Raw genomic sequence first — 225,558 nt, 5'->3', positions numbered from 1 at the left:
ACTGTGTTTTTTGACAGCTAGTCTTTCCAAGCTTCTTAGATTAACATATTGTGCATGTTACTGGTTTGTCATTTAGCATGTACAGGCTAAATATATTTCCAGTGCCTTTGCTAAGTATATGCAATAAGGATAGTAGGAAGTTCAAATTTGTTATTAGGGTCTCATGCGATAATCTTAACATACTCCGGTTTTTATTTCATCTCACCATGGTTTCCGCAGGCTTTAGGTTTCAGTTTGGACGTCCATAGATTTGCAGACTTTTTTTGAGCCACATTTGACAATGTAATCAATTTTTATCCAATTATGACGCACACACTTCACAGCGCACCCCACCCCCTTTGCAAATCTGAAAAATAACAAATAAAATACCAATAAAACTTTAAAAAATAGCAATTAAAAAACACAAAATTCCTGTTTCTCTGAGTATAGAGCCGCCTGATTTTCTGTGCGCTATTTTCAGTCATGGTGAATAAAATCTGCAAAGCTCGTCACTTTCTTGTAACTTTTCCTTATGAATATGGCTAACCTTCTTCTAGCTACAACGAAAAGCCTCCCCTTCACATGCGCTGGGTAAAAACCTGATTAACCTGATCTCCTGGAAAACCAATCAAAATGTGAGACTCTGTCTCGAGATTTTGGACACGAGGACGAGGAATAAAAATGCTACCCTCACATACTTATATGCCACTCCTGACTCATACAGTTACTCTCTTCTCCGTCTATCATCTGCTTCTAGCAAATTTCTAACATAGTAAGATGCAATTCGTTAATACTGTTTAAACTATATGGGTGACTGTGCCTCATCAGTGTCAATCTGTCCTACAGTGAGATCGGGCTCCCTGTCGCTCTCAGCCATGTTAGTTTTTGCAGAGCATCCTGACATCTGGTGGTGATTTTGTGACACTGCACTAAGATCATCAAGTTGTTTGCGCTAACAACTCTCAACTTCTACTTTCGTCTTTCAAATTCCTGTTTCTCAGTGTGGAACAAAATACTCAGGATTTCTCAGCCCAACAAACCGCAAGAGCTCGTTCAGCTTTAAAAAGTTGCCAAATGTGCTGAATGTGATTTCCAGTCATATGTATATTTGGAGTACTGCTGAAAAATTACATCAGCATAATGTGACTGATTTTTGTTTTTAATCAGCTTACTAACTCTGAAAGAAAAACTGAAACAACTATACATTTTTATCCTTTACGTAAAAAAAGAAGTAGTTTGCTATACTATACATAGTTTTTTCAATTTCAGGGCCTCTCCCAGTTTGACAATCGTGTGAGTTCACCCTTGAACACGCTGTGAAGGAATTCCTTAAAGCAGCTGGCGATGCCTTTAGGCTCTGAACAACAGACATTAGGTTTAAGTTTTTTTCTCTTCTCTTTCTGGTTTATATGTAACAGCAATCCAACAGGGTACAAACAGTCCTGACTGAATGCCATCGTGTTGACTTAACATGAGAACAAAGACCGGGCAGTTATTGCAGATCTGAAACCAATTTGCTTTGACAATTTAGCATTTAAAGAGCATCTTAATTTACTCTGATCCTTTGTTGCTCTCCTTTGATGGGATCACCAGATACTTAAAAGCCATTAGGTGTGACACATTTTTGCGTAGTCATGTGCCTCTCTGTGAGTGTGCTGTTATTTTTGGACGAGAGAACATGCAGTGCTGGTATGCGCTTTATTGTCTATAGCGTGACTGCAACAACACATCTGAGAAAATATTTTGTGCTTTATTGAAAGACATAAAAAACACAATTCAAGCAGTTTTTGGTGGGAAAAAGATAACATGTCTGCCTATAATCTATACAATGTTTCTGGGTCCAATCTTACAGGTTATAAACGTCCTCTTCAGCCAAATTCCCATCACCCGTCATCTGCTTCCTCTTCTTGAGCCTTCCGGGAGCAGAGCTGGCCAGAGCAGTTCTTCAGCTGGCAGCTTTAGCATGTGTACAGAAACATAAAGCTTGCCAGTGAAGAACTGCTGTGCATCAGCTGGTATGAAGCCGGCGAGCGTGAGAGAGCCTGCAGTGATGCACAATCCGCTTTAAGGCGCAAATGGTGACTCCTTCCTCTTTCTTCCTCTGGCTTTAGGTGCATGTATTTCTGCAGAAAGAGAAGAAAAGATTGTTTAACTTCCCCTACAAACTCCCTGCTTTAGTAGCGTGGGCATGAGGCGGCATACAGCCAGTCACACACGTACAGTAAGTGGGTGCAGTCGAATCACAGTGTGTGCAATCAGCTGTGAGTAAGTGGGTGAAGTGAGCTGATATGCAAAGAAAAAAAAAGTGCCCGGGGAGATGCACACAAGATCATGCGTCAGATCACCAGGATGGACAAGCGGATCAGCGGCTCAGCTGCCTCTGCACGATATACGGTGCCAGCGAGAAATTCTTAGACATTCTTTTAGTTACAGGATGCTCGCATTCAGAGAGCAGCCTCCTGAACGAGAAAAAAAAAAGAAATTTTGTCAGTTACCGTGGTTACAAAGGATGAGCGAGAAGCGCTGAATAGGAGTAGACAGCCCGTACAAGAGAGAAGAGACCCTGCAGAAGTCCAAAGAAATATTTGTTTTTGAAGTTTAAAAAAAGTTTGGGTGTGTTCCAGAGAACACCTGTACTATAACTCATCTACATTAGAGCTGTCATCTAACCTAGTGGTATGTTATAACTGTACAGCTGACTACACGGTTTAAGCAGGCTAACTAACAAAGATAAGATTCATATCTAAATTAAACTAACTAAATACAGAATTTTCCAGCCTTGCTAGAAGCATGGTCCAGGCGATTGACTGTATATAGAAGATGGATGTAGCGTCCAGTAAAGCTGCATTTTTTTCTAATGGCCAGAGGGGGCAGATCCACTGGCTACGAAAAAAGAAGTGCAACAGTGTTATAGTCTGTGGAAAAATTATTCCTTGCTTTCTTTTCTATGATGATAGTAATACTTTTTCTCATGAATTTACAGCCTTAATAACTTTTTTAAAGTCTTAGTCCCCTTACCCAAAAGAGATTAAACCCAGAGTACTTTGGCTTCTAATGTCATGTTCGCTTCTAAAACACAACTGTGACTGCAAAACACGCTACTTAAGGTTTCACACGTGACTTCACTAACAATTGTGTGACAGCCATCTTTTATGTACAGTCTATCAAATAGTGTGTGACAGATTTTTTAGCTGTTTTCACGTTACCCAGATGATACGCATTTGAGAAAACGAATGTCATAATCAGTCAACTCAGATATTCAGGGTACGCATCTTCTGACCAGATGACAGCTATTGCCAGAAACAAAAGAAGTATTTTCAGTAGTTAGAAACTGTCTAAATATACTTTTTTTTTTAAAAATTTTGCTTTATAGGAATGGTTGAATCTTACTGAACTTTGTAGATCTACTTTGTAGTTTTGGGTGAATGGCCAAACAATGGTTTGCCATAACCAAAAACATGCCTTGGCTTTACTTTATGCAGCACTACCGAGTAAATACACCGGCTCTAGCCTTTACCCCACATTTTTATTTCTTCTCCTTTTTAATTTTGCTTCTAGTTTTTATTTGACAGTTTGTAACTTATTTCTGAATTTCACTCCAATGCAGACCCGAGGGCTTGGAAAGCGTTTCGAGCTGATGCAAAGAAGTAAATACACATGCAGAGAGTTTGAAAACTAACCACTTGCAGCCAAACACATGTGAAGTAAAGTAGCTCAGTGTTTTTCTAGCCTTCAAAGAATGCAATTTTGTGTTGATCTTAAGATACTGAGGACATGCTCCACTTCTCCCGTCGACGATGAGTAACACATGCTGCACATTCCTGCTGTAAGGAGGGCAAGAATAATCTCAGGTGGTTCACGGCCCTGTGGACTGTGCACGGTGTGGCTGTGCGGGTCTCAATCAGCAAGATTTATGAAAATGCCAGAGACGTGGCCATGGGGAGAAATCATTTTGCCTCAGACTGAGTTGGATTTTACTCAAACATCAAGTTGAGGGGTCATTTCTATGCATGCACAGAGCTTTGACATGAAATCTACTGGGTGTGCACAGAAAACCAGCCACTAGGACAGATATGCTCATGTCAAACGTCAGATTTTTTTCTGAAGTGGGTGAGTCAGCAGCCTGCCTGTTCTGACTCGTCGATGACGTGCACTGGTAAAAGTATCAGGAATGAAGTGTATTATCTTTTTTTTTAAGTACCCTCCCAATTCTGTGTCAGATATTTGATTTAAAAAGACGGCATCTGATTACTTTATTTACTCAGAAATGGTTTTAGTTCATTTGAATCTTAAAGAAAGGACTTTCACCTCTGCTCTCTTTCAGGAGTTAGGCTCTCTGTGCCCCCTACCCCAACCCCCATCTCTCAGGATTCAGTATTTGACATTATTGCTGACCTCCACACCCCGAGCTTATCTTTTTTTGTAAACAGTCTGATTTGTTTATTTAAAATGAAACATTCAATGTGACTGGTGTGACTGGTGTGACGCAGTGCGACGATTACAAAGAAAAGCCTTCCTTCTTCCTGGTTTGCTTCCATTTTGTCCCCACCTGTGGACTTCACATTTATTTTTCATGACCATTTAATGGCTTTCCTAAGCCCTTAAATTGTTTTATAGATACTAAATTCCACTGCAGAAAAGGTCATGAAAGAGGTTTTGTGCAACTTAAATTGTGCAATCATCAGTTTTACAGATACAATAGCCGCTGGGGGGATTGATTTTTCTTTAGGGCTACAGAGGACTTTTAATTAGTGCTGTGCTGTAGTTGGCCTCCAGGAAACAAAACCAACCACATTCTTTTATATCCATGTTGCTCCAAGTGCGCAAGTGTATTCACTGAGAATGAATCAGCAGCAGGAGGATACATCCTGAGAACCAATGCTAGCTAAATGCTAAATGTTAAATGCTACCAGTGGTTTTAGCTAAACACGAGTCGGTGTTACATGCGTTGTACCATTATTGTTTGATGGTTATCGGTGTTAAAGTGATGTCATCGCATTAGGAGAATTTAGCATGCATGGTCAGAGGTGGAACCAGTTGGAAACATCTGCAAAATGTAGCAGCTATCATGACAATCGCAGGCAAATTCACTCACTCTCCATAAGAACTGTGGAGACAGTGCACTAGATGAAAGTTCCCTCATTAGTATTTGTACCTGGTCATCAACGCTGGGGTACTGAACAGGCTTCAGTTCACTAGGTTGCCCTCTATTTATCAGCCTGGCATATTTCAGTCAAAGGTGTCCTTCACTTTCAGAAACTTAAAGTGGAGAAAGTTTAACCCAACCACTTTGTGTCATGAGCAGTAATTTTGCCTACATCGCTTGAATGAAGTTTCTAGCTGATTTTCTGTGGTCTCTGGTTGCCACGTTGCTGCAACTCACTTTGTGGAATTCCTTTAACAGAAAGCCTTAGGAACAGTGCTAGGTTGCGCTGTAACTTCAGCATATTATCTGAATTTGATCAATTGGGGTTAATAACATTTGGAAAGACTAGAAGGCGTATATCTATTTTCTTTTATTCCATTTCTGTGTTTAGGAAACCCGCAAGAAACGTGTGAGCTATGCTGGCAGGAGTCCTGTGCACATGCTCTCCATCAGCTCAACTGACGACTTTAATGACATAAAAGCATAAAAGATGAGTGAAGCTTCCAGGTCTAAAAAGGGAAGCCAACACGATAGTGTCTCAAACCTGCATTCTTTTAATGGCCAATAGAGGGCGACTACTCTGGTTTCAAAAACACTTCCTAGTTGCATTGAAGTCTATGGGGAAAACAGCCGTCCACTTCTGCACTCTGCAACGCTTTCTTTTTGACTTTATGGGCTTAATCACTACTTTCACGTCACATTGAATGAAAAATGAAGTCCATTTTGTACTATGTGGTCTTAGAATGACCAGTATAGTCATTCTAATCTAAGAGACAGGAAGTAGGATTATCCAATTGTGTGGGAATTGGCCAATAACTCAGTCACAAATTATGCTAGTCAGTGAGTTTGGACCATAGGTGCAACTGAGCAACTTTCATTCTAGTCTGACTCCTCTTAATGCGTGCGGGGTCCATGGTGTTTCATAAGAGTAAAAACTAAAACCATTATGTTTAAAGGCACTCAGTGACAATGCAAATGTGCTGACGTTTAGCCAAAGTAATTTTCACCACCTTACTTTATCGTCTTAGCATGCACGCATCAAGTTTCATGCCAGCTGTTGTACTGCAGGCTTTGCGGAAGTGCGGGATCAACAGAATGACAGACTGACAAACTGACACTGGCATCTCTGGAAACAAGCCACTAGCAGTTAGGAAAAAAGTTTCTGAATGAAGTCAGTGAAGAGGACGTACAGTACGAGTCCCCGGGCCACCCTCAGGAGTACTCGCAGTGTTAACTGTTCACTATGACTGCCACAGCATCAAAATTGAAACTGAATTGCTTATTTGTTCCATCGCGTGCCACTCCCTCCACGAAAAGTGACTCTGTATTTTTATGTTAACAAAGCCAGCCAGTGTTGAGTCTCCCGACTCTTTTGCTGTGCCACTCTTTCCTACATCTCCACTTCTTCTTCTTCTTTTTTTTGTCTTTCCTGACTCGTCTGTCCTCTCCACCCTCTCCCTTGGTCAGATCAGACTGTCCTGCATTCCTGACATTCCAGCTGCGTATGTTAGAAATTCCATCTGGCTGCTGTGTGCTCGCACAGTCTCCTCCACTCCTTTTTTTCCATCGCTCGGTTCCTTACCCATCGCCTGTCTCTCCACTCATCTACATCTGGACTGTCCAGGCTGAGGCTTCACTGTCAGGTTTGACCCTCCCCACCCCCTTCTCTTTATTTCTGGCTGCATCATCCAAGAAAGGGAGGCAGACAGAACCGAGGGGTTTTGTCGAAGGCCTTGAGACAGGCTTATATACAGATAACACACAGCCTAATACACAAAGGATTGAGTTTATCTGGGACCGTCGATGTGCATTTTCTGCCACAGCAAAATGGGATAAGAAAAAGGAAAAACACAGTGGAGTTGAATGGGCAGGACGTGAAATGGAAATGAGAAATAGGAATGATGGTTTGTAAACAGGACGGTGTAAATGAACCATGTACAAACCGAGGAACTGCTGACATTTTAACTCTTTAGGAGGTTTTCTTATCAGACTTTAGCCCACAATTATGCTAAACAGAAAGAGAAGAGAAGAGAAGAGAAGAGAAGAGAAGAGAAGAGAAGAGAAGAGAAGAGAAGAGAAGAGAAGAGAAGAGAAGAGAAGAGAAGAGAAGAGAAGACAAGAGAAGACAAGAGAAGTTACATGATATGTGGGTGGGACATTTTGCTGAAGGTGAGGAAGAGAAAACACAAAAACATACAGTGCAAAGTTGAGACTAGGTGAGACAGAGACCTCTTACCATGCTTTGAGCCTACTTCTTTGACCTCTACCCTCAGGGTCGAGATAAGATTACCCCAATCATGACTGGGACTTTGCTGCAGTTATCTCCACGTTTGGAGAGACAGCGACGGGGGTTTGAATGCTGCTACACCTCAGTGACTGAAAACGGAGGATAATTAAACGTTATGCATCTGTTGCATATATCAATTCAGGTGCATTCCTTTGCTGTGGGTGTGGCCCTGCTTGAGAGTGTTTACTGTCCCAGATTGTAGTCTGTAATACAGAGTGAACATTTCAGACTGGGAATGGGGACAAAGACAGAGAAAGGGCGGTGGCTTTGGCAGCGCTCTTCATAGAGCAGAGGGCCCGTTCTTACACTCTGCTGATCTCCGTTTGCCGGACTTGAAAGGCTATCTGACTTTAACCCTGAGATCACCACGAATAAGGAGTGTAGGCTGTTTTATTTTCTAACAGGAGTGTCTGAATGCCACTCTGAATTCATGACACTGCCTGGAAATGGTAATGTGCAGCATGAGGCCTGTAAGCCTGTCCTCAGGCAGTCTGTGCCATTTTGTTTTAAAGCGCTGGATCTTTTCTTTCTTTTTTCTTTAGTGAACCTACATAACACATCCCTTCTTGCCCCATCCTCCCTTTACAAGGCACGCAGTAGGAATGAAGGGTGTAGCCCAAGTTGAGCAAGATGGCTTCACTTCTGCAAATGAAGGCAGCAACACAGCACAGGGGGAGGTTGCTTTTTTCTTTTCTTTTCTTTTTTTTTTTTTTTTTGCCTGGATGCAAAGGAAACAACACAGATGAGTTGCTTTTTAACGGACATCCTGTCATTGCCATGTGATTCTCACTGACAGGGCAGCTTATGTCACACTCTGGGTTGCAATGGCACAAATGCAGCTCGTGACACAGTCTATTGCGCATTCCTACCGGCACACTGAACTCTGGCTACACAATTATGTAAGACATGCTCCATCGATGTAACAGACACTACAGCAAGCTTTGCCCTCTAACCATTTATCCCATGCATACTTGCACTTTGCTTTTAAGATGTTTTATACAAATGAGGCAGGCTGAAGGGAAACCCTATACACACACACACACACACACACACACACACACATATATATATATATATATATATATATATATATATATATATATATATATATATATATATATATACGAGATGAGGAGACTGGAGGGCCTGGGCAGCAAGGCCTACATACGCTTTGTTGCGTCAGCAGCTTAAAGAATGTTATCCTGCTCCTTATAAACATCCAGAGTTACAAAGTCGTGTTTATAAACTCATCTTCCACTTGAAGAGTCTTCCCATCTGTGCCAGATGACGGCGGGTGTCACTGCATTTCTGAGAAATGACTCGGCCTCAGTTATCCTGGTTTTCACCTATCCCCTACTTGAGCGCAGGCTTTTTCCTTGGCCTGCTATGAACTCAGCAGATTTTAAAGAGGCTCTGAGTGCTGACACTTTTTAAGTTTTAACGCAGACATGCTGCTGTAGCCTCCAAATCCAGCATTTGATTTGGATGGATGCGCTTTAGTTTTACACTCATGGCAGACGTGTTAAACATCAATATTAATTTTAAAAAAAGACAACAACAGCTCTGAACATTTTCACTAAGACTGTCTGTGTGCTTGTAGAGGCTTTTTTTGCTCTCTTCTGTATTAATGTAGGACTAAAGATGACTAATATTTGCACATTTATGCAGTATTACAGCTGCTGGCTGTAAATAAATAAAATAAATGGAAAGCTCTTGCCCACCTATGGAAATTAAATTCTCATGGTGGGATGGCCAAATGTCAGATTTCTAGGGTGCTCATAAATCCTATGAGCTCCCCTGTGTTAGAGGGCCTGCTCTCTCTCTCTCTCTCTCTCTCTCTCTCTCACACACACACACACACACACACACACACACACACACACACACACACACACACACACATACACACACACGCACACACACACACACAGGCCTTCACAACCAGAACTCCTAAAACATCAAATCCATGCCCTCCTCAATCTGACGACGCCGATTCGCGGAAAACCCGCCGCAGGGGTGAATTACACTTGAATAAAGTATGAGAAGGACGCATCCCCATTTGCCATTTCCACGTAAACTGGGTCATCAAGCCGCCAAAGGCTAAACCAGGCTGACAGGAGCAAGCATTCAGCCAGCAGAAACACACACACACACACACACACTGAGTAATACGCCCCACCTTGACCACCAACAGCAGCCGGGTCGCTCCTGCCCGCTCCGGCACATCTTGAACGGTCCGGCGGAGTTCAGGCTGCCTCGCCCACTGCTCGGCGGAGTCCGCCTGGGTGTGTCGCTGTCTGTGGAAAAAATTTGCGTCCGCGCTACGGAAACGTTTGACAGCGTTTAAGTGTGTGGAGCACACAGCAGCAGCAGCAGCGGAGAAGACAGCGCAGGACTTCAGCCCCTTTTACACAACTCCTGCCCCCCCCACCCCACCTTCTCTCTCTTTCTGTGTCTCTCTGCCTCTCTCTCTCTTTCACTCTCACACACACCCAGGCGAGACACACACCCGGCTTCCCACTCCGATCAGCTGGCAGCGTGATGACGTGGGCCTGCACGAGAAACGGACGTCAAAACCTGCACGGATCTGACGTGTACACGCAAGACAAGTGCATGCCGTGAGACAGCAGATTGAGCTGTTTATAGTAACTCACGCTAAAACGTCAGGTTTTATTTTCCTGCCTAAAGTAGAAAACACGCACATAAGTACTATATAGATGCTGTCACACATGCTGTATTACACGACACACTTTCCATTAGATTATCATTACTTATGCATTTACTACTGTTGTTTGTTGAGTGGGCGGATTTCATATGAGAGTGCAGCTAATAGGTTATTGGAAATAGTGCAATGATGAATTAATTGTTTAATGTGTTTAATTACAAACAAAAAGACCCAATTAGGACAGTAAATGATGAAGTCCTCACATTTGATGCTCAAAATCATCACATTTCTTTTTGCACTCAAATATACGACAGTTATTGAAACTTCAGGCAGTTTTTTTCTGGTCTGTGACTAACGGTGTAATTCCCTTTTAGAAATAACAATATAATTACTAATTACCTATGAATACTTGGCAGCGGGTAATGCGTCATAATGCAAAATTTACAGATGGAGAAACATTGTTTGGGTTTTCCACCAAATTACCTAGAACTTATGCACGACTTAAAATTACCTATAGTTTAACTATGTTTTTCTTTCCTGTAAAAACTTGAATTGCTACCCTTTTATTGTAATGTAAAATATACTGTTAAATATCATTGCTCTGTAATTTCAGAACAAAATACAGTGAAATTCCATTTCATTCCTAATGGGCTGTGTTATAAAATGCTACCACATTTTTATAAAAAGCATTGATAAGCACTTACCATACGTTTAAAGTTTTAAAGCTACAGTTTACCTAAAAACCTTTCTACCCCCCTGACAGGCAGGACTGTTGATCCCAGATTTTGTTGGTTTGAGATTCCCAGTTTTTGTGTCTTCTCTTGAATATAGTGGAACCGGAGAGCACATGCCTTGTTCTGCTCAATGCAACAAAAATACATTTAAAAGCAGCGTCTCTTTCCAGAAGCCTGATTACCCCAATAAATCCACAAACCTTGTTGTGCTCAGTTTTAAAGTAGGAACTATTCTCATATTGGAAAAAAAAGATTTAAAAGCTATGCTACACTTCTGCCTCAGTTTAACTCTCTGGAAGAACAGGAATCATGACCCGTCGATATATGAACAATTCGGTGTTAGTGCTGATTAAGCAGGATTCCATTTTTGACAGACAACTATTTGCACAAAAGTTGTGCTGTTGTTCTATTAATACGAGTCTGCAAGAGGCCTCCAGAGACATCAGCAGGTCGAGATGAATTAGTTACCCTCTCAGTGCTGACGCACACAGACGCTCACGCAGCAGTGACTGCTTCTCAGTCCTTGCTTCTTTCTGTCTCTCTCCCGTGAACCTGGGCTTGTCACTCTGCAGCTTTAAGGTTGCTGCAGTTTGAAAAGCTGCTTCCTCACTGTCACCTGACACACCGAGGACACGCAGCAAATCCTCACAAGGCCACCTTCCAATGTCTTCTTCCTTTTTCTTGAATATTTTTAGAACAGCGTTTCCCACAGAATATGAGTAAGGTGTATTAAGATGATTTTGACCCCTGTAAATTCCCAAATTCTTCATGAGTTCCTACAAGACCATAGTGACCTACCACTCAGATATGGATTTTTTGGGGAAATGCTAACAACTGTAAAGCTGCAAATCATTGCTAGCTGGAAGTCTGTAACCTTCATTACCTGTAACCTGATTCAGACACAATCTCCCTTTTGGGGATTTGTGTGGGTGGAAATTATTATCATTCAGTATTTTTATAGCCGTACTAAAAAGCAACATTATTTAGGATCAGCATTGGAAACAAAGAAAAGCCAATCTACTGTGCCACTCCCAGTGTTGAGTATGCCATAAATAATTATTTTAGGTAGAAATCCAGTCCAGAGAATAAGCTGTGTCTTATATATTTAACACAACCCTGAACCCTGTTCAGCATGTAAAATGATCTAAGTGCTCTCTGAAAACTGCTATACATGTCTAGAGTGTCTGGGGGAATACCAGTAATGAACTCTCATCTGTAAAACACCTACTGTTACAGGATTGTGATTTATTTGATGCACCTTCAAAAAAAATCTAACTTGGCATGTTTGTAAAAGCGCTTGAGCTATTGTTGACAGTGGCCTCACAAGCAGATGCCAGTGCACTTACTGCATGTAAAAATCTGTTTGTGTAATTATGTCTGCACCAGATGGAGAAGCACGCGAGTCACATCTTCCTCCACCGCCGCCAGAGTGTAAGCACACCAGAGCAAGACGTGACAGAGGCATGGGTCAACACGCATAAAATGTAACACAGTCACATGACCTAGAAGTGGAGAATGTAATATTCTGGGTCAAAGGTGGTTCAAGTGTTTCATGTGTTTAGCTGTGGAAACTTGATCTCTTTTGTTGTTTTGGCTGTGATTTATCAGTTTTGCTTGCTCATTTATGCAATCTTGTTTTTTTTAAAAGTGTTTTTATTTTTGACAGTTCCAACAGTGTCGTTTGGAAAAAGAGGGCTTTAAAAACCTTTCTATCGCGTCTCACTCTGAACTTTGTCACTGCTGCACGCATAAATGCTACGTGTCCTCTGTGACTCAGCAGATGGTTTGTCCCTTTTGCTCCTGTAGTTCTTGTTGGAAGATCACAGATATGTGGGGGAAATGCAGAACCAGGACAGACCTGCTTGAAATCCAGCACTGAGTCTATTTTTAGCACTGCTGCGTTTAGCATTTAAGAGCAGACCAAGCATAGCGCCCGGGGGCCAAAATTAGTTACTTGGAAATTAATAGGAAGGTTAAAGTGCATGTAAAACTTAATAATTACGGGAAAAGGCAGATGTGTGTGCAGTACAAGGAACCAGTGGTGATCTCGACTCTGTGGAACAGGAAAAGGATGGAAACTCCCTAGAAAATACCACACAGCATGCAGTGGAAGTGCTTTGAAATCCCCATGCAGGAGTGTAAAGGACCAAAGTTTTACAGATGGCATTCAGTCCCTTTAACATGATTAAAACACTTTTTTTTTTTTTTACCTTCCAGCTTTTTAAAAACTTAAATAATCAGAATGACAAAGATTTTTTTCTTTTGATTTTGAAAATAGAGACAATTTTTTAAAGATTATGTCACTGCCCAGAGGTTAAAATGTTCATACATCATTGTTTTCTAAAATAACAGCACTAAAGAACACAGACACCGTTAGGGGTTACCTGCAATGATAAAATGTAATGTCAGTCTTCTATTCACAGCTTGTTTATATTGCCCCCACTGCCCAAAAGACTTAGTCCAGTGCCTGGGGGGCCAAATTCGGCCTGGCAAAGACTCCAAAGACTGTGAATTAACAAAGACTTTCTTTTTTTATAATTACAGGACAGTCTAATTATATTATTTTGTCTTCAGCTCAAAGCTGTAACACAGATAGTTCAAATAGTTTAGACCAACAGGTTTCATCTGAAGTTTGTGCGTGCTATGAAGAGTCATTTCACAGGACAACAGCATGCATGTCTGAGCATTTCTATTTAAACTAGACTGATTTGTATTCTGTCAGCCAGACAGAAATAAAAGTTTATAACCTTTTCAACAAAAGACAAAGAAAATTCCCCTGTAAAAAAATGGAAAAAATAGAAAATCTTATGTAATAGAGGTGCTCGTAGCTCTTCCAGTGTTTTGTTTTTAACCTGTTTGCTGTACAGTACAGACCTCGTGGCGCAACGGTAGCGCGTCTGACTCCAGATCAGAAGGTTGCGTGTTCAAATCACGTCGGGGTCAACTACTTTAACCCTCGGTAACGATCACATTATTTATGATGTGTGTAACGTACCGATTTTAAATACAGAATATCTGTCTGTCACTGGTTTCCTATTCGCGCTTTATGCAAGTCACTGTATTCCCCAGAAGGCAAAAATAAGACTTATTTTCAATTTCAACTTTCTCATGATTTCCCGTGATTCCCATCAACTTTCTCGTGGTTCCCAAATCAACAGCAAACTTAATGCGTCAGATAAAAACAGCTAAACAAATAAAGTCTATGAGGTTCATCCTTCTGTTTCTAAAATGTCTTCATTGTCAAAGTGATTGATTCACTGGCAGCTGGCAGCACGGTCAGGATCACAGAGCAAAGACGAACCGTGCAGCTCGAATTCGGCTTACTTCGTTTGACGTGTCGACGAGACCCGGAGACATTCTTCTCTGGGAAGGTGTGTCCTGTTGCCATGGAGAGGCGTCACTTGGCAACTTGGCGGTGTAGCGTGATTGTGAGGCACAAAAGGTAGCTCTGCAGCTCGCAGTACTTAGCCCATCTCCCCCCGTTTGTAGAAAACGTATTTATTTTAAATAAATAAGATTGAAGGGCAGCTGCTGACAGGCTACTTGTTTCCACCGAGGTTTCTTGCCTGCAGTGAGTAAGAAGAATAATCTAAGAAGAATTTTATCCTGTTCATCAGTTGGTTTGGCGTGAGCAGACCTACTCATCGGCACTGAGACACCAGTATGCAGACAAAGAAGAAAAGAAACAAAGGCATTGTTTCCAACCCTGCCCTAGAAAATGCAGGTATTTTATTCTCTTTTTTTTATCAGTGGAACTCAAGTTCTGATTCATATATAATATTATGTGTTTTCCCTTGGCTAGTGAAATGTGAAATCACTACACTGAAAGTTTATGAAAAGAATATGTGATGGATCTACCTGCCTATCTCTGAATCAAAGACAACCTCAAAATCTAGAAAAATGAAGTCCTCGTGCTGAAAAGCACTGAAAATTAGATTTGTGCCTCGAGGGAACGTTAGAGGAGAGGAAATTAAATTACAGTGCCACATTTTTTGTTATTGAAAGGATATTAGAAGCAGACCATGAAATGTATGTTTCTGATGGAGTCCATGCTACCAGCTAGTACAGAAACCATTCTGAAATGATAAACTGTGACCTAATAAAAAGCTCTTGAAACTCTCTCACAGCACAGCATTGATTTATTATTGGTCATGCTGCAGAGAGAAAAAAAAGAAAAGGCATGGAAAAACATCTGACCCTCATGTTTCATCCCTCAAATCACTTGAATAGGTCGTTAGAGAATCGACCCCATGCCTCCTCATTAACCTATTATAGCTCTCTACTGTAACCCAACCCAAAAGTCCTTAATCTCCATAGGAAGTCATTAGTAATAGGAGGCCTACATGTTTATAATGCTTCCCTACAGAGAAACTTCTGGCTGTATCTTTGCCTCCTGACATCTTGCCGCTGGCCCTTGTGCCTCCTCAGAGTCCGGGTCAGTCCCAAGACCAGGTTCCCAAGCTCAGAGCCTCCACTAAGAAGAAACGAAAACGACAGAGGAAAAAACACCGCAAGGACTCTCCAGCCACGCTGACAGAGAACCATAAAAGCGATGGAAGCGGAGATACTGCTCAGGGATACGTGACAGTGCTCAATGTCCCGCAGCACTCTCTCCCAGCTCAGACTCTCAGCCTGAGGTGGGAGGGAGTGCTGCAGGATCCCCAGGCTGAGGCAAAGAGACTGGAGCAGTATAGGGCCAACAGGCGGCAGCGGTACATTGCACACAGAGAGGCTCTGTTAAAAGAAACCCAGGACGCCTTAAGACAGACTTTTCCTAAAGAGAAAAAGGTTCCAGCTAAATGTGACCAGCAGGAGGCTGCGTCATTACTGCAGCTGAGCAGACACTGAATTAAAGAAGCAAAAGAGAGCCTTATGCTGTTAGTGGCCTCTGGATTTATTTGTTCACAGTTTAAAATAGATTTATGCAGTGTGAGACACAAAGTAAAGATCCTAGGGTGCTGTTAAGACACTGGACCAAAGAGAAACTGAGCAGCTGAACACCCTTTAAAACGCCCCAACAGAAATGCTTAGGATCACAATGCCACAGCTTTCACGACAAGAACGCCTCCTGCTGAGCACAACTTAAGAAGTTAAGTTGATCTTTCAGGGCAAAAACCCGGTCGAGATCACATAACATGAACCCAACTCACATCTGTCAGTGAAGTGAAGGGGAGCTGATCCATTACAGCATGAGAACCACAAAGAAAGATGTCCAGCAGAGAGGGGGTGGCAATGTGACTGTAACAAAGCGCTGCTCTGCTGTCAGACTAAGCACAATACAGTAAACACAGTAAAAAGCTTGTTGGTGACACGATGGAGCAACAATTTAATGTGCAAAGTCATAAACTCATTATTTCTCTCTTCTTCTTTGTTGCTCCTCTAAACTGTTAACTGTGTAACACTAAACCCCTTACTGATAAATGGCAGTGGGTGTCTGTTTATCACATTTGAACTTTATAGCCACAATTATGCAGACAAGCAAATCACCACGCTACATGCAGGAGATAAAGATCATACAAATATACATACATATATAAGCTATTATGATTATAGTATGATGCTGTGATTTTGTGACACACCTTTCTAATCCGACATTCTATTAAGTGCTCGTTGAACTGTGAAATGTCCAGGTATTGCCTCATGATACCAGTAGTGATACTGACCTTAGCCAAATGCCAAACTACTGAAAAAAAAATCAGAAAAGATGAGAAGGGAAAAAAATGTTAGTGGCCTCCACCTGTAAAATCATTCCTGTTTTGGGGCTTGTCTCGTTGTTGTCCCTCTAGTCCACCTGCTGTTAATTTCGTCAAAGCAGCTAAAACATATTAACAACCCCTTCAATTACTTAATTGAACAGATCAATATTCTAGAAGTTTGACTTGATGCTGTAGTCTAAATATAAAGTGTTCATTTCATTTTTTCTTAACAGTATATGTGATTTTCGGAAAATGTTTGTATATGCATAATAGATGCTGGCACTCGCAGTTCCCTAAGCAATGTTTATGCAAAGTTTCATCAAGATTGCTCCACTCCCCCATGAGGAAATAGGGAACATGCAAACATACATCCATACATATGCATAAACCAATTGTAGTATGATGTGTCCCCGTCCACACAGGAAGCAGTTTGTCTGTAAAGCATCACTTTGACACAGATATTTGGCTACTGGTAGACGTTCCAGGCTGTGGTTGCCTAGGTAACCCTATAATGTATTTACTACCCTGTCATATGTCAACCCTCTAATGAAAGGATGTCAAACTGATTTTGCATGTTGCATCACATACAAACCAATTTGGCCATAAGTGGGCCAGACACTCCCCTTTGTGTCAATGTGAAGACGTTTAGCCACGACATTTAATCCCTGATACATCTTATTATATGAAAAAAGTAGTGCAGTTGCAACATTACATCTTAGTTTTTCTAAATGATAAGAACAAAATCTGTCAACACTACTGTTTGGGCTTTATGAGAAATAAACATGTAAAAAGTTGAACTAGCTCATTGCCCAGACTGTGCTATATTGATGAAACTGAACATTTCTGTTAATTCACAGAAAATGTCCTTAATTTATTTGATTGTTTATGTATTTATTATTTTTTTAACTGTAGCCTCATTGTAAAAAACATACATTTCTATATTTCTATAGTTGTCTAGTGGGCCAAATTAGAGTCTTTGCTGGTCTGAGCCTTATGTTTGACACCCTTGATCTAATGTTCTTTACTACCCTGTCATATGTGTATCATAGGTATCCTGTGCTATCACCGTTGCTTGCATAGAAAGTTATCTCAGGACATGCCCACTTTGTGTCACTAGTGGGGTTTTTTTCTTAAAACCTGCAATCGCTGCCAAGTTTCATTGGCTTTCAAAGGTTTCTGGTCACCACACAACTCAAAATCACTTCATGTGTGGATGCAGCTTAAGGCTCTTTGTGCTATAGATTTTTTACTGTCTCTAAGATGTTTGATGAGCAAATACAGTAACGTACAACATCTTAAATGTCCTTCAAATCACATAAAGAATTAAGTGTAATTATAGGTGTACATTTATGAAGTGGGACAGATTACTTCCTGTTTCTGTCCACTCTGTGTAGGAACACTACCACTGCTGGACAATAGATGTCAGAGCAGTCCCTCTCTGAGTGAATCATATGTTCTCATGAGTCACTAAATACAACAGAGACCAAACTGTTATGCCTGAGTTTTTTTTTAATTCAAAGTTAAAAACAGGACAAAAATGTTTAAATGACAAGTACTTCACTTTTATTCTTACTCTTGGCATCAAGAATCACTTTGAAATGATAACAACGCTGTTACTAACAAGAGGGCTGATGATGCTCATCAATGTGTCTTCTTCTTGTCACCTCAAGAAAACAAATCTAATAATGTTCTTATACCGAGGATATCATAGATTACTTGCTGTACCAGAGTGACTGGGTTCCTGTGAATTTACAGCATTATACTGTAAATGCATTGTACACACAGAAATGAGGTAACTTGAATATCACAGGAGTCAGTCATCTCCTGTGCAATGAAATACACCTGCTCTATCCATAATTATCCGTAAAATTAGCCATTTTTCCCCTGCATCACCAGAGCTTGATTTTCATTATATTTAGGGTTGCACAATTAGCCAATTTTTATTTCTCTTACATAAGATAAGAGCTTCAATTTTGTTAAAATGGCAGGCAACAAGTTTCAATTCAAATGCTAATAAAAAAACACTGTTTAGCCTGCCCTTTGCAAAGAAAAAAAAACTAAATCTTTGACATGCAACATTAGTACAGAGAGAAAAAAAGGCATTACCACCTACTACCACCTAAAATATCACTACTGGTACTGGTACTACTAACTGGATCTGGCCCTGAAAGGTCCTGGGTGAACTGAGGCATCCTGCTGAGAGCGAACAGTAAAAGCTGAGGTGTGAATTAAAGATAGCAGCAGAGCGATTGAGGTGGGGGGAGAGAGAGAAACGCAGCATTTCTGTTGTGCAGTGCTTTTGTTCGTTGTTTGCTGCAGGCCTATTGTTTGCTGTTGGTGTGTTTTGTTACCATTGCCTGTTTCAGCATCTCTGTTTCAAAGAGCTGAACACTGCTGCCTCTGTTTTCCTAATCCCCCACCCCCCACCCCCCAACTCACTGACCGGACCACGAACGCGGATGTAGTGGGCATTAAGGTCACTTATGTTTTTCCAGCTGCCCCATCCAAGTAAAAGTCAGCTTTAAATACTAACAGCAGATAACATACTGAGGCATCTTAAACAGCGATGTCTCTGGACTGTTACTGAAACACTCCTGGAGACATAAATCCATGAAATAAAAAGAAAATCTGTTAAATTAATGACAAAAAAAATTCGATTTAAAAAAGAAGACCTATAAGCTGCATCTTTTTGAGGTATCTGTTGTTGACATTTGGTCTCCCCCTCACAGGAACACTGAATGCATGGTATGCACTTCCACACAGCCCGTATTAGATGCTGAGCTGTTACTGCAGCTTTCACTGTGTTTGGTGCTCCTTCCCTCCACAAGTGAAGTTTGTCTCTTCCGACTGAAAAGTTTCAATCCACATTTCCAAACTCCCCCTGGTCCTTTTTGTGAGCCGTGCTGAAGAAGCGACATACGGAGGAACGAACATTGGACAGACGAGTGTAAGGAGCTGAATATCAGGACAGCTGCAGCCAGCTCAGGTCGTCTGATCTGTCAGAGAGAGGAAAAATATTTGAAAAAATGCTTTTATGTGGATTTCCACTTATCTTGTGTAATTCTGCCTCCATTCACCAGCACAGTGAATTTTAAATCAATCGCCATGTGATGTGCTGACTTTCAGCTTTAATTCAAGATGTTTAACAAAAGTATTGCAACAGATACATCCATTTTTAAAACATTTTTTTATACATAGCTCCCTTTTTTCAGAGGCTCAAAGTTAATTGGACAGATGACTGTCAGGTGCTTATATGACCTTGAAGGTCTGTTCTCTTGCTATTCATTCAGAAATTAAGCAGAACTCCCAATAAGAGGTCCAGAGAGATACCAAAGCAAGTGAGCGAGTGAGTCATCATTAGATTGAAAAACCAAACCAAACCTGAGAGGAAAAAAATTAGGAGTGGCTAAATGACCATTCTAGCTCATTCTTAAAACTGTAAGTGCAGGATGATGGAGGCTATGTAAAGCAACTTCACAACATTCAGCATTTAAAAGTTAAGAATACTCTTCAGGAGGTATCATTGTTATGGTCAACAATCAAGAGATGCCTTCAAGAATGGAAACACAGCGCGTTTACAACAAGCAGGTCAGATTAGACTTTACCAGAAAACATGTAAAGAGAAAATGCAGTTCTAATATAATGTTTGGACAGATGAAACCAAGATTAACTTGAAACATGGTGACAGCATTAGGGCATGGGCATGTATGGCTGCCAGATCATCTGTTTATTGATGTGACTGCTGCTAGAAGTAGCAGGGTCTCAGGAAACATTTTTTCTGAGCGTTAAACAGGATATTTTGAAATTGTTCCATATTTCTTAGTCAGATATGCACCTCATTCATCATGTTTGGTTTCAAAACAAGATGATATCATGCGCAAAAAAGACACTGACCTATGCAGACCTATGCAGGGACTTCTCTAATGATGCCATGAAAAACTGTTTAGTGATCTGAGATTTTTACAAAGCCTATGAAAGGTTTGATTGAGCCCATGTGAGAAGCATGCATGTTCTACCCAGATCCCAGCCATCACTAGAGACAAAAGGAATATTTGTGTAGTTAGAATTTGTCTGAATCTCTTTTGAATGCTACGTGTAATAAAGGACAGCTTGAAACAAGGTAATGGCTTGATTATCCGAACAATGTCTGGACATCATGTGTCAAAACAGCTTTGAAGTCATGTTCCTGACCACCTGTGGTGTCTAACTTAAACAATGAAACTCTGTTAGATCTTTTTTTGGACTCCACCAACCTCTAGGGAAGAAACATGGCTCATTTTTCACAAAAATAAATGTCCCCACATGTCTCTCTGGAGTCATATTGTTCAGATTCAGTTTGACTAAAATAATCAGAAGATGGGAATATAGAAACAAAGTGTAAAACAAACAGAACGATTTTACATACTGGGCCTCGTTTTTTGTGATGACTTTTCCTGTTGCGAGTCTCTCAGCTACTGCCGACACTGCTGGATCAAAGTTCAGGCCAGCTGCTGCTATGACCTCCTCATCCCTACAGGGAAAAAAACATTCCAAACATACACATCTGGGTATTTATTTAATGGTTACATTTTTTCTATCACAGTTGAATACAGTTTCAACAACAACTTACTTAATGTACAATGCGAGGAACTTCCTGTCCTCAAACTTTCCTTTTATCACGAGCTCAGTGTATCCCTCCCCATAGCCTGCACACAACCAAAGCAAACATTTAACAATGGCATGCAGAAACATATGAAATCTATCACAGAGGGTTTATATACAGTGTTTTCAAGCAGTAAAATAAACAGTTTGGATGGCAAAGACTGAAAAGAAAGATGTAATAACTTCACATGAATAATGATAATAAGACACCTGATTTTTTGTGTTCCAATAAATATTTACGTGTGTGAGTATACCCACCTGTGTATCGGATGGTCTTACCCACAAGGACAGTCCAGTAGAAAGGGACTGAGTTCAATTCAGCTGTTTTGTTTAGCATGTTCAGAGCTACTATTCTCCCTTAACACACACACAAAAAAGTTTAACATGTAAATGACATATATGGGATTTTACCCTGTAACACCCAGTGTATCATATTTTATACATGAGTTTTTGAGACCATGAATCAATAGCACAATACATTTTTAAGCAATAGCAAAAATTATACAAATGAAAATGTATATATGCAAATTGATATTTAATTTGTTATTGTTTGTATTCATCAGAATGCTTAGTAAACACTCCAGCCTGAAGGAGAGAGCAAAGGCAAGGTTGACAATGTTGATGTCAGTTTTGGAGCTTTAAGTAATATAAATTCACCCAGAATTCTCGTGAATTTAGTCCCGCTTCCGATAGATGACGTTTTAACAGCTTTTGTGCTTCCCATGGTAAATGTCAAACATTGATTTTGTGCATCAAAGTCTCTTTGTGAAACTTTCCAGTTAAGTCTATATGTTTCCTGCTTTACCCTGTGCTTGTGCCATCTGCCAGTGTCCAATGTTAACCATCCTGTTTTTAGCCATGGCCAGTGGGAACATGGCCAGATCACCACCACAGAAGACATCGGGGACATTGGTGTGCATGTACTGCAGGAGGGATACACACACAGAACTGATGATCAGTGTTCCAAAGCACAAGTTTGGGGGAAAAGTACAAGTCAGGCTTATGTGCTGTAGATAATCGGGTGAACCACTGACCATTAGCCTACCTTGTCGACCTTTACAAAGTTTTTTGAGGTCATCTGTATTTTACTGTCCTTTAGGTACTCTGAGTTCGGCATTGTGCCTAATGGAGGAAAAATAGGAGCAGTTAATCAGGTCATTTCACTCAGTTATTTGTATACAATTGTAACAAGTCATTTAACATTAACATCAGACATATTTACAATATGCTGGCAACAGTAATATAAGTGAATATATACATATACTGACTATAAAAGCTTTCAAGAATTCTGTGTTACTTAATAAAAGACTCATAAAAGACTCTGATATGTTTCCACTTACCAATACCTACAATCAAAACTTCAGCTGGGATAACTTTTCCACTTTTCAGCACAACCTCCTTCACCTTGAGGGAAAAAAAACAGAACGTGACAGGAAGAACTCAGTGTTAGTATTGTTTTTCATTACTGAAGATAAAACTGCTGATATTCTTATCTAAAACTAGGTTTCACAATCCTGGGCCATTTGACCCAGCGTTTTGAGTCTTAATATATTTTGATGTTTATGGTTTATGTTTAAGTTCATTAGCTTATCTAAGTTCATTTCTATTTTGCCTATGATGCCCTGTTATAGTTCATTGTTTATTAGATTTCCCTTGTGTCTTCACGCCTGTGTTTAAGTCTCCGTCGCTCTTCATGCGTTTCATGTCTGCGTCTCATTATGTTTCCCGTTTTATTTTGAAGAGGTTTGGTGTCCCGTGTTCGTTGTGTTTAGTTTCACTTCCCCTGTGGCATCAATATGTTTATTCTAATCAGCTGTCACCCATGTGTTTCCACTTCCCCTGATCACCTCCTGTGTGCATTTTGTGTGTTTTCATTGATTCCTTGGCTGTGTCCCATTTCAGGGTCTGCACGCTTGAAGTACGCGCACTACGCGTACTACGTACGGTGCTTACTATAAGTACGAGAAGTGCAGAAGTGAGAGGCTTGTGAAATGGGACGGTATATGCTTCGTCGCGCTGTTCAGGTTGCCTAGCAACCATGATACTAACCGCGAGACACGTTTCATACAGCTTTGTGTGACATAAATGAAGGAGAAAAATGTTTTGTTGGTCATTCATTTTTGTCATGACATCACTGTGATTAGTTGGGTAGCTGAGGCTGAGACCACAGGACTGTAAAACATGATTCAAGGGCTTTATTTCTGTACTGAACAGTTATTTAAGATTAGCTAGTAAATAATAATTAGTTAATGTTGTTCATGAGACTAAAGTCATCTCACTATGGTAATGTAAATATCATATGGCCAATATTATAGTATTGTCAGATTATTATGAGATATATATATATATATATATATATATACATATATACACATATATATATACATATATACACATATATATATACATATACATATATATATATATACACATATACATATATATATATATACACATATATATATACATATATATACACACATATATATACATATATATACACACATATATATACATATATATACGCACATATATACATATATATACACACATATATATATATATATATATATATATATCTCACTGACTTTCAGCTTGTTTTGTTTGTGGATATATGACTGACTTTAATTATCCATAAAATCATCAGATTCTCTGTAAGATTAAGGTCGACTATATATATATTTAGAAGTAGAGGCTTTAAAACCAAGTTAACGCTGAAAGTACAAACATCACTAATGTCACACAACTTTGCCGACATGTGGCCAACAGCAATGTTTTAATGTTCTTCATTATTAAACATTCGCACATGAATAAGTGACGTCATATTCAGTACTTACTTTTGACAGTTCACTCTTCGGCCGCTCCCTTCTTGCGGCAAAATTATCCACACCCACCGCCGCGCTATGAATTGTGGGATATATGGGACCATGAAGCGTGCACCGGACCACGCTTGATATTTGGGGAAATCGACGGCGCATTTGGAGTATGCATTTGAAGTACACTTCGAATTGGGACAGCCGTCGTCGCGTGGCGGTGACGTAACCGCACTTAAAATGCGTACTTCAAGCGTGCAGACCCTGAAATGGGACACAGCTCTTGTCAGGTCGTCTGTTGAGTTCTCGTCACGCCTCCATGTTTCCAGGTTTTTGTCATGTTCAAGGTTTTGTTCTTTGTCTGTTGTGTTTAGCATTTAGTTTTTCCCAGTTTAGTTCTAGTTTCGCCTCAGTCTGCATCTGCCTTTTGTTTTGTACCTTTTCCCAGCCACAAATAAACGGCTCGCCTTTTGTTATATTATAGTTTTGCTCCAAGTGTCTGCATTTGGGTCCTCTTCCTCCCTCCACATGTTCTGCCAGTGCATATCGTGACACTGGAATGAAGTTTATCTCCTCACTTTACCTTGCCATTCACACCTCGGATCTCTGTCACGTTATCATTCATGTAGAATTTCACATTTCTCTCAATCAGCATCTACAGAAACAAGAGTGAACAACAAATAGGTAAGCTGGAGATGAACTACTGTCAGGGTATAACACGTACATCTCCATCTCTTTATCTTTCTTACCGTCATGGTGAGTTTGCCAATTTCAGGACCCAATGTATTTTGGTACGGCATTTCACTGCTGCCTATCACTGTGATACTGGAGGCTTTGTCTGTCAAGTAAGATGCCACCTCCATGCCTGAAAGCAACATGTAATTGTAGGTGCTGGAGCGAATATCAGTGTGAATAATACATTTTACTTAATATTTGACATATGATGCGAACAAAAAGACAAAGAAAAAAAGAGAAAAATAAAGCTAAAAGGTGTTGATGCTTTTATTTTCCTCTCTTTTGTAGGCTTTTGGGTCTATATAAAAATGGGGAAGAAAGGAAAAAAGGAAGTTTTCACATAAAGCATATAATTCCACTAGCTTTGTTTTCCACACAAATCCAGGCAATACAAATGTGCACATAGTAACCTTAGTAGAGCTGGGCGATATAAGATTTTTTCATATCACGATATGTTTTTTTCATTTCAGGCGATAACGATATATATCACGATATAAGCAAAATAACTATATTTGTAAGATATATATAAGTAAAATGTGAAATAATCAGCTGCTTGTTTTGCTTTAAATATTTATTTCCCACAATAAGTTCAACAGGGTAGATGTACTTAAGGAACATGAGACTTTTTCAGATAAATAAAGGCAAATATTGCAAACTACACAAAAGGCAGCCGCTAAAGCGTTTAAGTTTCAAAATAGAACAAACAAAACAGACTACTAAATTGTCAATTCCACTTAGAAACAAAATATTAATTCTAAAAATAAATCTTAGTTTGTTTTACAGAAGAACAGACAAAATTGACTAACTTTTGTCAATATCAAATAAACTGAGAACTAAAAGGAAATTCTCAATCTCTCCTTGTTGTATAGCTTAGTTTTTCAAACAGTTTTAACAGTTACTTTAGTCTGACAAAATCCGAATGACGAATTAGCGATTTCCAGACTTGCTTTCGGCACAATTTACAGTGCGCGCTACTCTGTTTTATGTCAGACTTGAAATAGCCGAAATACCGTCACACTACGGAACTTCTATGGCTCTTCCGTTCGACAATCTCTCCGGTGTTCTGACAAAACGTCCTACCGTAAGTAGTTTATGCACATTTCTGCTGTCACAGAGTAATTCCAGCCCAAATGTAAGTAGGTATGATGGTTTGCCACTTAACTTTGCCTTTTAGAGTATGCTTGTAGCTCACATTCATAAAGCCAGGATGGTTTGCCACTTCATTTTACCCATTAAAGTATGCTTGTAGCTCACATTCATAAAGGTAGCATGGTTTGACACGTATTTATACCCGTCAGACTGTTTCTAGCTCTTATTAACAAAGGTAAGATGATTTGCCACTGAATTCTAGCTGTAAAATTATGCTTCTAGCTCATATTCACAAAGGAAGGAGGGTTCGCCACTTAATTTTAGCTGTTAAAGTATGCTTGTACATCACATTTACAAAGGTAGGATGGTTTGGCACATAATTTTACCCGTCAGAGTATGTTTGTAGCTTATATTCACAAAGGTAGGACGCCACTGAATTTCGTGTAATTTCGGGTAGGATGGTTTGTCAGGTAGGATGGATTCCCAGAACACCTGCATTGGAACCATCATCTGTTTTCTCTTCGGTAACCTTCGGTCACGCTCTCGGTTGATTTTTCTCTAGTTGGCACACTCATTTCCTCCATTACCCGGGCGGCACGGCGGCTGGCTGCAGTGTTGCCAACTCCTCAGTAAGGAAAATCGCTATTGGCTGTCCTAAAAGTCGCTAAATGACGTCATCGCCTAATTTGCATAATTGGTCATGCTAATGTAATTATAACCTATGTTGTTGGAGAGAGAAATAACATCGTGGAAGAGACATAAGGTGAGTACAAAACGTCCTAAATGCATTTAGAATTTATTTAGAACTACAAATTAAATTTCTTTTAGCAATTATTGTTTTTTTTAATGTCACAATTCCAACCTTGCTCCTTTATCCGGGCTTCGACCGGCAAAAGTGACCCGAAATAGGCACTCTGGTGGAGTTACTTTGTGTGTGTGTGTTTATAATTAGTTTTAAACCTTGTGATCCACAAAACAGCATAAGAGTAAAAGAAGAACTGACTGCGTTACAGCACCCGCTGCTCGTTGAGAGTAAAAGCGATATGCGCTTTCACGTCTTTTTTTAGCGACTTTTTTTTTAGAAAAAAAGTCGCTAGGGGGTCTGAAAACTCGCTAAATTTAGCGACAAAGTCGCTAAGTTGGCAACACTGGCTGGCTGCTTTCCAAACAAATACACACGTGCGGCTTGGCACTTGTGCTGTACGTAACAAGTCACGTGACGTGACGCTGCGGCTGTGATTGGTTCGGCTCTGCGCTAGTTAATTTGGATTGGCTGTTCTTCTTTTTTTTTAAGAGGACAAGAGAGATGAGGCCTGTCGCAATAGTTTAACTTTTCTATCGAGAAAAAGTTATTTCGCAATACATATTGTTATCGTTCTATCGCCCAGCTCTAAACCATAGTAATCAGTACCAACAAATGAGGTTCCCACGAGGACAACATCGGAGCCCGTACAGGCTGCGTGGATTTGCCGGGCGTCCTCTGGCGTCTCCAACATCTTGATATTCCCCAAGTTCATGCCAGGAACATCCAGACCCTTTGCTCTAAAGGACAGGGATCAGAAGCAACTCACTCTATCGTCAAGTAAAGTGGATGCTCCACAGCAGGAACCATGATCCTTTCTCAGATTTTTTGAAACGACTAATTATATCTTAAAGTGGTAAATTTTCTCGTTTTAAACTTTTGATGTGTTTTCTATCTTCTACTGTAGGTTTATGAGATTTGCAGACCTCTGCATGCTGTTTTAGGTACCTTTTATGCAGCAACCCAGCTTTTTCAGAAAAGGTGTTGTTACTCTGAGACTCAGCTTAATAAAGTCTCCTTAGTTTTATCGTAAAAGTGAATTATAATATATTTGTTATTTAAACATTTCCATCAAATGTGCAGACTTAAAAATATATGATAAAACTGAGAGGACACTAACAATAATATTTTAGTTGGGGAATAATTGATGCCTGCCTGAGGCTAGAAAAGGTGTTTATGCTGGAGCCAAGTATATGTTTGTACACATATTTGTGAGGTTGTCTGTACCTGCAGCCAGTTGAAATGAGGAGTTGGTCGTAGCTCTGGACTGAACCATCATCAAATGTGACCGTCTTCTTGTCTGTGTCCATGGAAAGCGCCTGCAAACACATCAGCAACCAGTTTCAAAGCATGACTCAATCACACAGATAGCAAGTCATTCCCACATGTGTTGCTGTCCGGATGAAGATTTACCTCAAGGTCACAATGTCTATGAGATAAAACACAGATGCAAGCACATGAAGGATGTTGTCATACAGGAAGTACTCACTTCTTTCCTGAGCCACACCTCTATGTCATACTGATGGAAAAACTCCATCCTCCTCATCAGGATGCTGTCGCTCTCCACGTTCATCACCTGTGAAATCAGCGAAACTCCAGTGAAGTGAAGGAAATTCATAAAGAGACTTTCATGTGTTTGTGTCGAGTTATTCGCTGTGCTGAACCTTGCTCAGACGTGTTTTGTCGTAAGGTAGGAGGTCTTCTCTGGTCACCATAATGATCCTGCCACCAAAGTTTTCCTGCCGCAGCGTCTCAGCACAAATGAGTGAAGCGGCTCCTGCACTTACACAAAACAACACACACACACACACACACAAAGGAAGCACATTAGAGGCAACTCAATCTAATACCTGCACGTATCCATGTACAGCATACGTACTTTTTTGCAAGATCAGAGAAGCAGCTTATTTTCCTGACACATTTACTCAAATCCCAAGGCAAAATTGTTACATTTACTTATTTGTTGAGAGGACATGGTGGAAGATGCCAGTTAAGTGCCCTATTGAAGCCACACAACCACACACACATATTGGTCCACACTCACCTCCTCCCAGCAGCAGAACAGTGTGAGTAACTCCTGGGACTGCAGTGCCCATACGCTTTATCCTTTTCTCCTGCCTGAGAGTCTGAATCATGGATCAAACACGTGGTCAGGTCATCAGTAGGTACCAACAGTGATATTTACAAACAGAAAATTATACATGGGATATTATTTCAGTTGCCTAAAAATACACTCACGGTTGCTTTCTTAGGTTCAAATCAAATCAGCCAGTCACATGAAACAGCCCTTCAGTGCATTTGTTCACTGCAACTTTCAGCTACAAACTAGTTTCCAAAAATGTGAATCAAAATAAAACATAAGAGTTTGTGTCAGTGATGAACTAACAAGATAAAACCTGATATTTTAATGATTTTTAAGGGGAAAATGTGGTTAGTATGAATTTATTGACACGTCACACTTAAGAAAAGCAGGGAAATCCCACTTTGTAGCATCGCCTCTTTTTAAAAACAACAAAATGATAACTGTTTTAGTTTTTAAAGCAATATGCTCCCCATTCTTGATTAATCTGTGTTTTCAACTGCAAAGGACCTCTTTTGTTAAGTTTTGTAATGTGCTAACTGTTTCAGTGGGTCACAGATTTGGGTTGCAGAAGTACCAGGAGTCTGCTATGTTGGAGTCAGGTCATCAACTGGTGTTTATCGCCTCCACCATAAACATCCAGGTTCTCCCTCCCACAGTTACTCCCTGGCAATAATTTCAGCCTCTCTTTCCTTCTGTAGCTGGGTTTTAACTAGTGTTTATAAATCCAGCGGGGAGCTGTGTAAGGTATGTGTGTTCAGTGACAAAGGTTTTCAGAATTAGTTGCGTATGGCCTTCTTTCCTCGCTGAAGAGATCGATACCAGGAGATTAAAATGGCCTCATATCACTAAAACAGAAAAGGTAACATACTTACCTTTTTATTTATGGACACGTACACTTTGCTGTTTTGAATATGGACCTTCAAAAGAGAAAATAAAAACATGTAAACAACAGCAGATGTGCTCATAAGCTTTGTCTCAGTCTGTCTCTCCGGTTCATACTTTGTGGCAAGGTAGACAGTCGATGCCGGGGTATTCCTCGAGATCACCTGTGTGGACATTGAAACAGGAGCCGTGCCACGGGCAGCGCACTCTGTTCCCCGAAATAAAACCTGAACACACAAAGATGTGCACAAGAAAAATACAAGATGAAGACAAATTATTAAAACATAAGAAACACATATGAAGCTCAGACCAGTCTGATAGCTTACAGTGTGCACAGACAAGGTAAATTTCCTTAAATGACACTTTTCTGCCCACACAAGCACCCAGACTTGACTCAAGACTGAAATACATCTATGTCACAGAAATTCCTCTTCAGACTTCCTGTCTTCATACCTTTGCTAAGTGGAGCGCCGTAGTGTGTACACTGGTTCCCAATGGCGCTGTATTTACCCCCACTGCGCGTCAGCAGCACACCGTGATGTCCGACTTCAACTTCCATCATCCTGAGATAACAGACACACACACACACACACACACACGCACACAGAGGTTTTTAATTTTTTAGAATAAGATAAATTTCATTGTTTGTACATCTAAGCTTGTTTAACACTTCAACTTGGTCTTTTCCTCCAGCTGTGGAAGCGTCTGCAGGGATGGCTTTATCTGGACTGAAAAAAATTTTTTTTAAAGTAAAATGCACCTGAAATGTATAAAATCAAAGGTTTATGTATTAAAATAATTCATCATTAATGGGTATAAACTGAATGCACACCTATCAAGTAAGTTAGTTGACCAGATTGGATTAAATGTAATGTTTTAGATTGAACTTATACAACAAAATTATGCACAAAAATTTACATGTAATCAAATTACATAAAGTTACCATTTTGGGCATAAATATTTTTTGAATACTTTGGGCTTTTCTATTTAAAAAAAAAAAAAAAAGCGCCCGATGAAAACTGTAGTCTGTGGTCCATCAACCTTTTTCTGATTCTGAAGTCTGGTGTACCAGAAAAAGTCTGAAAACCAGAGCTTCAGTTCAGCCAGAGGGCGTGGACACACAGACAAGGTGGTCATGTTATCCTCCTTATAAACTGTAATCACTTTTACCCCTCCCCTGTTCCAGCAGAGGCTGTATTTTTCTTTGATAAAACTGCAACCTTGGGGAGTTTTTGACAGGGTACAATCAATGACAAGGCCTCCTGGTAGTATTTTCACTAAAACTGACGTAGTATTGTTGGGTTTTAGACAGGTTCAATAGCCCCAGTGTCTCTGGCTTGCGTTTATGAGGCTGGTATTCACTGTCTGATCTACAGTTTTGACCAGATGGCACAGACATATATTCACTCCGGAGCTTTCATCTACTGGGACCCTCACTGTCATTTAGACCCCACAGAGTGTCTAAATAATCTAAATAAAGGGTTTTTTGTGGTCAAATGCGTTTTACACTGTGAGGTACATACAGCTCAGCCCCAAGGAAAATTCCCCTTTATGTCAAAGAAAAGAAGGTTAATCCCTGAGATGTCTTAATTTAAGAAAAAGAGAGGCCAAGAAATGTTGCTTTAGCAAAGAAAGAAATCTCTCAGCAAGACTCTTTGAGCTTAAATTGTAAGAAATAAATTTGGAAAATAACAAAAAAAAAGTCTAATTTCTCAGACTGACCAGTAATAATAGAAAAAAGGGTTTATTCACAGAAATTAACCATTTTTGTGAGGACAAAAAACAACAACAAAAACGAAATAGATTGGACTCTTTGCCGGGCCGTTTCTGGTCCCTGTCCCTTTTGTTTGACATCCCTGCTATAAACCATTCAAGTGTTTTAGATGTCACACTGGGACCAGTTTAAAATTTATAGCAGGAAGTGTTTATGTGGTTAAAACACACAGGTGTATGTTTGCAGCTTCCCCATCCCCTCCTTACTGTCCATCCTGCAGGTCTGACTCCAGACAAACCACCTCTGTCAGCTCCTCTGATGGGTTCTCTGAATCAGAGTCCGTGAGCTCTCCGCGGGCTGCCCAAACACATTATAGATAAATAAATGAGTCATCAAATGAATGATCATCAGTTTACTTTCAGACACCACTCTGCTGAGGCTACTCACGCGGCTTGGTCGACATCTCTGTGATTCAGCTGTAAGAGCTCGCAGACACCCAGGCGAACCCCAGGGACATTAAAGGTTATTCAGACGCTCAGGTGGAAACAATTTGAGTCCTGCGTCACTTTGCTTTCCTCTCAGCAGCTGAACAATGGGAGTCCATTTCCAAGGGAACCAGTCCATCCCCAACCTGCATCCCAGTTGGTCCAGTGAAAAGTAGATGATTTGGCTCTAATCACCCTGGAAAGTGTCTTCGGTGAGGCAGTGAGCGGAGAGTTTGGGCACTGTGGCGGCTCATGTTCAGCCGCCGTATTGTCGCAGAGAAAGGAGACCCTGCTCTTTTGTTTTTTTACAACGGCAGCACAGAGAAAGGCTGACGAGGCTGAACGCTGAATGGAGGGGCGACAAAGCAACACTTACTCAACCACAGGTGGTTATAATTCACTCTAAAGCAGAAACACTGAAGTCAGGCACTGTGGTCACATTCACACATGAGGCTGCACGTCTATCAGATTTTAGCCCATATGTGCCACAAGGAATTTCATTAAGAACATCCGGTGCAAACATCAAGTTTGTCATCAACTCGGCTTTCACAAAACGTTTCTTTTTTTAACATTGTTGGGATCACAGTTGTTGGAAAACTTAAGTAGCATTCATGGCAGTGCTGTTGGATTAGATTGATGCACAAAATAAATCATCACCCTACAAGATTTATAAACCACGTAGGGGTGTATAGTTGTTAGGATCACGTAATGATAAACCATCCATAACCTTTCTGCCAAAGTCTCAGGCTGCTGTGAGACTTCCACTAAATCACTCTACTCAAGTCTACAGATGGCCTTTTTTTTTTGTGTGCGCAGTAATAACAAAAGACAACAGAAAGGCCAACCATAGTTCATTAACTTAGGGTGAGGAGTGTGGAGCTGAGCTGTGTAGGTGTGTGTACATATGTGTGTGGGGCTAGTAGAGCTGCTGAACTGTTCAGCAGACCTAACAGTACTGCTGAAAAGATGTCATAAAGATGAAGCGAAAGTGAGTTATGAAAGCCAGGGTTGTTTTCCTTGAGAGGCAATCGTACCATTATGTGTCCACGGCCCTTTACTATCAGCTATGAGTTTATCACTTGGTGTGTGTTAGAGGGCAGAGACTAGAAACAATATATGATATATAACAGTGACCTCAGAGTGACACAAGCGTCTCATGCTCTCTTTTCATAAAGCGTGTTTCCACTGAGGTATGCACTGGACATGCGTGAGGTGAACTCCGCTCAACTATTGTTATGGATTTGAAATCAACACTTCTGCTCACTGGAGGCTCTGCCGGCTCTTTCAAACTGCTCAATGCAGTCATCAGAGTCCTGCCAACACCGCAGCCGGCACAGAGGAAAGCCTGGAAATGGAGGAATGTCAGCACGTCGTTAGCTCACAGCTGCCTGACAGGAGCGGGGGCTGTTTTATGGTTCGTAGAGGCGCGCGGCAGCCAGGGTAGTGTGGACGTTTGTTTTCTACTCGTGCGATATTCACTCTTCCTGTGGGCTCTCTCGCCCTGCAGCTTTTACCGTCACCCTCAGATGATGGAGGACCTGATCTCCTTTTGCTCCCTGCACTCCCACAGTCTTGTAGCTGTATCCACAGGTGATGCCCACACAAACACACACACACACATGCAAATGTGTATACATTGCATTTCAAAAAATAACTTGATAGCAGTTTAATACTTTAGCATTGTTTAAATACATGAGCCTGCACACATATTTCTACATCTCCTCCAGGGTATTTTATCCACGACTTCCTAGACATGGCCTTGAACCAGCCCTTCAAACAGTCCTGGGATCTACTCCTCCACCACTCTTTGGTAATGACCTTTGTGGGTCTAATGCTTGGGTGTGTTTTTGCTAACACAGTGTGAAAACATGAACCAACATACACTTTTTGTAACGGGAACACATCAGTTTATTTTACACAAAAACAGGGAATAATAGATCCATCTATCTCAGTTAATAAGATACTTAAGATACTTCTCCCTTGTCCTTACAAATGTAAGTGAAAATTATGACTTCATAAGAGATCATAATGAGCTGTTTTTTGTTTTGTTTTTTACATTTTTGAATATGGAGGTAGAGTGGTACAGCTATTCACAGGATAGGATTTGATAGGATTTTGGACAAGACCCTGCGGAGTCGAGATGCTGGTGGGGGTGAAGATGAAAACTGAGTTGAGTGAAGTGAAGATGAGAGATGAGAGTCTGAAAAGAGATCACAGATTTAAACAACGCAGAGAGGAGGCTGATCGCCTCAAAGGAGCCAGGAAGCCAGCGTGGGAAAGTGGTAGTAATGAAATGAACAGACTAGCAGCCGAAGAGCCAGGAAAGCAGGCAGATGAGTGATTACAGATCTTCCTTATTGAACTTTTACATAAGCTTAATTTCTGTCATCCATTTAAAATACGGGATCTGAGTACTGTTTCATCTCCTGAGTGTGTAATCTGAGAACACAAGCACATAGTTGAGTCAGTCTGGTGATAGCACTCATCCCATATCCGGGTGATAACAACGAGGTCAGTGAGTGAAACCTCAGTCGTGCTGCTCTATGCTGTGATTTTACTGTCAGCGCATACAGCAGACCTGCTTTCAGGCAGCACATGGTGTGTCATGGTGCGTTTGCTCCTGACTGTGCTGCTAAGTATCTCTATGCAGGTTCTATTTTATCCAAATACACAATGAGTTATTTATTTTTACGTGGCGAACAGTTAATCCTGCACAAGCTTTTCTGATCAAAGTTCAAGGTTCAAGTTTTATATGTTTGCGTCCAGTTTTCTCAGAGTGGGTCACCACATTCCTGAGGTTACCCAACAGTATATTTTCCTTCATCAAGTTTGGCTTGTTTTTAATTTATCCAGATACTTAATTCATTAAATTCATGCAAAAAAAAAAAAAAAAATCTCGCAGAATGTTAAGTTGCATAACTCTTTTACCAAACTTTATTTATAGCAATTTAGTAACATTTTAAAATCTCTTCTGTTGTCATTCTGTTATTTCCTGCTGTATTATTTTCAATAGTGGGAGGGCAGCAGCGTCGCCTCACAGCGCGCATCAATAACATCCGATATAAAACTGATAATTATGAGATCAATCAGCAGAGCCATCAGCTGGTGTGTGCTGGCACAGATCAGCTGATCTCAGGGGACTGGTGGAGCTTGACAACCTGAAATTCATCCTCCAAATACTAATGATAGTGTGTAAAAATTCATTCATAAAAATTCATAATTATTAAAGGCTATAAAGCCTTTATTAATTGTGGTCCACCAGGTTTCTATATATCACTTACTGACATTCATTTCTGGGGGGTCTGAAATGAGCTAATTCACATTTTCCATGATTAAAACTTGTGATTTTTGCATGATTAACGTGTAAATAAAGTGTTGCATTGCTGTCTCTTTGCATGTGCTGTTTTAACGTTTCTCTCAGGTGATCTCATGTTTCGGTTTGGCTGTGACGTCCCGCCTCTATCTAGGTTTTGCAGTGATGTCTCTGCTGGTAGAGATCAACTCTGTTTTCCTTCATCTCAGACAGCTCCTCGTCCTCTCAGGACGGAGGAACAAGCCAGGCACTGAACTCACCGCCCCTCAGCTCTCTCTCGCCTACAGCATCACCAGCTGGCTCAACCTGGGAACGTAGGTGGTTCAGGAATTCTTTTTAGCAGGAAGAAATGATCTTTTGTATGCGAGGTGGGAAAAGATCATAAAACACCTTTTTAAAAGCATTTTGAAGCATTTTTGAATATGTTACATCAAATAAATGTTAATATTATGCAAACATAGCCATAAAGCCTCATTAATTTTTTTTAATGATGGCTTCGTTTATTAAGGGGGGGGGGGGGGGGGGGGGGGGGAGCTTAAAGTTGTGAGGCCTTCAGGAAACCATCTGCGCTCTACTTTTACTTCTTTAATCTGTTTCCTGAAAGGCCTGTTTTGTGTTTATCTGCCTGAGACTGTTGTCCAATAATCACAGATGTGCCAGTTTTATCCCAGCTGCTCCCCCATCAATATCTCAGATACTGAGCAAGATACTGAATACCAAGCTTTCACTGTCTGGGCCTTGCATGGTGACTTTAGTGTAGACTGGTATCTGTCAGCTTGTTTCTTCTGTTTCATCTGCAGGTTTCTGGTGTTTCGTGCCTGCACGCTGGGCTGGATGAGCCGCTGGCTGGCCCGTCACAGTGAACACATTCCTCGTTATGTCCTGATGATGGGAGCCGCCGGCCTGAGTCTCATCTCCACCATGAACGTGGCGATGTTTTATAAAATGTTTAAAGTGGATATCCTCAAAAACATGTGCAATACCACTGAGAACCACTAGGGGGAAGCAGAGCTGTGTTACTCCTGCACAAGCGACTTGAATCCGTTTTCTACTTCATCACGTGGTTAACGCTGCACTTGCAGTTCATTTTCTATGCAACGGACTAAGCAAATATGTTTTGTTTACAGGCGTAACACAAAATAAAATAAAATAAAATGTGGATGCATAAGATAAAGTGTTTGGTGATACTATTTAGTCATGAAATTCCTCTCATTTCAGTTTATAACCATTTGCAAAGCATCTGTGAATGAAAAAGAAACGTGTGAATAAAAACAGCAGATATCTGTAGCTTGATTTATTTATTTATAATTAAAATTAACTTCAGTGCTCTTCTGACATCATTTTTAAATATATGCAACTTCTAAGATTCAGTTCAACATGTGACTCCAAAACTTATCTCTGTAAGCTTTAATTTTATATTTATTGTGATTTTTCTCCTGTAATTTTAAAGTGAACTGCAGTGGCAGGAGATATAGGAATAGAAGGAGGGGGGAAAGAAGTTAACATGCAATAAAACCCCCAAACAGACCAGTTTACAGTGAACTACATCATGATTCTCTTCTGCTGGAACATGGTAACCAGAGTGGGAGGTTTGCAGCTTGTGTTGTGTTGGATTTCTTCTTGCATGCGTGGCAGGTAAATCTTCTCTGTCCTGGACTCCCTCTCATAATAACGACACACCTTTAGATGCTCTGAGATAGGCAGCACATCCTGGAAGCACCACGTATCCACCGGAGAGAACAAGGTACTGAACTGCCAGACCTGCAGTGATGAACAGCGATGGAGATGCAACTAAATATAAGGTCCTGATTGCAAAAGGGGGAGCGATATCTCCCATTTTATTTCACATTAAATCTTTCAGTGCTTGATTGTCCAGAATGGTTACTATTACAGTAGTTTAAAAAATGAGGTGATTTGCAGGCCTCTGCTTTTTCAAACTGGGAAACAATTCAATCTGTCATTTTTATTTATTCTGAAGTTGCTTCAATTATATTTAGATAAGGGTGCTCTTTAGGGTGAAGTCAATATTTCTAATATAATCTGCTCCAAGTGGTCACAGCATGAATTATGTGATTCATGAAGTCAGAAAAAAAACCTCATGATTACAAAGATGTTAAATTGCATTCATTCAGTGACTTTTTGCTTTTTGCTGTGAAATGTTGCATGCGCTTACTTCTTTGGCCTTCAACAATTAAACAGCCTGGTAAGAAACGTCAGCGTTGTGTTTTCTAAACTAAATCTAGCATCACTTGGCAACCGTGCTACATGATGACAACAAGATCAACAATCATCTGATTTCTTGTGCCTCCAGCTCAAAGCCAAACTTGCACTCGTCCCTTACATCTTCCTTCTTTTATGCTGTATTCTTGCCTTTATTTCTAATATTTACTTCTAATCTTAATTGCCCCTTGGGGATAAATAAAGTCTTTCTGATTCTGATAAACATGAAATATCTCGCATTATGTCTACTGTGAGTCCTGTTAGCGTGGCTCCATTCTTACCCTCTGCTTCACCCTCCACTTGGCTCCTCCATGAGAGTAGGTCTTCCTCTCCCAGCAGAGGGTGACCATCCCTCTCTCCTGCAGCTGAGAGGAGCACACCTGCCTCATGAGGTGGGACACCATTGCCAGCTGGGACAGGGAAAAGCTGTCCAGGAAACTGGCCACGTGGCACAGCACTTCGTAGGGAAGAAAGCTCAGCGAGTCGTCCGCTCCTCCCACTCGAATGCCTCTCTTCCTCCAAGCAAAGCTGGTGGAGGCATCCGTGCTCCTGGATGTCTGGGAATTGTCACCCAGGCAAACAGAGGTGGTGGGAATCAGGCTGAAGCAGCCTAGATCCTCGCTGAAAGTACAGACGAAACTGTGGGAACTTTGAAAGAGTATTGGATTTTTATTTGCAGAGGATTAAAATGCTTTGACTCTGACCTGAGTTATAGATTGTTAAAATAAAATTTATAGTAGCTTTAAGGTTAATTTATGCATCATATTTGTTATTTTCACGAAGTGTGATGTTAAAAGTGTGACTTGTGATGAAATACAAGATTAACTGAAGTTCTGAAGCGTTGTTCAGTTTGATGCTTTCAGCCCAAAACCAAAATCAGGGACACCTTGCAAGCAATGAAATATCAGAGTGAAGCATTAAGAGCTAAACTTACAGATAGTGTATTTGTGTGCTTGTAGAAGCTACAAACATCCAAAAGGAGAAAATATTACTCAAAGAGGCCAAAACATGACAGCTGTGCTCTGCATCTGCAGGATATGTGAACAGATAACTATGTGCAAAATGTTTAACTAGTCAGTTTGATAGTGTGTTTCTGCTGCCCTCAAGTGGTTACAAATAGTTGTTGCAGATTTACACGAATCACTTTGACATAAAGAGAAGTGTGAAAAAAAAATCTACACGCGCCACGATTCAGCAGCTCAGATTCAGAAGCATCTTTAGCAGCAATAACGTGAAGTAATCATTTTCTGCAAGAATTTATCAGACTTTGATATCACTGTGGAGGAATCTTTGCTTTCCCAAGTTGTTTACAATGTTGTGTCATGGAGGTTTGTGGGCGCTTGATTATGCACAGCTCTCTTAAGTTCCCACCACAGCATTTGAATCAGTTTTTGGACGGGGTCATTGCAAAAGTACTTTCTTTCCCCCCATCCTGTTGTAGATCTGCTGCTGCGCTTGAGATCATTGCCCTGTTGCATGACCCAGGCTCACATTTGACTCTTGAATACTTTGATATGGTTTTGTTTGTTCAAGTCAGTGGCTGACGTGCACTCAGGTCATTTGGCTGCAAAATAAGCGCAAACCATCGCTCCTCCACCACCGTGCTTTAAAGTTAGTTTGAGGTGTTTGTGCTCACATGTTGCTTAGTTTCTGCCAAACCTCCACTGTGGTCTCATCTGTACAAAGGACGTTGTATTTAGTAAATGTACTTCACTGTTGCTTGCAAATGTTTTTCAGATTATTGCAGTTACTCTCTGGCCAGCACGAAAGTTTACACAGGAGTCTATGCACTCCTGTGTAAACTTTCTTTATCACATGACTGTATAAAGAGCTTTTTTCTTTTCTACACAACTCTGAATAGATTTTTTTAATTGTTTATAAAGCTCAAAAAGTGAATTAGAAATGTAACTGGGGCACAGTGCAGTTAGAATGTGTCGTGTGTGCGGAAAAAGTGTACCCTGTACCCCTCTAACACGCTTCAGCTCACAGTTAAATTTGTTTACATTTAGATGAACTCTGTGGTTTCTCTCACTTGTAGCTGATGGTGGCTTCGTGTGTGGAGGGCTGAAATCTCCTCTGGCTGTAGCTGCATCCCAAGTAAGCGAGCGGGCATCTCTGCTCAAACCATCCGTTTACACACATCTGGATATCACTGTGGACGTTCCTGCACACGACAGAACATTTTTTATTGGAAATAGATCACTTTGATCTCACAGTAATGCCAGACACATGGGGTTTAGAGCATCATTCTGAGTCAGTGACTGCTTTGTGTATTTCTTGTTCAGGTCTTAATCTCTTTAAACGATGCAAAACCTAAATATTTAAGAAAAAACAACTCACTTATAATGTTTGCCATATTCTCTGCGCTGGAAGGTGTGTCCACAGAGGAAGGTGAAGGCGGAGCTGGCCTTGTGATGTCGGCTGGTGACGCTCTCCACCTGCAGCTGAAGGTGCAGCTCAAGCGGTTTGACAGCCGTCAGGTCGGCCAGCGAAGTGTTTCTCCGGAAAGGAGCCGACAGAAAGCTGTAGGTCTGCGTGCCTTCGTCTGTTAACAGACCGTCTGTGCACACGCTTTCTGCAATGAGGTGACCCCTCAGCTCCTTCTCCAGGGAGCACAGCAGAGAGGCCTGAGCAGCCAATCAAACAACAGAGCAATATTTCATCGGGGAGCTTCGTAGCTGGTGAGCATTAAACAACAATGAAAGCAAAAACGACTCTCATTTATTAAATATAAGACAAATATGACATAAAACGTCATCAGTAAACAGTAACACTTGTTTGTTTACTCCGTGCTTTGAGAAAACATGAATATTTGTTCTCTGCACATTTTGTTCCATTGGCTTGTGATGCTCCAGGATTTAAAATACAGTCTAAGAAGGTACAAGAAAGATATATTCCTGCTCAAGAACATGAAAGAAGTTTTTTCACTCACGCTGTCGGCTTATAAAATGTAAAAAGAAATCAAAAGCCCTAAAAAACAACAACAAAAACCAGTTCTTTCTGATATTGTCCTGCAGCAAAGCCACACTCTCCTCTTAGATAACCAACTTAAGTGGTTTATTTTATAATTTTTGCATGTGTCCCAGCACTAAAACCTACTGAAGAAAGTAAAAATGAAAATAGACATACATTTTTGTAAATGACCTGAAAGAACTTCAGTAAAGTCCAAGCCCATCTATCTATCTATCTCTTTCAGACGTCCTTCATGCGTACACCCCATCACCTGGCCTACGCTCAGCTTCAGCTCCTCTCCTGACGTCTTCTCGCTTCAAACTTATTACCATTCACCTTCATCAGCTAGACTCTGTTTTCATCAGGGTGTCAGCTATAACCATCATGCTTTATATGTTTTACAGTCATATTATTCCTAAATCTCTTTTAATATTATTCTTGTTGTATTTTGTTGTAAGGTGACCTTACAATTCAGGACAATGATTCAGCACTATGAGGTTGCTGAATCATTTATAATGTTTAATTACTTTGACATACATGTCTTTGGACTGTGGATGGGAGCCCGGAAAGAACTAATGCACATGGAAAGTCTTAAAATCATTATGAGTAATGCAAAAGGAGGTATTGAGTCTGTGGAAATCATTTACTGGACATGTCTACGGAGCATTTCAGCCATTCTGAATTCATGGGTCACACAGCATTAGCAACTATTTTGTGAAACAGAATGCAACATATATTCTTCTGGGGTCAATAGAGACTGAAAACTATAAAGCTAAAAGCAAGTAAGCAATCAAGCAAAACATATCATTTGTCATTTCATTTATTATATCATAATCATTTAAAAATGTATATTTCTCATAATTAAGGCATTTAATACCACTGAATTGCAACATCGCTACATGAACAATAAGCAGCTGTCTGCTGATAGGTCTGAATGAATCTGAATGAATCAGTGCTGTGTTCACTGCTTGTTTCTGCTGTACCTTGGTGACTTTTTCAAAGCCTTTGCAGGTCTAAAAGGACAATTTTACAAAAAGTCTACAAGGAGGTTCAATTTCTTTGCCTCACCTGAACCTCCTCCCACACTGGCATCGCCTCTAGCGCCACCCCCAGGTCACTGGTATCCACAGCTTTGCTCTCTCTTTTGTAGAAACCTGGGTTGCGGATGCGGCTCTGCTTGGCAGAAAAGCTGGTCGGGACTTTGAAAGTGCGCACAATGATGATCTTCATTGGCTCCAGGTGTTCATATGTAAACTTCTTCTTGTTCAGAGTGCTGGTCAGCAGTTTGCAGGTGTTTGATGAGGTTGCACCTCCACAGGTATCTGTTTTATCTTCTTCCGTAACGGTGCTCAAGCCTTTCCCCCTCCTTTTAGCCACTCCCCGTCCCCTTCCTCCCACAGCTGTCCCCTCAGCTTCCCTGCATCCACCCATCTCCATGCTGAACATTCGCTCCCAGGCGCTGTAATTTTCAAGATCATCAGCCCCTATTCCTGATGCCCTTGCAAGAGCCTCTCTCTCTTCCTGTGTAAGCCCCTGCTCATATTCGACCTGAACCTCTTCCTCCTCTTCATCCTCATCTTCTTCTTCTTCTTTGTCATCAGGGGTATTATCATTCAAATTGTATGTGTTAAAAGAGGCCCAGGCGAGCTCACTGGCTTGTTTTGCAGCTGCCCTTTCTGCTGCCTCCTTCTCCAACATGGCTTTTTTCTTCCTCTCCTTTTCCTTCCTTCTCTCCTCCTCCATCCTCCTTTCCTCCCTCTCCTCCTCCTCCACACACTGGATCAGCTCTGGGAATAGTTTCTTCATCTTCATGGAGTGAAAGAGGCGGTCCTGGTCTTTCAGAGCCAAGGCCACGTCCAGACACCTTCCCTGCGCTCTTTCTCTGAGCAGGTTTTCATGCAGCTCCATGTTTGGGAAGGAGTGGGCGTCATTGGCTGGCCAGCGGTTCCACTCCATGGAGCAGCACACCACGCTGGCCGGACACACCTGGAGGTGAGCTGCCCGTGAGGAGCGAGGCAATTGGATCGGGCAGCCGTACTCAGCGTTGATGCAGGGCACCCTGACATTAGGGCAGAGCAGCAGGTGATCCTCTTCTTTGCACAGGTGGAAGAGAGCGCCACAGAGCAGACGGCAGGGGATGACCGCGCAGCACACAGAGGCCTCCACCCGAGCCCTGCAGCGGCGGCTGTAGCAGGAATCACAGTGGATGTGGTGGCGCACCTTGGAGGCCCGAGAACGGTGACTCTGATTTGAATGAGAAAATAAACAGGAGGAGCCAGCCGTGCAAGAATGATGACTTACTCAAAAAGCAACACAAGACATTAAAACACAACTCATTAAAGCTGAAATATGTAGAATAATTAGGTGAAGAAGGAGTCAATGTCGCACGTTCTGTTTCTAACCTGACTTTCTTTCTACACATCGTGTTGGCTGCTACATTGACTGACTATCCCGTCTTGAGCTACGAAGTGATATCATAGAAAGAATCTGTGCTGTTGCACAATCATACTGGACATGCTTTTGCATGTTGGATGCCCAAGAACGATCACTCTGATTTGGAAAAATTAAGAGAAGACCAGATTGATTTTTCAGGAGGTCTTACTATGCCAGCTTCTTTTGTCAATTTTTAAAAGTAGAAACAATAGATGTATAACAAGACAGGTTTAAAAAGGATTTTGGATTTCTGCAAACAACATATGTGTTCAATGGAGAGATGACAAACATAACACACCTCATTTGACAAATGTAAAGCTGCTGAAGGAAAAACAACCAACAGCGTTTTGAAATTTTTGGGGGGGGATCTGACGGCTGCAAAAATGAAATCATACCATTTTTTTCAGATCCTCTGGTGCCAGGTCTCTGAAGCTGCAGGTCTGCCCTGCGAACAGAAAGGAAACTGTTAGTCAGACTGAGCCCAGTGCATGTAAATGGACAATCAGAGGATATCAGCAGAATCCTGTGGCGTAAGATTCAAAGAGGGTTTGAGGTTTGAAAGTCCTCGCACTCCTTCTGGTACTTTTAAAGACCAAGTGTTTCCATGTGTGTCTGTTATGTGTGTTTGTGTGTTATAAATAGAGCTGAGCACTGACTGAGAAATCTTATACGGGTGGTCAGAGACATGGTTTGGATTACTGGTCGTCTCAGACACTTGCATCAGAAATCTGCCTACTTTCATTCTGCGCGCAGCAAAACGAGGCAGATGCTTGCTTAATATCCAAACGGAGTCCTCTAGTGGATATTTAAGTGTTGTCAAAACACTGTCAAAGTGAATTTATTTTGCAGTTGTTGCAGCAGAGGCTGAGCTACTTGTTCTAATGTACTTGTACTAACAAACTTGTGCTCGGACACATAAACTCAGGCTGTGAATACGGAGATAGGAAGTCTTGTATAAGGTTTGGCACCTGTGGCTCCCCGCTGCAGCAATGTTGAGAAGCTGAGCGGGGAGTTATTTCTACTTGTGAACCTGCTTGTGCTGCTTGGCTAATTATAACCTACCAGTTCAAAGAGCACGGGGACAGGAAGCAACGTTATAAAACCAAAGAGAAAAAACAACTCGTCCGTGCAGTCCAACCGGTAAGATATTCGTCGGGAAGGTTTGACTCCATTGTGAATGTGCTGAAATTCTCTGAGATTACCTGGTTTCATCTCTAATTTGAAAGGATTCCAGTGAAACTGCTCGAACAAGTGATAAAAGTGGAGAAGTGAAATATTTCAGATCTAAGTGCTCGTCTGACTTGTACGTGTCAAGATTTACAGCCACACAGGCCATCGCTCGTTCTGGGTGTCTTTAAAACTGCACCAGAGCCAAGTGACATTTGTTTTACGCTTAGTGCAAAAGCTGCTGCATCAGTGTAGAAATGCTGCCCAGAACTTCTTTGCCTCCTTGTTTTGCCTGTTTTAGGTAATTATTGTCAGAGTCTACTTGTTACTGAACAGGAAACTGTTTTGACTTTCACAATATTTCTTTTGCAGATGTTCCTTCAGTTTTTAAAACCATGTCCGGTCAGGATGGCATGGTGGTGCAGCGGTTAGGACTGTTGCTTCACAGACTGTCGTTCTGGGTTTGAATCGAGAGGTTGCTCTGCTTTCTCTGTCTGTACCGATTTCTTGATAGATTCCAGTTACAACTTCCCCTCTGCAGCTCGGGATCGGACAAGAGGTTTAGAAAACATTTAGATTCTCAAGTTGTGGAAAAGGGTAGTAATGTCTTTTGTTTGAACACCTCTGACACATCTTGGCAGCAACCAGACTGAGAAGCATGAACTCTCCAAAGGATTCTGTTGTGTGACTTTGGCGTTTTTCACCCTTTTATGCAGACAAATGTACAGAAACATATTTGTGGGTTTGAATGAGTGCGAGATGAACTAAGTAAAAATTGTAATGGTTTATGACAACATATGAGCTTCGGTTTTGTTCATTTTGCTTTGTTTACTTGTCTTTAACAATCTGATATACTGTATGTGACCAGTGATGATGGATTGCATGTGGATTAAATGTGGCCTATATTATTCAGTGTTGGGATGATGTCACAGAAAGGTCATATCATGTCATATCATGCTTGACAGAAATGTCAATCATATACATTTTCTTTGTATTTTCTTCTTGCAGAGTTACAAAACCAGCTGAAGTCCCGTTAATATGGTGAGTCAAACTTTTTCTGCTGTTGAATTAAAGATTGAAGCTCATAGAGCTTTAAAGGTGGAGTATGTAAGATTATTGGTTTTAAAGATTATTTAAACCAATGGACAAACCTGCTTCCATCTCATATATACATATGTCTATTCAGATACAGAATAATGTAGATAATTCACTGCTAATGCTATTTTCTGACATCCCACTGTCCTCCACTCATTATTATAATGACTTATGTGTGGTATTAAGGACAGTGTTATTACTATTGTACTATCAAGACTAGACAACCCCATTGCCTAGCTCTAATAAATCTATGTAATGTATCATTATGATATTATCATTGTTGTATCTTAAAGATAATGGAAATAATCGTGCATGCATGTAACTTGAACTCCCCACCCTTCCAAGCTATCCCCTTTTGAATATAGTAACTATATAGTCTAACTGAGATAACCCCCATCACTCTTTTCATCGTTAAATTCTCTGATCCTCTGAGTTTGATATGATCAACAAACCACTTATACTGTAAGGAGGCTGTCCCCCGACTCCAATCAGGTCTGGGGGTGAACCAGAGCTCTGAAACTGGACTTGTAACAGTTGTAATTCCTGCATTATGCGCACCATAGAAAAGATTTCCACTTACAAACCATCAGTCTTGACCTCAGTGACCTTTTGTGCCACAGCTACCCTCTGAGTATAGTCTCTGACTGTCTCTGCAGTAGTTTTACAATCATTATTACTGTTATATTCCCTTTCCCCATCCTAACTGCATTTATTTTGGACTGAAGAGAAATGAGGACCCTCATACTCAACACACACTCTCACATTCACACCACACCTGTTCTCTTTACCTGCTCTGTCTTGTCTTGTTGGTTGTCACATATCTTTCTCTAAGTATCCTAATCCATGTGATGTCCTACTCCTTTTGTGGTATTCTTCAAAATAAGGTTTATTTTTAAAAAAAAGATTCAAATATTATTAAATTAACAACAGATTATGAAACAACAGATTATGTGAATTGTGTTGTAGAGATATCCACCAAAGTTTGCATGCTAACAGCACATTCTATCAGTTTGTATCTAAAGACTAAATTGAGAGCTAAAATGAGAGCAAGAAGCAGTGCAAACAGGTTACGCCTATGATGCCAGAGAAACATAGAGTTCTGAAGCATCCCTTTATTCCAGGGAATTTCACATATTTAACCTTTAATGAGCCATATTTTCATATATTGTAAACATCTTGTCATCATTGATTCACTTTGGATTTTTTCCTCATCCAAATCAGAGTCGGCGTTCTCGGGCCTCCAGGATGCAGCAGCACATCCACTGTGATTCCTGCTACAGCCGCCGCTGTAGGGCTCGGGTGGAGGCCTCTGTGTGCTGTGCGGTCACCCCCTGCCGTCTGCACTGTGGCGCCCTCTTCCACCTGTGCAAAGAAGAGGATCACCTGCTGCTCTGCCCTAATGTGAGGGTTCCCTGCATCAATGCTGCGTACGGAAGCCCCGTTCAGCTGCCTCGCTCCTCACGGGCATCCCACCTCCAGGTGTGCCCAGCCAGCGTGGTGTGCTGCACCATGGAGTGGCTCCGTTGGCCGACCGATGACACAAACCCACACAGCCACAAAGCCCTGCAGGACAACTTGGTGAAAGAAAGTGAGGGACAGGAGGAGGCTCTGGACCTTGCCATGGCCATAATCGATCAAAAAGACCTTTACAGCCGCCTAAAAATGAAGCCGCTCTATCCAGAGCTGACAGAGGAGGAAGAGGAGGAAATAAATGATGAGATGAAAGAGGAAGCAGCAGCTGGTGGAGTAGTCAATGGTGTCGTGATCGAAGATACCAGTGATGGTGGGTAATAGTGGTGCTTTTCAAAAGATGCTTTCCCTAACAAAATCTGCCTAAGAGTTACTGAAAACCTAAAACCCATGAGAGATTAAAGATAAATTCAATTTTATGAGATTAAAATCATGTTTTAGGTACTCTAAAAATAGATTTGTGATAAATAAATCCTCAACACTTCTATCAGCACAGGATATTTCTGGATTAACCTAAAACATCTTCAACTAAATTAAAACTGATATGTTTTTGAAACTCAGTAAAGTTCAGTTTCTGTCTTTGAAAAGTGTATTTCATTTATTTTTTCTCTCCAGGTCTTCCTAAAAACACCTCCTGTGAGCATAGTGGTGCTGAACAGACTGTACCAAACAGTGCTGTGCAAGGTTCAGGCATCAACAAAGATAAATATGACCTGTTCGAGATGATGTTCAGCATGGACAGAGGCGGCTGTGAGGCTGCTCAGGAAAATCTGAACAACCCCAAACAAAACCCAAACGTTGGTGACAAGGGAAAAACTCAGAGTGGTAGAAATCCAAAAGGGACTGAGAGGCAGGACCAGACAGACGCAGAGAATGACAGCTCTGCTGCCAAAAACTGTCCCCCAGTGGACACCAGTAAGACCGGGATGGCCCCGTGGCAGGAGGGAGTGCTGGACCGTTTGGGGCAGGAACTCACACCACAGGAGTACAACATGTACGTGGTGCATCATGGTCGCATGCTGCTAGCCTTTGGACAAATCGAGGCCTGTACTCCGAGGGAGAAAGACTTTGTGTACGGCAGCTTGGAGCCTATTCCAGTCCAGACACTGCGCTCATTCAAGGTGATGAAACTACATTTATTTTTTTTATTGTAAAACAGAAATAGGACAGAACAGGATGTTTAAGTGCCACTGTTGCCTTACTTTAAAAAAAAAAGAAAGAAAGAAATGCTACTACGTCTCTCATTTTTCATGTGCAAAATTCAAGGTTTTGAGGATAGATGGATAGACGCCACTAGGACGTCATTTCCATCCGTGTATGACCATTCAGACCAGTTATAAACAGTCCAAAATCTAAACTGGACTTTAAGAGCTCCTTTTACATCTGATTTTGGGTTTTAACTAAGAGCAGGAAGTGGAAAATGAAAACATTAAGAGTGAAGCACAAATAACAGCAGCTAAAAGCTCCAACCAAAGACAAATTGCACTCAACAATGTTAAAATCCAAACAGACTTTGAAATCCAAACTTTATTACCAAGTATCCAACACTCAAAGCTGAGGTTTGCAGGAAAAAAGAAATATATAGTATTTACTGAGGCTTCTTATTGCTATGGAAGCTTTTTTGTCCCACAAAAAACTGTGTTCAAAATTTCTAAACTTCTAAATTTCAACTTATTCGCTTAAACTTCTGAGAAAAGAGGTCAGAATCAACAAAAGAACTTTAAATTACAGTCCCCATTTGTGATTTGTGTCATACTTTTTAAAGTGAGTAGCTGGACGGTGTTTGAAGACAACTCCATCACTTCAATTCAAACTAATACCATAATAATACATTAGCGACCAAACCAATTACAAATTTTTGCCAACTGGCTGGTAATTCACCAGTGGTTGCCAGATGGTTGCAGACCAGTCTTCATTTTGATTGGGAGAATTGTCACATGTTCAAATTGGCAAACATATTAATGGTATATAATATACAATATAGTTAGTGGTTACATGTGTCCAAAACCCCACTAACAAAGTGAATCTTTCAAAACTTGGCTAATTGATTTTATATAATATTTGTGGGTGTGGCTCCAAAGCTAAGCATAGACTGAGGAGATAAATAAAACCCTTCTCTTGGGCTGCAGCAACATAAGTTACTGTTTAACAAACTGATAATGGTTAACTGAGTCCAGAGTCTGTTTGATTTGAGAACACTCACTATTAATTAACCGATAAGTAGCTGTAGCTAAAAGGTCCCATAAAACTACTGTTAAAATCATTAACCTAGAGCCTGTGTTCACACCGAACGCAATAGACGCGAGCGAAAACGCCCCAAACGCCCCTAATTTGACGCGCGCACATTCGTACCTCAACGTGTGTCCAAGAAAAATCCATCACGCCTCAAAATTGCATATTTTGACACGCGTGAACCGGAAATGTGGGAGGAATGTGGGAGGAAGTTGTGCCAGAGGGTATCTTTGCAAGATGGCAGCTGTCGAGCTAGAGCTTGAAGAGAGAGGTTGGCTGTGTCCCAATTCAGGGTCTGCACGCTTGAAGTACGCGCACTATGCGTACTATGTACGGTGCGTACTATAAGTACGAGAAGTGCGGAAGTGAGAGGCTTGTGAAATGGGACGGTCTAGCCTTCGTCGCGCTGTTCAGGTTGCCTAGCAACCATGATACTAACCGCGAGAAACGTTACATACAGTTTTGTGTGACAGAAATGAAGGAGAAAAAATGTTTTGTTGGTCATTCATTTTTGTCATGACATCACTTTGATTAGTTGAGTATCTGAGGCTGAGACCACAGGACTGTAAAACATGATTGTTGGTCTTCATTTCTGTACCGAACAGTTATTGCAAGATTAGTTAGTAAATAACAATTAGCTAATGTTGTTCATGAGACTAAAATCATCTCACTGTGGTAATGTAAATATAATATGGCCAATATTATAGTAAAGTCAGATTGTTATGATATATATACACCCAGCACGCCCCTGCGGGCGGTTTATCCTTCAAGCTTGGGTCCTCTACCAGAGGCCTGGGAGCTTGAGGGTCCTGCGCAGTATCTTAGCTGTTCCCAGGACTGCGCTCTTCTGGACAGAGATCTCCGATGTTATTCCCGGGATCTGCTGGAGCCACTCGCCTAGCTTGGGAATCACCGCACCTAGTGCTCCGATTACCACGGGGACCACCGTTACCTTCACCCTTCACATCCTCTCGAGCTCTTCTCTGAGCCCTTGGTATTTCTCCAGCTTCTCGTGTTCCTTCTTCCTGATATTGCTGTCATTCGGAACCGCTACATTGATCACTACGGCCGTCTTCTTCTGTTTGTCTACCACCACTATGTCCGGTTGGTTAGCCACCACCATTTTTTCCGTCTGTATCTGGAAGTCCCACAGGATCTTAGCTCGGTCATTCTCCACCACTCTTGGGGGCATTTCCCATTTTGGCCTCGGGACTTCCAGGTTATACTCGGCACAGATGTTCCTGTAGACTATGCCGGCCACTTGGTTATGGCGTTCCATGTATGCCTTGCCTGCTAGCATCTTGCACCCTGCTGTTATGTGCTGGATTGTCTCTGGGGCATCTTTACACAGCCTGCACCTGGGGTCTTGCCTGGTGTGATAGACCCCAGCCTCTATGGATCTTGTACTCAAAGCTTGTTCCTGTGCTGCCATGATTAGTGCCTCTGTGCTATCTTTCAGTCCAGCTTTGTCCAGCCACTGGTAGGATTTCTGGATATCAGCCACCTCCTCTATCTGCCGGTGGTACATAGCATGCAGGGGCCTGTCCTTCCATGATGGGTCCTCGTCTCCCTCCTCTTTCTTGGGTTTCTGCTGCCTGAGGTATTCACTGAGCACGCTGTCAGTTGGGGCCATCTTCGTGATGTATTCTGGATGTTCGTTGTCTCATCCTGGACTGTGGTGCTGACACTCACCAGTCCCCGGCGCCCTTCCTTCCGCTTAGCGTACAGCCTCAGGGTGCTGGACTTGGGGTGAAACCCTCCATGCATGGTAAGGATCTTTCTTGTCTTTATGTCAGTGGCTTCTATCTCCTCCTTTGGCCAGCCTATTACCCCAGCAGGGTACCTGATCACGGGCAGGGCGTACGTGTTGATGGCCCGGATCTTGTTCTTACCGTTCAACTGACTCCTCAGGACTTGCCTGACCGTCTGCAGGTACTTGGTGGTCGCAGCTTTTCTAGCGGCCTCTTCATGGTTCAAGGGACTGCTTTCACAGCTAGAGATTGACGAGGTACTATATATATATATATATATATATGTATATATATATATATATATATATGGCTTTACAACCAAGTTAACGCTGAAAGTACAGACATCACTAATGTCACACAACTTTGCCGACATGTGGCCAAGCGCTGGAACTTCCCTCTCTGCTGTGGAGCTCTGGATGGGAAGCACGTCCAGACGAAGGCACCCCCCTACTCAGGATCCATGTTCCATAACTACAAGTGATCTTTTTCCATTGTTCTCCTTGCGGTTGTGGATGCAAGGTATCGCTCCCGCGTTATTGATGTTGGGGGGTATGGGAGGACCCGGTGGTATTCTGGCCAACTCCACCTTTGGTCAGGCTCTTCGGGCTGGGACTCTCCATCTGCCTCCTGACCAGCCTCTACCTGGTGGAGAACACCGTGGAGCCCAGCCCCATGTCTTTGTGGCTGATGAAGCGTTCCCGCTGCGGCATGAGCTCATGAGGCCTTTCCCTGGACGCCTCCTCCCTTTAGAGAAGAGCCTCCACTTTCATCCTGGCCCTGGAAAAGGCCAGGATGAGAGTGGAGGGTGCCTTCGGTGTCCTCTCCTCACAGTAGAGGTTGTATCGGCGCTCAATGGCGCTCCGTCCTGAAATTGCGGAGAAGTGTGTGAAGGCAACGTGTGTGCTCCACAATTTTCTGTGCTGTTTGGACGAGAGAGGGGCACCTGCTGTGAGGGGTGTGGCACCTGCTGTGGTGGAGCCGTTGCAAGGCCTGGGTCGTGTAGCAGCAAACAACTCCTCCAGAGAGGCTGTCCTGGTGAGGGAGAAATTCATGGCCCACTTCTCGGCGGAGGGAGCTGTGTCTTGGCAACCAAAGGAGTAGCCTGTTTGAAGTCCGAGTGACTTCCCCACAACGGCTCTTTTAAGAGCCATCCACAAACCTCTAGAGAGTGTTCCTGTCTTTTTAAATTTTTCTTAATAAATGGAGCTCTACTCCAAAATAAACTAACCTCTTTTTACTCTCTTAAGTAACTTGTCTTCACTATGTTCCTATATACAGTGTGATGCAAAAGTTTGGGCAACCTTATTAATAGTCATTATTTTCCTGTATGAATTGCTGTTACAATGAAAAATGTCACTTGCATATATCATATAGGAGACACACACATTGATATACACTAAATATTTATTTCATTTCTCTTTTTTTGTGTTGCCAATTTATGCACTTGCTTGATTTTGTTTAAACAGTTATTGCACTCTTTCTGTAAATCCAGTGAACTTCATTTCACTTCTCAATTATCACTGTGTGTGTCTCCTATATGATATATTTAACTAACAATTTTTCATTGTGACAACCAACGATTTGTACAGGAAAATAATGACTTTTAACCTCTTAAGCCCCAAGCCTAACTGATCTCCTGCCTTTTGCCCCCGTATCAGGGGGCGTTGGGGCTTAAGAGGTTAACAAGGTTGCCCAAACTTTTGCATCACACTGTATTGGTATATTTTGTCATTAGTATAAAATGAAATAAATTCTACTTGTGTCAAGTCATGTGTCAACATTTGCTGTGTAGTAGAACAGAGACATTAGTCATTACAAATGTTTATTGGAAAAAATATATAAATTCACTAACAAAAACATTAAACATAAATATATAAAATTTAACTATTTACAGAGAGACAGGAATAAAAAGGACCCAGCTTGGAGTGGAAGAGCCTCAGGGAGAAGGAGGAGAAAAATAAGAACATTGTTTCTGCCCTGGAGAGCTGCTGCCTCATCAGAAAACTACTGATCATTAGGGTCCAATGTTTCCAAATTTAACACAGCTGTGCTGTTTTCAAAAACTAATTTATAAATTTGAAATTTCACGAATTCTCGTGTCTGAGGCGGCACGCTCTCCAGAGCAGGAACAAGGCCGAGGAGGAAATGTTCTGTTGGAGACTGGCGTGGCCTCTTTAGGGACTCCAGGATGGCCTGCTCCACCTCCGATGGACTGTCCTGGGACCCGTCCCTCGACCGCCTTCGAGCTTTCCTCCTCTGTGGGCCTGTAAAACACAGCACAAAACAACACAAAGTAATGAGAAGGCTGCTACTAGATTTTCATTTTCAAAATTGAAAAAAAAAAAAAAAAAACAGGATATAAACAGATTGGTTGTAGATATTTAGTACATACCTGCGGGTGCAGCAGCAGGAGTGGAGGGACCAGGGCTCGGGGAGCCAGGAGAAGCAACAGGGGATGACTCTGCTGCAGAATCAGTTGACTCTATCAAGACAATATTAAATGTTAACAGGTTGAAGACAATAGTCATAGAGAAATTATATACAGTGGTCTGTCATTTATTGCAGCACATGAACAGTAGTCGCAGTTCTCACAAGTTGATTCTCAAACTGCAAACCTTTGTCGATTTTAAAATGTAAAAGTATTATTATGCCAGCTTTTTCTCTGTCTATGGCGCCACTTTTGTGCGCCTTTTTCCCTTGCGGTGCAGGTGTGTATTTCCGAATGAGGGTCATAGTTATGAGTGTTTTTGTGCTGTTTTTTCTATTGGACGTGATGGTTATCAAAACCAAACATGATAAGTTTGGCAAGCGCAGGAGACACTACACAGAGATTTGTCAATTGGGCTGCAGAATGCAATGCTGTACTGCAATAAAAAAATTAGCGGAAAAGGCGAGGCAGTGAACAGCGGGACCACTGTATACTGTTTATTAATAAACAAAATATATTCCTAAATGACAACACGTATAAATTAACTGCCTACATTAACTCATTGTAAACATACCTTCTGACTGGTCCTCAGGGGGGAAGTTCTCCACGGTCCGCACCATATTGCCGCTAGTCTCCTGCAGGGTGAGGAAGGGGTCCAGAAACCCCATGACCGCGAAGAACTTCCATCTCCTCCCCGATCCTGCTGCAGACCCACTCCTCTTCTCCTTATAATACGTGTCCCTGAGGCTATTCCACTTTCTCCTGCAGATGTCCTCTGAATAAACACATTATCTTGTTAGCGGAAACGTATTTGTACATCAGTGGGAAAATAGCGGGACAGTAGGCGGGCTTGCTAGCTTTTGCATGGCTTCATCGGGTCAGTCTGAAAATTAAAAAGAAGACTGAATGAACTTACCAGGTTGCCCGATCTCCTCACTTATGTGCCTCCAAGCTAGGTCCTTTTTATTCCTGTCTCGGTAGAAGTAGTAGCTAGCATCATATAGCTCTGGATGATTAGCCACGGCTCTGATGAGCTTTTCCTCCATACTGAATGAAGAATGAAGGGCTTTGGCTGGATGATCTGCCCCTTTGACCTAGGTCAGAGCCACGTCACCAGGCTCCTGATTGGTTGTCGCGGCGCGATTTGACGCTGGAGTTCAGATTTTTCCAACTCGAGCGCTTGACGCGATATGCGGGTATGCACATATGGCAACACAAAAACTGACGAGCGTGGGGTTTTTTTCGCGAGTCAAACGCGCCAGACGCGGTACACTGACGCGCGTTTCACGCGTTTTGGCGTTTTGGTGTTTTTTACGCAAATCTGCTTCCGAACTTTCGCGGACCCGCAATGTGTGTCATCAAGCTTTTCCATTGACTTTACACGTAAACTTGATGCTCTGGCCGCCTCTATCGCGTACGGTGTGAAGACAAACTGCTTTATAAATCCATGTTTTAGACCAGTGATATGACTTAATTTGCTTAAAAAAAGTTTTGCTCTCCTGGTTTATTATACTTACAATAATCATATTTATGCTAGTATTAACTTTGATAATCGTTTGAGGGATACCTTTTATGTTTTTTTTGCTTTAAATTAGTTTTATGGACAAAATCACATTATCCCCACTACTGCTGGAGTGGGAGCTAATGGGACAACACATAAATAAGAAAAAAAAATATTATGTCAGTGTCCTGTAAAATGACTTAATAGCATTACCTGCCCTCTGTGATGTATTGTATCCTGTGCCAGCCCTCCAGGGTTGAGCAGCATGACAGGGTTTTCTCTGTACAGCAGTGAAAGATCCTGGTGTGCAGAAGAAACAGATGTTACTGATGTTGTTCAGTTATAGCACAAACCTCATACTTCTAAAGTGCTTTATTTTAACTTACAGAAACACAAAATGAATATTGGATATTTGACATGTCTCTGTGTGTGTTCCATCTTTTAGTTTCCCAAAGTTTCCCTCTTCTTCGTACTGAGGCGTCACACGTTTTGTCTCACTGAATATACGCTGAGCAGCTTATAAATGCACCATTATGGTCCTTTAACCTGCTGGAAGCTTTAACTTTTAGATAGAACGGACTGTAGAGGCATTGTCACATAATATATAGTAAGCAGAGATACAGCCATGAGTTGTTGACCTCCTCCAGTGTAGTGTGAGTCTAATAACTGAACTTTTTATCACCAAACTAAAGTGGCTTACTGCATTTGATTCAAGTGCTCATAATTGGTGTTCAGTAGAAACGAGTTCCACCCACTTCAAACTAGTGAGGCTCTCACAGCTGAAGCAGTGATCTGTGTCTATATGTGCAATCCTACCAATGAGATTAAAGCTGACATTTGAACTTTTAGTAGCCTTTTAAACAGAAAGAAAACAGTTATTCAGCCTCTGCTGTTGACCATTCTGGCTTTAAAATATCCACCAGCATCAGAAAGCACAAAAGGTTCTCTGTTCACTGTACTCGCTTGATGTTTGTCTTCCTCACAGGTCCCTGACAGCTATCACTACAGGCGACGTGTTCATCTATACGACACGGCCGCACGGGTTCAAAGTGAACCTCGCGGTGTGGACACATCGGACCTCGGAGTCAAAGAAGATGAGTGGCTCACTGATGAAGCAGCAGCCACGCTGCTGGGCTATGCAGAGGAAGAGGTCATGGGTCACAAGGTATAACATGCTCAAGCACACAAGCAGTTCAGGAAAAAAAGTGGAAAGTCTGAAAACCTTTATATGGTTTATAGTTAATCGGGTATTACAACTTACTGGTTTCCCTCCCTGCAGATCAGCGAGTCTAAAGCATATGACGGGCTCTACGTTGACGTGGGAACGCAGACATATTCGTTTCGCTCAGCTCCTTTCAAAGGGAAGACCACCCTGGCTGAGGTGATGGTGGACAGACCGCTGAAGCTTCACCTGCAGCTGCAAGCGGAGAGTGTGAACAGCAGACACAACAGAGCCAGCTGTGTCTTCACCTTCCTCTGTGGTCACACCTTCCACCGACGAGAGTTCGCCACACATGTCAGGTGTCTGTGCAAAATCTGCCCTCAGCATTAAAGTAATAAGCGTTAAGCTCTCACTGGAAGCAACTGTGGATGAGCGCATTTTTGTCTTTTTATTTTTAGACACAACCTGCAAAAAACAAAAAAAAAATGTGTATGAATGGCCCTGGTTGTGTGCTATGAATGTATAAACTGCCATGTTCTTTTTCCAGGAATGTGCACTGTGACATCCACACATGTCTGAGCGGTTGGTTCGAGCAGCGGTGTCCACTCGCGTATCTGGGGTGCACCTATAGTCAGAGGAGGTTTCATCCTTCCACACATAAAGCTACCGTCACATACAAGTGAGCACAACTCATATGAATCCACAAGGATTCATTTGTTAATGAAAATAGTCTCTGAATGTCTTAAACATTGAGTACAGTGAGTGCAGCAAAGGGAAGATTTTATTGCATATGCTCCTCCTTTATTTTAGTTTTAACTCCACCCACTCTCCTTTTTCCCTCCCGTACAGTAAGGAGCTGAGGAGTTTTAACTTGCGTCCAACATTCGAAGGATTAGTAGGTGACAATTCACCCACGAGCTCAGAACGAAGAGGGGACTCTTTGAGCTCTCTTCCCTACGAGGTGCTGTGCCACATGGCCAGTTTCCTGGACAGCCTGTCCCTCTTCCAGCTGGCTCTGGTGTCCCACCTCATGAGGCAGGTGTGCTCCACTCTGCTGAAGGAGAGAGGGATGGTCACCCTCCGCTGGGAGAAGAAAACCTACTCACACGGGAGAACCAAGTGGAGAGCCAAGCTTGTGAGATATAGAAACAAAGCCAGCTAGTTCATCACATACTCTGACAATTATTCCTCCTTTAGTCTTCTCCTGACTCTGTTTTGGTTTCTCTTCAGGTGTGGGAGTTCAGTCATCTCTTCTCCTCAGTGGATTCGTGGCATATGGCTGACATCCCTCCTATATCTGCTCACCTGAAAGTCTGTCCCTACTACGAGGTCTCCCTGCACAGTAAGCCGGTTTCCCTCCCCAGCATGGACGAGAAACAGAAGTGCAGCCAGAAGAGTTCGAGCCTTGTCAACCATTTCACAGGAAACAGATGACAACAATTCCCCTGCTGCACCTGCCCCAAAAAATGTATTTATGGCCAGGTTATTCTGCACAGATACCAAGAGTGTCTTCTATAACCATTATGTTGCAAAACTCTACAGAAAAAAAGTTACCTAAACTTAACAGAGGCTTTTGGCTTATTGGAAAATAATATGTTCTAAGTATTATCATTAATCAGACTTTTAGCTGATGATATTTGTATTGTGTGGGATTAAGATGATTAACAGAATAAAAACTGTTAGTGTTAAATAGAAAATAAGTTCATACTTTCATTTATAAATATACTATATGTTTATTAGAAGTGTTGATCAATCATATTTTAGTCATTTTAAACAAAACAGCTGAACTGGTTCAAGGCTTTTATGTTTTTATTTGTCAGAAAAGATATTAAAATTAACACCTTTGTGGTTTTTTTACAAAGATTATATGCAGAACCGTAGGACCTAAAGATGGATAAACATGATGAGGTATAGCACTGAGATATAACAAAGAGTTGTTGAAGCTTGGTTAAGAGGAGAGACTGAGCAGCCAAAAGAAGAAGATCATTGTGGTTCATCTTGGTCTGTGAAAATGACAACGCACATAATACATGCTTTCTTTGCACAACTTCTTTAAATGTGTGACTGATTGTGGACTTAAATTTTATTTCGGTTTTTGTATATGTAATATTCATATAACTGCTACCTCCTTTTAATTTCAGAGGCAAACATTGACTTAGCTAAAGCAACAATTACTGGTTACTTCTCTTTGCCAGACAAAACATCACCTGCCAAAGCAAATGCTGTTTTTTTGGGTTTTTTTAGATCATTTTTGAAAGATTCAGAGTTACACAAAAGGAAAGTACTCTGAATCTGCACGAATGAGAAACTTTACAGTAATTTTAAACAGAATATATATTTTCCATCTCTTTTTGGTCCAAGCTTTTAAAAGAGATATAATTATTTTCATTCAGTTCAGGATGTTGTCCACATCAAAGGAACAGATCAGAAAATAGGGACTTTTTAGGTTCTTTAGTTTCTTTCTTTACCAACACTCCACAAAACATATAACAAATTTTAATTTTAATTTTCTTGTCATTGAAAATAAGGTCTTACAAAAAACAAAAGTAAACCAGCCCATTCAGTATCTTGTAGAAGCTCCATACCAGCAATAACTTGAAGTAATCTTTTCCTGTATGACTTCATCCGGCTCTCACATCATTTTTGGAGGAATTTTGACATCTGCTTTTACAGAGGTCCTCCCACCTGCTGATGATCAGTTAATCAGCAACTTTTTTGCTGTTCATATGATGGCGTATTTACCTAATGTATCTAATTTTAAGGTAAATACTAAGAACCATATTTATTTCTAACAAAGAATAAAAAGGGCATACTTTCTTTTTACCATAACAGTAAATTAAATAAGGTAAATTGATTAAATGAGTAAAATAAATATATTTTACTGGATATGTAAGACAATAAAAACAGAACATAGAAGAAAAAACACAAATATTTTACTTATATATAATCTAATACAGAAAAAGCTGCTGATTGGAATTTTTTGTGAAACAGTTTTTTTCTATCCTTGTATGAAGCACGGGTTGCTGTCATATAAGCAAAATACACTTCTGACACTGTTCACGTTACAGTAAAGATGAACTGTTGTGGGCTTATTGGTGAATTTTGAGGCATTTAGAGCGGGTTAGATTTCAGGAAGCTCCTCCTCCTCCTGGTGCTGCTCCGTGGCACCGACAACCTCACACTCCGTGGTGCTTTTGTTGTGAATACATCACCGCGCTGCACGTAGCCAATAACCAGAAGGTTACGAGGAGGTTGTTTCGACTCAGCCTGCAGTAGGATTCATTCATTCCCGGAGAGCGAATGTCCTCCCGGAGAAGAAAACAAGCGAGCCCTTTTGCAGACTGATCGCTTTGCACGGGCCTTTTGTTTTCTGCGTTTCTGCTCCATCAAGGACGGGAAATAAAGAGCCAAATCTATACGGAGATCCATGACAGACGCTTTGGAGAGGATATCGCTTCAGTATCACGGTAGGCCACAGCCAGTGATGGAGATAAATGAGAGACTGAGTAAACGTGCAGAAATGAGAAAGCTCATAAAACTGATAATATTAAATAAGAGCAGGCTGCTGTCAAATGACCCAAGAAGCAGATGCATAGAAATGCATTAAAAACCCTTAAATGATGTAGAAAAACATTGTAATATAACACCAGTTATGCTATATTGCATGAAGACAAATGCATAATTACTAATGGATATCACTGAGTGATATAATCTTATTTTAAGTGTTCGCTTGCAAGTATTACTCAATGCCAGCATTGAAACTGCGACACTAATATAAACAGCTGTGGTAATAAATCTTGCAGCCAATCCAAAGACAAACCAGCCATCAACATCTGTGCACAGGTTCTGCAGGGGTTCGGCCATGGATGCCGGGAGGCTCGAGCAGCAGGTGGCCAGTGTGGAGAGAGGCATCACCTTCCTGAAGCAGGAGCACCTGGCCATGCTGACTGGCCTGCAGCTGGAGATCACACACCTGAAGAGGCGCTGTCACGGTCAGTGTACAGGTGAACTGCTCTTGCCATCTCATTATGTGCTTACTCGTCATATATTTGTCTGTCTGCCAGCCTGTTGTACTACTCCCTTTCTTGCCTGCAGAGCTGAGCTGTGAGCTGGACTCCAGGTTTCCTGACAGAAACACAGCAGGTGAGAAATTACAAACCCTTGCTGAGCAAGGGAAAAATGATATATGAGAGACGCTGAAACTTTATATCATAGCTGTAGAGATCTAAAAAAGAAAAGATGGGCAGAGGACAACTGAGAATTAACAGGGTTACACTGACAGGGCAATCTTGCTAATATTTATTAAATCTATATTTATTGTAAATTGTTACAAAGCAGAGCTACAGGTCATAATAGATTTTAAATACCGTGATTAAAATCTTGTTTTTCAGTTATCAGCTGGATTAGCTGCTGTCATAGTTAAAAATGAGCCTAGGGAAATAAAAAGTTATGTCTTTAGATCCCAGTGTTGACTTATTTGAAGCAGTACATGATGATATTGGTTTGTTGTTAGCACTTTGAGTTGCATATTTAAAATATATCAAATAAAGTTATCAAAATGACGTGAGATTATAAAGTTTTGCGACTCTTCTAAAAAAATAATTAAAGATCCTAGCTCACTGAAATTTAGCCCCTTACTTTGTAGATATACCTCTTAGGTAGCACTCTGCTTCCAGTGTGTCTGCTACTATATAGCACTGTAGTATAATACTGACAAATTAGACTCATGTCTCTCTTGATTTGATTCTTCTACCCTTAATCTTTAATTTCATTTGGGAGAGGGAGACAAAGTAGAAAGTTTTCAAACTTGGTGAGTGGGGTGGGCGATAAGTGGTAGTTCTGCTGATGTAGCATGTTTTTAATGCATGGTGTTCCCCAGTCATGATTCTGACCTGATGTGTTGCCTTTGACAATGTAGACATTCCCACTAACCCCAGTTTGGTTTTCAAATCATAGTCAAGACATTCAGCCTCATAATTCTGGCTGCATGTTTGACCACGCTTCTTGGCAGAATTGGTTTCCTGGCACAGACCCGGCTTTTCAGTGTAGTCCACAAATTTACAATAGAGTTGAGGCTGGGACTTCAGAAGCTTAATGTTAGCCTGCTTTTCCAGATATCCAAATTCAGATTTGATGTGTTTGTAATCATCATCCTGTGGGAACACTCAATCACTCATTATTCCATTCTAATGTACCGGTATCACAGCAAACAGCCCCAGAGCATGATGCTACCACCACCATGCTTCACATTTGCTACACTGTTCTTAGGTTTGAAAGCCTCACCTTTACTCCTGCGAACACACCTCTATTCATTGTGGCGAAACAGCTCAATCTTTGTCTCGTCTGACCATCACATTTTCCCCAGAAGGCGTTTGGCTCGTCTCTGTGGGCCTCGACCTTGAAGGTGTGCTTCTTTCTTGGTTAAAATCCTCCCAGTCCTTGGTGATATAAAACTCACTTCACTGTGGACAGTGATGCTGGTATTCCAGCAGTTTCCAGTTAATGGGAGGCTTGAGCCTTGCTGGTTCCTGATTATTCTTGATCAACCTAACCAGTTTCCACTAATCTGAGGGTGACAGTGTGGGTTCTCTGAAAAAGCTGTACTTACAGTTGGTTGAACTGATGTTGGAATGTGCAGATGTTTAGAACTGGCTCCAAGAGGCATTCCTGACATGTGTAAATCTGTAATTCTCCTTCTTAGATCGATCTTAATCGAATCCTTGGACTCAACTGAGGTGCTGAGTGCTGTCAAACAAATCCTTTTTATGTTGGCAAAGAGAAACTAAGAGTTACAGCTACTACACAGTGCTGGAAATGGTCCCTAATGCACAATAATGCATGCAGGTGGAGATCTGCCAAACTGAAGGTTTTGGAATTTTGTGATTGTACCCTGTACCGTAAGCTCTGATGCAAAATGTGATCTAAATAATAGATTTTTCTTTTAAATTATTAGGCCCGATTTCACCGACTGATAAGCAAAAGTAGACAGAAAGACACAGTGAAAAGTGAAATTCATGCAGAATAAGATAAGAATGAATGGTTAAGTAGGTGAATCAACAGATATTAAGCACAGAAAAACAGACCAAAGTCTGGCACTAGAAGGTAAACAGTGAACCCCTCATACTTTGTAGTGTATCTCATAGCTTTAGTATCCACTGAATCTGCATTTCTGTGTGTTTGTGTTTTCATATATGCTTCACAGAGGAGGAGGCAGAGCTGGCGGCACGTTGTGATGCTGCGGAGCGACTTCTACAGGACCAGCACTGCATGATGGTCGCTGCACGGGGGGAGCTGCGGGCCAGCCGGGCACGGGCATCGGCACTCGGGAGGAGCCTCAGAGAAGAAGAGCGACGTTTCTTAGAGGAGCTGAAACGTCGAAGCCACAAGATCACACTGCTGAGTCGTGAGCTTCAGCGGCAAAATGTCATGACCACGACCCTCTGTCATGAGCTGCACACTGCACGGTTAAAACTGTTCCAGCAGCAGCAGGGCAGTGGGTCTGCTCCTGAGGGAGAGGAGGAGGAGGCCAGAGGAAAGGAGCAGGAGGAGGAGGAAGAGGAAGAAGAGGAGGATGAAGATGATGAAGATGGTGAAGGGGAGAGCTCAGACTGGCTACTGTCTCCACCTCCTCCTGTCTCTCCCAGCCAATCAGAGGCAAGGCAGAGGATGCGCATCAGCGTAAGAGAGGAGAGGGTCAGGGCTTGCGTCCCTCAGGAGAGAGTGACATCACCACAGCAGCCACACCCCATGCCTGACCCCGCCCTCTTCCTGGTGCCACTTAGGTACCGCCTCCTCCGCATGCACCAGCCAGTTAGATCACAGGATGGAGAAGGCCTGGAGGATGAATGGGAGGATATTGATGACAGCAGGGTGCCCAGGAGGGTGGACATGGGAGCAGGGGAGGGAGAAACTGCTCTGTGATGAAGACAGGGAGGTGGAGTTGTCTTCCAACAGGTCTCAGCTAACGTCTGATGCAGTTATACTAGAAAAAGATCCAGATGAGAGCGATGTAACCTTGTGATTGTGTGTAGATTTTGGGAGGTTAGAGTTAAGTTGTGCAGGAGTGCGTGATCCAACCTACACGTAGACGTTATTAGGTGAATTTATCACATTGATGGTGCAGCATGTAGTCTGAAAGTGTGAAGAAACAGGGCAAAAAAAGCAAAGAAGATTAATGGCTTCATATGGATGCCTTTTGATTTAAACACTGTTGATCACAGCTTTTTTCCTATAATTAGTAGCCTTGCCTCTGGGTTCATGAACGCCGACACCGTGCCGATAAAGTGGCTGTCTGCTTTCTCACTGCACAAGCTGTACTGCAGGTTTGGAGAGTCACTCTGAAAGGCTTAGGGACATTTTGTAATCATTCGCACTTTATTAAATCCATGCAATGTGCCTGTTAATGGCCAAAAATTATGTGGTCATGTTTTTTGTTCTATAGTTGACTTCTTAGGCTGCCTCTAATAACATTAGCGAGTTCTCTGCCCTAGTCAAGTCTCCCACTAAGCTGTAATAATTTATTTTATATTCATTACATGTTTCCTTAGAAGATTCTTTAAGGACACAAAGGTAGTGAAAGTGCATCATCCAAATCTTTATTCCAGGCTGAAGAAAGGCTGATAAAGGCTGATAAAACAGATAGAAAGGTCAAACACAGAAAACAGAAGAATCTTAAAATTGAGGTGAATAGCTCAATCTATTCCAATGATGACCTGGCATTAATCACTCTAGTGAAAGTGATTAAGTTATTGGATGTAGAAACAGCAAGAAATTAGCAAATGGGTTGGTGTTTAAATAGCACCCTTCTTCTCAGTTGAACATTCAAAACACTTCCTAGTACTACGTCTCATTCACCCAATCACACACACATTCATACAGTGTATGGTGCATTCATATTATATAGGTACTTTGTGACATTCCAGTAGATGCATCAGAAGCAACTTGGAGGTCTAGTATCTTCCCTAAGGATTCTTTGGCATGGAGGAGTCAAGAATCAATCCAACAACCTTTTGAGTAGTAGATGACTCACTCCATATCTGATTTGGGCATATCCTCACAGATGCCCAAAATGGAAGCAAAACTAACCCGGGTGTGAAAATAAATTATAAAATAGTAACCCCACTGCACCCCCATATTTCATATTCATATTTGGGGCATATTTGGGCAACACGGTCGTTAGCATTGTTGCCGCACAGCAAGAAAGTCCTGAGTTTAATTCCACCATCAGGCTGGAGTCTCTCTGTGTGGAGTTTGCATGTTCTCCTCGTGTTTGCGTGAGTTCTCTCTGGGTACTCTCCGGCTTTCTCTCACAGTCCAAAGACATGCAGTTAGTGGGGATAGGTTAATTTGTCAATCTAAATTGCCCATAGGCGTGAATGCGGGAGTGAGTGTGAGTGCGAATGGCCTTCTGTCTCTGTGTGTTAGCCCTGCAACCTGTCCAAGGTGTACCCCGCCTCTCGCCCTATGACAGCTGGGATAGGCTCCAGCGTCCTCCACAACTCTGAAAAGGATAAACGGAAGCGAATGGATGGATGGGAGAAATATTCAAACAGTTAATAGTTAATACACTATAATTTAGCAGGTATAAGGGTATTTTACGTTTTTATTAGTCAACAGTTAACTTCTCCTGCTGCACTGCTGTAATTGTGTTCTTTATAATTTGATTATAAGTTGAATTATAAATAGTGGAATTTAAACTGAAGTAAGCTTTTATTTCAAATTACAGCACTGGGTGGCAGTATAGCCCAGTCTTCAGAGGGATTATTATAAGGGTAAGTCTTTGAGCCCTGCTATAGGTGTCATAGGGATATAATCTTACACATGAAGAGTCGCTTCCGCATGTCCGCTGTAAAGGCATTATCGTATTAGTTACCTTATTAGGCTAGTAGCATTTTTTTTTAAATGTGCTCTATCATACACACAAACACCTACATAGTTGGATTTTCTGGGCTTGAAAAATTAAAGCAGAGAGAGCATTCGGGGTCCAAACAAGTCTTTGGAGGAAAACTGTGACGACTCATAGTCCAGTTTTCAGAAATTAGTCCTTCATCTGATTCTGGAAAACTGGGACTCTACACCTTCATATACGCAAATTTTAACCTGCTAAAACAAGGTGAAGGACACATAAGAGACCAAGACCGCTAAACCATGAAACATTACTTTCTAGTGAAGCTGGCAGTTTAAATAAAATTTAATTTTGACATAAGTAATATACGCACAAATATACACACATATATGTATATACATATATATAATGTATTAAAAAGAAAACAAAATATAAATAAGCTATAGCGAGAAATTAGGTTTACAAAAATCACTAATTAAAACCCAAACATGGTTCTTTCAGTTTGTCAGTCGACACTTGTCTCCTAGCAAACGTCCCATTCTAGAACGTTCCCACAGTTGTCTTGGTGACTGTGCTCAGAATGCAAATGTACCGCTGCAGCGCTCCCATGGCAACCAGAGAGCTGCTTTCAGACTGATGCCTGAGTTTTCAGCGCACCTACTGGAGCCTCATTTCCAGCACTGAGTGTCTGAGGAGGTGTTTGCTGTGTCATATTTACATCTCACACAATGTGAAAAGGCGCCAGCCCTCGTCCCAGTCCTCCTCCTCTTCCTCCCTCCTTCTCCTGCTGATGCTATTTATACACATTGCACGTGCTCACACGTTCAAGATTGATAGAGAAAGCATGGGCCGATCTGAATACAGGAAGTTGCATCATGAGCGGCAGAAAGGTTGCCCTCTTCTGGACTTGGACGGGTACTGTGTGTTTGAGCACAGGGCCTGCCACAGTTCCTCTCCTCCCCTTGAAGGGCAGACACACACATAGTTTGTGTAATGTGGTTTCGCTGTAAGGACTGGGGAGCCTCCTGCTCTGGAGGAAAGCCTGAGGAAACTTACGTTTCTGATTCCACGAGGAGCAGGAGAATCTGGAGAAGATGAAACAGACTCACTGACTCAGTCTTTCTACACTGGATGGTAGGGTTGTAGATTTGCTACACTAATCTGTAATGAACTGATGTGATTTTCTCTGTTTTCAGACATGTGCGTTCATTTTCTGCTGTGCTTGTGTTCTCATGAGGTCAAAATAAGGTGTGCTACATGTTACATATAAAATCATAACTCTGTCCATTTCAGATCTTCTGCTGTTTTACTTTGGCTCTTTTGAAGCTTTTTAGAGGATATTTTTCTCCTTCTCATCTGTTCTCCTCCTCATTCCAGGATTTTTACACATCCAACATCACTGCTGAGTTCGTCTGATCAGAATTTGTCTCTGAGGTTTTCCAGGCCCTTCCACTGTAAGGTGACACCTCTGCAGCAATACTTCATGATTGTCCTGTCATCAGCTGTCGTCTAAGGCTCTAAGCTGCTTGCATTTACACATGACACACACACGCACGCTTGTGGCAGTGTCAAAACTTAGACTCAGTTACGGCTTAGCCGCTCACACCAGACTGAAAGTGCGTGCTTCTGAGTTTTGAGTAAGTAAATGGGTTTGCACCTGTAGCCATACCTCGCAGTGATGTCTACTAACCTCAGCCAGAAGTATGACTGTACATCACAGCTGCAAGCTGAGAAGTTAAAACATGTTACTAAAATATAATTAGTTTGTTTTTGTTTGTGTGTTTGCTTTGGGTAGCATAAGACAGCGTTATCAAATGTGCAGTCAGGAATTTGTACTGTGGGGGGAAACAGTTATCTGATCCAATCCTAAATTTGTAAGTTTGCTCCCTTGTAATGAAATCATCAGACTCTCGTTTTATGGTTGTTTCAATCTAATAGAGAGAGACAGAATATCAACCAAAAGTCCAAAAGAATGACTTATAAAAAAGTTATAAATTGTTTTAAATGTCATTGATTGAAATAGATTTTTCATTCCCAAGCAAAACATGACTTTGTAGTTTTGCTTGTTAGCAAGCACAGGCAAAAGACGTTTTTTGTAGATGGTCACTAGTTTTGCACACATCCTAGAAGAGAATTTGACCCACTCCTCTTTACAGAAACTGTGAAAATTTTCAAGCTGCCCCCCTCAGATTTTCTACAGGGTGAGGTCTAAAAGTCTGGAGATCAGCTATGCTACTTCGTTACCTTGAAGCGCTTCTTCTTTAGCCCCTCCTTTGTTGCCATGGTGGCATGTTTTGGGTAGCTGTCATGGTGAAAGAGCCATCCTATGAGACACCTTCAGTGCTCTGGCTGAAAGAAGGAGGTTCTCATCCAAGATTTTACAGTACATGACCCTGTCCGATAGTGCCTCAATGCGGTGGAGTCTTCCTGTACCCTTAGCTGAAAACAGCCCTAAAGCATGATGTTTCCACCTCCATGCTTGACTGTGGGGTTTGGTGATCTTTGGGTGATACTCAGCATTTCTCATCCTTCAAACATGGTGGCTCAAGTTTAGTTTCATTTGGTCACAGCACTTTTTTCCCTAAGCCTTCTCTGAATCATTTACATGTTTTCTGTAAATGATAAAGAGGAGTGGGCAAACTAAAGATGGGTCTTCTTCAACAGAGGGACCTTGCAGGTGCTGCAATGTTTCAATCAATTGCAGTGTAGTGTTACCACCAGTTATCTTGGTGGCTGCCTTCAGATCATTAACATGCTCCTCCCATGAAGTTATGGGCTAATCTGCCACCTTTCTTATGACCATCCCAACCCAATGAGGTAAGCTCTTGCATGGGGCTCCATGTTGAGGAACTGGTGAGAAACTGGTTTTGTGGACAGATGTGCTTTATACATAAAATGGGCTGAGATCCGTCAGAGATTAAATTATTTATTCCACCAATGTAAAGATAGAAAACATAGCCCCAAACATGTCAGGTTTATCTAGAAAAGAAAACAATGTCTAATGTTTGTGTATGATTGCGTTGTTTTCTGGTGAAATAAGGAATAATTAGGACCATTCATTATCTCTAAATAAAGTTCTTACTTTGTCAAAACTGTAGGGTCTTGTTGCTTGTGATTTCCTAGTTTGACTTATTTGTTTCCCTTTTATTGTTGTAACTGAACACAACACTGGCTCAAGTATGAAAGTATAAGTGGACTCTAATGGGGTTTGACATTAACATAGTTTTTTTTTTGGTCCTCTCTAGGTCACCTTCACAGTTTTTACTTCTTTTTAGCGCATAAAGGCACCATGGGAAACATCTTCCAGTGCTGCCAGACCCTCTCAAACTACTTTAAGTGTCAGGATACACCAAGCCCGGGTGAGGCAGAAAGATCTCCTCTGCTGTCCAGCGAAGAGAGTGAATGTGAGTCACCGAGTTTGCTGGACAACTCGGAGAACGACGTGTTAACTGTCTCAACAAACAGTATAACAAACCTGGCCCTCGAACCGGAGAACTTTCTGTTTCCTGACATCATCCTAAGCAGCAGCCTGGGAGGAGATGTGACTCTGGTGGAGCCAATGGTGTGTCTGCTCGTGTCTGAGGAGGATGAAGGAGGAGGCGAGGGGATGGGCGAGCAAAGAAGCGAAGAACGAGGAAGGAGCAATGAGATGCGAGGCAGAGGGTACTCTGAGGTTGAGACTCAGACTGAAATAGAGACCCAGATTGGTATGGGGGTGCAGACTCAGACTGAGTCGCAAACAGAAGTTCAAACACAAACAGAAACACTCGAGTTCGGTAATAAGAGGGTGGTGAGGGGAGGAAGTATGATCATTAATAGTGAGACTAGAAAAGAGATGCATGATTGGGATCAACATGAAGGTGTGGAACAGCTGCTTTTGGAGGCACAAACATCGGAGAAGAAAAGCAGTGGCATTTGGTGTGACGTTGAAGTTTCTGCTGACTTGAAGCTGCCAGGAAAGGTAGGAAGGCAGACAGCCAAAGACAAACTCGAAGTGACGGCCACCTTAACAAAGCTAACTTTGCAGACAGAAAGAAACACTGACCCAATTGAAGAGGAACATACAGATTCTGCCTTGAGAAAGCCAACAACCTTACAGTGCAACAAAAAGCCAGACGAGCAAAAGACTGAATCCAATTCAGTGATGCAGGCTGACCACAAGGTCACAAATGAAAACATTGCTGCAGTGGAGTCAGAGAAGATGACAAAATGCAGCAATAACGACACAGAAAATGTGGAAAACGTTGACCCCACTGAGGGTTGCGTGAACCTGAAACAACAGAGCAATCAGGACAATGGACAGATGGAAGAGTTAGAGCAGACTGCAAATGAAAAGCAACATAATAATATTCACATAGAAACAAACAACCATGTGGTTCAGACAGCAGGTCATATTCAGAGTCAGGACAAGTCACATGTGCCAAAGAAGTTAGAGGAAGCCATCAAGACTGATGAGCGACAGGCAGAAGGAGAAGAAGAAGGAGAGACTGAGATTGATCGAATGACCCTTTTTTTAGTTGACAGACTGTTTCTGGGAGCAAAACATGTCCAAAGTGAGTGGATTTTTTTTGTAGTCAGTATTACTGCTGGTTAAGCTAAGACTGTGTTTAAGAACTCATCTATTTAGTCTGAAATCTATCACAGTGAAAAACTCTGGACGATAACACCATATCTTCATTCATCTTCCTTTTCATTTTTTAGATTTTTTTCACTTCCTCGGACACATAATGTAATTACTTCTGTCAAGGAGGGCATATTTTTGGTATTTTTGGTTGTGTCATTGTTTCTGTCTGTAAAAACAATAACTTAAAAAGTTTTGAAAGATTTCTGGTCAAATTTCATAGGGGTCTAGATCCTGCTTTTCAAGGACTTCAAGGTCAATTCACTAGCTGGGCCTACGTCCTCATTTTAGGTTTGACATCGTTTTAGTAGGTAAAGGTGAATACTTGGACATGAATTGAGCTGCGGTTTGGGGAAGGCCTCGAAGGGGACTGGGTTTGGCAGATCCCCATGTACTAATAGGAGTGAAGAAGTTAAAGAATTGAGAACAAGGAGGGAGGGAGGGGCACGTAAACGAGAATGAACAGCTTGCAGAACTGGGGGAACCTATATAGATGACAAACAGAAGGAGCGTGTTTGGAGGCGTGGTCCTGCTCCTGAAATTCTCAGATATAATCTCCAAAAATTGACAAAAAGCTTTATAATTTAAAAACTCTGATTCTGATAAGTGTAGTGTTTGTTGGAATGTGGAAAAGACGAAATACACTGTAATATAAAATTATATAATAAGCTCAAGTTGTTCGTGTCCAGTTATTCGCAAATCAGCATCTATTATCCATTACCCGCTCCAACATAATGTTTGGGTAATCAGAGTAAACATCTGTCATGCTGCCCTTATCTGATTTTTACTCCACTACAAACTTCTTAAATTATGTTTGCAATCCTCTTCCCTTAGAAGTAAATACTGCCCAGAGAGTGAGCAGAGTGCTCTCGGGGTGCTTCCTGTATGATCAACTTTCCTTGTTTTTTTTTTTCTTTTTGAATTTGTATTTTCCTGATTAACTCACATTAAAGTGTAACAGCAATTTGTTTTTCAGCCAGTTTCATCTCAATGGTCTATTTTTGTCTTTTCTCTTCTGTTTAACAGCACATCCAAATCCAGCTACAGCACCCACTGAAGATGATCTCCCAGAGCAGTCTGATGATGATAAAAGGAAAAAACTCAGTATCCAAGACATAGTTGATCTCCAAGAGACAAGTTTTACTGTCAGAATCCAGCCTCCGGGAACAGAAAGTTTTGAGCTGCAGGTTCTGTTGTTAGTCCCTGTTTTCTCAAAGATTCACTTCACTGTGTCTTCTTTTCACTTCAGCTCTCATGTTTCTCCTCCACCATCAGGTGACCGGCCAGATGTTGGTTGTGGAGCTCCACCAGGTGCTTATGGATCATGAGATCACCTGCCACCGCACGTGCTTTTCCCTCCAGCTGGGTGGTGTCACGCTCGACAGCCTTAATGAGCTGCACTCTGTCCCGGGCATCCGTGACGGAGCGGTGATCAAGGTGGTGGAGGGTAACTGCCTCTTCCTGTTCTTACTGCATTAGTTTTGTCTTCATGTGATGATTCACCATTTGAGTCATTTCTCAAAATAGTATTAGAGTGAAAGTCCATACCTTCTTATACTGATGTTAAATTATTTAGCATTGCTATTTCTGCATTTCCACTTGATAATCTTATTTCATGAGCATCTTCATATGGAAAATGCTTCCATTTAATCCCGCACTCGTGCAAGATAGATTTGAATCCTTTGTGAGCGTTGTTGCTCCTGTTACAGAATCTTACTCGGTGCGTGATGCTCGTCTTCATCTCAGACATGTACGTGATCTTCTGAGGAGCCTCGACCCCACCGATGCGTACAACGGCGTGAACGGCAGCTCACTGTCTTACCTCACCTTCTACACCAGTAGAAACAATGGTAACGCCTCTCTGTCATACATTAGGATCAGCTTCCCTGTAAGAAAGCGCTCAACCCTTTCACCTTTACATTCAACCCTGCAGATGGTCAGAGCATGGGGAAGAGGCGAGCTTCTGAAAGGGAGTCTGTTGACTGCAGCCCTCCAGAATACGTCCTCCCCGGCTCTAAGGAGCGACCGCTGTGTCCACTTCAGCCAGTCAGAGAGGACTGGAAGGTGAGCTGTCAGTTTTTCTACATGCAGTTAAGGCTGGGTAAATGTGCATTTAGTCGTGGTTAAACAACAGTGAAATGACAGCCTTTGCAGTGCCTGCGGGTCTTGACCCTCAGCAGTTGGAACCCACCTCCAGGAAACAGGAAGATGCACGGCGACTTAATATACCTGAATGTCCTGACTATGGAGGATAGAGAACTCAATATTACATCCTCTACACGGGGTTTCTTCCTCAACCAGTGAGTTTTACATTCTATAAAAAGGTTTTATCCATCCTGGCAAGATATTTTGTTCAGATGTTTCCAGTAGGTTTAATAGTTATAATTATAATTAAACATTGGTCTTTCCCCTTGAGTACTGTAGTTACTCAAGGGTATAAACTTGCCTTGACTTGGCGTGTGCTCTTTTCTGACTTCTCCAGGTCAACTGCCTTCAACTTTAACCCCAAACCTGCAGTTCCTAAAACCCTTTGCCATTCTCTAGTGGAGCTGCTGAGTCAAGTCAGCCCTGCTTTCAGGAAAAACTTCACCGCCCTGCAGAAGAAGAGGTGAGCCAACTGTTAGGAATTGATTTAGAACTTGTTTTAGCATGAAGCTTGACAGTAAAAATATTTTCCATCCTCTGCTGTGAGCCAGAGTTCAGCAGCACCCTTATGAGCGCGTTGCAGCACCTTTCCAGGTGTTCACCTGGACTGCGCCACATGGAGACCACACCCTTGACTGCGTGAGAGCGGAGGAGACGCACGCCAGCTACATGGGCCAGGATGAGCATACGGTAGTGGACGCAAGATCGAGGGGGCAACCTAAATGTGGAAATGCAGGACACGTAAAAATATAGGTTTGATTTTACATTTCGACTGATGGCGATGATGATGCTGATATTTAGGTTGTGTGTCATGATCTCAGAGTCGGGACTGGAACGAGGAGCTTCAGGGATGCAGGGAGCTCCCCGGGAGCTCCCTGCAGGAACGACTGCACAGAGAGAGGAGCATTTTCAAGGTGATGATTCCCAACATCATCTTTCCAAGTCTGTCCTTCATTACTAATGAAGCAAATCTGTGATAATCAATTTAAAGCCCAGAAGCCATGACCTCCTCTTATGTTTCCTCTATTCTTCCTCCTCTGGGACCAAATTGTTTTATTGAAACATAAACTCATTAACCAGTATTTGAATCCCTCCTCGCAGACCAACAGTGACTTTGTGGCCGCTGCGACACGAGGTGCTACGGCTGTCATTGACGGCAACATCATGCCGATAAACCCAGGGGAGTCGCCTCATTTGCAAATGTTCATGTGGAACAACCTCTTCTTCAGCCAGGGGTTTGATGTGTCTGAGCACTACCGACCACTAGGGGGAAACACTGCTGCTCACGCTGCTGCCATCTGTGACCTAAGAGGAGCTCAGGTGAGAGATCCTGATGGTATGACCGGGGAGGTGTTTGGGAGGAAATTATCATTTCAGATATCTTTAAGGGTGTAGTTATAAGGATATTAACGGTCAAACTGGTCAAAAAATAATCTCCACGGCTGCAGGCATATGCATCAGTGGACATAGAGGGGCTACACACAATCGGCACAGCTGTGGTGGATTATCGCGGTGTCCGAGTTATTGCTCAGACGATCGTTCCTGGGATACTTGAGAAAAATCAGGAGGAGAGTATAGTGTACGGCTCCAATGACAATGGCAAGACAGTGTTTACTCATCCGAGGTAACATTCCTACAAACTCATGCCAAAACAGTGAAATCTTATGTTGTAGATCTTGATCGAAAAGCCGGACGTGCCCTTTTATTTTTTCACTATTACTGCAGCTGAGCAGGAGTGTGTTTTATGGCAGGTTTCTGGAGCTGCTGGATAAAACCAGTAAGCAGCTGAGAATCCAGCGTCACCAGGTTTTAGACCACAACAACAGACCGGTGGAGCTTTGCTCTGGCATCGAGACCATAGGCATCCTGGGTAATGATGGACGACCTTACATCTTGGACCTCCTGCGAACCTTCCCCCCAGATCTTAACTTCCAGTTCTCAGAGACAGAGAAGAGGAGGGAGGAGGTGCCAAAAGAGTGCCAGAGCTTTGGTTACCCATGTCTCCATTGTCACAGTCTTGCCAGCCTGAGACCTGAGCTGATTGAGGCCTTCATCCAGCACAGGTGAGGGAGACTTTCAGAACTGAACTACTAGACCAGCAGGATGAGCCAATGTTAGAAAATGAGCTTTCTCATCTTCTTATCTTTTATTTTATGATGTAGGTATGAGCTTTTCATGAAGATGGTGTCGCATGAGCTGAGCCAGCTTACTGAACAGGATGAAGCCACAGAGTGGAGTGAGAAGCCCGTCTGTGATTCAGATACTGGGGAGAGACCTGCAGCCAGTGCTGACATGGGTGAATAAGACCTTATACAGTAAATAAAGTGAATATGACATATGTACAGAGGTGTCATGCTGAGAAAGAGCATTGCAGATGTGATGTTTGATTTTAAACGGTTGATGGAGAAATCTACAGAAGGTCAGAAGAAGCTGGAACACATGCAATAATCTGCACACACTAAAGAATTTTTATCATAGGCCTGAATCACAGATGATAGAGCCACGAAATGAAAATGCAAATATTAAATGTTAACTGATGTGTGAGGGCAAAGAAAGCTGATTGTCTTCACGTTGGCTGACAATACTTTCATATTTGATTTTTGTAGAAATAAGGAAAAGAAATGCGATCCTGAAAGCTTGTAGAGCCGTCGGCTCAGTGAGTGACTCCTGCTTTGACATCCGCTTCAATCCTGATGTTTGCTCTCCAGGTACTGAACACCCTCGTGCTCACATACAAATACTCAGAGTAATATATATATGTGTATATACAGTGTTGGGAAGGTTACTTTTAAAATGTATTCCATTACAGAATACAGAATACATGCCCCAAAATGTATTCTGTAACGTATTCCGTTACGTTACTCAATGAGAGTAACGTATTCTGAATACTTTGGATTACTTAATATGTTATCATGCTGTTTACAACTACGTGAATGTGATTTATTACTGTTACTGAAGGTCCGCGGCTCCGAACCGTAGTAAATGGACCTCTGGCTAATACGGTGGGTTCTGTGTCGGGCTCGTAGCCGAAAAATAACTTTACTTTGTTGTCTGGGTCAACTTTGCTAGCCAGAGACAGAGAGAGGCGTTGAAAGGCTGCTCCAACGGAACTTATTGTTTCGGAGGAAAACACGAACAGTGTCTTAATAGCTTACTTACAACTGGGCTCGTCAGGCACTCTTCTTGGCTGCAGTGGTTATTATTATATTTACATGCTTCCAGCTCCCGTTTTTGCTCGATGACAGCTCGTACTTTTCCTTTTTCTCCCTCCCTCGCTCACAGACACATAACGTGTATGGCAGTCCATTCTCCCTGCAGCACGGACTACACTGCCTATGATGCTACATTCTTTAGAGCTATACCGGTAGCATTCTGCCTATTAGCTTAGCACAACAACAACAGGCGCTCTCTCACCCAGGAAACACGCAGAGAGAGAGTAACCATGGCAACCGTAACGCTGCCGCCTGGAACAACAGAACGTAGCTGTCAAACAAAACCCAAACAGTCCTGACCCGCCACAATATGAAACAGGGAACTACCAACGTGTAATCCATTTATTTCAACAAAGTAACTGTATTCTAAATACCACCCTTTTAAACGGTAACTGTAACGGAATACAGTTACTCATATTTTGTATTTTAAATACGTAACGGCGGTACATGTATTCCGTTACTCCCCAACACTGTATATATATATATATATATATATATATATATATATATATATATATATATATATATATATATATATATATGTATGTATATGTTGTCAGATTAAAGGTGAACTGTGTGTCTTTCCTGCAGGTGCTCGATTCCCTGCTGAGTGTTTAGAGGAGGTTCAGAGGCAAAGATGCCTGCTGTGGGAGGCAGCTGCTTTTCTCCTGTCTCATCAGATCCCAGCAGTGGTCAGTTGTGTGTGGAGTGATAATGTTTAAGTTTATCGTATGCATAAAGTGTAAGATGATGTGTGTGTGTCATTTCTGTTATAGTTGATGGACTGTCTTGACCACACAGCAGTGCCAATGGATGGCGCAAGTCTGACCTCAGCGCTTCATCAGCGGGGTGTGAACGTGCGATATCTGGGCACCATACTGAGGGAGCTCGGCAGGGTGGAGGAGAGAAGACGACTCGGCCATATACAGGCACTTAATACAGCTATTAATAACCATACCACATAAATGCTATTATTCAGCATATATGCATAAGGCCGGTCTGTTAGGCACGCTGGTGAAGCGTGCATTTTATTCCACTGAATATACCACATTGTATAAGAAATCTATTCCTAATCATTATTGTTGTTATTATTATAAGCTTTGTTAATTTTGCAAGAAAATAGAAAAGCGTCATATCAAGAAATCAAGAAACATCTCTTAAATCCAAAGTTTAAACCTTCATCAAGCCTTTAAATGTCTGTTCATATAGTGTGAAGCAGCAAGAGCAGCCTTCTCAATATTAGCCTTCACGCATGGATTGTGAAGACTGAGCTAGTCGTGCAGTTTGATTACATGAAGGCAAATTATTTCTCAAAGTCTTCTCTCCTCTTCCCTTACAGAGAATTTGCGTAAGTGAAATCATCCTCAGAAGTGCCAAACACATCTTCAGGACCTACCTGCAGGTGCTCAGATTAAGAAAACACATGTACTAATCACTACGCAACCTATCATTGTTTTTGATTTATCAGCAATTACCTTATTTTCTCCCAGGATGTGGAACCTGCAGCTTTCTCTGCAGCTGTCAGTCACTTCCTAAACTGCCTCCTGACCTCCTCCTCCTGCTTCCCCGACTCCTGCTCAGACGAGCTGCTCTCCCGTCGCAGGAGCCGCCGACGCCGGAGTCACGGGAGTCGCGTCGCATTGTTGAGTGACAGCATGTGGGCTAGGCTGACGTCCGGCGAGCTGTGGGGCAGGATCAGGGCTGAGGCTCGAGATTATTATCACTACACATTTGACAGGTGTTTGCGTGCGCGTGTGTGTGTGTGTGTGTGTGTGTGCCTATGTGTTCCTGGATATGTGCAGCAAGACTTTTACACTGTCATCTTCTCTGTGTTCAGTGAAAGTATAGATGAAGTAATAGAAAAGCACAACCTTCAGAGGATCTCCCTGCTGAGAGAGATTGCCATCAAGACAGGCATCCAGGTCAGACATCTCTTCATAATACAGCAACCTATAAGCTTAAATTAAGTCTCCATACCGGCAATGCTACGTGAAATCACAACATCTGTATCACAGAATACCCAACACGCTGCTTTATTTGGTCAAGACATAACAGACGGGACAAAAATATGGAGAACAAATACATAAAAATGCTGATCACTGACCATGAGTCAAGATTTCTACCCCTTTGCAGAAGCTGACGTGAGGTAATCTAGTTTATTTTTTTGCCACACTTCTGTTCTTTCAAGGTCAAAACCTTGAAAATAAACTGAGGCTGGAAAAAAGATAATATCTGGATTCAATGTTATCCTACATTTATCCAAGAATATTTTTTTTAAATTAGAGAATACATTTTTTAATATTTGAAACATTTAAATTTCAATAACAATTAAATGACAAATACATTTAGATTTTATTAATAGCAATAAGTTGACAGATGATTCTCAGCCAACAAGGCTGAACAACAAGATGATCAGCCTTAGAAAAAAAGAGATAGCATACTACCAAAGATTTAAATTCAAATAATGACCTAGATTATCACTGGACACTTTGCTATGTACATCCTCAGCTTTCAGCGCTACCTTAATTTTTTGTGGCATTGATTCAACAAGGTGTTGAAAACACTGCTCAGAGATTTTAATTTTGGGTGCACTGTGGACATAAAGGGATAGACATGGTCAGCAACAGTACTCAGGTAACCTGTGGTATTTAAATGATACTTAGTCGGTAGTAATGAGCTCAAAGTGTGCCAGGAAAATATCCCCAACAGCATTTCACCACCATCAGCCTGAACTGGTGTTAAAAGACTAGATGGAGCCATGGTTTCATGTTGTTTACTTTAAATTCTGACCCTACCATCCAAATGTTGCAGCGGAAAACGAGATTCATGAAATTAGGCAACATGTTTGAATTATAGCATCTATATCCTGTTCTATCCTGTTCCTATTAGCCTGAAGCAGTCTAGACATTCTCCTCCGACCTCTGTCATCAGCAAAGCATTTTCACCTACTGCTCACGGGATATTTTCTCTTTCTCGGACCAAGATCTGTAAACTCTAGAGTTGGTTGTGTAGGAAAATCCCAGCAGATCAGCACTTTTTGAAATTAACTATGTCATGTTAAAGGTCACTAAAATAACATTTTGCCCCCATTATGATGATCTTGCCCACGTCACAGGTTGCTGCCATGTGACTGGTGATTTCTTGTGGTTTTTACACAAGAAATAGAATATTGACATCAAGCTTCAGAGTTTTTGGTGGCTGAAGTTCACAATTTACTGTGCTTAGAGCAGAAAATCAGACCAAAAACCACAAAGTTATTAAGTCCAACGTTTAAGGTGCATCTGCTTTCCTCCTCCATTCCCTTTCTCTGTGTTCAGGTGCAGCTGAGGGAATATGTGTTTGAGTCTCGACACAGGCCGGCATTTGGTGAGGAGGACATCGTCAACATGTTTCCCGTGGTCCGGCATCTCAAGCCTACGTCATGGGATGCCACGCGGCTTGTTCAGCAAGCCCAGCTGGCAGTGCAGCAGGGTGAGACATAAGCACAAATATAGACATAAACAGCATAATATGTAGTATTACAGTGTATGTGTTCTTCTTTTTCTTACAGTAAAATTAAATGTGGCCCTCGATGTAAAAGGAGTTTGAGATCCCTGCGTTTATACATCCTGCAGCAGCAGGAGCTGCTTCCCTCCAAACATCAACACAAACTCTAAATGTCACTAACTAAAAATATCACACATCTGATAGGGGCAAATGTGTGGCGTGGGAAGAAGCGTTAACAGTATGCTTACACAATCAACAGGAAGTTTTAACGCGTTATTTGTTATTTGTTTGCATTTGCATTGCAAGAAAGAAAAATCACTGTTTTAAAGGTAACTTCCTAATGTGCTCTGTGTGTGAGGAAGTTCTCACATGCAAATTGAAAGAGTATAGTTCTTTGTTCCTGTTCATAGTGGCGACACTGACTCTATTTTAATGCCAGTGATACAAGATCCACACTTCTCATTCTGTAATAAAATACATTCTTAATCTAATATGGAGCTTCAGCAGCCAGTCAGTCACAAAAACCAAGCAAATGTCTTTTAATGTTGCACTCACCATAAGTTACCATGGTGATATAGCCAGGTAAAGAGACAGCCACTTTCATACGCCAACTTTAAGCTCTACATGGCTTGCTATAGTGCAGGCCACAGAGCAAGGTAGGTGGATGCTGGACCTCATCACCTATATGGAAATCATCTCAAGAAGGCTTTCCAGCTTATATAAGAAGAGTAAGCAATCAATAACCTGTACAGTCATCTCATCAGTCTACACGTAGACATGTGTGGATGATTTTATGACACACTTAAATATGTGCGTTTATACCAAGCATGTGCACATATTAAACATGACCGCATTTATGCTATATGTGCTGTATTGTGCCGCTCAGTTCCTTGTATTTAACACGATGTATGATGCACATTGTCAATACAGATCCTGATAATGGATCTGCTCGAAGGCCAGTCCTCATATGAGGAGCAGATATCCATTTCTGTTTATTTGCTGTGCATTAATAGTATTTTGTGTTTGATTTTAGGGCTTCTCAAGGAATGCTACGACTTGATTAGTCAGGCCCTGACTCTATTCAGCAGTGTGTGTGGGGTCCTGCATGAGGACGTGTGCATGTGCCTGCGCCTCCTCGGACGGCTCAGCTACATCTTGGGAGAAAACGCAGATGTAAATAATCATTATGTTAATTTATACAATGAACCAGTACTTAACTTTCTGAATCAAGCAGACCATAGTAATGTACAGCAATGTTTCCTGTAACGTGTCCATGCACTGCAGGCCCTCAGCCACCAAGAAAAGGCCGTAATGAGTTCTGAGAGACTGCATGGTATAGACCATCCACAGACCATACAAGATTATGTGAGTTTCATCACTTTTTCATTAATTTACAGACAGTCTTGTTATGTTATTTGTGTTGTCTTCCACCCTAATGATCTCCAGTCCACACATCTTATTAATATATATATAGTGATATTTTTCAGTGGCACAATCCCTGATTAGGATACCTAACATCACTATGACTAGAATGAATATAGCAGTTGTGGTGCTCTATTTACAGATCTGCAGTTAAAGAAAAAAAAGAATAGTTTCATTAACATCAGCATCATTTTTGTTTTTGTTTTTCAAGTCTTGACCCTGTGATGTGGATAAAGACACTTATCATGTTTTTTAAAATCCATCTATAGAACCCAAGTTTGCTCATATTGGCCTCACAGTTCTGCAGCTGTTACCAACTGGATCTGGGGATTATTTTTTCCATGTACAAATGAAAACAAAAACTAGCCAAGCGCTTAACTGTATTTATTAAAATGTGTCTTTGATATATTATTATTTTATGCTTCAGACCTTTTTGACCCTCTACTGCTTTGCTGGAGGCCGCCACTTGACCTCTCTACAGCTGCTGTATCGCGCTCGGTACCTCACCCTGCTTGTTAGCGGAGATGATCATCCACAAGTTGCATTACTGGATGTAAGTGAGATCCCACCTGATTTATTTATTTATTGAGCAGGTGACCACATACTTTAAAAGAAAAAAGGCCCCAAAAAATAATCTTTTTAAAAAAAGTATATTAGCGTGTTTGGTTTGGCAAAGATTTTATGGTGGGTATCTTTCCTGACACCACTCTCCCCATGTATCCGGGCTTGTGACCGCCACTAGGAGCACACGGGCTTGTGTCCCACCTGTGGTTAGGTTAAGAAGAGAGGTGATGACCAAGAAAGAACACTACAGATGTGACGTTTGTTTTGTGAGTGTTGATGGAGAAGTATAGAGAAGGCCAGAATTAGCTTCACTGTGTCTGTGGCTCTAGAGAAAGCATATTATAGGGTGACAAGAGAGGAAGTGTGGTACTGCATGAGGAAGTCAAAAGTCACAGAGAAGTATGCGAGGGATGGGAAATCAAGACAGTGGTGAGGTATACAGTAGAAGTAACACATGGGTTCAAAGTGGAGGCTACGTCGGGGATTGGCTCTGAGCTCCTTCTTGTTGACAATAGTGATGGACAGACTGACAGATGACATCAGGCAGGAGTCTCAATGGACTATAATGCTTGCAGATGATATTGCAGATGATCTGTAGTGAGATTAGAGAGCAGGTGGAGGAAAGCCTGGAGAGGTGGAGGTATTTACTGAAGAGACGAATGATGAAAGTTAATAGAAGCAAGACAGAATACATGTGTGTGAATGAGGGGAGGCAAAAAGAAAGGTAAAGACAGTGAAGGTAGATAAGTTTAAATACTTGAGGTCAACTTTTCAAAGGTGGGGACAATACAGACTGAAGGGGAAGGTTTACAAAATGGTTGTGAGACCTGCTATGATGTACCGTATAGAGACAGCAAAAAGACGAGGTGGAGCTGGAGGTGGCAGAGATAAGGATGCTCAGGTTTCATTGGACGTAATCAGAAGCGACAATATTAGATATGAGTACATCAGAGGGACAGCTGCGGTTGAGCTGCTTTTCTAATGTAAAAAAAACCCTCTTACCATCAAGATTTTTTTATTTGGACATTCAAAACAGTTGAGGAAGATAAGAACTCCGAAAAGCAGAAAACCTGTTGGTGTGTCAGTGTTCCCAGGCCAGCCAAGAGATGTAAACCCCAGGTCTACCTCAGGGCCTCCTTTCAGTAGGACACGCTTGCCCAGGAGGCATCCTAATCAGATACCTGAACCACCTCAACTGACTCCTTTTGATATTTTAATGAGTGAAATATAAAGTAAAAGTCTGAGAATATGTAACACATTATATAAGAACCACAATGTTATGTGACACAGTGGTAGTCTATGTGATATTGCACTGGTCAAAAGGTCAAAGTGGGTCATATCTATGAAATACTCAAGAATAAGAGCTCATTTGTGCGTTTGTGTCCCTGTTTTGCTCCTCTGTGTTAGAGCATGCTAGGTCTGGTACTTCATGGACTGATGGAGTATGAGCTGTCCCTGAAGTTCCTGCAGAATGCCTTAACTTTAACCTCAAAATACCACGGTGTCACATCCCTGAAACACGCACACAGGTACGTGACACACTTTGTCCTCACGCTCCTTTTTCTTGCATAAAAAAACATAGATTCAGTTACAGAGAGTTTGAGAGACAACTGCTGTGATCTTCCTGTTCACATTTGAATTTTCTTTGCCAAAAAACTGCCTTTCCATGTCTTTCTTCTGCACAGTCATCACCTGCTGGCCACTGTGTATGAGAGTAAAGGAGAGTTTCGATCAGCTCTGCACCACGAGAAAGAAGCTTATTCAATATATAAGAGCCAGGTGTGTTTTAGAATAAAGTGTTTTCTGGTGTTATGTCCATGCTTTCTGCTCTGGATTTTAACTGTTGCTGAACATGTGTAGGTTGGTGAGAACCATAACAACACTAAGGAAAGCTCGGAATACCTGCAGAGCCTCACTCAGCAGGCTGTGATCCTTCAGAAAGCCATCAACCAAATATACAGCAACACACCTGGTGCCTGTATTCCACCACCAAAGGTTTGCACAGTTTGGATGCTATGTGAACATACACAGATATGCAGTGTGTGCATTTCTGGTTGTGACTGTCTGTTTTTCTCTAGTTTTCCACACCGAGCCTTCCCACAATACTCCAGCAGCTCAACCTGACATGCGGAATCATTCTCATCCCCCTCAGGTGATTACTGAAACAGACACAGGATCAAAAGTAGGCACTAATGTCCCAGTTTAACACTCCCTGATTAAAATTGTTCGTGTAAATGTGCTTTTCCCTCTCACTGTATATATGTTTTGTTTTTCCTTTCTAGTGGAAAAGAAATTGACGAGCTCCGGGCTGAGTTTAAAGGAAAAGTAAAAGTGAAAATGGAAGAGCTTGAAAATCAATTGTTAAGTTCTGTGGAGTACAAACAACAATACTGACTTATGAACTAAAAACACAACCACAATGGGACACCTGCATGATCTGTGAAAGTGACCGTGGACAATGAGCAGCAATGGCGGATGAAAGCAAGGCAAAACAATGCCGTTATTAAGCAGGTCACCCAGGTGCACCTGTCTCCTGTTAAAAGAGGACTTTGCTCTGCTGTTGTCAGTAGACAGATTATCAGTGCCATAATAAAGCTCTTGCCGAACTGTACAGCACTGTACGTGATGGCAAACACGTTCAACTCACTTCCTTTTTGTCGTGAAAGTAGATGAATAAAACCAAGAATTGTGCTGCTAGATGAATGGAAAAGCACAGTAAGTTTTACACTGCGTATACAGAGAAAAATATATATAGCCACAGTGTTTAATATCTCAGATTGTGAAATGGCATGTCGTCTTCTTGCACTACCCTGAGTGTCCACTGGGTTTCACACTTGTGCCATGAGCATTTCTCAGAACAAAGTAGAGTAGATGAGTTCCCATTATGCCGAAGAAATAGATTTTTTTAAAGTAACTATTTTATAGGCTTATATTAAGTGTGTGTTTTGTATTGTGCGATAGGCCACAGACCTGAAAGTCCAACATTTATGTTACTTGTGTGAATCAAGTAACATTCGAGTGAGAATAGGTAGAAAGGCTGGGGGCACTTTAATGAATACATTTTATTGTGTGAGACTGATTTAGATCTGAACCACAATTTAGTTGTCATTAATATCATCTTATTTTTTTATTCTTCTATTATATAATAACTGAAAGCTTAAAAATGAGAGGATTAGGCTTTGAAATTGCATTTCTACTTCATAAAAACAGCGAGTTTTATATATTTTATATATTATTCCATCTGAAAACTATCCGAGTATTTCTGATATAGCTTCCTGTGAGTTGTTTAGTATAAATAAACATCTGTAGAGCCGAAGCATGGCGGTGTAATTTCATCTATTCAAATCAAAACATGGATGCAGCTGACAATAAAAATGACTTATAACGCCATGGTGACTATGTTTTTTTTCCTTTAATTTAGAAAAAAAAATTAAAGCGTGATATTTAGAGCGTGATATCTGTACGCTGCGCGCCACCATTCATATGAACGTGCGCGCTCCCGACATCCAACCGCGACCGTTAGCTGGGCCGGGCGAATGCGGTGGTACCAAGAGGAGAAAAATCTGACCGTCCGTGCCGGGTGATGCGAAAAGTCCCATTATCACATCAAAACCAGGGTATTCCGTCGCATGCTCGGGCCAGGAAAGAAGATATGAGAATGAGATTTGCCTTATGGTAAGTTATTAGTTGTAACAAATGTGTATTTTTGTTTTGGCACTTAGTGAGACTTGTTATTTTGACGACGAATTGCCTGCAGTGTCTGCGCTTTCCCGTTCCAACCTCAAAATGGCGGAGAGGCCGAGAGCTAAGCTAAGTGGCAAAAGTTCGCCCGCATAAGATCATCGACTCGAAGGTTGAACGTTGAGACAGTCTCACGGTGAGGTTATTCAACGCCCCCGAGTGTGACTGGGATTTTTAAAAGCAAGTGTCGCGACTCTCGGGCTATGCATGACTTGCATCGGGGCGCTTGTTGTGAACCCTCCCTGTAGATCGAGCTAACGTTAGCTACGCCTATTTATGGAAGTTCGGATGAGCTAACGTGGTGTGCTAGCCGGCTGAGCTAACCTGGGTGCTGTCATATTTCTCACGGTCAGCTGCAAAGGATCTGATGCGGCTGGAAAACGCCTAAATTAAGGTTCTGGATTTTGAAGTTGAAGCCTTTTGTGTTGTCTCGTATTGGGAATATTGGCAATAACATCCCAAACTTGGGGCTCATACCCTCTCCGCCTTCACATATATCGGGTAGCAGTTATTTTTTGTCAAACAAGCGACTGGATGTTTTAGCTGTTCGTTGGTGTGGACAGACGCCCTTTGTATATTTTGTTATGTTGACGGTGTGGTGGTCCAGGAATCCAGCGTGTGGTTATTAGCGGACTTGGTGCACTTGTCGTGCTAAGCTAACGCTAGCTGGAAAGGGCGTTGCTGAGGCTGTACTGCAACTTTGCCCTTGTGGCCACAGAGGCTTAGAAAGACGTCACCCTATCCAGATTTTAAAACTCGTCTATAATTTGTAATACATAAAGCAGTCTTGGGACATTTGGTTGTTTTCCTCTATATTTAAACCTGCATTTTAGGAATTTCATTCAGAGTGGAGTCTGATGGAAAAATACTATGCAGATTTAAATTGCTGTGCACAAAACTGTCTTCTAAGCCCAATTTTGCTAATTGAATCACTATTGATTTGTCTACCAGTTGCTATTGCATAACACGGAACGCGAAGGCCAGTGCTTGTTCAATAGACTGTACATCTTATAGCGTGAAATGATATTTTATATACTAAGGTAAAGGTTCAATTCAGTGCTACATTTATGCATGCATTTCTGATTTGTTTATAATATGTTTGAGATGCCTGCATCTATTAATATTCAGGTTTTTGTTGTAGTTGTTTGGGTATTTTTTGGTACCATTTTTAAGATTGTTAAATAGTTTGGATTTTTTATGTCATGGGCTGTCACTGATGGCAGCACTTTGGTCGCGAGAATAACTTTTAAGCTGAAGTTCTAGACTAATAGAATAAACTTAAGTGACATAATTAAGAAAATCTTAAGTATCAGGGCTTGCAAGTGGAATAAAACAGATTGCTTTGTCATGATGTTTGGTTAGTAAGCAAACATTACTATATGCTTTAGTCTGTGCAAGAAGGGACTTGTTTGGCCTGAAGGTCATCCATAAGGAGGGGCATTGCTCAGCAGTTTGACACAAACTGAACAAATACTAATGGGTTTGGTTGGTTTTTGTCACCTTTTTGTTTCATTGGGTCTGCATGTAAACATTGTGAAATTATGTCTTATCTAAATAACAAAACAACATATGCCCCTCTGTCTAGTCATAAACTCAGTCGGGACACGTGTACCCACAGGCTGTACATTTTATCAAGGAGTTAAAAAGGCATGATTAGTTCTGTTTCTAATCTCTGCCTGTAGGCTCTGTTATCATGGTGTATAACTAATAGCTTAAGTGAAGAACCCAAACCTTTCTGAAAGTCTTTATTTTAAACAAATTTCAAACAAACAAATAAAAAAATGTGATGGTTTAACTTGGCTATAAACCATGCCAAGTCAGTTTTTAGGATCATGCTTTTGATTCAGCTTCTCCAGTGTATTTATTTTATTTTCCTGTTTTATAATGTGCAGAGTTTTTTTTCCCCCTGTCTATACTTTGAAGTTGAAAAAAAGAGGCTTTGGTTGTCTTCCAAAGCAAAATTACCCAGGACAGAGAATTTAAAGTTTTATTATTCATTGTCAAGCTCCTTTGACTATGTTGACCTGGATGACTGAGAACCTTCGCAGACATTCATTGTTATTATTTTTTTGTAAATGGTGATTAATTTACTTGGTTGTAAAATAGAATAGATTTTGGTGTGTGAAGTGACGAGAAATAACAGGGAAATGCATAGACTTCTTTTAAGTAGGGTAGCTGAGACGTTGGCCATAACTGTATGTGGACTAGTCTTGCTCACGTATGTAGTCTCCTTCTGCAAAGTCCCATTTTGAGCCTGGGTAAAATCTTGCCTTATCATTGTAAAGTAGTTTGGTTGATAAGAACATAGTGAATGTAGGAGTGCCTAGCAGGTTCAGTGAAATTATTCTCATGATTGCATCATTACAATTAGTAATGAATTTCTACACCGCTTAGATAGCGGTGCGTTTATACAGTGTTCATTTGACAAGTGCGGTAAGGTCTGGGTCACCTGTGCATGTTGCTTGTTAAACTGAACATAACGCGTATTTGAGTCAGGAGGAGCTGAGGCGTAGTTGACATCACTGCCTGTTATTGTAGTCTTAATGGGGGCTTAGTCATCTTTCACCTTCACGGTTTGAGAGTATTTCATGGGTACATTTGTAGCTCTTGGTGAGAGGCGTGAAGAGCTTTGTGGATGATGATGAGCGTCGGGAGCAAGATGGGAGGACATCTCTGTCCTTTTCACTGACTGCTAAATTGCAAGTGTTCGGTATGCTGTGTACACTCTACTGATCGCCTCATGGATAATGTGCCGATGACACCACGTTGGCTTGTTTGTCCATCTAAAGATGTTGGCATTGGTTTAATAATAAAGGTTTAGAGCAATTGAATCACATAGGGCAATATCATAGTATGATTATATTCTTTTTATGTAAATGCACAATCAATTGCTTGCAGAAATCACCAAGTATCATAGAAGTGTCATTTCTCAGATATTCTTTAAATCTTCCACAGTCAGTTGCTGGCTGCTGTGACCCATGGCTGCACACCTATGGACAGTCACAAGGTTGTTTAATTTGACTTTTCTTTTCAAAGGTTCCTTCTTTCTATAATTGTAAAAAAAAAAAAATGAATCCTGCACTGTAGGAATTGTGTGTTTTAAAGACAGAAGAAAAGGGACGCTGTCTTTTCCCTTTGTTATTGTAAGCTCAGCCATGAAAAATCAAAATCTTAAATCCTATGATTATAGGATTGCATAAATGCACTTAACTAATTATTGGGCTGGTTCTTTGAACGCAGGCTTATTTGTTTAACCGTCTCACTGAAACCGTTTCAGTTTCATATCTAATCTGAATTGTTCTCTAGCTACTTCTGTGTATCAGACAGTATGAAAAATGGACCCGCTACTATGAAGTTACCCATTGGTCATTCTGTTATACCTCGAACCAGATCTTGGGAAAAGTGAGGGAGAATAATAGATGGTATAAAAGATGGTCGTATCCACCCACTGAGTTTGGACTACACATTTTGAAGCTTCAGTGTTGGTGCTTTTTCAGCCACCTTATTGGGTTTCTTCAAGCCATAAGTTGACATATTTGAACTGAGACTATGAAGTTATTATCCAGTGCTACTGAAGTTGGTTAGCAAGCTGCATTCATAAACTTCATGAATTCACATGTAGAGGCTAGTTAGTGGTAGAAATAGAGGTGTGTCTTAAATAAATGTTGCATAAACATGTTTCTAATAGCTTAATGATTATGTGAATGTTTACAAATGATACAACACCCGGTTTCTAACTAGAAAATAAGCAGTTATGTTCATACACTAATAAGTGCGTATGGTTTTCCTTTTTTATTTGTTTATATCTTTGTGTAGAAAACTCATTAAAATAATTTTTGTATTTTATTTATTTATTTTTTTCATTTAAGAGAAGGGAAGGTTGCAAACAAATCGCCCCCGCATGAGTTCCTTTTGTCCTAACCTTGTAACTAAACACATTTGCCTCTCAGTGTAATAACTTAGAAGATTTTAAAAAGGTGTTTGTGAATTTTAAACCGTTCTTCAATTTTTATTTATTTATTTGCAATAACTTTTGCCTGTGTGGTCTTTTAAAATATTTTCTCCTTAATGGTGATGTTCAGGAGTGTCGGGCAGGTGCAGAAGTAACAGAGATTGTCTTGTTCTGTAATAGATGGAACATGGTATGTTTGGTCAAATCGCTGTTTTTACACCATGGTGAGAGATGAGATCAGCTAAAATCATTTGCTCTGTCCTGTCATCTCAGTCAGTCTGTTTACAGGCAGGAGAGAGGAGCTCCTTCTAGGATATTACAGGCTAAATGTTTGCAGTGGTTGACTGCTTCCGTTTTAAGCAGATGCTCATCTGTAAAATATAAATATTATTATGAACAGTTTCCAGTGAGGCACCTTGCAGTTTTCATTTATCTTAAGGCGGTCTAAAGGGTGAAGTGGACGAGAACAATGCAGCAGACTGTGACATAAACAAGGGTAACATGCTCTTATGGTCCTCTGTCGGTGTCTGGGGTTAATCCTTTTAGCGACCATCCAGTCTCTTCTTTACATTGCACTGTCAGCTGTATGAAGGACTTGTGGTCTGTGTCACGACTTGAAGTCGTCTGGTCTAGGCCACTAAGGAGCTTAGTGCTATCGTGGCCCCAGGTGCCAGCAGCATTGAAGCTCACTAAGCATGTGTTCATGTTAGCTTCAAAATCACAGAATAGTGAGAGGGTTTTTGTTTAGTTTTTTTGTTTTTAAACACAAGATGCTGACTTACTCTTTTTTCAAGGTGGTTATGTGGTTCCAAAATCCAGAGTAATGTTGTAAGCAAGAACAAAGAGCGATGGTGTACATGGTAAAGGCCAGTGTTAACCTGACACAGTAAACATGGCGGTTGGTCTAAAGTGATGCCGGTAAGATCAACAGAATCAGCTGCTAATTGTTTTAAAAATTAAACATGGAGTAGTTTACAGAAAGGCCTAAACTTCAATGGTCTTATATTTCTTGTGAATTTAAAGGCATTAAAAGAAAACGACAAGGGTCTGCTAGAGTCACTAGAGTCAAGTTTTTGTTTTGTGGCTATTTGTATATAGTCAGGGGTGCACATAAGTGGTCCGCAGGTGCGCATGCGCTGTCAAAATAAAAGACCCGCACCAGATAAGTTGCAACGTGTGTTTGCGTACATATAAAAGGCACTCTTTTTGTCTGCTAGAGTGGGATTTTCACGGCATATTCTGCACTCTGTGTGTTCATCATTTGTTTGAAGCCAGCTCACCTCCTGCAACTACTTTTCTGAGAATACGCGCTTCTTTTGCGGTTCGGACTCTTTCTGACATTTCTTTGGAGGTGGAGGAACACCAAAGTAACTGCTTAAAGGAGCTTGCTTCTTCAACAGCTTTAAGAGTTCTAAGCAAATGTCTGTCCTCTTCCAGAAAATCTTATGTATGCAAACGCGCGTTGCAACTTCTTATATGGTGCGTCTTTTATTTTGACAGCACATGCGCACCTGCGGACCACTTATGTGCACCCCTGTGTATATAGTATATCCTATACTGTGTCTCGCATGGCTGTTACCTTGGTCACGTCAAAGCTTTAGGTCAAAGAGATTTGATTTCAGTGGGACTTCCATGTAAAATAAAGATAAATTAATACCAAAAATCATTTCTGTGGTTGATTGGCTGAGCCTACAATGCCTTCCAAATCATGTGACAATCTCTTGGCTTTCATACTTGCGCTTCGCTGTTCCACTTGAACGACGTATTGTTGTTCTAGTTAGCAATTAGCCTATCGTTCAGCATCGCCTCACTCAAAACGTGCAATGGGTGCTTCGACTTACGAAAATTTTCGAGTTACGAAAGACCCTCGGGAACGGATTAATTTCGTAAGTCGGGGTTCCACTGTACTAAATTGCGCCTTTAAGATTAGCATTCTGCAAAAGTCAAATTGTGCAGAACACATTGCTTTGTATAATCAATCAGTCATTTTTCTACGTCAGACTACTGCAGAACATCACTCATTAACACAGTTATCATCTATAATCTATCTTTTTTTGTTGTTGTTGTTTTCAACTCCCTATCACAGAGTGGGAACAGTGCCATCGGAACATCTTAATAACAGGAAAAATTTGAGTAATTTGATTAACAAACCAGTAGTGGTGCAATGGATCACGGTTGATCCGTAATCCGAACCGATCCCACTCCACGGTTCGGCACGCACGTGATCCGAAGATTCAAAAAAGAAGAAAAAAGTATGTGTATGGTGCACGTGATCAGTCTGTCAAGTGATAGCTATGATCAGCGCTTGAGCCACGCTATGATATCCCGTCGCGCGTCCACTTCAGTGACAAGATCGCTCCTAGCATGTATGAGCAGGAAAAGTTTAAAGTTATGGCTGAGCTGTCCCAGGCATCTTCTGTTGCCCTAACTACAAATGGGTGGACCTCCAGGGCAACGGAAAGCTACGTGACAGTGACCGCTCATTAAATCACAGCGAGCAATGAGTCTTGAGTTGAATGTTTTTTTAATAGGCAAAAAGTACTTAAATAAGTAAATGGCGAGTTAAATTTTTGTCGTCTTTTTTTTTTTTTTTTTTTTTTTTTTTTTCCGCTGATCCGAAAATTGATCCAATCCGTGATGAAAAAAGCGTGATCCAAACCGTGAGACTTTTGATCCATTGCACCACTACAAACAGCAGTATTTAAACATCCAGCTGCTCACATTCCTATTCTGGAATCACAAATAAAATCTGCTTTAAAACAAATATTGGAAAGTTTCTTGGCTCCAAAATGTGGTGTTGAAAAGTTTCATATTCTTTTACCACTGACTTTACTGTTGGAGAATTCTTCTAGATTGTAATTCATGTATCCCCTGTTTCTGTATGTCTGAATACTGCATATATGTATGTTTAATCCACTGCTCTTCTCCCTCTCCTCTCTTCATCAGGTGATGGGCTCATCTGTTCAGTGAGACAGATTTGGACCTTTGTAAGAACTTGTGGAACCTGATCCTGACATTTGTGTGACGGCAGTATCTCAAGATCATCTTGCTCTGCCCGGCACCTTTACTTTCCCCACCTTTGCACCTCTGGAGGAGAAAGTTCTGAGGGATCGTGCACCTCACCACCAGACACTTACGAGCCAGACTTCCCCCTCCCTTCCCACATCACCTCATCCTCACCTCCCTGAGAGGGAGTGAACAGCAGCCACCATGGTGCTGTCACAGAGACAAAGAGATGAACTGTGAGTGCCCTGATGTAAATATGTGGGAATGCAGCCTTCTTAAACATACAAACAAGAATGGACATGTAAACTGACAGGACTTGAGGAGAGGGAGGGGGGCACTTTCTATAAATGAGCCTTTTTTTTTTTTTTTTTGTAAATTTTGTATTTTCTAGTCCTGATACAAAACACTGCCTTACAAGAACGTATTATAGGAAGTGTGAAGAGATGTGCGCTTTATGGTGCTTCACTTGTTAGCTGCTTGGTGAATATTTCATAACCCCGCATGACAGGAGCAAATAAATGAGAGTGGGGTGTGCCAGGAGGAGGAACTGAACAAAGTGATGGCTGTTTAATGTGGGCAGCCTTCTTCCGTGGTGAATGACTGGCTGATCTCACAGTCCAGACAGTACAAAAAGTATATTTTTAAACATGTTTTAGGAGTTTAACTCGCCATTGGACTTCAAAATGTAGAACATTAAAAAAAAAAACAGGTTTGATCATGGCTGGTTTAGCTCATGAAAAACCTGAAAAACCCCTATGCTTATTAAGTGGGCGACCCATATACCATAACACCAACACAGAGGCTCAGGTTTGAATCTGGCCCAAGAGTACTTACTGTGCAGGGGGTTTGTTTTGTTGTTGTTTTTTGTTTTGTTGTTTGTTTGTTTTTCTGTCCCCCACTGGTCTTTCTCCCAGCTTTTCTGTCTTCTCTTTGCTGTCTTGTTGCAATAAAGGTCTGAAAAACCCCGAAACGAAGAAATCAGTGGAAATCCTGTTGAAAGGCAATAGCAGACAGGATTTATCAGACATTCGAAGTAGCCCCAAAGCTGCAGCCTAAATTTAGCTCACTTACTCATGAAATATTCACCCCTCATCTTATAAAAGAGCCCTTACAATCATTTATATAACTCTGTATGTGTGTATTTGCATGCTCGGTATGCGTTTCCATGTGCTTGCGGGTTGTGGGCTTCGTGTCATCCACACTCGGTGTTCAGGACTCTTTCTGTGGCAACTCTTTGGTTTCTATAGCAGCACAAAACACAGTTTCCCAGTGATCGGGTCCTTACGTTTTGTTTTCTTCAATGAAGGGTTAGAATTTCCTCTGGCACCTGCTCAAACTGCCCAACTTTTAAGGGGAGGGGAACTGTGAAACTTGAATCCCAAAGCCCCCATCATAAGACGGAGTGCAGTCTGCCCTCTTTCAAAAACCAGCATTTCGGTTGGGGTATACTTGCTACTTAATAAATGTCGACATCACCTTGACTTTATCGACATGTGTTTGATTTGGCACAACTTGGCTCAGGTCATGTTTGTCACGTAAGATTAGAAATGTTAGAGTGATATATGATACAATACTTAATTTTCCTCTCGCAGAAATTTGCTTTGGACTCTAGTGGTTTCACAGAAACTGCATTTCCAAAGAGTTGGTTAAATCTTGAGATTAAACCTTTAAACAAAAGAAAAATGACTGTGGTGTTGTAATTTTTTTTTTTTCGTCAGAAACCGGGCCATAGCTGACTATCTTCGTTCCAATGGCTACGAGGAGGCGTATTCCACTTTCAAGAAAGAGGCAGAGTTAGATATGGTATGACGAGGTCGATGCACAGAAATGACCAAAAAGTTGCACATGTTATTTTAATGAGGGGGAACATTTGTTGTCTTTTACTTGGTTCACAGAATGAAGAAGTAGATAAGAAGTATGCAGGGCTGTTGGAAAAGAAGTGGACCTCGGTTATCAGATTACAGAAGAAGGTAACAAATGAAAACACGTTTGAGATTAGCTGTACATTTTTAACATGGCTGAATAAACTTGTAAGCACAATGCATTATGTAAAGTGATAACTGTGTTTAGTCATGGCCCCCTGTACAAAGAAGCTATAGGTAAAGTGAGTTTTATTTGCATTAATGAATTTGAAAACTTTTTTTTTGTTTATTGGGATAAGTGTTGTCTCACTGGATTTCTTAACCTGTTGCTCTTCCTTGCTTTACTTCAGGTGATGGAATTGGAGTCAAAATTGAATGAGGCTAAAGAGGAGATGACACACGGAGGGTCTGTGGGCCAGAAGCGTGACCCCAAGGAGTGGATCCCTCGCCCCCCAGAGAGATACGCCTTGAGTGGGCACCGTGCTCCGGTCACGCGTGTTATATTCCACCCCGTGTTTTCGGTCATGGTCACAGCTTCTGAGGATGCTACCATTAAGGTTTGCATCTGTATTGCCAGACAACGTTTGCATACTGTTAAAATATTAGTAAATACAGTCAGTTGCATTTGAACCTTGCTTACAAATCCTGCATGCAGTTCATTCATTTTATGGTTAGTTAAATCCTTACATTTATATCACAGTTTAAGAAAACAAGTTTAGAGGAGAGCTCTTACATTGTATTAGACAGATATGGGCAGCGTGAAGGTGTAGTTTCCATATTGAAAAATAGAACGTCTCCTTTTTCACCATATCAAAGTAGAGAATTGACAGCTGTATCGGCCATTCACACATTTGTCCATCTTCTTCTTATTTAATTCAAGGTCACTGAGGGGCTGGAACCTGTCCTACCTGTCACTCTGATAAATTATGCATTCATTTGTCTGTCATAAGTTGCTGCTGTCTTTTTTTTTTTTTTTTTTCCTTGTTCACATCACATTTTGTTCACATCTTTGAAATGCCTTATCTGAAGTCAGTTATACTGCTTTGAAAATGTCTCTCTGAGGAATTTCAAATCAGTGGTGTCTGTGTTGAGCAGCATTTCATAAGCAAAATTAGGGAGACTGTTGCAGCACAGCGAATCCTCTGCAGCTCTGACCCTTTAGATCAAAGCCGTACTGCAGATCTGAGGCTGCTCTCCCTTTTTATCCTCTGCGTTTCGGCTTCAGCACACTTCCCCCTCCACCCTCCTCCCTTCGTCCTCCTCCCTTCTTCGCTGTTTTATTTTTTTCTGCTTTGTCACTGCTCATCTATGTGGAGATGGGCTGATGCTTGTGTTGTCAGAGGGAGCACTCCCAGAGCACAGCACTATGGGAAATGTGCAAATCTTTTTCTTTCCAACATCACAGTTCATTCTTGTTTTAATGAATTTAACTGACACTGTGGTAGTAAATTGTATACTTTTTAATTAGGCTGAAATGTTTTCTGTTTTTAGTATTTTTGTTACATTTTGTAGCCCAACCCTGTGTCATGATTCTGTCCAATAATGACCAATTTAATCACTTTTGATTAAATACACATGCACTTTTGTGTGCATGTGTTTTTTAGGTTCAATATTAAGTTCTGTTTGATCATTATGGACTGGCGTTCCTCACTGCCTGCATCTGTAATTTTAGGTGTGGGACTATGAAGCAGGGGACTTTGAGCGAACCCTCAAAGGCCACACAGACTCTGTGCAGGACATCTCCTTTGACCAGTCAGGAAAACTTCTGGCTTCATGTTCAGCTGATATGAGCATCAAACTTTGGGATTTTCAGGGCTTTGAGTGCATTCGAACAATGCATGGTAAGAAATATTTACAAAACACCACCTGCAAAGGCTTTTAAGTTACACCATCGTAACTTGTGTTACACACAGTATTTTATTAATCTTGCTGTAATTATATTTAAATATGTGAGTATTTCTGAGAGAGAATTTTGTTAACACAACAGACAACAGAAAGTTTCTGGTTTAATCTGGGCCTTGTGGCCTGAGGCTTGCCATTCATTTTGGGAGAAAATTGTGTATGACTGATTGAGATGTTTGGTTTACAGTCTCACTAAGGGTTCACTTCTGATTTTCTTTTTCTTTTCTTTTTTTCTTCCTAGTGAAGTTTTAGAAATCTTACACATTGACGGTCTTATTTGTGAAGTATCTGCCTTATTAAGAGCAGACCCACTAATCTTTTGACTTTGTCCTACAGGCCACGATCACAATGTGTCATCTGTAGCTATTATGCCAAATGGTGACCATATAGTATCTGCCTCCAGAGATAAGACTATCAAGATGTGGGAGGTGGCCACTGGGTAAGTGAGACAGAGGCATGTTTTAAGGTTCTTAAACTAGGTTTAAAGTTAACTTTAAACATTTCATTCTTTATTCCAACAATGCTGTTTTAGCCCTCTGTAGTAAAGCATTTAGGATAAGTTGAACATGCTCTCTGTAGATCACCTTGTACTTTCTTCTGTAGGTACTGTGTGAAGACATTTACAGGCCATAGGGAGTGGGTGAGGATGGTGCGTCCCAATCAGGACGGCTCGTTGATTGCTAGCTGCTCCAATGACCAGACGGTGCGCGTCTGGGTGGTTGCCTCAAAGGAGTGCAAAGCTGAGTTGCGGGAACACGAACATGTGGTAGAGTGCATCGCTTGGGCCCCCGACAGCGCTCATCCCACCATCCTAGAAGCTACAGGCTCAGAGGTGAATATGGCAGCTGCAGGACCCAGGAGGATGTTTATGTACATTGGGTTCTATGAAAGTGTCTGCCTCAGTAGCAGCACAATTACTGTAATAAACCACTTTACTTTGGTGTGGTATAGCAGGGTTTTGTGAATAAGAAGGATCTGATGATATTAATGATTCAGACAACCTCTCTTATGAGTTACTACATAATTATTCTAGTGAATAGTGTAGAATTATTGCCCTCATTTACAATTTGAGCACTCTGCAAAAATATTCATTAGGCTGGACTGTTGTGCAGGCTCAGACCGACTCACAGAGCAGCGTAATCCTGCCTTAAATCATGTTGTCATAGCTGAAAAATGATCTCTTCATATCTTAGAAGGAATCTTTACACATACCAAACTTCACTGTCGTCTTTGCTGCAACCAAACACTGTTTCTCATGGCCTCGTCCTATCTCTGTCTGTGTGATAGAATAAGAAGAGTGGAAAACCTGGGCCTTTCCTGCTCTCTGGCTCCAGAGATAAAACGATCAAGATGTGGGATGTGAGCATCGGGATCTGCCTCATGACTCTGGTGAGTAACGGAAGTGTCAGCCCCAGTGTCGCTGCACAGTGGGTGAATAGTGAGGAGTGTGGTAGCTAATCGGTCTTGTGTCTGCAGGTGGGACATGACAACTGGGTGCGCGGGATATTGTTTCACCCTGGAGGAAGATTCATAGTAAGCTGTGCTGATGACAAGACCATTAGGATCTGGGACTACAAGAACAAACGCTGCATGAAGACCTTGAGTGCCCACGAACACTTTGTTACCTCTCTTGGTGAGACGCACTTTTTAAAAATAAATAAATAACATATGACAAAAGATGAAGCTGTCTGTATATGAAGCTCTGTAACCTGAGCTGGAGCTGATGCTCACTCTGTGATGTGTGAACTTGTTGAATGTATCTGAGCAGATGTTTCCCTCTCTTGCAGATTTCCACAAGACTGCTCCCTACGTGGTGACGGGCAGTGTCGATCAGACAGTCAAAGTGTGGGAGTGCCGCTGAGATTGCCTCAATCACCCCCAACCTCCATCCCTAAAGCCCAACCCTGTCCTGCACCCTCTTCCTTGTGCCCACCCCCAACCCTCTGCACTTCAAACCATAGTAGACCAAGGCCGCTTTCCCCTCTCCTCGCTGCCCTCTCCCTCCCTCCTCCCCTACATCGGTCCAGCCCTATTAAGATGACTATTGTCCTTTTGTGTAAATTATTCTGGATGTAGGGTACGCTTAATAAATGTCACGCAATCTCTGACACATAAACACACTCAAAAAAAAAAACCAATAAGAAGTATCCTTGCATGGTTAATTCAACAAAAAAAAAAAAAAATTCTCTACTGTTAAATTTGCATACCGTTTCATGACTTCCCGTCGGGTCAAAGGGTAAATATCTGTGTGCTGGCTTAGGTGGGTTCTGGTTAACAGTGCACGAATACCAATAGCACCTCTTTGTTGGAGGGGTTTAGTTTAATTTTATTTTACTCCATGCCTCCATTGTTGTGGTCTGTCACTGTGTGGTTGGTGATGGAGAAAGTGTGAGGGAGGTGGGGAAAAGTGGATCCTGTCCAGGAGACGACACTGACAATGAAGATGAAAAACTGAAGCAGGCTGCGGCTCCCTAGATGAATCTCATGAGTTTTGTTTTTTTGTGCAAGTGCACATGTACGTGTGTGTTTACGTCGTGTGAGTGCGCGTGTGTGTGTTTGTATGTCACGACAGGAGAATCTCTCCAGCGTCTCTGCTCTGATGGTCAGAGGAGAGAGGAGGCAAAGTTTCTCACCCGCTGTGTTCATTCATGCCGCTTTCATCTCTTTTAACGAACTTGCTTTCTAGTAGACACTCACAGGACCTTAATGATCCATAAGCTGCTGAGAGCACAGGCACACAGCCCATAGCGAGAAGTGTGTTTAACAGAGGAAAATAAGCCGGCTCACCTTTTTCTTCCTGAGGTTTGTGCGTGTGTGTACGTCGCCCTGGAGAAATCGCCCAGTGCCCTCTTTTTTGCTCGCTATCTCTGCCTTGTTAACCCACTGAGGGCTCCCTCACACAGGGTTTTCATTCTGCTTTCTGTGGTCTCACTGCTCTCTTTACACACACACACACACACACAAACACACTCACAAATGCACATACACGCACAGTAAAAGTTGTGTATCAATATATCTGGATGTCATTGTTTGCAACATAATAAAATTCTGTAAATATAACTTGCCTGTGTGTGTGCTTTCTTTGAGGAGGAGGAACAAGAACTCAAGGAGTAAGTTTGGATGCTTCAGCACATTGTTCAGTCCGTTTGATATTAAAGGCAACTGATTGGATGCTGCAACTGCTGCACTTGTTGCTTTTAATAGTCAAAAAAAGCGGGCTAGTCTGCATGTCAAAGTAAGAGCTTTGAAGTCTGTGTGCCGAAGAGGCGTTTAAGTGCTTTCTTGATAGGATTTTAATTGATTTAACACAAAGAACCAATTGTGTAGAGACTTGTTTGTGCTATTGGTTTTATTTGTAACATGCGCGTTGTTTAATCCAAAAAGTATTTTGGCTCTTGGAGAGCAGTTGGTGCTTGTAAATCGGCAAGCTTAGATTTTAAAGCCTGTCTGCTAACTTTAGGTCGCCAGACTAAAATCTTAAGAAAGAAATGGGTCAGTCGAGGAAAAACTGCAGCTGTAGACAGCCAGTATTATTTATGTATAACTATCAGGCTCAGGAGCACTGATGTTAGTCTGGCGCTGCAGTGCAACCTCTTCAGGGCGACTTCCATCCAGTGAGGAGGTCATATAGTCACTGTTGCTGATGCAAATAGAAGGAATAGATCAATCTCGAATATTTTCTTTAATGAAAGATAAGATGAGAGACATAAGATGTGATTTAAAAACGAGATGTTTGGGTGCTGTGTGTGTAAAGGAGTTTAAAGTCCAGTTCCTTACACTGAAGAGTTCAGGGCCTTTTTTTTTTTTTTTTTAATCAATTATGTACGGCACCTCAGCCTACTTCTGTGCTCTCTCACACACACCTGCTCACTCACCCACACAGCAATTACTCTTCCTCTGCGCCTCCTGGTATCCTAGCAACAGTTGCCTGGATGGCAAGAGCAAACCACCACACCTTGCTCTGTCCTGCAGCCCTGTGAGGGTACTCAAATACTGCTAGCTATACAGGACTGCAAAGGGTAGGTGCAAATGCCAAAATGGGGATTGATCACCGCACGAGTTCATGCAGTGATTGTGTCTTCGTGGGATTTAATGAAAGAATAATGAAACCTGTCTCAGTCTGAAACTGGCGTTTCTCAAAAGAGGCACTGGAGTAGAAACACTGGCCTACATCCGCCCCACCACCTCTCTCTCATATATGGCTTTTGCACGCTTTCTCCCTCGTGCAAGCTGAATACTTCATGAGATGGTTAGAAGAAGGGAGACGGGGGAGAAGGCTCACTTTCTCATTTATATTGCTTCTAGGTCACCCATTTCTACATAGTTCTGTAACGAGACTGTTGATATGGATTCATGGCACAGAGAGAGACAGTGAGCTACAGGGAGCTGTGAGCCAGCATCGATTTAAATAAGCTGGCATGATAAGAAAGTGCGGAGAGGTTTCAAGGTCAGTGTACAACACAGACACGTCAGATGCTGCAGTATTGATTCAACCACGGAGAAGTAAACTGTTTCATGCATTTGTCTGCATTTGAAGATCTCCGCACTGTCCACTTGCACATGCGGCTGCCGGATCGTGTAATTTATAGGTTTCTGTGTCAGCTCAGTGTAGCTTAGATGAATCCCATTTTAGTTTACGTGACCGGTGTTATAATCCCTGCAATGCCCGGTGAGAGCGTTCGGGAAAGCTTCAGAAATGGATATGTTACAGGATGTGGCGCCCTCTCGTGGTAGCATACATGAGGAGGCGAAAACTGCTGCCTCCCAGCACTTTGCAGCAGCAAGTAAGCAGGGGACACATAAATGTAATGGAAAACGGAAATAGAATAACTTTTAAAGGTTGTTTTTGTCTTCACAATGACAACAACAACAAAAAGGTATAAAGAAAGTTTCAGATTAAACTTAACGTTTCAGGTGATCAGCATTAACTGACGACATAATGTAATTTTCTAAGATGCTTGCCAGATAGAAGTTTAAATTTCTATCATAGGAGTAATTTTTCTTCCCCTATGTTGCTTCCTTTTGGTCTCCAGTCTGTAGATCCAGGAATGATGCAACACTTCTAACTGGGTCAGCCTGTGCCTTCCTCGCATCCCTCCCGCCTTCCCCACCATCGCTTCAAGTCACCCCTCCTCTTCTTCCTCCTCCTTTCCTCCCACCCCTCTATATGCAAACACTCCTATAGTTTTTTCACCATGCAGCTCATGTGCTGCGGCCTCTTGTCTCACTCTCGCCCCCAGCCCCCTCCTTTTTTTTCTGCCTGATTCATTTTCTCCCGTCCATGCATGCTGTCATAGTGTCTCAGCCTGTTGCTAAATGACTCCCATCCCCTCGCACGCACACACACACACAGTCACTTTACGCTGGCTAGTTGTTATTGTGGTTTTCCCACACAAACCAGACTCTTAACCGTGTGGATCGTAATGGTGTCAGTAGGTTTGTATGTACAGGAAGGGCACATTGCGTGGCAATGTGAGCTCTAAATGTATTTCTGAGCTGCTCTTCAGATTGGCTGATACTCTCAGACCTCGGTGCGGTGGAGAATATATATGACTGAGCAGTGTCCAATCAAAGATAGTTACCATGCAGCCACATACTCTACATATGTGCATCCATACACAGCATACATCCATAAATATCGCTGTAACTGTAATATATTTCAAGCACTATGAGACTATTAATCGGTCCCCTGAGAGAAACACACTGCATGAACCTTAAAGCATACATTATAGAACAAAAGACATTGACATAAATCTATCATACCAAAGGGCAGGAGCATGTAGCTACAGAGAGGGAACATCCCCTTTCTTTATTCCAGTGTGTGGCACAGAAACAGCGCGGATGAGACTTTAAAAAAAGTGAGGTAAATGGCAGAAAGGAAATATAATTTACTGTAAAAGGGGTTTTATGGGCAAATAATTGCAACTACTTGTATGTTTTTTTAAATAATAATTAAGTAACATTTTTTACATCACAGTGCATTGTGGTCAGCTGCTTCTCCTCTGATAAGTCCCGCCCCCTGGTGATTTGACTGACAGCTCTGATCCGGAGACGAAAGGGTGGCCAGTCACGCTCTCGCCATGCAAATGAGCTGCGCTCAGGCCGGGCGGGTGCCCATGTGGACCAGCACCATGCCTTGTTGTTCTGAGTGCTGATTGGCTGGCTGGCGCCTGATCGGGCTTCATGCGCTGCGGGCCAGCGGCGGAAAGAAAAACATGGAGGGACGTTTACGGCTACGGGGGTTTCCTTTCTCGAATCCTGCGGGGATAACGCCACTACACGAGGAGCCCCTTTGTTCGCGGAGCTTGTAATTCATCTTCATGCCATTAGGAATATTAATAAATGAACAATGGAAGGTGCTAACAACCTGGTAAGTTAGAGAGCGGAGGAATGGGAAGTGGTTCGGTCGCCGGATTTTGTGGTTGGCCATAGTAACAGGGCGGGGCAGTAATCCGGGAGGGGCGGGCCCTAACGAGAACACGACTCGCCTTGTTGTGTGTATTCCCGTGCTCGCATCGCCATCTTGTTGCCATCCTATTTTTTACGTATGCGAGGATCTACTTTCCGTTCGGCCGGATTAAAAATCGCCCGTGTGCTTTCAGGAGAAACCCAAGGGACGAAAGGTTTGGGAGGGCTGGTGTGAACCGTGCATACGACGCTTACTACTGGGACGCTACTTACCTCCCTCCCCCCTCCCTCGGTCTTTTTCCTCCTTCCGTCCCGGGCTACCGGGTCTCCTGCCGTGAGGTTTTACGCGCAATGAGCATCGATACGCTTCTGGAGGCGGCCAGGTATCTGGAATGGCAAGCCCAGCAGCAACAACAGACCACACGTGGTGAGTTGAACAGCAGACCAGGGGGTTCGTGCTCAACGTGCAGGGCAGTGTACAGTGTGTGTGTTTAATACCATACTCCCTTTTGAGGAACCGACACCCGTTACTACCAGCGGGTTGCATTTGTAATCGATCCGCCTATGAGGCGTTTGTTTGGGTTCCTGTCAAAAAAAATAAAATAAATAAGAAGGATTCACAGAAAACCACCACCAAACCCCAGGTGCTTACTTATTGCACAGCCTCCCCCGCATTAATGCGGAAACGACTAAAGTTGTTTTTTCGAACAACTTTGCGCGCTCTCGGGAGTGTGTGTGTGTCAGTCATAGTTTCACCACTCCAGTGACTCACCGTACGCGCGCGTGCGCGCGTGTGTGTGGGTGAGAGGCAGGAACAGGAGACTTTGTGTGACTAACCGTGGTCCATTTATAAATTGTGTGATTGTCATAGAAGTCCTTAATGTGTGTGTTCAGCTCATACACGCGCTGTAACTGTGTAATACCCCCACGCGCTTTTGGAAATCTGTAAAATCGGCAGTGAAAAGGTTTATTATAATTTTCTTTTTTTATATTTTTCCAATGAAAAATTTCCCCTGGATCAGTTTGCCCCAGTTTTTGTCCGTCGAGCGCCGGCAGGGCGGTGGCGAGCTGAGGCTGCTCTTTACATAATACCCTGACATTGCTCAGCTATCTTATGACACTCACTTGGGCGGGCCCTCGCGCGCTAACCCCGGCCCTCATTTGTATATCAGTGCTCAAACTTATGCATATTGGCTCGTGCTCCTCCGATTAGTTGTCAATCGACGTAAAGATCACTCACTGAACTGGATGAAGGGGGTTGGGGGTGTAGAGGGTGGGGGAGGCTGCCTTTTTGTGTTTCTCCCATCAGATGACGTGTCAGGCAAACCAGCCCCCCGCTCCCCTTCCCCCTCTCGGCGTGCTTCACCCTACCGCGTGCTAGGGCCCGCCCACAGCTACCACGTGCACACCCCCTTCTATCCCCCCCAATATACAAACTTACGCTCATGCACACACACCCTCCTCGTCCCCGCCCTTCCCATTCAGTGTGCTGACAGTGGCGGGTCAAAGAGAGAGAAAAGGGGGGTAAGTAGGGCAGCTCACCGCCCTTCTCCTCGGCCCAGCCTCAATGCAGAAGTTATGTAATTTACGTTTGCGTGCGACGTAAATTATAATAATTTACGTAATAATAATACTATTATTATTATTATTAATATAATAATAACAATGAATAATGTAATTAAGTGCTTTTTAAACTGTTTTGTATTAGTATTATTATGCCTGTAACAGAGGGATTTCCATTTTCTGAGTTACAGTGTGACTTATCTTAACTCTTTCACTTTCAGTCTTTGTCATCACATAGCAGCTGTGTGAAAGCAATCATGATGATAAACACCATCTCTATGTTATATAGAGTATACTGTACTGAAAAACATTTTGTTACTTCAATTTTTAGTTTTAATTATTATATTATTGATATATAATTTTTTAATGCAAAATTTGGCTTTTTTATTTCAGAAGCTGTCTAAAAACTTGAAAATGTTCAAACTGCAACTATGCATGTTAATTTCTATGTGATATGTTGAAGGGATGGAGCCTAAATAAGCTTACACTGAATTAAAAGCGATATGTAGTAGGTACTTTATTAAATCCATAAGTTAGGAGATCCCTGTTATTTTATCCAGAATTCTAACAAATTAGCTGAAATAAAGCTCAATAAGATGCACAAAATAAATGAGCTATTAATATATATAATGAGTAAAGTGACTAAAGATGCAAATAAACAAACATTTAAATACAAATTTTTCTGTGTTCACATGTGACACCACTATGCAATATGTTTTAATATTTTTACGTTCAAAATATTACAAATTTGTTACAGTTTAATTTTTTAACATTGACTAATCAACAGTTGATTTAGTGATTTTTGCATCAAAGGAAGGACAGCCTGTGCTGTTCAGAAGGAGTCGGAGGATGATTTCTCAGTATATAGATAACTTGATTATAACTCTGTGGGAGCTCTCTCAACATTGTTGTTATCAAATCCTATTGTTCAAAGGAATATATTCTTCCAGAAGTGATTAGAAATATGTCTGTGGTCGTGATCGTATCATTGACTACGCAGGCCTTTTGCCCGGGTTGCGTCATCAGGAGTTTTTATTCTCACGCAGACAGGAAACGAAAGTGTTACTTAACGCACAGCTAGGCATCTTGGCATGTGCTGTTTCTGTTTTGTTGGAGGTGGCTGGGATGTGTGTTGGCGTTGTGCAGGTTTGAGGAATCCCTGGGATCTTCTAATGTTGCTGTTTCCATGGTGACTGAGGGCTTTCCACATTACTTTCTAGTCTGCCTGCTACAGTGTGCAGTAACTACTCACTCATATCATCACTCACTGTGTGTATGTGTGTGTGTTTCTTTGCCTCTGCATAATGATGTCTTTGCCTTTGTTTGCAGCACAACAGTGCTTCATTTGTATGTTGTCACGCTGCCAGCTCTAGTTATCCCAGCCGAATGGCTCCTTCACAACAGTCCTCAACTCTTGGTCAGACGCCCTGACGCAGCCCAGGACGAGAGGCTCTCTCAGTGCTGGACCGGTCCAATCACAGGGCAGACTGAGGGGTGTTCTCTCCAGTCAGGCAATAGATTCAGAGACAGTTAATGTGGTTATTTGCCCCTCCTCACTGTCTCATTCTCTGATGACATCATTCTTTGTACGTGTTTGTGTGCAGGAAGTGTTGGTGTGCATGATACAGACAAAGTGAAATCCATCATGACAGATTCGGTAGCGTAGCAGTGAAGCTGTTAAGAGGACCTGTAGGGAACATAGGTCATATGTTGGTTGATGAAATCAGAATTTATGAAGAGTGCTTTCTGCATTTAGCACAGATCACTTTTTTTCTAGATTTTAGGAATAAAATTGGCTTTTCATCAAAGGAAACTCACCAGGGCTGTAATAAAAATGTAACAGGAGGTTAATTTACTCAGGCATTCAATACATTTCTTTTTTCAAATGGCCAGAAATGAGAGAACAATGCAATACCTCCTTTTCTGTCAGACACCCCAGACTCAACATCTTAATTGTATGTGAACCAGTAGTGATAAGGAGCATACCCCTCCCACCCCACAGAGGTCCATTGTGCACTAGGAGACCACTGCAGATGTGGTCTCCTAGCGCGTTTCAGATATGATAAATGTCTGACATAGGTGAACATTAAACAGATTTTGTCCTGCCAGATCCTTGCTACACAGTCAGTGTGACGTCTGATTGTGTTGCAATCCACAGTGAATGAGTGGGCGTAGTGTGTCCTGCCTCCTGCATGCTCTATTCAGACAGCACCCTCGCCTAAACCAAACGAAGTATTTCCAGTAGTGAGAACCAATCTGATGTGGACTATTTTGTGTTGTGTGCTACGTTTGGACAATGACGCAGCCTGTTAATGAGTAAAATGTGCAGAAATACTGTGTGAAAACTAGTTTTAACTACTGAAAGGCCAGTCTTGCCAGATTATCATATACATCACATTCCTGCTTGTCTCCTTACATACTACTGTTGTCACGCTGATTCTGAAATCCTGGGCTGATGTTATAAAAGCTTGGCTCATAGTCGGCACTGATGGCTGCATTTTATTCTGTTTGATTGTTTTATTTTTATAGTTATTTACTCTTCTTTTGTGCCAGAGAATCTTTATTATATCAAGTAACTAAAGGTCTTTTCAGCTCTTTATCACACTGTCTTTGAACAGAGAACAGATGCATTTCAGTTGCTGACATCAGTAATTGTAGACGACAGTCAACAAGACTGTTATCCGCCAATAGTGATAGTCATCCATCCTTGTTCTTCTTACTTGTTTGATGTTATTCCTTATTTGACTTTAACTTACTTCTTTTCCTCCTTTAGAAGAAGAGCAACTTGAAGACAACGAGCTCATCAGAAGGGAGGCGGAGTCAAAGCATGTGGAACTTGTGGCTTCACCATCTCAGCCAGTAGGAGCCAACCATGTCACCTGGGGTGATGAAACTCACCGTCAACAGCCGCATCACCTTCCTGTCCTACCGCCCCCGTCTCTACCTACTCGTCAACTCCCCATTGCCGTCATCCCAATGGTACCGGTTGTCACCGCGACGCCTTCAGTCCCGCCCCTTCCGCTCAAAACGCCAATTGCTGCTGCAGCAGCGACGCTCAACAGCTCCCCGCCAGTCAAGAACTCTTCCTCCCCTCCACCTCAGCCGGCGACTCGTCAACTGTTGTGCTCCCCTCAGATCAAAGTGGAACCCAGTGAGCAGCTGATAGATGTAAAGCCTGGAGCATCACAGCTTCAGGTTCAGATCAAGTACCCGGCCCCCATCAGCACTAATGGCTCCCAACACGCACTGGTTCCTCATCAGGCCCCACCCATACCTCAGCCACAACCTAACGGGGTGACCATGGAGGAAATGAAGGGAATGGAAGGGAAGAGGAGACCAGGAGGGTGAGTTTGTTTGTGTGTCTGTCTGTGTGTGTGTTAAATAAGGTATAAAGAGTGATTGGCTTATGGTTGATTATTTATTTTGCCTTTCCAGGGCGGGGACCAGAGAGGTGCACAATAAACTGGAGAAGAACAGGTTAGTCAAAATGATGGTAACCCCTCTCATGTTGAAAGAAATTGAGGAAAACTTGCCTTCCACATACACACATTTTCTGGGTGTTTTTCATGAAAACATTTAACGAGGGCAAAGGTCACGGCAGTTCCTGAACTAATATAAATCCATGAAATCCTTCATCAAAAATGCAAAATTGGAGGTTTGAAATGTGTTGGTAAAAATCCCACGCAAAGAATCGACCTTCTTAAAAATGGTGAATATTCACAGTTGAGCAAAGACTACCATATGAAGTTCGACTCTTACATTTCTGCCTCTTCAGGCGAGCGCACCTGAAGGAGTGTTTTGAGACACTGAAGAAAAATGTTCCGAACATTGATGAGAAGAAAACGTCCAACCTCAGTGTTCTCCGCAGCGCTTTGCGTTACATACAGGTAAGGACAGTTTCAGCTTTCCCCAGCAAGCTCTTCATGTTACTTTGTCAGGACTTGAATTAACTGGTTGAGCTCTGGGGACCTCATAGGTCATAGGTCCAGTGTTATTGGTGTGGTTAGTATCTTGTGACGGTGATACAGTGTCTGCTACATGCTTGTGAATCAGTCAGTATAATGTAATACTTGGAGGCTTCTTTGTTTCCAAGACCTTGGTCTATACAGTGGTAACCAGTTGTTCCAGCACTGCCCTGTAGTCATGTAGGGATAGAAAAGAAACAGGCTGAACTAAATTGGTGGTTTTCAAAGTTTTTGTTCCAAGTCACATCAGAGGGGAAACTAAAAGTTCAAGGCACACCTTTATCCATGGATGTCTTCTTTAGATTGTCTTGTTAGATGAAGGGACTTCATCTAAAGCTCATTTGTGGCAACTGGACCTCGATTGATGCCTGCAGTTTTTTATGTAACAGTGTTACAACTTTATTAACATATTTCTTGCCTCAATCACCTTTGCAGACACTTTGGTTCAGCTCAAGCACTCTTCTACTGTAGGCCAAGTTTCTCTCATTAGCCCTTTTCCACTAGTACCTCCTCAGCTCGCCTCAACACAGCTTGACTCGACTCGACTGTTTCAGTCGGTTTCCATTACAACTGAGTACCACCTAATGTGCGTGGGGTCGTTATAGCAACATGGCCGAATGTCCCGTGCTGTCATTTGTATACCACAGGAATGCCACAACAAAGGAGGACGTCGAGGCGATGATATAACTGCTGCTCAGTGTGTGGCTTTTTGTCAAACCCAGTGGCCATTTCTGTCGCTCCGAGGTTTTAAAAAAATGGGGGTTTTGAGCGTCTCCTTTTTGTGAAGGAGACGCTCTTGTCACTCATTGAGTGATGCCACTGTCCAGCCAGTCAGTGACGTGCAGTCTGTTAATGTCATATTTTCGGATTACCTCAGATTGCTTGGATCCTCAACCGAGTAGGGACTAAACCTATCTGGTACCAGCTAAAGGACACAAGCCTAAAAACCGAGTAGAGCTGTGCCAAGCTGACCCAAGTAGGTACTAATGGAAAAGAGCTACAAGTGTCTTTTTAGCCTGGTTTGGCACAGTGTTAACTAGGGCTGCCACAAACGATTATTTTGATAGTCGACTAGTCACCGATTATTTTTGCGATTAGTCGACTAATCAGATCATGCATCCATTGGACGTAAAACGTACAGCTTATTGCACCAGCATGCATCTGCTCTTATATTACTATCATTAGCTTACAGCTTTAAGTGTTTAAGGTATGTGCTAACTAAAAATAAAGACAAGATGATAGTTTATTAAATTTTAATGAAATTTGCAGATTGTTTCGGTGAAGTTTAATAAACTCCTTGCTATCTAAAATATAACGGGACACCGGAGTATATTCTCCAGCATCTCACACTTCTGATAATCAGTTGTCTACTTGACGTTTATTCAGCTGTGTAAAAACAATAACTTTAATCTCAGCCAAACCGATTTACTCAGGAGCAAATAAAATACTAAAAAAAGCCAAACAATAACATTTTGAAGTTATCTAAGTGACTTATATATATTTAACCTGAGTAGCGAAAGACGGCGGTGGGTTTGAAAACGATTTGCTGGGAGTCCGGTGTTCTCACCGGCTCTGGTGAGCCTTGCCCCCTGCTAGCTATCGAGCTAGTGGGTAACAGACGTCTCCGAAAATGTCGGCGCACTTTTGAAAATATGTGGTGTCTTGATAAACTGAGCAGATATTTGAGGTTTACACAGCTACATTCTCGCTTGAAAATATGTTAAACTTTATTTTGTGACCCAGAAAGAATAATAAGAGTAATATTAAAACTAAGTAGCTGCCGCCATTGTTGGAAACTGAGCAGGGTTGCGCTATGAATTCTGGGACACAGCTTCTTCTTCTTCGGGGTTTAACGGCAGCTGGCATCCTTGTACATGCAGTGCTGCCATCTTCTGTTTCACTCTTAAATCCTACTACTTATTCCTGCGTCTTTTGTGATCTTACAAAGCTTCAAACGAAGCGTCGACTATTAAATCAGTCGTCGTCGATTTTGATAGTCGACAAAATCGTGACTAGTCGAAAAATCGTGGCAGTCCTAGTGTTAACACCCGGCACTTTCTCTGACAGATGGCGTTCTTGGGCTCAGGGTTTTGCCTTTTCCAGTTCAGCTGAAGTAACACGGGTTGCTGTCTCCAGACTGTTCACTGACAGTTAGTTTTTTCTCATTTGCAGTGGCCAATTTGCACTGTTTGTTAGTTACACAAAAACATCACTCTTATTACTCTCCTCCTCTCAGTCAGGGCCTTTGGTGTGTCTTCTTCTAATTCCCTTCATTCAGCAACTGAATGAACTTATTTTTATGCTTTAAACTAAAAACTACTGGTACAACCTCTCAACATTTCACTCTTAACTTTTCGTGTATATTGTAGTAATAATGTATGGCTGTCACAAAGTCCCACAGCACACCTGGACTTGCATCACATCACAGCAAATCTTGTGGGAACTACATAACATGAAAGGATAAAATGGCAACTTTTTTTTGTTAGAAGATCTAACATTGCACATCGAGGCAGGGGGCTGATGGTACTTGGGTGGAGGGACGACTGTATAGCCCCAAGAGGGAAGTATTCAGTCTGCAAAAGTAGACGAATGAGGACTTCTGTACTTTTTTTTTTTTTTTTAGCAGAAATAGATGTCAGGGTGGAGCTACTGTCTATGTAGGGGGTTACTTTATTGCAGTGTAAGCTTTAAGATTTTGAGTCCAATGAAATACGCAGTGGAAAGTCAGTGGAAGGAGCTAAATTAGGGCGTGAGATGAGGGAATTTATTCAAAACAAGATGACTGCAAGTTCATGGGCTGCTCTCTAGGAAGCAGAGCGCAGAGGGATTTCAGGCCATCTTTAAGATGATGATGGTTGTTAGGCAGAGCCAAGCTGCGGTTGAGGAAACACAAACAGCACATATTAGATACACGTTTCTTGCTTTAGAGGTAATATACAGTGAAAAGTGTCTTGTTAGTATGGGTGAAAGGTGAGTCAGTATGTCTGTAGTCTAACCTTTCATGTGTGCCCTGTTTGTACAGCAGTGTTTAACCTCACTGCACACACAGTTTGCAACCTTTCACCTCCAGTTTAACTTGTCTCGATATTCTGGCAGTAGTTATACTGATGGGAAGAAGAAGTTGAATAAACTTTGTTGTTGTTTTTTTATTTTATTTTAATTGCAGAACTATTTGAAAGACCATCCCTCTAGGTGATCGTGTAACATTCAGTGATATCAGTATATTGGAGGGGGTGTGCACAAACAGAAAAACATTAAGTATCGCCTGCTTTTTATCCATTTTTCAGGATTATAAATTAGATATTTTAGGATTTGGGGCTATTTGGCAGACACAGCAAGACATTTGAAGTTTTGTGGAGAAGCAGAGTAATCATTAGCTTAACAGACACACGGCTAGTGTATGTCAGCGTTGCTTGCAGTATTTTCCCCAGCCCACACTGTACTGCGGAGCTGGTTGGGTAATATCTTAGAGGGATGCTTTTCCTTTATCACACTATGTTGAGGCTGATGAATTGCTTCACTTTTCTTCTGTTTTCCTTTGATGGTTTCATTGTGGCATACTCTCCTCTGATTTATAATATTTGCTGGCTTTATTGTAGGTGAATGACTGCGTTTAGATGCGTACAAACACCCAGTCTTCCCTTTTTTTTTTCTTTCTCCATGAAGCATAAAAAGCCTGATTATTCATATCCCTGCGTGCACGCTCATAACAGTTTTCAATTTTCTGATCGTCTGCCTGCAGGCAAGTCGTGATTTTATCTCAGCTTCAATGTTCTGAGCCAAAAACAGAAACTGGAGATGGTGTTTTAGTACTCCGGGTAGCACATCCAGGTTTCTCAAATGATTGATGATGGTGTTTCCATGCACTGCAATCATAATCAGGACCTTAATGCACATTCGTCCTTTTCTCTTCTCACCTCTCCCCATGTGAACCTGTAAACCTCTTCCCCCTCCTTCTCGCGGAGCCATGTGAGACCTGAGCACATGGCTAGCGCAAGGCCGATGATGTCACCACAGCTTACCCACTCCAGTAGCTTTGCATCCCTAGATTGCAGAGAGAAGGAGATGTGCAGTGATGGGTTCAGTGTTTACGCTAATGGAGCGGGGCATGCACTTATATCAGCTCTTCTTTGTCCCAGCCTTTTCTTATCCACATCTGTGTCCGTCTCGTCCTGTGTCACCCCGCTGTCTCTTGCCTTTAAAGCACTTGGTAACTATGGCAACAGGCGGCAGGTGGCCGGGGCACTGTAGTGAGTCCGTTCTTCCGTGTTTGTCTGCATGAGGGAGTGTGCCAGATGCAAGACTAAACGAGTCAAATTCTGGTCATATTGGTCTTTCTGTCAGCAGGTATGGATGATGGAGCACTCATGGGTGCTTTCAAGACATGGATAGTCCTGCTGCCTTGTCCTCATATCAGATTACAGATGCATATGATTAAGAAAAAACCTTCCAGGGCAAATTTCATCTCACCTGAGTCATTTGCACCTTTTTTTTTATTACAGGGAACTTTCTGAAATGAGGATGGATAAAAGAGCGATAGATGAAGCACAGGAGAATAAGGGGGGAAGGGTCTTGAGGGAGTGGTGGATGTGGGGAGGAGGAGGAGGAGGAGGAGGAGAGGGGAGTGTGGGATGGAAGTGTGGAAGAAAGAGGAGGAGGAGGGGGGTTGGGAGGGATCCAAGAGCACCCGACTGGCAAACACCCAGTCGCATCACTCCTTATATGTAATTGCCCCTGCGCTTCACCCAATTAGAGGGCTCCTTATGTTTTTTACAAACTGCTGCTCAAGCAGCCAAATCCTCACAAATGGGGTTGCCAAGGAAACAGCTATGGGTGGCAGCTGCTTCCTTGGTGATTTAGTGCAGGACTAATGGTGTCTGGGTTGATGCGAGTAGACCTTGAAATGATGTTCATGGACACACTTGCAGTTCTTCGGAAGTCCTTGTGTTTTAAAGAGTCTGCTGTGTCAATTAAGTGTCACATCTCCAGCACTGGAGTGCGTTAATGCTATGTGGAGCTCCGCAGATCTATGGTTACATGTTGTATGTGTGTAGTAACACTTTGCAGAAGTGTCAAAAATACTGTTAAAACGGACGCATTTGATTAAAGTGGGTTACTCGTGCTTTTGTTTGTCTTTTAGTTTAGTGCATGTAGTGGAGAAGACAGGCGCATTAAAAATGTCCACTACAGCTATGGATTGTTTCTCATCCCGGCATCTTTTGAGCTCCATGTTTGTGAACTCCATGCCGATTCAATTTCCTTCTCAATCAACATCTGACCCACTATGCGTATTGCACATAGATGATATGCTGCTGGGTCAGGGGAAGACCGCCTGCAAGTGCATCTGCTTTGGTTGGCTTCTGTAACGTTTCTCACTGCACAGCCAGAGATGCTGATCCATCCAAAATCTGTGTTAAAACAAGCTTCAAATTTGTGACGACAACATGCATTTTTATCAGAACAGAAAGCTGCCCTTAAATTTGCTCTATTTAGAGTTTTTTTTTATGTATCAGATGCTTTTATGTTTCTTTGGATACTAATTTTAGCTAAAGGAGTTCACTAATGACTAATGTCAATAAACAACTCGACTCCTTGTGAAGATAAAAAAAGAAAAACTAATGAAGTTAGCTAATGACAGTCGAGCGAAGCCCTTCTGGCCAAATGTAAATGTTAACGAAGTCGGGTCAAAATGGGAACAGCGTTATGATTCATGGAGGGACTTTTCTTTAGTTTTCTGGATCAAAACTGAGCCTGAGTAGTCTTTCTCCTGGTTTATTTTAGCTACCACAGAAGGTATCAAACATAGCAGGTAGTTTCTCCAGTGGAGTACTTGCTATGTGACAATGGTCAGCTAATTGTTCTGAGCTGCTGGAGCTGGTAACCTTTTTCAAATAACTTTATTAGCTAGATGCATACTTGTAGCTTAGCAAAGAAGCATATTTATGGAGGGGATAGCTTCAGCACGTCCAAGTTTGTTGTAAGTACACTGATAATGAGTATGCAGTATTTATACTGGTCTCACCGCTGCTCTACAGCATGACGTGTAGTATTTACAGTAATCCCTGGTTACACTGCATGCATATAAAACATTATGTCATGTAATGTTTCCACTGTGTAATCACCATTTATGTTTTGGTTAGTGGGGTTTAAAATATCAATAAAAAGATGACGATCCACTTTTGCTTCTCAAATGGCTAAAAACACAGAAATCCACAGACTTCTATGACGTTTGTTAAGGCAGCGAGTCTGTACTATCTGTGGACCGTTTGTGCTTACGTGTGTAGTTATGCCTTCACCTTAGAAGTCGGATGTCGTAGCTGACTTCACATTCCAGTAGTAGTTTGAAAATCATGGAAAAACAGGTTTTGGTTTACTCTGTAGTGCAGTGAAACTATTACTGTGTCACTCATGATACGGTGCTTGGTTTTTGTTTGTTTGTTTTTGCACTTAAAAGCACATTCACAGACAAACTGGTCAGTGCTCTGCATATGGTTTATTTAGCTACAGCATTGGTTACAGATAAGTTTTACTGTTTTGCTAATGTTTACTTTAACAGTCAATCTTGGATTGCTGAGTTGGGTTCGGTAGGGTTGCGCTGAACTGACTTCAATTCAAAATTGGAGCTGGAAACTCATAAATCGTTACCTCAACATCAAATGAAATTCACCAGTACCTCCCAAAGGCCTGCTTTGAAGCCCAGATCAATGTTTTGATTGATGCCAGCTCGTTCATGTTAACATCATTAATAATAATTTTACACTGCGTACACAGAGAACCTCTAGTACAAAAGCACCAGTGTTGTTTAACTGTGTGGTTACATGTGGTTTGTAAATGTAACCTGGTCCTATGCTGACAAATCACTGGAACTGATTTGCTGTAATTTCCAGCACTGCCTCCTCGTCACTTATGACCTCTAAAACTGCTCGCACGATCAGGCTTCACACAACTGCGCGCGTGGACGTACAAAGAGGGGAGGGCGTTGGTGTGAGCGGTGTTGAGCTGTTAAGTGATTTGAGTGCTGCTAACCTGCACCATGTGAACTGTTTAAGGAGGGCTGTGGGGAAGGTGGGTTCGTGTGTGAGGCCATCACGTGCCTGCAGAGAGTAAACAGCTTTTCCTGCAGTAAGATCATCGCTTGGATTTCCAGCCTTACCTCAGTTCCCTTTTGTTTATTATCCTTTCGGCGGTTCGCTCCGTGTTTGCGCTAATTGTCAGATAAACACAGCCACAACAAAAAAGACAGCACAATTACACCCGTGATATACATTTATCAGCAATGTCTTCCATAACAGCGGCACAATTACCAGCAATCAGACCACCACAAACAAGCCTATGCTGGCTCAAAATGGGCCTCGGGGGGTGAATGCACACATAATCATGACAGGTCTGCATACATTTACCTTACTTAGCAGAAGTCTGTTATTTCAAGCCATTTGATTAGCTGTAGTATTGTAATTTAAAACCCACCTTAAGATTTGATTTGTCTTACTATCCTTGTGATTTTCCTTCTGTTTTCAAAGTTAAAACCCTCGTGGTGGGTGCCAGAATAAAGTGCAAGTGGCACGCGCCTAATACCTTCTGGATTTGTTCAGCAGTTATACTGGAAGAGGTGGCGCTCTGAGACAGTCTGATACATCACTGAGGATCATTTGCACCCTCATTAGCACAGGAAGCCATTTTCTGCCAAGCCTTTTTTCCCCTCCAAGTTTTCATGCTGGCTATTCAACATCTCAACCAGATATTTAGTTTCCAGAATTAATCATCTGCACACAACATACTATTCTACTTTTCTCCTCCCATTCCCCGCCCGTACCTTCCCCTCTACCTCCTCCCATGCGTCATTCCTCACCAGTAATCTGCCTTAATGTCCTTAGCCTGTCATAGTGTTTGGAGTTCATGCGTCAGCTGACCTACACAGAAACTAGGTCACGACGATGGTGTGGCGGGCTGGGAAAGCTCTGCTCTTTCTTCCTAAATCTTTCCATGAAGCTTCCGTTCTTCTTGCATTTCCTGCCATGTTTATAATCATTTCATTTTCCTCCACAAACACATTCAGCTCACTCTTGCTGCATGGCGGTGCTCTAGAAATTAATGCATTTATTATTAACAGATTTCAGTAATCCAGTGACAGAACTGTAGCAGTAATTAGGAACTATTATCAACCCCAAAGTGATTTGGGGTTGATAATAGACAGGAGGGCGTTTTCTCTCACTCTGGCCTCACTCCACTGGAAAAAAAAACCTAGCGTGATATCTAAGAAATGGGAGGAGCTTAGGTAAATGACTAAATGCCACTAAAGCAGTGTGGACATGCTTGAATTTGCAGGCGTGACTTCCCGCTGGTGTATGAATCTGGGATAGCATGGATAATGTTTGTTTAGAAGTACAGGGAGAAGAAAAGTTGTGTTGTAATGCTGTTTATTTACAGTATTGGGTTTATTCTGAAAAAGCCACACGGGTTATTAGTTAAAAGAGGCAAAATGAGGGAGTTTCCCTTTTCTCTGACCTTTCTTTGCTGTTAGCTGTTGATTAAAAGTCCCCCGTCTGTTTCATATTAACACACTTCCACTGTTTCACAGAGCCAAATCCCCCCACGCTTCCCTCAAAGGCACAAACTTGAAACAGCTGCTTAAAACCAGGCAGCATCAGTCAGAGCTAACGAAGTAAGGACAGGTTTTTCTTAAAAAGAAACTCGGCAACAGGATTACTCATCGTCATAGTGATGTAAATGATTTTTTAGATAGCCTCACTTGAGACTGCGCTACTCGCCAGTTAGCCTTAACATTAAAAGCACCCGCCTGATGCTATGTAGCATCCCCCTGTGTACCTCAGATAAATCTGACCCAGTGCATCCTTTAGGTTCTTTGGGTTGCAGGATGAGGCCTCCTGGTCTTACTTCACTTGTTGTTGGTAATTGGTTAAGACATTTTTCTTTTTTTGTATCATAAATGCAGATATGACGACATATTATATTTTTATAACAGTCTACACCTGTTCTCTTTGTCATCCTTTAAGACTCTGAAGCGCAAGGAGAAGGAGTACGAGCACGAGATGGAGCGTCTGGCTCGAGAGAAGATCGCAACGCAGCAGCGGCTGGCCGAGCTGAAGAACGAGCTCAGCCAGAACATGGACGCCATAGAAATCGACAGAGTCCTCAGACAGACCATCCAGCCAGAGGACGACCAGGCCTCCACGTCCACGGCCTCAGGTAAGGAAACAGACTGCAGCAGTTTGTTTTCAAACTGAATCGCAGGAGAGAAGGGTGATGAAAGAAGTTTGTTTTTTGATGTAGCAGTCTTTAAATGTGGTTTGAATTTCACTTTTACGTAAACATTCATATCATGATTACTGTTTCTGCTCTAATCTGCAGAAGGAGAAGATAATTATGAGCAGGATATGGACGAGGACGTTCCCGCCCCTCCTGCTCCCACGCCCCTCCCCAAACCGGCTCCTCCCATTTTACAAGCTCAGCCGCTCATCACCCCTCACCTGGCGATCCAGCACACCACACTGCCTATTCTCACCAGCGCCTCCCCCGTGGGTCCCCCTCCACCTCAAGCCATTGCCCCTGCTCCAGCCCCGGGTCAACCCCCACCGCCACCTCCTCATCCTATCCAGCCCCCAGCCATGCAGGTCCAGCCCACCGTCATCGCTCACGCCACTGTGTCCCATGCTTCAGTCATCCAGGCTGTCAATAATGCCCTTCCCGCCAATCACAAACACCTAACGCATATCGCCCCATCACCTGGCCCCAACTCGTCCACCCCTCAGCCGATCACAGCGGCTCCGGCTGCCCCTGCCACCGCCACTCACCAGCCAATAACTGCCCAGCCCATCGGACACATCACCGTCCATCCGGTGGCCCACCTGGGCTCTCCTTTGGCATCCCACCTCCCAACTCTCTACCCCCAGGGCATGTCTGTGTCCCAGCCCACGATGGTGGGCCACATCGCCCACACCTTCGCCCACCACACCCTTCCTCACGTCCAGGCCAATCCTCAAACTAACACTAACGGCGCCCAAGTGAACAGCGCGACTGTGGTGAGCCAGGGAAGCCCGTCGCTAGGGAAACCCACAGCAGTGCTGGCCCCTCACCCACAGCTGGTTGGACAGGCTACTGTCCTGAACCCTGTCACCATGGTTACAGTCCCAACCTTTCCCGTCAGCACGCTCAAACTGGCCTGAAACAGACAATAACAGACAGGACGGAGCGATGGATGTGAGACAGGAGAACGAGTTTTCATCTCCTGTCAGTCGCAGAGTCTCTGACAGACACGTGAACATTTGAGCATCAACTGTTTCTGGACTTTGTGTGATGAATATCTTCTGAGATATTTCAGTCACAGCTCTGTTAGTTTGTGAACAATTACATTAAAGCTGAGTCAGCAGGTCGGGCCATTGTTTGTGAAAATGCGACTGTGACGTTTGTCTCCCCCGCAAACACAGGAACTCTGTTTTACCTTTTTATCTTCCTTCCTTTTCTCTTTATTTTACTGCCAGAGGCACTAACACAATAAGCTCAGTTTGCACTCAGGCATCAAGGATTTACCTTAACTGGTCATTCAGTCATTTAGGGGAAATGATTACAGCGAGACAGAGAGAGGACTTTGAGCTCGTGTGGGACGTGTAACGTCACTCCTGTGTTTAAAGGGTGGAGCTGGAGTTGGATTCAGTGGTCTCATCCAGATAAATCACACGCAGGGCCGTTTATCAGTTAATTACATCACATAACATTACATAGTTAATTAGGGCTAAAACATTGTCACTTACTGATGCAGTAATTTAGTTTCTTCTACCAGGAACACGACAGGAAAGTTTTTTGTTCTTCCCCTTTCGCTTTTGCCATGATCTAAGTTCAACACGTGGCAGACGAAGTCATTCTTTAAACATCTTGCAAATAGTTTAAGGAAAAGAATTTGAGGATGGTAGTGCAATAAAAAAAACCTGACACGCTGCAGTTCAGAATACAAAAAAAGGAGACGGCACATCTTTTTAAAGGCAAATTCTGCAGTGGAGTTAATTTTTTCATTTTCTTTTTATCCACTACCTCAGAAGGCTTTTATTTTGGAGGGCGACTCCAAAACAGCGGATTTGCTCCAGAGAATTGGGGCAGTGTTTGCTCGGTTTGGTGAGCGTACAGTAGTGTCTGTTATTGATGGCCCTGTGGAGAAGTTGTGTCACGTTAACCACAAATAAAAGTAGGGCAGTAAGTTTGAAGCGAGCAGGAGCTGAGTCAGAAAAGCAGCTGAGGATAGAAGCTGGCAACTGGGATTTTCCAGCTATTTGTTGAAAAAAATAGTTAAAAGTAGGAAGAGCGTGCAGTGCAGTCAGCTTTGATCTGGTTACCTACACCCACAGTGAAAAGCTTGCCTTCGGCTGGGTTTTTTTTTAAAGAAAGATGTTAAAGGCTGTCGGCTATCTTTCACTGCCAGATTCAAAACCTGAGAAGTTGCCCAGTTACCCACAGGTCATTTGAGTGCATCAACTCCCGTCAAGTCTGCACACACTGGTGGTTATTGAGGCTTAAAGCGGCTTAACGAGCCCTCAGGAAACCTCCTAGGACTGCTCCGAAGCTCGTGTTTGTGCGTTTTAATAGGATTGCTTATTAGCTAAGACATTTTGAAACCAACCAAAGGCCTGAACGAGACTGTACGCAGAAAATTGTCTGCATACCTGCTCTCAAACAGTCAGGCAGGTTTCCTTTTGTCCCTTTGATGAGTGATGTTTCCTCAGCACACTGTGGGGAAAACAGGTTTCCAGCCTCTTTAGTGTAACGCAACAGCTCCCTCTGCTGTCGTTACCCAGGCACACACAGCACATACGTTTCCGATGAGGCTTTTAAAAATTGTGAAAATGCTTTTTTTTCTTCTTTTTTTTTTTTTTAACTTAAAACGAAACAAAATTATATGACCGTACGGAAGCTTGTTTATGCCACTAAAATAAAAACAAAAAACACAATGTTGCCGTTCAGACTTCTGAGAACATAACTTTAAATGGTTAGTATTTCAAAATTTCAGCTTTCTCAGAAGTTTCGCTCAGCAAGATGACATTTTGAAGAAATAAAAAAAATTACATTCTTCTAGTGGCAGAAACAACCTTCCATAGATTGAACTTTATCACTTTATCTACTTGTTTTGGAGGGCGATGCAAGGCCAAAAATACAGCTTTTCATTCCAAGAGAAATTTGGAAGAGATGTCCGACAAACACTGAACACCAAATCTTCAGCCCCAGTCCAGAAAATTTGTTTAAAAAAAAAAAAATCAAATGTATTTAAATTAAAAAATCCGAAAGTGTGTTCGTGTGTGAGCGCATTCTCACAGCCTTCTCGCCAGCCTTTTCATCAGATTTCTCTTCGGTATAATGTCGTCAGTCTTGCGTGGCTCTGCTCCTCACCTCCTCTGCTGGTTTCCGTGTGTTACGTATGTATATGTGACTGTATTCAGTATGTTTTATATTCTGTACTATAGCTAATCCTATTGTACCTGTAGCATGGCTCTGTTTTTTGTTTAGGTTTTTTTGGGAGGGGGGTGTTTACCCTTTGCCCTGTGCATGATTGAATGTGTGTGTGAGCGTGTAGCTAGCAGGTTATTTTTTTACACAGAGGTGATTTATGGTATGAGCCTGTTTGGGTGCTATCGTGTGTGCCTCTACTCAGTTTTCCTGAACACTGTGACAGCTCTGGCAAAACACGTACACATCGAGCGAATGGAAGAGACAAAGATTTACTGTCACACTCGTTTTTTTTCTTTTTCTTTATTCTCCTTTTTTTTTTAACATTTAAGGTTTCCATATTTGTGAGTTGGACTGAGACATGAAATGTAGGGGAGGGGGGGCAAAAAAAAGCTGTTGATCCTTTCTTGATAACCTAATAATGTCTAATATTTGAGTTTTTGTAATATTTGTATGTATGTATGAAAGTTTTGTAAATTTGTGATTGTATGCACGTTTTGGCAAATGAGTGTATGTATCTTCAAAATTTTAAAAATGCTTGTTTCTTTTTTTTTTTGGTTTTGTTTTGCATGTAGATTCTGTTTAGTTTCTTTTGATTAGAAGTTTTGTTTTAATGTTTTATTTCTGGGACCATGTACAATACTATATAACGTGGGCAGAATCTTGGACCTCATGCTACATTGATATTATATATGAATATAAAAAACATCTTTTCCCTATGGAGAAAGTTTTAAGTTATATATCGCCTGTACACTTTGGGCTGCCTTTTAGATCTAACTGTCCACTGTTTAAGATAACCATGATAATAATGGATTAAAAAAACATATTAATGAAGAATTATGCTGATGAAATAATAAAGATTCTTAATAAATCTTATTACATTTACAACATATTTTGCTTCTGCGTGAGTGGTTTTCAGAAGAAAAATCTAAACGGGCTTAAGACAGTTATTTTTAACATTTTTTTTCAAAACTTTCTTTACAAAACAGCAAAATTGGATTTTAAAAATTACAAAAAAGTCAACTTACAAGAAATAAAAGCATGAAAAACTGTTTAAGTTGAAACATTAAAAAAAACTTACTTTGCTACAGCGAACACTAGATGGCAGTATTATATGGAGGCCTAAAACTACCATGATCAAAATTAAATAAACAAATAACTTGTTAAATAAAAACACCATAAAAAAAACCCAAAAAAACAACTGTTTTTTTGGTAATGTGTTTCTGCGTCATTATGCAAATTAGAAAGGTTGTCGATCGAAGTGGAGCAACTTTTCACCTACTGCACATGTCAGAGTGATCGTGTGTTAGACGCAGGGGTTGAACCTTTTTGCTTTCAGTAATTTAGAAGTGTGAGGGCTCATTACAAATTTAAATACGGAAGAAAAGTAAAATAAATATCAACATATTTGTTTTTAATAATTTCTCAAATGAATGATGTATTTATTTTGTTTGTGGCAGCTTTGGTCCATTAACGAGGTTGCTGATAAAGGGATCATGTTCACATGATAAAGAAACAAATCTACCAGTCATAAAAAAGAAATGCAAGTGTTATGTGGTGAAATATGTTTTCAGTCTTTGCTTTGCAACAGATGTCTGAAGACGAGGTGCTCCAAGCTGTACTAGAGGCAGCAGTGCCTCCTGCTGTTCAGGAGGACAATGTCAGGGCAGAGCTGGTCTTTCTGGATCAGGATCGTTTTCACACACGCCCTTATTATTTAGCACCAATATGTCTCCTATCAAACATGTCTGGGACATTCTGGGTCAGCGTGTTCATCAGTGTGCCTTTTGCATGATGAACACACCCCAACTAGTCAAACCAGCCCCTCCCTGAGCGTGGTTCCGCCAGTTAAAAGAGGGGTTTTCCTTCCCACTGTCGCCAAAAGTTTGCTAATAGGGGGTTTTCTGATTGTTGGAGTTTTCTCTGTATTACTGTAAGGTCTTTATCTTATAATTAAAAGCATCTTGAGGCGACTGCTATTGAGATTTGGTGCTATATAAATAAACTTGAACAGCAACAATCGATTATCATTGTACAGCTGCAGGCTGCTCATCCAGGAGTTGGTGACTGCTTGCATTGGATCACATCTTATATTTACATATGCCATAGTGTTGGTCTATAAACTCTATTTAAAACACTGACTTGTGTTCTTTTCTTTAGCTAGCATGTGACTAAAACAGTTGGAGCACTCTGGTTTTTCGAATGGGTGACTCATTCCACAGTCCAAATCAGTTATCCTGCTGAGATGCTCCCGAACAGCAATACTGAGCTTTTGACTTGCATGTCCTTGCAGTATCCTTAATAGTTATAGAATGTTTTAGGATAAAGTTCATGATTTTTCTTTTAGGATAAGGAGGTTAGATCGGGAGTTAGATCTGGAAAAAACAGTGAAATCCTTTCTAGTATCTTTGGAAAGTCGTGATTCCAACTATGATTCTCACTGCAAGTTATCCTAAGTAAGAACAATTAGAAATAGGCTCAGTTTCAAGCTTGCCAAATGCCAAGGCCTCCTCTGTGACTCTGGGTGCTCCTCGTCTGGCTCCTGTTTCAGGGATGTACGGTGAGAATCAGCAGCCACCTCTATGATTGTGCTGCATCTGCTCCTGAATCCGCTCCAGCACCTCCTGCATCTTTCTCAGCTTAAAAACAAAATAAGAGAGTAAATACAGGTCTGATTACTCATAAGCTAAGTTGATGGATGAATGAATGAATGAGCAAAAATAAACACACCTCTTCATCCTTTTCATAGATCAGTCTTTCCTTCTCAGTGTCAGCGACGGCCAGAGGCAGAGGAAAGTCTGCCTCACTACCGTCCCGATATTTCTCACGCAAACTAAGACCAAACCCACACACACAAAGATATTTAAAAAATATCTGACCTCACTGTGCTTAACAGGGTTTTTTTTAAGGTTTTTTTTAAAAATATTGGTTTGTGGTGTTGTGCATCCTGTCTCCACCCACCTGCGTTTCCTCTCCAGCACCACCATGCGTGTCATGTTCTGGATGCACTGAGCTCTGTAGTTCTCATAGTGAATTTCCCGCGTCACGTCCTTCAGATCCTGCATGTGCGTCCTCACCAGCATGTTCCTCAGCAGCAGGAAGTCGGAGTGAGCCGGGTTCTCCACTGACCATGCAACAGCAACATTGTTACCGCATCATACTGGATTCTTTGTTATCAAATGAAACAACAGCCAGGTGCGCAACTGACACAAAATGTACTCTAAGGGGTAATGATTGAGTAAAAGTAAACCAAAAAACATTTTAAAAAAACGAAAGTAAAATTAGAATTAAAAAGCTTGGGGTAATACCTTCTACCACGCCCCAGGGATAGACGCGACCCCTGAACTTTCGACCTTTACTCTCCACCTGTACGTTACTCCCAATCACAGCAAATGGGATGCTGTTCTGCAAGAAAACAACAACAACAACAACGACAAAGAAAAAAGCCCAAACCAAAATAAACCGTCAGCCTTAAAATAGACCAGACAACACATTTCAACCATGACAACTTATGAATAAAATGAGGAACCTTAAGTATCTGTTCCTGTGTCTTGAAGTCTTCGTCCTCATCTGAATCACATTCAGGAAACTGGTAGATGTTTATCCCAAACTGCTTGATCTCCTCCCTGATCTGGAGCACATGAACAGTCATTAGGACAAGATGTGTAACAGAAATAGATAAAATATATAACAGAGATTGGCGATCAATTACAGAACAGAACTGGGTTGCCAGAGGGTCAAATCGGCCCTGCTGGATAGCTTTGAATAGTTTGAAATTAAAGGAGTCATGAATAATTCCAACTTTGTGCACTGCAATTCCTGCTGTGTTGTGATACAGGGCAGGATGGATCCATGCCTACACCAAACTCTGACCCTAACTGCAGAAATCAAGACTGCTTCAATCTGATCAGACCAGGTAATGCTTTTCCAGTCTTTTTGTGTCTGGTTTTAGGACCCTGTGCAAATTGTAGCTTCAGTTTCCTGTTCGCAGCCGACTGCAGTGCCACCTGGTGTGATATCCTGACATTGTTCTTCAAAGTTCCACATGTTGTTTGTTCAGAGATGCTCTTCTGAATACCTTCACTGTAATGAACGGCTATGTGGGTTAATGTTGCCTTCATGTTAGCTCCAAACAGTCTGACCATTATCCTCTGACATCAACAAAGAGAACTGCTGCAGGCTGGATGTTTTCTCTTTCTCAGACCATTCTCTGTAAACCCTAGAGATGGTTCTGTGGGAAAGTCCCATTTAGATCAGCAGTTTCTTAAGTACTCAGACCAGCCCTTCTGGCCCCCCAAAACTATGTCACATTCAAAGTCTTCTAAATAATCTTTCATTCCAATTTTGTTGCTCACTTTGAACTTCAGCAGGTCCTCTTGACCATATCTACATGCCTAAATGCATTGAGCTGCTCCTGTGTGATTGGCTGATTAGATATTTGTGTTAACAGAGAGTTGAACAATACCCAGTGAAGCAGCCGTGTGTACATATTGGTATAACTGAGCTGTTACCTTCATCTTCTTTCTGCAGACCTCTGCCGGTGTCAGGCTGTCAGCTTTGGCCAACACAGGAATTATGTTGACTTTTTCATGAAGCGCCCTCATGCAGTCCACATCCAGAGGTCGAAGGCTGATAAGAGAAAATAGTCACATACAGAAATATGGAAAAATAAGCAAAAGTTTAGCTGATGCTGTTGGAACAGTGTTATCGCTGTTTCATCAGTGTACCCATGTCCGAACGGTGAGATGAAGTAGAGGCAGCAGTGGACTCTGTTGTCCTGAATGTTTCTTCTGTTCAGCCCGCTCTCGTCTCTGAAGTACTGTTCAAACTGCTGGTCGATGTAGTCGTCTATGTGCCTCCAGCTGGTGCAGAAACAGAAAATGAATGAGTGAAACCTGGAGGCACACTTTCAATGTGAGCGATGAAATCAAGGGCTACGTATGTGCTTCTGAAACCTCAATTCAAATGCCACCAAAATACCAAAGTCTTGCTCGAGTTAAGCTGGTTTGACTGTGAGGAGGAGTTCATGACCTCACCTTTCTGTGTTGTTGACGGCATCTCCGAACCCTGGCGTGTCTATGATGGTGAGCCTCAGTTTGACTCCTTTCTCCTCAATGCCAACGGTGTGTTTGATGATGCCGACTGTTCGACTGATCCGCTCTGTAAGCGCACGCAGTTTGTTCAAAGACGCATGAGATCACACACGTGACATCACGTTGTTGTGTGTCTACCCCCTCCACAGAAAGTGAAAAACTAATGCTTACCTTCAGCATTGAGAACCTTTCTGTCCTTGTAAAGATCCGTGAGGAACAAACTGTTGATTAGTGTGGATTTACCGAGACCGGACTCCCCTACAGAGACGTTTGAGTAAGGTAATAAATCATCTGTCTTCCTCGGAAGAATTTGTGTCAACAGATAAAGTTACAGGGATTTATGGACGCCACGCTCCCACTAATCAGTGGCGTGTTTTAATGATCGCTGGCAGAGCAGTGATTTCGTTATCTCCACTTAAGAAGATATTTTTTTAAACTCTGTTTTACTCGTTTATCATCAGTTAAGTTTTTTGATATTTGATATTTTTGACTTGTTGTGCCTTTTGTAAAATCCTTCCTCCTCAGGAGAGAAATCAGACTCACCTGCGACTATGAGTGTGAATGTGAAGCCTTTCTTCACAGTTTTTCTGTGGACCTGGTTTGGTAATGTGGCAAAACCTACGTACTCCTTGTCCTGATCCTAAAGAAGGAAAATACAAAGATAACATACACATATGTGTATGTTTACTGCTTCAATTAGAAATTCTCTCTACATCCTCGAGCTTCAGTGCTCCTTAGTTAATAAAGCAGTCAGATATGGGCCTGAAATGTCCAAACTGGTTATCAGTAACCCTGTCGTTGTCCTCATGGATACTGTAGCACTTATTATCTTGAATAAATAAACATATATTGTGTCACAATAACAGCCATGACTCTGGCGTCACAGGCTGATCCCTATTGGGCCACAAGCTGGACTTCACTTTGCCTTTGCCCCAGAAGCTTCGGTGCACAGACAGGGTGAGCAGACAAGAAAGGAAACCATAGACGCGTCTTAGCTTTAGAGCTTAATATGCTCTTTAAGGGCCAGACAGATGTGATAACCAAACTGGCTTGCCGCTTTTTTTTTTCCTGTGTGAAAGTTGATGTCGTAAACTGTGTTTCTTTGAAAGCTGCATGAAGGAGTTGCAAACTGTTGAATGGGTACTGAAAGTGGGTGTAAGGTTTTAAAGATGTACTACGAAGCAAAGTAACACAGAGGTTCAGGCAACAAACATTTAGAGACATAAACAGCCAGACATTATATAAAATAGTAAAAACACACCTCAGGAGAGTCGTAGGGGTCAAAGCGTCCCCAGGGGCTACGTGGGCGCATGGAAGGGCTGAGCGGCGAGTCCAGAGACACCTGAGAAACAATTTGCCTCCTCAGCGGTAGCTGCTGAAATTCTGGATCCAGTCCCATGTGATTATGTCTGGGAGGGACTGCTGGAGAGCCCCCGGGGTGGAAGGGGATGGTGCGGACCAGAGAGGGAGTCCCAGGAAGGCTGAGGTGTCTCACATTGATGGGGCTCCCAATGCCTTCTGCTCCATAGTGGCCTGGTCTCTGGTGCTGTTCACCAGAGTGAGACATGAGAGGCAAATCCCTCATGGCATAAGGATACTGCATGTCCTCCTGGTCCCTTATGGACAGACTGGACAACTAAAACAGAGAGCAGCATGATTTTTCCTCTGTCTGATATTAGTTTTTTTAATTAGGCGCAGCAGACGAATATATCTCTGCTGACAGGACTCTTGTGAAAGCCCCTCTCTAATTATGAGCGTGTGGCAATATGTGGCTGATAACCGCGCTCTCCTGAAGGTACCGCAGTGATGCTGGGCTGAGGCTGATTTTGGTCATCTGATAGGGGGAACCAGCTCACTTATCTGCCTCTTTTTCCTCATTGTGGCTTTGTGTATGTGTCCACAGCCTATGTATGTGTCCACAACATAGACGGGTTATCACCACACTCACTCAAGATTGTTGTCTAAGCCTCGTGTTTGCAGTCAAACAAAAAGATGGGTAAGCTGGAGAAACATCGAACCCTAAAACCTGAAGAAAAGTCACACCATGTTTAAAATACTCGTCATTCGTGTATCAATCATTGGTCATGGTTGTACCTCTACTGTCTGTCTGACCTCAGCGAATCGATGGTAATGCTGATATTTTGGCTTTAACAGCTATAACTGGAGGTGTTTTTCCTCTAAGATAAGCACTAACTAGGCTTCCTGTTAATCTCATAACATTACACACTCCAGACTGCCTGTTGTGAGAAGACAGAAGGTTTCTCACAACAGACCAATAAGATTGTCTTTGTCCTCAGAGGAATTAACTTAATAACTTAAATTTCCAGGGTAGCCACCTGTTCCAGGAGCTCTGTGTCACAAGGCTTTGACAAGGAGATATAAGTAACTTAACAAAGAATAGAATCTGGAATTTAATAAAATGGTAATTGAAGGAGGCCATGAGGGGGTGATCTGTATTCCGGTCATGCAGTAAATGAATCATAATGCTATTACAGTAAAACCATGATTTTTTGGTGTTCCACTGTAATTTTCCTCCCGCCCTTTAGATATCTTTAACACTACTAAAATAAAAAAAAACAGGAAACTAAAAAGTGTGATTGTTTGTTGCTCTCTGAATACATGGCATAATGACGTATCTTTTCTTGCAGTGTTGGACTAAACCCTTCACTGATTAGGTGTGACCTGTGATCTCATTATACCGTTACAAATGCCGTCGTCCATCTGTCCAGGCAGGATGTAGAGACAGTTTGAAGCTGGAGGTTAGTAAACAATAGGGACAAACCGGATATACCCACAATGCTGTGAGTGCCGGGTTCGTTCAGCATGAAATCTATAGCTAGTTAAAAATAACCTGAATTGTATGTTTTTATGCTGATTTTGTAGTTTTCCAAATCTTCACTCCACACCTGCTTCCACACAATATGACTGTACCCTATGATGAGGAGCTAGGATAGGGAATTTCCACCTGCTTTATCCAAGATAAACACACTGGGCTCTTAAAGTGGTTAAAGGAATGCAGAAAAGCACCGGCCACGGTGCTGCTGGATTGACCAGGGTTTATCTGGCATTCCTCTACCTGTCAGCTCTCATTACCCACAAAACTTTGCAGTAGGCTTAATCCAGCTTCTAACGCTCTGACAGGGTTGGGGTTTGGAGATTTAACTCTTAAACACACACTTAAGCTCAAACAAGCACTACATCTATTGGCTACTCTACACAATTGTCCTACCTCCTTGCCCGAGAAAGTTGAAGCTTTGTTTTGAGGAGAGAAAATTGGAAAAAATATATATTAAAAAATTATTTATTCAGGTTTGCTGCATCCATCCTGTACAATGCTACTAAAAAAAAAAAACGTAATCAATTTAACTTTACTACACACCCTGATGTCTAAAAAGGAAATCTGCAATAAAATGCAGAACTGAAATGGAAAAAAATAGCAGAAAAATACTAAATAACCCATAACCCCCCATTGTTTATACAAACAGATAAACGATGAACTTACAGTAAATAGGATGAGAAAACATTAGCTTAAGAATACAATAACCTACAGAGATACAAATCCTTGCAGGATTGTCACAGGCTGCAGCTTCATTGAGCTTTAAATTGGCTGAGCAAATTTTTTCTGCTGAAAGTACCAGTGTAGGCCAATTCCAGTTGATTTCTGAAGGAGTCTTGTTCTGCAGACTTGTATATTAACTGGATTATAGACTTACCTTTTTTATTGCCGCGAAATCTGACGGGAGAGGACATGTGCTCCATGCTGCCGGTATTCAAGCTGTCCCTGGATCAGAGGAGGGCAGCGCATGGCTGCAGCACAATGCTGCAGATGCTCTGTGGGCGTGTACGTCCCTGAATTATACTACTCAGCTCCGGGTGCACCCTGCTCCATGTCTACTCAGTGTTACCGCTTTTCTGTGGTTACACAACAGCTTAATACAGCTCAGCGATCATCATCATCATCATCATAATTATAATAATGTCAATGGATCGATTGCGAATCTTTAATATATTTAAAAACACGAATTTCGTGCAAAAGTTTGAGTATGTTTTGCATTTTCTCTAATCCACAGAGGGTCAAAAGCATACATACAGAAGTCAAATGTAATATTTGGTTAAATGTCCCTTAGCAAGCTGCTTTTAGTAGCTATAAACAAGCTTCAAGCACAATTCTGGCTGGACATTTGATCAGTTTTGGTAAAGTTCATTTAAATTAGTTCGTTTCCTGTCACAGACACAGATTCAGTTCACAAATTTTCAATAGAATTGAGGTTGGTACTTTGGAAAGGCCATCCCAGAAGCTGGATGTAAGCCTTCTTTCCAAAACCAGTTTTGATGTGTGTTTGGGATCATTGTCCAGGTGGAAATCCCCAATATTTTAAAGTTTCATTCATCCAGCTGTTGATTTGAGGTAAAGTTGAAGAATTAGAAGGTACTCTTAATTCTTCCCAACTTGTGTAAATCTACAGTACAGCGTCATAGATCTTCACTGAGATCCTTGGACGTCCTCATTGTTTGGAGTATTGGTCAATCTGAGGCTCTATGTATAACTCTAAACTGGTGTGGATTATAGAAAATACTGTTTAAATTCTAATTTGTGACCCATTGTTTATTTAAGTCATTAAAAATCTATGATGTACAATCCTTCCACATAGCAAATAGAAAGCTCAAAGAAACCACTAAAAGCTCACAATTACCATGATATTTATGCTCATGATGAGTTGTTATAAACCTCTGACCACAATGAGTTAATTTTACACAAAAAATATGTTTGGAGTATTTAAGATTGGTAATCCAAGCTTGAGATGGCACAAGATAGAAATAACTTCCTATTTATAGGAGAAACCTTAAAAAAAGAAAGAAAAAAAGGAAACATTATCTTAGCAGTAGATAATACCATAATTAAAGATCTAGTAGTGTGTAACATTTCCAGCTTTTCTATAGAGTGGCTCAAAGTGTGTTAAAATGAAGAAGAGTGGAGTCTATCAAAGCAGTGTTGTGGATTTTCTACTACCGGTAGTTGTTTTGTAAGTATGCTCCCTGGAGTAAGTCCACAATCACATGTGGGCTAGCCCAGTGTTAATACTGAAAGTCCATAAAATTCTCTTCGTTTAATCTTTGTGAAGCCAAAAAGACATGACATGTATAGTACTGTAGACGTAAGCAAGGTTAGCGCTCATATTGGAAAGCAATTCAGCTTACTTAGCTATCTATGCTTATTGAGTTATATTTATGCAATATTTTTAAAATTTTTTGGCAAGCATGAAAGCTTGAGTCTGAAAGTTGCTGCCATTTTTATGTTTTAATATTGTTGTATTTAGGTACATTTAGTCAAGATTAGCCAGTTTAACTAAGCTAGCCTAACAGCTTTTTTTGTATAAGAAAAGTATGTTAAATATTTTGGTAAGTGTGTACACATTCATGTCGTTATATAGTAAAGTAGTCACATTTAGACAATAAATCAATCAATAACCAAGCAGGAAAACGATTGGATTTAAATTTATGCTAACACGTGTGAGGCTAATCTTAAAGTGTTTGTTCATCTTTTTCTTCCAAATGGTTAAAAAGTCGTCACGATATATTTCTGGACTAAACTTCTTAATATCAACTCTGAACATTATTGAGCTGCTTTATTTTTCAAATATTGCTGGTTGATTTTACACCTTGTTGGCTACAGTAATGTTTTTGTCAAGAGAGGGCCACCACTCAAGTCACAGGTGGTGAGTTTATATTAGCTAGGTCATGGGATTATATTATAATTTATTCAAATTTGTTAAGAGATTTAATATGAAGAATTTGGAGGTAGTCCTGCTAAATTTCAAATCAATCTAAGATTAGAGAGGGAACAAATGTGATTTTGAACATGGCATGGTTGGTACTGACAGATGGGATGAGCTGAGTATTTCAGAAACTGATCATTTAAATGGGATTTTCCTATGCAACCATGTCTGGGGTTGACAAAGAATTGTCAGGGAAGAAAAGAAAATATCCAGTGAGCAGCAGATCTGTGAGAGAAAAGGCCTAGTTGATGCTAGAGGTCAGAGAATGGGCAGAAACCCCCCCCCCCCCCCCCCCCCCCCAAAAAAAAAAAACAGTGCCTGATTTCTGCTGCAACATTTGTATGGTGGGGTCATACTTTGACCCAAACAACATGAAAGTATGAATACATGCATCCTTGTATCAGTGGTGATACAAGGATGCATGTATTCATGTTGCAGGAGATACTTCGGGCCCCAACTGAGCATCATTTAAATACCTCAGCCTACCTTAGTACAGCTGCTGACCATTTCTATCCCTTTAGGGTTTTTATGCTGTAGATGTTTTAACCTACAATATAAAGTTCCTTGAGGTGACTGTGAAATATATCTTAAAAAAAAAAAAAAAAAAAAAAAAAAAAAATGGGGGAGACTCATATTGAATTAGGACTGCAGTGCACCACTTCCAGCAGAATGAGATCATTTGTCCCAAAGTTCAAATAATCTCAAACTGGTTTCTTGAACATGTCAATGACTTCTTTGCATTCAAGTGGCCTCCACAGTCACCAGATCCCAATCTATTACAGCACCTTTGAGATGCGGTGGAACGAGAAATCCACATCATGGATATGCAGCCGACAAATCTGCAGCAACTGTGTGTTGAGTGGATCTGAGAAATGTTTCCAGACTCTATGCCATGAAGAACTAAGGCAAAAGGGTGTACCTAAAAGGTGAGTGTAAACAGTCCATCATAACAAAAATGTGTGTGCAATCCTTTAAGAAGAACAGTGCTGATAATTCTGGCTAATTTGTCTTTAATAAGGTCAGCATTTTAAAATATTAAATAGTTTTATATTTAATTTTGTGTAATGTTTGGTAAATAAATCTTTGCTACATCGTAGTTTAAAATTTTGACTTGCATCTCTTTATTTTCTTAATTATAGTTTAGTAGCAGTAGTAGTTTTAATGTCCTCAGTTGGGTTAGATTCGGTTTGACACTTTTCCGCAGAAAATACATAAGGCGACATAAAGTGACATGTGTTCCACAGCTTCTTGGTAAAAGTGAAACTAGAGCCCAAATGGTAAACAACCAGATTTAGCTTATGTTGTTGGCCAATAAGTAAAGACCAGCTGCAGTACACAAAACAAAAACAAAAAAATCCCCCCAAAAAGCAATTGAGGTAAATTATAAAAAAGGATTGTCTTTACTTAATCTGTCCACTGACAATTTTTATGGAATTTAAATAAAATTTAGGTTTTTTTGTGCGTTTCCATTAAGATCTCATGGAAAAAAAAAAAATGGAAACAGTTGATTTCAATTTGGATATTTGCTATTCTCAGTGTCAGCTGGGCTCTAGCTGCAATCACATAAATACTGGTTCACAGTGGAGTATGAGACCAATGTGGGCAACATACAAATATTTACTGCTTTGCATGTTGAACATCTTGCATGATTCTGCATTTACATATTCCTCTCACAAATGCAGTTTCATGACTAATTTACTTGACTGAAAAGACACAAATGTCTCCACAAACTGTCTTATTCCTTTAACACTGGGCTTTGTAGATGTGGCCCATCTTGGTCATCAATCAAAGAAATGAGCCATCCTCTTTAGATGTGTCCCACAATGCTTTGTATATCCTCCTGGACCTGTTTAACTGCTCTGGTACTGGTCTTGACTGCTCACGCCGGGCTCCTAGTTGTTCTGCAGGGTTACTGTGTTCATAGGTATCAGAGCCATTATTGCATGAGTCTGTGCTTATCGACCTGCGGCACAACTGGTTTCTACCCTCTGACCCAGTCCTCACAGTAAGATCAGCCTGAGCGTTCTGCTCGTGGTTTGTGTGGCTGTCAAGTCTGCCATTTTGGTCTTTGTTTTCAGTAAATTGATTCGGCTCAGTGTGGTTATTTGTGTTTTCAGAGCATTGGTGGTTATTATTCTGCCAAAAAGCTTTGCAGAGCTGCTCTAACTCAGAGAGCAGAGGCAGACCAATATCCAGGTGCATCAGCAGGTTCTCCAGCCACTCCTCCAGCTTCAAAAAGGACGGACTGAAAGGCAAAAGTTGCATTAATGAGAAGTTTTAAGATGCTCTGCCACATATTGTCAGAGGTCATGAGCATAAATGTCATGGTAATTATGGGCTTTTAATAATTTATTTTTGTTTCCAGGGTATAATGATTGTACAGCATGCATCTTTAATGACATTAAAAAAATATTTTGAAAATAAGTAGCCCAAACAGGGTCAAAAGTATACATACAGGCTCAAATATATCCATACCCCAAAACTAATGTTTAGTTTAATATCCCTTAACAAGTTGAACCTCAAGGAACCCTTTTTTGTTACTCATCAACAAGCTTCTGGCATAATTCTGGCTGAATATTTGACCACTCATCTTGGCAGAATTGGTAGAGTTGATTTAGATTGGTTGGTTTCCTGGCACTGACCTGGTCTTTAAGCATAGTCCAAACATTTTCAATTGGGTTGAGGCTTTGGAAAGGCCACCATTTGCAATGTACCAGTAATATTGGCAGCAAAACAGCCCCAGAGAATGATGCTACCACTGCGATGTTTGACAGCTGGTACAGGGTTCCCAGGTTTGAAAGCCTCACCTTTACTCCTCCAAACATACCTCTTGGCGTTGTGGCCAGATAGCGCAATCTTTGTCTCGTCTTACCATAAAAGTTCTCTCCAGAAGGCATGGCGAGTCCATGTGGGCAAATTTCAGTTGAGCTTGAAGGTGTCTATTTTGGAGCAAGGGCTTCTTTCTTGGTGGGTATCATCTCAGTCCACGGTGGTGTAAAACTGGCTTCACTCTCCACAGTGATGGTGGTTTTCCAGCTGTTTCCAATTCATGCTTGAGGCTTGGTAGTTCCTGGGTTGTTCTTGAACATCGTTATCAAATGCCTATCATCTGATGGGGGGCAGTTCAGGTGTTCTTTGGCAAACTGGTGACACGTGAATAACTTGTACTGATGTACAGCTGTTTGAGGATGAGGTTGAGGATTGTGGAATCTGCAGTTGTTGGTTTCAAGAGATCTTCCCAACTTCTATGAATCTACAATTTTCCTTCTTAGAGCTTTGATCTTTTCCAATGTTTAGAGTATTGATCAAACGAATGAGTGCTGCCAAACAAATTTCGTTCGTTTTTATGCTGTTAAAGAGAAACTAACAGTTGTAGTTGATCATGTTTGCTCATGAGACGTTAATAGAGCTGGGCTTTGTCAATTTAAAAGACACTGTCGAACCTTGTCACGAAACGTTTCTCCCACAGAAAACACTTCGTCCAGATGAACAGAATAGACCTTTTAGGATTTACTTACCTGGATGACTCAGCATGCATCAACACTGTAGAACCTTCTTAACACTTATTAAAATGCTAGTATGTATACATTTCAACTTGTATGTATACTTTTGACCTTGTGTGAATAGATTGGTTTTTTTTAGAGACATTAAAGATGTGTGCTGTACGATCATTTTACCCTGGAAAAAGTTCAAAGAATTTAATAAAAGCCCCAAAATCATTATGACATTCACACCAATGATGAGTTGATGTAAACTTTTCGCCACTGGTAGGCTATTCAGCAGCTAGATTATTTACTGAATTACTCAGTGAAGTATTCACTGTTTGGGTAGCAAAAAGAACACTGGAAAAGTATTTATTGTTTCTGTATGTACTGGTGAAAAAACAAAAACAGTAATACTTTGCCTATTAGCTTATAATTGTCAACAACAGACACAAAACAGACATATTTGAGCTCCATCTAATTTACTTGTGGTGCAATCTTACCGTTTATCAGCGTCCATGTCACAGCAGAGAACAGCCAGTGGCATGAAGGCAGAGGGGCACTGTGGAGGGTGGTACTGCTGCAGGAAACCTGCCACATTCAGCCCAAAGTCATTTCTTCTCGGAAGGTAGTCAGGATCTGCACTCACTCTCCCTATTATCTTAAGACAGAGAGAGACATACTCAACCTTAAAACTGTTAAAAGTTTTAGAAACGTGGCATTTTCAGAAATCTCTTTAGCATTCCAGATTTTCTTACCTCGCATAACATGATGCCAAAGGAAAAGATGTCTACCCGTTCATCATAGGTTTTCCCTGGGAGGAAAATGTGAAGAAGAAATTCTTAGCCTGTCGTGGATATTTAGTGGTTCTGCATTCAGTATGTGGAGCTACTTATCCTCAGGCCATTATTTAAATATCTTCCCTGTTTAATATTGAAGATAGCAGCTTTTATAAATCCTGAACAAATTTAGAAAATGTCCTGTGATTCCCATTTCCATTTTGTCATAATAAGAAATAATACACGCATGTATTTTTTATTTTTTTTAAATCTGCACCCACCAATACCAAAAGTTTATTGCAAACTACGTTACGAAAGGCGTGAAGGTTTAGGAGCTTGATTCAGAATCTGACCACCCCTCAACATAAGTAGTAGTGTCCTAGCTTGTGTACTCACCGTGGATCATCTCAGGCGCCATCCAATAGGGGTTTCCTACCACAGTATACCGCTTCCTGCGGTCATGCTTGCGGAGCTCTGACAGCGTCCCTTTTGTAGGACGTTCAAGCGAAGATGTTCTGCTCTGGTTTCTCTCCTCCATTACCAACCTGGCTAGTCCAAAATCTGCCACCACCACAGACTGATTCTACACAACCAAAGAGGGGTAAAGAAGTAATAACAATCAGCTGTGAAGTCTTTATTTATTTGAAAGTGGTATGTATAATGAATTTTAATAAGTAAAATTCATTAGGATTCAAGAACTGTTGATCTTACACCATTGGCAGAATAATAAGAACAAGTCTTGGAATTGGATTAGAAATGTATCAGGACCAAAGTTTTGCTTGTTTTGTTAATATAATTTCAGATTTAAATATAGTAACACATTCAAGTAACAAAGCAATTTTTCAAGTGGAGCTATATAATGGAAGATACTGTAATTTTTGACGTGTGCTATAAAACATCTGTTCACCTCTCTGACCAGGCAGTTGTATGAGTTTAGATCTCGGTGGATAACATTCATGGAGTGTAGATAAGCCTGTGAAGGAGAGATGATATATATATATATATATATATATTTGACAAGTTTTTTTTTTTTTTTTTTTCTTACCAAAACAGCTTAATAATTTTGCAATAAAAGGTTTTTTATTCTTAGAGTATTGGCTTGAAAGACTTACCATCCCAGCTGCAATGTCTTTAGCATACCCAACTCTAATTTTCCAGGGAAAATCCTTGTCCTGCAACAGAAAGATTATGACCACCATGTTGTGTTTGTGTATGGTTCTTGTGTGGTTCTCATGACGAAACATAAAAACTTAGTTTAACCTACCATTTTTATGATAGTCTCTCGAAGAGTTCCTCCCTGGATGTATTCAGAGACAAAATGTATTCGCTTGTCCTTATAAAACAGCCCAATGAACTTGAGAACATTGGGATGGTCCAAACAGCGCATCACCTTTACCTGTAAAATTGAGAGGGATGCTGGTTAAACATGTCATGCTCTCTTCAGACACGTGGCCTTTTCTGCGCCCACGACCACTTACCTCCTTTAAAAATGTCTTCTGCGTCTCTTCGTCGAAGCGTATCAACTCTTTCATCACCATGACCTCCCCAGTCTCCTGATGCGTTACCTTTAGAGAGAGAGAGATAAGTTCATAACAGTGCTGCTGATTAAAATCAGCGTTACAACTAAAAGGGAGTTGCAGTCAGGCAACAAAATGATGGAAACAGCAAGGCACCTTGACAGCCTGTCCAAAGCAGCCCTTGCCCAGCACTTCTCCGTGGATGAGGTCTGAAGGTCTGAAGATACGGTGCGTCCGGTCTCCTGGATCTACTCGAAGAGACTCTGAGCGAATCATTTCTTTTTTTTGAGATAAAAGCGACAGCATTCCAGGAGACAGGGGGCACTTATCTATACTGCAGCTGCGCCTGAGAAAGAAACAAAGACTTAGAAAGGGGAGAGTATTGAGTTAAGGCAAGCTGTCAGCTGACATCACTTACGAAATGTTTCTGGATCGGATTCCTGGGGTCCCTTGGTGCTGAGATGGTGAGAGTCTCATCCTAATTTGTTCATTTTGCTCATCTGGTTCTTCTCTGGGACTTGGCTCTTCCTCCAGACTTGGGAGTTTCTGGGTTGAAGATAGTTTGTTGCGGACAGGGGGCTCAGGACAAGAGATGTTATCCGAGGGACTGTCTGAGTGAAAGAGGTCATGAGGTGCCTGTGGGTTGTGCTCAATGGTCAGCTGCAGTGGTCTGCTTGTGTTCTGGATTACACGGTTTATCTAGTGGAAAGGACATTTAACATTATGGTCACGTTAACATTTTTGTCTCTTCTCTCTTAAACTTGTGATGTTATAACTGAAGCAGTGCGTAGTTTGAGGCCTACCTCCTCTGGAGAAATATTGAGCACTGGGATGCCGTTAACCTCCAATACTTGATCACCAGTGTGGACAGAGGACAGCAGGTCAGGGCTGAGGACTGATGAGTCCAGCCTGAACAGAATGACAGTGATTGAATAGGTGGGCGAGATGTGAGGGTCAGAATTGTTAATGGCTAAATTCAGAAACTCACTCTGTCACAGTCACAAGAGGACTTTTGTCTTTGCTGAAATCAATGACTACACTCAGGCCTCGTTGTCCGACTGCACGTGGAGGGAAAGAGACCAGCGCCACCATGTGTGGTCTCTTGGTAACTGGAGAAATTGGCTCCACGTCCGATACAGCACCCTGACAATAGCAGTGACCACTGCAGAGGCAAATCAAAAGATGAATACTATAGTCACTTGAAGGAAAAAAAAAAAGTTTACACAGTGTACTCAGCTTCCTGTGAAAAACTAAGTACACCCTTATTGCTTCAAAAAGAATTAAAATGAAACATCAGGTCCTGCTAATCAAGTGCACTTTATTAATCAATCTTCAGCAAATGTAAGCACCTCCATAAAAGCAGAAGTTTGGACAGTTTGCATATCTGGAGCATTCACAATGCTACAGTCTTCCCAAGAGTGCAGAGAACCTCTGTTGCAGGGTCGACTGTGCAATGCTCAGTGAAAATGTAGAAATTTAAGAGCCACATCTCAGAATCCACAGGGCTCAGTATGTTAAAGGTTAAAGTTCATAACAGTAAAAAAAAAAAAAAGAACAAGTATGGCTTGTTTGGAAGTGTTGACGGAAGAACATGGTAGGATAGCTTAGGATGGCAAAGTGGCATTTGGACAGACCTAAAAGATTTCTGATGTAGCATCCTTTGGCCATAATGCACATACAATGTTTGTAAAAAACCAAAAACAGAATATCAACACAAACGTCTCAAAACAGCTGTCAAGCACAGTGGTGGAGGGGCGATGATTTGGGCTTATTTAGCAGCCACAGGACCTGGTCACCTGACAGTCATTAAGTCGACTATAACCTTAGGCTTGGCCGAAACTGGGACAGGACAATGATCTCAAGCACTGTGGAAAATCTACAACCGATTGGCTGAAAAGAAACGACTCAAGGTGTCCAGTAAAAGTCCAGATCTTACTCTGATAGAAATGTTGTGGTGGGACCTTAAGAGAACTGTGCATAAACAAATCCCTGCTAACCTCAATTAACTAAAGCAATTTCAGAAAGAAAAATTAGCCAAATTTGTCATACAGAGAACATTTACTTCAACTGCTGCTAAAAGTGGTTTTACAAGCTATTGAATCATGGGATCTACTTAGTATTTCCATAGGACCGCCCAGAGTCCCTAACCTTTAACATAACTGTAAATCTGTCAGAAAGAGGTTGTTTCCATTTCACTCATTCATCTCCAGCTTACACATTTGCTAACACACAAGACTTCTTTACATTTTTCCTTTCAGAGTCTTACTTACCAGTAGAGCTTAGAGCGTTCGATAAGCGTGTAGGTGTCTCCATCTCCAATGACCATATCACAGCTCATGCAAGTGAAGCATTCAGGATGATACTTTTGCTCTCCAGCAACCTGTTTATATGCAGGGCAGTAGTGTATGAAAAACATAATACAGATTTACCAGAACGCATTTATTTGGGCCACTCTGAACTGTGAAACACTCGAGCTGTTTCTGTTCATTCTTGCATAAAGGATGTTTTCAGAGGATATCCTCTAGCTTAGAGTCAAAAGAGAAAATAAATGCTTTCTTATCAGGAGGAAACCAAAAGTCGGGAAAGCTTTGAATTTATGAATAATTGGTGGAGCATGCTGAGATTTGGTATTCCATATTCTGTTTCTGAATATTATATAAAACTCTTTTTAACTTGTTAGTCTGAACAGCAGTAAGCTTTGAATGATCAATAAGTGGGATATTTTTAAACTAGTCCAATTGATTTGTTGCTGACACAGTTCAGACTGCTTTGGACTAAGTGAGTCAGACAACAGAGAGGGCAGCTAGTCAGGCTTTCATCTTATGAGCTTAGAAATCCATGTATGCTAAAGTTTTGTAGCCAAGATTATTAAAAAAAAAAAAAAAGTTCAGTGAGGAACTTGTGAATTATTTGTGTTCCAGAGGGATAGTTTCATCAGATCCATTTTTTTTTTTGTTAAAATTTTGAGTGATTTCGATGTTACCATTATGAGTCCTGTTGCAATGGTCTCCTTGCAACCGTGGCAGTGTCCTCCATAACGGCACCAGTAGTGCTTTTTACAATACAGCTGCCCCTCTCTTTCATAGTACCAGTGAGACAGAATACAGCCACATTCACAACACCTGCAGAGACAAGAGGGAAACGGAAGAATATGGCGTAACAGAGTGAGAAAGTAGAACAAAACCTGAGCAAAAACAAAAAAAGAAAAGATTTAGATATGCAGACAAAGTAACATGAGCCTAATCACGGATGGAAGATGTGGGACTTGAAATCCTCACAAAGAGTATCACATTTCAAGGCCTGTGAGACAACAGATTGCCTTCTGTTTAGCTCCTTTTTATGAACGCAGTATACGATTCCACTCACACTCTACTAATTTCTTCTCTTATGTTGGTTAACAATATGATCTGGTCACAAAGAGGCATCACGTTGCGGCATACACCCAAAGGAAATACACTTATCTTTACTTCTATGCTGACATCACCATGACAATCAGCCCGGGGTGACATTAATATTGGTTTTTACAAAAAAAAAAAGACTATTCATGCAAAGAGACTAGTCACATGTTTTCACAAAAACAATGTTCCCCATAGAGACACACCCACTCAAGATTGCACAACACAGCTGTTAAAAATTAAAATAGCATGCATTCCTTAAATGCAGAGCACGATGTTCAGTTTCAGGCCTTTAAAGTTTGCAGATTACAGTGAGACTCATAGTTACCTTGCTAAAGCAGAATAATACTATAGTGTGTACGATAAAGGCCCTGCTTCCTTATCTCTCCAACACTGCAGCCGGAGTGGGAGGTGACTTCCTGGGCTGAGTACTGGCCCATGTTTCCTCTCCCCTAACCTCATGCGGTAAATGCTTTGAATCCCTTTTTGTAAGAATAGCAAAAGGTTGTGTCATATTGAGAATAAAGCATAATACCTACAATAGTTTCTTTTAAAGGTTATCTTCATAATATGTTAAAGTGATCTTAAATCTTGCAAAACAACTTAAAGCCACTTAAAGATTCATTCTGCCGTTTTTGTTGTGGTTTTAGTATTTCGTCACAGAAAACTATAGGCAGCTCTTCCCCTTTGTGTTTTTGTTAACACCAAACAGCTAGTTTTGTTGTTGCTGATAGAGCAACACGTTGCTTCTTCAGTGTGCACACCCTCACATGTGGGATCTCTTTTTTCTGACAGCACTGTAGGAAGTGCTGCTAGAGACCAAGATTCGCTTCTCCTTCATTGCTAAGGAAATAATTAAGCAATAAAGCCATCAGACCGCTGCAGGTTTATTTTCGACCTCCTGTCTTTGTTACTGTGCTCCAGGCCACAGATGTGGAACCTTCCAGCTTCACATCTGCGATTCCGCTAAAGCATCTGGTTGCAAGAAAACCTGGAATCAGTTCAGCAGTTTCTACTGCCCGCCCCCTCATCCATCTCTCCACATTTCTCTTTGGTCACCTGAGTGTTTTCCTGCCATTAATAAAAATCCCCTTTGTTCTCGTGTCTCTAAAGAAGTTATGACGTCAGAACTGAACCTCGGTCAGATGTTAACAATCTCATGACGTTTTCTCCTACCACCGTTTCCTCCATGTTCTGTACGTTGGTATGTCGGACTTCCTTTAAAAAAAAAAAATAGCTCTTAAAAGGATTTTTTTTTAAACTGCTTGTGTCACGCTGGATGTTTCACATATTTCTTTATTCTAAATAAAAGACTTTGAATGCTAACACTTAGGTTTTGGCCTGAGGAACAGGGATGGTTACAGAGTAAACAAATTATAATTTTTTTTGTAACTTGCGGAAATGTGCTTCAACATGCTTTTTTGTTATTGTGAACATTAGAGCAAAAACAACCTCCAAAAAAACCAAACCTCAAGTGTTATTTTTTTGGCAGACTTCTGTTTGAGGAAGTATACATGCAGACTTTTAGAAGTTTCCCTATTTATTTATTTATTTTTTCTCTTCCTTTGACTCACTCTTTCATACGCTTCCTCCCTTTCTCTCACTCTTACGCGTATCTCACTGAATAAAGATTTCAGTCCTTACCGTCCTTTTGTGCCTCGCCGAAACCTCTGGTCCCGTCGTGACATTCTGCCTTGCCAGTTAACCGACAGACAGCTGTCAAACACAGTCCACCCAGTTCAGAAAGGAGCTTGTTAGCAGCATGTGATTGTGAGCGGATCATATACACCTACTCCGCTGTGACTGATGGCAGGCGTTGCCTTTCTCTCTCCATGTGTTCAAAGGCTTCCTGTGTGAATATGAGTTCCCTTTCGAATGCGAAGAGAAGCTGTGTGAGAAAAGAGTCTGACCCACTGACACCAGCTGGCCAGTTTCCCCCTGCTGGCTGCTGAGAAACAGACCAATCCTATAAGAGACGCCCTCCCTCACCCTCCCCTCTCCTGTTATGTCCAGCATGTAGACCTCTGCAAGATATAGTTACACTCTTCTGCAGAGTCCAGCAAGTTTAGGAGAGTTAAACTCACAACCTAAATGAGTGCTTATGTGATAAGTGGTCTGAGACGCGTTTTGTGTGTGTGTTTTGAAATAAGCCCCGTTCCCATCAGTGCAGGCATAATCTCTTTATGAATGCCCCAATTACTGCACTGTCCAGATCCTGCAGTAAAGAACTCCATTCATCACACACAACGAACAAAGAGGGAGAAATTAGTTAAAGCATAACTGTGGGGAACAGCTCAGAACAGACAAACAAATCCATTGATAGTGTTCAGCATCAACCTCTCAAACCAAAATTATGACCTAATGTACTTTAAATTTGTTTTGCTGTAGGTTTCCTGCAAACAGTCCTGTCAATTCAGTAACTTCAGACTAGCTGTGCTATATGTCTGCATATGCATTTTTTTTTGTAAATTGTCCAGGCAAATCTGCACTGCAGACAGAAAAGCAGAAACAGGTGTAGATATATGGAGGAGACCCTTCTGTCACAAAACTGATACTGTCACAGATTTATGCGACTTTCAGTTACCGTTTCTCTTTCATTTGCATCCTCGGTTGTTTTTCTCATGCCCGAGTAAGTCATTGCATCTCTGTAAGCTGCATAATGAACAAATTAATCAGCAAAACCTTGTGTGAGTATTGCTCATAATAAATATTTTTACCAGGCTTCAGTGTTGTAAAACTTCCAGGCAGCATGACGCACAGCACTACAAAACTATATCCAGTTGTTCTTGTCCTCCTTCTTTTTTAAACCAAAGAAGCTAGTTTGTGTTAAATGTTGCTTCTTTTGTGATATTTCATGTAAAAGGCAAATACTTACATGAGCTGCGAGTAGAATAATTTTATCTAACAACGCTATAGAAAGTGCTGTTAAGACTTTAGGGTTGCTTCTCGTCACTGGTAAGGAAATAAGTTAAGTATGATTGTACCATCCTAGGGTAGCACGGTACTGCGGTAGTTAACACTGTCACACAGGAAGAGGGTATCTGGTTTCAACATGCTCGTCATCAGGGACCCTCTTCTATGGAGTTTACACGCTGTCCCTGCGTCAGCATGGATTCTTTCCAGGTATTCCGGTTTCCTTCTACAGTTCAAAGTCACGCATGTTTGGTTAGGTTGTGATTCCAAATTGGCTGAATGTGTAGCTCAGCTGTAGAGGGGAGAGGTGGAGCTGGTTCAGGGAGCAGTGCCAAGCGAGGTGAGTGACACACCTGTTGCGCATGAGCTAATCGCTGCTGGGAGACGCTGTGCAGTAATTGGCGAAGGTACTGTGTGGACGGTTTGGGAGAAACTAGAGAAGAACATTATAAAGAAGAACGTCCACTGAGCCTGGCTTGACAGCAGGGCGCTGGAAAATAAATTGGTCTGTTTAAACTGAAGAAGCTGTGTTGACTTTCTATGATGAGGGAGACTCACAATTGACTGAGCTTCGTGTCATAGAATATGAGCAGTGCAATAGACCGGTAACTTGGATGGCCAATGCTTACTCCTGTCCTAAGACTCCAATAGATGTTCCCTAATTCTAGTCACATTTTGAACTGTACTTTTAGGATACCTATTACTATTTAAACTAAACTGATGTAGTTGCCCCATTAGCTGAAACAACAGTTTCATTTTAAGATTTTACTAGTAATTGAAAAGCAGCCTAATGCACCTTTAAAGTGTCCTTGAATCCATTTCTAACCCAAACAAAGAGCAGAAACTTGGCTTTGTATGCACATTGTTCCTACTCAGGTTAGAGTGCAGTGGGATGCCAAAATGGCTTCAAAGCCCCCCTTCATTTGACTTTAAGGCCCAATCAGTTATGTAACCAACATCACTCAAAACCCTTGTCTATAGCCCACAACAATGACTGTCTGCACTGACAATTACCAACTTGTTGTGACGCTTGACCTGCATTACCAAATTAAGGAGCGGAAACTTTTAAAATAACTTGTCAAGTCTGCAGAGTTGTCACGCTGGCACTTTATCACTAACTGATGTTGACTCGGCAGTACCCAATCTCAATCAGCACCCAAACATGCACTGCAGCTCTTCATAATAGTTGTCTTGTTTTAAAGTTTGTACAGCATCAACAACTAATTGTTCACTCTTCATATGAGTCACCACGTACACAAAGCTTCACTGCTGTTCTGCATTTTTTTATACTCCCCGAAGCCACAGTTGTCTGTTTCCTTTCTCAATACAGCATACCTTGTGGCTTAACCCACCACTGTTCAATATGCTAAAAAACCAACATCTACTTCTAGATGTTGAGCTTCCTCCTCTTGCCAAGTGGTACTCCAGTAGCAATAAAATAATGACACAAAGAAGTCGTCATTGGTCATCTCTTTACTTCGGAGAGCATTGTCAGAGAGTTTACAAAAGTGCATAATTTTCTTCATAGGCCACATAAAAAAAAGAAACACAGATGTTAAAAATCACACTGAGCTCGAGATGCACATGAGCTCAAATGCAAGACGAGATTCACTCACCCCACTTTTGACCCACTGACATCACAGACTGCACTGTGATTCAGCACACATTCAAGGACAATGTAGAAAACAAAGCACTTATACTCATCATAGTAGTACACCGGTTTAAAAACTGTAAAAACACACACACACAGAATGACTAACTCAAATATTTTAGTACTGTAATAATGCACTTGACTTTGTAAAATGAGGCTAAATACAGTTCTCAACATAATTTAAAAAGTCTAGTAAACGTGAGCAGTTTCCCCAACAGTGTTAAAGGAGGTTCATGAACAGAAGGAAAACGCAGTAATCAGTACTCCTCGGATGTCATGTACTCTAGTCATATTACCTCACATTTAGTTTGAATGCTTACCTCAACAGCAAATGTAAAAGCTAAAACTAAGCCCATTCAGAAAGTCAGGACAAATACACCCGCCTAACAATCAAAATATATGCACGCTAACCAATATTTTACATTTATACCATTGAGTGTGATGTGGCTATAAAACAGTGCCATTAAGTTGTGAAATGAGTGGAAGAATCTCACAGGTGGGCCTCAAGTAGTATCTGTGAGAATCCTCAGGCTCCATTACTGATACTACTGAGGCCTGAGTACAGCTCACATGGCCAGAGACTGCTTTTCAAGGATCAAAAGACTACCACAGCTTCATAAAATACTGCCTTCATCTTCTCCTGTGACAGCAGCTGTTTGTCTCTGTGTCTGTACACACTACTTGTTTGTCCACTGATGTAAAAGATGCTAACAGTGAATTATCTGCTCAGCCATTCTGCAGACACATCCCAGTTTAACTGGGTAAAAGTGTTGCCCTATATTTCTTTACACATCGTGTCAGCATGCAGACAGGTCTGAAGGAGCTGCCCTGAGGGAGTCCTTGGTGTCAGTCTTAACCCAGAGGATTTGTGCCAATACTTGCATAACATCACAAATGATAATCAACACAGCAAAGACAGACAAAAAGTGATGAAAAGAAATGCTGATTCTTCACTGTAGTGGTTCTCAACCCGATCATCAGGAATTTCTGGGGTATTCTACCCACGTTATTTTATTTTTGAAACTTTCTTGAGAAATTGACATTTACTAATTTGACCAAAATAAAATGACTTAATTATCCAAAAAAGGAAAAAAAAAAAAGTATTTAACAAAGGGAAACAGCAATCTTCACCTGGCGGTGAATCTGATCCGGTTGAGAACCACTGCAACCATTTATAAAACCCAAGCAAATGGAAATGTAAAAAGCGGGATGTGCTGAAGCTTCAGCTTCTGTGGCAGGTAAGACATCTACAGTGTGGGATCATGCAATAGCACCACTGTTGTTTTAATGAGGTCACTTCCTGTCTTTTGGTCTTTCTCACTTCCTCCTACGGCCAGCTCCTAAAAAGCGGAACAAAGGCAGCGTTATTCTTCACTTTACATGCAGTATGCGGATTGTTTAAATAAGACTTCCACTGTTCATCCAGACCAACATAAAATGACAACTGTTAAATCCCACTTTATACTAACTCAGAATAGCTTCCAGGACATATTTCCTCAGTTTGTTGGGTCAAATGTTTATTTCCTACACAGACACAGAGTTCCTGTATTTGTGGGTGTTACCAATTGTTGCCAATTTTGAGCATGTCACTTCTGTAGAAAAAATCAGAGGAAACTCACAGAGGAGTCTGGCAATTTACTCTAGAAGCTACTCTCGGTTTTTTATTAATTGAAAGTCTATCCCATCCCACAAAGATTACAGCCACACACAAAAAACATGACATGACTTTTCTTAAACCCTTAAAATGTATTACTAGAGGGTGAGTTTGATCTCCCAGTTGGTTGAGTCCTTAGCTAGTTTGTAGTCCAGAGGTGGTTTGTAGTTATGTTTGTATTTAGGTTACAAAGTTGCTTGTTTGTAGCAACATCAACATGAAATCTTATCTTGCCTGCAGTCTCAATGTAGCTTCACTGTGATTCTGGAGAGACCAAGTTGTAAACTACAACTTGATTGGTTCGCAGAGGCTTACACCTGCGAAGCAAAAATGTTATTTTTAACTAAAAAGAATAATTCTGGTCAGAGTTCAGTGTCAGGTGAAGCAGGTGAGGACGTTGTCCTTGTCCTTCCTCGCATGTAGCACATGGCAGGAGGTCGTCAGTTTCAGATTGCTTTCAAATAATTTGCTGGAAAATGTTCAGTTTGCTTTAGATTAAGTTGCTGCCTGGACAGAGCATGTATGAGCAATGCACAAGCTAACCACTTCGCTATGGATTCAGTGGACCTGTGCTATTCTCACATCAACACAAATTGTTGCATATTTGGATATCAAGGGACTTTGTATTGGGGAGCTGGCAGGCCAAAGACCATTTAATATCCGGTCTAGTATGCGTGTGAAAATAATTACAGTGTATATTGGGAGGTCCGGTAATCTTACTTATGTTTTTTTTTTTTAATTTCCTTTCAAGTTGCAACACATGAAGAAGAACATATCATCGCTATGAGTCCTAAAATGAATGTAAATCACATCTTCTTACTATATGATAGATAATCTGTCTGTCTGTATGTTTGTTTCTTTGTCCGCAAACTCCTGCTAGATAATTAGGAGTTGAACAACTAAACATGACACATAGATACATCTCAGGCTCATGAAGGTCTTTATCTATATCGGATATTACAATGTCATCATGTTGCCTTGCAACCATCTAGCAAAGGGCTAAGATGATCCTTTTTAACCCTTTTGCACCTTATAAAACCTTATAAAAACTTTGTATTATTATAATTTGTCAACACTATTATCTAATCAACAGAAGTGAGGCTAAAGATTGTATTGCATAGGAAATGCGGTGATCAGGACTGTTATGATATGTCTATGACTTTTACCTCTGTAGCCCCTGGATCCAAGTAAACCCTGCATGGCTGCATATTTGGCTGCCTTCTGCGCTTTAGCTGAAGGTCATGATAGTAAAACAAACAAACAAACAAAAACAAGAAAAGAGTTTAGATACTTAGTTGTCAGTAGATATTAAAAAAGCATGCATGTTACAATCAGAATTATCCTTGATATATTATATTTCACTAACAAGATAAGCAAAAGTAATATGTTCATCAGATCTGTGTATCTTTGTGTTAATGCTAGACCAGCGTTGTTCATTTGGACGTGCTTATTCCAGAGGACACAGTGAGTTTTCTTACATTTTTGTCCAGCTCCTGCATACCCTAGAGAACAATAACAGGAAAGATAAAGTCATAACAAACAACTGATACCTTACAATGGACTTTTTAAAAAAAATCTCAGAATAACACTGCTTTCTGTTTCCTGTTATTCTCAGGGTTTTTTTTTTTTGTATGATTTTACTAAAATGTGTATGCTGAGTATTAAAAAGGACATATGTGATCAAATCTGTCTCACCTGGATAACTTCCTATACCCAGCCCACCATATCCAGGACCAGCAGCACCTCCTGGAAGAATAAAAACATTACAGCTTTCAAAGCACTTCTTATCTGTGCCATGTTTACAGTGCAGTGCTATGAATTTTGTTGATTTTGATGTTTTGAAATATATTAAAAGCACATTCTCATTATCCTAATGACTATATTTTCATATAAACTGACCTGGTCCCCCACCAGGTAGTCCTCCAACTCCTTGGCCAGTTCCTCCAGGACCTCCTAGCCCTCCTGTACCTCCTGCTACGCTACCTAAACAGATAAATGGGTATGAATGAGAGACAAGTTAACTTTTTAATCAACATGGGGATATAAACAAAGGCCCAAATGAACGCTGTTGTACCCAGTGGATTAGAGGCACTTGGGAGAATTTTTAATGTAAAATAAACCATCTTATTTTTATTACCAGTTATTACCAGTATTATTACCAGAGACTACAGATCTTTAGAGAGAACTGACACACCTCAAGTTAGTCACTAATAAAAGTTTTATCTCAGTCAAATTTTCATATGTCTGTTGTCTCTTTATTATAATGTGCTGTGTGCTAAACGTTTACTTGACTTTATAAACTGGAACCTCACCTTGGCCACCACCAGTGACGCCTCCTGTCCCAGTACCAGGAAGAACTCCGACACCACCTCCTAATGAACAGTGATGTGATTAAATTACATAAATGACAAATAATACAACAATACATATGTTTCCATAGAGCAACGTGAAACAACAAGTTAAACAGAGAAGCAGACTGAGCTGTAGTCCACGTTTATTAAAGGAATAGGATATTTGGTCTTTCAAATAATCATAATGGTCCGTCATATATTACAGTTTGTAACTGTAAAGAGAACTCCTTTGTCTAAGGTTACTTTCTGACAAGACTTTAATGCAACGACAAACACAAAGTGTGAGATACTCCCTCCATAGAATCCCACCACATAGCAAACCAAACCATATGATTCAGTTCCTGTTGCTTTTTGCTGCTGTTTACTCCTATGCATGATTTAATGTGGTGTTGATCCAGTCAAAAAGTCAACTTCATGCATTCAGTTGGTTAAATTGGATTAGTTTAAGTGTCTCTCTGAATTAATTTACATTAAGTTTGTGCAAATGGTAGTGCTTTGAATGTAGAGGGTCTGATAAGAAAATATATGAATTGCTATGAAATGCTTCTAAGTATATCTCAGAATTTTACCTGGTCCGTAGCCAGCTCCACCCAGCGACGAGCCGTAACCTGATTTAGACGGCTTTCTTGTTCCAAGTGTTTGGCCAGAAGGTCCAAAACCACCAGTCCCAGCACCTCCAGGGCCAAAGCCACCAGTCCCAGCTCCTCCTGGGCCAAAGCCCCCAGTCCCAGCACCCCCTGGGCCAAAGCCCCCAGTCCCAGCACCTCCAGGGCCAAAACCAGTCCCAGCACCTCCTGGGCCAAAGCCCCCAGTCCCAGCACCTCCAGGGCCAAAACCAGTCCCAGCACCTCCAGGGCCAAAACCAGTCCCAGCACCTCCTGGCCCAAAGCCTCCAGTCCCAGCACCTCCAGGGCCAAAACCAGTCCCAGCACCTCCAGGGCCAAAACCACCAGTCCCAGCACCTCCAGGACCAAAACCAGTCCCAGCACCTCCAGGGCCAAAACCACCAGTCGGAGCACCTCCAGGGCCAAACCCACCAGTCCCAGCACCTCCTGGTCCAAAACCTCCAGGACCTGTACCCCCAGCTCCACCAGGGCCATATCCTCCTCCTAATCCTCCTCCTGGAAGACAAGTTAAAATATATTTACACGGTTATAAACCATATAAATATCTAAAACAACCATTAACCTCCCTACTCCAAACGAAACCCTTACCTGTTCCATAACCAGCTCCCCCATAACCTGGAAGAAACAATGAAAAAACCTTTGATAAAACATTTGTTTGCTGGCTGCATTTCTTATATCATGAAACCTCCATTAGGTATCTCCATTAGTATATGATCTAGCTAATGATCTTATTTATGTAATCCTTGCTTACCAGATTTATAAGGTTTTCTTTTTCCTTGGCCTGCCTGTCCAAATCCTGTTCCTGTTCCAACACCGCCTGGTCCGAACCCTCCAGTTCCAGTGCCAGCACCACCTGGTCCAAACCCTCCAGTTCCAGTGCCAGCCCCACCTGGTCCGAACCCTCCAGTTCCTGTGCCAACACCGCCAGGTCCAAACCCTCCAGTTCCTGTGCCAGCTCCACCGGGTCTAAACCCTCCAGTTCCAGTGCCAGCTCCACCTGGTCCAAACCCTCCAGTTCCAGTGCCAGCTCCACCGGGTCCAAACCCTCCAGTTCCAGTGCCAACACCGCCTGGTCCAAACCCTCCAGTTCCAGTGCCAGCCCCGCCTGGTCCAAACCCTCCTGTACCTGAAATTCAGGCATAACTTAACTGGTAACCCTATCACATTTTTAATGAAAGCAAAAATAGTTTTACCAGGATGTGGTGTACTCTATCTGGAAGTTTTGTGTTTAAAAGTTCTTTTTATTATATTTATACCTGCCTCAGAGAAGAAGCCTCTGAAATAAAAAGCATCATGTTGGTTTTAATTAGAAGTGCTGAGAGTATAAGAATTGGGTTATTGACATCAATCACAGCTACATGTTTTGCTAATAACAACCTACATTTAGATTTGTGTACTTCCTTTACTCTTAAGAACTTGAAAGAACTGGACTTCTTTAAGTTATTTAAAGAAGTTAATTCAGAACTGAAGAAGCCTCTTGGATGAGAGGTGAAACGTCTTTAAATAGTTAACAAAGTCCAGTCGTCTTCTTTCAAGCTCTTAAAAATACCATGGTGCCTGAGAACTTGCACAGATGAAGTGCATATTTTATCATAACACACAACAGTGAAGGTATCACCACTTGTTATTTATTGCCTTTCAAACAACAGTATGTACATATATGTAATGGCTAGCAGATGGTGATTTTTATATATATATATATATATAGACAAAGAACTGACAAAAACACACTTCACAAGTGATTAAGTATAAATTCTCACCGTGTCCAAAGCCAGCTCCACCTAGTGAGGATGATCCATAGCCTGTCAATAGAAGTTAACAGCTTGAGTATAGCTTATAAAATATTTTCCTAATCATTTTTAATTTTGTGTCTTTACATCAGCATAATGAAAAGAAGAACTGCAGGATTTTAAACAGGAGACAAACATGCAGCAAATTGTCCCAGCTTGGATTTGGATCAGGGGTCTGCTTTTTAGAGTTCTAGTCCTCTGACCACTCAGCTGTCGGGTTCATATATATAATACTTTATTGAATGTTGTTAGTCATAAATAGTTGCTTATTATACCTGATTTAGGTGGTTTTACTACTCCACCAGGTCCATAGCCGCTTGGTCCTGTGCCAGCACCACCTGGTCCTATACCACCTGGCCTTGTTCCAGCACCACCCAGTCCGGTCCCACCACCTCCGGTCCCAGCACCTCCGGTCCCAGCACCACCAGGACCAGTGCCACCAGGCACAAGGCCACCTGGTCCATAACCTATTCCCCCTGGTCCAGTCCCATAGCCACCAGGTCCAAACCCAGTACCACCAGCTCCTGCTCCATAGCCTAAAAATCAAATATTTTAAATGTTTAGTTTCAGTTTTCTCTATACTTCCTTTATGTAGGTTTACTCTGTGTGTTCACTTCATTATACTTTTAGGTGGTTTTCCAGTGCCGGTACCCAGTCCTGGACCTGTGCCATATCTAGAACCTGGTTAACAGAGCATTTATAACTGTTAATACTAATAGTTATAAACTATTTAAATTAAATATTTTTGATCAATGTAAACTCACCGTCAGGTCTAACACCTCCCCCAGGGCCTACTCCTGTTCCTCCTGCTCCTACGCCACCATAGCGTCCAGGTCCAGTTCCATATCCACCAGGCCCAGTACCATATCCACCTGGACCGGTTCCATAACCTCCAGGCCCTGTGCCATAACCTCCTGGACCAGTGCCATATCCACCGGGGCCAACCCCACCTTGGCCCCCTGCTCCAAGAGTCCCATATGCTGATGGAAAGAATAAACACACTGAATGGACTTTGTAGCATCTCTCATTGCTAAAGATTAAACAAAAAGTCTTCATTTAAAAAAGGAGAACATAATTTCTCAGTTTATAAACCTTTGCCTGGTTTTGTTACTCCAGCTCCAGTAGGGTAACGAATGCCTGTGAGTGAAAAACAAAAATATTCTCAAATGTGGGTTGTTAAATTTGCTGGGATTTAGATGTTAAAGATAGTTTTAGGTAGCGCACCTCCCCCTGGTAAAACTCCAGTACCATAGCCTGTAATAGAAAAATGTGTGAAGTGCATAAACTGGGAATCATTATGTTATTGTATTATAGGAATTTAAGTTTAGCGTGGATACACAAACATTTGAGGACCAAAACATGAGTGCAGCTCACCTCCTGTTCCTACTGCACCAGGCCCACCAGCCCCAGGTACCAAACCACCTCCTCCAGGACCTCCACCCACTGCTCCAGGACCTCTTCCTGCAGATCCAGGACCACTTCCCACTCCTACTCCCACTCCTCCCTGTCCACCACTTGTACCTCCTGCTATAGGTTTATACGCTATAGTTTAAAAATGTGAAGACATATTAGATGTTTTCCTTCAGTGTGTGGTGTTTTTTATACTTCATGACTGTTTGTTGTAATATTTGTTAGTCATGGCAAGTTGCACACACTGTCAAGAAGTTGGATAGTTAGTTAAAAGGCACAAGTGGCACCTTTAGGTGGTTTTGGTGTTGCTCCAACTGCACCTCCTGAACCAACACCTGTTCCAGTAGCAGTGCTGCCTTCTCTTCCTGTTGATACACCATCTGAAACACTTCCTGCAACTCCTGCACTGGTGGGACCCCTTCCTACTCCTCCCTGTCCACCTGTGCCAGCTGTACCACCCCTGTATCCATCAGGGCCTCCTTCTCCATCACCTTCACCTGGTGTGTCACCTCTGGGGACACCTGCAGACAGAACATAGATGGTGTGCGGACGTGTTCACCACCATTGCAGCTGATATGACCTTTCTCTTTACAGTCTTTATTCAAAATGGTAGCTATTTTTCCTTTTAGTCTCACTTCTAGTCTTTTCCTATTGCTAATCTTATGATTTGAATCTGTGATCAGTATAAGTAAGTAATCCCTAAACTTAATTTGTAATTGATTATTTTTATCCTGTTTTAATCACCTGGGGGTTTGAGGGGTTTGACTCCAGTCAGATCACCACCAGAACCTGTAAAAGGCCAGATTTGAGAAATAATATTAATTTGTGAATAACTTTGCAAGAAACACATCAAAGAAATGCTGTGCACTGCATCTTGCTTTCACCTGTAGGGGGAAGTCCTGTCCCACCTGAATTTTAAAGAGAAATGTTCAAGAGAGTTGCCAGTGTAAATATGACACAGCAGTGTTTGCTGATATCTTTGTATCTTTCAGAAATCTGCGAGCCACATATAGGCCTACTTACCAACACCTGCACCAGCTGTTTGAAACCAGAAACACTGGTAAGTAAAATCCTGACAGCACTTATTTAAACTTTAGCCTGACAGTTTATGGAGGTTTACATACCACTTGGTTGCGCAGCTCCACCACCGACTGTAAGAACAGCAGTACAGATTTATTTGTAAAAGCATAAATCAGAAAAAGTTAAGCAACATATGAATGAATTTGTTTCAATTTGCAGCTGTTAACTGGTGTCAGTCTGCCATGCAGTATTCTCTGGTACTCTCAGGTAAACCAGTGACAGCCGTGACAGCATTTGAGTGGAGAAATAACGTGAGCCACATCAAAAAGGAGTCAGTGTGTCACTGCATGCTCAGTTTTATATTCAAATGCACATGCTTTTTCAATCTCTAAAGTCAAGTACTGTTTAGAATGAGATCTGCTTTCCTTCAAATAAGATCTCAGTGTTAATTATTTATACTAACTTACCAGGGGTCACGCCTGTAGATCCTATGGAATGTAGGAAGAAAGCTATTAGTTTAACTGTTATAAATTCAAAGAAGAGAAGTGGACTTGCTGTTCCCTCACAGATGTTGGATGCTTTGCAGTCACCAGTGTTTTAACTCTAATCTTCGTGACCATTAGATTTTGCTCAGTAAATAAAGTTCTCACATCAGGAAATTGTATTGGCACTTTACTGATCTGTAATCACACACCCCTAATGCTTTGTAACACTTAATAGGACACAAAGATATTTATTGCTTGCTGTAATCAGTTCATTCAAGTTTTTGGATTTTGAGAGTTGTCATCTACTGCAAGTTTGGTAGGTGTGAAAATACTGCAGCCAGTTTACACTGAAGAATATCAATAATAAAACATGAAATAAAGAAAAGAACTTAATTTGCTATTGCACACATACACTGGGTGTGTCACACAAGACCATCAACAAAGCAATGGTGTACAAATACAAAACAAAATGTGCACTAAAGCAAAGTAAGGGGCACAATTTTATATGTAGACAATATTATCTTAAGTATAAAGTACACTATTTACCACATCGCACTCAGATTACTATAATCTGAATATATTTATCTCTTCTGTCTTTCTGTCCGTAAACATGATGGCTCAGTGTGAGTGGGGTTATCTTAACCATCCATTAAAATTTGGCTTGCATCCACCAAGATCTTAAAAATCAACTCAGTGATTTATTGGTTGAGAAAAGCTGTATAACTTAAAAACCATAACTCTTAGAAGTGTGGTGTCTATTGTCAACATATAGAGTACCATATAAAGATTTAAAATATCATCCCACATTTGACCTCTGACCTCTCATTCAGTTTCAATAGGTTGATCACAAACTCAAAGTGACTGTAAAGCTATAAAGAGCTATTTAAAACAGTGATTCTTACTGCCATCGTTTGTACTGACAGCATAAGAGCATATAGGGATGATACATGGGGATTGTAAATGTCATGTTATTTTGGACCTCTGAGCTCTTTTTAAACTTCAATTACGGTCAATCTTTCATAAAATGTCTTTTATCTTTAAAACGATGCTTTCTACTGCCGTTTGTTTGCATTGGCAACATTTAGGGCATATTCCCAGTTTTATATTTTACATCTTCTTTCCTTTCAAGTTGACCCCAAACTTTTTTTTATCTTTCAAGAAAGTATTTTCAGAGTTTCTGCACTCAAAGTTAACATTGGATACCCTTACCTGATTTTTACTGCACTACAAACATCTTAAAGTACATTTAAAAAGAATTTAAAAAGCAAAATAGATATCTATATTATACAATGCAATTCCCTCAAAAGTAAATGCTGCGCTGGCTTGGTGGACATTTGCTCTCATGGAGTGCTTGTTGTTTTAGATCTACTAGTCTGTAATATTATTTATTTGCTGATTAGTAACTGGATGAAATTTGTTGGAGAGAAGATTAAAAATGTTTTAGTAATGGTTGAATATGTTGGTCAAAATCTGAATTTGTGGCAACCATGTTGTATACTTCAAATGGCCACATGGTGGCACTGTCCACCCCCAAATCTAAGAAATCCAGCTCTTTTGATTCACAACAAATGTAGCTGAAATCTGTATAATGACTTGAACAGGAAAGCAGTGAAAGACAAAGACACAGCTACTGATACACAGAAATGGATAAATACAGAATCTCTGACCTGGAAGTGTTGTCCCGTTGATTCCTGTTATATACAGATAGTTTAAATAACATAAATTGAAGTAATACTGCTTAGATGACAGAAAGTTTCAACTAATATACAACTTTTAAACTAATACTGGTATTTCTGAAACACGTGGTTCAACCAGTAACTAAGTAATTATGATATGCATATATCTATATCTCTGTAGCATGAATGGCCAAAAATACCTGGCTTGGGTCCAATGATGGGGATTCCTGTTCCACCTAGACGATCTCCATCACTCCCTGTACCCGCTGGTCTGCCACCGACACCGGTACCTCCTGTTTTAATAATTATGTAGGAATCTTTTCACATCTGAAAGCTTATTTCGAACAAATATTTACAAAGGTTTCTTTTTGTTGTTGTTTGTTTTTTTGTGTTGCTTCTTTGTTTGTGCACCATCTTCAGCAACCATCAGAATTCCTGACCTGATTGATTGTGAGAATTGTCATATGCACAAAAGTCTGTGGATGATTTCAACATAAGAAAATGTTCTCAAGAATCCAGAGAGTTTCACACACCCTCTCCACCGGGACTTCCAGACCCCTCTATCACAGTGTAAATATCATCACCTGAAACAAGGACAGAATAATAAAAGGACTGAGATTAGAAACTAGCACTCCATGTAATGTCTGGAATGATTAGTAATATAAATTTAAATAGCCAAATAAAACGTGTTTGCATATTGATTGTGTGTGTTTGCTCTAACACTGCACAGATACCTTCTGATGCCGGAGTTGGTGTGCCTCTTGTGTCTTCAAGTCTTCCTCCTGATCCAGCAATAGACAATTGAACTCGTAAATTGTGAAAATGATAGTTAACTGTAATATGATTTTTGTTATCCTTAGCACAGAGGCTCACCACTTGGTCTAGTTGTTGTCTGATTGGTGCCAGTGGTGGTTCCATTCGCTGAAACGCCAGGGCCGGTCCCTGTTCCTGCTCCTGTAGTGCTGGTTCCAGTTCCTGTCCCAGGTACAACTCCACCAGGTTGCCCTACAGATTATAAAAGAGGTAAATTCAAAAGAGGTGCTTAAAAAGTTTATTCATTATTTTCCACTTGACACAGACTTGTCAGACTACACCTTACCAAACTTTGCAACTTTAGATCCAGCCGTGCCGTAGCCTGAGGATCACAACAAATCAGATGTGGTTAAAAAAAAAAAGTAAAAAACATAATTTTAAGTAAACATTAGAAACAACAGGAATAGTGAGTATGTAGCTCGTTGTATATTACTTTTCTTGAATGGAATGATTTTTTTGTACCTAATTTTCCGTGCTAACTTTGAAACAAACAAACAAAAAGAAATGAGCAACTAATATTTTAGCTTTTAATAACCCTCGGAGCACTCCAAGTACTCCACCTGTGCCAGCTCCACCTGGGCCTTCATCAAAATCATATGAAGATATTTTCACCATTATTCACAAAGTAAGAGAATTCAGTTTGAAAAAAACAAAACATTCATACCATATTTAGCAGGTTTTAATCCAGGTCCATAACCTGCAAATACACATAAAAAGTTTCATTTTAAAGATTCTAAAGAGCTACAATCAGAAATGTCTAACAAAATTATCATTGCTTCCTAAACCTGGTCCAAATCCAGTCCCTGGTCCTAGACCATAACCTCCACCTGGTCCATAGCCTGTGCCAACCCCAGGCCCATAACCACCAGGTCCATATCCTCTTCCAGTCCCTGGGCCCGTGCCACCACCAGGAAGACCTAGGAAGGTTCAAAAGTGTGTGAGTAGTTTATCTATAACAAAAGCTTAAAATATCTTTAAAAAGAAAAACAATTTCTAACCATGGAAATATTTTAAATATTGTTGCTGTTTAAAATTTATATCAAAAATGATTTCATTCTAATTGACTGATTATAATTCCTACCAAAATCTGATGTAAGAAACTTAAAATTATTGCCTTCATTTAAATATAAAATTACATTATATTTTGAACTCTTCCTGTGTTAATGCTCATGTATATTACATGTGTTCATGTGATGTATTTTAGGTTAGTTTGCACCATATTTCGACTTGGGTCCCTCTGCATATCCTGTGAGATAAGCACGAGGGGACAAATCCTTTAAAGCTAAGTGTATCATATTTAGAACTATAAGAGAGGCGTTTCATGTCTGTACCTCCAGCACTGCCTGGTCCAAATCCGCCTGGTCCAACTCCTGTCACAACACCAGACCCCGGTATACCACCTGCCCCGAGTCCTAGTCCCGTTCCACCACCTGTTGACACTCCACCCCGTCCAGGAACCCCTACTCCAACTCCAAGCCCAGAACTAGGCCCGGTTCCTCCTCCAAGGCCTCCTGCACCAAGGGCACCTCCAGTACCTCCAGGAACACCTGCAAAGAGTAGGATTTTATGAGAAAACAAAAACTTGTCAGATCCACAGACTTGTCAGATGTCAAAACTAAAGGTGTGATTAGTAACATTCATTAGAAGTGCATAGTTGTGTGAGTTCAGGTGGATATTCTGATATTCTCTATACATATATTTTATGAAATTGCAAATTTACTGTAAAGATCATCAGACATTTAGTAGGTTGTTTCTTACCATATTTGCGCGCTTTGGCTCCAGCATAACCTGCAAACGCATCAGCATTAGTTTTATATTAGACGGTGGACCCATTTTAATTCTGACATGGCTCCTTATTTCTCTTCTATCATACCTCCAGGTCCATAGCCAGCACCACCGGGTCCAACTCCACCTGGGCCATAGCCAGCACCACCGTGTCCAACTCCACCTGGGCCATAGCCAGTCCCAACTCCACCTGGCCCAACTCCACCTGGGCCGTAGCCAGTGCCAACTCCACCTGGTCCAACGCTGCCTGGACCGTAGCCAGTGCCAGCACCACCTGGTCCAACTCCACCTGGGCCATAGCCAGTTCCAACTCCACCTGGTCCAACTCCACCTGGGCCATAGCCAGTTCCAACTCCACCTGGTCCTACTCCACCTGGTCCAACTCCACCTGGGCCATAGCCAGTGCCAACTCCACCTGGCCCAACTCCACCTGGGCCATAGCCAGTGCCAACGCCGCCTGGGCCAACGCCGCCTGGGCCAACGCCGCCTGGGCCATAACCAGTTCCAGCACCACCTGGCCTTAGTCCTCCAGTACCTGTTCCTGGACCTCCAAGAGCCCCACTTAACATGCCTTTCAGGAGAAAATGGTTAACTTTTAGCTGCTTTGATTTATTTTGATGAATAATCTATAATAAATAGATAAATTATGTCTTACCATATTTACGAGCTTTGGCACTGGCATCATACCCTGAAATAAAATTATAGTATTTATGTATATTGTATGTCTTTGATAATGTCATAGATTTGGTTTCATAACTGCACATTCTCAAGTTAGTATTGATAGTAGTGTACAATATAGTTTATGTATATTTTAATATTTAATATGAGATTTTAATATAGTGATTCATAATTACCCCCGGGTCCCACTCCTACTGACCCAGTGCCAGTACCACCTGGACCATAGCCAAGACCACCTGCTCCAGTGCCAGTACCACTGGGACCATAGCCAAGACCACCTGGTCTGGTGCCAGTACCACTGGGACCAAAACCAACTCCAGAGCCAGGTCTCACACCTCCAAGGCCTCCAGATGTGCCAGTACCTGAGCCACCTGGACCAAAACCATAGCCACCACCTGCCCCTCCTGTTCCAATTCCAGAACCAGGCCCTCCTGCAGTCCCGACACCTCCACCACCTGGAGAAATTTAAGGCACTTTGAGTGTTGCAAACAACACATATTCATCATGTAATTTGGGTATTTTACAGAAATGAAGAAATGTGTCTCACCATATTTCCGTGCTTTGGCTGAACCTGGGCCATAACCTGTGGCCATGTCAGAATACAAAGTTACCAAATCACAAAAGGACCCATTAAATCCCAATAAACATATTTAATTTCAAATCTTGTTTGTTGAAGAATTTTCAGAATTTATAAATAACATCTATGAATAGAAAATTTCTGAATGAATGCATGATGTAACTTTTACAGGAGTATGGAATTACCTAAGCCTGGTATGCCACCACCTACTCCAGGGACACCTCCAGTTCCAACTCCACCTCCAAATCCAGGGACACCTCCAGTTCCAACTCCGCCTCCAAATCCAGGTCCAGTTCCTGTTCCAACTCCACTTCCAAATCCAGGTCCAGTTCCTGTTCCAACTCCACCTCCAAATCCAGGTCCGCCTCCTGTCCCAACACCGCCTCCAAATCCAGGTCCCCCTCCTGTTCCAACACCGCCTCCAAATCCAGGTCCCCCTCCCGTTCCAACTCCACCTCCTGTTCCAATACCGCCACCTGTTCCAACTCCGCCTCCAAATCCAGGTCCTCCTCCTGTTCCAATACCGCCAAATCCAGGTCCCCCTCCTGTTCCAACTCCACCTCCTGTTCCAACTCCGCCTCCAAATCCAGGTCCGCCTCCTGTGCCAACTCCACCACCTAACCCAGGTGAGACTCCCCCTCCAGGAACTCTTCCAACCCCACCCCCAAAAGTGCCTCCTTGACCAAGCGCGCCTCCAGCTCCACCTCCATAAATACAAATTTAAACAAAGTATTTTTCTATTAGACCACAATTATTCAGTTACTTTTGCATTATTAATGTTGAAAATGAGGCTTACACCTCAACCGTGGTCTGTACCGTATTTAGCTGCAGCTTTGGCTGGATTCTTCTTGGATTTTCCCACTCCTGCAAATAAAAAATAAAAAAAAGTTGAATTTTTCCTTTCCTTTTTGTCCTGCTGGCCTGTAGCGCTACATGCTGCATCTTCTTCATGTCTCTGCTTCTCTTACCTGTTTTTGGTGATATGAGGGGATAACCACGAAAAATCCCAGGCAATGGCTGTCCTCGCCCATCTAAGGTGAGAGATAGACTTTACACAGAAGCCCTTTAAGGTTCTAACTTGCTGCCATTCACTAATATTTTTTTAAGGTCTTAATATTTAAAAGCCAAGTAATGCACAACAGCTGTACTTGTAATATCACACAGCTTTTAGGTTTAGGCTTTATGATGCTTACTGCCTGCACCTCCCGGTCCAGTGCCACCCTGACCAAGTACTCCGGCTCCTGCAGGGATCAAGGCAACATGTTTTTTTTTTTTGAAGATGAGATTTTCCCGTATTCACAAAGTTCATGTACATACCACTCTGAGTTCCTATTCCAGTTCCTGTAGCCACTCCAGGGAGAACACCACGGCCTCCAAACCCTGATCAGAGAAGACGGGATAACACTTGCAACCTCTTCTGTAAACGAAATCTCTTATAGTGATATATTGTTTTTTTTTACCGTACCATCGTGTATTTATTTATCATATGTTTGATATGTTTCAACATACCTTGGCCTGGGACAAATCCACCTTGATAGAGTCCAGGCACGCCAATGCCTGTGTGACATCATATTAATGCAATACCCCACCCCCACCCGAAAAAATCAGTGTTTCTGGTTTAAATTTAGAACTGCAAAGCCTTTTGCATTCTTGTTTTTGTGTTGTGATAAGTTTACCTGGGACTTGCTTTGATGCTTTACCACCACTCTTTACCCCAGGTCCTCCTCCAGTGGTACCAGTCTGTGGCAATGTTGGAACTGAAAGAGGAAAAATGTTTTCTATAGACAAAAGTTTCATCAACTTTAAAAAGTAAGACACAAACTACTTGAAAATTCAGAATAGTATGTTTTACAAACAGCGGGAAATGCGGCATGCACTGTTTAAATGTCAATTTGTTATTACGATTTAATCACAAAAGCTTTCTTTTTATTGTTGAGGAAATGTATATATATTATATACCTCCACCAGGCCCAACTCCTGCACCACCAGGGCCAAATCCTGTTCCACCAGGCCCAACTCCTGCACCACTGGGGACAAATCCTGTTCCACCCGGTCCAACACCTGCACCACCAGGGCCAAATCCTGCACCACCGGGGACAAATCCTGTTCCACCCGGTCCAACACCTGCACCACCGGGGACAAATCCTGTTCCACCAGGCCCAACTCCTGCACCACCAGGGCCAAATCCTGTTCCACCAGGCCCAACTCCTGCACCACCAGGGCCAAATCCTGCACCGCCAGGGCCAAATCCTGTTCCACCAGGCCCAACTCCTGCACCACCAGGGCCAAATCCTGCACCTCCTGGCCCAAATCCTGTTCCACCAGGCCCAACCCCTGCACCTCCTGGCCCAACTCCTGCACCACCAGGGCCAAATCCTGTTCCACCAGGCCCAACTCCTGCACCACCAGGGCCAAATCCTGCACCGCCAGGGCCAAATCCTGTTCCACCAGGCCCAACCCCTGCACCTCCTGGCCCAATTCCTGCACCACCTGGTCCAAATCCTGTTCCACCAGGCCTAACCCCTGCACCCCCAGTTCCAAATCCTGTTCCTCCAAGTGTTGTCCCAACTCCACCTAAGATGAAAAAGAAACATATGATATCATAGGTCAGTCATATAGTATCATCTAATATTAATTCATAAACATATAGTACCTACCTGTTTTAGGAGGTTTGGGACCAGTTCCACCAATTCCTGGGTATTGAACTCCTCCACCTGGTCCATAACCACCTCCATATCCACCTGTGTTAGACCAGAGTGTTATTTGCTACATATGCATCCTTAAAGATAAGGAGCTTATATTTATGTTTACCACACATTTATGGTAAATGGAAACTTAAGAAGATTAAATAAATCATATTTCAGTCATTTCCAATGCTTTGTGTGGTATGTACAGTATGCCTATGGTATGTGGATCACAGAGATCCAGCATGTATGAAGGTAAGTATTTAGCTGATATACATGCAAGAGCCACGCTGATACAGACATATGACATCTGCTGACCTCCAGGTGTGTAACCTGTTCCAGCTCCCAGTCCTCCACCAGTCCCAGTACCTCCTGCTCCAAGGCCTCCAAACCCTGGTGAAAAAACGTGAAGAAGGAGCACTTAGTACTACCTAAATTTCCAAACACAAATGAAATCATACACTAACTAATTTTGTGCAACTTGATGCTTTTGTACTATTACACATTTATGTCTTTCCAGGACAAAACTACAGTTTTTAGAGTAATAAACTCTAAAACCTCTTAAACCTCCTGTAGGCTTTGGCAGTAACTGAATCAATTACAGCTGGTCAAAGAGAGGAATCAAAAGCCTGTAAAGAGATATGAATGAAAATAAAACATGTAGCATAAAAAGAATTCTGCAACTTCCCGTTAAAACAGGTGCTGCTGTTCATGCTTTGTATACAAATTAGGTCATTTCGAGCTTCACACAAGAACTTTTTTCTTTGAAATATAATTTAATTGTCATTGTGTTCATTTGCATAATTTTGGCTTGCAATGGTTTCCATTTTTGGAACTTACTTTTATTCATAATGCATGCCTTCTATTGCTTGCCTATGTTTACATGTACCTCTTCAGAGTGGAACATGCAAACACGCAAACACACACACACACACACACACACACACACACACACACACACACACACACACACACACACACACACACACACACACACACTGACACACACACGCACATACTTAGTGTACATAAACATGCAGTGAGGATGAAAAATGTGTTCACTGAGATGGCCAGACGTCAGTAAACTGGAAAATATGATATGTGAATCTGTTTCCTTTGCTTACACTTACCTAGACTTGGTTTGTTTACACTTTCTAAATAAAGGCACAATGGATGGATTTCAAAATGTTACACAAAGCCGATGTTTAACGTCTAGGATTAGTTTGGATATTGTCACTTCCATGATTTGGGGGATTGAAAACAGAATGGACTGAAATTCCAAAACATATCAGTCCTTCTGACTCATGTAATGACTTTTTTCCTTCATTGGGAGTCTGCCAAGCCTAATGGATCAGCCTTTATCACTGTATGTGTCTGTACTGATCAGGCTGGGTCCCCACCAACAGTAAACTAGAAGACAGAAGATATGAAATGAAGGTACACCAATGCTGTTCTTATTCTGCTGCCTTGAATTAACCAGAGGCTGAACACAGATCCCAGATCCCCAAACGTTAACATGTACTATGTTGGGGGTTGTGCTGAAAATCTACAATTTATCATATGCTACCTGTACCCCCCCCCCCCCCCCCCCCCCAAAAAAAAAAAAAAAGAAAAAAAAAATCATGATGAATATGCCTTGAGTGCCGGTTCCAAAACCTCCTGGACCAACTCCTCCAGGCCCAGCTCCGTAACCACCAGGACCAACACCACCTGCTCCAAAACCACCCGTCCCGACTCCGCCTGGTCCTAGTCCTGTTCCACCAGTACCATATCCGCCTCCTATTTAAATAAAGGACAAATCACCTTGAACTCTTAGAGCCATCAGAGTGATCTATAAGTTGAGTTTTTCTTGCATAAATTTCATGACATTTGAAGATTTATTGAAAAAACAAACATATTACCTGTTTTTGGAGGCTTGACACCTTTAAGAGGAAAGTAATCAGGACAGTTAGGTGAAAAGTAACAGAAGGAAAAACGTTGCTCTTTGCAGATAATTAAATCAATCAATAAATCAAGAAGCAAACAAAATATCTCACGACTATATTTGTCTTACCAGTCCCAACGCCTCCAGGTCCCAGTCCTCCAGGACCAAAGCTGCTGGGCCTAAAACCTCCTGGTCCCACTCCTCCTGGTCCCAGACCTGGTCCAACTCCACCCAATCCCACTCCACCTGGTCCCACTCCTCCTGGTCCCAGACCCAGTCCAACTCCACCCGGTCCCACTCCACCTGGTCCCACTCCTGGGCCTACACCACCTGGCCTTTGACCCCCATAGCCCCCTGAGGAATAGAGTGATTGTGAGTTGAAAGCAAAGAAAGATTGATGTGGATGACATGTGTATGTAGAAAGCTGAAAAGCAGCCAAACATCACAGGCAAATTTATGGCCAGATTTTGTTCTTGTTGTTGAACGCAACATGAGGAATTCATTATTGGTGAGACATGAAAACATAGCGTAGCTTTTAAAGCTTTTCATGGCTTGTAACCTGGAACTCCTCCAGTAACTGATTTCATTTAAACAGAAGGTATAGAACATTTGAAAAATAGTGCTTGTGTAATTGACGATAAATCTTAAATCTTTAGCTATTTTTACGAGAACAACTGCATCTGAAAGGAATGCTGATTACCTGTAGCGGGTTAAGGATAAGTTGAAACATGTCAGCCAGTGTTTCTGTGCAGCTGCAGTCAGATTCAGTAAAACTTGGGGAGAAACTCTCAAACCTACCTCCACCAGCTCCTGGTCCAAAGCCTCCTAGAGCAGTACCAGTGCCTCCTGGTCCACCTCCTCCAGGCTGAAATCCTGTCCCAATGCCTCCTGGTCCAAATCCAGTTCCAGCTCCTGGCCCGACTCCTCCAGTCGCACCTCCAGCAGGTACATATACCCCTGTTCATAGTGTGCAAAAGCAATGTGTTTAATATTGTAGGTTTTTCTGTGCCTGTTATAAATATTCTGCTATAAAAAACAGTGGGTATTATTGATAAAATAAAGTTGCACAGTTCTTTTTATATGAGCAGACAAAGCCATTTACATCACCTTACAAACACAGCAATTTATTGGTGACTATGTTTCGGGCTCCTAGCAGAATTTGTGGGATTTGTGAGTCATCTGTCGGTGCTAATGGGGCATAATTTTCACCTCTTTGCAGGATGTAACCCATTTAATTTGCCCAAACACCAAGGATTACATTTAACAAATAGAATCTAATGCCACACAAGCAGGGAGATGATAAAAAGTGTGGAAAGCGTGTACGTGTGCGCTTGTCCGCTTGTCCGAAACGATTATCATCTCTTTGCTATCCGAGTTTCTCTGCAGCCAATAACAAACGCTGTTTCATACAAATGGCATGCTTCGGTCACAATTCTCACACTTTTTTGCACCTATGTTGTTTTCAAATCACAAAAACCAAAAATAGAACCAGGGAGCGTGAACAACTATAAAAGGAAAGGCTTTCTAAGATCCCACAGTCCAGATGTGTAAAGGTCTGTAGGGATTCCTAAAGAATGTGGGTTACTTACATCATAGTGTTGCCATGTACAGCACATTTCCAACACAGTAAATAACTTAACTGTTCGGTCATTCAGCTCTGCCGGCTAGATTGTTCTGGACAGGCTTGCCAAAAGGCTTTTGTTGTTTTTGGAGGAATTTTTATTGGAATTAAACATTGGACAGGACAGGTATGCTCTCAAATTCACCAGAGATTTGGTCACTGTTTGGAAAGGGATTTTTCTTCAGGGTCATTAATAACTCATTAGTGAAGTAATAATGCCTGCCACATTTAATTACTAAGTCCATATACAAATATTACTGTTTTAGGCCATGCTAGCCTTACTGTGGGAACCCCAGAGGACAAATTCTGCTGAATTTAGTGATTATTTCCTTTATTACAATCAACAGGTTTACATCTGAGCTTCAGATTAAAAGTGGTCTTTCATTGTTTTGGATGTTCTTCAATGCACTTTGGTGAGCTGGTTGTTTTTGCAAGTTTTATTCCCATCATCGGGTTTCAATTAGTTCAATATCTTGTTTTATAGCACCCAACAACTTGGATTAATTGGCAAGGAGTTATAACTTCACAGAGTCTGAACTTCAGTTTTGTTATTTTAAAACTCAGAAAAAGTCACAGTATGTCTGATGGCTCACTTAACATCCCAATCCAGTGATCATATTTCACTCAAGGCAGGAAAACCTTTTGTCATGTCATCCTCTTTTCACTTCTCATTTCCTGCGCAACACTGACTCTTATCTAATTTAGAAAGACAAAAACTTAAGTAACACTTCTTGTATCCAGCAGCTTAATTGTGTGTTCTCTGTATGCTGGCCTTTATTGTCACTGAAGTCATCACACAATGCAGACTTCAGGAGGTAGTTGGTCCTATCAGATAAAGGCAAAAAAGCGATCTGGCATTCTTACCTTATTTTTGGCTTCTGCTTCTAAAACTCACACAGTTTAACTTTTGCTGTACCCTGAATAGTCTGTGCTGAGGTTTTCAATTTATTTTTGGCTTGAGGTACCATTTCAAAGAATGCAGATGTTGAGATCCCAAGCAAGACCAAAACAAAGAAGCTAAACAGCAGATACCATCTCCTTGCTTTCCAGTGATCGTGCAGTGGTTCAGCCTGACCTCGAGTGAATGCAAATTACACAACAGTCTAGAACAGCTCTTAAACCAGCGGATGTCTCGTCTAACAAGACAGGAAGAGTTGAGGGGGAACCTCTTCAGATCAGCCGGCTCAAAGCTTAAACAGACAAGACAATGAAAAGGCATCTTGGAGGGATGAGGTCTGGATCACACGGTCTGAATTAAACCTTTTAATACGGTGCAACACCTCATTAAAAGCTTTAAGTATAACCCTGTTGTCCAGACCTCATGCCTCAGGAGCTGACTGTGAGAAAATAAATACACCTGGACTTTGAGAAGTTATTTGTCTAAAGTGTGTCATCCTTAATTTACGCGTTCACCTGCTTCAGCACTTTCTTCCAGACAGATGAGGGGGGAGGAAACTAGCATTCGGAAAGTTAAAGCAGCAATATTTTAGAATCACTCAACAAAGCAATGTCTTCTTGATTTATTGTTAAGAAAAAAATGCACTTTTTATGAACATATAAGGCATGTTGACTGCAAGGTCAATGTAGTATTTTCAGAAGGCTGAAAATGAATTTGACTAAGAAAGCCATTTTAGACTTTAAGTTCTTCAGAATTGAGATGGGAACAGGCTGCAGACATGTTGGTAATGATGCTACACTCATGGTGCTAAGAAATAGCTTCTTCAGTCAAGTAAATTTAGCTCTGTAGTAGGTTTTTGGACATTGAATACAATGTGCTTTCACTGAGGAAATCGACGGTATAATAATAGAATAATTGTTAGCAGCCAGTTTATATATGCAAAACCTCTCACAGATCTCATAGAACATACAAACAAAGAAAAAAAAAGAGCTGTCCATGCATTTCTTTTACAAATGCTAAAGAAACTTTATGTGACACCTGATCTCCACTGGGTGCCACACACATGCAGTAAAGGGGACCCACCTCCTTGCAGCGAGGGTTTCCACAGAGCCAGGAGAAGGACTCCATGCAGGTATGTGGCCACCGTCCCTCTTGCCATCCTGCTCCAAAATGTCCCTCTTCTCTCCCAACTTGCAGGTTTTATCCCCAGCAAGCCTATCAGGGCTCACCGAGGCCTTCAGAAAGAAGGAGGGAAAATGAGTGTGAGCATAAAAAAAGAAGGGGGATGCAAAACAGGACAGTGTGTAATTGGCTAAAGACACAGAGAGAGAGAGAGATAGACAAGGAAAGAAGGGGAGAGGGAGAGAAAACACACTGGATCACCTCATTAAAGCAAATGGGTTGTTCTAACCCCCCAGACTGTTGGGATGCATTTATTTTGCTCTTTGCTGCCAAGAAAAGAGAGTACGTAGGGTGGGTGGGAGTTTGGGAGAGAGAGCAAGGGAGGTTTGGGATGAATGAGTGACTATGAATTTGAAGAAAATGGGGGGGGTCACTTCTTTGTTTTTCTCCACAAATCATTAAGAAAAGACAGAAGTGTGAGTGTGCCCTGGATTCCACTAGTGTTTCAGGTTAAAATGCAGGAAAACTAAAGTGATTCACTATATATGATAAATCTTTAGTTCTCACTAATGAGTACTGATGTGTTTTTACCAAAAAGCTATAGATACCAATGATGGACGGAGTTTTTAATATTGTCATTTGTTGTGTTCATTCAGGTAAATACAAGACCAGGACTGAAGGTTGGCAAGCGGTGATGGATTAGTTAATGTCCTAAGAATTTTTTTTTACTAATTTACCTGATCATGCAGCCTTCTGCAGGAGAGGAGATGATGCAGAGAGGTGGAGGAGAGACACACAAAAAACAGCAGCCAGGACCACAAAACATTAAAAAAGAGAAGAAAAGCAACATGTAAAAATGCTATGTAGGCATCAAAATGTAAATGTAAGCATCATCCTAATCAGAGACGTAACCCTGCCAGTTTGTTACCTTTTGACTTTTCATCCACAAGTCTTTGTCTTTTTTATGTCCCCACTTTGTGTCCAGCGGCCTCGGCTGACACAGAGACACACCAGTCAGGATACCTGATCAGTGTTTTTATTTAACCGGGGCTATTACTGGGGTTTTCTCTCCATGTTTGGGCTGGCTGGTCCTGTCTGGCAGGATTGCCGAAACAATTTCTTTCTCTGGAGGTAATGGGCCTGGAAACAGATGAAGTAAATGAGCTAATGGCACCTAAAGACTGCAGGACTGAGGATGGGTGAAGCACTTGAGTCTTCTCACATAGACTGTGCTTCTTGGTCTTTGGCAGAAAAATGTGGCTTCATAGTGGATATTAGATCATTTCACTGACCTCTTCTTTACAGCCACAATCAGCTGTAGTCCTATGACCAATGACTCGTGGTCTCTCAGGTAAGCAAAGCTGGGTTTCAGGGCTTGAAGAATAACATTTTCATGCAGTGCAAGTTTCCTCTTTTGCAGTGGCTGATCTGAAATGTGGCAGATCTTTCTGTCATGTGTTCATATAGACTCATTTGGCTTTGTTATCTTTAAAAACTAGTAAATGGGAGTCTTTTATTTTTATTTCTACACGAGTGTATAGTCTGGCCATTTTTGTCTGTTTCAGAGACAAAGAAGGAGAGAGTCGGTACTACCTGACCCCCCATAATTGGTCTTAAATTGTAGTTTTATTGCTCCATTTTCAGACTGGGTATGCATTGTGTTTAGCTGTGATGGAACTTCATAGTTATGCAGTGAAATAATGTTGGGGTAATAATAATAAAGGTTAATAATGGAGGGAAAATTGAGAATGAAAGCAAAGCGAAAAGTACGTGTGTGTTATGGTCAATGCAGGTGTAAAGCGAAGACTGAGAATAATCATAGAACACACATTTAAAATAAACTATGACTGACCATTTTTTTTAATCCTACATTACATATATTTTACTCATGTTGATAAATTAGACATTAATACCCCAGATTCTCTGCATCTGCAGTGCAGTGCTCATATATGCAGACTACCTTTTGCTCACCTGCAACCTCGACTATCAGCTTTTTGCTTTAGATCTCTTTCCAAGGAAAGTAAAATTATTCCCTCAGTCAGATGGATCCATCCATCCATCTGGGTTAGTGGTATGAAGAAGATGAAACTTTCCTAAGCCAGCTAAACAACATAGTCTCTCCAGTATATCCTGGGTCTGCCCCTGGGCCTCCTCCCGGTCAGACATGCTTGGAACTGAGATAAATAAACTCCTCCACTAGGGGCAGAAGCTTGTCTTTGACCCAGAGTGGGCACCAAATCTTTCCAGCTTACAACTATGGCCTCAGACTTTGAGGTGCTAATTCTACTTCCTGTCCCCTAACACTCCACCACCACCATCCCAGTGCAAGCTGGAGGCCACCACCTGATCAAGTCAATAGAACCACATCATCCACAAAAGGCAGCGATAGAATCCTGAGACTACCAAAGTGGACGGCTTCCTATACCTGGCTACACCTCCAAATTCAATCCATAAATTTTTTTTTAACAGAATTAAGGCGACCCACTGTGAATGGATCTGACTTAGTGCTGGCAATACAGACCAATTTTTCACTGTGGATGTACAGGCCTCAAGCGGCTTGTAAGAACAGGGCAGATACCCTATATTTCCAAAGCACAGTGCTGTTAACTGCCTGCGACTAACTATAAAATTAAAAGCAGTTCCTAAAAGTCTCTAAAATAGAGGTAGTCAGAGGTATCAGTGTTTTAGACACACATTTTTTTCACAATGAGGGAAATGAGAGCTAATTATTAATTCTGAGTACAACTTTCCGCTACAGTCAACACAGTCTTCGGGGTGACATAAGCTCGCATCTGCATATGTAAACACAGGGAGAAACATTAGTTCAGCAAGTTCAGTAACACTCAGAGTTACTCCTCAGGGTCTGCATGTTGTCCCAGTGGTTTTTTGGGCTCCTGGCCAAAATCTAAAGCCAAGTCTAGTTTCATTGAGCGTAAAACTGTTAATTCGAGCTCATTAGTCCTGTGGTGGATGGGGCAGCACCTAATATCCAGTATGCCTGTACTGACACTGAGCCACAATTTGTAAGAGAAGGGCAGAGGAGCACATTTGAAAAAGCCAAAAAGCCAAATTACAGTTGGCTCTCACATCCGTAAAGTTAAATAAGTCATGCACAGAAACAGAGCAATGAACAAAGGAAAACCGTGACACCCATAACAATATTTCATGTTACAGCACAATGCTGGAAACACTAACAAACCAAAATATAACTCTGCTTTCAGAACGTGTTTCCAAATTTAAGACCTTCTCTTGCTGTTGCAGAGCTCTCCACAGAGTCCCTTATCATAAACGATTAAAAAGGCACGGCTGTATTTCATCCATAAACATGCACAGACGGTAATGGATAAAAAGTTTTATGCTCTTTACTTTAGAAGCCAATTGCTCTAATAGATTGTGTAATAGTCTGCCTTTAGTTGTGTGATGCACGTGTGGGATAAGGAAACAGTAATGGGCTTGTAAGAGTATGGTAAATGGACCGGTACTTACATAATGCTTTTATACTCTATTTGAGCACTCAAAGTGCTTTCTTACTACAAGCCCATTCATACACACATATCCATCCATCCATCCAACCATCCATCCATCCATCCAACCATCCATCCATCCATCCATCCATCCATCCAACCATCCATCCATCCAACCATCCATCCATCCATCCATCCATCCATCCATTCATTCTCTTCTCTTTCACCTTTTTTCTATCCTAATCTTTTTAACCTAACATTCACAGATTTGAGGGTGACTCTGGGTTCAGTATCTTGCCACTTGATACGAAGATGGAACCACCGACCTTCCTATTTATAAGACGATCCGCGTTGCTTCCAGAGCCACAGGCCTTTATTTAAGCAAAATTTAAAGAAAGGCACTTTAAGACATTCTCGGCATATCCTGTGACCTGGATACAGGCCTTCTCTTTTATTAAACTTTAATCGACGTCACTGAGCAGAATGAAGCATGCGTCATGCTACAAGTGGTGCATGAAAGGATGTTAACTTTGTCCTGTTTTATTCTGGAATATTAATTTTAGTCTCTTTTCACCTTTGTGGTCCCTCCATCCATCAAGTTTAACTGCTTGTCCAGTTGAAAGTCACCATCCATGCTGTCTTTAACACCTACAGCCAATTTAGAATAGCAGTTAACCGTCAGCAATGTCTTTGGAGCTTTTGAGGAGGCATAAACATTAAAGTGCCACACAGGCAGATTTGAAGCCTGGGCCTTCTTGATGTGAGGTGACAGTGCTAAATGCTGCACCGCCGTGCCGCCCTGCTTGTGTTTCCCCCTTGGTAATTGTCTGTCATGCCCTAATGAGTATCAGCGGTATTCGTAACACATGTTTCCAATTAGTCAATCAGTATACACGCGTGCTGTCCTGCACTCCCCAGTTACCAGATTGTCTTGACCTTGTGTTCATTTTGTCAAACTTTACAGCCTTCCTCATGTTCTTATTATTTTTCTTGTGTTTATAGTGATTCCCTGTGCACCCTTTGCCTTTTTGCCTCCCAATTGTCTGGATTGTTTGACTTTGCCGACTACCTTAAAGTGAACAACCACCACTTGATTTTTTTTGTTGAAAATTCATCCTGCACTTGGTTCCTCTGCCTCTGGACGTTGCATCAATTAACACCCCCCAAGTTACCACAAACTTTGGGATGTAACTTGGTTGTGAATCATGTGCATTATTTTTTTGCATCTCAAGGCACGCACCATCTAATTGCATTACACTTAAGAGAATGCTGACATCCCCATCCCTCTCCAAAGCTGGATAAAAAGCACTAAATAAAATTCATTTTAGGGAGAACTATCCTTTTAACAGTCCAAGGAAAAACATTCAATTGATTATCAGAGCTAGGAGCATTATCTATCAAGTTCTATTGTAGTGTAGTTACAGTGGAAATGTGTAGACATGACATCATGTTGTCTGTATTTGGCCAGTCATCCCACAGGAATAAGTAGAAATTACCACTCTCCAAAATTGGCTAAAGAAATACTCGTTCTGCTGCCAACAATCCTTTAAACAAAGTTAAAGTGTTATTCTTCGCATGACTGTGGCCATCAGTGGAGTGATGTGTGTACACAGTGTGATTCGTGTAAACCTTGACAGCCATGCCTGCTGCAAACACACTGCAGTCTCTCTCATCCACCTGCTGCCCACTTCCCACATCCATCCACACAACCTGCAGTGCCACACGTTCTCGACTGTGCCAACTCACAGAAGCATATCAGTGTTACAAATAAAGCAGCTGGCTGAGTCGTGCCTGTTTTGAGTTTACCTAACGTCTACCTAGGGTTTACCTAACGTCTGCTGCCTATATATGGGCGCGTGTGGAGTGGAGGAGCGCTAACCCCCCTTCCTTGACCAGACTAGTAATTTACCCCTCTCGGGTGATGGAAGGAAAGAAAGTTGAGTGATGGAGAAGAAAAGGGAGGCAAAGGCAAGCAGAAAAGTTGTAACCCAGATAGAAAGAGCGCGCTCACATGCATGTGGATTCTTTAGACTTGATAAACTGGCTGCAGTGCTGGTGAATGTCAAGCTGAAGCTTCCCGAGCAATCCATGCCAAAGGATTGTACCTGGAAATCTCATATGGCAAGACTGAGCTTTCCAATGAGATTGCAAATAAGCCCAGCCTTACATGCACCCTTCAAAACAAGTGACAGTGGAAGTAATTTATTTTGCTGGTTCTCAAGTGCAGCTAATAGCTTCTGTCTTTGTAAAATGCAACACCGTGAATTGTTAGTCTTAGACAGCAGATGTGTCTTTGTTTGCTTTAGATGTAGCAGCGAAATGTAGCAATTCATCCCAATATTTCCAGATTGGGGTAGTTTAGGCCTTTGATGTTTAACCAATAATTCTCAAAACACCTAAAAAATAACTGCAATGTTTAAATTTTGATTCTGAGGCTCTTAAATTTGCAAAACCTTTAAGAGGACATAGTTGTCTCAGATTTCTTTTTACAGTAGTAAAAGTGACTCAGTGTAATCTCGCCAAAGATCTTATAGAAAATGAATCTATGTGTTATGTGTTCTGGTACCTATGAGTGCACAGGGGCTTGTTCAAATCGTAGTGCTGACTGCTTTCATGGTGTGCTTGCATCTTTCTGCTCCATTGAGTAGTTGTATACAGTCATGACAAGCTCTCAGTTTGATCTGGGAAGAGACGCAAAACCCTTGGGGTTGTGTCAGGAAAGTCATCTGATATTTTTTTTTAAAAATCTGGCAAATGAGAAAGCGGAAAAATGTTGCATTATTTTACAATTTTTGGCAAATAAATAAAATTTTGCAGGGGGGCATTGGTTATAGTTTTCAGCAGTTATCTCTGACATGCTGATATGAACTTCTGTGCCAAATTCCAATTGATGGTGAGGTTTCTTTATGATGCTTTTTGCAGCTTTTGTCTCTTTGTCCTCATGTCTATCTGTTAGCATCTCCATGAGGAAAGTTTAGCCACAGAACAAGCAACATTTGACTAAAGTTTTCATACTCTGGTTATACTGCACGTGATTATCTCCACTTGAACCAACATAGAAAAAGAAACTGGGGTATCCTCTAGTTATTAGTGGTCCCACATGTGTCAGGCCATTTAAACTGATGACCGTAAGCATTTGCTTAAGTGGCTGAATTAAGCCATTGAGACAGAATTACATCATGATAGCATAGGAGCACTTACCATCCCCATAAGAGATTTTTTTCTCCTCTGTTTTCACAGACAGACACACAAAGTCGAAAGGAAACGTACGCATAGTTTATTTGTCTGGTTACACAAACAGAGATTCCTTAAGTACAAAACAGACGGTGTTTTACATCCTAAAATGCAGCTGAGGAGTGTCACATCAGATGACTAATGCTGAGCATTGTCGCACATTAACAGCAGGCCCCTTCCCATGACTCACAAAGAACGCTTTGGCACGGAGGGGAGAGGCTTCTCCTCTCTGGAGGGTTGAAACAACAGCAAATCAAGAGCAGCGCCTTACATAAACAGTGCAGCTCTATAACATATGGAGGGGCTATCCATCAGGAGGCTGAAAGACATGAAGGAAACAGGAAAGAGTTTATAGAAGGAGGCCATGAAAAGAAAACCGTGTGCTTGTGTGTGATCAAGAATCTTTTGATTGTAGCCAAATGTCAAAGTTACACACACTTATAGTGAGGCTGTGAACTCTGTAAATCAGAGGGTAATTTCTCTGTTAAGTCACAGATCAGGTTTCAGATACCAGGACGTGAAAATGAGACAGGCTTTTTTTCCTGATAATGTTCTTCTTTTGAGTGGATGGTGTGTATTTGTGTGCGCGTGCTTGTGTGTCACTCTCGCTGTCAGATGGTTTGTGTTGAACCTTTGTCAGGCAGACTGAAGTAAATGGAATGATGAGGTCAGTGTTTCAGTTCATGCCAGACGTACTTTGACATGACACATATACACTGATCCGCCACGACATTAAAACCACCTGCCAAATATTGTGCCGCCAAAACAGCTCTGACCTGTCGGGGCGTTGAGATGGGACCTCTGGGGCTCCTTGAAGTGTTTGGCACTGTTTGGCATTTTCTCTTTTGTGTCCTGTGGATTGCAGCAAGGGGCCTCCATGGATCAGATTTGTTTTATAGCCAGGTCAGCACCTTGGGATCTTTGTCCTGTTCCTTAAGCTGTTGCTTAATAGTTTTGTAATAGTTTACTGGGGGAGGCTGCTGCTAATGTAGTGCAGTACTTTTGCTGTGGGAGAGTGTGCTTAGTCATTCCCCTAAACAGATCAGCTCTTGTGCCAAAGTAACATTCAGATGAATGCCAGGATCCAAAAAAGCTTTCACACTGTTTTTGCTGTTGGTTATCATTGCACGTTGACCTTTTTTCCACGTAATAATCCAAAGCCTGTACTGTCACCACGCAAAAGTGACACTTCAGGGATATCAATCTGTCCAGTTGGGAAGCATAAAGCATGCAAGCTTTGATCTACACTGAAAGCGAGAACATGCATTGTGAAGAGGCAACAACACGAGAGCCCCCAAAAAGAGATTCAATTTAATGAGTGGAAGAAGACAGAAACCCAATGAAGTAGATATACTTCTGCAGCGACAGCAGCAGGACCCAAATCTGCTCCTTGTTGTAAAGAGGAGCAGGTGGAGCACTGCCAGACCCTAGAGTGTGTATTTTTCTAACCACATGTCAGAAGCAGACTCTGATAAGGGTAGCATAAGGACCGGGCATCCCTGAGTGGGACACCAGACCTGGCAGTTCTGCCACTGGCGTCCTGTTCTAGTGATAGCAAGTTCACATTGAGCAAATGTGAAAAAAGTGAAGGAGTCTGGAGACACTGCGGCAAAAGCGATAATGCCTACAAATCGCACAGGCCTTTTTCCTTAAGAGAAAATAGAAAACAGGAAAAGAGCAAAGCAGGGGATGCTGTTGATGCATTGAACTGCATCTGTTTATTTGATTTAACACAGCCCATTAACACTGCCAGATAGATGAATGGTTCCATTCATCTATGTTATGAGATATAGGGTAAGGGGAGCGAAATGTTAAACAGCAGATTTATTGTTCCTCCATGGAAACATATTGTAGTTAATTTTGTTTCAGCTTCATTACATTTAATCATCTGGACTAAACCTCAACACAAAACGTCTGTTACACGGTGCCAGACTTTTCTCTCTTGCTCCTTAGCTTTAGGTTTTCAGCACAGTCTCCTCATCCTTGTTTCACCTGAAGTTTTTGCAGACGCTCATATAGCAGAGATAGAGCCAACGTTAGTACTGTAATTCATGTAGAGTCATCAGGTCCCAGCATGCAATCTGAAGTCATTCAGCTCCCTGAGTTGTTAGAGAAACACCCAATCAGACATCCTGATGATGATGAGTCCATCTCTGTCATCACCACAGTGTCAGGATTGAGGTGACCAGATGGAGGCGATTATAATGGGAAAATCACCTCATTCACATACTGACATCATCAGAGGTCTTTGAATAGACATCAGCCTCATGAACCATCTTAACCAATAAAATAGTGTTTAACACTAGAAAGCAGACGCAAGCCCTCACGGTTCACTTCTGTTATCTTACAGGGTTTTCTTCTCTTGGTCAGAATCTGAGCGATGAGTTTGGTGATGTAACAGTGACGTCTACTTTGGTTTGTTTAGCTCATTCAGTCAGCGACTGTGTCTCTCCTGTGTGTAAGCATGCAAACAGGAGACTGAAGGGGCTTTTTTAATGAAGCATCTGTGGAGTGGTTTGTCTTAGTCTCTCCTTTGGCCCCTTATATTTGCTCAGGTGCTAAAAATGTCCATCAATCTGTAACCACACCACCTGCAAACGTAGCTCTTGGCCCTTTTCCAAGTAAACTGTGGTGCAATGCATAAGGACTGAGAATATAATCGCCTCAGATACAGGAAATTGCTCTCAAATGCACAGGCGTAAGAAGACAAACGTTGACAAGTGGTAGCCAGAAATTACTCATAGGAGAAAGTCTAAGGTGACACTTTTTCATGATTCTGTATTAATCTTTTTTTGTTTTTACAGGATAGGAACACAAAATATCACGAGAAGGTGAAAGGCTCGAATGTGTGAGAGGAAAAACATATGAGTCTAGTTTTGTTTGTAGCCTCTCTGCTCATAATATGCAGTCTGATCTTCTTTTAACCCACAGTTATAAAAGGATGCACTTACATTTTCTTTTAAGAACCCATGCAGTATTCACTTTAGTGGAAAGGTTTTAAAAATGAACTCTTGAGTCTTGCAATTTAGTGAACCTTTATGAGAAGGAACATACTTCAAATCAGTGCTTCCTGCAAAACTGTTTCACTTTATCAGGGTTTGTGTTACGTCTTTATAGACCAAACCTCATCTATTCTAATCTGATCATCAGTCCACTGAACATTTCTTCAGATTTGGGAAATGTGTTCTCAACCACTTGTGCAATATAATGACATTTCACTCCATGCACCACCTGCTGGAGTATTGATGACCAAGTGATAATATTCATGATACCTACAAAAACAGGGTTGGACAAGGCAACACTGATCCACCACCTCTGGCATCTTGGTGTTTTGCACTGACCTTTTTTCTTTGCCTTGGTAGGTTTAAAGATTCATTGTTTGTTCTAAAATATGCCCACTTTGTCTCTGCAGACTTTGAATGCTCATTTTTATAGAAAAGGGTACCTCAGTACCTCACATGTCTACTTCCACCTCACCACATAGCCTTTTACAGGGTCACAAGCACATAGGCTCACATGCTTTTTAAAGTTTAGGCTATGAGTTATTACTCAGTTTCATTTAAGTTTTGTCCATAATTGTAGGTTTACATCACAAGAATTTGTGGATTTGTGTATCTAAAGTCCCATCAGGAATATAGCGATCGTGTCATCAGCAGAGGGAGACAAATGGACCCTGAACAGTCTCATGTCGAGTCCATTTGAAGCCCCGGTTGTTAAAGTGTGACTAAAACGAAAAAATCTGCTGCTGGAGAAAACACAAAGAAACAAGACACTCACCGAACCTACAAGGACACAATAGCAGACTTAAACATCGACCCAGAAATAATTTAGTGAGAAGTATTTCTACCTTAAATCCCCATTTTAATATGAAGCTGTGGCCTAACGGTGAAACCCAGCATACGTAATATGAGACTACACAGATTTCTGTGTTAACATGCTTATTTCAACAAGCTTTTTTTTATTGATTATAGCCCGAGGAATACATGTCACCACAACACTCAGGTCATAAGAATAACAGTCATCACATCATAAGTTATTCCTCTCATCATCGTCAAGCCATGGTGTGTAACATAGTACTTAAGGCTTGTGGAACAACAGTATTTCATAGTGACTGAAATGTCTGAAAAACAGGATAAAGAGAAAATATCAAACAGTGTGATTAGAAAATACAGGTAAACAAACCATCACTAGAATCTGTTTTTAATCCTGCATGCATCGAAAATACGCAAAGACTTTTGTAACCAGCTCACGAAGAAAGATCCAGTATATAAGGCAAAACAGAGTTTGAACACTTCTAACATGTTTGAAAGTCAATATTTGAAATAACCACCTTTATTCTTCAACACAGCTTGAACTCTCTGAGGCAAATGTTCCTATAATTTCATTAAGCAGCCTGCAGGAATCGTTCTCCAGGGTTCTTGAAAGAGATTCAAAGCACTTCTTTGGATGTTGCTGGATTTTGTTTAAAGCTCTGTCAAGATGATCTTCCCACTGGTTAAAAATATTGACTCTGGGGAGGGTAATATCTTCCATTTAATGTTTCTCAATCCAGGATTGCTTTTACTGCATTAGCAGTGTGTTTCAGGTCCTTGTCATGCTGAAATATTAAGATGTTGACAGTCCAGTGGGTTCTAGATGTTACTACATGATTGATCAAAATGTTGGACACTGTACAATTCATCACTGATATGTTGCATTAGCACTGACTGCAGCTGTTAAGCTGTGCATGGCTGTCTGTGTTCACATGTGGTTTTCTATCCTTTTTCATGCTTTTTCACCTTTTAATTTACTTACACACACAAACATCATGTAAAGTGCTCCATGCTGAACACATCACATTACTACTTACTGCTTTAAAACTACTTTGTTGTGTTTTTGAATCGCTTTAACACCATACACACAAGCTACTTTTTTTTAATGATAATGGCTTATATGAGGACGTCCTGAGAACATTTTAAACTGGGAGCAAAGGCTTTTTAAACACACTTTCCACCACCATTGTGTTTCTTACTGTGCCCTGCATGTGTCAGCTTCTTATCGCTGTAATGAATGCTGCCTAAATGCCGCTACAGCAGTGAGGTGGCAGGGCCTGCAGGTCACATGATATTGTACAGCCACACAACATCTTAGCATATCACATCTAGTGAGCCGCGACTGAACACATTCCCTACATATAGAACAAAAATTATTTATGCACAAGACATTCACTGTTGTCTTAACTGTGGTGAAATGATATAATCTGACTTTACTCTCGATTAAAACACATTAAAAAAATATGATTAAAGAAAAACATTCAAATGTGACTGAAGTGAGAAACTCCTGATGCTGTAGGACTCTGATGGGGGACAACCACAGCTTAAGCCCAGTCTTGGTGGACGGATGTGTTCACACAGGAAGAACGCATGCTACTTCTGTGGTGGAAGTACAGCATGTGTAGCACTGTGCATGCCTACTTTTACAGATAAGTTGAGTGTCGAGGTAACATTTTACTTCTACCTGCAAACTTCAGTGCAGGCCAAGTTATGTTGCACCTGTGTCATTGTTATAGAGCCCCTTTGTTAAAGTTTAATCTGTTGCATAGAGAGCAGTGCTACAAAACGACTGTATTTGAATATATTTATGTAAGATAATGTCATATAACTTTTCTGAATTTATTTGACTTTCTCCAAAATACCAGATATACTTTTGCTTTATGCGTCAGTCAGTAGATTATCTGTCCTTATTTATCCCATCCTTGAAGTCAAGTAGTCTCAAGTATGATTATTCATTTCCTCTGAGAGTATATTTACTGAATCCAAAGGGTCAAAAAATACATATAAAAAGGCTACTGTTAAAATATGTAGCCTTCATTTAGGTTTAAGGCCAGAACACAGATTTGCCAGAGATAAAAAAAAAAAAGAAGAAGAAAAGAAAAGAAAAAAAAGTAAAAACAGAGAAATAAAAATAAATAGACAAAGAAAAAATAAAAGATTCGTGCAGTTAGCTGCATTAGTGCCTGATGTAGCACAAATGTCATCTTAAACACCAAGACCTACATAGAAAATTACCTTGAGACTTCAGTCTAAACCACTCCGGAGGGCCCGGCCCTCACTGTCCCTTAAATGGTTTTAAAAGGGGCCCTTAAATGGTATGTCCTTGAGCCTAACGCTTATAGCTTCCAAAGAGTTCTCTAGTTCAGGATCCAGATCAAGATGAAATTGTAGTGACAATATCTGAAATCAACTGAAGAAAATACCTTTGCATTAAGTTGCTCCAGCAAAACATGGCTGCAGATCAGTGCTGCTGTTTGGACTCCAAGGATACAAACAATATGTTCAAAGAACAGCTCTTTTTCTGGTTTACTAATTTCTGTACAAACACTGATCCAGAAGTATGACAAATGAACCTTTGGCAGTTTTATACTATAGTTAATTAGTAACAGTTGAACAACATTTGTCACAGGTCACTTGAAACCTAACGCACAAAACATAAGCAACTCAAATGCAGCTCTCTGGCTTTGCTGGGAAATAAACAACCTGCTGCCCTCATGATCCCAAATTCATGTAATTATTTGGGAGTATCAAGGCCCAGATCATAAAAGTCCACCGGCTCTCAGCGTTGTCTTGACCCATAGAAGGTGGCGTTTTGTCCACCACGTTGGCTTGGTTGCTCTGGGGTGACTGAAACTCTCTCAACATCGAACACTAAAGTTGAGCTTTCAGTGAATATTAGTAATTCTCCAACCTCCACACTGCAATAACCACACACACCCGAAACCTTGGCTGATTGTGACCTACACCCGTTTTCACACCTTGGCTCGTGTGATTAGGTGGAGGGTTATTAGGGAGTCCATTGTCCCTCTTGGGGGGGGACACTCCCACAGGTCTTAAATCTGGGACTCTCCACGATTTGACCTTAGAACTGAAGAAGCTTCTTGGATGAGAGGTGAAACGTCTTCAAGCAACTTAAAGAAGTCCAGATGCGTTTCTTTCCAGGCTCCTCAGACTACGATGACCTGGATGACTGAGAACCTTCACAGACAACCACACACACACTTTTTCTTAATAACTGCTGTCACATTATTATCTCCACCTAAACACCTCCATCACATTTTTACTGTAGTGGTTTGCACTACACTATGGGTGTCACTGCACTTTCATTGAAATGATACCAAGCTGCAGGAACAAAGACAGCTATTGCTCCACCATTTGCGTCACGTGACCCAGCCCACTGAGATTGCCTAATTTCTTAGAGGGGTTTATTTCGAAAGTGACGCTGATGCTTTTGGTAGAAGAGTTAAAGGTTTTTGCTGTTAGCAAAAGCTGTGCCTGATTTCCATGCTTGTGAAACTCAAAACAACATGTGTTTACTCTGTTCTGTGGCACTGAGTAAGCGCAACATTTGAAACTGATCCCTGTTTCCACACATGATGAGGGTTTTTTTTGCATTTGTACGCAGAGTTAAAGCTACAGAATGAAAGGATAGATTTGGATATAAGTGAGTGTGATAAGTAGCCTTATACTTATCACAGAAATGTTTTTAAAGGCCTTTGTTCTCATAACGTGTCCGTTTGAGCCACACAGCATCTGACTGTTAGAGTGAAAGGATGCTTCTGTGAGCGACCTGTGCGATGACTAATTGCACTGATTCCTGTGAGAGGGGCTGTTTTTGTCTCCCACCATGTTTGGTTTCCCGAAGCATCGGCCAGCAAAGTGAGAAAGAAAATGGTATTTTCTCCAAAAATATTAGAGAAACAAATATTGGGTGTCACTATGATGGCATGAATGAGGAAAGATCTGTTAGTCCTGCCAAGACTCAGTGCTGAAGTAAAGATATGGAAATTATACGAATGCGCTGTTAAAACATTTCGTCAGCGCCTGTGTTAATGTTAATTAAACTTGTTTAAGCATACGTCACTCATACATTGCATCAGCATTTAAAATATTTTAATGTTTAACAGTGAACATAGTCGTTTAGTAACAGATCTAGCTGGCAGAAGTAGCCAGGCAGTGGGGTGAAAGAGGAGTTTTGTCCTTGTACCTGCGATTTGCAAACTTTTTTTTTTTACCTTTGGATCAGTTGTGATTAACTCCTAGGACCTGTCGTCCACAAATGTGGACATCACATTTTGGGTTGTCTAGACCAAAATACTACATTTTGCTCTACAAGGATGTGATATCCACTTATGGGAGCATTATGCTGCCACTGTTCTATCGAAATTTAAAGCAAATCCTCATATGTGGATCTCATTTTTCTCAGAAACAAAAATAAGGTAAAAAAAAAAAAAAAAAAAATCACGCAATTCTTTGTTTTTACATTCATCAGGTCCTAATCAGCCCAAATAGCAAAGAGAAATTAAAAATGCTTGCAATGGAAGTGTTCAGGTCTTAGGAGGTTGAAGCTGGGTTAAATTGGTGCTCCCCAGTCTAGATTCATAGCTTGTCCAACGACCGTTATCTCTTCCCACTCGATACTTGATTGAGAACGTAAACATATAAAAACCTTGTCTCCAGCACAGTGCTGTGTGTACAATGTAAGTTAAATGTGTGCATTGCTGGCGCATGCCAGACCCATGACTGCGAGGAGTCTGATTTTTGAATCGCATCCAAAAGAATTTAACCACTTTGCAGAAAGAGGGAAAGGAGGGGGCAGAAAGGGGGGAAAAGTCAGCGATTGGAGAGAAAGACATGAGACAACTGGTCTGAGCTGCCACTCAAACCCTGGCAGCAGAATTTATGAGGTCCGCTTGTGGTGCATACCTGCAATATGTCCTCTGCTCCTGACCATACATAGAATTAGGCGCAATCGGACAGCTATGATATAAATATTGAGTTGAGACGTTTTGGCAGCTTGGACTGTGACCTAAATGCTGAAACTATGAACAGTGCTGATGGCTGTTTCTTAGAAGCACAAAGGGAAAATAAAACTAATGAAGTTAGTGTAATCTTTTTATAGACTATCTGAGCTGTCTGCTCGGCTGGGCCATTAATCACAAACAGTGACAGAATGGCTTCGTTTTTTTAGTCTGACTTTCAGCGTTACGCTTGAATTCTGGGATGTTGTTTTGTGGCAGCTCTGATGGGGAGCTGTGGCCATGGACATGCTTTGCTGTTGTTAGTTTTATTGTTTGGTTTCTTCTAGAAGCTTTTGACTTTGTTTCATGTATTTAAAAAAATACTTTGTTGGTTTGGCTAGATTTTATAGATGTATCACATTTACAAACAGCCAATGTTCAGACATATGGGACAAGATCTTGAGCTGTGGCCCAGCTGACATTTTATTGGGTACACCTTACTAAGACTTACCGTCATTGAGGTTAGACGGTCTAGTAAATGAATGCGGGGAACACAGATGGACTGACAAAAACAACAAGGTGACCGGGTGGGTTTTAAACACACAGAGCTAATTCCTTAATTGTACACAGGTGAAACTCTTGTGCACACGCTGAAGTTTGCAAGGGTGGGGAAGAGTAATACAAGGGCAGGAAGTAAAAACACAGCATGACACACAGGAAAAGTAATCCTTAAAATTAAACAGCGTGCAACTGCAAAAAAGAGACAAGAAACAAAAACAGAGGCTACGATCAAATGATCAAACCCATTCTACGATCGAACCTATGGTTGGATCGTAGAATGGGTGTTTCTAAAGAGCTCATTTTAATTCAAGTGTGCTTCAGTAATCGCACGCTAACGCTGCAGCCTGAACTTTCTTCTCTCCTAGATTTTCCATGATCAGCTGTAAGTGGTATAAATGCAAAATGGAAGTGTTTAGGAAGCACAGGACCTTTGGCACAATGTGACAAATCACATAAAGTTACACAGCATGGTCTCTGAGAGCTGAGATGCATAGTGTGTAAAAGTCACCAAAGCTCTGCTGACTCAATAACTGCATATCTCCAAACCTCCTCTGACATTAGCATCTGGACAAAAGTGCTCACTGAAAAAGCTTGATTGGCCTAACAGCTCCCATGGGTGTAATGATTAGGTGCTCCAATACTTTTGTCCACATAGTGTATTTGAGTGCCAGCCTTAGAGAGCTGTTTGAATCATCCATTGAATACTAAGGAAAGATGCTTCAGTGCTTCCTAAAATAATCTCTTTAACACAGATTGCACTATGCCATCCTTTATGAAAGGAAAAGATGCTGTGCCATAATTTAAAGTTAAACACTAACTGAAAATCAATAAACAGATTAATTATGAACGTCCCTCTACTCCTATAAAATCCACTTTTTATTGAGGTGTTATACTTCGTGTGAGAAACAAAATAAATAAAGGTTATGAGCTGTAATGAAATCATCAAAAAATTGACCACAACTCAGTTTGCATTTGTTACATGTCTAATAATGTGCCTTCAGGCACTAAAAGCCTTGATAAAGGTTATATTACAATTACTGACATGGCAACCAATTAATCTCAGTGTTACAATGTTTCCATTTCACTTTACAGGCAAATTTGTTCTTATTTATTTAAATTACAAACTTTGTAATAAGGTGCTATTTTTCACTATTGGTTAACTTTTATGTCACTGGCATGAAAGCGATAGATAGACAGGGAAAATATCTAAATGAGCTTTTTGTAGGCCGTCTTTGGGACACTGTAGTTGCAGCTCAATACTGTTGACAGCAATTACAGCCTCAAGAAATTTTAACATCTAAGATCATCTTAAGCTTCTTCAATTTGGATTGCTGCACAGCCACTTTCTGATCTCTCCAGGGATGTTAATTGGGTTCACGCCTGTGCTTCACTCAAAGACATTCAAAATAGTCCTGAAGCCACTCCTTTGTTTTCTTGTGCTTATTGTTGGCAGATGAACTTGTTAGTGTTGAACTGGTAATTAGTACAGCAAATAATAAGTATATATCTACACAGCAGTTTCCACAAGTTTAACCACTGTCCAGCAATATTTATGCAGCTTGATATAACCCAGCTGGTGGTACTTGATTAAACACCTAAACTTTTCTGCAGTAATCATTGATCATGTGGGTCTAATGGTCTGTCTGTGTAAATGTGCTCCATATTTACTCTATGAGTAATTATTTTCACTGTTATTTGTAGAGTAGACAAATCAGCGGAGACTTAAAGCTGTCATTTTTTGTGTGTTCAGAGATAGAGGTTCATTATCTGTGGAGGTCTCCGCAGACATCGGGCCAAAAACATGACCTCACTGTACTGTGGGAAATGTGCGCGGTGTACTACAGCCATCGCTCTTTAATCCACTCATGTTTTTCCTCTGTCAGTGTAAAGATAGAAAATCATGAGGCGGTCAATAGGATTCCTTCAGACTCTTAAAGGCGTACTCCCACTAAATTTTAAAAAGTGGCCTGAAACTTTTTAATGTTGGTCTTTTTGCGGAGGACAAAACTGATCAGTTTGGACAGCTACAGCAGGCGTCAGTTTCCACAGGAACACAAGAGCTCTAAAACTCTATCACCATCAAACACACACGTTAAATAATTCGATTTTAAAGCATATAGAAGCTGAACTACATATTTCCCTAAAAACAGATATGCAAGAGACTCAAATGGCATATCTGCAGTCCTATGAAAATGCTTTATTATTTGTTTCTTTGTTGGCATATTTGGAGCACTTACATGTTTCCGCTCATCAAACTAATTTTGACATTTGACGAAGATAACCTGAATAAATATAAAATCGAGTTTTAAAATGAATATTTCATTTATTAAGGGAAAATCACTATCAAACCTACCTGGCCCTTTGTGAAAAAACTAACTGTGATTAACCACATTTGTTTGGAAAGCTGACTTCAGCTTCACTATCCACACCCAGGCCTGATCACTGTCAGACCTGTTGAATCAAGAAATTGCTTAAATAGAACCAGTCTGACAAAGTGAAGTTGTCATGTGTCAATGAGGGGCAGGCAGGAGTAGTAACAAACTAGAAACTAAGAACTCAGAACGGGGGTTCGTAATGGATCTGCCACGTACAAGGAAACCGCACAGCAACATGGGACAGCAGGACAACAGGCAGCGAAAGACAGTGGACTAAATACACAGAGGATAACGAGGCGTTGGGAAACAGTAGGGAAACAAGCTGGAGCTAATCGGACATAACAAGACTGGGAGGAAGCAAAACCGAATACACTAAACAGGACACAAGACTGTCAAAGTAAAACAGGAAACAAGAGACACACACTAAGACAGCGGTCCCCAACCCTTGGACCGGTACCGGTCCGTGAGTCGTTTTGTACCGGGCCGCAAGAGTTGAGGCTTAGGTGTGAAATGTATAGTTTTCAGGGTTTTTATCGGTTTTCAGCGTTATTTTGTTATTGTTTTTATCGTTAACTTGGTTTTCCTGGGTCTTTTCACGTGTGTTATGAATAAATCTTCTTTTTTCTGTACCGGTACTAGTTTTATTTTGTTGTATTTATCCACGACACCTTAAAGGCCGGTCTGTGAAAATATTGTCGGGCATAAACCGGTCCGTGGAGCAAAAAAGGTTGGGGACCGCTGGACTAAGACACTGACTGAATGCAGGGAGCAGGAGCGCAAGAGACACGATTGGGAAACAGCTGAATAAGTAGGGAGACAGAACTTAACATATATGAGACACATGACCGACTACACATGAAACATGGACACAGGGGTGGTAAGGAAACATAACCATGAATAACATTAAATCGAAGAATTATAACTTAAACCAGAAACTACACACACACTGGATCACAGACCCAGTGCCATGACAGAAATTAGCTCAAAGATCTCAAAAAACAGCTGAGAAACAAAATGATTGATCTCTAGCTGTCTGGAAAAGGTTACAAGCTATTTCTGAGGCTTTGGGACTCCAGTGAACCACGGTGAGAGCAATTATCAACAAATGGAGAAAACTTGGAATATTGGTGAACCTTCCCAGGAGTGACCGGCCTACCAAAATTGTTCCAAGAGAGCATCAATGACCCATCTAGAAGGTCACAAAAGAACCCAGAAAAACATCTAAAGAACTGGTTTGAAGGGTTCAGAGTTCATTATTCAATAATAAGACAGAGATTGGGCAAAAATGGCATTCATGGGAGATTTCAAATGAGAAATCTACTGCTGGCCACAAAGAACTCCAAGACTTCTGGGGGAAAACCAGGGCAGATGAGAAACAAGTTTAACTTTTGAAAGGTTGGAGTCACGTTAAATCTGGAATAAAATTAACACAGCATTTCATGAAAAGAACATCAAGCTAATCTTGTTGTTGAGCAAAATCCTCAAGTCCTCAAACTTAATTAGAGCTGCTTTCAGCTGCTCTCTTATTTATAAGAGGCCATGACAGCAGGCAGCTGCATGTTTGATTTGGCAGATTTTCTGTCTTTGTTTTTTTTTTTTTTAATGATTCCCTTCCTTACATGCCTCCAAATGGGCCTTTTTGTGTCTTGTCCTAGAATGGAACCACAAGTGTTTGCTTGCAAATGCATAATCCAAAACTGAACTGAACATCTTTACTATCAACTAACATTGGCTTACAGTAATTTGTGGGAAAAGAGTTAGAGCTAGAGTTATGACTTGTGAATACAAACCATATTGCCAGTATGAGATTTTATGGCTGAGGGGTTTACAATAACATACCTGCTTCACATGCTCGGCTATTCTTAGGAGTATGACACAGAGCAGGAACACCTCCTGTGTTTGTGCCACAGGTACTGACAAGGATATTGCCTACATTAAACCTCAGAGCCCCGTTATCAAATGCAGGTAGGTTAGCTGTTTGACGCTCCATTTAAAGAGAGTATCCCCTTACTACAAGCAATGTACAAGGTCAGGGGGCTGGCAGCAGAGACAGGAGGAGGTGATGTCACAAGCTGGAGAATATCTCTAAATCCCCCCTGACTGGAAGTTTAATTTGAAGCATATTAGCCAAACCGATACCATATTGTTACCTATGACCTACTCTAATGTTTAATGTGTGTTTGGAGTACAACATGTGGCACTGAAAATGGCTTGGATGTCCCCAGCGGCAAGGTGACATAGCCCAAGAGCTCAACTCCAACTGTTAAGCATTCAACCATAAAGTCTTTAAAACACGCTATTCACTGATAATACTTGATTTTTTTAAGCAGTTTATTCATCTTCACAATCACTGTTCCATCCATCCATCCATCCATCCATCCATCCATCCATTCATCCATCCATCCATCCATCCATTCATCCATCCATCCGTCCATCAATCAATCCATCCATCCATCCATCCATCCATCCGTCCATTCATCCATCCATCCGTCCATTCATCCATCTGTCCATTCATCCATCCATCCGTCCATCCGCCCATCCATCCGTCCATTCATCGATCCATCCATCCATCCGTCCATCCATCCGTCCATCCGTCCATCCATCCATTCATCCTTCCATCCATCCATCCATCCATCCATCCATCCATCCGTCCATCCGTCCATTCATCCGTCCATCCATCCATCCATCCGTCCATCCGCCCATCCATCCATACATACATGCATACATCCATCCATCCATACATCCATTCATCCATCCATCCATACATCCATACATCCATTCATCCATCCATCCGTCCATTCATCCGGCCATCCATCCATCCATCCGTCCATCCATCCATCCATCCATACATACATGCATACATCCATACATCCATACATCCATTCATCCATCCATCCATACATCCATACATCCATTCATCCATCCATCCGTCCATTCATCCATCTGTCCATTCATCCATCCATCCATCCATCCGCCCATCCATCCGTCCATTCATCCATCCATCCATCCATCCATCCGTCCATCCGTCCATTCATCCTTCCATCCATCCATCCATCCCTTCGTCCATTCATCCATCCATCCATCCATCCATCCATCCTTCCATCCGTCCATCCATCCATCCATCCATCCGTCCATCCATCCATCCATCCGTCCATCCATCCATCAGTTCAGCAGTTGTGCTGGAGCCTATCCCATCAGTCATAGGACAACAGGTGGGGTAATCCCTGTACAGGCTGCCAGTCTATCACAGGACTAATGCAGAGAAACACCATCTTTGGACTCTGGGAGGAAGCTGGAGAACCCAGAGAGAATCAATGCAAGCATGGATGGGAGTGATGGGAGCTTTAATCTTAAAAGGCCAAACCGGCCTCACCAAAAAATCACCAAATATGACTGTCTCAGAACATGACGTAGTGTAAATAAAGCTACCCAGAAACAAAAAGCAAAAGGATAATACAGGAATGCACAGATATCAACACACCATAGCACAATAAACACAGACAAGCAACATGGGAAAGTGTTCCAGTGTGTACATCTGATCTGGGACCGCTGCAATCTTCGACTGCGCCTCCAACTGACCCGATGTCCACATCAGAGAGGAGGTAAGCGTTGGAGGTGGCGTTGGATCCGGGGTAGGGAGGGTGATGCGTCAGTGAGTGCTTATCAGTATCAGTATATGTATGTGTGTGCGTGTCCCTGCTCCACCTGACTTAAATTCCAAATCAAAGTCATGCATGCATACGTGTCAGCTGCAACAGCTAAAGTTAATAACTCTGATCCTATCGTGACAATTCAACATGTGCGGGGAAAATGTGGATCCTGGAAATCATGTGGATGTTAATTTTTACACACGCTGCCCACCTAAACATTGTTGTAAACCAAACACACATGGCAACAAGACTCTTTGATGGCACCATCCTGCCACACAACAAAAACTTAACAATGGCTCAGGAATATGACAAAAAGCCCAGATTACTGACCCGCCCTATCTGTCCCCTACGAACAGGCAAGATTCACCTGATGTAGCTGGTGAATGTCAGATGGACCAAAACTTGCCATTTAATATAGATATCAGATATATAATATAGAAATAAGTGAGACTGTGCTGGAGTTGATTTAACTGTTTTGCTAAACAGCCATAATGGTCCGTGGTGTAAATCAGGAGAATCAGTTCTCCTTCACATTTGCTTAAGCAATGTTTTGAAAGCCGAGAGGATCTGAAGTCACATTTTTTGTTTTTTGGGGCACCAAAATTCTTCTATGAATGCACAATAACAGATAAGAAACTGTGGCATTAGAAACAAATTCTATTAAATGCTCTTTTTGCTATATGACTGTTTACTGTAGAGATGGAAACAAAGAGAAAAATGTTTTTTTGTTTTTTTGTTACTACTGAATGATTCATGTCTCTCTCCCCGCGGACCCAGAACTTCATGTTGATGTAATAGAATCACGTCTGCCTGGACACAGACGGAGGCCTGTGCACACCAGCATAAACAGAACACAGTCACATGTTCGCTTGCATGCAAATTCTGAAATAAACAGACACTTTCAATTATTATCATTAGCCGTGACAACATAAGCTGTTAGAGGCAGGGGAATGAGAACAACCAGTTTGTGCTGCTGTGTATGACAGAAGTTGGGTGTGAAGGAAAAGTGAGCGTGTCATGTGTTGTGACAGTGTCAGCCTGTCACAACACACGACAAAATTCTCACCTCTGATTTAGACGTATCATACATCACCATACATGTGAATCAAGTGGTTGTCACACTTTTTAAGAATCCGCTAATACTAAAATCTTACAACATGGAAACTTTTTACACAAGACAACCTTTTCATTGAAGTATTTCGCTCCTAAAACATTGCTATAATCAGCTCTAATGTATTTAAAAGTTAGAAAAATCATTGCCGCACAAACAGCAATATTATTTTACCCACAATCCAACAACGTTTTTTCATTTCGGTGCTCAGCAGAATTTAGCAACAGGACCAGCGGATCACAACTTGAAGTATGAAAAGACTGTGGTGCTGTTGGTGTCCAAGTACCATTTTTATCTGATCATTCAGATAAATAATTTCTACAGGTCAGAAATATAAACGCTGCATACTGCCTGAAGCCTCAGACTGATGGAGCTGTGTAATCAAATCTGAAGCATCAAACCAGATCTGAAAAACGTGTTGCTGCTCATCAGTATCTTTGTTTTTTTTTCACTGTTGACAGTTTGTGATCATTCTTTTCTCTTTGTGAAAACAGGATTTGCCTCAAATTCAGACATCAGCCCCACATGGTACCATCTAAATCCATCCGTTCTCTTCCGCTTATCCAATTCAGGGTTGCAGGGGGGGAAGCTACTATAGGGTGAAAGGCAGACAACCATGTCTTCTCACACCTATGAGCAATTTAGAATCACCAATTAATTTAACCCCACTAACTGCATGTCTCTGTAATGTGGCAGGAAGCAGGAGTACCTGGAGAGAACATCAAAACTCCAGACAGAAAGACCCGGGCCAGGATATACACTTTTGGCATTTAAGAAAGCTGCACAGCTTCTGTTTTGTTTAACATTGAATGTAGTCAGGTGCACGAAGAGGACATGATATTGGTGTTTGAGGTTAAACCAACATTGGGATGGTAAAGCAGACTGCCAGACACAGACCGTCTCTATCTACTCGTCTCCACTTCAGCTCAGATTTTAGCTGCAAACACTGAAGGGGAACACCTTCATGAACGCTACAGTCAGTCCAGCATGAAAACAAACACATTACCTGCCTTTGTGTGACTCACTGCCGCATTTTGCATTGACCACAAATGTTAGCCCCGCTAAGCTTTTTCCTGTGTGACATGCCTCACCCTTCCTCATTGCTGCACCTTAAACTTTTGACCTGAAACAGAGGTGGAATCAACACATTTAGTTAAAACAAAAAGTGAAAAACCATCCATTTATGTGCTACACTGTAGAGACTACCTGTGTTAGCAGACTTCACAATATGCCACAATAAATCACAATTTTATAGAGATAACTAGCAAGCAGTATATGGTCTGTGAGACCTTTTCTGTTAAAGCATTTGGTATTGTAATTTATAGTCATGTTAGTTTCTGACTGGTTAGCCCTTAGTTCTGTGTATGAAATCCTTCCTTTTGGACCACAATATGCTTAAACCGAATGCCCTGGTATGCTTTAAATGTAAGTGAATGGCAGCAGCGAAAGCTCTTTTTAGTTCTTTTAACTCTTCTTGTGTTACTATTTGTCTTTACAAGCAAGTTTCACACCATGAATTCTAACAATGAGGAACTGAAGGTGTGCAGAGTTGGTGAGAGATATAGATGAGGCTCAGGGACAGACTATGGTTTAATGCTTTCCACCTCTTTGGTTATTGCCAGTCAGAAAAGACACATTTATAGGACACTTCATGCAACATTCCTTGTTGCAAACTCGTCTTCTTAACCCTTTATGTCACTCATATCTCTGACCTTAACCTTAATTTTTTAAAATACATCATATATATAATTAAAAAGTAAACCTAAAGCAGTGTGCCAAGATTTTAGTCTTGGTATGTAAGGATTTTTTTCCTGTGTGTGGAAAATAATTACTGCTAACTTCAGGGCAGCACTCCCCAGTGACATTATGCAAACGAATACATCGGGTCATTATGTGCAACTGTTGCCTTCTAGGCCTGGCAGAATAACAATGGCTCCTCATTGTTGCAAAATCCAGTTTTATATTTGATTGTTTGTTTGTTTTTTATAACTACATAGTATTGCTCTGATTTCTGTTTTATAACTTTTAACTCAGACCCCTCAGGTGGGTTAAAGCTTCTGTGAACCAGGCTTAAAACAAAGGAGCATTTTTTTAACTGATTTAGGGCCAAACCATTTTTATGTAAGAAGTTAATGAGTCTGTCAGCTTTAAAGCCCTTAAAAATTGTTAAATCTTTTTTTGGTCTTATTTTTTAAAAATGTTATTAATCTTTTAAAGTAATGTTTTTGAGTTCATAACCTGACTATATGACTATAGCTATAGAAATTAAGCTTCTTCTTCTTCTTTGTCATTACCCAGGCCCTACACTGGGGAAAAGTTCTCTTTCAATTTACGATAAAGTCCACATATATATCCCACCCTGGGCTTAAGGGATGTTTTGAACTTTTTGTAAACTCGAGAAACAATAAAATAGACTCTAATAACAACAGATTCTGATTATTTCTGTAGTACATTCACTCAGCTTTAAAACCACCCCATGTCCAGGTCCTAAGGGCTGATCTTAATTCAGTGATAGGCTCAGTCAAAGTCATGAACAAACACCCTGACTAAATTGTCTAATCTATAGAAAAATGTTATATCTAGAGACTAATAACTTACTCAGGAGGATGCTTACATTATTCCAGCATGATAATCTGGAAATATAAAACATGCTGATTAAGAGGGTCACCGTGTTATCACAGAAAACATACATGTGCAATCACACGGTGGGTTTGCTATTGGGCCTCTGTCTTATATCACACCAGCAGAGCTTTCACATGATTCAGAGCTGATAAAGCAACCATGTCAGCTCTCATGTATGAAAACACTGACTGCATTTTAACTTAGTTATGTATGTGATTATCTTTAGGTAAATATTTTAATATGGCCATTGATACCGTGTGATTTTCTCTTGTAGCCTGACCATATGATTCTCACCCAAAACTTTAATACGGGTTTGAACTGTTTTTTTTATAGGTGCACCAAAACACACTTCATGTCCTTTTGATTGTGGTGACACCTTTAATTTGACCTACATGGGTTTAGCCCCATGCAGACAATGAGTTCAGCAGGGAAAAGCATGAAACCAGTTGGTATTATTTGAATTGTCTCAGTGTTCTTGTATGAAGCTGACTAAAGTTGGCTAATGCTGTCATTCTGGCAGAGGTAAACCAATCCTGCACTGCCTTAAATGGGAAACAGAGACCCAGACCTGTGCTTTACTACAACATGGCTCTGATTAAGACCAGATTGGTCTGCCTGCGGTTGGTTCTGAGCTGCAGCCAATGCTCAGGGACGAGGCTGCTAACAATGTGGTATGAATGCATGAATGTTAACCCCCCACCTCCTCGCTCTTTCAGACGCTATATGTGCTGTACCAGTGATGAAAAAACACTCACATCAGTGTGGCTGGTTAGTGTGTTGGTCATTTTGCAGACCTTTGACAGTCTAGGCCAGGGGGCCACGTACAGCCCACTTGGATCTTATATGGGCTAGACCAGTGAAACTCCTCTTTCTGTCAGTGTACAGAGATGTAATTGCAGATTTAATTAATTACATCTTAACATAAGAAAAAGAAGAGTAATATGTATTTATAAAAAATAAATGCAGCTGTAGTAATGGAAAGGCATCTTTTAGCATGACTCTTCGGGCTTCAATTACAAGAAGTAAATGAGTAAATTACAGAAATCTATAACTTAATTACTTTCGTGCTGTATGAATAGCCATCGGGAGGTCTTTATCTGTAAGAAAAGCTCTAAAACCTGTGAATATACAGTTAAATGTCTAAAATTTGTGTCCTCCTTTGCATTTTCCAAAGCAGTCCAGTGGGCCAGATTGGAGTTTTTGCTGTGGTGATTTTGGTCCCTGAGGTCTTATATTTCACACCACTATTTCAAGCTAAAGAAAATATAAATGACTATTCATAAGTGATAATATTCCATTATGAAGATTTTTTGTTATTTCAGGATTTCCAGTTGTTTCAATCAACAGGTCTTTCTTCCACTGTGTCTTTCTTTACATTACTGTTATCATTTTATTTATTCATTTCTTGCTATCCTGCACTAAGCTGATCCTTGACTGGCAACAACAACAAACAAACAAAAACTATGTGTCTTAAATGTCAAGCTATGATCTGATCACACAAGATGCATTTTAAAACCAAGTGTAAACACACTCGTGAAGGTGGGAAATATTTGATGTTTCATACTGTTGATCGCCTCCTCCCTTTCTCCTTTCACTCTTCCTCTGCAGCCCTGGTTACTCACTGAATCATCAGCACAGCAACACTACCTAACATCTGTCATGTTGTTGCATTAAAACTATCCATCTATCCGTCCTTTGCACGACTTGTTATAAAAGTTTCAATTTAGGGGAGGCTGGAGCCTATAAATATAGAAATATTTTTTTTGTTTTTTTCCCCATAATTTCAAAGTATATCCTTTTCAGTAAGAATACACCTCTTCTCTTCTCTTCTGCTGCCATCTTGTGGTTAAAATTAATATTTTATTTACACTGAAAAAGGGAAACCCACTTCTGTTCAGATGCTTATATACATTCATTATTAGTAATTTGGGGGTTTTAATTTTTTCTTTGCACTATTATCTAATCCACAGAGACAGAGTTACATCTTTCTCCAGGATCAACTATATGCATACACCCCCAGTAGTATTTGGTTTAATGTTTCTCAGCAAGTTGAACTTCAACCTGACACTTTTGGTTGACATCAGCAATTATAATTGTGACTGGATATTTGACCACTCTTCTTGGTTAAATTACTGGAGTTCATTTAAATTACTTGGTTTCCTGACACACATCCACATATTTTCAATAGTGTTGAGGCTGGAGCTTTGAGAAGGTCATTTCAGAAGTTTAGTATTAGGCAGCTTTATTTATTCCAAAACCAGTTTTGATGTTTGTTTTAGGTCATTGTCTTGTTGGAACAACTAACTGTATTCAAGTTTCAACCATCTAACTGTTGATTTGAAATAAATAATTTGGAGCTAGTCCTCCTTCTTCATTATTTCATTCACTTTCTGCAATTTATCAGTACCATTGGCAGCAAAACTACCCCAAAGCATGCTGCTATCACCACCATGCTTGACAGCTGCTACAGTGTTCTTTAAAAGCCTCACCTTTACTGCAAACATGCCTGTTGTAATTGTGGCCAAATATGTCAATGTTTGTCTCATCTGACCAAAAACATTTTTCCAGAGGACATTTGGCTTGTCCATGTGAGCAGCTGCAAATTTCCGCTGAACTCGTGGTGTGGATTTTGGAGCAGGGGCTTCTTTATTGGTCTGCACACTTTCAGTCCATGGTTACTTAAAACTCCCATAACTGTGGACAGTGATGCTGCTGTTCCAGTGGATTCCAGTTCATGGTAGGCTTGAGGCTGTGTGGATCCTGAATTGTTCCAGAACATTCAAATCAATTTCCTCTGGTCTGATGGTGACAATTTGGATCTTCTTCCAGATCTTGGCAAAGAGGTGGCACATCCAACTAAGTTGTACTTAATGTGAAATTATTTGAATTGATGATCTTGGAATCTGCAGCTATTTGGGAAAAGACCCAGGAGACTTTCCCAGATTGTGTAAATCTACAGTTCTCCTTATTTCCTATTCACTGGGTCCCTTTGACCTTCCCATTGTTCTGAGTATTGGTCAATCCAATGAGTGCTGTCAAACAAATCCGTTTTATACTGAACAAGAAGTCAATGATAATCACTAATGAGAAGTTAATAGGAATAGGCTTTGTCAAGTTAAAAGACACTGTAGAATGTAGAAGATTTAAGTGGGTATGTGTATTATTTGGGCCTCTATGCATACTTTGAACTCTGTGTGGATTAGAGAAAATCCAAAATATATTCAAACTTGTGCACCAATTTCTTTTTTTTCTTTTAATTGATTAAAGATATATACTGTGCAATCATTACACTTTGGAAAAAAGAACAGATCAAGGAAATAATTACAAGCCCAGAATTACCATGATCTTCACGCTCATGGTGAGTGGATATAAACTTCTGACCACAACTGCATATCTGTAAACACTTGAATATCACCAAGTTAGACCTGTGGCTCTGCACATAAGAAAAGCAGAAGTGTAGGTAAGAACACATTCAACTGGCTGGCTTGGCTCTAAAATGGTTTAACATTCTTTGATGTTGTTGATGTTCATAGTTTCCAAGTTTTTAACTCCAGCCACTCTTGAGCTGCGTAGATTGCATAAAGAAGTAGGTACTGCCCTTCACTAGTGACGTCATATATAGAATATGTCCAATAAATATTTACATAATTATTGTCCAAAAGACAGTGCAGTGTAGTCATCATTTCAGATTCAAGTAAAGGTTATAAATGAATAAAAATTACAACCAACCGAACAGACAAACAGAAGTCAGATTTTAACTTTGATCAAACAGAAAGGAAAGGTAATATAGGCGGTAGCATCCAGTATTTAGCATGTCACTTCAGATTAAGTTGAAAAAAGTGGGGGAAAAAAACCCCACTTCAAGTAAGTAGTATAAATTTAAAATCGATTTTATTCATTAAAAATTGCAGAAATATATGAAAGTAAACACATTCAATCCTAGATGACGTATAATAAAAATAATTACACATAAATAAAGTAATATGAAATTAAAGCAGAAAATTGTGACTAATTGTGAAGGACGTAAATGCGGAAGCTTGTTTCCGTAGCTGAAAATAACATTTGTTTGTGTTGAGTTTCTGTCTTGACCATAACAACATTTTACGTTAGTTTTTTTTTCTTTTCAAGATATTTGGTCAGAAATTTGAGTCGATAAATCGAGGTTTTACTTATTAGTGGCAAAGAATATTCGTTTTCAAGTGTCAGAAACAAGCTTCCATACACACAAGCATACGCTTGTTGTCGATGTCCCTTGTTACTAGCCGTAGTTTACGTCACGAAACAAGCAGAACTGAACAGCATGGAGGAGCTTGTATGACCTTCTGATGATATTTTCCCGTGGTTAGTGAGTTAGTTTTGTATTTTCTACTTTCAATGTTATTTTGTATTCTTGCCGAATTACATCAGTTTATTTTTATGACCTTTTTTTAAAAAATAAATAAATGTATGTTTAAGTTAATGCTAACATAACAAGGCTAACCGTATAGCGGCTGTTTTACGTTGACTCACATTGTTAGTACAGTTGTCGGCTCAGAAGTTTTATCCGGTGAAACTGTAACTGAACGTGTCTTCAGATTGATTACATTTCAGTTGAGGCTCATCAGTATATAATGATGTCAGGGTTGATAATATTTTGTTTCTGCAGGTTGAGTAAAGCTTTGCAGGATGTCAGTCCAGCACGCATCAGTCCATGCCAAATGGATCATCGGCAGAGTCATCGGGACCAAGATGCACAAAACGGCCAAAGTGAGAGTTACCAGGCTGGTGCTGGACCCTTACCTGCTCAAGGTGAGCCTTTAGGGGATTAAGCACCTTTTATAAAATAAGAGTCTAAGTGCTTTAAAATAGGCCGGTAAAGCTACAGAGTAAATGAAATACAAAGGAAACTATTACAGGTTGTTGGAGAGAAGAGTAAAAACAAAAATATTTGAATGGTGTCCACAGCTAAAGGTCCTGAAGAGAAAAGACTTAGATACCTTTAGGGAGAGAATATACCCTGATGCAGGTGCGTAAACGGACAGTTTTGCACACCAAATGTGTGTGGGAGTGAGCCAGTGCTGTTGATGTTATTTTCATATATAGCGAAGGCTCGTGGATGTCCTAAAAAGGCTTCACATACATGTTCTGGTGACATTATGCAAGTCAGACTCATTGCATACTATCAGGGGAAATGAGTAGATCACTGGCATTACTCTCGAGTTGGAACTTAGGAGCAATGCTGAGGATCTGAGTCTTTGCTCTATTCACTTCATAGTGTAGTCTCTTTTAATTAATTTAAGAAAATGTCAGTGTTTTCATCAAAATTGAGTTTTCTATGGTGCAACATTCAATTTTTTTCATTGCTTTAAACATAGAGGTATTTTAATATTTATTTATTTATTTTATTTCACAAAGTTCTTTTTTCTCATTTACCAAAATATGTTGTACATCTCGTTGCACCAGTGTATAATGTTGCTGTAATGCAAGCTTCTAATGAAATTAGAGATTGGATAGACTAGAAGTAGTCTATCTATGCTGAAATGCAGTGTAACTTTCTCAGAGGTGATTATGTTTCAGATATAAATTCATGTTGATTTGAGTTTACACAGTGTTTAAAAAAGATCGAGAGTGGATTAAATAAGATATTAAAATTGTAACATTGATAAAAGTGTGATTTAAGTATACCTCTGTAAAATGACGTTTTGATTAAAATGCTGTGACCATTATGTAAGATTTGTTGTATACAGAGTGTAATTGGTCATGTGAGCCTTGCAATTTATTCTGTAGAGGCAAGAGGCACACGTGGTGACGGTTATTTGTTTATATTGGGCGTTATTATGTTATTTTTATGCCTTTATATGGATGGGAGGCCCACTGTCCCATGTTTCAGTGATTTTTCTGCACATTTCTGCTGAAGGTGACTACCTGATAAACCAAAAAGACCAAATCATCTGCAAAAAGCAGAGACGAGGGCCTCAGGCCACAAAAGTCTTAGCTTTCTGCCATTTGGTTCAAACTAGAAATTCTGGGCATAAATGTTCAAGCATTTATGAATTTATATTTGAATAACTGTGATATTGTCTTTTCTTCTCCTGTAGTACTACAACAAAAGGAAGACGTACTTTGCCCATGATGCATTGCAACAGTGCACTGTGGGAGATATCGTCCTCCTCAAGGCTCTGCCTGAGCCCAGAAGCAAACACGTGAAGCATGAACTGTCAGAGATCGTGTATAAAGTTGGCCGGGTGGTTGACCCCTTAACAGGAAAGAGGGTTGCAGGAACTGAATTTGTGGAGCCTCTAACAGACCTTCCACTTCAAGAGGAGAAAACGCTGTCAGAGAAACTGCAGGAGCTCAACATCTCTGCTGCCCCCAGTGGAGCCGATTCCCCACCGGCACAAACTCCCACTTCATGACAGAAAACTGTGATTTCATGCAGTAATATCAGCTTACTTGTCACTCTACAATGCTTGTGTTTCAAGTGTTAATATGGATTTATGTTTATAAACTAAGAACCTTTGCTGTACATGTATGGGTGAAGAGACTAAATATCACTTCCTTGTTACCTGCTCAGGTAGTGGACACCTTTCAGAGGAATTTGCAAAATAAAACAACAGTGCAAAAAACAATGTCATGCAAGGTACTCGTGTCTGTTATCCAGGTTAGGAATATATTATAATCAAAAGGTGAAGGCCTGGGCTGGATCATCTAATCGGCCCATCCATGAGGACCCATCCAAGAGAAAAGGAGAGGAGGGAGGATAAAATAAATGCCATTATGGTATTCACTTAAAACTAAGAAAGTAGATATCAGGTGTGTGAATACAAAAAAACATACATTAGACATGTTATTATCATAGAACATGCATGAAGCTTTGGCTGCTTCATTTTGCAGTTAATATAAGGTACTTTGGAGCTTTAAGTGAAGTTGTAATGACGTTTATTGACCCAACAAGGAAAATTATGTTACATCAGCGGGATAAAGAAGAAATAATAGTATAGTTTACAATAAATAATGGTCAGAGTACAATAGGTGCATAGTGAAGGCCTTAAACTGAGATAGTGCACATTTTTATGTATACCATGGTGATTAAAAAACCCCCCAGTAAAAATAAAACTGAGGCTAAAGAAGAATAAAAAGTAAAAATTTAGATTGTTTAAGAGAATAGTGCAAATTGCATTTATAAATAATATGCACTTTATAATCTGAAAACAACATTTGTATGCAGGGGTGTGTAAAGTGATGATCTGGACATGGTGGGGTGATTCCAGTCAGTGGTGGCTCTGTAAGTGGGACTGCTATAATGAATATGCAGTCAGTGAGTCTGGTCTAATTACTGAGGGAGCTGTCCTTACTGTTTATTGTTGCACAAAGGTGCAGTGAATGGAATTGTTAGGGACAAACTGTGTTCACTTTTAAGTAATGGGAATATGCAGGTTATAAATGCAAGCTCAGCAGGCAGATCAATCAAAGCCCCCCAAACTATGAAAACTTTATATAAATCCAACAACAGCGAACTTTGCGTATTTTGTATTGAGCTGTGTTAATATCTGTGCTTTAAATCAGCTCCACAAGTGATTCCGGTACTGTCGGTTCTAACTCGGGGTCACGCTCCCGTGAGTAACGTCAGCTCCTGCGGGAACGGACTGCGGCTGTAGCCTCCAGCAACCTCCACACGGCTTTCGAGGAAAGATGGCGACCAGAGTCCTTCAAACAGTGGGTAGAGGCCTTAAACAGACGAGAAGCGGGCTTCATGCGAGCAGCCCGGTGAACGTCGCCCTCAGGTTAGACTCTTCTATACACAGTTTATCTGTGCAGGTGCATAAATCTTGCTTAAAAGTCATTAAACTTCTGCTCGTGTAGCCCAATGACAAAGTGCGGGCTCTGCTAGGCGGTTAAGCTAATGCTAAAGGAAACGTAAGGACGTTCGCTACGTTTACATCTCTGTGCAACGTAGCTAGCATTAGCAATGTAGCTGTAAACCTGCTAACTTTCTGCTAACATTGATTGTTACCCCCACAATTTAAAAAAAAAAACAGCGAGTCAACTTGTCCTAACAATCGCCAGTGTCTGATTTATAATGCCATGCGTGCTTTTATAGACTTGGGTTGAAGAAATTATTAAAAACTTACCGCCGAGTTACTCCGAGTCTTAAACTGAATTCAACTTCAAGGTCAAAATGCATTGAATTGCTGCACAGCTGTGCTTGTTTTGGTCACTGGACGATTCAGTTTCTTCGCTGCAGCAGCTGAGCGGCCTAAAATAAGCTGTTATTTCCCTTTGAAAGGAAGATATTTGTATAAACCTGACTACAGAGTGACACTAAAATGTGTCCTTTTTTGGTGCATTATGAGGAAAACCGGTGGACTGTTTCCTCATAAACAAGCTTAGCCGCTACACGTGGTGACTGTTGGCACTTGTAGATCGAGTACATTAACAGAAAATGTAGGAAGGCTGATTAAAGTCAGTGCAGACTAATCTCAGGGACCCCTCAGCCTTCTGAGCTGCTGACCTCTGAAATGCATAGGTTGGCTGGGCTAAAAAAAGATTTGCACCTTTTCTTCAGCCGACATTTACTAGTTTACACCTCGGGCTCTTGCAGTAAAACTGATCTCATTCACATTAGGAAGCCAGGACACTTTTTAAATTATTTCATAACAATAATAGTAAAGGTATTATTGAATATAGCCCATCCACATCTGTATTTTTGAGACTTGGACTGATAAAGCAGCAGTTAGAGGTTTAACACGAAACTATATATGTCAGATGTTCACAGAGAAATACAACACAGAATAGAAGAAAACAGGGTTGGATTATTAGGGGAGCTTTGTTGTTGTTGGTACTTAAATGCTGCATTGTGTAGCCAAAGAAATGTTGACTGTATCCAACTTTTAAAAAAATGTTTTAATCCCATCACAGGAGCCTCTCAAATGTTGGTGATGAAAGCTGGTTCAAATCCCTTTTTGTTAGAAAAGTCGTCCCCAGAAAAGATGCTCACTCTCACGTGCTTGCCAAAAAAGAAGACAACAACCTGTATAAAATACAGTGTATGTATTGCTCGCAGTGGGACACAGTTAATGATTACCACAACAGTTAATAAACCCATGAAATCTGTTTGATCATGTTGTCTACTCATGCTTTGTTTATTCTTTTTTTGTTGCAGTTCACAATGTCAAACCTGAGTGCCTCGATGCTTACAATGAACTTTGGTATGAGTCTTTGTTGTGTTATCTTAATTCAGATGTCACATTAGAGCACTTTTTTGCAACCAGTATGTCAGATTCAAAGGAGCTTGCAAAGTATGTCAGATATTTTGCATTTTCACACTTTTTTTTGTTTTGTTTTTGTCTGTGTCTTCAGTGAGGATGTCTTGCCTTCCATTCACGCTGACCCTGAATACCCCTGTGAGCTTGTAGGCACCTGGAACACATGGTATGGGGAGCAGGATCAGGCAGGTAAGAACATCCACCCTACCCGAGTTACAACGACTTTGTATTTGAATGTCAGCGAGGTGAATTATTTGAGCCCATTCAATCTGGTCAAAGCTCAACCTTCTCTTTTAGAAGAGGAAACATGAGATTGAAAGCTCGCAGACAACATATTACTACGAGGTAAAAATGAGAACAATGTTCAACTTGAATATTATTTACCAGCTGCTACTGTTGTTCTAGCCTTATGGATGTGCTTCTTGTAGTTGAATCACACGTTGGTTCTTCAAAATAAGCAGTTTATGGATACAGACTTGAGATTTGTATTTTTTTTTTTTTTTTTAAATCCAGCGTATTTCATGCGATGCTCAGACTCATTTTATAATAAATATTGTTGCTTTTAGCTCTACAAGATGCAAACTACTTGACCTCTTGATTGTGAGTCCTATTGATTAATGAGAATCTGTACGTGTTTAAGCTAAATCAAGTTGTACAGCGGGATAGTCTTGCTGCTTTCTGTTTCCCGCTGCAGATGAGTTACATTGAGGTGTGGCAGAATTTTCAAACTATGCCGTTATCTTGGTGTAAAAACAGACGTTACTTAAAGGCACTGTGTTTTTTTTCTCCTCTCTCAGCTTTTCTATTTCAGTTAATTATAGCTGAGACTGAACTGAACTTTTTCCTGGCTGCTCTCCATTTTGTCCAAGTGGTGACATTTGTCGTTCCACAGCTGTGGGCCCTCTCTGGTGTTACAGAGCTGTAATGTTGGCAGTGTCAGGAAAGGTTTTCTGAAAGGTTGCATCAGTACACTTTCAGCATGTGAACACTGGTGCTATGTTTGTAGCTTGTCGCTGTCCCTTTCTGGCTCCGTCTTATTGTCATGGTTGTGTTTTGTATTCAGATTTGAACATTTGATCTTTGAATTCAGATTTGTTTTCCTGATTTGCAGTTTGATGCAAAATCTTGAACTAACAGATTAAAGGCATTTAGTTTAATGTGTAAATAAACATCAGAATTGTTTCTTTTAATATTTTCTGAGATACTATATGTATTAAATACACTCAATGTTCATTTTTTCACTTTATGAAATTAAGAATTTTTCTTTTTTCTGAGATGTAATTGTAGTGGTAAGATGACATGATGTCCTTTCACATGCATACACAGAAACTGACTGGAAATTCATGCTGTATAGACTGAATCCCGTCATGCTCCACAATCACGGGTGGTTCATAGGGAGGTCTAACCACAGATGCTATTGTGAAAAACTCTTACTCCCCCCAAAAAGACAAGATCTATTTAAGAGCTACGTTATCTTTGGCTCTTCTGCTCCTTCTATTCTAGTTCACCTGTGGAGATATCGGGGAGGATACCCGGCTCTCACCGAAGTCATGAACAAACTCAGGCAGAATAAGGTAACGGGTGCTCTGATTAGTTAAGCCTACTGGCCGTTGGTTATCTGTAGGCCAATGTTTCCAGCAGTGCACCCATCTAGCTAGACCCACGTGACATTTTCCTTCCATCTTTATCTTTAATGTTTCCAGTAATCTTTGAAGGTTATTTACACAGTAATGCTTTGAAGAAGGAAAGTGTTAATGAACAGATGATTCATGCTGCAGGTTTAATCTTCAGAAATGTGTTTTTTTTTCTTAGTTTTTGGAAAACCCTGCAGATAAAATAAAGTAAGTGGCTTGTAATAATGTGTTCCTCCCACATTGAAGAGCATGAACTGATTGGTCAGATAATTACAAAGAAAATCAACCTGTTTCACATATTTGTGGCTCTGCCCCCTGGTGACAGAATACAGCTACCACATGTAAACAAGAGGCTACAAAACCGTGCATAGGCTTTGTGCGCTGGTCCTGCACATCTGTGACGGTCCCTTTATTGCTTTAACAACTGTCCTTTGGCAAACTTCATAACTTTAATTTGCACAATTCCACAAACTTTAATCAGTAAATACATACTACTGTTAATCTGCCCAGATAATTTACACATCTATCTCTGCATATATTAAGTAGCACATGGCAATTTAGAAGTGTATACACTATATTTATAACCATAAATGCCATATATGTTCTCTGCATATCACTACTCTATTATACCTTTTCAGAAAAGGTGATTTATATATGTATATATATTTTTATGAGTCCAGGTAAAAAGATATTTTCTTTCACTTAAATTGTCTGAATGCACACTAGCTGGCTTTCATTGTCTAGATCCTGATCAGACTTCACAGTCAAACAACATGAATACAAATATATTTGGCAGTTATTTTAGCTGAGTCAGATTTTCTGAGCGCTGTGCTTCTTTTATTTGTCATTGCTGTAGAAGTTTATGGAGTACAGGAATGAGAGGGGGAAGATGCTGCTGTCTCGTAGGAACCAGCTGCTGCTGGAGTTCAGTTTCTGGAACGAACCCGTCCCTCGTCCAGGACCCAACATCTATGAGCTCCGATCGTATCAACTCAGGGTAACTCTCTTTTTTTTTTTTTTTTTTTATGAACCACAGAATTAGTCCTCCTCCCTCTGTAAGTCTGGGTTTTTGGGGGAAGTGTTTTTGTTTTGTATTTTGCGGTACATGTAGTGAACATGATCTTTACCTTCTTTTTCTCAGCCAGGCACAATGATTGAATGGGGAAATTACTGGTAAGCCACAACTTTCCTTTTTCATGTAATATCTGAGCCACCAAATTTGATCATTTATGGAGGATAACTTTGCGAGCTTTAGTTCCCTTTGAACTAGTCTTGTAGCTACAATCTAAAAAGTTCCTCACCGCTATTTTGTTAGTTTCACACGTTGTTGCAGGTGAAAATGAGTCGGCGGTACTTTCTGACTACAAAATGTATGCATGACTCCTGAGCATGACCGCATATAATAATCCATTAACTGCCTGGGCTTCATTTAATATATGTCAATATATTCATCTGTTGAATTGAAATTGATTTTGACTGTGAGATTTTTTCTTAATTTTATAAAAACCAAATATGCAGGGATGATTATAACAAGGCTGATGGCTTAAAACTGAAATTTGATGTACTGACTTGAAATGAGGGGAGTACTGGTGGATGTTGTGGTGTTTTAATTACTGCCACTTTATTTAGAAGCTGTGTTGTGTAATGTCTTTGGTGCTGTGCAGGGCTCGGGCTATTGAGATTCGCCAGCAGAACCAAGAGGCGGTGGGAGGCTTTTTCTCACAGATTGGAAGTCTGTACACAGTTCACCACTTATGGGGTAAGATGAGTTTCCAGGATCATTCAAGAAAAATGCTGCAAATATTGTCTAGGTCACCTACAAATGCAAATGTATGTACATATTTTTGGTACATGCCTTTTAGATGTAAAACAGCGGTCCCCACGCTGGGCCACAGACCGGTAACGGTCCGCCAGAGTTTAGGCTTGGGTGTGAAATTTATGGTTTTCAGGGTTTTTATCGCTAACTCAGTTTCCCTGGGTCTTTTCCCGTGTTATAATTGTGTGTCTTATTTTGAAATGAATATTTACGCGTTACCATAGTGACCAGAGAGCATTAAGGGGCAGAGAGGAGGATGTTATTCTCAATGTTGTTGGTACATTTCAGGAGGACGCTGCTAAAAAAGTTACACAATTACACAGTGAATTCGGGTTTATTATTATATTTACAAATTGCCACAGTTTTTGTCTTGGCCGTATTATTTTATTTGGTTGTATTTATCCGCGACACCTTAAAGGCCAGTCTGTGAAAATATTGTCTGACATTACACCGGTCTGTTGCGCAACAAAGGTTGGGGACTGCTGATGTAAAAGAGTCCAGGTCCAGGAGAGGGGACGAATCCCTCGGAGGGTGCATCTGGCATCTAATGTGTACTAAACCAAATATTTTGGTTTAGTACACATTAGATTGACGTTATGATTCGTCTTTGGTTTAAAAGGCTACAGCTTTTACTCAGTGAGTTTGAACGTGTTTCTTTTCAGCTTACAAGGACCTGCAGTCCAGAGAAGATACCAGAAATGCAGCCTGGCAGCGTGATGGCTGGGACGAGGTTGTTTATTACACAGGTTGGTTTCAGTCTGATACTTTTATACTTAAGCAAGTTTTAGTTACTGTAAGTGCTGAGTCTTGTTGTTCTGTTGTGGGCATAAGACATTAAAATTAATCTATTTTATATCTATTGTCCATATTTGTGTCATGTTAACCTTAAATGAAAATATTAATTTCAAACATTTAAGCTCGGATGAACCCAAGCTGCCAACAGCTTAATATAAATTGTCGATCAAGAATAGATTAAAACAATGAAGACTGGAAGTATTGACTATTTTACATACCTTGGTAATAATAAATTTTGAGAACTAAATGGCGTGTTTTAAAAAGATACAATAGGTGCAATCCTACAGAAAAAAAACTGACCTTTTACAAAGTGTCTTTTTTATAATTGCTTTACTGGGAGAAAAAGCATCATGAGATCAAAGAAAACAGTGAAGGAGACCACAGGACACACGAAAAGAGACTCAGATTGCAATAAAGTGCTTGCAGCGTGTCAGTAGATGCTGTTAACTTGGCTTTGCAGTGTTGAAACTGCTATAATCTAAAGGTGAATAACAAAATGCACAACTTTGATACTTCATCCTGTTGTGTCATTGCTGTGGTTGCTGCAGATCATATAAACAAAGACAACTTTGTGATAAATGAGTTTTTTATTTAGCTGCTTTCTGCTCACATCGTCTCTTCCTGCTGAAGAGATGATCAGTGTGACATCTATCTTTTAATAATGTTTTATGTGAATTAATGTTAACCCTAAATGCTGGCAAAACTGCAAACTGAATTATGTTGAACCTCATTAATGCCAGTGTATGTCGTAAGCTGCATGAGGTGTAGAAGCATTGTATAATCTTTCTTTAGTGTTTAGAAAATGTAACCTCTTAGCCGGCAATGAAGTCTCCCTGTTAGGAAGCTTCCCAATGAAAAACTGACTATTCAGCTACAGCCAAAGTCTACTTGAGGAGGCGGGAACAATAGTGTTGAGTGAGTTACTTTTGTTCATTCACTGGACATTTTAGCCACTAAAACTTGTCATGGCTGTAAAAGTTCTTGGGAAAATTAATTGCCCACTTCTGCTCTAAAGTGACCAGAAGGGTTACTGTGTGTTGGTTGTTAGTGATGGGATTTCCGGCTCTTTTTAGAGATCCGGCTCTTTCGGTTCGGCTCACTAAAAAGAGCCGGCTCTTTCGGCTCCGAACCGGCTCTTCAGGTTGTTTTGTTGCTTTAATTAATTTATTATTAACAATAATATAAAATTATGCACAAACGGAATTACTAACGTAAAAAAAAGTGGTTTTATTTATATATTTTTATATATAAATATATGCGGTGGCCCCTAAAGACAAAACACGTACAAACTCCAAAACACATTTCTAGCATGAACTGAACTTCCAAAGCAGAGCTACTAGATCACTTAAATTACACAATTGAAAGCATGTGTGTATTGTTTGTGTATTTATACACAGGCACTCATATATATTCAAATAATTTAAAAACAATGTTCATTTACCTGTTACTACCACACACCAAATCCGGTCGTTGGTACTTGCTGGCTTGTGTAGCCACTAGGTAACAAAAGCTCAACACTGCACCACCACTTCTGTTGTCTTTTGTACGTGTTTTGAGTTTGTACGTGTTTTGGAGTTTGTACGTGTTTTGGAGTTTGTATGTTCTTTGTCTCTAGGGACCACCGTAAATATACTTTTATTTATTCACTCCACATAAAATGTAATAAATAAATCATATAATACAAAAATCAACTATTCACATTTCAACTTTTAACTATTTAAATTTTCAGCTTTTTCCTTTTACAAATTTAAAGTGAAACAACACAAAACACTGCAAACACAATTAAATATAAATTAAAATATGAAAACAAAAAGAACATGCATATTCTCTGTCATATGGACCTGCATGAATAAACTTTCTAAATCCTTTATCATCTGCAATTGAAAATAGTTGTGGATGATTACTATACCTTTCTAATGTGACGTTGTTGTCCCTGGCTCTCTTTCTCTCCCTCTGGCTCTGTTCCTGTGCTACTGAGTGTAACTACTGCCCCTCCCCCCTCTTCCCAGCGTAAAGGACAAGGCTCGCGTGCTGAGTGAAGCAGAAAAACAGTGCGAGAGAGAGGCTGAGAGAAAGAGAAAAAAAAAAAAACACGTGACGGCTCGCGATAAGGAGCCGGCTCGCGTCGTTCACTTCAAAGAGCCGGCTCTACGAGCCATTTCGTTCACGAACGACCCATCACTATTGGTTGTACATAGAGCTTTGCAGACTTTCACCAATGAGCTGTGTTACAAATATAGCATAGCATATCATCTTTATTTATTAGACACTTTACATCCAACAATGTTGGCCAAAGTGCTACAAATATAAAACAAAGAGAAAACAGTTTAAATTACATACTTTTAATTTTAAGATATTTTGTAATATAATTAATAAGAAAACATATTACGAGACATCAACAAGCCCTGCTGTGCTGAAAGCCAAGGTAAATAAATATGTTTTAAGACGTGATTTAAAAACGGATAAGGAAGGTGCCTGTCTAACATGTAAAGGCAACTCATTCCACAATTGTGGTGCTGCCACAGCAAACGGCCGATCCCCTCTGAGCTTACGATTAGTCCTAGGCACACTCAGCAGGAGCTGGTCTGCTGACCTGAGGGACTGGGAAGGTATGTATGGATGAAGAAGCTCAGAGAGGTACAGAGGGGCAGCATTGGACAAACATTTAAAATCAAATCAAAGCAGCTTAAAATATGTGGAATAAACAGCTGCTCTGAGTTATTCTTGTTTGTGCTTTAGTCCATGCTTTTAGCTTTTAGCTCGTGCTGCAGAGAAGGCTGTTCAAGCCTGATTTTCATCACCTTTGGGCTTCGTGCCTCCCTTTTCTTTGGAGAACTGCACACAAGCATGTCTGTAGATTACATACTCATAATTCTCCACTTGTTCATAATTACACAAATGGAAAGAAACGTGGCACAATAAATTCTACTTCAGCGTCTCTCTGGTGCCTAAATCTATGAAGGATTGATTTAGCAACAGGGAATCATTATGGTCAATGGGATTACAAAGACACTCAGCAGTGTTGGTGTAAGGACAACTTGCAACAACTCAGGCTTTAATAAAATGAGCTTTTAATGGGATGCTAACATTGAAACTAAACTAAGAACTCTAGCTATAAATTCATGAAACATTAGCAAATTTAAATGAGATAAAGTTGTGTTCCTTGTTGGAAATCTGTTGTTAAGACTGTTGTTTGTTCTTCATCCCACAGTCCCTCTTATTCAGCACATGGAGTCTAGAATAATGATTCCCATGAAGACTTCGCCCTTGAAGTAACTACTAACACCTGAGGAGAATCCTCAGCCGCCACTGCAACTATTACACTAATCTGTCGAGAGTGTAACCAACCGTCAAAGTGTGCACTGCCAGGGAAATCTGCTCAACATCAACACAATCTTGTTTCCTTTCATTTGGTTTCTTTTCTCCCCTTTTTCTGTTTGGATGATGAGGTCAAAATGATTGTTACCAAAACTGTACCTGTTACAGCAGCTACTGTGTTACTGACCTATTAATGTGGTGTGCTTATGATTTGGGGCGCACTCCTCTTCACCTTCTGTCATTTAAAGGGTGTTTGAAATGTCTTGTCTGTCTTCATTTTCTTTTTCTTTCTTTGTTGTTTGTGTGCTGGTCACAGGGCCTGAAAAGTATCTTTTTAATGTACAAGAAAATTTAATATGATTTCTGAGTCCGGAAACAAAATGACGATTACCAGTGTCTTACAACAGAAAATAAGAGCTCACAGTAGCTCACTGTCAAAATTACATGGCTTAAAATACATATTGAGTGGTCAGTTTCACAGAGATAAACCTGCAGTTTAAAGTTCAGTGTTATAAAATGAGTACTAAAGCTTAGAGTTACAGGTTTTGGTCTGTTTCAGAGCCGCAGTCTCACTCCAAGTTCATTGTGTGTCCACTCCTCTTTTGTTGCATAGCTTTGATACAGCCAACTTGGTGTTTACTCCTTTCAGAATCATTTGACTGGATGAACCAATTCCTGTCAACAATACTGCATGCACACAAGTTGCCAGCTCATTGTTTTTGTTTTGTTTGTTTGTTTGTTTTTTGTCTTACCAGAATCATGAATACTGATTTTGAATTATTTGCCCTGTTTTTGGTTGGTTTGTTTGTTTGTTTGTTTGTTTGTTTTAAACTGACCACAACTCCTGATTGTTCAAATTGTAACGTATGACACACGTGGCTCTTCCAGACAGAAGACATGTTTTTGAATCCAGCGGAACTAATCTGTATTTACAGTATAGCCTGCTGTACGCTTACTGACAAGTTTGGCCTTTCCCTATATCAAGTAGATAATGTCTGGGTGGTTGTATGCTCTGACTAAGATCAATGTTTTCTTTCTTTCGTTTCTTTCTTTCTTTTTAAATGGGCAGATTGTAGATATACATAGTGGGATTATTGGCCAAACCATAGTTACAGACCCTCCTGAATCTGAATGTGCAGGGTCTTCTATTACTTAGCGGGTGTTGATAAACCTGTGAACAGGAGAGGAGTAGTATCTTGTGTGATAAATTGTAAAATGCAGTGCTTTAATAAGATTAGTTGTACATATTTAATTAAACTTCTGATAAAAAATTGAGAGCGCTCTTTGTCATGAGTTGTTTGAAATGATAGAACATGAGTTGATTTTTGACTGTCAGACCACAATTTTCTGTTTTCTTCAGCATAAAAAAAAAATCAAATATACATATTAATTTTGCATGCTGAAGAAAGTGTGATGCTACTATATAAAATGGTAAGGCTTCATAATAATCGTAATCGTTTAAAATAACTCCTGTGTGTGTGTGCGCGCTGTATTTCCAGACATTGGTGTCTAGGGTGTGACTTATGCTGCCTTCAAGGTGTGATGGAAATCTTAATTGTTAATGCTCGGCACTAATGCTGCAAAGTAAGGAGAGGATGGATTCTGTCGGAAATTTTAAATATATATTTTAAATATGTTTCACGCAAAAAGTTATAACTTTTCAGGACATTGTTCACAGTTTCACTGTGATTTGCTTGCCGATATTGCCAGTCGGAAAACAAATGATCTTACTTTGTTGCCTTGAAGGTGTTCTAACGTTTCTTTTGGAGAAACCGAGTCAACCTGACACGATATTTCCATGGGTTTGAAAAATGTAATGACTTTTCTGCACTGATATAAATCATGGTGTGGACAAGTTGTAATAGCTGTAAAAGCGGAATGTCCCAGCGTCGGCTTGTCCCCTAAATCCAGCACGAGAACACGTGTTGGAGCCTTCTGGAAAGCGACTCCCCTTTCGAGAGCTTCTGAACCCGAGTAGCGTGGACTCCCAACCGGCGATACTTTTTACTTGTACTTCGCTGGTTGTGCTGCGCTATGGCTGCCGTAAAAGCTCTAAACCCCAAAGCAGAGGTGGCCAGAGCCCAGGCCGCCCTGGCTGTTAACATTAGTGCCGCCCGGGGGCTGCAGGATGTGCTGAGAAGCAACCTGGGACCGAAGGGGACCATGAAAATGTGAGTGTAGCCGGAGCTCTTTGTGCAGCACGCGTGATATGCTAACTCGCTAACGTTAGCAGCAATTCACCGGTTTAGCATTGCAGCCGATAGCGGTATGTCGCCACCAAAGTCTTTGTGCCTGAAAAGTAGAAACCATCCACTCTTTATTACAGAGTATCTGTCAAAAACACACTTAAAATAAATTGAGGCCTGCCATCGCTAAACGGTTAGCGGATTTTCCCGGCACTCGTTGCCCTGCCCAGTCATCGTCATGATCCGCTCTGATAGCCATAAAGCTAACGTTAGCATGCTAGCTTCAGTCGGTTAGCAGATCATGCCAGTTTACGTTAAAGTCGTAGTACTAAGTATAACGTGTCCACAGGTTTAGCCTTAACGCTAACTAAAGATACTGATGAGCGACTGAATAACTCAGTTACAGGTAGAGATTTGTAAATGATGTGAGGAAATGGATAAATAAAAGCTAACAGCCATAATCTGCGAGTTCTTCAGCAGGCAAACAATAATAGGGTGAAAGTTTGCATTATCATAATATAAGCCGCTAGTAGGTAGGGTAACATATTAACCCTCTTCTGTCTCTGTGGATCTGCAGGCTGGTGTCTGGTGCAGGAGACATAAAGTTGACCAAAGATGGTAACGTCCTGCTACACGAGATGGTAAGGGACACGATGAGCTGTAAAATGAGGATCTTCTGTCAGTGATCTGTCATATTAGTACTGTATTGCCTATTTCACAGAGAGTGACCACACCCTAAATGTTTGTATATGTCTCTTAAGTCTTTGTTCTCACAAACAATGAGTTTAACAACAGCATGTTATCTGACTGAGCTTTTAAATATCTGGATAGATGTGCTTTAGGGTTTGGACTTATGATGATGGCACTTTTTCACATTTTTCACAGTGCACATGAATAATTTGATATATTCGTTAACCATTACAACGTACCTAAATTCTAAAAAATACATTGAATGCAGAAGTCTTTACCAGATGACCGGGCCACACGACCTGCTATCCTCCTAATGCCATCCCAAGTACAGATTAATGGGAGGGTATGCGGTGTAAAATCTGTGCCTATTCAACTTGTAGATCTGTCTGTTGAGGCACCCCCTTTGGGAAACAAGGGAGCAGCTGGAAATACCTTTTTTTGCACTTCAAAGCAGACTTAGTACCTTGTAATGCAACTGAGGATTTATAATAATTAATAATGGATCAGTAGGTTTAGCACTGCTGCCGTGAATTACCAATGAATGAGGATTTCCATAAAATTTTTCCCAACCTTTTTCCCTTTCAGCAAATTCAGCACCCTACAGCATCGCTGATTGCCAAGGTTGCCACTGCACAGGATGACATCACAGGAGATGGTACCACCTCCAACGTCCTCATCATTGGTGAACTGCTGAAGCAGGCTGACCTTTACATTTCAGAGGTACAAGATAGTTCACAGTGTGTGTTTGTATTTGGCATGTCAGTCTCTCTAGTGAATGAATTGTTGAGGTATCTTTTTTTTAACCACAACTCCATTTTAATGGCTTGTTGCAGGGTCTTCATCCAAGAATCATTGCCGAGGGCTTTGAGGCAGCAAAAGAGAAATCTTTGGCTGTTCTTGAGGAAGTAAAGGTGACTCGGGAAATGGATAGAGAGACCCTCATTAATGTCGCACGCACCTCCCTCAGGACCAAGGTCCACGCAGAGCTGGCAGACCTGCTCACTGAGGTGAGACATGAGGGAATCGAGCACAAAGCAGTGATAGATGTTAGATGTTTTTACCTTATAGCCAATTAGTTAGTTTACTTTGACATTTCAAAGTTGCCACAGACCTAAGGGCTTACTTATTCTTGAACCTTTATGGCAGTCTGTAGCTTGTTGTGAGTGCACTTCTCTATTCTCTAATCTTAGCTGTCGCTTATTTAGCTTGTGATAACCTTGTCTGTTTGCAGGCTGTAGTAGATGCTGTGCTTGCCATCGCTAAACCCAATGAGCCCACTGACTTGTATATGGTGGAAATCATGGAGATGAAGCACAAGACCGACTGTGATACACAGTAAGTGTAAATACAGAGGTGGAGAGGGGGATAAGACAAGACTGTGCTTAACTGTGAATTCTAAATGCTGATCTGTTATTTCTTAGGCTGATCAGAGGTCTGGTGTTGGACCATGGCGCCCGGCACCCAGACATGAAGAAGAGGGTGGAGAATGCTTACATACTGACGTGCAACGTCTCTTTGGAGTACGAGAAGACCGAGGTCAACTCTGGCTTCTTCTACAAGAGCGCTGATGAGAGGGAGAAGCTCGTGGCTGCAGAAAGGAAGTTCATTGAGGACCGCGTGCAGAAGATTATTGCCTTGAAAAACAAAGTGTGTCCCAATGGGGACAAGGGCTTTGTCGTCATTAACCAGAAGGTATGCTAGAAAATGCGGATGTTAACATAGTTCAAAGGCTAAAGTTTAAAAAAGAAAAAGAATTCTGTCAAACTCAGTTCAGTCTGGCTTGTACTACTAAAGATACAGGCCCGTAATTTGACTTTGTGTTTTCACATGAACACTAAGCCTTTTGTCTGAGACTGGCCCAGCCAATCTGGCTACATGCACAGCGAACACCCAAGGATGCTATCATGGCTCCCCCTGGTTTTTGTGTCTGTGCTACAGTAACTCTGATCTGTACCTCTGCATTAGGAGAGTCTCTTCCTCCCCTACATGTATTCAGCGGATCAGGATAATCTTTACATCGCTTACATTTACTGAACTATTTAGTGTAAATTGGAGTCTCAAGCATGTCTTATTTTGTGTGTGTGTGTGTGTGTGTGTGTTTAGGGTATTGACCCATTCTCCCTGGACGCCCTAGCCAAAGAGGGCATTGTTGGGTTGCGGAGGGCAAAGAGGAGGAACATGGAGAGGTGAGAAAAATATTGTCAGTGTTATAAATGTTGGTGTTTTATAGTCGAGATGAGCAAAACATTACATTACTTAGATAAAAGTTCATAGAAGATTTTTGAATTGTTTGATTTAACATGCTGAGATGAGCTCATGCTTTATGTTGTGAAATTGGCACAGACACACCTGTACAGGTGCTTTACACTACCAGCCGGTGTCAGTCAGTCATATATTAAGAAGCTGAATTACACTCAGTGTGTCGTTCCTGTGACAGGCTCACCCTCGCTTGCGGTGGCATCGCCATGAACTCAGTTGATGACCTCACACCTGAATGCTTGGGACATGCTGGCCTGGTTTATGAACACACACTGGTGAGACTTTTTGGGGGGCAATCTATTTTTTACTTTTCAGTCCACAAAACTGTGAAATTTAAACTTTTTAAAATTAAAATGATATTAATGCTGCAACCTTGCTTGCAGGGAGAGGAGAAGTACACGTTCATCGAGAAGTGTGGAAACCCTCGCTCAGTTACCCTGCTGGTGAAGGGACCCAACAAACACACCCTCACACAGATCAAAGATGCCGTAAGGGACGGTCTGCGGGCAGTAAAGAACGCTATTGAAGATGGTAAGAGCTGAACATTTCCTCTATGCTTATTTTACTTTTTAAAATCCTTTTACTAAAAAATTATTAACATAAACTTTTGTTGATGATGAATTTCTGCAGTTTTGTTCCATCTGAATCCTACTGGATGTTCTGCTTGACCATTAGTATGGCTTATAAAATGCTACCTTTTAAAACAGATTAACACTTTTTTGAATGTCTGTGTGCAGACAAATGAGCGTTTTTAGAATTCTTTAAGCAGAAATTCATTTTTGAAACGACACTCTGAAGTCTTTTTAGGCTTTTTCCAAATATTGTGTGGATAAACTGTAGGTCAAAATATCCATTTTCTCTTTATGTTGTTAACAAGCTGAAATTGAAGGTGGTTAATTTGTCCTTGAAGGAAAACAGAACAGGTCTCATTTGCACAGCGAACACCCAGGGATGCTAGTGTGGCTCTCCCTGGTCTCCAGTGTCTGTGCTACAATGACTCTGATCTTATCCTCTGCATTAGGAGAGTTTAGTCTCTCCTACATGTATTCAGCTGATCAGAACAAACTCCACTAATTGTTTTAAATATTAGAGCTGTTCCCTCCCTGAGTGGGTTAATTTATGACACATTTGTTTGCTTTCCTAAATCTCTCTTTATTTTCTGTGTCTTCAGGTAGTGTAGTCTCCGGTGCAGGTGCCTTTGAGGTTGCTGTGGCAGACGCTCTGGTAAAACACAAGCCCAATGTGAAAGGCAGAGCCCAGCTGGGAGTCCAGGCATTTGCAGATGCTCTCCTAGTCATCCCTAAGGTAAAGAATAATTCATTTTCTCTGTCATTTTTATTAACAGAAACCTTGTTTGTTTCTTGCTGCACTATTATTTGTCACCTTCTTACAGTCCATCCTGTATCAAAATTTACTGATGTTTTTAAAATGCCATCTTTCTGTTCTTAGGTTCTGGCCCAGAACTCTGGCTACGACCCACAGGAGACCCTGCTGAAGCTGCAGACAGAGTACAAAGAGTCTGGCCAGCTAGTTGGAGTAGACCTCAGCACAGGTGAGAACCACAGCAGCGATCAGTCAATCCTGAAGTGATTGCATTTTAAAGTTAAGAGTCAAACTCTATAATCGTTGACTCTAAACTATGTGAAGTTATTAAACAGTAACAATTTGGCAGAATTTAAAACTTTTTTTTTTTACTTTTAACCTTTTGCTTTGCAGGGGAACCAATGGTGGCAGGAGAAGCAGGCGTATGGGATAATTACAGTGTCAAGAAACAGCTTCTTCACTCATGGTGAGACGAAGGAATGTTTTAAATTACCCCAATGTATCGCCCACATGGGTCACTAACACGGGTCTCTGTTCACAGCACGGTGATCGCAAGCAACATCTTGTTGGTGGATGAGATCATGCGAGCTGGAATGTCTTCTCTCAAAGGTTAAAGTCACCTAAAGAAGCTGCAGCTGTTATACTCACAGGGATAGTTGTTTACCTAAAGGTTCAGTCAACGTGTTCCCGCTGTAGGCACTCTGAAGCACCCCCAGTCTGATGGACAGCCCGCTGTAAACATCCACGGCACCCATTGCAGCGCCTGTCAGACATCATTGTCATGCTAGTCATGAGGTTCTTTTTGTTTTCCATGGATTTGTCATCGCCTCCCTCTAAAATGATTGGTTTATTTATGAGATTTTGTTAAAAGCACTGACCTCTGCCTCAGTTTTGTTTCTACCCATTAAAGGTTTTCCTGGCTCCGTAAAAATGTGGTTGTTTGTTGTTGAAGAATTAATCAGTCAAACATATAAAAGGGAACATCTGTGTTTTTTCTGCTCTGAGTCCATGAATGCTTTGGAAGCTCATCAGGAAAAATGTGATCTGTAATGCACAACCAGTGTTGGACTGGAGCATAAGAAATTAAGCAGGTCATCAGCCTCCATCTCCTCTTATCTCTCCCCTTAGCATCCTTCCTGTCACACTGATCCTCTGCACGTGTCCTCCTTTGTGTGCTTCCTCTTGCACTTTTCTACTGCTGTAAATAAGCTCTAGTTTCTAAAGAGTTTTTACGACACACCAAATCAAAACACAAGCACTTCTGCACTTTCTGTATTCACCTGCCTGCTGGCATCAAAATGAAGGCTTCACAATAAATGCATCCCAGCAAAAGACCCCAATGAGTAAAACGTTATTGATCACAAACATTGGGAGATCCCTAAATTCTTATTAAGACATTTTAAATAAAAAGTAAATATGCTTAATAAAGCAGCAGTTCTCAAATTCACATTAAAAAATAGCAAATATCAGATATATTAGTGGTTCAGTATAACAGAAGTCAAGTGGACAGTGCAGCGCATTAAAAGTGGCGTAATGTGTACTTGGGGTGCTGGGCTGAAATAGCCTATTAACACCGGAGAGCAGATGTACTTGAGAATTGAGAAAGGGCTACACAAATGTGCTGCATGGGAGTAAAAGATAACCTGTAACTATAATTGAGAAGCTGAATCAGTCAGATAGGGTTGAGTACGATTTATATTACACCAGCGCAGAGCACCGGTGTTTACGTCTTACTCGTAATATTTGCAATGTAATACTCTTCCTGTTGTTATTATTATTATTATTATTATTATTATTATTAACAACAATATTAATATTATTCTCAATATTATTAAACTACAAAGCTTTGAGAAAGAAGAAATATCGCGTGAATTTGAAAAAACGGACGGAACCAATTTTGAGGTGCAACGGTGAAATCTGTCCGACAGAAACGACTAAAAAAATGAAATTGAACTTTGAGAAGTTCTCCATTTGAACGTGGTTAAATGTTTAACTTGTATATTTATGTTTAGACGTGATTTCAAACCAGTTTTAGCAAAGACGATGGTATCCTGGATGTTTGCTGTGTTTTTACTGACAGGGGCCGGTAAGAGGACTCTTTCTTTCATTTCTGAATTTAACAAAAACATTAACACTTAAATAAATACCCATCGAGGCATGTTTGTTCCTGGCAGCCGCGGAGGAAATGGTGAACATCCCGGGAGGAAAGATGTTAATGGGAACCAGTGCAACCGATGGGAGAGACGGAGAGTCTCCCACCAAGGAGGTCGAGCTTCAGCCTTTTAAAATAGACAGACACCCCGTCACAAACGCCGATTTCAGGTAAATAAGATCGAAATTAAAATGAATTAAGGCAGAACTACTGCACTGAAGTCGGTGACTTGTTCATTTATTTGCCACAGAGACTTTGTCAGAGCCCAGAAGTACAAAAGTGAAGCCGAGACGTTTGGCTGGAGTTTCGTGTTTCAGGACTTTGTGTCAGAAGAGCTGAAGAGCAAAGTCACTCAGAGAATTGAGGTGCCGGGTTATTGATCTCTGATTAATAGATCAGATTACCAGCTAGATTAATAACCTTATTTCACAATTTTAAGCATACAGTTTCCTGTTTGCAGCCTCTCCGATCTGAAGATTTGCTGTTTTTATATGTCTAACATTAGTGTTGTTCATAATAATTAATGAAACAATTTGTAGGCATCTCAGCATTTATAGAGATTCTCCACAATAAATAAAATATATAATGTAGCGCTTCTTACTGTTGTAAACAGCTTCTGACTTATTTCCTCATCTTTTCCATCAGTCTGCTCCGTGGTGGCTGCCTATAGAGCGTGTGTTTTGGAGACAGGTGAGTTGCACATTGTGAGTTTGTTCCTATGTTTTCTCCAGCTTTTGTTTACACTCACTTATTACATTTTATTAGGTACCATGCGAGTACTGAGTCAGACCCCTATTCCTTAAGCACTGCTGAATTCTTTGTAGCACAGATTCAAGAAGGTGCTGGAAACATTCCTAGATACTTCGGTCCATGTTGACAGGACAGCATCACACAGCTGCTGCAGATCATCAGCTGCACATCCACAATGCAACTCTTCTGTTGCGTCCACATCCCAAATGTGCTTTATCGTAAATCGACACTTATCAAACCAGACCGCGTTTTTCCAGTCTTCTGTTGTCTAACTTTTGCTTCGGTGAGCCCGACCAAATTGTAGTCTCAGTTTCAGTATTCAGAGGTGTTTTTCTTTATACATTTGTTGTAACAAGTGGTTGTTAGAATTATTGTTGCCTTCCTGCCAGCATTCTTCTTTGACTTCTGGTATAAACAAGACATTTTAACACAGAGAGCTGCTGTATATTTTTCTTACACACCATTCTCTGTAAACCCTAAAATGTTTGTGCTGGAAAATCCCAGAACACCAGCAGATTGTGAAATCACCTTTCTTCCTCATTCTGATACTCAGTTCGAACTTCAGCAGGTTGTCTCGATCATGAGCCTTTGACATATGATTGGCTGATTAGATATTTATGTTAATGAGCAGGTACCTAACAAAGAGTCTAATAAGTTATATCTCTGGACATGCCTACTTTTTTGCCACGCACATTGACCCTCTACTGTTCAGCCTTCAGGGCCTGGTTCGGGGATTCGAGATCGTCTGGACTTTCCGGTGGTTCAGGTGAGCTGGAATGACGCCCAGGCCTTCTGCAGCTGGAAAAGCAAGAGACTGCCCACGGAGGAGGAGTGGGAGTGGGCTGCACGTGGGGGGCTGCAAGGTATAATGTTTACTGCTATTATAGTAGAGTTTTTGACTTTCACTTCCAGCTGACAACATTTAAGTCACACACAGTGATGTTTCTGCTCAGCAGCTCCTTTGTTATTGTCTCGACAGAGGAACCCAAAACTGCTTTTGTGTTTCAGATACAGTCAAGTCTTTGTGAAAAATCAGGAAACTAGTTTGAATAATGGACTTTTTCACAAAACTGAAATATAATTAAAATATAATTTTATTGTTCATCTAATCTCTTTCCTGGCTGTTATGCTGCAGGTCGGACCTACCCATGGGGAAACAAGTTCCAGGCCAACAGAACCAACCTGTGGCAGGTCAGCATGTTGCAGTCATGGTTAGGTCATCATCAGGTCATTAGTATTGTTCTCATGGGAGGCTCTGATTAGGTTTTCACTAATGCTTCTTTCGCCACTGACATTATGTTTTTGTCTTTGTTATTAAGTAAATATATATTGTATATCTATGAATACAGAAAAAACCCTCTGTGTTTATGTAAAACAATGTTTTACACTCGCATGTTTTGTTACTGAGGAACAAAACATGCGACTATGTTTTAAATGTGTATGGATCCAGAGTTGGGAAGATTAATCTTTGTTGCTAAGACCAGTGTTGGTCAAGCTTCTTGAAAATAGTAATTAGTTACTAATTACTGATTACTTCTCCAAGAAAGTAATCCTGTTAAATTTACTGATTACTTCTTTTCAAAAGTAGTTAGTTACTTTGTTACTTAAGTTACTTTAAAAAACATGATACACAACTTGAATACGTTATAAATACGTTATAAACCTATATAGGATCCGGGGGTTTCTCTGTGAATTCAACATTCCTGTGGCAGCTTGCCAGGTGCTTGCTCAGATTTAAAGTTAAAGTTTTTGCTGTAGAAAGACGTTTGTTTTTGTCACTTTTTACAGAATCAAACTCAAAGTAATGTCAGTACTTCAAAGCTTTAAACGCCACATGGTCGTACTCAGTACTCAGACGCAGTCCATATTATCTGTTGTTGATCGACACGTCTATTGCTGCCACGGACGTCGCACGCTCCTACGTCATTGTCATGAGACACTCTCACAAACAAAATAATGGTTTAGTAACGCAGTAACGTATTACTTTTTTGCAATAGTAATCCCTTTACTCATTACTTGAAAAAAGTAATCGGATTACGCTTTACTGCCCATCTGTGACCAAGACTCATTTAATTCTTCACTTACTGTGTTGTGAGTCTGGACAAACATGGATTTAAAGTGTAACATGGTATTGTGGTAATTCTAGCTTTCGTGTATTTTAGGGGTCTTTCCCAGATGGAGACACTGCAGAGGATGGATACCACGGCATCTCTCCTGTTACAGCATACCCTCCCCAGAATAGCTATGGTAATCTTGTTTTAACACACATGTTATCGGCATGATGAAAGAGCTGATTGGTAGCTAAGATGTTTAAGAGGAATATTACCTGTGCATTAAGACTTTACATTTGTGTTTTGAGCTTTTGGAACCATTTGATTTTTCTTCTCACATTTTTTGTTGTAAACATTAACACATAATGACAAATCTTCCCCCAGGACTGTATGACATGATGGGAAATACATGGGAGTGGACATCCACACGCTTTTCAGCAGCGAGGCCGATGTACGTGCTCCGCGGTGCCTCCTGGATCGACACAGTGGACGGTTCAGCCAATCACAAGGCTCGAATCACAACCAGGTGAGTTTCTGAGGTAAAAAAAACAAAACAAAAGATGACGTATGTTCAGACCCAGAGCCACCGATTTAATCTTGAGTAATGCTTACAACTGTGCATCCTGCAGGATGGGCAACACTCCCGACTCTGCTTCTGACAACCTTGGATTCAGATGTGCTGCCAGTGATGGACAGAAGGGCAGGAAGAAAAAAGAAAAGGCAGAACTATAGCCTCAGAGGACAGCAGTGTGGATTTGAGCCAGCAGTGAACAGCCTTTAATAATAAATGTGATGACTTTAAAGTTTACAACAAGATGGAAGCAAAGGACTAAATAAAAATGAGGAAGAAATTCACATTAAACGTGAAGCTAACTATATTTCTCCTGTGGAGAATTTTATAAAGAATAAAGGGAAATCTACCATTATGAAACATTTAATAAAAAATACTTTTTAAAATGATGAAAAAAAGAATTTATTGCTTTTTTTCAAGAACTTTCTGTTTACCTGTAACAGTAACATCATGCCAGATGCTAAATGATTACACCATGCATTTGCTACTTCGCCTTTAGAGGTCGCCACAGGAGACAATCTGCCTCCATCTCACCCTATCCCTCACATCTCTCTAAATCTATGAATCTCCCGTCTGGTCTTCCTCTTTTCTTCCGGCACCTCCATCTTCAACATTCTTTGTCCAGTATGTCCACTATTCCTCTTCTGTAAATGTCCAAGCTTGTTATCCTTGCCTCTCAAACCTTTGGCTCCCAAGACACTCAACCTGAGCTCTGGTGTTCACATTTCTAATCTTGTCGATTCTGGACACTTCCAACATCAATCTAAAATTCTTCAGCTCTCTCCAAACTACTTCCTTCTTTCTAGGCTGGACTGTTGAAATTCCTCGTTTTGCAACCTTGCAGCGTGAGTACTGCGAGATCATGTTTCTCCCCCATTACCTTCTCTTCAGTGGATCCCTGTGAATTCCTGAATTTATCCCACATTTATTCTCAAAAGACCTCATTGTACTATATAATCCCCGCGGAGTACTGCTGTGTGTGCTCCCTCTGTGCCCCTCTTTTCTCTTTCTCCTCACTGGTCACAGCACATGGCTGCCCATCCCTGAGCTGTTTCTGCTGCATAGTGCTAGTGCTTGAATGTTGGGTTTCTATCTCTAATATTGTGGGGTCTTTACCTTGTGATATAAAGCTCTGTGAGTTGGCTGCTGTTGTGAACTGAATGAGAACGATTCACAGGCTTAACTAAAGAGACTTGCTTACATGCCTCTGAACATATCCAGTGAAATGAACAAGTGGGGCACTCTTTGCCAGCATTGGTAGTCTTCCTTCCATGTGGTGGGATGTGTCTTTTGTTGAGCGTTTCTATGTGACTGGGTAGTAAATTGGTCCGTTTGTTCAGTCTAGGCTTCTCTAATCCTGTCCTTGGCTTTCTGTTTACTTTCCCATAGTGAGGGTCTGACTGATTGGGCTCATTCTGCTAAACAGACCAGAAATATTTTGAAAAACTCCAGTTTGGTTAAATACAGTAACAGTATAAAGCCAAGACCTCTGACTTTGTGATGCAGTGTCTTAGCCCTGACCAAAGAATCAGTTTGAGTCCTGGTTATTCTAATAATATAAAATGGACAAACTGTTATCAAACAGCTTGTGCAGAGGTTGTTTTAAGCTGCATTTCTTGAGGGGGAGAGCAAAGTTAGAGGCAGATGTTAGGATGTCTTGTTACCAAATTCTGAATGACTTTGCAGAAAGGTTTTTTTTTTTTTTTTTAAATCTTCCTGGTTAAAAACAAGGAAAAACAAATGGTGCTGTGCAGTCTGGTATTTGTGCTCCACAAGGCTCCACCCCCTTTATTGAACCTTACCAAAACAGTGAGAATAACTCCAAAATACAGAACAGAGTTAAATGTGTTTCTTTGCTTACTGACGTTTCTGATTGGAACATAATTACACAATACAAAATTAAAGGCGCAACACTGCTCACATTTTAAAATTGATTCACTGGAAATACAACAGGGACCGCCCTGCAAATGAATGCATATGAATAGCCTCACATTGTCACAGAGCACCTCCACAGGTATTGTCTGACGATGCAGCTTCTTGGAATGCGTTATAATTAATGTGAAGCAATTGTGCACAAATATTTCTGGAGCACGGTGAAGTTTTATTGAATATTTTTGCTTTGATATCAGAAAGCAAAGTCATGGGATTATTTCATACACATTAAATACATAATATTAAAAAATAGAATAGAAAAATCTAAATCTGACATATGTATCAGGGCACAGGAGGACTTCATTAATAAACGTGGTGACAAAACTATCTGTAGCTGCACTGAGAAAGAATGTGAAACAAGTATTTCTTTGGGACGTTGCCAAGTTCACTTTGCAGCTTATTATAATTATTATTGAGCTCACAATACCTAATAACTATGTTGACTAATTGAACATTTTAAGCAATATGTATAACAATCTAATACTAGTGTGAGATTTACATTTGTGAATTGAACTGTTTGTAGATATCAGCTTCCAACCCAAATATTCCCCCACAATTTCTTTGGTCAAAACCACATTTCACCTCAAGTATTCACACCCAAATGGTAACAAACCTTTAACACCTACTATGTCTGTCTTTAAAAAAAAAATCTTGTTTAATCATAAATATATATTTTTTCATCTTATGTGTTGCCAGACTGTTCAGTTATTACATCAGTTACAAACAGCAGAAAGCATTCAAAACTTAGTAAATAGCTCTAATTTTCTAAAGCTCAATGAGGATAAAACTGAAATCCTCCTTATTGGCACCAAATCCAACCTTTTGAAGTTGAACCATTTCTCACTCACTATCGATAACTCCACAGTTTTCCCTTCTCCTCAGGTTAAGAGCCTTGGTGTCATCCTAGACAGTTTACTTTCCTATAAATCTCACATCAATAATCTCACCCGTTCTGCCTATTTCCATCTACCCAACATAAACAGATTACATCCTTCTCTTTCCACCCAGTCTACGTTCATTCTTGTCCACAGTCTCGTTACCTCCCGTATTGACTACTGCAATTCTCTTTTGCATGGTCTCTCCCATAAATCCCTCCATAAGCTTCAACTGGTTCAGGACTCTGCTGCTCGCATTATCACCATAACCCCCTCCTACCAGCACATCACCCCTTTTCTTCAGGAACTTCACTGGCTCCCAGTAAAATTCCGGATAATATACAAACTTCTTCTGCTCACCTTCAAGGCCATTCATAACCTTGCACCTCCTTACCTTTCTGACCTGTTAAGCACTATCTCTTCTGCCCACTCACTTCAATCTTCTTTTTCTATCCAGCTCGCTGTGCCCTCTTTCCGCCTCAGCACCATGGGAAGCAGAGCTTTTAGCTGCTCTGCTCCCAGGCTGTGGAACTCTTTACCCCCAGTTTAAATCTCAACTCAAAACCCATCTGTTCAAATGTGCATATTCACTGTGAACCCACTGTTTGTTCATTTTATCTTGTGTCTTGAAAGGCAACTTTATAAATAAATTTTTATTATTATTATTATTATTATTATTATTATTATTATTATTATTATTGAATAATAATAAGCTGTTCTTAATTCTTTACTCTTTTAGTTTCTGTTTGTGAGAATTAAGCCACATAAAGAGTTTATTAGAAAGCTTTAAATGTGCTGAGGTGCTTTTGATCTGGAGATCAAAAATGCTAAGCTAAGATAACCAATCGCTAGCTGCAACAGGCTCATAGACGGGACTATATGCAGATGGCCTTACAGCTTCTACAGGAAGCAAGTGGATAAGTAGCAGCCAGGTGCTGCTTATCAAATTTACTCGATTAACTAAGTAGGTGTGTGTTAGCTTAATGCTACAATCTTTGCTAGAATTCCTACCAAATTGACCACAAGGTCAGACAATGCAATACTCCGAGATGATACGCAAAAACAAAGTGCTCTCATCTCAGACTCTACAGGCCTCAGCATGTTAAATGTTAAGTCCAAGACAGTACAATAAGAAAAATACTGGCCTGTTTGGAAGGGTTTCCAACCAAATAGAAGATGGGAACACAGCTTAGGTTTGCATTGTTGCATATGAACAAAAGGAAAAATGTCCTTTGAACAGACAAGGTGAAACTGGAGATATGTGACGTAATGGACAAACACAGCACATTAGTAGAAACATCTAGTAAAAGCTGTCAAGCACAGTGGAGGAGGGGTGATGGTTTGGGCTTGTTTTGCAGCCACAGGCTAGTCCTCTATATACCAAAGATTCAAATGTGAGGCCGTCCATCCAACAGCTAAAGCTAGGTTGTATGGTCATGCAACAGGACATTGATCCCAAACACAGTAACAAATCTACACCAGAATGACTGAAAAAGAAAGGAGGAAGTGTTGGAAGCACATGATTGAAATGGTGTGCATAACGAAATGCCCACAAACCTCAATGAATTGAAACAACATTAGTAAAAAAGTGAGCCAAAATTCCTCCACATCGTTAGATGTGGTTCTACAGGATTGTAGATAATAGGGTGTATTTAGTTTCTAGCGTGACTGAATGCAGTCCTGTGAAAACTTTCTGTGTCACATATATCTGATTAAAACTCTGAGGCATAAATAAAGTTAAACAATTTCTAACATTTGTTCAGATAGGTATGTGCCTCAGTCTGTCATTCTACTGACTTTGATTAGCCACAATAAGGTAGTTGTATACTGC

At 41.1% G+C, this 225,558-nt stretch overlaps 17 protein-coding genes, 2 long non-coding RNA genes, 3 other non-coding genes and 1 pseudogene across 36 annotated transcripts; 15 read left to right on the top strand and 8 right to left on the bottom strand.

Annotated features, from left to right (window-relative positions):
* The first annotated feature begins 13,682 nt into the window (after positions 1-13,682).
* On the top strand, positions 13,683-13,754 carry trnaw-cca (transfer RNA tryptophan (anticodon CCA)). Its single transcript has one exon. It is a non-coding gene; the product is annotated as a tRNA-Trp (tRNA).
* Positions 13,755-14,204: 450 nt separating this feature from the next.
* Positions 14,205-17,501, top strand: LOC118453801 (uncharacterized). Of its 2 annotated transcripts, XM_035905372.2 has the most exons (3): positions 14,205-14,253; positions 14,369-14,535; positions 15,178-17,501. In XM_035905372.2, exons 2-3 carry the CDS (start codon positions 14,475-14,477, stop codon positions 15,657-15,659), a joined length of 543 nt encoding a protein of 180 aa, XP_035761265.2. In that variant the 5' UTR covers positions 14,205-14,253; positions 14,369-14,474; the 3' UTR covers positions 15,660-17,501. The 2 variants fall into 2 exon arrangements, with proteins under 2 accessions (XP_035761265.2, XP_087703004.1); XM_087846878.1 differs by having other exon boundaries at positions 14,213-14,535.
* Positions 17,502-18,046: 545 nt separating this feature from the next.
* On the bottom strand, positions 18,047-31,981 carry aifm5 (apoptosis inducing factor mitochondria associated 5). 2 transcript variants are annotated; one of them, XM_006784875.3, is made up of 19 exons: positions 31,714-31,981; positions 31,533-31,623; positions 30,006-30,115; positions 29,670-29,779; positions 29,543-29,587; positions 28,632-28,713; positions 28,252-28,364; positions 28,077-28,163; positions 27,815-27,906; positions 27,197-27,327; positions 24,711-24,826; positions 24,545-24,616; positions 22,489-22,552; positions 22,194-22,270; positions 21,954-22,071; positions 21,407-21,505; positions 21,117-21,192; positions 20,913-21,017; positions 18,047-19,503 (listed from the first exon to the last, which is right to left on the bottom strand). In XM_006784875.3, exons 1-19 carry the CDS (start codon positions 31,727-31,729, stop codon positions 19,470-19,472), a joined length of 1,638 nt encoding a protein of 545 aa, XP_006784938.1. In that variant the 5' UTR covers positions 31,730-31,981; the 3' UTR covers positions 18,047-19,469. The 2 variants fall into 2 exon arrangements, with proteins under 2 accessions (XP_006784938.1, XP_087703003.1); XM_087846877.1 differs by lacking the exon at positions 18,047-19,503 and having other exon boundaries at positions 20,711-21,017.
* A 1,005-nt stretch (positions 31,982-32,986) lies between these two features.
* On the top strand, positions 32,987-36,063 carry LOC102777904 (TLC domain-containing protein 2-like). Its single transcript, XM_006784874.2, has 5 exons — positions 32,987-33,165; positions 33,259-33,341; positions 33,479-33,561; positions 35,173-35,378; positions 35,865-36,063. Exons 1-5 carry the CDS (start codon positions 32,987-32,989, stop codon positions 36,061-36,063), a joined length of 750 nt encoding a protein of 249 aa, XP_006784937.2.
* Positions 36,064-36,347: 284 nt separating this feature from the next.
* Positions 36,348-43,278, bottom strand: fbxo40.1 (F-box protein 40, tandem duplicate 1). Its single transcript, XM_006784870.3, has 6 exons — positions 43,065-43,278; positions 41,305-42,480; positions 39,625-39,911; positions 39,317-39,448; positions 37,566-37,905; positions 36,348-36,825 (listed from the first exon to the last, which is right to left on the bottom strand). Exons 1-6 carry the CDS (start codon positions 43,065-43,067, stop codon positions 36,607-36,609), a joined length of 2,157 nt encoding a protein of 718 aa, XP_006784933.1. The 5' UTR covers positions 43,068-43,278; the 3' UTR covers positions 36,348-36,606.
* LOC102777231 (F-box only protein 40-like) lies at positions 43,223-57,550 on the top strand. Of its 3 annotated transcripts, none has more exons than XM_006784873.3 (9): positions 43,223-43,248; positions 44,845-44,877; positions 46,153-46,714; positions 47,017-47,522; positions 55,299-55,478; positions 55,593-55,834; positions 56,023-56,154; positions 56,325-56,610; positions 56,706-57,550. In XM_006784873.3, the coding sequence occupies exons 2-9, from the start codon at positions 44,875-44,877 to the stop codon at positions 56,907-56,909; spliced, it is 2,115 nt and encodes a 704-aa protein (XP_006784936.2). In that variant the 5' UTR covers positions 43,223-43,248; positions 44,845-44,874; the 3' UTR covers positions 56,910-57,550. The 3 variants fall into 3 exon arrangements, with proteins under 3 accessions (XP_006784936.2, XP_006784934.2, XP_006784935.2); XM_006784871.3 differs by lacking the exon at positions 43,223-43,248 and adding an exon at positions 43,434-43,809; XM_006784872.3 differs by lacking the exon at positions 43,223-43,248 and adding an exon at positions 43,822-44,137.
* Positions 50,770-51,485, top strand: LOC148100929 (uncharacterized; annotated as a pseudogene).
* LOC148100928 (uncharacterized) lies at positions 52,194-53,866 on the bottom strand. Its single transcript, XM_087847372.1, has 4 exons — positions 53,729-53,866; positions 53,387-53,587; positions 52,777-52,866; positions 52,194-52,648 (listed from the first exon to the last, which is right to left on the bottom strand). Exons 1-4 carry the CDS (start codon positions 53,856-53,858, stop codon positions 52,389-52,391), a joined length of 681 nt encoding a protein of 226 aa, XP_087703498.1. The 5' UTR covers positions 53,859-53,866; the 3' UTR covers positions 52,194-52,388.
* A 964-nt stretch (positions 57,551-58,514) lies between the features above and the next one.
* Positions 58,515-62,878, top strand: ccdc92bb (coiled-coil domain containing 92Bb). Of its 3 annotated transcripts, none has more exons than XM_006784869.2 (4): positions 58,515-58,942; positions 59,319-59,467; positions 59,571-59,618; positions 61,678-62,878. In XM_006784869.2, exons 2-4 carry the CDS (start codon positions 59,338-59,340, stop codon positions 62,394-62,396), a joined length of 897 nt encoding a protein of 298 aa, XP_006784932.1. In that variant the 5' UTR covers positions 58,515-58,942; positions 59,319-59,337; the 3' UTR covers positions 62,397-62,878. The 3 variants fall into 3 exon arrangements, with proteins under 3 accessions (XP_006784932.1, XP_006784930.1, XP_035761156.1); XM_006784867.2 differs by having other exon boundaries at positions 59,319-59,479; XM_035905263.1 differs by lacking the exon at positions 59,571-59,618.
* Positions 62,879-65,325: 2,447 nt separating this feature from the next.
* Positions 65,326-83,154, top strand: LOC102775969 (clustered mitochondria protein homolog). 5 transcript variants are annotated; one of them, XM_035905324.2, is made up of 30 exons: positions 65,326-65,454; positions 65,698-65,774; positions 67,566-68,873; positions 69,968-70,128; positions 70,217-70,388; positions 70,651-70,791; positions 70,875-71,005; positions 71,087-71,241; positions 71,424-71,549; positions 71,638-71,776; positions 71,908-72,000; positions 72,188-72,406; positions 72,535-72,710; positions 72,838-73,149; positions 73,249-73,382; positions 73,693-73,794; positions 74,890-74,990; positions 75,075-75,227; positions 75,638-75,700; positions 75,789-76,036; positions 76,136-76,220; positions 77,616-77,769; positions 78,818-78,957; positions 79,069-79,149; positions 79,634-79,759; positions 81,178-81,299; positions 81,456-81,549; positions 81,631-81,765; positions 81,849-81,922; positions 82,053-83,154. In XM_035905324.2, exons 3-30 carry the CDS (start codon positions 67,610-67,612, stop codon positions 82,162-82,164), a joined length of 5,013 nt encoding a protein of 1,670 aa, XP_035761217.1. In that variant the 5' UTR covers positions 65,326-65,454; positions 65,698-65,774; positions 67,566-67,609; the 3' UTR covers positions 82,165-83,154. The 5 variants fall into 5 exon arrangements, with proteins under 5 accessions (XP_035761217.1, XP_087703496.1, XP_087703494.1 ...); XM_087847370.1 differs by having other exon boundaries at positions 75,789-76,220; XM_087847369.1 differs by lacking the exon at positions 65,326-65,454 and having other exon boundaries at positions 65,717-65,774.
* A 116-nt stretch (positions 83,155-83,270) lies between these two features.
* LOC102800241 (lissencephaly-1 homolog A-like) lies at positions 83,271-97,293 on the top strand. 2 transcript variants are annotated; one of them, XM_006784864.2, is made up of 11 exons: positions 83,271-83,445; positions 90,410-90,705; positions 92,188-92,272; positions 92,365-92,439; positions 92,682-92,888; positions 94,004-94,172; positions 94,570-94,672; positions 94,837-95,065; positions 95,521-95,622; positions 95,710-95,866; positions 96,021-97,293. In XM_006784864.2, exons 2-11 carry the CDS (start codon positions 90,674-90,676, stop codon positions 96,092-96,094), a joined length of 1,233 nt encoding a protein of 410 aa, XP_006784927.1. In that variant the 5' UTR covers positions 83,271-83,445; positions 90,410-90,673; the 3' UTR covers positions 96,095-97,293. The 2 variants fall into 2 exon arrangements, with proteins under 2 accessions (XP_006784927.1, XP_006784928.1); XM_006784865.3 differs by lacking the exon at positions 83,271-83,445 and adding an exon at positions 83,534-83,647.
* A 3,420-nt stretch (positions 97,294-100,713) lies between these two features.
* Positions 100,714-118,462, top strand: mntb (MAX network transcriptional repressor b). The gene is made up of 6 exons (XM_006784863.3): positions 100,714-101,068; positions 104,978-105,548; positions 105,640-105,681; positions 105,980-106,091; positions 115,184-115,376; positions 115,539-118,462. The coding sequence occupies exons 1-6, from the start codon at positions 100,993-100,995 to the stop codon at positions 116,351-116,353; spliced, it is 1,809 nt and encodes a 602-aa protein (XP_006784926.2). The 5' UTR covers positions 100,714-100,992; the 3' UTR covers positions 116,354-118,462.
* A 1,393-nt stretch (positions 118,463-119,855) lies between these two features.
* On the bottom strand, positions 119,856-127,561 carry septin4a (septin 4a). 3 transcript variants are annotated; one of them, XM_035905445.2, is made up of 13 exons: positions 127,426-127,561; positions 126,942-126,964; positions 124,974-125,348; positions 124,256-124,352; positions 123,884-123,970; positions 123,656-123,779; positions 123,347-123,481; positions 123,131-123,248; positions 122,149-122,250; positions 121,928-122,024; positions 121,581-121,743; positions 121,350-121,452; positions 119,856-121,258 (listed from the first exon to the last, which is right to left on the bottom strand). In XM_035905445.2, the coding sequence occupies exons 1-13, from the start codon at positions 127,469-127,471 to the stop codon at positions 121,187-121,189; spliced, it is 1,542 nt and encodes a 513-aa protein (XP_035761338.1). In that variant the 5' UTR covers positions 127,472-127,561; the 3' UTR covers positions 119,856-121,186. The 3 variants fall into 3 exon arrangements, with proteins under 3 accessions (XP_035761338.1, XP_035761339.1, XP_006784925.1); XM_035905446.2 differs by having other exon boundaries at positions 124,974-125,258; XM_006784862.3 differs by lacking the exon at positions 126,942-126,964.
* A 3,022-nt stretch (positions 127,562-130,583) lies between these two features.
* LOC102799093 (LIM domain kinase 1-like) lies at positions 130,584-140,544 on the bottom strand. Its single transcript, XM_006784861.3, has 15 exons — positions 140,307-140,544; positions 138,251-138,389; positions 137,538-137,647; positions 136,256-136,429; positions 136,071-136,176; positions 135,686-135,966; positions 135,424-135,613; positions 135,229-135,315; positions 135,015-135,146; positions 134,863-134,922; positions 134,658-134,723; positions 134,147-134,333; positions 133,730-133,785; positions 133,475-133,632; positions 130,584-131,734 (listed from the first exon to the last, which is right to left on the bottom strand). The coding sequence occupies exons 1-15, from the start codon at positions 140,348-140,350 to the stop codon at positions 131,275-131,277; spliced, it is 2,250 nt and encodes a 749-aa protein (XP_006784924.2). The 5' UTR covers positions 140,351-140,544; the 3' UTR covers positions 130,584-131,274.
* Positions 140,545-143,033: 2,489 nt separating this feature from the next.
* LOC148100927 (uncharacterized) lies at positions 143,034-146,112 on the bottom strand. The gene is made up of 2 exons (XR_015719693.1): positions 146,047-146,112; positions 143,034-144,566 (listed from the first exon to the last, which is right to left on the bottom strand). It is a non-coding gene; the product is annotated as an uncharacterized LOC148100927 (long non-coding RNA).
* Positions 146,113-146,313: 201 nt separating this feature from the next.
* LOC102793905 (uncharacterized) lies at positions 146,314-161,164 on the bottom strand. Its single transcript, XM_087846968.1, has 44 exons — positions 161,094-161,164; positions 160,749-160,832; positions 160,251-160,665; positions 160,051-160,173; positions 159,768-159,848; positions 159,601-159,648; positions 159,409-159,471; positions 159,285-159,332; positions 159,060-159,122; positions 158,908-158,955; positions 158,277-158,795; positions 158,062-158,097; positions 157,691-157,969; positions 157,492-157,524; positions 156,925-157,407; positions 156,810-156,839; positions 156,383-156,598; positions 155,837-155,968; positions 155,716-155,748; positions 155,338-155,373; positions 155,112-155,243; positions 154,973-155,020; positions 154,772-154,822; positions 154,439-154,531; positions 154,230-154,253; positions 152,182-152,208; positions 152,081-152,095; positions 151,942-151,965; positions 151,802-151,846; positions 151,345-151,578; positions 151,022-151,189; positions 150,872-150,901; positions 150,740-150,784; positions 150,412-150,627; positions 150,272-150,328; positions 149,923-150,183; positions 149,618-149,659; positions 148,609-148,983; positions 148,446-148,472; positions 147,801-148,352; positions 147,193-147,252; positions 146,780-146,863; positions 146,553-146,626; positions 146,314-146,382 (listed from the first exon to the last, which is right to left on the bottom strand). Exons 2-44 carry the CDS (start codon positions 160,824-160,826, stop codon positions 146,314-146,316), a joined length of 5,517 nt encoding a protein of 1,838 aa, XP_087703094.1. The 5' UTR covers positions 160,827-160,832; positions 161,094-161,164.
* Positions 161,165-162,423: 1,259 nt separating this feature from the next.
* On the bottom strand, positions 162,424-166,376 carry LOC148100926 (uncharacterized). The gene is made up of 5 exons (XR_015719692.1): positions 166,302-166,376; positions 163,498-163,656; positions 162,829-163,053; positions 162,677-162,697; positions 162,424-162,554 (listed from the first exon to the last, which is right to left on the bottom strand). It is a non-coding gene; the product is annotated as an uncharacterized LOC148100926 (long non-coding RNA).
* A 30,021-nt stretch (positions 166,377-196,397) lies between these two features.
* Positions 196,398-198,738, top strand: mrps17 (mitochondrial ribosomal protein S17). Of its 2 annotated transcripts, none has more exons than XM_006784859.3 (3): positions 196,398-196,471; positions 196,776-196,918; positions 198,208-198,738. In XM_006784859.3, exons 2-3 carry the CDS (start codon positions 196,796-196,798, stop codon positions 198,523-198,525), a joined length of 441 nt encoding a protein of 146 aa, XP_006784922.2. In that variant the 5' UTR covers positions 196,398-196,471; positions 196,776-196,795; the 3' UTR covers positions 198,526-198,738. The 2 variants fall into 2 exon arrangements, with proteins under 2 accessions (XP_006784922.2, XP_006784923.2); XM_006784860.3 differs by having other exon boundaries at positions 196,405-196,475.
* Positions 198,739-199,740: 1,002 nt separating this feature from the next.
* Positions 199,741-210,213, top strand: LOC102797911 (protein NipSnap homolog 2-like). Its single transcript, XM_006784858.3, has 10 exons — positions 199,741-199,893; positions 201,029-201,156; positions 201,273-201,318; positions 201,470-201,564; positions 202,879-202,949; positions 203,866-204,006; positions 204,151-204,182; positions 204,674-204,768; positions 205,488-205,571; positions 208,832-210,213. Exons 1-10 carry the CDS (start codon positions 199,802-199,804, stop codon positions 208,894-208,896), a joined length of 849 nt encoding a protein of 282 aa, XP_006784921.1. The 5' UTR covers positions 199,741-199,801; the 3' UTR covers positions 208,897-210,213.
* Positions 210,214-210,865: 652 nt separating this feature from the next.
* cct6a (chaperonin containing TCP1, subunit 6A (zeta 1)) lies at positions 210,866-216,327 on the top strand. The gene is made up of 13 exons (XM_006784857.3): positions 210,866-211,109; positions 211,702-211,765; positions 212,400-212,534; positions 212,648-212,821; positions 213,046-213,149; positions 213,236-213,506; positions 213,918-214,000; positions 214,252-214,348; positions 214,457-214,604; positions 215,245-215,378; positions 215,523-215,625; positions 215,790-215,862; positions 215,938-216,327. Exons 1-13 carry the CDS (start codon positions 210,973-210,975, stop codon positions 216,008-216,010), a joined length of 1,596 nt encoding a protein of 531 aa, XP_006784920.1. The 5' UTR covers positions 210,866-210,972; the 3' UTR covers positions 216,011-216,327.
* LOC118453817 (small nucleolar RNA SNORA22) lies at positions 213,690-213,825 on the top strand. The gene has a single exon (XR_004843458.1). It is a non-coding gene; the product is annotated as a small nucleolar RNA SNORA22 (small nucleolar RNA).
* On the top strand, positions 215,004-215,139 carry LOC118453818 (small nucleolar RNA SNORA22). Its single transcript, XR_004843459.1, has one exon. It is a non-coding gene; the product is annotated as a small nucleolar RNA SNORA22 (small nucleolar RNA).
* A 991-nt stretch (positions 216,328-217,318) lies between the features above and the next one.
* On the top strand, positions 217,319-221,275 carry sumf2 (sulfatase modifying factor 2). The gene is made up of 9 exons (XM_006784856.2): positions 217,319-217,482; positions 217,571-217,718; positions 217,799-217,913; positions 218,194-218,238; positions 219,011-219,161; positions 219,434-219,489; positions 220,461-220,545; positions 220,734-220,875; positions 220,979-221,275. The coding sequence occupies exons 1-9, from the start codon at positions 217,401-217,403 to the stop codon at positions 221,079-221,081; spliced, it is 927 nt and encodes a 308-aa protein (XP_006784919.1). The 5' UTR covers positions 217,319-217,400; the 3' UTR covers positions 221,082-221,275.
* The last annotated feature ends 4,283 nt before the right edge of the window (positions 221,276-225,558 follow it).

This window comes from Neolamprologus brichardi, chromosome 10 (genome assembly GCF_056152115.1).
Source record: "Neolamprologus brichardi isolate AB-2024 chromosome 10, ASM5615211v1, whole genome shotgun sequence".
In the NCBI taxonomy this organism is placed as follows: domain Eukaryota; kingdom Metazoa; phylum Chordata; class Actinopteri; order Cichliformes; family Cichlidae; genus Neolamprologus; species Neolamprologus brichardi.
This window is presented reverse-complemented; position numbering and strand designations above follow the sequence as displayed.

Coding starts and splice junctions, on each gene's coding strand:
- ccdc92bb (XM_006784867.2), top strand. CDS start 59,338: ATGGATGCCGGGAGGCTCGAGCAGCAGGTGGCCAGTGTGGAGAGAGGC. Junction 59,480..59,570: donor CTGTCACGGTCAGTGTACAG/GTGAACTGCTCT, acceptor TCTTGCCTGCAG/AGCTGAGCTGTGAGCTGGAC. Junction 59,619..61,677: donor TCCTGACAGAAACACAGCAG/GTGAGAAATTAC, acceptor TATGCTTCACAG/AGGAGGAGGCAGAGCTGGCG.
- LOC102777904 (XM_006784874.2), top strand. CDS start 32,987: ATGGATTTGAAATCAACACTTCTGCTCACTGGAGGCTCTGCCGGCTCT. Junction 33,342..33,478: donor TCTTGTAGCTGTATCCACAG/GTGATGCCCACA, acceptor CATCTCCTCCAG/GGTATTTTATCCACGACTTC. Junction 35,379..35,864: donor AGCTGGCTCAACCTGGGAAC/GTAGGTGGTTCA, acceptor TTTCATCTGCAG/GTTTCTGGTGTTTCGTGCCT.
- aifm5 (XM_087846877.1), bottom strand. Junction 28,714..29,542: donor ACGTGTCCATAAATAAAAAG/GTAAGTATGTTA, acceptor TCCATGATTCAG/ACTCTCAGGCAGGAGAAAAG. Junction 28,365..28,631: donor TGTTCTGCTGCTGGGAGGAG/GTGAGTGTGGAC, acceptor GTGTAAGTGCAG/GAGCCGCTTCACTCATTTGT.
- cct6a (XM_006784857.3), top strand. CDS start 210,973: ATGGCTGCCGTAAAAGCTCTAAACCCCAAAGCAGAGGTGGCCAGAGCC. Junction 212,535..212,647: donor CTGACCTTTACATTTCAGAG/GTACAAGATAGT, acceptor GGCTTGTTGCAG/GGTCTTCATCCAAGAATCAT. Junction 214,605..215,244: donor AAAGAACGCTATTGAAGATG/GTAAGAGCTGAA, acceptor CTGTGTCTTCAG/GTAGTGTAGTCTCCGGTGCA.
- mrps17 (XM_006784859.3), top strand. CDS start 196,796: ATGTCAGTCCAGCACGCATCAGTCCATGCCAAATGGATCATCGGCAGA. Junction 196,919..198,207: donor TGGACCCTTACCTGCTCAAG/GTGAGCCTTTAG, acceptor CTTCTCCTGTAG/TACTACAACAAAAGGAAGAC.
- LOC102799093 (XM_006784861.3), bottom strand. CDS start 140,350: ATGTCACGACGGGACCAGAGGTTTCGGCGAGGCACAAAAGGACG. Junction 137,648..138,250: donor TTGCAACAGGACTCATAATG/GTAACATCGAAA, acceptor GCATATAAACAG/GTTGCTGGAGAGCAAAAGTA. Junction 134,334..134,657: donor ACAACTGCCTGGTCAGAGAG/GTGAACAGATGT, acceptor TTGGTTGTGTAG/AATCAGTCTGTGGTGGTGGC.
- LOC102793905 (XM_087846968.1), bottom strand. CDS start 160,826: ATGGAGGTGGTTATGGACCAGGTGGAGGAGTTCAATACCCAGGAATTG. Junction 155,374..155,715: donor ATTAAAACCTGCTAAATATG/GTATGAATGTTT, acceptor TGTGATCCTCAG/GCTACGGCACGGCTGGATCT. Junction 149,660..149,922: donor AGTAAAACCACCTAAATCAG/GTATAATAAGCA, acceptor TTCTATTGACAG/GCTATGGATCATCCTCACTA.
- LOC102800241 (XM_006784864.2), top strand. CDS start 90,674: ATGGTGCTGTCACAGAGACAAAGAGATGAACT. Junction 90,706..92,187: donor CAGAGACAAAGAGATGAACT/GTGAGTGCCCTG, acceptor TTTTTTCGTCAG/AAACCGGGCCATAGCTGACT. Junction 94,673..94,836: donor ATGTGGGAGGTGGCCACTGG/GTAAGTGAGACA, acceptor TTTCTTCTGTAG/GTACTGTGTGAAGACATTTA.
- LOC102797911 (XM_006784858.3), top strand. CDS start 199,802: ATGGCGACCAGAGTCCTTCAAACAGTGGGTAGAGGCCTTAAACAGACG. Junction 199,894..201,028: donor CCGGTGAACGTCGCCCTCAG/GTTAGACTCTTC, acceptor ATCCCATCACAG/GAGCCTCTCAAATGTTGGTG. Junction 201,157..201,272: donor CAACCTGTATAAAATACAGT/GTATGTATTGCT, acceptor TTTTTGTTGCAG/TTCACAATGTCAAACCTGAG.
- fbxo40.1 (XM_006784870.3), bottom strand. Junction 39,912..41,304: donor CAGTGTGGGAGGAGGTTCAG/GTGAGGCAAAGA, acceptor TTGGCTGCTCAG/GCCTCTCTGCTGTGCTCCCT. Junction 39,449..39,624: donor GAATATGGCAAACATTATAA/GTGAGTTGTTTT, acceptor TGTCGTGTGCAG/GAACGTCCACAGTGATATCC.
- LOC118453801 (XM_035905372.2), top strand. CDS start 14,475: ATGCAGACAAAGAAGAAAAGAAACAAAGGCATTGTTTCCAACCCTGCC. Junction 14,536..15,177: donor CCCTGCCCTAGAAAATGCAG/GTATTTTATTCT, acceptor GCTTCCCTACAG/AGAAACTTCTGGCTGTATCT.
- septin4a (XM_035905445.2), bottom strand. CDS start 127,471: ATGGAGCACATGTCCTCTCCCGTCAGATTTCGCGGCAATAAAAAAG. Junction 122,251..123,130: donor TCTGCAGAAAGAAGATGAAG/GTAACAGCTCAG, acceptor CATGTGCTCCAG/ATCAGGGAGGAGATCAAGCA. Junction 121,453..121,580: donor GTGCTGGAGAGGAAACGCAG/GTGGGTGGAGAC, acceptor GTTTGGTCTTAG/TTTGCGTGAGAAATATCGGG.
- mntb (XM_006784863.3), top strand. CDS start 100,993: ATGAGCATCGATACGCTTCTGGAGGCGGCCAGGTATCTGGAATGGCAA. Junction 105,549..105,639: donor GGGAAGAGGAGACCAGGAGG/GTGAGTTTGTTT, acceptor TTGCCTTTCCAG/GGCGGGGACCAGAGAGGTGC. Junction 105,682..105,979: donor AATAAACTGGAGAAGAACAG/GTTAGTCAAAAT, acceptor CTGCCTCTTCAG/GCGAGCGCACCTGAAGGAGT.
- sumf2 (XM_006784856.2), top strand. CDS start 217,401: ATGTTTAGACGTGATTTCAAACCAGTTTTAGCAAAGACGATGGTATCC. Junction 217,719..217,798: donor GTCACAAACGCCGATTTCAG/GTAAATAAGATC, acceptor TATTTGCCACAG/AGACTTTGTCAGAGCCCAGA. Junction 220,876..220,978: donor AAGGCTCGAATCACAACCAG/GTGAGTTTCTGA, acceptor TGCATCCTGCAG/GATGGGCAACACTCCCGACT.
- LOC102777231 (XM_006784873.3), top strand. Junction 55,835..56,022: donor GAGTTCGCCACACATGTCAG/GTGTCTGTGCAA, acceptor TTCTTTTTCCAG/GAATGTGCACTGTGACATCC. Junction 56,155..56,324: donor AAAGCTACCGTCACATACAA/GTGAGCACAACT, acceptor CCTCCCGTACAG/TAAGGAGCTGAGGAGTTTTA.
- LOC102775969 (XM_087847370.1), top strand. CDS start 67,610: ATGGGAAACATCTTCCAGTGCTGCCAGACCCTCTCAAACTACTTTAAG. Junction 71,006..71,086: donor CAGTCAGAGAGGACTGGAAG/GTGAGCTGTCAG, acceptor GTGAAATGACAG/CCTTTGCAGTGCCTGCGGGT. Junction 81,766..81,848: donor CCTGTATTCCACCACCAAAG/GTTTGCACAGTT, acceptor GTTTTTCTCTAG/TTTTCCACACCGAGCCTTCC.
- LOC148100928 (XM_087847372.1), bottom strand. CDS start 53,858: ATGGAGGAAAAGCTCATCAGAGCCGTGGCTAATCATCCAGAGCTATAT. Junction 53,588..53,728: donor TGAGGAGATCGGGCAACCTG/GTAAGTTCATTC, acceptor GTGTTTATTCAG/AGGACATCTGCAGGAGAAAG. Junction 52,867..53,386: donor CCCTGAGGACCAGTCAGAAG/GTATGTTTACAA, acceptor TTGTCTTGATAG/AGTCAACTGATTCTGCAGCA.